Genomic DNA, 288,358 nt, shown 5'->3' with positions numbered 1-288,358 from the left:
GCAACCTAATGACTCCCGGGTTCTCGGCTTCAAAGACGTCACGCCGTGGGTGGTGGTTCATAGATCCCGGAAGTGCAAATTTAATCGATACTCTGAAAAAAAGATCTGATTATTAGCCATAACGTTGTAACCACCCAAGGCAGACTTACCACGAGCTATGAGGATGTGTAACGATGTCATGTGTCCACAAGTCCCGTATAATATCAACTATATTTTAAGAAAAGATGTTTATTTGTGATATCATATCACAGAGAAGCACTACATTACCCATAATCCTAATCAGCGACGTGTCTGATTTCACAACTTTCATCAATAAAGTCAATAAAGTCCAATAAAGTGCATGAAAGTTGATAATATGCTGATATGTTACGCCATTGAACACCACCCTTTCCGTCAGCGAAACAGAGCGGGTGGAAAAACCATCGAAACACGTCAAAAATAGCAGGATGGAAGTCTGCCTTGGATGGTTACAACGTTATGGCTAATAATCAGATCTTTTTTTCAGAATATCGATTAAATTTGCACTTCTGGGATCTATGAACCACCACCCACAGCGTGACGTCTTTGAAGCCGAGAGAATCCGTGTGTGCAGCACGACATGGATCCTAATTGACTTTCAGTGGACATGGTTTGCGTGGTGACCGCACGTAATTAAAACAGGTTATGTGCAAGGAGCACGCAATGCGTTATTAAGAGGTCGTGCTCATTTCACGGATTTCAGATCAGGTTGTAATTTTGGCACCCCTATGGTGGTCTTCAAACTAACAAAGTTTTATACACTTGCAATTCTAATTAGATTATGCACACATGAATTCTGAGTGCACATTTGCAGATTCCTGTACACATTCACAAATTTCAGTACACATTTGCAGAGTCCTGTACACATTCACAAATTTTGAACACATTTGCAGATGTTTCTGCGACAATGATATCCTCATACCAGAAGACATAAAACTTGATACAAGCAACCTCTTGCCTGGCTACATTAAACAGTTATTGTCACTCATCATTTGAACATTTGTCTGATAAGCAGCTCACTGATCAAGACTCCAGCAGCAAAAATGAGGACCATGAGTAGCAACGCCAGACCACGTCGTAAAACCAGCTGCCTGACTGACAGACCCTCAGCGGTGGTGGGTGTTTCATGCTGACCTGCGTCGAGACCCTCAGGCTTCCCCTCTGCTGGGCTCAGAGAACTGGATCCATTGGTCTTAAGCTGAGCCTCTTTCTGAGCAGAGTCTAGGGCTGTCACACATATTTGTAATGAGGTGGAGAATGGGTTTAGGTTTCATGTAAAATGTCCTCACTGAACTCAGCCACACAAAAATTCTCAGAATCAAGTTGTCTATCCGGACTAGGACATAGAGAGGATACCACTTGAAGGGAAAACATAAAGCATTTCTGACCATGGCACTAGACTTCATAGTAATGTGTGGACCCTTGTGGTTTGGGTGGGGGTGATTTTTCTATTGCCTTGTCTGTATCATATAACCAGAACTACCAAATGGCTGTAGTGAAAACAAATACCAACAGCTCTGCTTGTGTGGCAATAAAGTATCTGAAGTGTGAAGTCTTATTTACCTTTATTTTCCATCCCTAAGTCCGTATTTCTTTCCATGACCCGGACTCCTGCTCTCTCCATTGCCTATTCAGAAAGAATGTAAGTCAACTAAAAACCCTCCTTTTTGGCATTTCAGTACATGTGACAATGATAGTATGGAAAATGCTGCCTGCATGGATAAAAACAATTACAGTGCAATAATGCGTACATCAGTGACAGTCATCCAGATACGAGGAAAATCCCAGGTATAGGCACTTACCTCTTCAGTGGCTTTCTTCCAGTTTAATTTACACAGGAAAATTAGAAAGAATATGGACTGTAACACGACACAAATGAAAAGCCCTGACCACAGGCCTGCAATGGAAATGAATGAAGGGAGTTATTACTTCCGGTGGAATGATATTTAATTGTCACTATATAAATATCCTGTCTGTCCTTACCTAAAATGCCCATCTGTCCAGCGAACATCAAAGATGTTCCAATGGGGAAGCCAATGAAGTAGAATCCCACCAAACTGCACAGAGCACCAATCACTTGCTTCCCTGCTCCCCTAATAATGCCTCCTGTCACACTCTATGGAGGGAAATACAGACATATCCAAATATTGTGCAGGTCTGGTTTGTTTTGCTTAGCACTGGCATAAAAATGCACCCTCACCGCCGTGGCATCACCGACGTGAACGACACCATACATGTTCATGACATCAGCAACCCTCTGAACCATGTCTCTAAAAACATGCAAAGAGAGATTATTTTTCAGATGTCACATGCATAAAAGACAGAGAAAGACAGCTGAATATAAGGCTGTAGTGAAGGTGGAGGAGGTTTTGAGTGCACACTGATTGGTTGAAGCAAGTGCATCTACCATAATGAACTCCAGCCAACTGATCAATAACATTAATTGGTGGATTTGCCATAAACTAGACCTGTCTGAAGCAGTGACAGTGTAATCTGAATTCTGGCCAAGTCCGAACTGAACTGAACTGAACGGTGCTGTAAAGTGTAACCAAAGCAAGAAGACAGGCTCAGTTCACTGTCAAGGATGAGTGTATTTTGAGGTTAATGTATGATGAATTACAGGATAAGACTGCATGAGCATGACTGGCTTTTTCTGTGCCTGTGAGTTATGATTTGGGAGGAAGCAGGGGAACACATAAGGCAAGAAAGTAAATATAATATGTGTCCAAATTTGTACTTACTCCTCTGTGGTGAAAATATATCCAATCACATCCTTCAACGCAAAAAGAAGGGCTCCAAAAAAACATGAGGCTATAACTGTTTTGGACACAAGAAATGCAAAACATGCTATTCAGTAAAGCTGACCAATATATGAAAACATAATATAAGCTTCTGTGCATTTTAAAATCACAATGGAGAGAACAGGAGACCACATGCAAATCTTTTGATTTTGATTTAATGGATGTGTTTTTAGAAAGTCTGCTTTGTTGATTATAGCTATGGAAACCATGTGTTGGACAAGCTCTCTATATATGCACTGAGTCATACATCCACAGAGGAGGGAGACCTTGCAGGACAGCTTGGCCTGTTCGGTGTTTCCAGCACCAAGAGCATTTCCCACCCGTACACTTGCAGCTACAGACAACCCCGATGGGATCTGTGGGATAAACAGGTCATTGTAACAATGAAGGGATTACTGCAGCAGTCACTCATCTCGAAGGAACACACCTTGATTTTGGGAGATTTGCTTGTTAGCCAACTTAGCCAGAGACTTAAAAAAGTAAGACGGTTGACTCAAGAGCTACTTCCGTTAGTATTTCTGTGAAAAAATAAGTACACAATGGATCCTAAACTTAATTTGGTTGGAGATATTGGTTGTCTACCCATAAAAATACATGAAACCTATTAGTTTGAGCAACATATCTGAAATGAAGTCTTCGATATAATGTCTGTTTTGTTGCAAAACCATCTCTGTGTCATGTATGAAATGGGTGGATTCTCTTGTCACAATAATGATCATGGCATTTTTTCGCTTATTGAATTCAAGTAGCAGAGTTATGGCCAGACCTCTTCCTCAAAATCTTTGTCCTCTTTGACCATGGTTTAGTTCTAGTTTATGGGAAAAAGCTATTAGATTTGGACTCTAGTTGCTTTTGGGGAATAAAGTTGCCAAGGGGGACGGAAAATTCACTAAATCTAGCGACAAAGTTATCAAGTTGCCAACTGGTGCACATGAAGAGACAGTCAAATGGGTGCAGGAGTAGGCTAATAAAAACTGAGGTGGTGCTCTGATTGGATCACTCCACTCTTACATGTGAAAGTAGCTGTAGTAGCAGCAAAAACCACTGGTTTGACTCAGGAGAAATCAACTGGAAGGCTTCTCTCTGCATAGGGAGGACCTCAGATTCTCACAATTTCATGATGTTTTCTACACCCAGTGATGGCGATAAAAATATTTTACATGAAACATGAAAAATTACATGTTGTACTTTACCATTCCTTGAAATTGAAATATCATGACATTTCAACTTAAAGCGACATTTCAGTTGGCTGGCAAATGGCAGTTGCTTGACATTTCAATTGGTTGGCTACATCGGCTATTGCAGATGTACCAGGTTTATTTTTGGAAGTATTTTGGATGAGCAGCCACCTATTCAGTGGGTTCACAGTGACTGTTTTTTGGCATTTCTGTATGATAGTGATAGTGGAGAGAGACGGAAAAGGCAGAGGAAAGAGAAGGCATAACATGCAGCAAAGGGCTCGGCTGCTGCGGTCAGGACTCGGCCTTGATAAGTGGTACGCGCCCCGGGTGAGCCAACAGGGTGCTCCCACAGTGACTGTTTAACTCTACACTGTCCGCAGTTTCCCACCACCTTTACCTCCTGGGGAAAAGTGGTATCATACTTAATGCAAAGCTGCCAGATTTCGTCACATAGTTTACTGGAAATACATACTAGAAGAGGTCAGTATTAAAATCAGAGTAAACTAGAGTTACAAAAAACAAGAGTGCTTTAAGGGAGTTACCATGTAAACAATACAGCTCAGCTGGTAAATTATAGCCTGGGCTCCCAGCTCAGTCTCACTAATTGTGCCGGCCAGGAGTCCTGCGATCTCGTACAGCCACCACTCCAGACAATGCATAACCATGCTGGAAATCGCCAGACGGGTGAAGGGACCCCATTCCTGCAGGGACTCTTGTGACCAACCTAGGAGTTAAAGGTCCGTGGGTCAGCCAAACAGCAAAACACATGGCACATCCAGTCAGTTCATGAGACAGATGCGTAAGAGAAAGTTGCCAACAAAACAAAGATGAAAGTCTAGTACCAAAATGTATTAAATGTATCTAAATCTAATATTGAGAGGTCATGATACACTGGACTAACTGAAATTATAGCCAATTAGACAAGAGCTTGATTAATAAGCTTAAACAATTCATGGGATATCAATTAAATCTAACTTCTTTCAGATTGGTACAGCTGAGCCACCTTTGTAATGTCTCTCTTGCATAACACTGAGAGGTTAAACGAGTGTAGCTGCTCTTGTCAAACATTATATGCTGGAATGCTGACAATGGACAACCAATTAAAAAAACTCTGAGAGGCTGAGGACTTATATAACGATAAGAGGCACGTGAGAGGCAAGCTCTTTTTGTGATCAAGGTCAGAGTAAATTCAGAGAAAATAACACACTGTAATAGCAGCAAAGTTACACGGCGCTCCGACGTACAAGTTTAATCTCTTGTTAAACTCTCTTCAACTCACCGTCCCATGTGGCCTTGTGCAGCCCCTGAAGGCGGATGAACACAAATAGAATCACAGCCAGAGAGCACTGTGAGGTGACGGAGGCTGCTGCAGACCCTCTTTGGTGGGGGCAAGAGGATCAGACAGGTTTAAAGATCACTGACATCCAATTACAGAGGATTCCAGTTGATTACTGAGATTTTTTACAGAACTTTGTGATTATAATTTAGCTCTGTAAGGATGCAGGACCCTGTTGCTTAGTTGCAAAGATGTATAAATCATTACAAATTATTGGACTTGATTAAATAGAGAAAAAGCGATACAGGAACGGTGGTGGGCATACTCACGCGACACCCAGATCCAGAACATAGAGAAAGGTGTAGTTGATAACTGCATTAAGAATATTTCCCACCACTCCAGTAATCACCTGGGGCCACATGATGCCCTGTGAGCCAAAGCAAACTATTAACAATGTTTGTGTGTGTGTGTGTGTGTGTGTGTGTGTGTGTGTGTGTGTGTGTGTGTTTTCAACTGAACATTGTGTACATATTTATAATAACACCTAATAAAATCACATGCAGTGTGATTATATTACTACGGTGGCCCTGAAGTGAAAAAAACATCTCCACAAACAAATGAACAAAGCTAAAAAAATAATTTTCTGAAAAATATTTCAACAATCCTTCATTCAAACAACAAGTGGTTTTGCAGTCATGAAGAGCACCTGATTCTGGAGGTACTTTGACTGCAGCTGGTATATGAAGGCAGCCTGCAGGAACACACACAGGACAATGCATGGGATTTAAACACAACAGCCAAATGCAAAAGGTGCAGAGGCAATAGTGATGGGCATTTTGGTGTTTGTAAGAGCACAGCAAACTGAACTCACTGGCAAACCAGGCATGGAGATCTTCACATACAACTGGGAGAGCCTTTTGGCACACAGAAATAACAGCAAATGGGAGATAAGCACTCAAAATTATGGTTAAATAAATAACATGGTAAAAGATAAATGTGCATTGTGTTTCATCTTCTGGACTGAGTCTGTGATCCACAAGTGATAAAGGTGTGTGTGAGATTTTGGTGGTGAGAGAAGGAGGTTCACCTGGCGACATCTGGGCTCTGTCCGACGGCCAGCAGGATGGGCTGAGTGTTAATGAGAAAGGCCCAGCAGGGGAGACAAGCTAACAGCAGGATCAAAGTCCCTCTCTGGAGTATCACCCCTACACGCTTAAGGTTACCACTCCCATAAGTCTACAAGAGAGAGGTAAAACAGAGGGTCAAAGATACAAGAAATACAATAACACTTGTTCATGTCTACAACAAAGGGCACTGCTGATGCAAGAAATAAACTTGATCCAAAAGAGCATTGCTGAGCTGGCTTCAAGAGGGCCCTATAGGCTCATTTATGCTCAACATTACATACAAAGGACATTAAGATTAGCTGATTTACGTGTGTGGGCACGATGTCCCAATTCCCAGAACTTCCCTGGTTGGGATCAATAAAGTATACCTATCTATCTATCTATCTATCTATCTATCTATCTATCTATCTATCTATCTATCTATCTATCTATCTATCTATGTGAGTGCATCGGTAGAGCAGCTGTGAATAGATACAATTTTGGGATGAAAGACGCATTGGTTTTTGCATCTTTGCATCAATAAAATTCGATGCATTTAATTAGTAGGCCTATGCCTTTATTTAGAAACATGACCCACCCAGTAATTTGATATTATGGACTATTTCTCCTACATTACCTTACGTTACAAAGCGGATGCCGACTGCTGCTGAGCAGCATGGGATGTGTCAAAACAAACTAATGCGTTGAGGACAGCTGATGTTGAACAAATACACACACCAGCAAACTACAAATCTAAAGTTTGGAAATACTACAGATTTTACAAGAGATGGACAACTTGCTAAATCAAATGCAAAATGTACTGTGCTGCTACACAGGCAGCACAACTAACCTTACTACACACTTGTGACGATGACATGGTGTGAATGTGGAGAGTGGAGGCTGCTGCCAGCGCCCCGCCCTCCCCTGCCTTGTGTTTGGATTCATGTCGGGCTAACAGCCCCAAGAGTGGTGAGCAAAGTATTCCAACTTTTTTTTTTTTATGGCCCCCTGGCTAACAGCTCCACTCGTCCAAAGACAATAACAGACACTGTAACCTTCTTCATCTGTAAAGATATCAAGCCTTGCAGTGTAATTGTGCCTCATTGTTGCTGTTAATCTTGAGCATCCTATATTGTGAGTTGTTATAAAAGTTTCCTGTACTGTCAACTTGAAAAAGACAGACAACACCTCTACTTCTACAACACTTCTACTTGATAATCTAATTTTATTTGGTTACTAAATAATAAAACTGTATACTGAATTGTATAGCATCATTCCTTTGCATTGTCATATTGCATCAAATTGCATTGTTTTCAATCAAATCATTAAATCACACTGCATTGCAATTGGGGGGTGAATCATATCACATTGGTGGTTGTTGCTTATGCATCTTAATGTCTTGGATTGTTGGCAGTGTATTCAGTTACGTATCATATTGGCCACAGACCAGAGATGCACAACTCTGTAAAATATAGATAGCCTATGGACAGTGCCTTCTGTTCACACTCTGCATTCATTTTGTCTGTATTTGTGCACATTTTCAGGAGGCTTACAGATACAAACGAAATGCAGCGGTGCAACTGGAAATCATGTAGTAATCAATAGTTCAAGTGAGACCATATTGTACAGATTAGAGAGAAGAATTCGCCATCCTCCTGGCGTGATGTATTTAATGACCTGGCGGGCCACTGCTGTCTATAATGCTGCCTCTGCAGGTACATTACTACGACCTCCTCCACCGTTGCCACGTTTGCCAACATAAAGAATGCATGGAAGTATGAGGGCAGTGACTGTTACATTATTTGAAACAGATGTATTTATTTTTGTACATAAAGTGAGCATAAATGAGCCTTAACAATATTGGGGTAGGGAATAATCCTGTTACATAAATAAAGTGAAGGGATAATCTCTGTTTAAGGTACTACCTGAGATATGAGAGTGTCACAGGCCGATGCCAAACCATAGCCTATAGAAATACCCATGACATTTATTGCCTGTATTGAAATAAGATGAGAGAAACTTTAATAGTGGCAGGCGCGCACACACACACACGCACACACACACACACACGTAAAAACAAGTTGTTCAGCTTTAACAAAAATCTAGATAGATAAGAATAAACAATTTCAGGCTGGGATGAATAAATAGTTGAATACAACAAGTAGATGTATTTAAGATTAAGGCTATGAAAGAGTTGATAGCAAGTAGTCTATGATCCTTGAGATCAGAACGCCAATATAAACAGATAACAGAAAACTGTAGCAAGCTCTTTCACCGCTATTGCCAGTGCCACCCCTGCCAGTTCAGTTTTGCCCAGGTGACCACAGAACACCATGCTGACGAAGCCGATAAGATAGGTCATCAACTGAGAAATGACCTGAAATTGAAAAACAAACAAAAATCATCTTCCCTTCTTTGTCTTAACCACTGAAACAGAAAAGTTACCACGGTGAACACAAATGAAATGTTGCAGAATAGACGTGGTCACAGAAAACCTTCAGTGAAGAAGTCCTTCAGTGTCGACCCAATATGTATCATTTAACTTAAAGTGCATGTCCACCAGAGTGTTGCATGAGACGCTTCTGCCAGAGCTGATTTGCAATCATTCTATTCAATGCTCCACTGTCCATTGTGTGTGATGCTTGTTAGGTGTGTGTGTGTGTGTGCATAGAAATTGAATAGGTAGAGCCAGTGATGGGGCCCTTGGTTCACAACAAATCAGTTTCTGTCGAGAGAACTGATGCACGTCTAACTGAGACATGTTGAGTTTTCACAAGAACATGAATAAATTACCTGTGAAAATAACTTTGTGGCTCTTGATTTTAATTAATGTTTTTTAAATGCTGGTTTTGGGAGGAGCTGAGTCTTACCTGGTAGGTTGTTGGTGGCTTTGTCAGAATGTTATTCTGCAACGCATTTGTTGGATAAAACTACTACGCATAACTTCCTGATCAGTTTTTAATTATGAGATAAGTATTTTTCGGCATTTTCAAGGGGCTATGTTGGGACATTTTTTACTGTCTTCAGTTAACGTAGCTTCACACATTAGTTGAAAATTTTGAAAAAAGCTGTGTGATTTGAGCAGGCATGTTGGCCACTGCACATGCAGTAATGATTGTGTACTACATGTACTACTACGCTCTGAAAGAAGTTATGACGGTTTCAGCATTAGACATACGTCAAAATGTAGTCATTCAGTGGATGTCATCATCCACCAAATGATTGACAGCTCTGTGTTCCCTGTGATATCAGCCCCCAAACAAATTCATTGGCTTAGACCATTTTTGATGGATGCAAATCTCTTTTTGGCTGCCAACACATCCACTAGAAAAGGTGCAATAATTTTGGTATGGTCCTATAAAGGTGATTGCACAAAAAATACATCTTACACCTAACCCTGTGCTCACTCCAGTGTAAGGGCAACAAGATCTAAGTGACTATGCAACAGAGAAAAGCTGAGATTGGTTGAGACGTGGTGTAGCAACCAGGTGGCGATGGCCAGTCAGAGGGTGGTACCGCAGTTGTACTACCCAGATGCAACAGTGAAATCCAGCCTAGATTGACAGCTACTGAACAACAAGGTGACACCTAGCTATAAAGTAGCTGCCTGTTTGAGTCCAGAATAAGCCACTTCTGCACTGCCACAAATGGATTACATGATTTCAGCACAATTTTGAGACAATTTTGTTATTTGTCTATTTTATAACAGACGTGGCTGTTCAAAGCCAGGCCTTGCAAAACTTTAAATTTATGCTCTGGTCACCTGTTGCATCCAAACAGAAATCTTACCACTGGTCCTCCGAGTTTTAAAAGTTGAACTGCTTCATTCCTGTAGACGACAGGTATCCATGACTTGATGGCTTTCAGGCAGCTGCCACAGCAGGTATGTGAAGCAGAACCATGAGATGCACCAGCAGGCGCTTCATCTGTTTTGCATTCTCCGTTTACTCCATTTGCACAGGCTGTGTTTGCTGCTGAGTCTTCCATACTTTTGTAAGATTTAGCACAAGACAAAAGTCCAGCCTATACTCTGTGACTAAATCCCCTCAGAAATAGGCAAAGAATCTGTGGAACAGTTACAATCAATAACCCAGGCACCGCCTACCAACTCTGCTCTCTCTGTGGGAGCTGATATTTAATTAGGGGCGTTACTAGAAGTCTGACCTGCTCAGCATCTGACCCACCAAAAAGTCACACTCCTCCAAGAAAAACCAGGAAGACAAAATGGCTATACTGTAATGGACACGTGAGAAGTTAGTGTTTAACTGTAGCGAGGGTCACTGTGTTAAGAGATAGTTCAGTGATGGTAAAAACACGGTTATGCAGTTACTAATATTTCAAGGATGTCAGTGAACATGTTATGTGCTTAGAAGCTGCGAAGCAGCTTGTGTAATGTTGTTAATAAAGTATCTACTCCTGCTGGTCGTCCAGGCCAAAGGCAAGAAATCACATATAAGGACAAGTGAGAGGACACCACTGCTCACCCCACCACAAGAACTCTCGCCGCAAAACAGGTATGATATCCTGGCTAAAAGCTGCGAAGGGGGCTCACCCCCCAAAACTTGAAAGCTTTACCTGAATAACAATACACGCAGTATGTGGCAGGGAATCCAGGCAGTCACTAATTATAAGAAAACAGCAACGACAACCACAGACCCCCAGGATGTTGCCCTTCCAGACAGCCTTAACACATTCTATGCTAGGTTTGATAGATTGAACCCAGACATCCCCTCAAAAGCCCCCTGCAACCCCACGGACACTGTCTTTCAGGTGACACCCACGCAGGTCCTGAAAGCTCTGAGGCAGGTGAACTCCCACAAGGCTGTGGGACCGGATGGCGTCCCTCCCAGAGTTCTGAAGGTCTGCTCAGAACAACTTGCTGGTGTGTATGCAGACATTTTCAATCTGTCTCTAACCCAAGCAGTGGTCCCTTGTATTTTTAAATCCTCTACCATTGTACCAGTTCCAAAAACAACAAAAAACAACAAAAAAACAAAACAAATAAACAAACAAACCCCCCCCCCCCCAAAAAACAGGCTAAATTGGATAATACAAAAGACATTGAGCTATAAGGCCAATTATAGCCTTATAGCTCAATGTCTTTTGTATTATCCAATTTATCTTAGAACTCAATGTCCTTTGTATTATCCAATGTATCATATAGTTCATATCTATAGAACAGCTTGTCCGCTTGGAGCTGGCTCCGCATAACAGAGAACAGACAAAACAGGAGCCAGATGTACCTTCTCTATCTTGCTAGTTAGGTCTGCTGCATTAGATACACACCCAGTCAACATTAACACACATAGCATCACACATTCTAGAAACAAGGCGTGGACAGTGGTTGGCCTGTCCATGTCCGGCCAATTAAACTCGGTTGCGTGTAAGTCCAACCTCTGTATGGGGCAGGCCCAGCCCAAGAAGAGGAGAGGCATGTCTAGCTCTGACAACAGAGTAGCTTACCCGAATGCTGGAGCAGGGAAGAGCCCCAAACCAGTGGTGTAGTCTACGTGATACGCAGGTATACGTCGTATACCCACTAGAAAAGGTCCCGAATTTCTGTATAACCACTTAAAAATGCACAGAGATACGCATCAGTATGTTTTTTTTGTTTGTTTTATTGTTTTTTTTTTTTTTTTACACATAACGTTCACTTTCCCGTTCATAAAGTCACCTTCTCTGTGTATGACGCGGGCTCTTTTTGACCATAGGGACTTCCGTCAGGCGTGCCGTGAACCCTATGTAAACTATAGGTGAAGCGGTGAAGTTGTATGGTGGGAAAAAGGTGTATGCCTTGAAGAGGGGCACGAGTCAACAACCTCAAACAGTCCAACGCTAGTCAGTAGAGAAAAAACAATGAAAAGCAAGCAAAACCAAATGACACTATTTCAGTGTTTCAATAAGCCTGCTGCTTGTCAGTGAATACAGCCGCTTCAGGGGACACTACAGCTGGAGCTAACGTTAACGTTTCAGAAAGCGTGTGTGCGTGTGCACGTGCGCGCGCGCGTATACCTACTAGAATAAACTAGACTACACCACTGCCCCAAACCTAATGTTAGGTGGAAAAGGGACATGACCAACTATGCTGAGCTAAGAGAAAATAAATGCAACACTAGCATCAAGGCAAACCAAGGCCAAAGAAACAGCCCTCATATCATTGCTAGGCTAAAGGCCAGAAGAGCTAATGCTAACTACTCTCCTCAGCCGGATACTATCCTAATTGGAGACGCTATAACAAAACACGCAAAAATAGCCAAGACTGAAAATCTGACCTGAATCTGTGGCTGACATATCTGTGAGGAAGTAAACTGAGATGCTGCCAACTATCCTCTCTACACACCTGACAGACATCAACATCATTATCCACATGGGGTCCTTTGACATTCTAAGGAGGAAAACTGGCCTGAACGCTTCAAACCAGATGGAGTTCATCCCATCACAGGCTCCAGATTGTTCCGCGCCAACCTACGACATGCCTTTGGAATGCCATACCCAAACAAAAACATGTGGATAAGTGCAAAGGACAGCACACACAGACAGGCAACTGGCATCTCCCTCCCCCCTCCCCCTCCTGGCATTGCACACAGGACAGTGCAACACCTCTTCCCCCCTAACCTGATCCCCTCCTTCACATCACTCAAGGCCTACAGAGGATGAGTTTATCCCGTCAAGGGGCCCAATGAGCCCCTTCCCCACCCATCCCCCACTCACGTCCTGGACCACAATCACCGCCACAGTCACCTGCTAAGGAGATAATCAAGTCTGCCAAGTTTAAGCTCAGTCAGATTGGTGAACTTCTGAGCAGCATGGACAACAGACATCACCATTCAGACATCAGCCGGAAATGAGACAGACCCCATGCCATCTCTTCAAACATACCGGTTATCTTAAACAGCTGGTGGCATGGTCACACACATGGTAACATTTACAGACCATATGGTACCTGTCTTAATAATCTGAAGTTTGTCAGCGATCAACAGCAGTCATCCTCCTTTCATGTCACATCATCCCTACAGCTGAAACTAGCTCTTTTTAATGTCAGATCATTGGCCAATAAATCTTTCTTGATTAGTGATCTGATAACTGAAAGGAACTTAGATTTCATAATTTTATGAAACCGGGATACTCATCAGCATTCCTACAGGAGTTTACAGAGCTGGTCTCACTTTGCCATCACTAGATATGACAGGTTAATAATGAATGGAGACCTGAATATTCATATCAACAAAAAGAATGACTCCAATGCCATGGCGTTTATGAACATAACACATTTTTTTTTATTATTGTGAAGCACTTTGAGCTTCAATTCTTGTATGAAAGGTGCTATACAAATAAATAATAATAATAATGATAATAATGATAATAATAATAACAATAATAATAATACTGAAACTTATGCTACGCTGCAGTGGCCGAGGTATGCCCTTTGTTGCACGTCATCGCATCTCTCGGCCCTGTCTTTTCTGTCTGACTCAACTGTGACTAATAAAGCAGAAATGCCCCCAAAATAGCATAATCTTAAAAAAAAGAAGAAAGAAAACAGCTAACGTTTCAAAGCGTGCTTACTGCGGAGTCTAGAACATTTTAGATAGTCTATTCAGCTGTCCGTTGTCTCAAATTCTGTTCGTGATCTTCATGGACAGGATTTCAAGGTGCAGTCGGGGAATGGAGGGTGCCCAGTTTGGTGACCACAGGATTCCGTCCATGCTTTTTGAAGATGATGTAGTCCTGCTGGCCTCATCAGGCTGTGACCTTCAGTTGTCACTGGGGCTGTTTTCAGCCAAGTGCGAAGCGGTTGGAATGAGGATCAGTACCTCTAAGTCTGAGGCCATGATTCTCTCCCAGAAAAAGGTGATTTGCCTTCTCCGAGTGGAGGGTAAGGTGCCTCTTCAAGTGGAGGAGTTCAAGTATCTTGGGGTCTTGGAGTAAGAAACAATGCACTGCTTTGGTTCACCATTTATCTTATTTCCATTCTCTGTGGTGCACCACAAAGCTCAATTCTTGGGCTCTTGTTATTTTTGGTATATATAAATGACTTCCCCAATGCCTCAGACAAGCTGTCTAAAATTTTATTTGCTGATGATACAAGTCTGTTCTATTCGCATAAAGATGCTGAGACCATTAAGAACTTAAAATCCACTAAACTATCACTTAGAATGAAAAGAAACAAGCTTCATATACTTTGGTCCTAAGAAAGGGATTTTTAATTTCTCATTCAAAATTGAAACTGACAACATCCCCATGGCTAATGTGCATTCTACACGATTCCTTGGTGTTCTGCCCTGAAATCATCTCTCCTAACCAATCAATATTTGGACTGCCTTTTTAAACTGTGCCACACCAACATTCCAAAGGCCTTTCATGAATACTGCCTATTTTTTCTTTTTTTTTTCTTTTCAAATTGTTTGTGATAACTTTCTTTATCTTTCTTGTCTTATGGATCTATAAGCCATATCACACGAGTGTATGTTGTTTGTCTGTTACTGATAGTGATAATGCTATATTATGTTTCCCTTTCTTTCGTTCTTTTTTCTTTTGTAATTTTTTAATTATTGGTATGACACAGATAATTTGTCTATGCTTACTTCCAGTGATATGCTGCCACTTTTAAAACCCTTTGAGGGTTTTCAGGCAGTTTTCCCTCACATTTCCCTAGACATGTTATACTGTATCTTTTATAAAGTTTCTTATATGTGTAAATAAACAAACCAAACCAAACCAAATCAAACCAAACATAGCTGCAATTTCCAGTTGTGAACTTGCTCTTCTGAGTGCCTCTGTGTTTTGAAACTGCTGCTCATTTAAAGCATAACTCTGCATCTTCCTAGGTCCTAGTTTACCATGACAATTGTTTTGAAAATTTCATCTCTTACTCCACTGTAGAGCTTCTCATTCCTCAAGGCTACTAGAAATCCTGCCCCCTATATGCAAACACACATAGTGCCAAAAGGTAATTCCAACCATTAAATCCAAAAATTATTAAAACATGTCCTTTCAACACAAAAGCCCCCACTTTGTTCATATATCATTACATATAAGCTTTTTAAATCTTTAAATGGCAGCAGCTGAATAGTTAGGAACTGTTACTGATACTCATGTGTATCATTTAAATGTCATTGAAGTACCTATTGTCCGCCATCTTAAAATGGCAATAAACAAAACTAACATACTCAATAAAAAACAGCTTAAAAATTAAGCATCAGTGTCGTGCAACTGTGTTCAACTAGATCCCATTTTGCTCATGGCCGATAAGCAATTTTCATGGTTGTAGAGAGACAAAATAAATGAGAATATGCTCAGCACACTCGCTCAACCTTGAGGTAAATAAATCAGTCACACTGTACATCAAAAGACAAATGCCTGTCTCCTATCACTTCATCAGACCTATAATATTTCCCCCTGTTGGCCTCTCAGACTAACACCTCTCTGGGGGTTCAGCACTGCCTCTCCCTCTCTCTCTCTCTCTCTGGTTGTGGCTCTCAGACTCTCCCATTGGGTGGTGCTGTTTTGCTCTAATTGAAATTCAAACACTTAAAATTTCTGACACACCAGGCTGCTTCATTGAACTGTCAATGGATCTCTAATCATTTAATCAAATAATATGAGCATTTGTTTCTCCTTCAGCTGGTTCAAGTCATTATCACAGCCAGCTAACCTTACAACATACAAGCAAATCTAAAGTCCAAGTATTGGACTCCTGTCTTCTGCAGCGATTTCAACTGTTTCCTTTGCCTTGTGGGGGCCATGGCAGTGGAGAACAGAGGAGAAAAGAGCAGAGGGGAAAAGGGAGACAATTGGAGAGAGAAAAGAAAATTAGAGGAGGCCAAAAACAGAGGAAGGGGGGTGACACCTAGCGTAGGCTCTCATTCATTTTACTGGTTCAGTGATGCAGCAAGGCCCACCAGGTCCACCCACCCCTCCAAATTGTATTCCTACGGCCCCCCCGTCCCAACCACACGCACAGAATCTCTCACACTCACACACGTAAATATGTTCCACCAACCAGCGGGCTGGCGTCCGCCGTGACGTCACACTGCAGTTCTTCTCGGGCTCCACTGGATGACAGTGGCAAGTCACCGCTTACATATGATGAGCCGTCATTCATAATGGCACCCGCTCAGTGTTGTGTACGTGAGTGCATTTGTATATGTGTTTGTGTCGTGTGTGCATGTGGTCGTCTCGGGTGGGGTTCGTGTCCGATGAGTAGTGGTAATGGGGTATTGAGGAGGTGGAAAGGGTTTGGCAGAGGGGGTAGGCGGGTGGATGTAGGTGTAGGGGGAGGGGAGGAGGTGGCGGGTGGGTGGTTGGGTGGTGGGGGGGGCAGTAAAATCGCAAATGAGAGGAAAATTGTTTTGAGTCACAGCAGATTTGGTGGAGCGAGATAAGGGCTGATGACGGTGGTGGTGGTGTGATGAGGATTAGGGTGGGGGGGTAGGGTTTGGAGAGAGTAAAGGGGGGTGGGGGGTAGATGAGAGGGTGTATGGAAGAAGGTTTTGGGAGGGGTAAGGGTATTTGTGTGCCATGGTGTGTGTTGTGCGAGTGTGTAGGTTGGATTTTTTTCTTTTGCCTGACTACGAGAGAGGGGAATTGAGGGAAAGATGAAGAGATAGCTGGTTGAGATAATGGCGGCTGGAGTGGCGGACGAGTTGGGGGGGGTCACATAGAAAGATAGTGTGATGGAACAAGAAAGACCAGTGCAATGGTGAGACAAAAGAAGAGAACATTTGATAGACAGGGGAAATGAAGATGGAGTGCATAGAGTATGCAGAGGGAGGTGCAGGCCATGGATGAGAGGATGGATGGATGGATGGATGGATGGAAGGGGGGGGGTTGAAAGAGTGCCAGGGTGATTCAACGTGTTCTTTCCCCTCCTTTGTTGGTTACGTTGCGGGTAGCTTGGTGGTGAGGGCTTTGGTTAGGGAAGGAAGGAAGGGAACAATGACGCAGAGGGACTCATGGCGTCTGCTGAGGCTGATAATGATGATGCTCAAAATGATAACAATAATAAGTAGCTTCTCGTGGAACCCTAAAACCGCTGGCTTGTGACGCATACGTCACAGATTATCACACATGACACACTGCACTGGACACACAGGGCTATCTCACGTTGGCAGTGTGTGTGAGAGAGAGAGAGGGTAGTCAGAGCGAGACACAAAGAGAGACAGAGGTGGAAATAGAGAGAAATAGAGAGAGGGGGGGGAATATGCTCGGAGTCTGTCACCTGCATGCACTTCACAGTCATACATGGGACAAACATGGAGTGTGTGTGATGTAAGTCAAAAACAAACAACTGTATATATTTATTGTGTGCCCCCGTTGCAGACACACACAGACACACACCCCTCCCCTTTGGACGGTTGCAATCTTGTGTAATTTTGCCTCTGTTGCCACAGAAAGTAAAAAGAGAAATCCAAAACCGGCCACTCAAAGAAAGCTGAGGCCTACTATGTTGCAGCATTTTAAAAATGTGGCAAAATTTACCACCTATTTCTGGCCACAGGTTTGCTTAAAGTCAAAACACCCTTAGCCTGTACAATTTGAATTTTTGAGATCAGTGATTATAATCTACTTCATCGAGAATAAATAAGAGAAGCGAGGACTCACCATGCTGAAATAAAAAAGACGATTAGATGGAAAGTCATTTAGCCATGCCCAAAGGAAAAGAGAATAATGTGTCTGTACTTTTGATGAAGGCACGATTTTCTTTGGTGAGTCATATAAAAACTAGTGTGGCTAGTCATCGTGACGCCACACTCACTCACATTGTTTGGACGTAACAATGTGCAATGTAGTTTTTGTCTTTGTTTTTTAAAAGATTAGTTTTTTTCTTCCTCCCGGCATGTTAACATCACTGTTTTCATGTTCATGTTCACTGTTGAGACTTGGATAGAATATAGCTTATACTGTAGCAACAAAGGATTTCTGGATCCACATGTATAAATACCAAAAAAATCTAAAAAATCAATTCACAATCATGAACAATAATTGTCAATTTTCTGTAGTAATTAGGTACAGAGCATGGCTTTATCAGTTCCCTATGTGATCTGCTCACAATAGGCATAAAGGGAACACTATTTCATCCCACTATTGATTTACCAGGACTGTCCTAATGCAATGGACAAGCCTTGCCAAGCCCCACCAACCCTGATTTCTCTACCATGACTCATCCACCCTCTAAAACAATGCGGCACCGTGGTGCTCAGTCCCTCATGACACACTGTCCTTTCCATAGCACCCTTGATGAAGTTGCTGGTTTGTCCGCAGGGGTAAACATAAACAGACAGGACTAAAATGTGTCTCAGGGAACTGAGCACACACACACACACACACACAAGAGCTGCGAATCCTAGAAAATATAGGACACAAACAGATTTTTAAGACATCTTGATTCATTCACTCAAAGAAATCTTTCCATTAAGCTCACAGGGCAATTATGTATGACTGGAAGTCTATTATGTCTATTATGTGTGCGTGTGTGTGCTTGTGCTTGTGTGTGTGCGTGTGTGTGTGTGTGTGTGTGTGTGTGTGTGTGTGTGTGTGTGTGTGTGTGTGTGTGTGTGTGTTGGCGAGTAGGGGTGTTTGTATAATGTGACAAATTCCTGCGATGACTCTATGCAGGCTGTTCCTTGTTGACTCATGGACTGAAGAGGCTCATTGACTGTGGCAGCTGGTTGACCTTGGAGAGAAAACAACGTTTTTCTCTCTTTCTGTTTTTCTTTCAGAGGCTTTTTTCTTTTCTCGGCGACCTGAGGCAAGAGATGCATGATCTGACATGGGAACCCCAGGAGGAGAGCGGTGGTGCCCTTACACCTACGATGCATTAGACCTCAAATATGCCAGCAAGTTTGGAAATCACTCAGCTCCCTAAAAAGGATGAAATCTTCATTTCCTCGGGTTACGACTACTCCCTTAAAAATAACCACATAAAACTACATTCTGAAATTGGAAGACAGATTGAAGCCAAATTAATTGGTCTAGCTCCACAATTCAATATCCAAAAGAAAACGTGGCAGGAACACAGTGCTTTAATACAAAATAAACAGATCTTCTTTTCAGCATAGTGGCCTTCATTACTACATTTTGCTTTTTTGGTCATTAGCCTATGGAATTAAATGTTTTTGGTCTAGTATCATCAACAAGGGAACATTTGTAAAATTTGGACTTTCAGACATCAAGACAACAGTGGTTTTAGCTACAAGTGTGCATAACGAATCGCTCCATCCATTCCAGCTAAATCAATTTAGAGACTCAAAAAATTATAAAAAAAAGACACATTGCGTGACTCCAGCTGTGTTCTTTGGGGATGAAGATGATATTATTTCCAGACACTATAAAACACATAAAAAACAAACAAAAAAAAACATCCAATATGTCCTGGATGTGGGTGACCAACCTGTCAGAAGCACTTGTTCAAGTGACGGCATCATCGTGTGCTACAAAATCTGCACAGGTTCCTTGTCAAATTTGTGATGCCTTTCTCAGCTTTGCCTCCTCCAACATCCTACAGCTGCTGTCTAAAATCTGCAGATGTCCTCCTGGTCCTCTGCACCCAGACTCCTCCTGTCCTCCTGGTCCATCTCTATCAAGACTCACCAGAGAAGCACACACATGCACTCACTTCCCTCTAACTAACTAACTAACCTCTTCTTATTTTCTGTATAATGTATATGTATTTTAAAAGACCTCCCTTCATTTGTTTACACAGCCATTTCAGATTAAGAGAACACAGAATACCGTCCCACCCATACAAAATGAATTTTGGGAGAGTTTGAATTTTGTGAGAATCACAGATTTTTGGCCCAGGTTTTTTTTTTTTTTTTGCTCAGTATCAGGTCAAGGCGGACACCCCTGTTCCAGGTCAAAACAAGGGCGCATATTTGTTAGTAACTGGCTCCAGGGGGGTAATCAGTTTCCACTTTTGCCTTTGCCTTTGTTAACAATGTGAAGTTCCCAACTCAGTAAGTGGTGGAAAAAAAAAAAAAATTCATAATCAATATGTCTGCCTCATTGACAGAGTTGCCATGGGAACAGCGCGAACATTCTAATGCGAGCTCCATGGGTTTTCACACCTGAATGTTTCCAGTCACTTGAAAGTTGCATAAACCACTTAACTAAAAATGTGCCCAAAATGGAGGGCTATGAAACTTGCACAGGTGCGTGTGTGTGTGTGTGTGTGTATGCGCGAACACAAGAGAGTGCATGAGAATAATTTGTAATCCGCAGTAAATACATGTACGCACACACACACACACACACACACACATACAAAGCAAACGTGTGCACTTGGATACTTATGAACTGCTCGCTTTCTGTACACTAGTGCAATAATGAGGGTAAGAGCATGAGGGTGAGAAGACACCAGCAGTGTGAGGAGATGAGAAGTTGCTGCTGGTCCACACACAGATTTAGTTTTTTTTTTTTTTTTTTTTACTGTGATCAGCTGCTGTTCAGGGACATAAAGCAGCAGCACCAGCAACTACTAACACCGATGGCTGGTATTAATCTCATTCTTGTTCAGGGACATGAAAGTGGATGGAGGAAATTGGGGAGGGGAGTAGAGGTAGAGGTGGCATGGCAGAGGAGGAGAGTGTGTGTATGTGTATGTGTGTGTGTGTGTGTGTGTGTGTGTGTGGGATGGGGGTGTTAGGTGTTATTGGGCGCTGGTGATGAGGCTTGAAAAGGAATGAAAATGAGGAGAGAGAGGAGGACTGGAGAGTCCAATGCAAAGAATTGGACTGAAAGATGACAAGATCTGCTTCTTATCTCCCTCTTTTTACTCAAGCTGGGGAATTTAAACAGAAAAAAACAAAACAAAACAAAACAATTTTTCTTCTCTACATGACCACAGATATGCACGATGCTCAGATATTTCACATCCAAATGGGAATACAATGCAAGCGTGGCAATTTAGAAATATAGTTAAGGTTGCCATGGAAAGGTCACCTGCCTCCCTGTAGTGCAACAGACCATTTAACACACAGCTTTGCTCAGCAATCCATTAGCTTTGCTTGTGAATAAAACTCTATTAGCAGATTCAGGCAGATATTCACGATGAAGAAATCAATGCCATGAGTATTGCATTCATGAAAAACAATTGGGTTAAAGCCTAAATCAGATCACACAGTCTAAATTGGGTTTTGCCTCTTTTAAGGGTTGTAACCAATTTGATTGTGTTTTCTCTTTTCCTTTTGTTTATCTGATTAATTTTGCAAAACTGATGTGTGTGTGTGTGTGTGTGTGTGTGTGTGTGCGTATTTTACATCAGAATAGATGGTGTTTATTAGTTTAGCCTCAGGTTGCCATCTTTTTTTTTTTTATTGATTCTATTGTTTTTGCACACACGCACACACACACTGGGACATTGCGCTGATTCCTTGACATTGTAACAGTGATGCTAATTTGATTTGTATCATGAAATGTGAAATGTTTCACTGCAACCTGTTTCTGTTTCTCTGTGTTTTCCTTTGTGGAGATAGGGTTATGTGTTTGATATGTACCTTCAAAAATACATGTATATATAGGTTGTGAAAAGATATTTTGTTCATTTTGATTATGATTCTGTAATTTTTTTTATTTTAACAGGTAAAACCTGGATGTCACCATATTGGATTCAGCTCTTTCAAAAAGAGGGGAACAAAATGAGACATTCATTCAGATTCAGATTTTTTTTTTTTTTTTTTCCACCTTCCAATTTACAGAAGCAGAAACAGCATCATGACCGTAAATGCTTGTAAGAATGATTCTGTCCTTAATGTCTGTTATTCTACATATTTTCTTCTTGATATCATTTCGTAGCTCGTTTCTCAAATGCAGCCAAAGGTGGACTCGTTTAAAATAAAAATTCTAACTATTTGATTTTAAAATATGACAATGCAGTGCCGTCAGTAAATCTATGTGACATGGGACTGTACGGCTTTGGGCTATGGTTGCAAAGCCTGTCTCTTTTGGGTTTGGGCATGAGCGTGTGTGTCTCAATGCGTGTATATGTGTGTGTGTGTGTGTGTGTGTGTGTGTGTCAGTGAGTGTGTGTTGCCTACAGGTGACTCATCGCACTGCAGATGACCACAATGTTTTTCTGCTGCTTGAGTGTTCATTGCTCTCTTTCTGGCTTTCCCTTCCCCATGATTCTCATTTTCTCCCTCTCTCTCTCTCTTCTTTCTCTTTCTGTCCTCCCTCGCCTCTCTGCTTTCTGTCTTCCTGCCCGCCATCTCTCTTTGCCATTTCAATTCTCTGTATGTCCTCCTTTATGCTTTCTTCTCCCGTCAGCGGCTTTTTTTTTTAGGGTATTACAAGACTGTATCCCCCCCAGATTACATAATACTCCATCTGATATAATTTCTAACAGGAATGAACTGCAACAAATGAGATGTGAGAGACAAAGAAAAAAAAAAAAAACAGAGAGGCTGCCTTAGATTTCAAGGCTGGGGCAGAAATTCATGTGTGCTTCTGAGGCAGCTGGCCACCAGGAGCAGTCAGGTATGATCAGCCATAATGTTATGTTACGATCTGATTGGCATGGCAGGCGTCACAGAGTGGGGCGGGAAGAGGGAGTGGGCCGGTGACAGAGTGAGAGAGTGAGAGAGGGAGAGAGAGAGAGAGAGAGAGAGAAATAATGATGATGGTGATGAGGAGGATGATGATGGTGGTAATGAGAGGCCATGAGGCGAAACAAAGGAACAATGACAAAAAAAAGGAAAAAAGATGAGGCTCACTTTGTGCTCACCACTTCCTTTTCTTTTTTCTCCTCTCTCTCTCTCTCTCTCTCTCTCTCTCTCTTTCAGCATCAAACTCACATCCATCATCCCTCCGTTTCACCCCATCCCTCTCTCTCTCCCTCTCAATTACACTCTCCCCTCCGTTTCTCGTCATCGGCGTCACGTGACGCACAGTGTCAGTGTTTTGCGGTGTTGTGTGTCATTTCAGGTGTGTATTTTCTTGTAATGCTGTCGGCGTTGAAATGCCACACGCCGCCTCACTCGACAAGCTGAGCATGTCTACACTCCTGAGCAGAGAAGCAGCTCAACCTGAATTCTGAGGGTGATTTTTTTTTTTTTTTTTTTTTTTTTGCACAGGTAATAGTAAGCAAAACACAAACACACTTGAAAATTGCCCTGTGAATGCTACATTTATTAAACATGATTAGAAACCTGAATTTTATTTTCAAAAGAAAACATAAACAAACTGCTTTTCAGAGTGCAGAGAATTTAGAGTCAATTAATTTATTAGGCTCAAAAGCTGTTTAAATCAGGGAGGATTGTGGGAAAATTTGTTGCTTTAATGTGTATTTTGTATTTTATGTTTATTTCTGTAATGGCTACATGTTTCATATTTCAGAGGAGTGAAGAACCTTCAGTATAAATGTATTTCTTCTCATTTTGATTTTTCTTTTCATGACATTCTGATGTGGCTAAAATACAGTATGTTGAATTATTGGTTTTGGTTTGTTATTTATTCTTGGGTAATCCAAGTTTACAATTACACATATATGCAAATATAGAAATATTTCTGTACATATAAATAAGTATAAATATTATTCACACAGACATAATTCCATAAACGTAGTATATGCTGGGTACAACATTGTGTTGGAAAAACACTGACATGATATTTAAAATGTGTTTTCTGTCTAAAACATGACAAACCTAAATTTAAATATTCATTAAGTGAACCTTAATTATTGCAATTATTAACATTTACCAGGTTTTGTAAGGGAGGACATTCAGGGTCAAAGTAATCAAAAGATAACAAAAATCTGAGATTGTAGATTGTACTAATCTGGGTTATCAGTGCACCTGCACATTTAAGGTTGTGTGTGCATGCGCGTGCGCGCGTGCACGCACACACACACACACACACACACACACACACACACACAGACACACACACACACACATACACACACACACCATTTACATTATAATTACCCCTGAGCCTCTCTCTAAGTCCCTGTGGGGCCTCAGGCTGAAGACGGTCTCAGACGAGTCCCAGTTGTCCCATTGAGGAGATCATTAGCCTGGTTAGAGTAATCCACAACAAGCTGTGTGTGCGTGTGTGTGTACATGTGTGTGTGTGTGGGGGGGTGTTACTTGTGTGCTCAAGCGTTAAGCGGCTGTTAAATGGACTCCACGGCCTTTAGTGTCCGTGGACATTAGCTTTATTGGTGTGATCTGAAAAGTTATTTAGTGACAGCTGGGTTTTCCCTCCCCTGGGACGGAGGCACTGAGAATTCATGATAGCAGCCATGAATGACGAGGGACACAGCCATCAAACTGAAGGACCTGAGCAAAAAAAAAAAAAAAAAAAAAAAAAAAAAACTGTTGGGGTAAAAAAGAACAAATTAAGTGATTAATTAACTTTTTTTTTAGATGTATAAAAATATTAGAATATATGAGAAAATAATGTCTGCTATCATGAATTCTCAGAGCCTAAATATATAATAGCTATATTAATAAAAGGCATACAAACTCCTTAACATATTCTAATTTTATTAACTTTTAACTGAAGAATGGTCTAATTTCCTCTTTGGTTTAAAGTTAATAGAATTACACCCTCAGGATATCACAACAGAATGAAATATTTAATTTGGAGACTTTTTAGAAAATGAGTGATAAAATTAACCTCTTAAATGACAAAAAGAGGCTTCTCCAAATGGGTTTATTAATGAGGTGCTATCCTGTTGAGTCAGAATCAAAAACATTGGCCAGTGTGAGATGTTTTTTATCCAACTTTTCTTTGTTGTTTGGTCACGCTTTCAGTGTTTGTATGGGGAAAACATTCAGTGGCATAAAGCGGTAGAGTTGCACTGAGTGTATTCTGTTTTTAGGAAATGGCCTGAATCAGGATGGAGCTGCGCCCAACATCAAAATGGGTTTTATCTCAGCCTCTTTGTGGTGTGAAATAAGTTGTGGGATCATTTTAGTGGATGTAAGCATCTGAGGGAATACTTTCGCTTTTTTTTTGTTCTTTTCATGTGCGTGTATGTGTGTGTGTGTTTTTGGGTTTAGAGTCAAGGGTTATGGAGCAGCTGTGCATTTGCCCGTCTCAGGGTATGACAGCAATCATCTGCATGCAGTGTTGTATTGTCAGATGTGCCTCTAGACTCTTACAACCAACCATGACCTGGCCAATCAGCAGGCTCTCTCTTTCTTTATCTTCCTCTTTTTCCCCTCCCTCTGCCATTTCCATCCCAACGCTGTTGTTTGGAAAAATTATCCTCCCCTTGCGCTCTCTACTGGAAAAGAGAGTGGAGGGAAAGGGAGCGGAGAGGGAGGGAGAGGGAAAGGGCAACTGATTGCTCCTATTGTTTAAGAGTGAGGCTTGTAAATTGGCACACAAGGAGGGTAATGTGTTTGGACGGGGAGAGAGGAGTGAAAAAAAAAAAAAACTAAAAGGAAGGTGGTGAAAAGGATCATGGAGAGGTTGCTGGGAATGGGTTAAGATTTGGAGGGTTAAGATTAAAAAGAAAATCAAATAAATATGAATGGGTGAAACTAACATGTCCCGAAATCACTGATGTCCAGCCGCCCCCCAAAAAATATTGCAGTACTGCAGTACTACATTTATTGTACGCAGTGTGTTTGATTTCCTGTATTTTTTAATCTCTTCTGTCTGTTTCAGTCGGTTAAAAAACAACTGAAATATGCGCTATTGTTTCCTACAACAGATTAAAGTAGGACAGAATGTTTTTCCTTTTCCATTACCACTGTGATTATATGCACATTTATATGCTACTGCATGTAAAATGCATATCTTGGTTATTATACACTTGAACATGACTGCTGGAATAGATTAATATTTTGTTTTGTTTCTGTTTAAGAAAAAAAAAAATCAGAACAAACATCTTACCTTGAATAAAACATTAATCTTGATATTAACAGGGAATTTGTATGTGGGCATAACTGCATAAAGATTTTAGGCCGAATCAAGAAAAGACAGAAAATTAGATTTAAAGCTTTCTGTACTGATTGTATATATACATGTATATGTATATACATATTGTGTTCTATTAAATTCTACTTTTATACGCCTTCTGAGAATGAAAGTGTAAATAAATACAAAATGCATTTAAAACACTTTGCATCACAAGCTTTGTGGGTCTGCTTTAAAATGAAAAAATAAAAAATACATATTTTTTTTCTAGCAGCACATGGCTAATCTTTGTTAACACCTGACTTAAGGGTCAAATGTGAAGCACTACATGTACAGCAGATTCTCCTCACAGGTGATGGATGCTGCCCGGTGAATCAGCTGTATCTGAGGACTGCACTAGATGTATGAATAAAGCAGGGCTTGTTTTGTGTTTGCATTTGAGAAGTGCGGGCTCTGAGTCTTTGTGAAAGTCATAAACTGTCTCTGGCACCATCTGTAAATTTGTGATGTATTTGTTATGCTTTTTACCCTTATTTTTTAATCTCCATGTGTGTCCTTTGTTTTCTGTAAAGGCCTTTGCGACAATTAAGAGATGTTTTTTATAAATAAACTGAGACTTGGCTTAAATTGAGGCGAGGTGAACGAGCAGGGAAACATGAAGGCCATCGTTAAGTGTACTGTAATATGGGTTTATTTTGGCAGCAAAGCATTATAATGTGGTAACAACATATTTGTATATGTAATTTACAATCATATAACAATAAATAACCAATTAAAAAAAATTATAGGCAATTCAGCAAGCCCAAGGATGATCTTTGACCATCATGCTGTGGAGAAGACTGCATCGTAAAAATGAGTTCAAAATAGTAGCCCCCCCACCCAAAAAAAAAAAAAAAAAAAAAAAAAAAAAAGACATCAGGAGTTTGCCTCACTACTTTATCAAACAGCAGCCTGCACTTTCCTCTGGATGTCGGTTTCCATGTTTCATATTCCAGTCACAAGCCTGTGTGGTGCAACTGCTCAAAGGGTAGCGTTTGGTATTTTGGCAATCTTTTTTTTGGGGGGGGGGGTTTGATAAGTTTTCTGCCTCAAGGTCTGTCTGGGATAGGATGGCCTCACACACACACATACACACACACACACACACACACACACACACAAAACGCAGATTCCCAAGACGCTCATGGACACGTTTTAGCTGAATATCCGTGATGAAAAGGAATATGGGATTTTGATAGAGTTCACAAGTATGCTGAGGATGCTGTGAACATCTTAGGAGTGTAAAACGTGGGGGCACGGTGTGTGTGTGTGTGTGTGTGTGTGTGTGTGCGTGTGCGCTTGTGTGTGCGCACTCGTGTTAGTGCAAGTGCACTATCATATGCACACACGAGTGTAACTCATAGACTGTCACAAGTGATTGTGTGTGTCTGTGTGAGTGTGTGTGTGTATGTGTGCGTGCATGTGTGTGTGTAGGTGCATGTGTGTACAGTGTGTCTAAATTGGAAGGCTGTAATTAAATGCGTAGACCTCTCCACTATCTCCTCCTCCAGCCAGCACCAGTGACGCACAAACCGCAGCACAGCCATGAGTCATCAGGCCCCCAGGATCACCACCCCTCCTTCTATCTCTCCATCCCTGCCTCCATCCACCTCTACACAGCTCTCTATAACCCTCTCTGCCTCTCACTACACATTCCTCTGTCCCACTCTTTCTAAATTACCCACCATTCCTCTCCTCCCCGTCGCCTCCCCCACCTCCCCCAGCAAGCACACACACACACACACGCATACACGCACACACCTTGTAGACACACAAGCAATCACTTTTCCCTGTATACTCCTTGAGATTCTTGCTTATTTCCACCTCAATCCAACACACTCATGCTTATCTCCCAGCATCTGCCCATCCCTCTCCCCGCTAACCTCCCCCCACCTCCGCCTCCCTCTTCACTCGATCTGCCTTTACCCTCTTTATCTCCCCACCGTTAACCTTTCCACACCCGCCCAGGAACTGCCGGGTTAATAAGTTTGCTACAGTTACAGGCAGTCAAGAGGAGAGAAATACAGCGCACAGTTGTAGAACAGAACACAAAGAGCAAGCACAAGAGAGAGGGGGAGTTATGGAGAAATGTAAGTGACAGAGTCAAATTGTGAAAGGAAAATGAAAAGACTCGTCGGAACGGGGAGAAAGACGGCGAGCAAAAGAGCAGCAATGACAGTGGGTGCATTTCAGAGAGAAAGAGAAAGAGAGAGAGAGAGACAAAGCGTGGAGTAGAAAAGGCAATGAACAAGACAGAGAAAACAAGAGAGTCGGAATGAGAGAAAGAGAGAGAAGAGAGAGAAGCGAGAGAGGGGGAGAGAGAGAGAGAACAGAGAGAACAGAGAGAAGAGAGAGAGAGAGAGAGAGAGAGAGAGAGAGAGAGAGAGCACGATTTGAGGCATTTGCCACCTGGTGTCCTGAATCATTATCTGACTCATGCTAATCTCTTATCTTGTCAGCCAAAGACACACACATACACGCTCGCACACAATAAACACACACTACCGAAGAATAAAAGGGAGCACAGAAGGAGTCAGAGAAGTGTTTGAGTGTCAGACGACGTGTGAGAAGAGTGGGGGGCACCGGAGAGCAAGGAGGAGAAACACTCAAAAGGACAGAGAGGAGAGAATCTCTCTCAGCGGTCTGACGAAGTCACGGCCATGTTTAAAGAGAAAAAAGGGGGTGTTTCATTCTCATCTCCCTCAATGTTTATGATATGAGTAGGAAGGGAGAGCATATTAAATGTATGACTCATAAATGTGTGTGCCTCAGTGCCCCACCAACGCCCTGTAGAGAGGGCTGCATCTACTGCTGCAGGAGGAGAAAAAAAAAGGCAATTTCGTGCTTTACTTGGTGTGGTTATCCAATTAGTTACACAAAACATGTGGCTAAGCGGATGTATGCCAATATGCTTCTGTTCCTGATAGATGTTTTATCCTCGGGAGAGCCTTCACGAAAATGTAGCAACACTTTCTGATGAAATATTGCATTTTGAGTGCAATAGTTTTCAGCATTAGTTTTTCAGGTTACTGAAGAGATGATGTACTACTATCCTATGAGCTGACAGTGTTAATTCAATGCATTTTTCTAACACATACTGCAGGCCATGTGGCTTGATAGTACAATGATTACCCAACCTTTAAGTATTATTTATGTGCTCATTCAAAGTTCAATGAGGTAGTCCTGTGCAGACCCTGGATGTTCCTGATGAAACAACTGACTCTCTGAGCATGTGAATGAGTGCAGAAATTATACAGGAAACACCTTAATTTAAGAATAAGATCCATAAAGACCCCCTGACTGAATTTTAGCTTTTGATGCATAAAAAAACGACAACAAGAAAAAACATTGCTGCCCTAAAACAGAACAAAACCATGTGGAAAAGTAGTGCTGGCTCTGTTTCCTCGTCTCTAAAGCCTGCACTATCTTATGACTTCCACTCCTAAGAAGCTGCTTGCCAACGCTGCAGCCAGCAACTGTTCTATGTCAGCATCAAAGTTTGTTATCAACAATAGCGACACTGGTGGCATAAATATGCTTAGGACACGCTATACATCTTTAACTCTCTAACTTAAATGACAAATATCAAGCTTGGAAGAAGGTGAAGGACTCTATCGTATTGGCACTGGATGCTGATCCACAGGAAAACCTGACATTTTTTCATATTTATGGCTTGAATTTGGACAAATTTCTTTGCCTTCCTAAAAGTATGACACTGCCTACAGCAGACTTTAGGAATACAGACCTTTAATTGCCCATGAGAGTTGAGCTCACAATAAAATTATGCATAGCAAACCGTTGGCTGGCAGTAGTATCAGTGTTTATGGCATTCAAAGAAATGCCTCTAGCCTACGTAGCATAATTTCTGAATATAACCCTCTGACTAAACTTGGCAGTGTAGATGAACAAATATAGTGATACATTTGGATAATGTATGCATACACAAAAATAATTTTATACGCTAGTATTTGAAGACAGAAATGTCTTGTGAACACGTTTGAATTCCATGATCATAAGATATTTTGGGTATATGACAACAAATTTAGTCTGAGAATTGCCTTTGCTTGCTATTTTGTGATGGAGAAATGCTTTCTTGTGTTCTTGTTTGAAGGCTGTTTTCTGCATTTTCAGGGGATGTGAGCTAATTAAAGTGTATTCACCCATTCTTGCCTCATAACCTAGTGTTTACAACCTTCTATCAGAATGTCAACAAAAAACAAATGTACTGACAACTCCTAAATGAAATTATACTATATACTGTATGAGGGTGTTTTATCTGAACAGACTGAAACATGTCTGATAAGTCAGTATCCATTGACCGTCACATCACAGCTAGTGTTGGTCAGGCAAGGATCTTAATGCTACCTATCATGTATGGGCTGTCTATGGCAGGGTACATGTTGGAACAGCTTGTCTGTGTGTGAATGTGCCCCATAAATCCCCTGTAGAGGGGGCTGATTGTTGCAGAAGAAACAAAGTTGGGCAGGAGGACTTAGAGGACCTCAGCTTCCTCATGACAAAAAGGTTTCTCTGGTCAGGGGCCAGACATATTCAATGTTTTCTGCTCAATCTAATGGTACCAGGGTCGAGGCAAGCTGGCCTCTACTCTTTGACACTAGACCCTTGTGAAGTCATGTTCAACACAGATTTTGCTGGCAGCTCTCCACAGAAACATCTTGCTCTACATGCACTTTATGGGAGGGTTGGATCCCACTTTAAAAAAAAAAAAAAAAAAATTAAATTAAAAAAAAAAAAAAAAATAAAATAATAAACATAGTCATGTTAGACATCAAAAACGTTAAGTGTTTCCAGCAGAATCTAATGGTACCAGGGTTGAAGCAATCTGACTATGTTTTGGTGGATTTAGAGAAACAAAACGATTTTTTGCCTGCTGAGGTGCTGTCCATGGTGCTGAAAGCTGCACTCAGTAAGTGTGCTGTAATAACTGTGAAAGTAACTGTGACAATGCCATGGTGTGTGCATAGGCGCATACATGTGTGTGTGCATGACGGTGCAGTGCACTTAAAGGTCCTGGTTTTGGGGTTTGAATATATGGTCACCCTAGTCTAACGTGCCTTAACACCCTGTAATGCCACTGTCAACCTCTCTGGCTGTGCTTTAGTGACTGTCTTTAGTATATTGTACTTTAATTAGTCACTGAAGATGATGTTTGAGTCATGAATGACTTTTCTCAACACTGACAATGGCTGACATTCTCAAAGTTTTGTTTAAAAGTACATTTTAACACAAATTGTACCATCACTTAAATAACTGATATTGCTTATTCCTGCATCAACCCACTAGAGTGAGGCAAATGAGTAATGTCTGAATGTGATAATGGTACACTTTGTGGAAAAATGTGCTTTATTGTGCCTTTTTGTATTAGGGCAAAACTAAAGGGCTAGCCACTGCAGCTAATGCCCTGGACCGGAGCTTCAACCTCACCAGCGTTGCTTGGAGTAAAAATTCATACCCAGATGATTTCTAATGTGACTGCATTTTTTTAGCTAAAGTTTTTTTCTTATTTAACCATGACAAACTCTTAACACACAATACTGCACTTTGGTAGAGTGCTGGTTGTATAACTCCCCTGAACTGTTAATCCAGAAACCGTATTTTTATAGCTCAATTCACATTCATAGCATGGAAAAACAAGTCACAAAATAACATTTTGACACATAATTTTAGTACATAAACAAACACACACAAAATAGAAACGTCAATATAGAAAACTAGTCTTGGTATACATTTTTTTTTTATTACCTATTTGTTAAAACACTAGTTGGTTGTTTATTCCTGTCACAAGGCTATTCTGTGGGAGTTTTTCCAAAGAAAGATGTTTTAGTTGTCTAACCTTAACCCTAACTTTAAGGTGCAAAAATGTAGGCCTAATCATCACATATCTCATGTCCACAACACAAAATCTGTGTTTTATTTCCCAAAGCTTCATGAGACTGTGCTGCAAAATTACCAGTGCATTGCATAACCTCCTGGAGTCCTGCTATCAAAAATCTTGGTGTCACTTTCAATTCTACCCCATCCTTTGAGTCACACATCAAAGAGATTACCAAAATGTGCAATTTTCCATCTTCACAATTTTGCTTTAACCCAACCTACAGTATATTACATCCATTTGTATCATCGAGACTTGATTACTGCACCATCTTCTCTAGTTTACATAATGGTGGGATTTGAATGATGCTACTAGACTCCTGACCAAAAGAAAATTTGACCACAAAACAGCTATCCTGTCCTCCCTACTCTGGCTCCCAATGCATACCAGATGTGACTTCAAGATGCTTCTGCTGACGTATAAAATATTACATGGGTTTGCACCATCCTCATTGCACCATACTGTGGTGAGCCTTGGGGATGAATAAGAGAAGATGTTGGGGTACAATGTTCAAGTATTGTTGGCTCGAGGGGGCATAGTGTCCAAGGAGAGGGCTAAACCTCTAGTTTGAGGACAAGGGAAACTTAGACTGGGGGGCCAGTGTCCTGAAATGAGGGTTTACAGTAAGGTGCATGCTAAGAGAGAGGAACTGCTAAATCCAGTGCTAGTGAGAGGGAACCTGAGCTTATTACACTGGGGTGTAAGCCCTCACTGCTTGGAGTTTATAACAGTAAAGAGCCATCTGGCATTAAGCTTGAATCCATGTCTCAGCCATCATTTGTATCACTCTTGGGGCTAGATAAAACAACAGAGAACCTGCAACACTACAGCCACAGTCCCACTGAATGCAACATGCTAGATACTTAATCTATCCCAGCAGTCAAAAAACAAAACTGCAGGTAGCAGAGCTTTTTCCCGCTGTGCCCTCTTTCTTTAGAAAGGTTTCGCTGCTGCAATTAGAGAGGCAAATTTTATAGATCTCTTTAAACAAAGGCTTAAGACCCATTTATTTTTACAATCACTGGTCAACATTGTCTTTGCATAGTTGCTGGGAGGTATTCAGGGTGTGGACTGAGGTTAAACTAGGACATTAGCAGGGAGTAAACTGTTGTATGTGATGTGGAGGAAGACACAGGAGTGGATCGAATCCGTTTTGTCAAAGTTTAATGATGCATCATGGAGATGAGTACATAGACAGAGTCTCATGTGGGTCTTTTTCTCAAGGTAACAACTGTGAGTCCCAACTGTACACTGATCGTTTACATAAGCAACAGACATTGAGTCACCTTGCAGTGCCAGCCTGTTATTCACCTTCATCTTCCCTGAAGATACAACTTTCCCTGGAAACATAACTTTCACCCATGTCCTGTGCATATCTTGTCTGCACAAAGTTAACCCTAGGGCAACCTGAAATGTGAAATTACTTAATGTGTGTGCCTGCATTACTTGCATACCATATAGGCAACCCAAGTCGTATGCTGTGTGTATTGATGCGTCTCTGATCTCTCCTCACTCCAGGATGTGACTGCTGCTGGGCAGCATCAGTGACCTTTGTGGTCCTTGAATCCTTCTGTCTGTTTGCGTCTGGTGGTAGGTGTCATCCATGGTGATCAAGATGACACTGACGTCCCTGGATCAGGTGCCATTCCTATGATGACTTTGACGACGATCGTGATCAAACTGGTGTTCTGGTGGTACTCTTATTCACCAAGACATTCTTGAATTTATTCCTTGTCTTCCATTTTGGTGTCAGTGTTTAATATCAACTTGCCCACTCGTAGCTCCCATTGCACATCTGACTCATTTGTCTACAATGTCATGATTATGAGTGTCACAGGATTTTGACAAATATTCAAAGAGTGTATTCATTACTAGTGTAAGCAGGGTGTATGTTATTAGCCAGCTGTAATATAGCGATTCTGTAAAATAATTCTTCCTAAATGTACACTGATTATCATATTAAATGGACTGAGCATTCACATTTTTCAGAATTTTGTTGAACAGTAAATTTCTAAAATTGTTTAAAGAGATTAAGATGAGGACTAAGGTTACAGCATTTAAAGATCTTGGGTCCCTAGAGGGAAAAATCTACTTTTGAAACATTTAGGACTTTTTTTTTTTTTTTTTTTTTGTTTTGAGGAACTACAGTTTCCAGTGCTTTTGATCATGGGCTATATTTTTCAGTGGTTTGAAAAATGAATAACACATCTTAGAAAATCAAAAAATGATCTGAGACAAAGGATGGTAATTTTGAACATGTTACTCAAAAGTGGTAGATAAACAAATAGGTAGAAATGGTAATAATTCATAACACTCAAGAAATCTGCTGTGAGAAAATGAGCTTTGGAAACGTAGTTACTTGGATTACACTGCATAAACAGAAATGACTTCAGTTTTTGGACAAAATATAGTTTTTTTTGGGGGGGGGGGTTATGCTAATAATAATTAAATTAAATCAGGAGGCCGATGACAGGTGAAATACAAATATGCCTTCTATATGACATACTGTATTTCCTGCATAAGAACCTGCGATGAGATGTATTATCGGCTTGGGCTGTATAAGCTATGGTGGGGATGGTGTCCATCAGAAACACTCTGAAGTGCTGCAGGACTAGCCTCTCTAAAGTTATTGAGGGCTCTGAGGCACTGGGACGATGTGGGACATTTTGCAGGGACTCCTCCTCAGAATCAATATCTTCACACTATTTTTTTGCAGTTTGCTCTCAATCCCGGTAGGTGTTTTTCCCAACCCATTAACTTCTTCCTCAGCTCCTTTTGGAAAAACTTAATCTCCTTTTTGTGCCTGGCCCCTAAAGTACTCTTTTTCTCACCCTTACCCCAGCTATCCTCCTTCTCCAATGTGCGCCATTCTTTGGACCTTGGCTGGCTGCTGGCTCAGACTGTACAGTGTATTAAATTGTCCAGTTTTATAGTCTTAAATAGTTTATAGTTTAAATAGTCCAAATTTCATGTGGCATTAAATGCTCACTGTTGACCGACATCAGCTGCTGATCCTGGTTTAAAAAAGGCTACATGCATCTAATGGAAAATATAGTTATGTAAATCAGACGCAGATCAGATCAAATGTTTCCATTTTAGATTATAGCTCCTCAGGTTATAAGCATTCGGAACCTTTATGAACTGAGCATTTCAGTCTGTTTTGAAGATCATATTTGGACATTTTAAACTTGATTTGGTAAACAATAGTGAGGGAAAACAGGACTGGCCATGCAGCAACAGGGGGGCAACATGGGACAAACGTCCCACGCTGGGTGGGGTTTAGTAGTAGAATCTGTTTGTAGCCATTTACGTATTATATCTTTTTCTATTCTCCCACAGTCTTAAGGATGTTTTGCTTTGACTAAAGCCTCACCCCCGCCCCCCTTTCCTTAGCTTCAGTGTCTTTTCAAAAACCATAAACTTCACCATTTTATTATGAATCACATCTGTCTTTGTTAGTGAGCTAATTTGTGTGTACTTCTACCTAAGTTTTTCCTCCAGTTAACTAGCATAGTAAATTGGTCTGTAAAAAAAAATAACAAACTACTCATAAGAAGCGATTTCAGTATTAATAACTTTCCATGAATTACTCATGATTGCAAAGATCTAGCGAACGAATTTGCCAAGAGGGGAATACCGGTTTGCTATTTTCTGTGTAGGCACAAGAGGACATGGTTTTCGTTGTAATAATATAAATAAAGGCTAGAAACTTCCTTTATATCATGCCTAGTCTTTCCCTGTCTGCTCTTTTGCTTTGTTTATCAACCATCAATGCTATCTTTCTCATTCTTTCTCAAGCAGACAAACACAAACAGATAACATGCTCATTCATAAAAATAGTACATTTTGGAGGAGAGAGACAAAAAAGATAAAGAAAATAAGCAACCATAATAAAGCGGATGAGTGACATTTACACATACCCACTTAGAGGTACAACCATGTTTGTGCAAAATCAGTGCCTGGAAATGGAAAATTTCATTGTATGGTATTATCTGGAAAATGGATTTTGTAAACAGAGCAAGCTGGCTATGAGGATAAATATAGCGTTTGATGGCTCTTACAAAACATGTTATATTTACATGTTGTTGTCAACTCAACAGATTGTTGAGATGTCCTTTTTGCTGTATTAGATGTTTTCACTGTCTGTCAAAAAAGTTACAATATGTAGCCACACTTAGTGGTTAATCGGATAAACAAGTGTTAAGAATGGTTTGGTTTAGCACATATCTTTCAGCTGTAATCAAAGTTTGAAATGACGAGTCTGTTAGCAGGGCTTTATATCAGTGGCCGCTCTGCTTGACCTCGGTGCCGCATTTTTATCAGAATTCAAATCCTTTTATTTGCACAGCACAACAAATCCTCTTTGGTACAGATGCATATTTTTACTGTAAGGCAGGACGCGATGACATGATGGGAGGACAAGACCTGACATATCTCAAAGACAAAGTACAAAGAGCAGTCAGAGCATTACTCCCTTTTTAACAAATAAAGGTCACTGTATTACTGTGAGTATAATCGATAATATTCATTTTAATTAAACTGGTCAGGAATTCAAAAACAGTCTTACGAGAGTTTAAAAATCTCAAATTCACTGGAAACATAAGCCAAAACATTAAAAATGTGAAAGACGTCAATAAGGATCAATTTGTTGCAGGACTCTGGGGAGTGTTGGCAGGCCCAGTGAAAACGCTCTTATATAGGTTAGAGCAGCCATGGGAATGTCAGGGATAGAGTTAGCACTATCCTCATCCATTAAGTCTTCAGCAGGATGACCCGTTAGACGGTTCTGCCTGTGACCGTAGAGCTAGAGTTACAATATATAACTATCATTCTATTTCACACAGGCTTTGCACTCTAATGGGACTTTATTGGCTTAGGGGGTGAAGGCTGATTACTACATCCCCTGCCGTGACACTGACATTTCAACAACATGCTGTATCACAAGCCTTACTCTCTGGAATCACCATGTAACAGGTCAGCCAGATTTACAGTAGTCCACAACTCTCCCACACATGCTGCCAGTGGGGTAGAAAGGAGCATGGCAACAATTTTCCCCTACATGTTCAACATGTTTGTCTTCTAGTGCCCCGCTGACTCAGTCACAATTGCTTCCCCTAAAACAGGTCACTCACTTATAGGTCCTGTGTTACAACGACTCTGTGTGATGCATTAAGCCAATTTGTGGCATTGTTATGTAATCCAATTCATGAAATAGGAACTTTATGTTCATATAATTTGTGTACAAAAACATAATCTGCACTTCATTTCCCCAACTTTTTTTCTTTTTTCTTCTTTTTTCAACTCTTCTTTCTTTTCTTTTTCTCTTTGAGACTTTGTTGTATTTATTTTATATTAGGAAGGAACATTATTGTGTTCTCTTTGTTAACAAGCCAAAACACTAACAATGACTGAAAACTAAGAACAGTGCATACAGAATATACTTTGGTAGCTTAAAAGTCAAAGCCAATTTATCCCAATTGCCTCCATTCATGTTGAAAAAAATGTGAAAAACGACTGAAATCTGAAAGTATGCACAGGTAATTCCATCTTTTGAATACTTGGCTAGAACATAGCCTTTGTTCTCTAAAACTACTGTTTTACTCAATTATAACCACTTAGAATTTGCGCAGTAATACATAATACTAATAATGCAAAATACAAAATGCTCAAAGAGATATACATGTAAGTGGCCTGGTTGGAGCTAGCTGCTTATTCACATACATACACCTGATCTATGTAGGCTGAACAGCAGGCGCTCACTATGTTTCTAGTTTACATATAAGAAACTGTCAATCGCTCAGTGGGTTTTGACCAAAAACGTGTTTCAAAAAGAGCACAAATTAAAATAGCAAAATTTAAAATTACTATTGAAAGTCTCTCTTCCTCACTCTCTCTCTGTCTTTCTCACACAAACACACATACACACTTAAGACCCATGAAAATTAGGTAAATAACCTGCTGACATATGTTTCATTGCTGTTTCATCACCATCATTTTTACTGTGGTGAGTGCATCAGACTATGTAACCCTTTTTAAAGCCCCGCTCTGTTGTGTGTTCTGTTGACTCTCTTGTTAGCACTGTGTAAACTCACCCCAAAAATGCAACACACATCCTGGATTGTTTCACCTGTGATCAGAGTGAACACCATCACAACAGGTGAAAAAACGGTGAATGAAGTGAGGGAGTAACATATAACGACCCTGTAGGCCATGTGAAGACAGAGAGAGAAAGAGCGACAGCAGCGATGGTCGAGCGAGCTAGGCAGTGAATGAGGAGAGACCGCAGAAATAACAAAAACAAATGTTTTGCAAATTGCTTTTGAATCACCACAGCCACGAGAGGTTCCTCATCATACAGGCAGGAAGACCTTTGTGAGATTAGCCACAGATAGACAGACTCAGACGCACAGGACCAAACACACGATCCCTTCCAGGCTGCCACCTGACATAATTACCTGTGTTTCACAGAGCAGTTCTTCACATTTTTTGAACATGAATGGGAGTGAATTGCGATAAGTTAGCCTTGCCTTTAAGCTACAAAATAACAGTATTTTCCCTTAATAGATTTATGTATCTACCTTGGGAAGTGCTCTGTAATACATTTAAAAATGAAGCTTATTCTTGGAGATAATCCCTGCATTACCACTATCACAACACCACAGTAAGATGCCTTACCCAGAATTTAACAATTGCATATTTGTCTTTTGTGCTTGGATCAACCAGTTTGCCTCCCTGGCAATAAGCCCATCTGCCCTGTTTAGGACCTATACATTGAACCCACCCTTTAAAAAAAATCACTGCAATGTGACGTGTAGACATGTCAGGTGGACAGGTCAGTCACACTGTAAGAAAACACAAGCTGACAGTGTGTGCTGCTGATAATAACTTTCTGAACGATCAGCACTAGTCGCCCCTGTATGCATTTGACCGACAATGAAAGAGGATTCCTTTGTATTTGTTTCATAGCACTGTCGTGGCCAAATCAAAGCCGACAGCTTTGTGCTCTCATTGACTCCCAGGTGATAATCATAACATTGATTACCTAACTGGCAGCTTGTACCTGTCTTATTATATTTTCACTTGGCGTTGGAATTGTAACATGCCTCATTTAAGTTTCAAGATGACAATTTGTCTAATTTTGCATATTCAAGTCCCTCTGAGAATCGCAGCCTATAATTTGGTGTTTTGCTCTCAAACCAGGTACCATGATGAATAATGTTGTTTAACCTTTATGCCCAACATCATGAATCTTGGTGCTTGATTTTAAACCTTCAGCAAAAATTAATCAGGAAGAGATACTGATAAACAAGTGAGAGATTAACTACATTCCTGTCTGATCTTATCCCTGCATTAATCATGATAATTTGGATTTCTCTCACCACGACACCTCAGACGACTAAGCATGCCCTATTTTACAGTGATACTATCAGGTTGGCAGCAAAATTGTATTGGCTGATCCCCGGCTTCCTGTCTGCTATCAAAAAATGGACGGATTGAGTATCTCTGTGAGTATGTCTTTTAAACACACAGCCATTTTACTTTCCTATTTTATGAAATGTCAATAAATCTATATAACTATCTCCAAGAGTTGCGAAACCGGGACATGCTGATACGCAGCAAACACACTGAAAGTCCTCATGCTGTAAACAGCACCACAATTAGACTACTATATTTTGTAGCTTACATTTGTGTATAATCAGTATAAAAGGACTATGATTCAGTACAAAACATTTTAATGATGCTAATTAAGGGGTATCAAATGAAAACTATTATGTAAAATTATAGGTCTCTCTGCTACAATGCAACAGGAAATACAATTTACAATCTGTAATCAGTTCTTCACTTCGCAGTTGCATGACTGAAGTTACATATCTTTCTATATCCTATAAACCTCAAACACATTGCTTGTTGATCTATCATGCATACATGCATGCACAAACACGCTCACAGACACACACAGACACACACACATGCACACACACACACACACACACACACACACACACACACACACACACACACACAGTGTTGTGCTACCCTATTCTTCCCTCGGAGGATCAGAGGTTTTGTCGCTGTAGGTGTCTACGATGAGTCACACCGGCAAATTACCGCGTTTCAAACAGCTTTCAAATTACTTCCCTTCCAGTCGGGTGGTGCGCTGATAACCGATAACAGTTTTCATTTCAACAAGGCGTTTTGGAGGACTCATCTTTCCCTCTGTTTGTCTGCCTCATGGTATAGCCTGTGTGGAGCCTGTGTCTGCATGCATGAGCACGACCTCCGACTGGTGTTAGGCCTACATACAGCGAGGTGGCCTAGATAAATCACATGGAGTTCAGAGAAGAGCTGTATAGAGTTGATCAAATTCTCATAAACGGGAGGGAAGTCGTTGCTCATGTTCCTGGAAAACTGCTGGAAATAAATAAACAAAACCTCAGTTTATTATATATTCTCAAACTCACTGACCTTGGTTTAGCTCAAACCATTACTATCCATAAGCCTATTATCGATGAGATATGTGTGAAAACTTTTTAGAGAAAACATATTAAATCCTTGCTCACAACAATGCTCATTTAAGACTGACAAGATTATTGAAAATAATCTCGTACCATATACCGGTAGGCATAGTCTCTAAATTACAGAAGCAGTTTTTGACAGAATGCAGATGGAGGGTCTGCATGCAAATCCTCGAGCTCTTATTGTCATCATCGAAAATATTATTGGTGTTAACGTGGTGTGTTGGTGTGCCGAGTGCATTTCAAGTAGAATTCAATCTGTGTGGGTACAGTACATCAAGGCGGCTTTACTGTCTCACCAGCCTCCGTCAGAATGGTAGACAACCATGATGCAAAACATGCTTTCTGCGATGAAAGCTGCTTGTTGTGGCCGTGGTAAGCAGTGACAACATAATACTCAAAAAACACCTCCAACGCCAAGTCATACCAGCAATAGTATCTTGTAGGGGTGTAAGGGAACATAGTTCATCTCAATGGATGAACCCACACAGTCAGGGGTGCTGCCAGGAATTTTGGGCCCCATGAAAAAAAAAAAATGTATTTACTCGATGATGGTTTAATAATTTTATATAAGTTTTTACCTTTTTTAGTTGTCATGTAAAGTTCAAAGCAAAGTTGAAAACCACAGTACAGAAAACATAATGTTATGTAAAAAAAATACTGTATGTACTTGGTGATAAATGCAAAAAACAATCAAATAGAGCAAAAATTAGCGGGATAAAATTGGCACTACAGCGTACTGAATTACTGAGATGATGAAAAAAGTGTTTACCTTTTAATGAAATTAATCTGGAAAGACAGTTGTGATTGAAGAGTGACACTAAACCTTGTAGAACTTCAACAGAAAAATCATGTTGTACTCTGCTGCCTACAAATAAAAGTCCTAACAAATAAATAGTAGACATAGTGTGTGTGTCTGCTAGCACAAGCAAATCCAAAAGTTGCCATTGTCGTGACAATACTCAATTTCAACAAAACAACGATTTCTCTGGTGCCTTTACGTCTGCAGTTTCTAAATATGCTATCTGTTGTCTTTTATGAAATGGTAGCACAAATAATGTAAGCTATTATTACAATAAATTAACACACACACAGCTAATAAATTTGTGTGTGTGTGTGTGTGTGTGTGTGTGTGTCAGCATTGGGTTCAGTTCACTTTCAATAGTGTGTTTGCTGATGCCAGATGTCTACAGGACAGAGGGGAAGAGATTGATGGCGAGTACTGATGTTGCATGGTCTGATATGAGTCGCCTCATCAACTCCAAATTCATTGCCTGCTCGAGGCCTGCAACACCATCCGTCATCGATGCCACCAGCTTCTCAAAGGTTGCAGCGCACATTTTACAGCTAATATTCGAAGAGTAAATAATTTCCAGGTTGCAGACAATGAGAGAATAGGACGACAATGTGCGCACATTATTCAGACAGTGCCACTTCCCAAGCAGGTCCATGGACTGCCACCATAACTCTTGTCATACGGCTAATTTATGCATTAGAAAGTGGGCACTCAGCCTTTGTGTTGAGCTCATTCGCTTACATCATTCATGCTGGCTTTTAGAATCACCTCAGAACTACTTTTAATAGCGTATTCATCAAAGTAAAGGTGTTAAGCATTACTCTTTTTTAAAGAATGGTATTAATTCGGAATGCAGCAAAAGATAAATCTACAGTCAAGCATCATCATTATTTAGCAATTTTGAGGAATCGTGATGGTCTGGAAGTTTAGGGTCAGTACAAAATTGAGAATAACTTTAGTCTGTCATCTTCAGGACTTTTTTCTAGCTCAGTAAGCAACAAAGTTTGTTGTGATTTATTTATTTTTGAGTGTAATTCAGTTTTGGGTTATTTCTGTATCACATAGAGAACAAGCACAAGTCTGCAGCAAATTCAAAATCAAGGTATATCTCTAAGATGATGGAACGGATACAGATTATAGATTATAATGGACTGTTGATCGTTAGGTTGATATATTGACCCAGATTGATCGTTACACCCCTAATCAGAATCTGAAAGACTTTATTGATCCTAGAGGGCAAAATGGGTCATGGATGTATAAAACTGAGATTGTGCACAGTTGATGAATCTTAGATCACTGAGAGGCACTTGACCATGACAAAGCGTCACATTTACAACACTACATAGATGTGCACAGGAAAAAAAAAAAAAAAAACATCCTTGGAACTTGCTACGATGTTACTTAAAAATTAAAATCCTGTTTTATCTCTGGTCCAGATTAAATTGTATCTTTGCAGCAACAGGAACATGGTCAGCTGCTGTGACATCACATACCTCACATCACTGTTACATGTGAGGCTGAAATTTAAAACAACACAAATAAATTCTGTCATTTGTCATTTGGATTCCCCAGAAATGGAGAATATATTAATTTCACTATTATTTCATTGACCAGAAGTTAGCCCCATGAGCGAATGTAAGACATTTCGTAGGTTTCAGCATAGGTTCACTGTCAATCTGCCAATCTACAGTATACACAATTATGGAATAATTAAATCTTATCAGGTGGGGTCTTTTAGACTACATCTATTCAAATACAGGTCAAGAAACAAGAAACAAGCTCCCATTTATCCAGTTTGTTTATCATGTTTTTCTTAGATTGTAGGATTTAAAGATGTGGTGTAAATTATATCACATGCAGCCACAAAGCAAAACATGCAGTCTCATCTGTCCATTGTGTTCTCATCGGAGGATATTTAGCTTTTGAAAAGACTTGAGATGAACCCTGGTGGTGCCAATGAAAGGGGTGTCAATAATTCATTATTACAGCAGACAAAATCAGCTGAGAACTGCTGGAAAAGTTAAAGGCAGATACTTTTTTACAGATCGGAGGATAAAACAAAAACAGAGCATGACACTGTATACATTCTTTCTGTATAAAGCAAAGGGCAGCTTACCTCCAATATGCTTGGTTTAATTCGTCCAGGGCCACAGTGAGCGTTGCAAAATATAGAATAAATATGGACAGGCTTGTCAATCTGTTTGATGTTTTGGGGTTGGGAGACAAATAGAAGAAGAAGCTGCTCTCGGTTTGCACAGATGGAGCAAAAGAGATCTTTAGCACACACAGTTAAAGTGTGCCAAAACTACAAAACATGGTTGCATTCGGAGATTCTCTTGTGCACACAGTTGAGAGCTGCTAGAAGTCAGCTGATCACACAGCTTCATACTGCAACACATGTATTTGCTCTGTTGTGAAACCACTATGATTTCATCTGCAAAGAGGCATGACAAGGGAAAAAACCCAAAAAACAACAACTTAGAGTTTGAAAAAAAAAATCACTTGAGACCTCACTGAAAATATTGAGGATTTTACTAGTTCTTTTGTTTCATTTATTTGAATCAGATGACAGTGATTATATGTCTACAAAGAGTGTTTGCATTGTTATCTGACCAACATGCTTGATACTGAAAAATAAATTTACATCTCACCTCCCCTATATCACAATATTTTTGATCCTTTATCTTGGCTACAGGAAAAGTAAAACCTCCACAGTTTAGCAGCTTCAGAAATATGAGGCCAGCTTGTCCATCAACACACACTCTATTTCAAGGGAATGGGTGGGTTTAAAACAGGAAAATATCTGACAGCCTCTTCTGTGTATGACTTGGTCAATATTGGGAACAGAAGAGACCCAGATTCCTTGTCCAACATCCATAGATGCTCCGGTTGTCTCTCATGCGTTGATTTTCACATCACAGTGTATAAACAAATACAGATCCTGGCTTCTAGCTACATGCCTCTAATGCACATTCAGGAGTCCACATGTCGACCACAGTGGAGATCAACCCAAATCCTGCAGTTGAACTATGGGTGCAGAGAACTCATCACAGGCTTAATCACAGAACAGGGAGCAAACTCACAACGTTGCTCAAAACAGCTGAGAAGGATTATGATGATGACTTGACCTGCATTCATTTCAGCTCATGAGCTGTGCAAAATGAGCTCTGAAAAAAACAACAACAACAACAAAAAAAGGTCATCCAACTTGGAAATTACATACTGGAAACTTGAGTATCATTTCAGAGCTCTTCTTTCTTTGATTTCACTTCAACATCAAAGCACACAAAAATGGCAGATTATAATTTTTTTTTTTTTGTTTATGTTCCGGATTGAATCAATATGACAGCAGTTACCTGCTATTTAAGCAAATACTGCTACAAAAATTTTTTATTCCCCATGAAGGTGAATGCAGTTCCTTCTTCTTATAGACCTGCATAATTTTTCGTGACTGGAAGCCTTCAATATAGTGCTGGAAATTTACACGTGAGAAACTCCAAGTTCCAAGCTGAAATGAACGCAGCACTGCACAGCAACTCTAATGGAGAATAATGCTGTACGCATCTCTAAATAAAGAGTGAATAGCATGTAATATTCTGCCGATACTCATTACCCCTGTGCAGCCCTGTCAGTAGCATAACTATATCAAATAGACTAAAAATAGCATGCATTAATTTCAAAATGATAGAACATCTATGTCAATTAACAGACTTGACATAGAATAGATATATGACAAAATGCCCTTTTCCCACATAAAGAACTGACTGCAACACTATAATCTATCTGGGGGCAGAGTAATGTCGAGGCCTTCACAGGATGGTCATGTGATTCTGTCTTGCTAGACGGACTGAAAGGGTGCTATTAATCATAAATCAGACAGCTTGTTTATACAAACCGCATATCACTTTATTTTCATGGGAAAATACGATTTTTCTTATCTGCTCTGATGTGCAGACCCGGGACATGCATGCCAATATAGAATGTGCAGGATAATGGAGCTTGCAGCAAATTTCAACTTCTTCTACCACATATAAGAAAAAAAAAAAAAAGATGAAATTGTAGATTACGGTGTGGGCGCCAGGGTCCTTGTTACACACATCATCCAAGTGCCAGCCATGCATTGTGTTGTAGGAACCTCACGGTACAATTACTTCGCCTTCCCTCCCCTGACAAAGTGGTGTGGGTGGAAAAGCTTCTGTTATTCATCAGCTCTATTTTATCACTTCAAGGTAGAGACCCTTTCTGTGTGAGGGAGCTGCATTAGCACACTTGCTGAAAGATCCCCAGCCTGCATTACCATAATTACGGCCAATATGTCAGCAAAAATTGGGGGAATTCATCATCCCTGATCTCCCTCCATCTGAAGCATGTCGATTTTTCAGCCTCGCCTGACGACCCCCCACCCCTCGCAATCTCTCCTGCCTAATCCACTACTAACAGTGGGAAAAAAAGGTTAATTAAATGGAACAATAGGCCATCCACATATAGTCATGACCTGTTTATCTTGTCTTGGCAGTTTGTACAGGGAACCATGAGTAACAGCATGCCCTAACCTCCTCCAAAGGTTCATTTGTCTGTAATGTACATTACAGTAAGAGAAAGTGTGTTTGTCTGTGTGTGTGTGTATTTGTGTCTGATATGGAGAGAGAGACAGAGGAAGAGAGAGAGAGAGAGCGAGAGAGAGAGAGAGAGAGAGAGAGAGAGAGAGAGAGAGAGAGAGCACAAGACAGGGAGAATGGGAACTATTGCTGTGCTTGTGTGTGTGTGTTTGTGTGTGTGTGTGTGTGTGTGTGTGTGTGCGCCCGACTGTGTGTATTCCATTAAATGCAAGCACGGTGTACCAGTGCTAATCTATGTGAGTGGCCAAGCAGGCGGGAGAGTGTGAGTCAGTGCGGGGGTGCGGACATGGAGTGAGGGTAAGGGGCCCACTAATGCTGAGTGGCAGTTGATAATGCCAGACCGTTATATCAGCATCTGCCCTCCGGCTCCATGCTTGCCTCTCCAAGCCTGCTGCTGCCATCAAGCATTTCAGCACACACACACACACACACACACACACACACACACACACACACAAATAACACGATTTCCTTACAAACACTTCACATTCTGCAGCAAACGGTCCCATGCAAGTAATCTAATCAAACAGAGGTTATATTGTGCCTCGAGCTATCACAACAAATTACAACTTCATTTGATCTGCGCATATTTCATCTGCAAACACAAAACACATATTTACACACACTGGCTGAGTCAAAAACCCTTTCGCAAAAGAAAAACAAAGCGCCACTTAGCTAGGCAAAAAGCTCAAAAGCGATCAGTGCCTCGATTTTGGTTTGCTTTCCAGTCAGAGAGTGGTTAATCTCTATAAACAGATTCCATCTCCGTCTCTCGCTCTCTCTCTGTCTGTCTCTCTCTCTCCATATGTATGTATACATATATATGGAGAGAGATAGTTGCATTTGATGCTTTACCGGAATCGGTTCCCTCTCCTTCCCCTCCCAGGGACATGTAGCACCATGTCGTCACTGCAGCATCACCATGAGCTTTTGAATGTTTATTTTGATGTTTCTTTTATAAGCTTATCGTTGTTTACCTGTTTATGGTGACTTTAAAACGGCAGACTGTGGATTGTATTCACACCGTCTTTCCCAGGAAAATATTCCAATCAGATAGAACTCTCACATTTACATCAGTGGAGCGTGACATTTTAAATCAGGCCACACCTTAATTGCTTCATAAAGCTGACCTCTTGTGACTGTGATGTCTGTGTACCTAATATCCATTAATCTCAAAGTCAGTGTTTTATTTATGTAGCACATTTCATACCAAGGCAGCTCAACCTGCTTTGCAAAATCATAGAGAATTAAGACATACATTTACACAAGCAAACACCCTTGGAACGCAACTGTGGTTGGCTGAATGTGTAGTACAAGCATTAAGTTACAGCACACACAAATGCACAACACAAACTATAGTTGATTTGTGCCATTGACTACCTGTGATATAATGTAAATCTGACCTGCTTTCAGAACTGGTTTCAAACCTGCAGATAAATGAAATGTTAATGATGAAGTGCAGATAAGACAATATGAGGACTGAATTTATTGGCACGCAAGGCCTGGGCCAATAAAATATATTTAAATAAGCACGTGTTTTAAATCACAGATCAACTGGTTTCTGCATCACAGCTCTAAAAATGCAGGTGTGCCTTTATGTTCAGCACACATGAAAGCACCCTGTTCATGAGCCGTGTGCCAGACAGAACCGTGCATTTATTTGCCCTTGAACCATAATGGACAAAATGCTCCATCAGAGCAGACCTTGAAAGTTAGCCAAAGCGAATAAGAGCATGACTTGTTGAGAGTGGAAGCGAAGTTATTCTTAATTCAACATAAACAGAGCAGAAAAAAACAGGGGGGAAAAAAAAGCGTACAGGTGAACTCACATCATGTAATCAAAGCATCCCTCCAGGCTGGTTTTATGTTGACCCACTGAGCTCTTTTCAACATGCCCAAGCCTTCCATTTTTATCCTAGTGTTTGAGGCAGGACGGTCAAGGTTTAAAACCCTTTGGACAAATTTATGTGGATTTCAAATTCCATCCAACAAAAAATGAACCCTTGGTCATTTTGCTGCATTTTTCATCTTGAGTGGGCACCTTCAATGGACATAAAAGAATTAGAGCCAGGAATTATAATACTAATTCTTAAAGGGCCATAACACTGATTTTAAATGTTTGGCCCATTAACACTTTCCATTGCAGCAAATCACTTTGCAAATCATTCAGGGTACTGAAGATTTCACAACATAATCAAAATCCCTTAATTTTCACATCAGAGATTTTGGTTGAAACATCCACCTTATAACATTCTGCTCCTGCGGATAACAAAGTTGTTGCCATTTATAAACCACAGAACTGATAATTTGCCGTGTAAAACTAATGTTTCCCCAGGGGGCTGTTTTCTAACGGAGAAACTGTGTCACTCCGCCCAATTTCAAGTCATCAAAACAACAGTGCTGTTGCCTTTGGAAAACTAATGTGGATGACTTTATTACCATGATGGCATATTGGTGTGAAGACAGTTTGAAATCCTGTACAGTTAAGTGAAATGGATGTAAACCAATGGCTGGATAAAAGGTATGAGAAGAAAATTATATCAGAGCTCAAAAATACACCTGCTTGCTTTGGGAAAAGATTAGTGCGAAGTATACACGTGAATGTGAAGTATAGACATTTTATAGACATTATGCTAAACATGCAAATCAGAGGTGTGTTCCTTTAAACTGAACTTATTTTCCAGTAAATGTGTGTGTGCATAGGCCGTGTGCTGATTTGTGCTGTGGACAAAAATCATTGATTTATGTCTGTGATGTGGAATATAATGGTGATGAGAGGCCATGTTAAGAGCACAATTGGCTGTTGACAGCTGGAGAGAAGCCAGGAATGGTGTGAGACAAGGGGTGGAAAATTGTGCAAGCCCAGGAAATTGAGCAGAAATTGAGCAGCAAAGCACGGCTGCTCCCATGGCCCATGGGCCAGCCACAGAGGATCAGGGGCACCTCAGACAAAAGCCTAACCATCAGGCTGTGAGAGAAATGGTGCACTTCTCTGTCTGAGGCTGCAGATGCAAGTCATTGATTCTTTGGAGCACGTCACCAAATCACCCTAATTGATAGCCTGTGAACGAGGTCACTCTGTCTTTTCCTGCTCCTGAATCTGAAACAAGCTGGCAGAGAGGAAGGAAGGAACAAGGGAGGAAGAAGCTGCACACCAGCCTTTAATATGCGAGAGAGAAAATGGCTGCGCACCAGCTCTATCTCTACAATTTTCTCTTTTCATTGAAGAAAAGTACTATTTCATTCATGCCATTTCCGTTCATTCATCAGCTGGGGCCAGCCTAGACTCACACAGTTCCATCTCGACACCAACATTCTTATCAATGGAAGTGACGTAAGCACAGCCTGCAGGTTTGGGGAGGGGGGGCGCGCGTCACGTGGTCCGGGGAGGGTATATACAATAAAGTTGCGCTGACCGCGGTGCTGAAAACACTCACTCAAATTGTACATTAGTACCAGTTCAGCTGCGATACAAATACACCACACAACTAAATAAAGCACCACTCGTTTGTTGTTTTAATGTTGTTTATAGGCTGAAGGAAGAGTGGGGAAAACACAGAAATTCTCTCTGTTGATCCACTATTAATGAAATAATCTTGGCTTTACCCGCGTTGTGAGTTTCACCACTCCCCCCCCCAAAGTAGGACTCCAGGTAAGTGGACCGAAATCTCACTATACATCATGCTGAAACAACCAAGCCATCCTTGTTTGTTGGTTTAGGACATTTTTTATTGTTGTTTGTATTATTTTTTATTACTTATTTTTGAAAAGAAGGGAACAGTCATGTTTTAAACTTGAGATGTATAGAAGGATGCATGGTTTTTAATTTCGCAAGTTTATTAGATAAACTAAGCTATTTATTTCCAGGACCTATACTATAAAAGCTGATTGTTTGCTATTCACGAAATAGACAAATTAGCGTTTTTTATGTGATCATTTAATAATCGTGTGGTGACTGAATTCGCAAATTTACCGAATCCACCAAGATTGTTGCAACCATTTTCCAATGCTTTTTTAAAAATCGGATTAATGTTTAAAATAAGTTAAACAGTCAAAACATTTGTGAACAATGCCATTTGTTTTTCATTATACTGATAATATAGAAACCAAGAGCCACCCGTTTATAATAGGAGTGGATGAAGATTTAAATCACTAGTATGCGCATACAGTTATATCTATTGAATAACTCTGTGTACACCTGCCGCTTTATATTTACAGCTTGTTAGGACTTTTTAAATGAGAATGTACTAGGAAATGCTTAGCTAGGTTTTTTTTTTTTTTAATTATTTTATTTTAAATAATAAAGCAAGAATAATTGGCCACTTCATCAGAAGACCTGGAAACAGCAATATATTGTCTACATACGGGAGGCCAGTTACCTTATTAATCTGATTTCTTTCGTTTCCCACCATGCTGACATAGTTTAGGAAAAAATGGAAATAGTTGAGAATTAGGCAGCAGGTTATGCTGTGCAGCTCCAATTTGTGTGTGACTGCATTCCAGCACTGCCTCAGAGAGGGATGACTTCAGAAACATGCTCATACCACACAAGGACAAAGCCGTATTTCTGACTGACCACTGTCCCGTCCCTTGAGCAAAAAAAAAAAAAAAAAAAGGCTTTATCTCTTGAAATATGACATCGTGCTCCATTACGTTTTGGATGGGTGATTCAGGGACCGTAGGGTTAAATAACCAACCGAAGCTACTGGCTTTACGCATGACTTCTCAGGGCGTGCAGTCTCAATACCAGTCTCGTGGTCACATCGCTTTGGCGCATGGAGCACCAAAATCACACCTAAAATAGAGAAATCTGGGATCCAGTTGCAATTTCTGCATTTAAAAACGAAGTAGCTGTTGTGCGCTTGAAAATGGCAGGTGCATGCGTTTTGGTTTGGTTGCTGTGGAGGAGGAGGTGAGACATTTTTGAATATCATTAATTTTGAAATTGAGACTGAGCAATCAGTTGATTTTGTATGGTAGCTGATTTAGTAAAATCTCACGAGAGGATATTTGCTCATTCAGTGCTCTCCAGTATCAAATTTATTCCTGCTTTGGCAAGATAGTGCCTCGGTTAACGCACGATAATCCAGGGAAAATGGGCTAATATTTTATTTCACAGCGGTCGCTGTATGCAAATAATTCTCTTCCCCTTGAACAACCTGGTCATTTTGCAGGGTAAATATCGAAAGACGCACAGCTGATCAGTGTGCGGGGTTTATAGTATTCACGGTTAGATCAGATCTTCATCTAATATCTCCAGACAGCTTAAGGTCACATAACAATTTTTTTTAAAAAAATGACCAAATGACAAATGTTAAAAACTACGGCATTTCATTCTGCCTAAAAGCGCCCCCAAACCCCAAAACGCCCACTCTATTGTCTTGCCGAATTAAACGAAAGAGAAGCGTGCCAACTTTCTTTGTTGGATTTGGCAGGGCTCATCAGACAGCACCTTGCCGCCTGTAGCCTACGCGTAAAAAGACCAACTGCTTAAAATGCTCACAGCTTTTCTTCATGGTTTGGTCCTATTTTGCCTAAATTAGAGTTTAGTATGTTGATTCTCCATTCATATTTCGGATCCTAAAGCCAGCAGTGCTTACCAATCATCCTCCTATTATCAAAGAACTGCTAGACAGAATCACCTAATTATGCTCCAGTGCTTTTTACATTGCAGTAGCCTAATGCAACGTATGGTCACAGAACTTCCACATGAACTGGATTCCACAAAGACACTGCCACAGAGTGTATTAACATCTCCGCTTTATAAATCACTAGTTCTCAAAATGTTCTCTCTCTTTTCCTCTCCCCTCCACCCTCTTTCTTTCTTCTTCAGGTGCCTAACCTCCCTCCTGCCAGTTCTGCATGGTCATGACCTGTCGTCACACCCCTTCCACAGCCCACCTCATCCTATTGGTCCTGCTCATTGTCACTCCGCAGCTGGCTGGCACCGCCCCTGCGAGGGGTGAAGGAGGGGAGGGAGGGGTGGAGGGGCGCACCCGGACAGATCGCAAAGAGGACAGCCTCACCCCCTTCCTCTCGCTCCCACCCCCTGGTCTCCCCAGCCCCATCACGCAGCCAGACCAGGTGCAGGGCCAGGGTCAAGATAACCTCTCAGATAAACCAAGGGACCCTGCCCGGGTGCTAGCCATTCTACTGGAGGCCCTGGACCACACGGGGGAGAGCGAAATTCAGGAGAGCAGAAACGGATACTGGGCAGAGGGTCAGAGTGAGGAGCCGCTCTCCATGGATAGCTTGGAGGATGGCGAGATAAGGAGAACAGGGAAGACAGAAGGAGATAGGAGGGTTGAAAAAGAGAAGGAAGGGGGAGGGGTTGAGAAGGCCATCGAACAGCTAACGGTAGGCCATTTGGCAGCTGCTCAGGGTGCTGACCTAAAGAACGGGGAGGAAGATGATGAAAACACAAGGTCAGAGGAAGATCAAGGCTGGTTGGTGGAGGATACCGGGGTTCCTGGTGACAGTGTAAGTAAGGAGGCAGGAAAACAAGAGGAAGAGGGGCAGGAGGAGGGAAACAATTTTACAGGTTTCACAGAGAAGCCCAGACCCGGCTCCATCTCACAAGGAGATGAGCTCTCTCTGCAGCGCAAAATAAGAGGCTACTTCCAAAACATTGACTTGGGTCTCCAAGATAATGAGATCCTGCCTCCTCTGAAGGGCTACAAGGCATACAACACTCAGCTCGCACGTGCAGGAAAGAAACTGCACTGGCAGGAGGAGCAGGTGCGCAACAGACCCATCCAGGGGGGCAACTTCATGGACGACTTTGAGAACGAGGGAGAGGAGCTGGAGGAGGAGGTTGAGGAAGAAGAGGAGACCCTCTCCCACATGGAGGAGGAGGCGAGAGCCCGTGCAGAGAAGCAAGAGGTGCTCAGGCAGCAGGAGGAGGCGGAGCGAGCCAGAGAGGAGGAGCAAAGGCTGGCAGACATCGCCTCTGACATGCTGCTGCAGTATATGGGGAGGAAGCAACAACCGTACATGAAGCCCCGACAGAAGAGCAGCATGGGGGCCAATGGCAACACGGCCGAGGACAAGCGCTCCGAGGAGGTCATCACAGACGATGACGACCTGGACCAGCAAATGATTGACAGGCTGATTGAGATCAGCAGCAAGCTGCACTTGCCTGCTGATGACGTGGTTGAGATAATCAGTGACGTGGAGGAGAAGAAGAAGAAAAGGAAAGAGTTACAGCAGCAGCCATCTAACATCAATCCCGTTGCCCCGCGCTTCCGGCCTCTGGTACCTCCTCCTCTTGCTGCCCCACCTATCTACCACTACACAGCCTCAAAAAACCCCAAGAAAGTCCCTTACACATACAAGTCCAACAAGAAATGGCACAAGGACAAGGTCAAGTCTTATAAGCAGGACTATTGGTATAAGCCTCAGAAGCAGCTTGACTACTGGTACAAACCACAGAAACAGTTTTTAGCCTTCCCCTCCTATCCATATTACCAAAAGCCATATCGAGCATACTACCCCGTTTATTTCCCATATCCCAAACCACGTTACTATGGTAAGCCTCCCCCCCCCAGAGACCAGCCATTCGGCCCCCAGGACCTGGACCTCCAGGCCCCAAGGCGCAGGCTCAGAGCTGGGGGAAAGGGCCGTGGACAGAGCTGGAGGCAGCAGCCATCACCACGCCTGCCTCTCACCCCTTATATCTCTAACTATATCCTTCCTCACCCACGGACCTACCAACCCCTACCTCCCCCAAAACCCATAACCACGGCCAGGAGAGGCAGGCGACCCCCCTACTACTACCCACAAGTCACACCGGGAGATGACTATGAGGAAGACGGGCTGGTGCCTCAGCTGGACAGTGAGGAGGAACTGGAGAACTTTATTGAGAGGATCTACATGAAACGCAGAATGTATTAAAGATAATTTTTGGACATTTGTCAGAATAGAGGGACCAACCGAGGTGGGAGAAAGCTTAAAGAGAGACTTAAAAAAAAAAAAAAAAGACTCAGAGGAGAGTAAAAAAAAATGGGAGGGGGAGGAGTGTGTGTTGAGCCTGATGAAAATGCAAAAGGTCAAGAAGTAAAAGTTTGCTTTATGTTGTTTTTATCACTGTAGTTTTTGTTGATTTGTTTGGTCAGGGAGAGGATGAGGGGGTTTCAGTTTAAGCTCCCTGTAACCATGTTCAGCCTCTTGCTCAGTTTACATTTTGAAACAGAACATACCATGGTGTATGTCTGCCTCCATTCAGGTCAATCTCTGATGCTCTTGCATATTTCAGAGTTTTCTAGTGGACACACACACACACACACACACACACACACACACACACACATGCACAGACACACATGCATGCACGTGTGCACACACAGACACAACACAAACACCAACTCACACATACACATACATGAACAAACTAACACATAACCACATTTTTACACATTCACAAGCAATTGTGCCCATTGTAAGAGACCCATGTTTACAACATCACTTTATATCTTTTCTTTCGTTTATATTCTGTGTCATAGGACAAAACTGAAGTATTTCAATGACTTCTTAGCTACCAAAAAAAAAAAAAAAAAAAAAAAAAGTCAAACAGTGATGGAAAGGTGAACACTGTTACAGTCAAAAGCTGACAGTCATAGAATACTTTTTGTTGTATTTGATGTGTGTAATTGCCTTTCTTATTCCGGATTGGATCGACACAACTTTAAACAGCTGCAATTTGAAAAGGTGCCAAATACACACATTTCAGTTTTGCAAACTCAAGATTCAGAATTTTGCCTTACCAGCACCATTGTTCTATGAGGGAATTATCACATTGCATAATGCTATTATCATTGCAAACTGTCCCAATAGAAAAACCCTGTGGACTCCAAAAGCACAAACTTCAACATTGAACACTTCCAACCTGGTGGACTAAGGGTTTTTAATCATTTTGGGACCCAGAAGTTATTGTGTAAATGTATTTATGGCAGATCTCCGTCACTATCACTTGGTTGTCATCCTACAATACTCCTGGCTTCATATTCCTCTCATTTAGGGGTCCTTCATTGCTCTCTCTCTCTCATCTTCACTTCAAAAACATCTTTACTCACCAGTGTCTTACGTTTTCACTCTGTTCTGCTTCCACTGGCGTAAGACTTCCCATTTGTCTTGCTTTTCATCTGTTATCTCTACTTCTACTTTTTTTTCCAAAAAAAAAAAAAAAAAAAACTTGAAGTCACAGTATTTGTTCTGCAGCCTGTAAAAGTGTTTAAAACCAAGAGGCAACAAAAACATTTTTTTCATTTTCAGAAGAAATTCATAGAAAAGTTTCAGGCCGGGGAGTCAGGGATAGCCCTTAAACCGTTAAATGCACGTCTTTCTACTTGCATCTTAAAAAATCAACAAAAAAATGAACAAAAAAAAGAGAAAAAATAAAACAGTATGGAGAAATCAAGATGGTTGTTTCTCTGACTAAACTGTGAACATAAAAAAATGAAATTTCAAAGGAAGAGGGCCACTGTGTCCACAGTGAAGCCATCTGTCTTGTGAAAGGAGAGTGTTGTTGTTGATGTCACCTTTAGCATTGTAAGATGTACAGTGTGAAATAAATATGCCCGTGCAATGTGTAAATAACAGCATGATGATTACTAGTTTTGCTATAAGATAAAAAATAAAAGCAATTATTTTATTAAAGTTCAGTTTTTTTAATGGCTTTCTGGAGAGTGCTATGTTGTATAGAGGCAAAAATAGTAAGAGTGTTTGATTTATTCCTAAATTAACACATACAAGCCTATGAAAATCAGTCAGCTGGGACCTACAGTCTACATCTTATATATGCAGCAGTAACGCCAATGTGGAGATGAAAAAGAAAACCCTGGAGCGGCAAAGTGCTTGATATTATGAGCGTAAATCAGAAAGAACAGTAAGTAAAATACAGATCAAACTACAGAAATGAAGGAATCACTGAAGAAGGGAAAAAATTCACAAGGAGGGAGAGAAATGGTAACTGCAGTGATTGATGAGTCACATGATTGGTGGATGAGTCATCCATCTGTACACTTTACTGCGCAGGACCATACACTCATGCACGCACACACACAAATTCTCTTTGAGCCGTATAGTAATTTAGCTGCTGGCATTCAAGATAATGATTGAGTCATGTTGGCTCCTACCTCGAAGCCAACCAATCACCTGGTAGAAAGGTACATGGCAGGCAGGTTTGGCCATATCTTGTTTCCATGCTTCCCCCTCACACTCAGCGCACACAGGTAATACACCTTTCTGCTCTAATGTTTTTTAAAGTGCGCCTGGTTCTCGCTGTCCAGCATCAAAGCAAATTTTATGTATGCTTGCACTGTTACTAGGTAAAAAAAACAACAAAAAAAACTGACTACTGAGGATATGATACTAATCCAAATCAAATTGCAAATCAATGGCAAATTACATGATCTGAGTGATGCTGTTACTGGCTTCCTGTCAAGTGACTTGTAGCTCCCATGTTATAAAGTCAGATTTGTCAACTTGACTTTGTATGCACTCCAAGTATCCAACTGGAAGGGGGGATAGCACTCCAAAAACACCTGGCAAAGTTGCAAACAACGTGTGATGTCTCCTTTCTCTATAATGTAACACATTCATACAAAAAACAAAACAAAAAAAGGCATAATGGGCAACACAAGCTGTCTTTTATCTCACCAGTTCTCCTTGAATTAAAGTGCCCAACTGAAGCTGTACTGTGTGCAGAAACTAACAGATTTTGAAACAAAATTGACTCGGCTTTAAGATTTTTATTGCCAGGCCAGCTATGGCTCAGTCTGTTTTTCTTTTTTATTCCAGTTATCTCTGTCAGTCTTTAACAAACAGCTGAAAACTGTGGGGGAAAATAGCACAGAAAAGGTTAGTTTAAGGTTATTTTGAAAATATATTTGAAAGATTGTGATATCATGTCTATATAGCTCTGTAACTCTATATAACTATAAAGTCAGTCTTTAATTTTATTAGCCTCTCATGTAATTATAACATTAAAATCAATAATCAGAAATTCATTTAACAAAGCTCTAATGATGGGTAAATTATATTTTCTCTGATCTGAGAGAAATTCCCACTGTATTTCTATTGCTCACTGAAGATGCTTTAGCATTGGTAAACATCAATATAACAGTGTCAAATTGCTTTGGAGGAATTACCTTAAACAACAGCAAAATTAAGACTGCAATGCCCATAAACTCTGTTGCCTTCTGCTGGTAGCTTGTTCCCTAGCGACGCTCTGCGTGTCCAAACTGGGGCCCTGAGCACATTTTGTACATTACAAGGCCCCCTGGTGTACGCCCCTGCACGCTGAGTGTACAGTGGCTACAAGATCAGTGCAATAAAAAATGCCATTTCACGAAACAATCTTGATTAATAAGAACAAACAACATTTGAAATAAAAAATAAATTAGGTCATTAATTAATAATAACAAAAATATGTCAACAACAGATGTTTTCCTGAAAAAAAATTCAACATGAAACATAAAAAATAAATGAATAAATAAAAACTAGCAGCCAGACCCTTATGTCTTTCAACAAAAGTAACTTTATCCTGCCCAGCTCTGAGCTGTGATTGGTCAGATGTTGATTGTCAAACATGACAGCGACTGAGGTGACTTGGTGCGTGTGGGCCTCGCGAGAGATGGCTTGGTTGTTTTGGGAGCTGCTGGCACCGGGGACACTGTGGTGCGCATGTACACACTGTATTTGCACATGAAGCCCCCAGCGCAACATGAAGCCCTGCGTTCAGGAAGGGACGGCCCTGCTAGTTACACTGAAGTTTATATTCATGTCTCAAAATTAATTTAATGATTTGCTCACATTAAAAATTCCTCTAAGTGCATTTGATGGTCATCTAAACAGTCATTTAAATTCTACACCACACTCCTTTACTTGTATATATGCTGATAATACACAGATACACACAGACACACACAGACACACAGACACACACACACACACACACACACACACACACACACACACACATATATGTATGTATGGATAGATAGATAGGTCCACTTTATTAGGTCCACCTGTACAATCTAATACTGTTCAGTGCAAAAGCTCTGCCATAAATTCTACCTTTTGAGGAAGTTCATAATGTTCAGTTTTTGTTGACATTGTGAATTCTATTTATTATTGAGGTTGTAGTTTGCAGTGGTCTTGCACTGGACTATATTATACTGACTGTGTCTATTTTATTGTCTATTTTTTTTTATACATGAGGGGGACAGAATAGTAGCAACAGCTCTCAATAAAATGCAGTCCAGTTCAATAGCAGCACCAACTATGAGCTCAATGCCAAACATAGAAGTGAATGAACACTTCTATTACTGTGGCAAAAAGAAAACCTGAGCATTACAGGCATCAGAAAAGTAAACTTTATGGCAGAACAGCTGGATTGGACTGTATTAGATTGTGTGGGCATTTTTTCATTAACTTCTTTGATCCTGTAAAGATTTACTTTATTGAGATGAGAGAACATGACAGAAACGGCATATTTAACATTATAAAATGGCAAATCAATTTTCCAACATGCATGTTGCAGGGGTCTGTCCCCCAGCAATATAAATGTATGGGAGCTGAAAAGATGGCAAAGCCGCTGTCCTGTAGTGACAAATGAGCTCCAAGTAGAGGGTGTTTGTACATTTTATAAAAAAAAAAAAAAAATAAGAGGCCACATTATAAAGTCCTCTTTCACACCTTGTCACCAGGCAGTGGACAAGAGGAGCGTTATTGAGATGCAGCTATTTACATATTTATTTCTCCTGCCCACATTCAAATTCCTGTGGGATACTACACAACACCGACTTGAAAATGGGCAGCACAATGGATAACTGTGTGTCAGCCTACCTTCTGTGAGTAGTATTTTTTTTTCCTCCTGATGGGTGGCTATAATTAAAACGCAATTTGAATTTTTCAAAAGGCCCTGACTCTCACAGTCACACATTTTGGTATGCATCCAGCTTCTTGCTTAAAACATAAAAGCATAGAAAGCACAGTAATTCATCAGTTATGGCCGTGAGAAGCCCATGCATTTACAAGAGGAGAAACTGAAAACTGTCAACCACTGGTAGTGCTACACTATTGAAATTGCTCTTTGCAGAATATCTGGTTAATACAGCTATGTATTCATAATTGGATTAAATGATGAAGATGGATTTGTAATCAGGGCTTTGGCATGGCCTTTAATTTCAGATATCAGCCTAATGTTATATTAATTTCTGTATAAAGTATATATACAGTACCGTCTAAAAGTCCACTAGCATTAACTATTTGTTTTCATAAATAATTGAAAACTATTCTTTTAAATTTCCTATTCAAGAATACATAATATTTAAATACAAATAAAAACTGATCTGAATATGAAAATTGATAACATTTACTGAAATAGCTGTCACACCATATTTTTCATTCAGATTTTAACACATATATGGTAGCACACAGTGGGATTATTTTTGTTTTTTTCAAGCAGATACCAGCTATTGACTAAACTAATATGGTCCTCTATGTTTTATTGTTGCTACCGTGAGTGCTTTAGCTTTGAAAAAATCCTTTACAGTCAAGAGCAAATTTTTTTTTTTTGAGTGATGAAAAACTATCCAAGCTAAACTGAGAGTCAATAATACATTTCATAATCTGGACACAAGCTGGAAAATGGCTTCATCCAAAGCAAGACTAGGCACACACAAGCAGGGCAGTTGCTAGGAATTCTGGGCCCCCTGAAAGAATATCGGTGTGGGCCCCTCTACCCCATTCACTGCCACTTTTTTAACGGTGTGTGGGCCCTAGTAGACCATGGGCCCTTAGAATTGTCATCACCTTTGCCCCCTATACGATGGCACTGCCCGCAAGTGAAAAAAAAAAAACATCTGAGGAGCAGAATATCAAGCGAACATCTTCACAGGGCAGAGCAGCATCGCAATCCAAGATACAAAAGTACATGAACAAAACTATAAACCCGTTCTAGTCATAAAAATACAGTCAAAGGAGTCTGAGAGGATTCATCCCATCCAGGCAGGAGATGATCCGCTCAGTAAAGACCCTGAAGACGGTTCAAAATTAAGAAAACATTTCCTATAAAAGACCACATTTCCTGGTCAGCTCTGAAATGAGGATGCTGTTTGAATGGACCGAGAAACATCTTCAGTCCAAAAGGTTAGTCTGGTGAATTGACTGAATTTTCTCTTGGATGTAGTCAAAAAACGACCAGCAGACTGTGGCCTTAAGATTTCCAAACCTCTTTTGCAAAATCAGTCTAAATGTTTATCACGGGCCGAAGTTGTGAGTTTAAACTTTTTGGTGGCAACTGGAGAGCGTGACAACCCCTTGAACTCACTTCATTGAAGCCACATTACACTTATTCTGAGTGAAATATTCAAACCCAAGATGCCATTGTTTCATCACTGGACAATTATATCACACAGAAAATATCTAGCTGTCTTGTGCATCATTTTATACACATCTCCCTGTAACTGAGCAGGACATATTTGTAATCGTTGGCGTCTCAACTAGAGTATTAATTAGTTGTGTTGGTTTGAACAAAGCTTGGCTGCTTGGTGGTATATACTGTATTTGTACTTAAAAACCCACCACTGGGAGATGCAGGGTTGAAGAAGCTTCAGCTGAGCCATGTGGGATGCTGAAACATCCAAAAATGGATATAAAATAGTTTGATTGTAACTATAATGCATTTGGGATTTCACTGTAATGGCTTGAACAGTTTGCAGAATTAGATTTATCTGGCAGAACTTCTAGTTGGAGTATGGATACCGAATTTTACACCGTGCGTAATAGGATGACTTGAGCATTTTGCCAGTAATTTACACAGTGATAGATGTAACTGCCTACAACTGATAATTTAATTACAGAAACATCTGTCGCTATGACATTTTATCTATCTATCTATCTATCTATCTATCTATCTATATATGTATATATATATATATATATATATATATATATAGATATATAATATTTATAATGTAGCTACTTATCCTTGTCAGCTTAAAACAATCTTCCCTTCATCTTTCCCAATAACAGTTTGAAAGTTTGAAAGTTGCCTTCGCTGCAAACATGAATGCGTCTTCCTTCGGATAAATGATTTTTCTATTTAACAACAATGATACAAAATGTCATTACATCTTTCCTCTGTTGTGGGCCACTTAAACAGAAAAGAACATCCACTGTTTGATTGCTCTTTCCATTTTGCCTTTATAACGGTAAAACACAAAGCTACGCAATTCCTTGTCAACATCATGGGATCACTTGAAATGCGTGTGTGTGTGTGTGTGTGTGTGTGTGTGTGTTTGTGAATGCACCCAAAAAAAAAACAAAACAAAAAAAAACGACAGGCTCTCAACCATAGACTATGGGGGCAAGGAACAAGGGTTTGAAACCCTGATGAAGATCTGATTAGGTCAAAATCGTTTTTTTTTTTTTTTTTTTTTTTTACATTACAGCGCAGCCATGCTTTAATAAATGCTTTTTGATAATTATCTAAACTTTTTGCTCCTACATTCTACGCTTGAGTGCCTGAAAGTTTTTTTTTTTTTTTTTTTATGTATTTGCAGATGATCCCTCTCTCTCTTCAAGTCCACCAGCATTTTCTTTTTTTTTTTTTTTTTTAAATTATTATTATTTTTTGGTCATTTCTGCCTTATTTTACAGTGACAGTACAGAGCGACAGGAAAGGCAGCGGAGAGAGAGGGGCGGATTCGAACTGAGGATGCTGCGATCTGGACTCAACAAGTGGTACGCGCTCTTACAAGGTGAGATAGTGGGGCACCCCACGTACACCCACCCACTCACCCGAACACAACAAAACAAAACAACACAAAACAAAACAAAAGAAAAACAAGTTTAAACCATCACTACCACAGCAGACTTTTATTTTGAATTAAAGAGCTGATGCTTCCCTCTCTTGCATTTCAAACGATACAATATTCCTGTCATTATGTTGAAAGGAGAGAGAGAGAGAGAAAAGGAGAAACTAATAAAGCACTGAAGCGACTTTTCTGTTTAACTGACTCACATCAGAGAAAGGACTGCACTGCTTTGTGCTGCATGAAGATTTTTACAGCTTTTTGTTTTTACTGTTGTTGAGAAGTTAATGGCTGGTCCGAGGGTACACACGTTGTACACGCATTCACATAACATGCCTCATCAAACATGCTCACACCAACCATTAGCACAACAGAGGCAGCACTTCGAAGGCCTCTCCCTTGATACCGCATCCTTTGTTTATGATCTCTTCAACCCTTGTGGTTTTGCTCTCTCCTTTCATCTCTCTTTCTGTCTTTTTCCTCCTCCCTACCCCTGTCCCCATCTCCTTCCATTTTTGTCCCATTATCCATGCCCCCACTCCTCCTAATGCTCCTCACCACCCAATCTTCCTCTCCTTTTCTTCTTTCTCCTCTCCCCATTTCTTGTTTTGTATGCGAGCCCCAAGGGAGAGAAATGGGTGAGAGGCACTCTCTCTGCACCACTGTCACAAAAGACTGGTGAGTCATCGCCACTTATGTTCCTGTCTCCCTCCTCCCACAAAAAACACACATATACAGGAAAAACACTCAAATTACTCCCTACCTGCCGTGCAATTACACAAAAGCACACACACACAGACACCCACACGCCAATGTGTGTGTCTCACACAGCACACGCTCACACAACACACACATACACACATACACACATTCCACAGCTCTTCAAAATGACCTGCTAAATCAGAACCTGACTCATTCCAAAATTTGGAGTAATTTTGGCTGGTTTGGGCGCTCATATCGTGATCTGGTCCGCTTTTTCTGTCAGAAATATTCAGTGTTACAATGAAACGCAACAGCAAAGTAACGACACCGGAGCAGCTGCAACGAGATGAGAAGACAATGAGACATGTAACGGCTGCCCATGGACCATGTGACAGAAAAGTGAAATGGCAGATAGACAGAAATGGACAAGTGTGTGTGTGTATGTGATAGGGAGAGGCAGAGAGAGAGAGAGATTCCCTGGGTTGGTAATGAGGCTTTGCAGGTCTTTTTATGCCCACTGATCAGACACAGGAGCTGTAAAAGAAATGCTCTCCCTCCATCTACTGGAGGAAACACACACTTACAATGCAGTCATGCTGCAGTTATTTATGGACAAGATGGCAGTCATGTTTTCACCAGCAAACCCCATCAGAATAAGACATGATAGGAGTGGAGGCTGACAAAATTCATATCACACTTTATATTTTGACGCCACCTCTGTATTAATTTACCCTTTTTCTATCTATCTATCTATCTATCTATCTATCTATCTATCTATCTATCTAAAATGTGCCACAGCCGACGATGCATGGACAATAAAGTCCATAGATTATAGATTATAGAGTTTTTAAAGTATAATTACAGGTTTTTGGGTTTAAGTGTATTTACAGTGTCGGGGAGTGGTTTAACTTCATCTAATTAAACTAGTGGTTTAATTACATATTGCAGTGGCTTGATATATTCACATCCTGTAGTGGGTCATGTCGTTAAGATTGCTTCTTTGCCATTTTTGATGAAGTTAACGACTGAGACTATGAACAATTTTGGACCATAAAGCAAAAAAAAAGTAATAATGATTTCTCAACTATTATTCAACCAACCCTCTTTGATCTCACCTGGCTCCAGACCCGTGAATCACATATTAAAAAAAAAAAAAAGAAAAAAAAAAGTTTTGAGCGATTTGGAGATGGAAACAGTTGACAATTCAGTCTTGATATCAGGCCCCCTTTTTCTCATCATAACTGACATTACACACAAAAACAAAGGTTTCATTTCTTTCACCTTCCCATGAGTTCTCGGGTGTTTTTATTTATTTATTTATTTCTCTGGGGGCAGAAAGTTTAAGTGAACAAATGGTTCCTTTTGGAACCACTTGTTGACCTGCATTGTTTTGCTGCCAATATTGTATGATATTATCATTTGACCATTTTGATCATTTGATCAAGTACCAAGTACTTAGAAGTACTTTTTAAATGAGAAAAATAGAAACCAAACTATATTTCCCCAGACGGTAGCTTTGCAGTAGTTCAACTACGTCCCGGGTGAAGTTACTGGTAGCTTGATAACTAGTTGTTTTAAACGTTTGAGTGGATGCATGTCTACATCAACAACACCAAGACAAATTCCTGTCCATTTGTCACAGTTGGTCGAATAAACAGATTGGTAATATTGGGTTTCAGTCAGGGCTCAGATATCAATAAAAACTGCATGCGGTTATCTGTTTGTTGAACTAAATTGCCTGCGGTGCTGGTCTAAGTTGGCCTGATCCTGCTGCTGAGACAGATCAGAGCAGGGAGACATCGGAGCCCTCACCTGAGTACTCTTTACAGAAAAGCTGCTTGTGAGCTATTCAGACACATCAAATATTCAAAGCCTGGAGTTTCCGTTTCGCACAGAGAGAGAAGAGGAGAAAGAGCACACAGGGAGAGGGAAGGACAGACTGGGCCAGAGAAAGAGAAGAGGAAAGTCAAAGAAAGGTGGGATTAAGAGAAAATCAAGTCAGACACACTGGGAGGGAGACGTATGAGCAGCAATGGAGGGAGAGAGGGAGGAAGAGGGAGAACGCACCCAATGGTAAGAAAAGTAGAGTGAAATGTTGATGCGGCATCAGGTGCTTGCCTTGAGTGAAACAGTAGAGCTGAGGTCGGTGTAAACCAGCTGAAGATTGGCCGGCTGATAACCCTCAAGTGAGGAGGGCATGTTTCTAATTCTCCTGCTTCTTTCCAAAACCTCAGTGGCAGGACATCTACCCCGGCTGAGACTCAGAGCTGCGGCGGAGAGTGCAACGAGTCCAGCGAGCACCCTTCGCCGGAGGAGGCTGACAGCAGAGCCCACAATGAAGCAGAGCCCGGTCAGGTCAGATTCAACAGCCCCTACCGTGCAAAGTCATCAGTGTCAATTTACGTCTGAGAGTGGAAAAAAAACAACACTTCGCCAACATTTATATCCTACAGGCTCACACCAACTGCATTAACACACACCAACAACTCCAAATAACTGTTAATGAGAAATCAACTTGGTAACAGTGGAAAATTTGCTTGTGGACTCATATTGACCTTTACACTGACTGATATCATTTATCATCATGGTTTAGTTACTATCACATGATACCCATGACTATCACACTGATCGCACACACGCCAGGGCTGCAACTAATGCATATATTCACTGGGAATTAATCCATCTAATTATTTTTTCAAGTAATCAATTAAACATTTAATCTTTAAAATGTCAGAAAATAATGACAAATGCTCATGGGAAGTTAGCAGAGTCCGAAGTGATGTCTTCACATTGCTTCCTTATTCTGAGCAGCCACCCAAAAAACCCAAACTATACTTATTTTTATAGGGATATGAATGGAGGAATGTATGCAAATTATAGCATCTTAGTGAGTTTAGTGCAGCTGTGATCAGTAAATGTTTGGGATTTTCTCTTGATAAATGAGTAAGACAATTAATCAGTCATCAAAATTATAAATACTTTTGTGTTCAGAATCAGAAATCAGAAATCTTTGTTGTCATTATACCAAAAGCATAACAAAATTGTATGCGCTTCCATTAACAGTACCTCTCAACAGAGAAGAATAAAAAAGAGAAATAACTGAAACAAACAGTAAATGAAAACAATAAATATACAGTAAGTAAAAAACAAAACAATAAATAAATATATTGCACCAAGGAAATATATTGCACTATATGCATTGTTGTTCGACTAATTTATTGACTAATAATTTCAGGACAAGTGCACACATTTTGCTCTACACCTGTGCCTATTTTTCCCTTGGCTGATGGAATTTCTGGTGTGTGTGTGTGTGTGTGTGTGTGTATGTGTGTGTGTGTGTGTGTGTGAACAAATAACAGGATATATGTATTAGTGACACGGACACCTTACCACAGGAGACTGTGACTGCTGGAAACACAGAGGAGGATGACGCTGGACAGGATGCCTGCCCCCCGCCGAGCCCCCTGCCAACACAGAGAGAGGCGACCTCGTCTTTGTCATCACATTCCCTCGGCACAAAGAGTGAGTCATTTGGACAACTGATTGATATGGGACCTATGGGGCTTCAGAGGCTGCATTTGAACAAATTAATCCGTGTCTGTAAATGATCCCAGCATGTGTTCATGTGAAGCTATTAAAGGACACCTAATGTGACCATTAATGTGGGTCTGTGTATCTCATATGTGTTGGGGCTCAGCTGCACAGCTGTTTGTGTTTGTGTCTTCACAGGCCGCCCATCTGAACCCTGCTGGTATTGCCTGAGGTCGCTTGACTCTGAGTATCATCCTCCAGCTCCCAAACAGGTTGCAACACAATTTGCTGTTCCACTGACATGGTGTTGTCAACAATTATTTTGATATATGGCCCCGTGATTTCTGCAACAGTCCCTCTAATCACCATGTGTAATAAAAACATAAGAATTTACCTTGGTGACATTTGTGCAAGACCATTAACAGCTGAAAGCGTATACGAAAATGCATGGTCCAAGGTCAGTATTGGACCAAAATGCCAATTTCTGCCAATGTGACATGATATGTGAAATAAGTCAGATTTGCCCTGGTTGTGGCTGCTGTCGGGATTGTCTCGGGGAGAGCATCATCCGAGCCAGTTTAAGTGGGATCAATCTTATAATTTAGTTTCAAAGAAAATGCTACATAAAAATAAATATGGCATGTTTTACATAACCTAAGTTGAAGTAGTTTTCTTATTTTGTGAAAACACAAGCTATGAAAAATAATAACATGGTAATTAAATAGTTAGAATGATAAGTTTTATAGACAGTTTTGCAGGATGATGCGAAGCAGACAAGAGATTATGATGGCTTGCACTGGGTTTGACTGAGTCTTTGAGGTTCTGGTTAATGAGGGTCCCATCTCTCAGGAAAAGGCTCTTGCTGAGAGGACGTGGTCTTAAGGGACCATACCGGTAATTTTTTATGTTTGGTGTATGCTGTATCCAAATGTATATACTTCGCGTTTCTGCAAATTTTTTTTTCCCAAAGCAAGCAGTCATACTTTATAACTTCGATAGCATCTTCCTCTTTTATCCCGACAGCGGTTTCATTGCATTCTACTATGATATGAAAATGAACTTTCAGAGACTTCAAACTTTCTCACACCGGTATCCCATCATCGTAAAAAAAGTTGTCCACATTAGTTTTCCTAAAAGTAGCAGCACTGTTGTGTTTTGATGACTTGAAAGTGGGCGGAGTGATGCAGTGTCTGCACCGGAAAATAGTCCCTTGGTAAACATTTGCTTGACATAGCCAATTATCAGTTCTGTGGTAAATGAATGATGATGACTTTGTCATAAGGTGGATGTGTATTGGTCACCACTTCCTTAGAAGGAAACAAGATCCTGAGGCACCCTGGTGACTCACCATGTAGAGTGCGTAACACGTATTACCAAACCTTGGCTGCAGTGGCCTGAGTTCAAATCTGGCCTTGACCCTTTGCTGTATGTCATCGCCTCATGTCTGTCCTCTGTGACCGTCTAATAAAACAGAGATGCCCAAAAATAATCTTTAAAAAAAAAAAAAAGGAAAGGCATCCTGTGTTGGGGTCATCTTGATAAAGCAGGTGACATTGTCCTGTAGTGTGGTGGTCCCCAGAAGAATGACAAAGCTGATCTTATCCTGTAGCCTTCAAGTACAGCAGATATAACTATGACTAATGCAGTCACTGAAGCTGGAGGGAACATCTTCATAAACAACCTGATGAAGTTAGCATACATGGCCATTATTTGGATTCCTCCTCTGAATTTCTCTTGTTCTGCACTTTTTGAACAAGGTAGCAATGAAGGTAGGTCCTTCATAACAGTGTAATTGCTTTTGATGAAGTCATTTGCTAAACCAGTAGTCATTAAGTTGTACAGCATATTCCCTTTAACTCAACTCCTCCACTGCTGCTGTGTTGCAGGAAGACTCAAACCCTATGTCGCCACTGACCTCTAGTGGCCAGGAAGTGAGCTACCAGACAGACCCTCGGCCTCACTTTGGTGTCGCCTGCTCCTCTCACTCCACCCGTCTTCCTCTGTGGGGCAGCAAGGGACCTTGCTGGGGGTACAGAAACCAGGAAGTGCCTGATCAGACACATACTTGCCCTCACTGCCATCTGGGATTGCCTCCTGACACACTCCGATGGCATGAGGTTGGCACAGAAACACAGGCGCACGCACACACACACATCATCTAAACAAACACATGCTTTCCGCAAAACCCAATTTTAGAGATGGCGTCACAGTACCCAATAAACAGACCTATGACTGTTTTGTTTTTCTCTCTGTACAGGCAAAGTGTCTGCTGTTTGAAGGGCTGAGAAATTCAAAGAAATAAAATGAAGTCATCATCTGAGAAACATGATACTTGGAATTTAGGTCTTCATAGACATTTTTAATTTTCTGTATACACTCTGTAACATCGCTTTCAGGAAATTCTGTGGACCTAACAAAAATGTGCAATGCCTGTTTGTGTACATTTAACACTTAAGCCATGTTAATTTCTTTTTTCTTTTTTAGTGCAGAACATGTTTAATTTCTTTGTGATGTTTTTACTGATATGTTACCACCAATAAATTGCATGTATACAAAATCTGTCTCCTCTTTTCTTCCATTAAATATTCTTTAAAATTTTCTATATGTAACTTGAAAGCAGTTGAAGGATTTTTGCAATAAAGTGAGAGAAAAAATATGCAGAGGCAAAAGAACGCCTTTCCTCACTGCACATTGCAAAGAAAAAAAAAATCTTCACTGTTCAGGTAGTCGCATATTCTGTGTTAAAATCTTATTTCTCTTCTCTCCCACTTGTCTCTAGTGTAGTTTCACATGTTTTCTGGGGAATAATTATAAATATGTTAAAACAATTTAAAATGGGGCGGGTCAGGTTATAATAATGCAGGTCAGCCCATTAATATCAAGAAAATGACACTTGATTCAAGAGCATTCTGGAAGCAACTGCAATGGAAACAAGTGAGATTATCTCATCCCAATGGCAGATTTTTTTTTTCTCTAGTTACAAAAAATGCAAGATATTAACACTGAGTATGAAACTAAATGACTTAAGATGGAGAATTTTTACTGTGCTCAATTTTCAGAGTTGTTTGTTTGTGATGTCAGATGCAGCAGATGTCACAACAAAGGAATTCCACTATAGCATTCCATATTGTTTCATGCAAGCTAAAACAAGGTGTAGTTCTGGTTCACCTGTCCATCCTCTAAGACTGCCAGTGGCCTCAGGAGCCTCTGTTTCACTCACTTCTCAACAACATCAGCAAACAGGACTTGCCTTTTCTACAGGGCCTGGGACATATTCTGACAACCTCTGACAAAGCCTGGCCACAGTGTTGAATGTAAAGCCTTCTTCAGACTCAAAAATATCCTAAACAAAAGTGGACCTGGATGCCATACATGAGATGGAGAACAATGATGAGAGAGAAAGAGCGAGAGGGGGCACAGGAAATGAGGAGGATGGAGATGACACAGAAGGAAAGCACAACTCAGAAAACAAAGATGAAAGTGATGACCATTTAGAGAAGGCTCATAGTTGGGGGTCACTTCCTGATGTGTGCTTGTGGCATGTCTTCTGGTGGCTAAAAGACCGTGATCGCGTGAATGCGGACCTGGTGTGTCGTCGTTGGCACTCTGTGATGCGCTCCCCTTCTCTTTGGCGTGTCCGCTCCTTCCATTTCCCGGTTCGGCCCTCCAAAAAAAGGGGCACTGCATATTCCTCCACCATGACTTATGCCCGTTACTTCGGGGCCTACTTGCACAAGCTGGAGGTTCATGTGTTTCCTTCTCCACGCAGTTCTGCCATGGCACAACATCTGCAATGCACAATCAAAGGACTGTTTGATGAACTCATCAGGTAAAAGAGTGTCTCTTGTGTCCCAGGTGTGGAACATAGGCCTATATAGGCTGAATGAATCTGCTTATCTGATTTTGACACAATACACAGAACCGACTAATTCCCCTGAGACCATTTACACCATCACTCAGTGATTATTCTTGTGTCTTTACAGGGCAAACACTCGATTGCGGTCCCTCTCCCTTGTAGGGTTAGAATTGGAAAACCGCTGCTGGACGTGTGGGCTCAGGAGCTCTTTAGTGAACAGCCTGATTCACTTCATCCAAAAAGGGGCATCACAGCTAACCACTGTTAAGCTGAAGAGGATGCGAAATACCCTACAGCAGGTCAATACAAGACAGTTTTAACAGTCAAAAGCTGATGTTTCAGCATGTTTGACATGGTGCTCCACTGGGGTCCTCAAAAAATCATATCAGTCAGTTAGGGTTCAGACCCTTCATCACATTGTGCAGTATTTCATAAAATGATTGGCAGCAAACTGTAACTATGTTTTTTGAGGAGTAATTTCCTTATTAAAAATGATAATGTCATGAAAAGGTGACTTCAATTATAAATCTTTGCTGTATTCTCACACAACTTACACATGCTACTCTTGATCCTTCTCTCCCCTTTAACCTTAAGGGTCTCGACCTGCTCTCAGCCTTGTCACTTGCACAGAAGCACCTCTACCCCCGAGATGGTATCTCAACTCTGGATTTGGAGGAATTCTTCTCTGGTTACCTGCAAGTCTACCTCAATCACAACATGCCCCGCATCCTGCACGACATACAAGGCCTCACCAACCTGAACCTCAGTTACTCCTGTCTGTCAGATGCACTGTTGATGGTTCTGGGGCACAGCTGCATCAGAAGGAGACTCAAGTTTAAAACCTTGAAAACACTCTCACTGCGTTGCTGTTTCAATGAGCCCCATGAACAGGTGAGTGGGCAAGTGCCCCTTTGTGCAATATGCCCCACTGGCACAATGGGGAGCATGTGATCTTGGGTTCAAGTCCTATCTACACCAAAAGCTACATTGGTTTTATAAGTGTGACAGTGCTGAGGGTCATCTGTAAAATAAATAAATAGATAAATAAAATATTTACATCAGCTATGAAGAGCTGAGTATAAAGACACACACTCCTGCATGGTTGAGGTGATGTAATGGCCTGCCAACTGCGTCATCAAATGAAGTTATCCTTCTTGCTAGCTGGTTCTTTGGGATCAAAAGGTCTGGGCTTTGAGTTGTTTTTCCACCAAATGCTGCAACAGCATGGGGTGATGAGGAAAAATGTTGCTGTTGAAAATTAAATACCTTATTACTGTTAAAAATTAAATTAACATAGAATCAGATCTTATTTATTCTGCTCTTCTGTCCTCTGTCTGCTTCCTCTTCTCTGTTGACAAGGTGGTGCTTGGCACCTCCTGGGCAAGCATTGCATCGAGGTGTCCGGACCTGACAGTCAAAATTGAGGTGATGCACGTGATCAACACTTATCGACTGGCTAGGATCCTATTACCAGAGATTCCCCTCATAGAGTTCCATATGAATGCCGTTTACTCCGCTGATCAAGACTGGAGCGCCAAGCCTGTCCTTTCTGAAATGCTGCCTCAGTACAGATACAGCCTGCAGGTCAGGGGGTGATCAGGGAGCAAAACTGGAAGCCTAGAGCGATGGTGTAATTGATGTGTGCTTGTTCCATATGTTTCTTAGGAAGCAATAGTTGTGGCACAGGGTGTCAAGGCATCAGGGACAGCATTTTGGCACTGGTCTCAGTGTATCAGTGCCTTTACAGTGGGTCTCTTAAGCTGCACCATGAAAAGTGGGCAAATCTAAATGGCAGCAAGGTATCTATTTAACTGCTTGACTTCGATACTCGGAAATCCTGTAGCACTGCTATGAGATCAGTAAACTACACATACCACAAACATGTGCAATTTACTGATATCGCAGCAACGTTACAGGATTTATTTTTATTGAAGTTCAAGCAGCTTTCAGACGTTTACCAGTTTACCTTTGCAATAAGGCACACACTTACTTGATACGTAGTACTTGATTACTTAACAATAATGCACTAAACTGCACTTAACCAGAAACAAATCATTTCTACATTATTACCCACCCATTAGTTTCTTTTTTGAGTCTCCTGATGCATCATTCTAGCTGACACCAAATTTATGTCTGCAAGACTGGTTTATCGGTACTCAAGAACAGCCTTAACTAATGGTTTACTATCAGATAGTCCCTCATTCATTCCTTGGTAACTACTCTTAATTTTGTGTACCTTATTATAAAGTATTACCCAGTTATTTCACAGCATGTTATACTGCCACACATATATATTATATACTGACTACTGTGGCACCAGTATATAATATAGGCTGATAAGATGAGGATGTAGATCTTGCCTAATGTTGTAGCTGCACCATGGCATCTCCTTTTAAACCCACATTTGACTTGGTTTACACTGTTGTGCCACACAATGAAAGTGGGATGAATACTTCAGAGACTCCTTCTGTTTGCTCATTATTTCATCTGTCAGTCTATCAATCAGGTGCAATGACCCAAACACCGCTGAACTGCTTTTGGCAAAACCTGGAGCGATGATACCACAACACTTTAAAAATTACATTGATTGGCCCAAAAGAGGAGATACATCGTTTTTTGTTTGTCCATATATCACACACAGTATCATAGACACAATGATGTGATTTTGACAACAACTGGGGAAATGACGGATCACACCACTGCAGTGCAGCAGTTTCAGAATTACACTGATTGACCTATGAGGGGGACTGCACTATTTGTGTAGGACAATAATATGTTTACAGTAATCTTACTGATTTATTGGATTGAAAATTTTTTTTATTCTAAAGTTTGTTTTTTGGGGCTTTTGACACAAGAGCATGCAAGTTTTATGTATATTTAGAAACTGTAAGGGTTTGCTCATTTATAATGTTTATAATCTATATTTTGAGATGTTGACATTTCAAGAAAGTCTACTTTTAACCGAAACCCTTCAACATGCTGAGCTGTATCCTTGATACGGGTTAAGTGTCTTGGTAACACATTTTGCTGCGCAAGCATAATGCTAGGAGAATTAGACCTATTGTTTTTCTATTTGGAGCAAAGCTAATAGAAATTTAAGCTTTTCCATTAGCATCATTTACTTCACTGAAAATACCTACAATATTGGGAGAGTACAGCAACCCTATGGAAAAGGATCATATCAATCTGATTTGCCTCTTATCTTAATGCAAAGATAAGATGAGTTTGCTAATGGGTTTCTCTCCTCGCTGAATGTAGCATCTGCACCTGGATATACGCAACTGCAATGAATACTTGGATGAGGAGCTGGTAGACCTGGTTAAGATGTCTGTGTGTCTGAAGGAGCTGAGTGTCTGGGCCTTCCTGGAGATCAACACTGTGGAGAAACTACTGCAGAACAGGCTGACTCAACGGAGCTGTCTCAACAATATCAGAGTGAGACAACAATACAAATAAAAAAAACTCATGTATCTGCATATATACTCACAGAGACCCACATCCAGACATGTACATGTGTACCATCACATACGACAACGATGATTATGATGATGATGATGATGATGCTCCACAGGTGATGATCTACTCTTTAAGTGAGGACACACAAGAGCAGGAGGAGGAGCTGGCGAGAGTGCTGTCTTGCTACTCAAATCTGCCCCCTGAGCTAGACTTCTTCGCCATAGTCTACTGCTGTGATTGATAACAACACGTGCCGACACACTCAGACCAACAAAAACCAAAATGTCCCTCCACCACAATGTCAGCAAAACAAAATAAAATTGCCAAGCACCAGTATAGACAATATGAGGTCATTACAGTTTCTTCCTTAGGGTATTAAGAGTAGTGAGGCTGACTGACGGATTCCTCCTCTCTCTTTCTTTCTGGGGGGTGGGGACGGGTGGAAACACTGACCTAGTTTCATTGTAGAGGGGGAGGGTGAGAAGAGGAAGGCTGTGTGTGTGTGTGTGTGTGTGTGTGTGTGTTGTCGCCTGGCTAGAGCACTATTTAAAGGGACAACAGATGCAGCAACAGTGTACCAAATTGTTGTTTACAATTGTTAAACACACTTGTTCATGTAACTTTAAGTGAACTTTAACTGAGTTATGGCTTTTTAATCTTAATATCTTCACACACACACACACACACACACTCATCACACTCATATATATATATATGTATATATATGTGTGTGTGTGTATATATATATATATATATATATATATATATCTTTCTATTATATACTATACTATTTGTTATATATAGCGGGTGAAACTAGATAAAACTGAGTTTGTGTAGCCTGCCAACCTTTTTATGGTGGCAAAATTTTATCAGATAAATCCTATACATCCTAATCTTTAGCATCAAAATGATATATGTTTTGGAAGGACAAGGTCCTCTAATGGGTTATAAAAAAGAAATTAATATTTTCCTAAAGCAATTATACAACTGATTTTTAGTTAATAGTGGTGACTGCTTTCCTTAAGATTAGGGCAGATTGGCGTTTACAAACATTCATTCAACATTACAAACATCATTTCAGCACCGCACACGCCGAGTGTGTATTTGGAGGTCCGCTATGGCTCTCCATGCAAAATGACTGTCGGACAATAAATAATGTAAGCCCGACATTAAGCTATCTTTTTTGTAGACTTGGATCACCAACATCAGTGCATGTTAATGTGGATTGGATCAATAACTTTGTACCGTCCACGCGATTGGTCGCCAGAAATCATGCATAGTCATGTCATTAAGATGTGGCACTGGCAGCTGGCTGAGCCAATCGCCTGCCGCATCACCTGACCGACGTTTTAATATTCATGATCCCTCTGCCGCCACATTGGCCTGTCTGTGTTGTTGACTGGGCTGCCTGACATTGTCCTAGTGGGACCAACGCCACTGAGCTGTGACCGAGACCACGGCCGGAGATTTTAGCCAGCCCCGACGACCAAAATGTCCTCATTATTGAAGCCGTTTTCGGTACATGAGGGCCCGTGCGAGAGCTGCGGTGTCCGGCGTGGATGCCCGACCACAGCACCTCATCATCAACCCCCATCCCGATGCCTGGCTGCTGCCGCGGCGGGGCTGGGCTCCCTCCCGCCTCACTCCCAGTCGTACGGGGTGAGGAGAAATCTGGCAGCTGCTGCGATCGGAGGAAGGAAAACAACGCATCCCGGAAAGGCCATCCTTGCAGGTAGATATGCAATTCATACATCGACCCAGCAGACCCCGCTCCCCCATCAGCCAGGTGTCTGTGCTCTCTCTGTTCATCTGTGGCAACCCGCACCGTCTAATCTCAATCTGTCGCCCATTAACGATACCAAACAGAACTGGGTCAAAACGCACTCATCCATCAGCTCATGCTGGTTGCATGCGTATCTTTCACTAACTATTTACGCATGATGCATTTACAGGGTTAAATCCTCTGTGCGCTTTGTATCAATTTGACAAGCATTTCTATAAAACACGCTGAAGGGTTTATGTCACATATTTGAGGTGACTGCCACCCCAGCAGAGGCAAGTCCTCTGTAATGAGTTACTATAAACATTCCATGGAAACGTCAATATGCCTCTCCAAACCCATGTCCAGCAGTATCACCATTACATTAGAGTTACTTCACCATCTATCAATCTGGGTAAGCATTAAAAGAGAAATGCTGACAGCTGTGATCTCCATATTCTTGGAACATTCAGGAACAAATCTGCACAGTCCACACATAAAGCTATTGGGCACAAAATTTCTCTCTTTCTTTTTCAGGTGGTATTGCAGGAGGAATAGAGATTTGTATCACCTTCCCTACAGAATATGTGAAGACCCAGCTGCAGCTAGATGAGAGAGCCAACCCACCACGATACAGAGGGATCGGTAGGTTACTGTGTGTGTGTGTGTGTGTGTGTGCAAGTATAAAACTGCAGAATTATGTATACTGGACTTGAATGCTGGGCACATACATTGCTGACCCATGGATGTTAATGCCTGCAGGTGACTGTGTGAAGTTGACTGTGCAGGACCACGGTCTTAGAGGGTTGTATCGAGGTCTCAGCTCTTTGCTTTATGGATCTATCCCCAAATCTGCAGTGAGGTGAGGGAGGCATGCACACACACATCCTGTACTTTTTTTTTTATTTTTTACATGTACAGCTTTACTAGGAAAGTTTTTCTATGTAAAAATTACACTTTTTTGTCAGCCTAAATTACAAAGTAGGCCTTGAAATTGAGAGGAGCATCCCATCACCAGCACTTTAAACTCTGTGTGCTCCTTGTGTTTGAATTCTGGTACTGGGTTTGTACACGTCACTGCCAACACGAAGTGATGGATCAAAACATGAGAAATTCAAAACAATATCCAAAGCAGCAGTAAGTGTCCCCCCCAACCCCTCCACCTTAGCTCTATTCCTGGATGTCTATGAGATCATGTCGCTGTTATTTGATCCTATAATTGAGCCAAGGCAGCCTAATATTACTGTTCAACATAACTTCAAATTGCATGAAAATACATAGAAAGGGCCATCTCCGAATGGTTTACTGCTGGCATGTTACACAATTTTGGGGGTTTACATTTTCCAGTTATGTCTTGCTGCCATTTGGAGCAGCCAAGTTGCCTCATACAGTTTTAAGCATTCAGTTTCTCTTAATCTTCTCTTATCTTTATATTATCTTTTGCTCTTGCGCTAAGGTTTGGGACGTTTGAGATGCTCAGTAACCCCATGCGGGACGCCAATGGTCGCCTCGACAACACGCGGAGTCTTTTGTGTGGTTTAGGGGCAGGGATCGCTGAGGCTATCGTGGTCGTCTGTCCCATGGAAACCCTCAAGGTTGGTGCAGTTGAATGTTACCACAGATGATTCTTCAGAGGGTCTTCCTGCAGTCTGGTTGTCAACAATGATCTGAATCAACAGTGGATTAATGAAATGGAAACCTCCTGGTGACAGACTGCATTTTCCTCTTCTCTGCCAGGTAAAGCTGATCCACGACCAGTGTTCCCTTCGGCCACGCTACAGAGGCTTCTTCCATGGAGTCAGCGAGATTATAAGAGAACAGGGTAAGAGAACAGGCTGATATTGTTTGGTTCTTTTTTTGTTTACTTTGCACTTTTCTACTGCACAAACATTTTAGAGATACAGGAATATTTGTTAAATCTATTGTCTGGGTGCTATCACTTCGACCTTTGTTATTCCTCAAACCTGCAATTATTATTATGTAGTGGTTAAGTTTTGGTTTTCAGCTAAATGCCTATGTTTTAGCAATGCGTACCTGCTGGACTGCATGCACATGTGCAATCTCTGCAATTGAACATAAAGGTAAGATCTTTATCTGAATCTGTTTAATTCATTTAGGTGTGAGGGGGACATACCAGGGTCTGACTGCGACTGTGCTGAAACAAGGAACCAATCAGGCCATTAGATTCTATGTGATGAACGCACTACGCAATTGGTACAAAGGTGAGAAAACAAACCTGCCTTTCAAAAAAATCCTGTTTTTTTTTTTTAAGTCTTTTATTGGTCTGTTTTAATAGTCTGTTTTCTAGCAAATCTTGTGCTTGTGTTTGAACCCGAGTCTAAGAACAGATGTTTTTGTCCTACTGTCTCATTTCCATCTTGTTTGTGATGCATTTTTAACCTTATGATTTTGTCTTCCAGGTGATGACCCTAGGCGTGAGATGCATCCCATTGTCACAGCAATGTTTGGAGCAACAGCAGGGGCTGCCAGTGTTTTTGGCAATACTCCTCTGGATGTGGTCAAAACCAGAATGCAGGTAAGGAATACACACACACACACACATTAATGATTTTATTCCTGTGGTCAGGTTTGTCATGTGTAAAACACCAACTTTTTGTAGGGTTTGGAGGCCCACCGGTACAAAAACACAATGGACTGTGCCTTCCAGATCTTGAAAAACGAAGGACCGCAGGCGTGAGTAACCCCGATCCTAATTCTACTGCTCCTCTTTTAAACAGCTTTAAAAACTGTACAACACTGTGGACAATCCATGGCACGTTATCTCGTCTTGTCCAACCTGTAGGTTCTACAAAGGGACAGTCCCTAGGCTTGGCCGCGTGTGCTTGGATGTGGCCATAGTCTTCGTCATCTATGAGGAGGTGGTCAAACTACTCAACAATGTGTGGAAGACTCAATAAACCAACCGCAGAGTGGCAGAGGGAAACGACAGCAGCACAGACCAGTGCCTCATGCTACGTATAAGTGACTAGTTCTACTCTTCTAGTTCATAGATCTCTACATAGCCCTGAAAGGATCTAAGCTTTATTCGGCTTAACCAGATTTCTCTCTGATGCGTTTAATAAATGGATAGAGTTTACTCGATGATTTGTAGGACACTGCCCTGAAGAGGGTGATTATAGGGGCAGTAGCGGCTTGTTACTAAACTGAGTTCAGGCATTAGTCTGTGGGCCAGTCTTACCCCTCAAACTTGACCGCTGAATCTTGTCCCTCAGATGATTGGAAAAGAATACCTTAAAACACTAAGTTATCCCATAACCAATGTTTTTTTTCCTGACTTTTCCGAAGTTGTGTTGTCAGACTTAGGAGTGAAGCACTATAGGGCTATTTTTTTGTTTTAAAATGAAAGCAAGGGGTAAATCATATTAACAAGTAGATGATGTAAAGACTGGTTAATCTGAGCGCACCTGTGCCCCTGAGAAAACTTGTAAGAGAGAGTGAGATCACTGCTTACCCTCAATATCTTTCCATTTCTTGACTTTTCTTTTTGAGAGTCACACTGGCAAAGTTTGGTCATCAGTGTGATTTCAGAAGGAGGCTAGAAACACAAGAACGATATGTGCAATATTCAACCAAAGGTTCAAGTGAAAAGGGGCAGAAAAGACAAACCTCATGTGTGTTTGAATGCAAAGGGATATCAAATATGTCTGTTACAATTTAACTTTCTGACTATTGCTACTGTATATGTAGAGAGTGAACACTTTTTACTTATATGAAACCATACATGTGTCTTCTAATTCACCAAGTACTTACTCAAATGAACTAGGGACAGAGACGTTGCCAGACAGAACCAAGCGCGCCACAGGGCAGAACTGGATCTTGACTTTGGACTGTCTCTAGAGTACTTCAACACATCTAGGTGTTGTACTTGCTTACATGATTGTGCTTGTAGTATCATGACACTGCATTTTATCACAGACATTGTACAGTGTTCCCTGGCTGTGTCTTAGTGATGAACTTTAACGAGATGCTGTTTATTGTGCATTTTATGACTGCTGCTGACAACAGAGTACGGCTGCATGATTCTCGATGTAGCATCTATCATATTACACATCAACTGTGGCCTGCAGGGTTACCGATGCTGTGCCAACTGGTCTTGAATCAGAAACCTCTCATGCAGGTACATGTGTGTGGTCTTAAGAAAAGGAAATATTACAAGATTGCTCAGCAGAAGTGAGTGAGCACTTTGCCATCCTGGGCAAATTTTCAAGATCAGGCATGCTGATGAGGCAAACCATATCTGGGTTCGACTGTGATTTTCTACAGTTGTGTAGAAGATCACAGTAGAACCACATTACACCACAATTAATCTGTCATCCTAATCCATTACCAATGATTTAAATGCTCAAAACATTAAAAACTCATCCAATATGAAATGCATGTCGTTAATCCGATTAACCAAGAAACTAAAGCCTATGCAGTTGGTTAAAAATTGGGTTAATATTGCTGTTATAGACTGGGGCTTTAAGAATCAAGTGACTTTGTAGGAAAACTAATCAAATTTACCTCTATTCCAGACAAAATCTCAACATATAGATGTGCTAATTAAACCAACTCACTTTGATCCAATGCAACCTCATTTTCTTGTGCATTTTAATCCAATGCAGCAGTCAGATTGTCATATTTAGTCAGATTGGCAGGCCATGGCTAAATGTTATATGTCAGTATCTTAACTCTTCATATTTAACTCTTGGCTACTTACTGATCACTGCTATGATCTAGAACAGTCCAAAAACAGATTAACTCACCTCTCATATTGAGTTCACAAATGTTGAAAAACAGGAAGGGTGGAGAAAATATGACAGAGGCACAGCAATTAAACAAGCCACTCAGCAAGGCTTGGCTTTGGATCAACCTGCTAGCACCACACAGCCTTGCACAGACGTCCTTAACTCCTTTTTGCCAAACGTCTCCAGAATCTCTGCTGTAACATCACTGATCGCAACCAACCTGAATTTCATTTTACACCAAGAGCACCAGAATACTGTTTAATACTTATTTATCCACCGTTTTGCTCTGTAAACTGAAGCACATTTTTTTACTGTAGGGAATCTACATGTATTTTTACTGCTTTTATAAATAGGCCAACTGCATGTCCACATAATCATACAGCAAATCTGATTTGGTGTGATCATTCACAATTTCAAAGGTCCAGTTTCACACATTAATTTGTGTTGGGGAGAAAAAACAAATAAATTGTTGGCATGACAAAAAAAGCCATCTGATTACGAAAAAAACATTGCAGACTCCAAGCTATCTTAGGTCAGTGTATCATGTATGATTAACACAACTAGACTTGGAAACCTCTAATAACAAACAGACATAACCAGGTGTCATTGGCCTTAGAATAAACTTGAGATTAATGAACTGCATCTGTGTGACTGTGTTTATTCATGTCTCCATGTGCAATCAGACAACTGATCTGTTATGAAGCCCAAGGCAGATAACCAGGCTGTGGTCCTTATTGGAAACAAAGGTCCCGCTTGTTGCTATTTTTACAACCAGGACATACAATGGCATTTAGCAACACATTTTAATAGTCTGAAATATTTACAAAGCCAGTTAAACATAGAAGCTAAAACAGAGTTAATTTTCCTCAGCAGAGCCAGGAGCAGAGAGGTCAGTGTGTGGTCATCCCCGTCTGCACCATAGCGCCACAAAAAAAAAAAAAAATCAGTAGGCGAGGGCTTTGCCGACTGCCTGACAGAGGAGATTAAAGGCTGAGGAGAGCACGACCGGTGCAGTCAGCATTAACATCACAGAGGATGTATTAGCCCCCCCCACCTGCTGCTTAGCCAGTCCACCTGTCACCTATATAGTTTACCTAGTAAGGCTTAAGGTGAACGTCTGGATGCACATGCTCTTGTATATTTGCTTTCCCCATCTGTTAATTTATCTTTTCCTTTGTGATGTCTTCCTACAACTTGAAATTTACTCTGTTCCCTTGATGAATTTATTCAGAGGTTCAAGGCCACAAGCCTAGAGGCACCTTATATGTTACACTGTGAAAACATGAACTTTGATTGTGATTTGGACATGTGGGCATTACCTTTTATAAGGGCTTATAACTCAAAAGACAGCTTTAACAAGCAGTCTGAAACTTAGTATACATGTCAGGGCTTTTGTTTGATGTATATAAATCAATATACATCCAGAAATGGGGCATTTGAATGGCAGAGCTTAGTTTTAAGTTAACATTAAGATGAATATTATACTATAAGCCCCCTCATTATCTCAGTGGAGATAAAAATAAAACCTGCTGTAAATGTCAAAACTTCACATTCCCATTCTGCTAACCCCTGACATCATCAAATCTTTCATTCTTCCTCTAGGGCCTGAGACCTGGAGAGGGCAATTGTATCATTCCATGACTGGAGTCACTTGACACAGTGCTGTTGGCAAACACGATAATAAGGCCAAACTGGGGATTACAAGCACATCCATGTCACCTTGGCTGCTGCCAGTAGGCTTCCAGATAGGTGAAGATGGGGGTTGGGGGGAAATGAGATTGGTTGCTGGATTGTGTAATCTTCAGCCAAGTTTAAGTAACATATGAGTGGCTACCTCCTCCATCTGTAAAATACAGAGAACAGACTCAGTTGGCAGGGGAAAAGACTGAATATAACTGGTACAACAATCTGAAAAAAGAAAAGGGGAAGAGAATGACATCCTGGTACTTCACTCACATCCTAAGACACTTGTCTTTCCCACCGCTGGCAACTCTCTGCCCATCAGGACTCCAGTCCACAGCATAAACCTGGACACAGAGGAAACAGGTCAGCAGGAAAAATATGCAGTTTGGCTGTTCAGTCCTAGGATAATCTCTCTACCTGGAACAGAACTTCTAGTAAACACATCTGCCTGTTGCCTGTCCTTCCCTCACCTCATCAGCATGTCCCGGTAGGTCCATGTTGAGCTTGCCAGTCTTGATGTCCCAGACCTTAAGTGTGCTGTCACTGCTGCCACTGACGAGCAGCCTGCTGTCTGCCGACCACGCAACTTGATACACAGCAGCCACATGGCCGCGCAGGGACATCAAGTACCTGCAGGCACATAAACAAGCAGGCAGACACACACAAATACACAATAACACAATGACACAATGACATAAAGACACAAAGACAAAATTAAGTTTACAGCACCATCACCAGGTCAACAGCACTACTGCACTTTATCAGATGCTTGGTAATGGTGACGTCACGACACAAGAATTTTGTCACTTGATATATAGCATAGAAACTGAATGGGAATGGGAATGGTAATAGAAACTGACCCTTTCAATTTCTATAATACAAACACACCAGTGACTTTCCATGATTCTTGATAACTGACTCAAAATCATGGCAAAAAACTCTTTTTAAATGTTAACAAATAAATGTAGTACATACAGTGGTATAAGTAATATAAGTAATATAAATACATAAATAAGAATATGAATGGGAAAGACTGTTCTACTCCATTCAAATTTTGTGTTTTCAAGTACTTTGCCATCATCTTCAAAATTTTGGCACTGATTTGATATCTAGGTATCAATTCTTGTGACATCCCTACTACTAGGTAAGGTTACACGTTCTTGGTGGCTGTCTGTGTTTCTTACTTTCCGGTGCGTCCGTCCCAGATCTTGATAGACTTATCGAAGGAGGCGGAGGCGAGGAGCCTTGTGTCTGGGGAGAAGAGCACTTCGTTGACGAGGGCGCTGTGGCCAGTCATCCTGGCCAGAGGTTTCTTGTCCTCTGCAGGGTTCCACAGAAACAAGGTGAAGTCGTCTGAGCCAGACACCAACCGCTCTGGAGCTGTGCCCTACAACAAAAAAGGAAGACACTCCATAAAAACAGACGTGCACAGATAATCAGGTTAACCGAGACAATGAGAGACAATACGTACCCTAACTTTGTTGTATCTCTGCAAGGCTTTCTCCTTTAGCTCTTCCACTGAGGAGAGAAAAACACTTGTTCAGTCACATTCTCATCTGGACACCATTTGTCTGGTACATGCTGTCACACAAGCCAGCAGGTCTGCTCTCCCCACAGAGAAGAAAAGGTATTTTTCCAGACAGCTGGCTTGTTTATCACATCAGAGTAGACATGCACTCCCACTAGAGGTAAATGAAGGAAACTGAAGAGGGAGGCCCACTTACATGATCCAGTGACGTCCTGGGCATTGACAGTAGCAGTGGCAGGCTCAAAAGCTCCGGTACGCAGGATGTAGTCTGTGCTGAGAGCGAGGGTGTTCACCCAGTGAGCGTGGCCCTGCAGAGTCCTGCACTGGACACCCTGCACTCACAGATATGCATAAACACAGGTTAAATCCGGCGCTGCCATGTATATGTCTTCACCCACCCTTGAAAAATTCGACTGTAAAAACTTTAGCTTTTTTGTCCAGAGGGAAAAAAGCACAGATATATAAACGGATTTTCTTGAACTCCTCTCTACAAGTAAGTATGGCAGGAAGTATAAAGGGAGTTGGGTTAACCTATAATAGGCATTTTCCCAACAGGGAAGTGAGGCAGGTGAGTATAAAAGTATTAGGTTCAGTAGGCCAATATTTTTTATAACATCAGAAATGCTGACTCTAATGCGCAAGAAGTTGACTCATTTTGACAAAAAGAAATAGATGGATAAATGAAATTAGATAAAATGTTTTGGTTGAAATTAAAACATCATAAGTTCAGCGTGAGGACTAAATGATTACTTATAAGCCCTAGTATTTATAATATATATTAATCAGACATTTTAAGTGTTTTTAAAGACCTGAAGAAATGCTGACTGCTTGGTCAGGACTCACTGGAAAAAAAAAAGACATGCAGTGAGTTTCAATCCTTCTCTCTCACACACATTCATACTTACATCTTTGGCTCTCCAGACTTTGACAGTCCTGTCCTGGGAAGAGGTGTAGAGAAGTCCATCTCCTCCCCACTTAACACAGGTGACAGACTGAGTGTGTCCGGTCAGGATTTTCTCACTGCGTCCCAACACAGTGTCCCAAATACGTATTGTGCAGTCCTTAGAGCTGCTGACTAAATACCGACACTCTGGGTTTCTGTGAGGGAGGGAGGGAATGGTCCCAGAAATTAGACAAATTTAACAGGCAATGAGGAAGACAGCGTGTTTAATACCCAAAATAGGATGAAAAAGAGTTGGAGAGGAAGTGAAGATAATGGAGTACTGACAGATGGAGAGGTTCCCAGCAGAGCCATGTGATCCACTTGGTGTGTCCTGTCAAAGTCTTTCCCATCTGCTGCCCCGTCACTGGATCCCACAGACAGATCTACACAAGCCGCACCGCAAAACAACATTAATACAGTGACCCATCTCAAAAGACAGATTATGGTAACGTGTTTGTGTGTACAAATGAAACACACCTGACTGTTCTTGCACCCTGAAGCCAGCTTCTTGCCATCAGGTGACCAGGCAATGGTCAGCACCCAGTGGGTGTGTCCTTAAGAAGAGCAGAATACAGCACAACTCTGAGTGTCTAAAATGTATAAATGCTGCTCTTTTTATTCTTGATATATAAGAAATTAGGTTTTTTTCTTTAAACATAACGATGCTGACCCTAAATTGATATATTGTCTGTACTTAAGGCACATTTTAATTTATTTAAGCTGGATAAAAAGGTTGAGTCTTAGAATCCTACAGATGGTGACATGACCTATGCAAATAGCATGATTTAGCTATTTCCCATGGTCCAGTGTTTAAAAAAATCCATATTTACTAGAATTATAATATTCATTTGTAATACTTACAGAAATGTAATAATTTTCTAATAGGCACCAAAGTATCGTGAATTGCATTGTATCAGGAGTTCCCTTTCCATTGCATCCCTACAAGAAATCACTCTTGCACTATTGGACTAAATGTTCAAATAATTATGCCAAAAATTGCAGACCTCTGGCAGTGTGGTGAGGCGTCTCCGTGGTCAAATCCCAGAAGCGCACGGTGGTATCACCTGAACCGCTGGCCAGGTACCTGAAACAGACAAAAACAACCAGATCAGAAAAGTGCACATGAGCTTACTGACTGGAGCGACTTCACTTTTACATTCTAATTTATCATCCATCATCATCATCGGTTTTCATGCCAAATAACTGGGGTGTTGTGACAACAGAATCGTGGCTGGAAAAAAAAAAAAATCCAAAATGTGTTGCATTTTTTTTGGCCTAGCTTTTAAAACACACTGCTGATGTGGAAAGTCAACAGAGGAGATAGGCAAGGAAAAAGACAAAGAAGGGTGGGGCCGGTGTGTGTGTGTGTGTGTGTGTGTGTGTGTGTGTGTGTGTGTGTGTGTGTGTGTGTGTGAGAGAGAGAGATAGCAGAAATTCTGCTACTGTACTTTGTGCTCTTTATGAAACTCATTTTCTGTTTGGAGCAATATAATTTCTGGCAAAGAGCCAGAGCTAACTGGAGAGCCACTGGTTCCCAACCACAGCTCTGCAGTCACATTATGGTAAATATTTTGGTTCTGAATAAAAGGAGTAGCAGTACTTGTGTAGCCTTCATATCTGTCTGTCTATATTGTTGCACAAGTTGCATAAACCATTTGATGACTACATACATGATGCTTTAGTGCATATAATACTGTTATTAAGGCTCTCTGCCGCCACCTTGTGGCACAAACGATAATATTGTCATCAGTTTTTGAAAATCAGTATTGCTGGCTGTAAAAGGGAAGAATCATCCAAGCCTAGATGTTTCTGAGATAAGTGTCTACTGGTATTGAATAAAAAAAAATCTACTTTATTAATCATTAATTAATTGGTTTTTTTTTTTAGTTTTTTTTTTTTTTTTTTTATAAAATTACGTTCTGTAATGAGATCCAACTTCGTACATTGCTGAAAGCAATAACTAAAACAAAACAACTAAAGATTGTATCAACTTAACCATTTTCTATATCACTCCCTGCCTAAGCCCTTGAGGTTTTTTTGTTTTTGTCTCATAATTTTCCTTGTGTTATCATGACAGTATTGATGAAGTGTCCAAAGTTAATTAATTAATGGACTGCCACTTCTTTTAGAAAATTATAGCATTAATGCCAATGGGTCAAAACTACAGCAATTAAGTTAGTTTCATGTTAAAAGTAGGGGGTGGGGCAGTCCACAGGACAAAGTCCCCACATAGAACTGCCTGGGACAGTAATGAGAAGTTAATAAATTTAGAAGATTTCATTTCCTAAAAATTATTCATGTGATGAGGTCAACACCCAAACTCTTGTCTTTGTAAATGCATTAAACACCTGATCCTGTGCTGTCTTTTCCCTGTTTTGCGTGTTTGTCTTATGTTGTGCCTACTCTTAAATACATTATGCAGAATTTCTGAATAAAACCGTGTCTGAAAGAGTCGTTTCCATGATAAAAAGACAAAGCTATGGTGGCAGTGGTGTTTTTCTGTCTCAGAGTTACTTACTTGCCGGTGGGGCTGAAGGCAGTTGAGATTACGGCCTCCGTGTGGCCCTGCAGTGAGCTGGTGCAGCGGGCCACGGCCCGAACCCTGAACACAGCCTGGGGCTGGTACACCACAGGTAGGACTTGCTCTGTCTCAACTCCAAGAGCCGTCACACACAAGCCCAGACTGGACACCACCTCGGCCTCACCACGCACAAAAAATGCAAGCGGCACCGGCTCTTCCTGCAGTGGGCGATGATAAAGCCGAGATAAAGTCAGTATGCAGGTGAACAACTGAAGTTTCTGCTGACTTTCAGGGACTGCCATTACACAACTCTTTATACTGTGATATATATTTCTAAGGATTATATGTATGCACGTATTAGGACTGAACAATATGGTGAAAAAAAAAATCAGATTGTGAGATAATTTTACAGATATTTGTGACTGTGACATGATTCACAATTAAGTAGAAATTATCCTTTTTTCATTATAATTTTAATTTTCACTGAAAAACCTATTAAAATGGCATTAATATGACTGTTGCTGAGGTTTGTACCAAACAAAGATATTTTCTTACATCTGGAAAATGTGATATGTAGGCCAGGGTGTCACTGTAGCACCACAACACTTCATTTACAACCGTCTTTTGTCACACATTTCACCTTAATCAAAAATAAATAAATAAATAAATAAATAAATAAAAAATAAAAAATAAAAAATAAAAGCAGTCTGGATTTTGTGCTTGGTCATGTTGTGACTTCCATAATATTTTGAGTAATTGTTCAGCCCTAACCAGTGTAGCTACAGTTTAGGTGCAGTGACATCGGAAAACGTGAGAGCAGTAAATAATGTAGGCCTAGGCTACTGATATAGATATGCATCATATCTCAAATCCCACTTTTACATGACGTAGCGGTCACCTTCTGTAGCAGCGCATTGCAGACCAGCTGCAGTTTGTCCGGGGTGATGTCCAGCGGCACATCAAACGGTGAACCCAGGACCTCCCCCTCCTCATCCTGAAACTGGATCAACAGCCGCTCCACATCCCCACTCGTCATCCTGCGTTTGCTCTGGATCTATAACTACAAGGGTGACTGTGTAGAAGAAAAAAAAAAAAAAAGATCGAAAAACAATGCAGAATGCAGATAAGTACAAATGTTCATGGTACAATGAATCACCATATTTCCCCCCCATATTATAGCCACCTGTAGTTTTAAGTTGAAGCATGCAACGTGTACAGAGACTTTAGAATCTGGAGATCTGAACAGATCACATGTGACATGTTGGTGGACGTGCCACACTCCGCTCTCTCCCTCATGTCGTGACCAGCTTTAATTTTCACTGAGCAGAACATAATGATTTGGGCTTGGCATGATTATAGCATGCCCAGTTATTAACATATAATCTAAATGCTAAAAACACACCTTTTTTTTTTTTTTTTTTTTTTTTACTGTATTCTTAGTGATCACATGTGCTCCTTAAACAAAAAAATATTTTTCATATTGCTGAAGCTATGGGAAATTTTCACTGTCTTGAAAACCATGCACTGCTGGCAGCAGGAGCCTACAGTGAATCATGGCTCCAGTCTGAGCTGCATCATCGCCAGTTAGATACAATCTTAGTGAAGATCAAGTTTTACAAACCTGATGCTGCATGGCTCACGGTGTTAACATGCAGCTCAGTGACAGTTACCTAGATTAGCTTCACATTCACCAAAACCAAACACATATACAGTAATAGCGTGACAGTCCATTTCTTCTGTCAGATTTCAGCCTAAGTTCCCTTTAAAACTGAGACTTCCAAACACCAAAACATTCATGAGCACCTGCATCAAAGTTCAATATGGAAACTCGCTTGAAGTACAACTGTCCACAGTGTTTTTTGTACATTAAAGTAGTGTTGATATAAAAGGTCTGACTAAGTTGTGCCACTTCAAATGAACTGCTGCATGTCAGCTAGCCTGCTTTTAGCCGGCTAGCTAAACATTTGCGGTATTTGCAGCTCCTTTAAGCAGCGACCGCAGAAAACCTGAGTGTTTCCATCAGCGAAACGTGTTTACCTCCCTGTGTCCAACTTGCTACACACTCTCATGCTAATCCTTACCTTTCAGATAATCCAGAAAAGTGCACAGTTTCCCCACGTGTGTCTGTCCCTCTCAGTGTTTCTGTAAAGTTCCTGCGCCATATTTGTACGTCAGCCATGCGTCACTAGAATGAGACGATGTCTAACACTGGATCGGCTGTAACAACAATTAATAACAAGAAAAGCAATAAATTAGTGAGAGTGTACGATGATTTTTTTTCCCCTGAAGCCTCAGTCTAAAGGTTATGGATATCTCATGATTTGTGTTATCCGATGATTCGGTCTCTTACGGAAGCCCTAAAGGGCCATACAAACATATTTTATTTTTCCTCCGTTTTCTCGTGATAACGAGATAATTCCTCCGTTTTCTCGTGATAACGAGATAATTTTCCTCTGTTTTCCCGTGATAACGAGATAAATTTCCTCCGTTTTCTCGTGATAACGAGATATTTTTCTTCCGTTTTCTCGTGATAACGAGATAATTTTCCTCCGTTTTCTCGTGATAACGAGATAATTAAATCGAGATCTCGAGAAAACAAAGCGATTGTCTTATTAAATTATTGCAGGAAACATCAGTCAGTGTAGCAATGTCAGAGGAGCAGGAGAATATCGATCACCGCATCACTTATCTGTTCAATCAAGGCCTGACACAGGCTGAAATAGCTTTATGCTTTATGTCAGGGGTCACCAATCACGTGCCATGGAGGGCCGAGAGGCTGCAGGTTTTCATTCCAACCAAGACCTCCACCAGGTGATTTCACTGATTAGCTCCAGGTGATCAGTGAAATCACCTGGTGGAGGTCTTGGTTGGAATGAAAACCTGCAGCCTCTCGGCCCTCCATGGCACGTGATTGGTGACCCCTGCTTTATGTGTCCAAGGAGACGTCAGTCAGCATGACATGTCACGTATGATGGAAATCTCAGGCCTATCACGTTTCATTCATTCATTCAAAACGGAGGGAAAATATCTCGTTATCACGAGAAAACGGAGGAAAATTATCTCGTTATCACGAGAAAACGGAGGAAAATTATCTCGTTATCACGGGAAAACGGAGGAAATTTATCTCGTTATCACGAGAAAACGGAGGAATTATCTCGTTATCACGAGAAAACGGAGGAAATAAAATATATTTATGTATGGCCCTTTAGGGCTTCCGTAGTCTCTGTTTTATTGTGATAGTTCTTTTTCTTCCCATTTCTGTTTTTTTTTTTCTTTTCTTTTTTTATATGCTAATAGGAACTGATGCTGTTCACCTTGTGGACTTTGATTATTCTGTTATTGTAATGTATAATAATAATAATAATAATAATAATAATAACACGCATAGTAATAATAACACTGATTGTAGTAGTAGTAATAATAATAATAATAACCAGAAAAATTTAAAAAGCACTATTTTTGTTGTTGTAATTATTATTATTTTGATTATACATTATTATATTTTATTAGTAGTATTTTGTTAGTATTGGTATCTAGTTTATTGCTTGTTAAATAATTAGGTATTGGCCAATTATATCATATTTTAAACAGACACACACACACTTATTTATTAAGATTCTTCATACTGGATGTTCCTTGAAGGGAATGAGTAAGTGCATAATAATAATAATAAAAAAAAAAATAAAAAAAAAAAAAAGGAAAGTGAAACTCATTCCCAAATTCCCACCTAAATATAGTGTCAACATTTGTTTTGTATTTCTGTTTGCCTGACATTAACGGTGTATCCCATACACTCAGGTGACAAATAACATAATATGAAATCACATCCAATTCTCCTGCTGTCTTCCTCTGCAGGAAAATGTTTGTAAAACTTCATCTTCAGACTCTGTCAGCTGTGTGAGACTGATTGTTGACTGCTCTTGTTTTTTCTTGCGGTGCAGACGATTTGTAATGATTTCATATGAGTTAAATGCCCGGCAGGCTAAAGGCTTAACATTGTTAATTGAACTTTAACAAAGCTCATTATTATTAGCACTTCATGCTCAGTTAGTCATTAAGGAGAAAACATATTCCCTTTGGTGATTGCAGTTACTAATAATGCATATATTATTATGTGACATGCCAAGTCATTTTCACAGTCAGTTTGTAGGTTTGCAGATTTAATTAACGGTAATAATATTTTAATTATTTGGGAACACACATTCCAGTCCTCACTGTGCACTTTAGTGCTGATGTTGTGTTCTGCATCAATCAATCAATTAACAACCACACACACACTCACTTTCTCTGTCAGATGCACAGCCGTACTATGATGGAGAACGCACACAAACATATCTGATATAATTTAGTATTACCATTAATACAGAGATTTCAACAATCATCACGTTTGCACTGAAGAAAACAAGGCAGACTGGTGTTACACTGATGTCGGTAAACAGACAAAAACAAGATAGATACATGAGCAACAATTTCATCCTAACCTAAAAGGACATTTAAATCCACAAAACAAACAAAGAAATAAACAAACAAACAAAAAATCTAAAATATGGCTCTATCATGCTTTTGATTTTAGCTGTATAGTCTATCATTTTACACAATTTTCACATACACAGCATTTCAAATGAAGTACAATATTAGATTGAAAACAGCTGTTTTCCACATCAGTACAGACTTTGATTTAATCACCAAAACAAAACAAAAAATATCCACATGTGCCATCACATGCACTGACAGGATTTCATGTGCTAAAGCTATACAGTACGTTGCATTTTAAATCTTCCACAGCAGCCTCCTCCAACCTTTATGGTGCCGCCTCAGGACACTTGGGTTTAACGATAATAGCAAATAAGCCACAGCATTTATTTTATGCCAACTGAGGAGCAGATGCTGGTTTTTACCACAACAGGACAGTGAAATTAGCATCAGCTGGGCGTCAAATAGTTTCCTGTGATTGTTAAAACATTCTCACACTCTAAATTGTCCTCTGCCCCGAATTCATCCAGTCCAGCACCTGCTGCACCAAAACCTAAACATGTTTTTGCACATTGTATTTGATCTACATCCACATCCTACTAGTGACCAGAAAGTGTATTATTTCTATATCTTCTGCTCCTCCAGAGAAGGCCCATGATACTGCATCCATAACACTGATGATGAAATCTTCATAGCCGATTATCTGTGATGGCTATTTATCATATTAAATCATTTTGATCATGAACTCTGTATTTATGGAAACTACAACTGGACGCCACACTTTGTACTGTACTGTACATCCAAGTAGTGCTATTGTTTTGATAAAGCTTTTGACCAAATGGTGCATCTTTAAACTTATTGTATGTCACATAGCAACTTCATTGGGCTAGAACTTTGTCTGTTTCTCAATATATATATATTTTTTTATCTTATTAAACAAAAATATCAAGAAATAGTCCAACAAAGTGGTGCTGGAAAGGGAAGAGAGCCAAGCGGGAAACGTGCTGAGCAGCTTCCAGTCCATGTGGTGGCCCAGTGTGGCTGCAGTGGACCAGTGGGGTCTTGGGGAGATCTTGTAAGTGTGTAAGAGGCCTGTGTAACTTGGAAGGTCAGCACTTTGCTTGATTGATCTTATTTGTTGAGGCCGTTGATGTTGTCAGGAACGAGGCCTTCCATAACAGCTCGTTTCGACTCGAGGATCTGCAAGATAAAAAAAGATGTGATCCATCCAACCATCCATCCAACTTCCAGCCTCATTTTGAGGTGTGACCTCTAATGAAATCTCCTAAGAGGCTCCATCCCAGTAGTGTCTTTCTTGTCGATATTTTCTTGCCTGCTATGAGGGCTCCGGCCAGGGTGTGTTGTTTGGTTTCCTATAAACTGTGGGTCTGTGAAGCCCATTGAGACTGCAAACAGTTATTAAAGCCTATAAATAACCTTGAACTTGTATCTGCAGTAGGACTCTCAAGCTGCCAAATACAGATGCTTCAGAACAATCAGCAAACGTTGCCATGACAAGTCAAGATAAAAAAAAACAGCCACTGGTATACCATATCGCCATGGTAACAGAGCACCTTACTGATGACTGCTGTGTTCAGTTTAATACATTTTGTGTATTTGTTTGCAAAACATAGTGTGAAACATGCAAGATAAGAGGATAATAATTCTCTGGCAGTGACATGGTCAAGGAATAGGCTCTATATTCCTCCAACATTCATTCTCCTGATAGTCTGTGTATGTGTGGACAAAGATAAAGTGAGCCTTATCTGTCAATAGCTATAAACTTCAATATTGTTACTATAATTATACATGTAAAACAACAACAAAACAACTTTGGACACTTCATCATAACTGTCATGATAACAAATGAAAAATAATGAGACAAAAACAAAAATAACCTCAAGGGCTTAGAGCAGGGAGCGATATCTTTTTATTATCTTTAGAAAATGGTTAAGTTGATATAATCTCTAGTTGTTTTGTTTTAGTTATTGCTTTCAGCGATATACGAAGCTGGATCTCATTACAAACTGTAATGATATAAAAACAAACAAACAAACAAAAAAACAATGTTTTTGACCACTGTGTTACTAACAACCATCTGCCCTAAGCACTGAAATAGCACCAACTGGGTTTCTCACTTGTGTTGGTGCTAGAGTCATACATTGCCTTTTAATAAAATTAATAGTTATGCCTTTAAAGGGAATGCCACCGAATCTCAGACAATATATTAATTTTGTTGTCAAGAGTAGCTCAGTCAATGCTTTTATGGCACCAGAGAACCAAGTAAAGTCTTGAATGTTTATTAATGTTTTTACTCACAAATGAGTTTTATGTAATTGTGCTGTAAACTGAACCAGATAATGTACCCATATTGCCTGGAAAAACACATTGGGCACACCATCAAAATTCTTTCTGCTTAGTTTATAGTTGCACTGTGCACTGTTGTGCCAACATAGATATTAAAAAATGAGAAAAAAAACTCTTTTATTTATTTCTGTCAGTATGGCAAAAGAGCGAGCATTCACCAATACAAACCAAAGTGTCCTGGGCCAAAAGAAAACATGACGCCCTTTGTGATATTCCTGTGTGAGTAAATGAAAACGGTGTAGCAAGGTGTAGCTAAAGCCGTAATGCTCATCCAGACTCACCTGGAAGTTAGCGCTGAGGCCAATGATGCTTTGTATGTTTGTACTGTAGTAGCCCAAAACATACTGTCCTCCCAGGAGTGGAATCTCGTCTTTATTAAAAGATAACTACACACACACACACACACACACACACACACACACACACACACACACAGGGATGAATGCAGCATACACTGTCATACACTGTTTGTTCACATATCTTAAGTTTTCAGCCATAACAGGAATGCTATGTGTCATTTTCTTTTTACCTGTATGACGTCATTCACTTCTGGCACGTCATCCTCTTTAACCCAGACGAAGGCCTCGTAATCTGATGCACTCTTAAATCCAACCTGCAGACCAACAATTGCATGAACTCAAACCTCAACATTGTCTTGAAGTTTTTCCCCAGCTGGTATTTTCCCTCCACATCTGTTTTTTTTTTTTTTTTGTGTGTGTACCTTGTATAGGCCAATCCAGTCCCATGTAGAGGACATGAAGTCCTCCAGGATGGTGTAGTTGAGAGCTGCGTCCTGGTCAGCGCTCCACACACCCTCAGGAGACACGTGCACCAGCTGCATGTCAAAGTACTTCCTCAGCTGCAGGAAAGACAAGAAACAGAGGAGATGCTGTAAGACACAAGTTTAGTTCATAGTGATGCTAGAATCAAAAATACAAGCTCTTTCATTTTGTTCTTCCAAACGATAGGCTACCATTTGCACATGCTAAGTGACTGTAGGCGATGGACAGACTTGAACAAAACATGCTGGTGCTTTTCATCATTTCACCTACCTATACCAGCATAACAGGATGAGCTGTGATTTTATAGTTTTGGTGTGTCTGCTTGTGGCTTGATAATTAAGGCTTTCTGGTGTTGAATAAGCTTTGTTTCTAAGTGATCAAACAGATCACCTTACATAAAGTGCCAAGAAGAAAATAATAATTTAAAAATGAACAAAAACACTCAGAGTGATGGAGATGTCTCTCAAATATTGTTAAGCCAATGGCGATGCAAATTTGAGAAAAAACTTGCTTGCATGAGACGTCTGTGTCAAAACTACAAAACAAAATTCTGGCAGTGCAAATTAAAAAGCTGACAAGGTTTCATTAGTGAGGAGGAAGCAAAGAAAAGAACACAAACAAAGGGGCATCTTATCAGTCAAGAAAAAGATGGATATTTTACATTAACTTACAAATAATTTCTTTGCCTGTTGAAAGTTATAATTTGGCGATGATTTTTTGGTGCCTCAACGTGTTTTTATTCTTTCTCAAATTATTTGTTTGATAGATAAAAGTTTTGTTTGATTATTGCCAAACACATCTAATTTCACATTTGGGCAGATCATAGTTTTGATGCTGTTGTTTTTGTTTTGTAATAATTAGAAGCAACAAAGAAAACCTATATAGCACAATACATTAAACAAATATTCCACATGTTTAGGATAGGATATATAGTATTTATATATACTATATATCCTATATATAGTATATATATATATAGTATTTATTTAGTAGGATATTTATGATAATGTGTTCATGAGTTTTGATTCCTGTTTTAGCTGTTTGTCTGAGGCATTACTAATCTCTACAGCCTTCTACTCTACACACTGCCAACTATTTTGTAATGGCCAGTTGTTGTACCTCCTACTCACTCACCTCACTTACTCTTGTTTTTAGCCTTTCTATTTAAATGACCAACGCCACAAAGCAATTAAAATTTTTCCTTAGCTTAATTTAAATTCTTAAGCCAGTCTTCTCTTGCTGGCTGCTCTAACAGTTGGTGTCCAGTGGCTGCTCTCACCTCCAGGCTGAAGGTGGCTATGACGGGCTTGTGGTCACTGACTCCATAGCTCATATCACTGTTGTAGCTCTCCTGGGTCACTTGGATTGGATACTCATCATGTCCATCATCAGTGGAGGTTGAGGCCTGCTCATCTTCATCCTCTGGCGGCGGGCTTTTGGGTTTGATGCGCCACAGGATGCGGTCTGTCCAGGCTGGTTTCCTCTTCTTACCGCTTACCAAGCAAAGGGGGATTTTTTTTTAAATCACATTCCTTTTGACAGAATGACCCCACCCTTTCTTTATCTCTCCATCTTACAGTTCTGTGACTTATCTTGTTCATAACACTTTATTTGTTGCAGGATGTTGAAGGCTTTTCAGCTGCCAAGAGCTGACATTTTGTGCTGAAACATGTATACCCATCCTCACATCTGACTATTTCCATGCCAAAAAACTATGCAGATTCAGTGTTTCCCTCAGGATGCCACTCTTGGTTTGGTGCAAAAGCCTCTAAAAAACGATGCATTTCATTATTTGATGTTAAAACTGCAGATTAAAGAAATTATTCCATCGAGGCAGGGAGACCAACTCAACACATTGTGAGAAGTTACATCATGAATTGTGTGTTTTTTTTTTTTTTTTGCTGTTAATACACTACAGTATGCCATTGGAGCACACAAATGAGACACACAGAGGGGAGAGAGAGGTGATGAGTGCACAGCTATAGAAAACATGAAGTGATGCATGCCAGTTATACTCAGTGCATTCATTGATGGACAATACCATGCTATACAGCAATTCACATCCACAGACAATACACATTCATTATGAAAAACAACACGTACTCGGCGCAGGAACAGACTGGGGGTTGTTGGGAGCTGGAGGGAGTTTTCCAAGGTCTCATGAATTTCTGGGTCATGTCTGCTGGCGTGTTTATGAATACGCTACTCACAACGGATATTAAAGGGATCCACGCTTAACCATATTTTTTGAAGCATTAACTGAGGCGTTGTAACTGCATTTATATGTACCATGGTCTGGGAGAATACTCTTTTCTGATTGGCCAGCAGCTGTCCATTAAAACCAAGTGTCGCACACATAGTTCGGCTCAAGTTGAATCACTGCTCTAAAGTCATCCAATGTGTAACCATAGCAACATTAAAAACCACAGTTGTCAAAGCTTACTCATTATCAACTGTGGTAACCAGGAAGGAAAATGCACCAACTGAATTTTTAATATTGTTTTCTCCTCTTTCCTTTATAGTGCTGGTACATGACTATAGTGTAAGCAGGATAATCAACTCTTAGGTGTGCATTAAATGGTTTTTAGGCACAATGGGGAGGCAAATAACCTGGTTGCCTCCATGAAGTGCATTAAAACCATTAAACCTACAAGTTAATTATCCCTTATGCACTGATCTGTTTTAGGTGGAAAATCGACAATTCTCTTTTATCCAGGGTTGAAAATGAAAAGTAGGCAAATGCAGCTGGATGTTTCATAGTGCCTTGCTTTAGTAAGACCATGTCTAATCAGATTGACTTGTTAGCCACTCCTTCCCATCAATTTACATTGCTGATCTCCACACCAGCTAGAACAGCGCCTGCATGGATCCACTAGTAGGCGGGGAGGAACTTTACACTTCACACTTTAATGTTCACCAAAATTTTCTCTTTGCTGTATCATTCTCTATGTCAGTGTCTCCAGTTATTTTGCAATGTATCCTACAAATAGCACACTGCACTATACTGTCTTTGGTTATTTGTATAGGCCCTGTATATGGAGACACCCACCTTGGGGGGTCTAGCTCCCTGTACCAGGCCCCCAACCAGACAGAGAGCAGCACCCAAGTGAGGGAAGTGAGGAGGAAGAGGAGGGTGGTGCTGCCCCTCTGCAGGGGCCTGGGTCTGTACATGGTAAGGGGCAGCACCAGAGAACTCATTCTGGGAGGGACACATACATGGATACGGTTCATATTAGGGCCAGCAGCAGGAGTGGATATAGTTATAGTTGATATAGCTTTAGATGGCAGATGTTTCTGTTTCGTTCATCTGCCAGAGGACATTCAGGATGTCTCAGGGGTTACTACTTGTCATTTGAGTGACAGCTGTGATGGCTAAATCTTGAAGAAAAAAAAAAAAATCAAGGACAGAGATAAAAGTGAGTGAATGCTACTCGATAAAGGGGTGGTGGTGGTGGCATGCAACACAAAAGTATTCAATTTAGAGTGCAATGCTTACTTATGACCAAACCATGTCTTCGGAGCACTGTGTAGAATTCAAAGGGAAGAGAGACCACACCATAGATGAATGTTTGGGAGTTGTGTTGACTATAGGTCAGTGAACAAGTTTGAAAGTGTGTGTACGTGATTGTGTATGTGCGTGCTGTGTAGGTTACCTGGTATCGTAGGCGTCAGAATTACGGTCAAACTTGTACGTGGGCCTAAACCTCAATGGCCCCTCTTCAAATTCTTGGAGGAAAGGTTCCTTCGCCCTCATCATGTTGAGCTGCAGGAGCGTAAAATGAATGAGTAACAGCGTATATGTGTAAAGGGTGTGTGTTAATGTGTGTACAAATATGTATGAATGTGCTCTTTTAGATGCATCACCTGGTCTTTGCCCCACAGCAAATTAAAACGCTCGCTGTTGATAGACGAGCGGAGGAAGTGCATGCCATGGTCGGCTATTCGGAAATTCAGGTCACCAAACCAGAACACAATCCTGTGAGAGAGGGACGGATGCTCAAATCAGCTGCTATGTCACCAATCCAAAAGTACATGTGTGTGTATGTGTGTGTGTATTAACTGACTTGTGATCCCTGATATGCGGTGTGTTGTAGATGTCAAAGTCTTGTGTTTCCAGGATGTACTCAAACTCATCAACGCGCTGCAGGGCGTAGTTCATATGAGCTGCTAGGTGGCAATTGAGGAAACACACCATGTGGCCATAGAAAGAAAAACGCACCGACACTCCTCCTTTATTGCCCTGAGAGACACACACACAGAGAGAGAGAGAGAGAGAGAGAGAGAGGTGAAACAAACAGAGGAATGTGAGGAAAATTCAAATACTAACATTAATTCATATGGCTTTTCAAGTATATGAGATTTATGTTCACCAATAATTCGCCCTATGAGCGCTGGGATAGGCTCCAGCACCCCCCCCGCGACCCTAGTGAGGATAAGCGGTTTAGAAGATGAATGAATGAATGTTCACCAATAAGTTATCTGGTTGCTTGATTGTTGTGGGCTAATTGTTTCCCTTAGTTTTCGTCTTTCTTCTTTTGCTCCTTGCTTTGATTGTCTTGCTGTAATTGTAAAAGAAGGCAGCCTAATGTTTGTGATGGATTTCACAACCATTTCACGGTGAACTTAAAATATTCCTCATTGTCATGGGTTCCCAAACCTTTTCATGTCAAGGGCCGACAAAAGAGATCCCCATATTTGAGAGGATTTACTCATAAGGAATTCCCTATGAGAGGATTTTTGCCATTAAGTGGTGAAAAAATAAAAGATGGTACCGTCAAACCAGGGAGTGTCATAAAACTGAAATGAATGTATTCCTCCTGTTGCTGGGAACCAACTGGAACCATCTCTAGGACACCTAGTGGTTCACAGACCTCAATTTGCCAACCACTGGATTAGACTACTGACACCAACATAAACCTGTTCATCTAAATCTTAAAAGTGTTTGTCCCAGTCTCCACCACCAGTTCCACCACCGAGTGTTCACTGCTGTTGTGCATTTCACTAAACAAACACAATAGGGCCTTTCATGACGTGTTTAATCTCCGGAGCATCTAATCCCAGCAGAATTCCTGGTGTGCAGACTTCAAGTGTTATCTGTAATGATCAGTTATCACGCAGTGCTGCATTTACCCAGTATCCGAAGAGGCCGGTACGAGTGTAGGTGGTTTGGATGTCTCTGATGAAGGGAAGATGTAGTTGTTTAGCAAAAACCAATAGCAGCAAACCCTGCATTCTTATTGATGTGACCTAGAGAAAGAGAGAGAGAGAGAGAGAGAGAGAGAGAGAGAGAGAGAGAGAGAGAGAGAGAGGAAGAGAGAGAGATGATTTTTTTCTTTGAATATACCCTAATTACATAGCTTCGGACCTCTATTGTCTACACCAGGAAATACCCACATAAACAAACAGGACCTATCTATTTATCTGCTGTTCCTCCACCCTTTCTCCTCTCTCACCTTGACATAGCCCCGAGGTGCCAGGGTGTCCATGAGCTGGTGGCTCCAGGAGTCTTCTGCTATCATGTCTGAGATGAACCTCAGAGGTGTGGCGCTCACCTCCTGCAGGCTTTCAGACAAAAACCCAAATCAGTGAATCACATTTAACCATCTGACCAACAAGGTGCCCAGTGTCAACTTTCCTTCCTTTCCGTGTTTGGTCAAATTTATCCTCTTTATCCTGTTCTCAAATCAGCCATGTATGCGCATCTCTACTCTAATTGCATTTTCCAGACAACTTTCACTGGATTTCTTGTTTCTCTTCTTTGACTCTCACCCAATGACGTAGAGGTCTGTGGGGGGCTGAACGTCTAGATGCAGCAAAGAGTTGAGGTTTTCAGGAGGCTCCGCTGTGGCCACGTTCCACGTTACCATGTGCAACCTGTCAGTGTGTGTGTGTGTGTGTGTGTGTGTGTGTGACAGAAAGAGAAAGAGAATGAAAAAAAAAACAAAGCTACATAATGTCATCTCATTATTCAAATGTCTATAAATAATAGATCTACCTTGAAATGGAAAAAAAAATATTCAATAATACAGAAAGTATTAATAATATATATTAACATAATTTGAAAATGAGTGGGTCACACTGAACAGATCTGAACTGTAACATTTTCAGTTTAACAACATCACTCCTTCCTTGTTTTTTTCTGAGTTGTTGATGGAAATTTGGTGGCAGAGGGAAAAGAAAGAACCAAAGTCCCTGGTTTTGTATAGTGTCTGTCAACCTGAATGAGTCTGCTGGACTGAAGCGTCCACAGAGCTGGAAAGCCTCGTCCAGCGTGCGGGACACTTCCTCGCCGGCCTCATCGTCAGAGCTCATGTCCTCTACGCAAGTCATCAGCTGAGACAGGCGCTGGCGAAGCAGCATCTTGGTCCTGGAGCTCTGAGACGCTGTGCTGCCTGTGCTGTCTGAGCGCATGCGTGGACTGTCTGTTAATGCATCCATATTTGGTACTTTGTTTAGAGAAAGAAAAAAAAAAAATCAAAAATCTTTTTTAAGTCCTTTCCTGGATTTCTCAAGGGCAAGGATTGCTATTTACATGCAGCAATATTTCATTAGCTAATTACAATCTGTTTTAGCTGCCTGGCAAAATGAGATAGATATAGTCCAACAGAGAAGCAAAATCCACAGCAAACAAAGCTTGGTGGTGTACTTTGGTAGTTTTTCTTCCTTTAAAAGTGTCCTCTTCAAGTAATGTGGCTATTTCCTTCGTTTATGTCTGGCTCCTGGTTGGTTTGGATGCAGATGATGCGAAAGGCCTCTGCTCTGGTCACTTCAAATAAAATAAAGTGCATCCAGCGTGGTCTTATCTCTCCGTATGTGCTTCAGGCAGCTTCTCTTTTAGACCCCCTGAAATGTCCGGGAGGGGAGACTTCAAAGCCCAGGGTGAAGTGTGTCCCTGCTGGTGGAGTCCTTTTCGTCACGGCCCTCTAACAGAGCACTGCACTGCTGCCTGTGTGATCATGCAGTGACTGACTGAGACGGGCTGACTGGGGAATGCGGGCAAGAGTGCGTCAGATTTGCACTTTAATCGGAGGCAGGAGAGAGGCATGTGAACATATGTGACTGTGTATGTCTCGTCACAGAGAGCCGTAAAGGGCACCGCTGATCCCCCTTCATTGCTGGTATTGTTGCAGGGACTTGGGTAACCCTGTGGTGGCGTCACACCCCTAAGAGGTTTACAACCAGCATTCTCTCTACAGCTAAGCACACTGAACAATACATGCAACACTGCAATTACAGCCATGCATTAGAAAGGGGACAAAAGTACACAATAGTATTAGCTTCTTTTGACCTGAATCCTTTCTGTCCTCATATAGGTGAAAGGTTATCTGTGTAAACCCCGAGAGAAGGGGGTTGAGGTGTCATGGTGGTGGTGGTAGTGGTGGTGTGTGTGTGTGTGTGTGTGTGTGTGTGTGTGTGTGTGTGGCGGGGGATGGGGATGGGGTGTTGGTCAGGGGGGTTTTGGAGGTTGGTTATAAAAAAATGGTGGAAAGAGTACTACAAATTGCTACTCAAGTAGAAGCACTCTTACTTTGCTGATATTTTACCTAAGCAGAAGTTCTGCTGTAAAAATCTACTGAGGTGAAAGAAGAAAGTAGCTCATTTAAAATGTGCTGAGACTAAAAGTTACTTCTCCAAAACAGTAACTGGGCTCGGTTTGATCTTTTCCATGCAGTTGTAAGATGAGAACAGGGAGAGAGTACACGATTCAAACTAGATTCTTTTAAAGGTGCATTCTGCAAAACTGCCAAGGGTTGATTGAGGTGAGGACCCTGTAGACTCAACTGACAAATGTTGAATAGGCGTGTAATATGCTGGTTTAGTCCACATGGTTCTCATTGTCAGGGCAAATCACTGATATATTTCGCTTCTTTCTACACACTGAGTCTAAATGGTCCTCACTCCCATATAGTGCAACATTTACTGGCAATTTGGAAATGACACAAAGTAGAAGCAACAAAGTAGAAGCAGATTCCTCTCCTCATCTTTGCTGACCTTTTATTGAAAAGTTCCACCATCTGTCGTTGATCGTTTGTTCTCTGTAATGGATATGACTTATAATGAAGCGAAGTTCAATACTCAAGTGAAAATGTACACAAAAAGCTACTCAGTCACAGTAACATGAGTAAATGTAATTAGTTACTTCCATCTCTGGTCAGTTAGTTGGTAAAGTTGGCAAACTCCATTTTGTCACAGTCGGTGTTTTAGGAAAAACCAGAGCTGCAGCACTGTTATTATTGTTCAAATTACATAATCAGCTCAGGAACATGCAATACAAAAAGCTATCGGCTGTTCCAACATGGTTTGCTAATTAAGCCAATTGATTTAAGGAGTAGATTAACTTGAATGTAGGTTTTTTCATTTTTTCAGCTTTATATGGTGGAGAATTTGCTTCCAAAATCAGGTGCCCACCATTTCAGAATAGTAACACTTTATCTCAGAAAATTGCTGGGAGTGCATAATTAAAATAAATTACAATGTTTACAATATACCTTGACTGGATTCTCCACATTTTCAGTGTTTGGAACAATTCTTCATATATTCTTTCCTCAATGAGTCAGCTGTTTTAATTTTATTTCTTTGGGCCTGTGCCGACCCGTGATTCAGACTCAAGCCAGTGTGACTACAAATACTTTCAGGCTAAAATGTCATGACATGTCAGATCACTCAGAAATGTGTTTAAGCATAAAAGGGCACTGATTCTGAAGCTATGGACAGAGCAAATGCAGTGATAGCAATTGCAGATGATTGTAACAACACATTATAGTCTATAAATTGAGGGAAGAAATTGTTTAATTGTTTAAGGAGCAATTTAACTCCTAATTATGTAGACAAAATAACAAAAAAAAAAGTAACAGGAACTCCTCTGATAACATTGGAAGAGAATCCAATTTTGGGTGGGTGACAGATAATCTGTGGCAAAAACTATTTCCTCCATAATCAGATAACATGATACATGATTTCAGATTAAGGCAACGTACGGCAGTAGTGTCTAATTAGAAAATCAGAGTCATCAATTGAATATTTGGGAAGTGTTTCAGAGAAAAAATGGATGTGAAAAGAGGAGTAGAAAGACAAACATGAGAAAATGCCCCTTGCAGAATAAAAACTGTAAATTCCTAATCCTGAGTGCCCCGTTACCCCCCATCGCTTCATGTAACTCTGTCACATGCAGAGACTTAGGCAACATTCTTCAGCAAGCGAGGGTGGTAAGTGGATAACGGAGGGGTTTCAGCGGTCTAGTGAGAAACTAAGAATGGGACTCTGATTAAGTTTTATCGCAGTGCACAGAAAAGAGTCTGACCCTGCCAGTGCTCTCTCTCAGTACATCTTACTTCACCTTAAAGCTCCTTTGGAAGGTTAGGCAATTCAAATACTTTGCAGGAGCGACTTTCTCTCTCTCTCTCTCTGAATACACCCCTTTCTGTTCTATTTTCTGCTGCATTCTCTCATAATTATTTTCAACGTCACTTTATCAGCTTTGCATTCCCTCTTCCTCTTGCTCACTCTCTCTCCAAGGACAAGGGCAAAGAAGAGGAAGAAGAGGAGGAATCGATGGGAGAGAAAAAAGATGATGGCACACTGATCTTACCTGCACTTGTCTCTTCCACCACTTCTAAACCTGCTGGTGCTCATATTGTCCGCCTGTGGACACACACACACACACACACACACACTTAAAAAGAAGTAACACACATATTAAACAACAATGCTCATCTCAATTAGAGCCCTAAAGGAAAGGCAGTAGTAGCACGGAGCAGAACACCCACCCACCCACACACACACATACAAAAAAAAAAAAAAAAAAAAAAAAAACAAACGCACAAAGCCTAACCTGACAGCGATGCCTTGAAGCCATTACTGAAATTGCTTTCAAATAAAGTCTAATCATGGCCAGCAGTGCTGCTGCGCTTCATTGTTAAAGCCACAGTGCCCTGCAGGTAATGAAGCAATATGATCTCTTCATTTGAGCACTATTATCTAAAATACATTTTAAACACATGGACAAAAGGTTGGTAACAGCTGCACAACACATTCGACTGAATCTTCCTGCACCTTCAGAAGGTGTTTGTTTAGCACTCATGAGTTGAAAAGTATTTCACTTTATTGCCATTTTTAGCATGCATCAAATATCAGGTTTCAGTGTTGTTGCCATGTCGTCATAACAACATTTTGCTATGATATGTGATGCTCTGTGTTTTGCAGATATAACTCAGACAAGTTAATAAGCTGGACTTTTATATTTTAGTTCATATCATGCATGACATCCTGGGCTCTCAGGGTTAAAGATGAATACCGAATTTTAGCCTTTAATACTATCAAGCTCAAGCCTTCTCAGCTGGCTGCTGTTTTGAATTTCAGTATTAAAATATCTCAGCGTTGAAAATGTCACCACGCAGGTTTCCCTCAAACTATTAGATATTCAGGAGCCACTTTACAATAAGACTATCCTTATAAATGATTTATGAATGAATTGTAATTAAGTTTTTTTTTTTTTTTTTTTTTTTTTTTAAATCGAAAACACTTTTAAAATCATTAATAAACAAGTTCCAACAGCTTTCATACATCAGTGCACATACCAAAGATGGCGGACTGATACAGGGATAAAGTAAGCTCAGCAACATCTGAGATTTAACAGAATCAAGGCAGTGCAGCAGTAACTTGAACTTGCCAAATAATGAGCCTGCATCTGTGGATGAAAACTGTGTTTTAACTTGTTTATAATCATTTATTAATGATTTATTAAGTATTTACAACCTAATGAATAACCTAATTATAAAGCACTAATAAAGGGTAGTCTTATTGTAAAATAATGCAGGTTTTCATGCACAGACAGGGCCAGCAGCAGAGCTGACCACCCCTAATTATATTTACCCATTCAGTTGACAGCTCTCCTTAGACCACCTGCCTAATGTTAAATATTGTATTCCTTTGCTTTTGGACAGGTTGGTTTGTATCTATGAACATCAACATCTCCACATAGTCAGAAACATGGGAATGAGTTGGTGTATTGAGACATTTGTATGTGTTCACACTGTCACATCAACATTCTCCTGTCACTTAGCATTCAGGCAGCATGTTTTTTTTTTGTTTTTTTTTCATCCATATTAGAATTGACAGAAATTACTTCTTATATTAGCAACAGCGTATACCTGCACTTTCAAGAAAAACAAAACAAAACAAAGAATGATAACTTTAACAAGATAAGACTCAGTTTAACAGCCTGTATGTTCTCCATTTGCTCTAGTGCAGCCCATTCAACACTGGTATGCAGGGACATCACCCTGTCAAACTGAAAATAATAAAAAATCACCAATCTAAATCTCCAAAATCTGGAGCTGCTTTATCAGTAGTGAATGGGAGAGGCTTTTTATGCCAAGAATGGCTGAGTTTTTAGTCATATTTAAAGTTTTAAAGAGAAGCAAAAAGTAAAACAGCATAACTGGTTCATTATACTTGGCCTACCTGTTTCTGTGTGTCTCTCCTGCTGTTATCAGGAACCTGTGTGCCCAGATGATGGAAATCGCCAAAGGTTAACCAAGAGAACCGACCGGCCGTCTATACTGAGTCCAGTTGTTTGACTCTCTTTTTTCTCTTTTTTTTCTCCACTCAGTTCTCAGTTGTTCCCCTTCTCAGTGCCAAGTCCCAGGACCCGCTCTGGACTTAAAGCGTAACATCGGATCAAGCTATTATCCCAGGTTGGTTAACAACCAAGTGAGAAAGCATTATCTTCATTCATGAATGGACATGTCTGTTTATTGAATATCACCATGACGCATGGTATTTGTTGCCTTAAAGCCTTCTTTGTATGTTCAGAAATAATCCTTCACTTTCTTAGTAGTATGGAATTCATGAGGCGAACATGTGTCACTGTATGTAACTTCAGTCAAACCTGTGATTACGTCTACTGAGCAATATCTCTGGGCAGCTACCAGTGCCGTGGTCAACAATGATGATCAAATATAACCTACTGCACATGAGATTTATTTGTTTGTTTGTTTGTCTTGTGGTTGATTCAAGGCAGTTCAAAGCATTTCTTGCATCTGCATGGACATTTTATTGTCAGTACCTTGAGGTTCAATTATGTTCACACAAAAAGGTTTATACACTTCACAACTATTTTGCATGCAACATAGAAAGGGGCAGAAAAGCATGTCAGGTGTCCCATGATGTTGAAGAATGTACACTTACAGTATAGCTCGGCTCCTATACTCATGATGTTGCCTCCCATCTGGCAGAGCACATTTCTTCAGCCATATAATGCATGAACAGAACCAACATGCTGCCTGTCCTAATGATGCCATGGGTTCCAGATTAGTATATAATTGTAGACTTCTGCCATCAGTCATCAACGATTTGTAGCCTGTGATTTATTTGCTTTTCCAAAAGTTAAATGTAGTAAAGGTTAAACACAAGAACTGCTAATATTGCTGAAGTGGATGGAACTGAACCCTATTCTATTGTTTTGAATAGCCATTAATTAAAACCTTACCTCTTCAGAGGGCCATTTCACTTTAGAGGGTTTCCATCCTCTTACTTTGTCAAGCAAGAATGAACCACTAGTGATATTTCAGTGACATGCTATTTCAGTGACATGTTATTTTTAATTTAGCTATGAGAGTAAAAACAAAACAAAAACAAAAATAGGATTTCAAGTAGGACCTTAGTAGGATTTTAACTCTTTAACTTCTCTGCACACTAAGCACAAATCCAGAAAATCTTGTCCTCTGTAAACCAACCATTTTATTTTACACATAAGCTAAACAACTTACACTAAGCTTATTTAACCTTTAACACATCCATTTGGGGCCATAATGGTAGAGAAAAACACTCTGAAACACACATGCTGAGAGTGTAGTGGCCCAGAGTGCCATCCACATCTCACAAAATGTTCAGCTCTCTCCCACCGCCCCTCTCTCGCCCCATAATCAGGGTTTAAAGTAATCTTTATGCCATCCAAAGCCTGATTAATTTTGCCAATCCTACAATGTGTGTGTATACATGTGTAGTGGCAGAAGTAGTGGTAATAGTTGTAGGATCTGCTTTCTCTGTGTACCAACATTCACCCCCAATATTTGCCAGTCTTTTGTATTGGAATGTGTTTTTTGTTTTTTTTGTTTTTTTTAAATCTCAGTGGTAGATTTAAATATGTAAGGTCTTGAACTGACAAGCCACCAGATCCACCAGTGGGCTGCTTTAACACTGAAAATATTTGAATGTATATTTATATGAACATATTTCCATAATGTGTCTCTACAGTATTTGACCATTACTAAATATGATAAACACAGATCCCTTTTGAGATGTCTTTTTTTATGTTTGACCATAGGAGCCTTGTGACGTTGTTTTATTAGGCAAGGAGTCTCAGTGTTTTGGTGAGACGGCCTTGAGGCTGCAGCAGAGTGAAGACTCATGAAACAAAAGGCAGTTTTGAATCAAAAGACTCTGACATTAGATACATGATAAAACACTCACAAGGCTAATGTACAGTTGCTTTGCTTCTTTTTATTCATTTCTTTACTTCTCCAATGTACAGTAGTGTTATTGGAAGATAAGATGACAAAAAGGCACAAATTCACAATAAAAGAAAGAAAAACAGGAGACAAGTCAACAGGAGAGAGAGAGAGAGAGAAAGAGAGAGAGAGAGAGAGAGAGAGAAAGAGAGAGAGAGAGATCTGAAAACAGTTCGGGGTTCTGGAATCGTTTGGTTTCATATTCTGATTATAAATTAAGGAATCTAACGACGAGATATCTATGAGATTGTCTCTTTTAAACCATGATCTCTCACAAAGTTTGTAAAGGTATCTTCAGGCTCTTAAAACTGACCGACTGCACTGTCAGTGAGTTTTTGAACAAGCATGTCTGCCTAATTGCTTTTGCCTGCCTTCTAGCTATAAACCCCAACCCTTGAGCACCAGGTGGAAGCTGCACCCAAATGTAGATTCATTTCACTTTACTGTAGGAGGACAAAATCCAACGTGAACCGAGGCTCAACTCTGGGCCGACACCATCAGCTACTTATGTGGATCAATGAACTGACCCAAGCTGCCATTATGTTCCTTTTCCGTGAGAGAAGTGAGCGTAGTTCAGAGACTGACGACAAGAGGTACAACAACATCCAGAACAAAAATATATTTATACACTGTCCTGCCAAGGAGACGGGGTCTCAGCGAGGGGCGGACATCAGGAGAGGGAGTTGTGAGGAGGTTATGGGGCTTTTGCTTTTTTTTTTTCTATTCTTCTGAATGAGCAGAAAATCTAAAATCTACAAACCCCACAGCAAATCACCTCAGAAAAGTGTATCTGGGTAGTTCCACACAACTATATGGATGAGCATCCACAAATATTTTACAGAGCCACAACATTGTAACCCTTCATAGGAATGTCATTCTTAGATCAAAGCTCACAATATTGCTAAGTTCTACTCAAAGCTTTCATGTCAGCATAACTACTGTTCTATAACTTGAGCCAAGTCTGCGTTTCCTCACATTTGTACCTCGCTGAAAGCAACTCTCTCAATGTTGGACTGTGTAACGCCTAAGGTTTAGCGATGGGATTGGAGCGCCGAGCGCCAAGAGGGTGTGCTGTAAGGTTTGGCAGGACAGTCTGATCTATATATATGTGTTCATCTACATTAATTTATATACTATTTACAATATCAATACATACAGTACATCCACAAATCTCCATGGTTCAGTTGGTAGCCCATGTCATCACAGACACTGAGTGAGATGCTTGATGGTCAGAGAGAGAGAAAAAGAGAGAGAGGGAGGTGGAGCGGTTCGGCTTCCATGGCCAGCGTTTTGTTTAAAGAGGAGGCAACAGAAAATGGCTTGCAAACAATGGTTTTTACACTTGGTGTCACAGCTATAGAAAATAATGAAAAAGGCCAAAGAATGCATATAATTCTCCTATTATTTAAACAAATATCACCACTGTTGATTTGCTGGATGTTTCACTGAAGCAGGGCTAAAACTATGATGCCTGAATAGATGCCAGTAATTGGCAGAGCGGTTTTTCATTTTGTAATGACTACTGTGCTTGTCCTTAGGATGGATCACATAAATGCAGAAGCTCATCTTGGTTCGAGAACAGTGCTCCAATGTGACCTTAAACTGGGACAATGGTCTATAAAATAAATTTAATCATCAGTTTCACCGTGTGACATCATGAAGATGGGCAAACACACAGAGGACTGGCTCTAGCCGGCCAGTTCACTAACACTAGCGAGATTTGTTAAGCAATAAGCAGATCCAATGGATGGAATACAGCAAAATGTATCCTTTCATTTATAGTGCTTACCCTGAATATACGGAAATCAACATCTGCATTATTAAGAATTTTGCTAAATTCACTGATAGATGGTGGCTGATGTCCTTGAAGACAAGTCACTGCTGCACTCAAAACAAACCTCTTCTCAGTGTAACGGAGGGAACCTTGGGTGAAATAAATAAAATAAATACAATACTCGTTACAAATAAATAAATAAGTAACAGATATGGAGATTGTTGATTATTTTTTGGGCTAAATGGAATTCGCCTACGCGACGTCAGATTCATGTAAAATTCCATAATCAGACTGAAATTCAACAAGAAATTCACTTTTGGTGCTATAACCTGCAAAAGTTAGATTCTGCTCCCATCTGAGAAAAGATCTGATAGTGGAGAAAGTACAGCAGCTGCTTGGATTAGACCCATAATGACTACGGCCTTTCATTAAAAACTGGATATCTGTCAATCATATTGTCCACTTTCAGGTTCATTTTACAACTCACCAATACCACGCTGATTCCCCGTGGAGAAACCTTAGCTGGAAGTTAAACTTCAGCAGCATGTTGACTGGATTCCACACAAACATGCATGATTATGATTATTGAAATAATACTAATTATAGTTTTGTATCCCACTGATGTAAATGCTATTTCAGAGGTGTTTTCCACTTTGCCAGAAATCAGATTTAGTGGAGAAACATTAAATAGTTTAAATTATTATTATTATTATTACATTATTGTTGTTGTTGTTGTTAGTAGGTAGTAGTAGTCGTAGTACTATCATCATCATCATCATCAGTGGAATGAATATTACCAAATTTAATGATAATTAAAAAATATCTGCTCACCAGTATACTTATGGGCTGTCAAAAACTCGTATTCGTCAAACTCCAGCAGCTAATGTAGCTTTCTCCACTGGCCACACTTGCTGTGACCTTTGGATGAGAACTTCAGCAAAGTTGAGAGAGATAAGAAAATGATCATCAACTTAATCATCTCATTGTTTTGATGTGATTTTAGGCCATGAAAACCTGACTAGCGGTGCCCTAAACTAATCGCGTGGCATTGCTCTCTGGTCAAATTATCTGTTGCTTGCTCTTTAAATGTGTTCAAGTGGTTAAAAAATATGGAGGAGGAGGAGAAGTAAGGAAAGGATGGAACAGAGGGTAAAGGCAATTTAGTACAAAGGAGGGCAAACGGACGTCAACATCGTGCCTCATTGCAGAGCCTGCAGCTATCACTCCTCTTGCTAAATCACTTCCTCCTACACTGCCTTACCCAGCCAGCATCAGATCACTTCACAGACACGCTACATCAAACACACGTACACTCATGCATATACTGACACGCCACACTATTACCTAAAAAAAATGAAAAAAAAAAAAAAAAAAAAAAAAAACAGACTTCAAAGTTTAACAGGAGAAAAACCACCCTGTCCAAACAGAGACCAAATAATCAGTTTATGAATAATTAATATCCAACACCTTTATCCACCCTTGACCTTCAGCTTGGGCTCTATTTTAAAACCGCTCTCAGGTTGGAAACAAACAGTCAAGCAGGATAGACTTGCAACAATAAAGTGTCATGGTAGTTATTGCTATTGCTGGATAAGACCGTTTATCCATCGGAGGTGAAAGAATGGGCTATAGGGCAAGAACAGATGAAGATAATTTCAACACAGTTCAGCTGTAGCCTCTGAAGAACAATTTATCCAACTAGAGCCAAAAGGAGGAGCGGTCTGTCCATGCTGGCTGTCGCTGTTCAAATTATGGTGCTAATAACTACATACACAACTGTAAAGACATGAAGAGTCTGTAGATTTAAAGACTGCCACAGATACAAAAAACTTACACTCATTTATGGCTGTTATCGCTGTCTATCCATTTAGTGTACTAAGTTTTTAGCTCTATCCTTGCAGACTCTCTGCGTGTATTTGAACTGAGATGTGATTCACAATCACAGCGCTTTCAAGCAGTCTGTTTGAACGCTCTGAATAAACCAAGGAGCTGATTTGATGGAGGGAGGAATGGTCTGGTGGAGGAATACAAAGATGATATGCCTGGAAATCAACATGGCCGACACTACACACACAAACACACACACACACACACACACACACACACACACACACACTCAAACATACGCAAACCAAAAAAGCAGCAAGAAAGCCACGGGATGCCTTAATTAACACGTTGGGGAAATACTAGGAAAGTAACCTATCTGGTAGGTCAAGGGTACAGCATAAACAAGATTGGTCATTACTAACACTCTCAAAACAATCCCAACATCACGGCTGTGGTTTGTGGAGTTGCAGTTTGATTTGAGTAACAAAAGGAAACGCTGCATGAGGCATGATAAGAATGGAAAGAGGGAGGTGTAATACTTAGTAACTATGACAAATCAAAAAAAAAAAAGAAAGAAAGAAAGAAAGAAAGAATGAAAGAAAGAAAGAAAGAAAGAAAGCAAAAACAAACAGAAGAGTCACAAGATCAAAATGCAACACTGAGCAGATACAGCTTGGTCTGGAAAAAATAAACATCCACAGACAAACTTACAGACAAAATCATTTTAAAAACCCTGTTTATATATATATATTTATATATATCTTGGTACAATTACTCAGCTCCCCAATATATACCATATATATACACCTGTGGGATATCTTAAATAGAAATAAATCCTAAATTGCAGAGATAAATTACACTAGTCTCTGTAGTTTAGAATGGTTTGGAGAGAGAGAGAGAGAGGGAGAGAGAGAGAGAGAGAGAGAGAGAGAGAGAGAGATAAGGAGAGAGAGAGAGAGAGACTGACATCTTACAGGATCTATAGTGTTGCTACTGGAGGCTTCAGAGCAGTTGGTAAGATGGCAGGACTGGATGGGAAAAAAGGAGAAGGGGCTGGGGTTTGGGATGGCAGGAGTAGATCAGCTGAACTGGGACTTTACTGGGTCCAGGTCCCTGAAAACCAAATTGTACCAAGGAGAGAGGGTTTGGACCAGCTGGTCAGATGTTGTGTCAGTTGGAACAGAAGGAGGATGTGAATCCGCTGGTGTCTGGGTATACTGGTCTGATCTGGAGGGAGAGAGAGAGAGAGAGAGAGAGATAGAGAGAGAGAGTAAAGGGGAAAGAATGTCAATTATATCAGTCAGTTCCAATCTCACATTTTGAGATTTTGAGAGGCTGAGAGGCGTTCTGATGAGTGCCAACATCTCCCAGTACTGGCACTGACCGCGTTTCTGTATATGTATCACACCGCCTTGTTCACGATGCCTGCAATTAATAGTGCATGTCGGAAGCTCATACATCCGATGTGGGAAGTACGAGCTTCCAACTTGATAGGCATTCAAGTGCTGCAGTTGGAAATATTGGGTAACGACAGCAATGTGAAATAATCAAACGTGGACAGTGTTAGGAAGGTGTTTCTTTGGTCTGTTTTCTATATCTACAAAGACCAAATACTTAAAGCTGCCTTCTGCGTCTTAGGAGAATCGCGAGTAGATATTGTGCTGCCAAAGTAGAATATCATGAAACACTACATCTCAGAAACTCGAGTGTCCTTAATATTTCCAAATGTCCCACTTGTAATTATGACTTTGAGAGGGTCATTAATATGGTATAAATTTGTAAGCACGGTGCATATTATTTTTTATTTCTTTTAAAATTTTAAATCAATTTGCATAACAGAAAGACAGCATAACTCAGGTTGACAATATTTCAAACAAAATTTCATACACAAACAATTACGTTACGTGCCCCTCTCCCACCCACCCCCACTCACCTAAAGGCAGACATTCATAAATATAAAACAGCTTCACTACAAACCAACATGTGACAAGATTACTGCAGATGTTGACAATAATATAACGCATACAGATCTGTCCTCCTCCAAGAGGTTAATATGTTTTTACCTGAGAAATTACCTTTTATCATCCTTTAAAGTGCCTCTATGAATGGCAAGTCAGACATTAATAATGGTTCACAATATTTCTTTTCTAAGTCAGCATATTTAGTCTTAAGAGTCTTTATTCCCACAATGTCTCATATGCCTCATTTGGGGGCATCTGAGGTATTTAGTTGGAATATGAGCTGATATCCTTTGAATAGGATACAAAATTCAAGGGAATACATTTATTTTAATTACAGCACTGAGCCCAGCCATTGAAATTGAAGAGTAGACCATCTTTCTAAGTATTTTTTCATCGTCTTTATTGCAGGCACTGTATTACAGGTACTTTATAAGATCCTTCAACACAAAAATTCCAAGGTATTTAATCTGTTAAGTTGAAAAGTTTGGACTACGTTCTCTTAACCCACCCATTGGCAGAGCCACACATTTCCCATAATTAATCTTATAACCTGAAAAACTACTAAATTCATTAATTTCCTCACTAAGTTTAACATCATTATTATGTGCACATCCCCTAGTCTGGATGGCTCTTGTGTTCTAATGGCTTCAGCCACAGCTTCTATAACAAGGGCGGACAGAGGTGGTGACAGGGCACAGCCTTGCCTTGTCCCTCTGTTCATAGAAAAGATGGGTAACACTGACACATTCACTATGATGGCTGACTTTGGATCAGAATAAATGAATTTAATCCAGTTTATGAAAACATCAGGAAATTAATATTTGTGAAGAACTTTAAAAAGATGATGCTGTTCAATTCGAAAGCTTTCACAGCATCCAAGCTTATTATATAAGGATTTTTGTTTTTACTTTTTATAAACTGCATGACTCCCAACACCCTTCTAATATTAACAGCTACATAAGCATGTATCCATGGTTTCCCATAAAACAGAAGGAGGTACTTCATGGTTATAATTTTTTACATACAAAATGGGATTTTACCTGATGAGCAGCAGCATTCACCATCCGACACAACCTCAGTCCTCTAGAGCCACCATCCCTTTTACTGGGTCCTTAACTCTCATCTGAGATACACAAAACAAACACACAAAAACACAACGAAACATAAGTAATGTTTTATACACAATAGCTGATTAAAAAATAGTGTGTGAGCATATTCAGGCACATACTGCTTAAGTGGTTCAGGACTCAATAGCTGTACTAAAAAGTTGTCAGTTTCCTGATTTGTGAATAGAAAATCAGATCTGCAAGAATTGTTCAAGTCTCTCTGGCTTCCTCTTCCTCATCCTCCGCAGTTTATCTTTGCCTACCTCATCTAACTCCTTGCGTGTCTCTTCTTCCATACGACGAATGTCTTCCATGTTCAACTCAATCCACTTATCGATCCAGCAGAAAAGCTGACGGTGGAAATTAGTGAACAAACGCTTCTCTTGCTGAGAAACAACAAAAGAGAATAAAAGGTCAAACTATGATTATGATAAAACTGGATAAATACATATGTAAAATAAAACTGAATATTCACACTTGTTATTGTCAATAATAAACTCACACAGAATATCAGAGATGGAAGATAATTCCATCCTGCATTACCCAATTTGTCCACCAGGGGCTAAAGCAGCCCATGTGTAAAGCATGAGTGTGAGCAGTACTTTTCCACTATTACCCTACACTGGCAGCATTTCATGCTCAGGATATGAGACAGTGGTGCAGCAGCCACTAACACTTACATGACTGAAATATTGTCTAGGACCAGAGAGAAGAATATTACACACAGTAATTTTCTACAAGGCCGATGTCTGTTTGACAGTGTTCTTGTAACTCATCCTTATTCATCAACAGCTGAACCAACCATGAGCTATGATGACCATAACGCAGCACACAGGACAAGTTCCCAGACAGTAAGCAAACCTTTTGGATGAAGTTCTCCACTTTATTTTGCAGGCCCCACCACTTGAATTTGACAGTGACCAGCTTGTAGGCACACATGTGTGGGCAGTCTGTCTTCTTAGGAAGCTCCTTCTGCAAGTGCATTCATAACATCAGCACTAATTAATGGAGATAAAGGAATGAGAAATGTGGCAACAATTTATGTATGTATAGAACTGGAGAATAACCTACAAGGCACTGATCTTTGAATGGCTAAGAAGGGTTGTTCGGCATTTTTACAAAACAGTGGGAGAGAGAAGGCTCAGTATGTTAAATAAATATTTCATTTTTAATCAGTTATATAATAAAATGTTTCTCTTTTGCCAGGTTTTTGAACAGTGGTAAACTCATAGTTGCTAAGCAACAAGTATCATCAGTGACTGGTGATTTTCAGTTTGCACATTAATATTTAAGTTAACAGTTATGCAGGTGTGTGTTTCTCTTTACAATGGCTTCAGAGGTGTCTATGCCAATCAGACCAGGGGACTGGCGCTATACGTTTTATAATAAACTACAGCAACATTTCTAATAAGCCACTGTACCTTCCAGTCTGGTCCTAGAGGGCCTCGACCTGTCTTCACTGACTTGAACTTGGAAGGATCCTCCTCTGGCTTGTAGTCCTGAAGAGACAGACAAGAAAAAAGCATGAACAACGACGGCAAAGTGACATGAGAAAGACATGAACAGTAATAAGAGAACTGAGCACTGTAACTGTATCTCTATGTATCTCAAGCTAAAAATGTTCACCTTAGGCTCCACTTGGCTCCTGTCCGCAATATCAATGTAGACTACATCCACTTTCTTCCAGGTTTCTGCATCCAGTCCATGTACCTGTGGGGGCAGAACAAGAAACCATACAGCACAGTTAGACACAGGCTGAACGTACAATAGAGACATGCATACAATGGACACATGCACACCCAGGTCAGAAATGAGCTTGGGATCAGGGCAAAATGCCTTTGAAAATGTATAAAGGTTGAGTTAAAAGGAAGGGGCAAAAAAACAAAAGACCAGGATATTTAGCAGAATCCTTTTTTTCTTTTTTGCATTTCACCCTGTTCACATTTTAATCAGTGTCACATATTTAACTTATTTATGTGACCACTGCATAGAGCTGAATGATAAAAAAAAAAAAAAAAAAAACCTCATTGCAGTTATTTTGATGGATGTAACAATTGCGATATGATTCATCATTTAGTGGGAATGTTTGTTTTTGCATCATTATTTTTAATTGTCACTGAAAAAAAATATCAAACTGATGACGATGTGATTTTTGCTGGAGTCTGCACCCAACAAACATGTTTTCCTACATCTGGAGAGGAAACTTTGCAGGCCAGGAAATCTCTGTAGCAGCACAATACTTTATATTTATAACAGCACTGTGTCACATTTTACCTTTATCAAAAATTGCTGCTCCTTGCAATCTCGATAGGGCACTAATCTATTTTGATAATATTTCAATTAACTGTTCAGCCCTAATACTTTGCCTTGTGGGCCTCTGAGAAAAGAACGATGAGTTGGATAAGGACACTTGGTGTAACTGGCATCACCTCATTCTGTAAGGAGTGTCACCAGTTTCCAGCCGTGGAAAAAAGTAGGACGTTTGGCCTGTAAATAATTTAAAATAAAACAAATCCTAGTGGCACCAACTGAATGTTCATTTGCTAATATCTAAAGCAAATCTGTTATTTCATAGTCCAATAAATGTCCACAGAAAAGGAACCAAAATGTTCCTCAAAAATAGATGAAGGGGTCCAAAACTAGCCTCAGAAAAAACAAAAGGAATTCCTTGCCCTGACAGGCAGGCACACACACACACACACACACACACACACACAGGCTCATCTCATCACAGTGGTTGCTAATTACATTTTCGAGGTGTCCCATGTCAGGTTTGTGCCATGTCTCAATCTTGATCAGGAAGTTATCTTTCATATACTCATTCTGCACACAAGAGAATAATAATCGTGAGTGAAAACACATTTAAACACAGACATGAATCCAATTGCAAACCCTTACACTGCAATATAAAATATTAAGTCTTTTGTCATCGCACACATACGTGCATCAACACATGAATAAAGACATACTGTACATGCAGACACACACACACACACACACACACACACACACACACACACAGAAAGTAACGGGGTCTGTCTATCCCTGTTGCTCATATTTCACTGGAGTAGATCGGATTTCTTTCTCAACTTTCGGCTGCAGGGAAGAGGTATCCCTCTACATGCATCAAGGCTTGGTGTGTCCTTGTATGTCAATGTACTGTTCATGAAATTGTATTTACAAAAGAGGCAGCGATACTTACAGTGATAACTGCAGAGTGAGATGAAAGGGAGCACCAGAGAAAAGAGAAAGACAGAAAGACAAAATATTTAATACATGCCAGGAGGATTTGAGAGAATTAATGGTGTTACAAGTATTAGACCACGCGCTGAGGCCAAGGGCAATCATCAAAAGCTGTACGGAAGTTCCTGGTCAATTTGTGGGCATGTATGTGTGTTTGTGAATCTGTGTATGTGGCGTCTGTGCCTGTGTGTGTTATAACATGAGAGATGCCTGTCTGGCAGAGTGTGTAATCTCAGCTTGTAAGGCTCCAGTAACTGCACTTCTCTTCTCCCTGGACATACAGTAAATTATTCAACTCCTTCAAGGTGAGAGAGAGAGAGAGAGAGAGAGAGAGAGAGAGAGATGCCCAGAGAAAAAACTGAGGCAGCACCATCTATGTGACCTCTAAGTAATTTGGGTCAATTGTACCCACACTATTTTGGTACTTAAGTGCTGAAACTAAATAGCATAGCATCAGCATTTATTAATACACAAGATTAGATGTGGCAAGCCATAATCCAATAAACATTTTTACAGCAAACTTCAGTTTTCAGTTAGCTATTTGCTATTAAATTAACAACTGTTATTAACAACAATTATACAATTGTTACTGCAATTAATATTACTGCTACTAGGAACAGAACAACCACTGGTTTTACTATAAACCGTGATGACCCTTGGTTACATCTTTTCAAATTTTAACTATCATAAAAATTGTTTTTAATTGGTTATACATTTTTCGTTTTATGGTACTGTTGTGTTATTGGTTCATTGTGCTGATAATTTCAGTTGCTATTTTCAATATAAAACACGCTGAAACGACTTCAGTGTGTATTAGTAATCATGTAACTTTTGAGGCATGTTAATACATACTGCAATATTACAGACCAACGAAAACGCCAATACACCAATATATTATGGTTACGATAATCATGATTTTTAATTTATGCATCATCCCATCTCCAACTACCACTGTTGAAGCTCAGTGGGTTGAGCACAGAGTTAATATTGTTTTGATTACAGGTTTGATTACAAACGTGAGAAGCTTTAAATAAAACGAATAAAAGCAATAAAAGAACTAAGCAAATTACTCGTACCATCAGTTCTCCCAACAAAGCTCTGAAACAGGATGTGGCGTACAGTGGTCCCTCGCTATAACGCGGTTCACCTTTCGCGGCCTCGCAGTTTCGCGGATTTTTTTTAGTGCAATTTTGCATGTTTTTTTTTTTTTTTTTTTTTTTTTTTTTTTTACAGCGCATTGTGTTCTGCGTCCTGATTGGTTAAGGGACTGTAGACCATTGTCAATCAATCTCCTCTGTGCCGTGTCTCCTGTACAGTACAGAATGCGTTCATTCTATAATACTGAACTTATTTTTCTACGAAGGTTTGAACTTTGAGAGTGTTTAAACAAGAGAGAAAAGTGAGAAAATGTTAATGCCTGTCTGAGAAAAGTGTATAAAGTGTGTAGTGAGTGGTTTTACAGCATTAAAGCATCTATAATAATTGTAAAAAATAAAGCTGACTACTTGTGGGTTATTTTTAGAACGGATCCCGCGATAAACGAGGGACCACTGTATATAATGAGTACTGGTGTGACATTGTGTGTATGTGTGTGTGTGATTGCTACCTGTGCGACAGTATGGATATGCATTCCAGGCCTTCTCGTGGATGTTGAGAGCCGATGCTGGAGCCAGCATTCTGACGAATGACGGCACTTTACTACAGGGGAGGAGAGTGAAGAAAGAGCATGTCCTCGGCCAATTACCACCAGGTGCACTGTATGTGTGTAATTTAGCACTAAAGCGAGCTTAATTTATCAAGCTGCATGTCCACAAAAAAGCCCGGGCCCATTACTTTGGGCTCTCCTGACCCTTGCAGTAGCATTTCACGTGAAAGTGCTGCTGGAATTCCTGCTCACCTCTGCAAATGATAAATTTTGTGTGTGTACTGTCCCTTCTCTCCATCTTTCTCGTAGGGCTCATTCTTCAGCACCTCCACCCCCTCTCCTCCGCCCGTCTCATTCTTACTGGCCTCGGCCACAGAATACAGCTGGCCGACCTGGTACTGAGACAGAGAAAAAGCAGGTTGGACAGAGATAGGAAAACATGTGGAACAGATTCCCTTAAGGTGTCCCTTTATGCATGTGCATGTCAATAGTGCCTCATGTCTTGGAGGTGAGTGAGCTTACACTTGTCGCTAGTCGCGCTCATTCATCCGTTCATCTTTTTCAATCTCATGAGACAATCAGCTGTGTCGTGTGGATTACTGATCTACTTCTTCTGATCCCTTTGCTGATCACCACCTTCTCCTTTCCTCTTTCCTGCATCCTCATAATCTCTCCCACAATCTCTTTATGCTCCCCTGCCCGCTTCTTCAATCAAGCGGTTTAAGGATCACCTTTTACTCTTTTTTCTTTTTTTAACACAACGCCTCTGTCATGTCCTGCCCACTTCCCTCTCTTGTCATCCTTCCCTTGCCCTCCTCGCCTGTCTTTCTGCTCCCGGGTGTGCATTCTAAATGTTTTAACACAGGACAACAGCTCCTTTCATTCCCTAATCACTTCTAATCCACTATATAAAATCTGCACACAGCTTGGATGGCATTTACACATGCAGGCATCTACACACAATCTCTCTCTCTCTCTCTCTCTCTCTTTCTCTCTCTCTCTCACACACACACACACACACACACACACACAGTAGGACCTATTATGTTAAGCTTATGCACATGGATATTACAGTTATTCCCTACAAACCAAAACACACTATTAAACAAATACCAACACTGGGCCTTAATGTAAAACACACCACCCTCTACAACTTCATGTCCGTTTCATAGGTTACACAAGATGTAACAAAACAACAACTTCCCCCGGTAGTCAGCCAATACACTTCCTCTCAGAGGAGCCTTGAAATCACTGAATCAAAGTGAATGTGACACTAAATGCCTCATTTAGTGTCACATTCACTACTCATTCTGAGTATTTCTCTGTAGTAAATAAATAATGATAAATCTGAAAAACACTATTTTGCAATGAGAAGGCACCTAATTTGAAAATGTGTATGGCCCTGTTTTGTAAATGTCGCACCCAAAAACTGTGTTGTACAAAACATTTCTCCAAGGGGCTTAGAAAGTGATTAAATGCACCCCCTCACCTCTGTGGTTCAGTGTTTTGACCCTTCACCCTCTCTAATGTGCTCTTACTCAATATTATGGGATCTGAGACTGTTGGACTAAAATGAGTCATTGATAATTCCAGGATCAGACCAGCAGGTGACAGTGTTCCTGCTATGCTGCCTCTGCTATCCCAGCTTGGTAGTTTCTTCATATTCACAATCAATGCTGCATTATGATTGAGACCGAACATGAGGACTAAAAGCTGCTTTGGCTCAGAGGATGGAAAGTAGAAAAAAGGGGAAATAGGAGGCTTAGCTTTTTTGTATCTTCTGGCAAATCTTTGGGTCTGTAATAGTTCAGTGCTTACACCTTTTAGAAATCTGGACCAGACAGACGATTCCTAAAGAGACCAACAGAGAATTCTGCTTACATTACCATCACTGGTATTAAAGCTATGCTCACTCAATTATTTTTAAAAGTTCCTAAGCGTATATGCAGCTACTATCCCAAAAAGCACAATGCCCTGTGCTTTGCAGAAATTTTTGCTGGTAGGGTGCAATGTGTTTTTATTTCTTTTATTCAGGAGTGGTTTTGCTGATCAAGATTGTGATTTCAATACTCAACTGTGCTTCACGGTTGTACGTGGAAGGTGACAACCACAGTATCCTTCTGCTGGGCACAGGGCAGCTCTACTGAGCAACTGGGGGTCAAATGTCCTCCTCAAAGATCACTTAACAATAGTGACTGAGGGACTGGCGAGTGTTACTTTTTCCAGCCCAGGTTGTCCCAGCTAGTCCCAGACTTCAAATCAATGACCTTCTAGTAACAAGCTGTCTTCCCTCACCTTTAGGCTGCAGGTGTATTACTGGTTAAGCTTTCCACTGGGTAGCCAGGTGGGTGGAAGTACAGTGTGACTCATAGGTCCCAAGGGTCATCTGTCCTTGGTGAATTCATTTCAGTGCTCTGTGAAAAATGTCTACAGAGCTGCACTTACCAAATATAAAAAAGTGAATGAGAAAATGATCATTACATTCAATGTTATGTGAATGTTTGATTCAAACCATCAGCTCTCGAACAGAGCTAAAGTACCCAGTGAAACCTTAAGACGTTAATGTCCAAGACAATAAATTCCTTACAAATCAAGTCAAAGCAAAGCCAACTTTAGAGAACACAAAGCCACAAATGTCATACAAAATGGGGAAGAAACAGAGACACAGCTCTGGGAAACAGACAGCGCTAGACATAAACAGCAAAATAAATTGTGAAATGAGAGCAATAAGAAAAATAGAGAAATAAATACACAGCATAATGGAATACAAAAATAAGAAGAATGCATAAATGAACATGTCAGACACAGTGAAAAGCCAATACAAGGAGGGTTTAAGATGATGTTTAACATTTAAGTTGATTTGAGTGACCTGATGCATATTGAGCAAAATGGAAACTACTTCAAAAATCAGTGCAAAAAGTGTTCATATGTAGCTTGATAAACGAGGACCATCATAAAAATGACTATAGATTTCTACTTTTCATTTTGTGTGCTTTCAAAGTGATATTCTTCCACAGCAAACCGAAGAAAACGCAGAAAGACAAAGATGAACAGTGCCATAGTTAAAATTATACACTTTTACTCAACATGGATGCTGTGATGTTTTGCAAATAAGGAAAAATTGTGACCATGTCAGTTCTGGTGTGGGCACCCTAGCCAGGGAGAATGACAGAGTGACATAGAAATGGGGAAAGTCAAATATGGGCAGGAGCCAGCTGCAGGTCTGGCAATTCCCAGCTGAATGAGTGGAGTCCAGATATAGCAAGGCCTCCAGGGTTAGAGTTTTGGATAAACAAAATTCAACAGTGCCTTGTGGAATGAACCCATGTCCGGCTAAAACAGGCATGTAGACTTTCACAATAATAGTAAAATGACAAAATCCTCTTGAAGTTAAAAATGGTATTCGCTAAACAATTAAAGGAAGGGAGTTTGATCCAACAAGTTTGACCACAAAGCCTCAACAGCTGCAAGAGTCCCATTCAAACACTGCCCCCCAATGAGCAAGTAAAACCTCTGTTCAAAGAGACTAATCGATAGCTTTATATACTCTCCACTGCTTGTGGTCATTACTATTTATGCCTTACACTGATGTAGGAGAGTCCTGACTGCTGCTAAAAAGCCCCCCTCTACTGAAAAATGTGTGTTTCTTATATTTATGCCCCCTAAAATGTCTGACCTTGACTGTACTGACTTGTATCTGTGCAAAGTTTGTCACTCCTCTACCGAAGGTGGAGGTGTCTGTCTGTTCTCTAAAATGTGAGATTCAGACGCACCTCAGGCCAGCTACATTTGGTGCGTCACAAATCTGACAGACCGTCAACTGACGTGGTGGTGCTGTTCATAAAATTAGCACCAGCTCTGCCGGTCGCTGTCAGTGAATTCAGAGCTTTCCCACACCAGTGTTTTATTTTCCAAAAACGGCAATACCAACTCAAAACAGCGGCTTCACATGAACAATGTTAGTGTAACCGAGAGATTCACTGAAAAAAAAAAAAAAAAAAAAAAAAAAATCATGTTAGATTATCAAATGATAGATTTGGAATATTCACTGAAAAAAAGTTTCTTTCACGGTTAGATTTTCAAATATGGCACAATTTTTGTGACTGCTGCAAACAATACTTCCGTGTTCAGTGAACAGAGCTCTGGTTATGAGCCAGGGACTATTAGCATACTCATAGATCTGCACATTTTAATGAGGGCAATATTTAGAGTTACACGTATAATCTTGCAAAAAAATTATAAATTCGGATGAGCAGAGATTATTTTTAGGGGCTTCAAAAATGGCTGGAACGAGACTTAAATTTTGTGTAACTTGATCCCATTTTGCATGTCATTCAGAAACAACTTCCTAGGGAGCCAAAAAACAAAACAAAAACCATGTTATTACAAGGGGTCTAGAGAAAACAGATTATAAATGAATGATTGTTTCAAAAACCTAAATGACATGGGTCTCCACAACTTTGCCCACAAGACAGATCAACTGAAAACCTTCACAAAATGGAATAAATAGTGGGCTAAAAAAAAAAAAAAAAGACCAAAACAAAGTAAGTGGAAGGGGGTACTGTCTAGTTTTGAGTAGCACAGCCATAGAAATCTGTCTTGTCATCAACAGAAAAATACAAGAACTCTTCCAAAGAAGTGACCACAAAGCATAAATAAGTGAACCTGTTCTTGTTCCCCAATCTTCAGGCAGCTTCTGCAGAGAGCATGAAATACTTTGGCCCTTTCTTATTTTGACCTCTCTACAAGGACCCAAACATCGCCTTGGCATTCTTGCCTTTGATATACAGCCTTTGAGTGCTTCTCAATACTCTTTATTGTGTTCTTGTATCCTGACTATTTGGCATCTCTATTGATTAGAGTATAATTCCAAAAATAATGCAAGGTTGGAGGATGAATACGGATGTCAGAAGGTTATTGCCGGGAGAAAATGGTCACTGAGCTGACGAGAACAAATGGGCAGCCCCGAGCTTCAATGCGAGCACGATGCATCATGGCGAAACGGCGCTGTGGTGTAAACTCAGTGGAAACAGCTGATAAACTCAACACCTGTGTGACTTAACTGATGGTCCAACATCAAGCCCAATGTTAAAAGGCTTTATCTGTGCTTGTGCTCTTGAGGAGCTCATTCACGCCAAGACAACCCGGGAAGACGGCTTTCTTCGAGGATAAGGAGTTACTGTTTCTGAAGCTGATGACCTTTTCTGTGCTCTTCAGTACACGCTTAGAAAAAGAATTACAATCTGCACAAACGTCTCTGTGTGTATCGTCCAACACATCTATTGTCATGTTATGTTCAGCTTCAACTTCATTTACTTGTATACGGTAGCTCTTCAACTTCAGTATGTCTTACAGTACTTTACAATGAGCTCACCTTAATCTAACTAACTGAACCAATTGTAGAGAAGAATGACGGAAAAAAGCAAAACAAACCATTAAAAAAAAAAGTTCTAGCAAGATACAGCAAGCCGGTCTGGCCTTGTTTGTTTGTTTTCTGCTGCTGATTAATTTTACAGTCTGAGCCACACAATATGGTGCATATTTTTTCAACTCACTTTTAATTCGTTTAGTCTTTATTTTGAGCAGAAATGCCTCGTCATGTTCAAAAGGAGGGGAGGGGAAGCGAGACTAAGCAGGTTTCCATTCCAGCCAAACACTGCACCTCCTGATTTCACTTCTTAGTTACATGTTCTCTGGCTTGATGTTGTGCAAACTGCTGAAATCAAATGCCATATTGTGTTTGGCTGGAATGAAAACCTGTGTGTCTTTGGCTCTTGGTGGTGAGTTCACATGAGTGAATGCACCAGAACAGAACAGAACAGAACAGAACAGAGGAAGACAAAGCTCTGCCGGGACTCGTCCAAGGGCAAAGGGCCCACATGTGTTTTACTCAACTGTCTCTGTGGGCTTTGTGTGGGTAACAGTTTAGTCTACTAATTTTCTTTTAGTATTTATTCAGTGTTAGCTCAATCAAACAGTCCACCTCAGAATGCAGCGCTTTGTTTGCAGATAAAGTTACATGTCCCAGTGTCCGAAAATGTTTCTCATACAGTGTTTTGTGAATTCGGTGCTTGGATAGACACTCAAACAATTCGAAATGTTGTCTTAGTCTCCTTTGCTTTTGTCAAATGCCTGTTCCTGTGCATGCCTCAGTTTCACTTCAACCCGATGAACACGAATAAGCACGAAAAATGAGAGAGACTGCGGGGGTGGTGGGCAACACAGGGAGCCATGGAAGTAGTTTCAGGTAACTCATTTGCAATGCAGGACTGGGCACCCAACGAATAGAATGACAAACTGCAACAGAAATGAGGATAACATGGAACAGAGTGACACAGAAAGAGAAGAGAGCGGGAGGGAAGGAGGACACTGGAAGACTTTGCTGACTGTATTGATTCAGTGACTGATCTTCCAGATTGGAGCACTGTTTAATATACAGATACTGAGATAACAAGAGCTTTTCTGCCACTGGTCACTGCTGCAGTTTTACTCTTTGCACACAGAGAATATGTAGCATAACACACATCTCAAAAGAAGAAATATCAGTATGTGTTAGAGCAGTGGTTCTCAAGGGTTCAACAAGCCCCAAACTAATACCCATCAGACCCATATTTGATTAAATGTAGTCTCAGGAATCCCCATCTGATAAGATTTAGTTATTCCATAACTGTCTATACTGGAGACTGGCAGATTAATAATGAAGAGTGTTATGAACTGAATAGTCACTCTTATATAGTCTCTCATTGGGCTAACTTCTAGTCATAGTGAAATTAAAATATTTCTTATTTTTCTGGGGACCCCATGGACCCCCATCATGGAGCCCTGGGAGTCCCTGGACCCCAGATTGTGTCCTCTAAATGTGTTAGAGGACACATTTGAGTATTTGTATTTGTGCACTGATACACACAGACACACACACACACACACACACACGCACGCACGCACGCACAAATAAAAAATAAACACAAACACAAAAGTCCAGTGGCCTACACAAAAAAAGAACAATTTTAGTAATGGCTGGCACTTGCTCTTTACTTTTCTGAATAAAGTGCACCAAAGAGTCAGATAATAAAAGCTGAGCCTTAAGCTATTTTAGCAAACATGTGTGCACACACATGCACACACATGCACACACATACACACACACACACACACACACACACACACACACACACACACACACACACACACACACACACACACACACACACAGAAATACTGAGTTACACTGAACTGAAACTTACCTCCTCCACAGAGATGGGAAGGATCACTCGACTGGAAAAGAAGGAGAAACAAGAAGGAAGTTACTTTAAAATAATTATTCATAAGAAAACAAGCAATCCACCCACTGTCGCTCCTGACCGCAGCCTGTTTTACATCCACCTGCTGGTTTGAATTTGAAACTGAGCAGGTTTGGTCCTGGTCAGTCCCTGAATGAGAAGCTAAATGTTGCTGGTAAGGAAATTGGACATGTTGTACTGAGTTCATACTGACATCTGTGTGGGTTATTTACCACCCATCACACTCAGTGCCATAACAAGTTGGGATTTTTGTCTTTCAGTATCTTTTGGAGTCTTTTGATCGGAACTGTGTCATGGCTGGCTCATAAATAGAAATATTCCTTCATGTGTTCATGGTTACTATTTCCTGTGTGAGTTTGCTCTAGTCAGCTCATGCACGTCAGTCTAATTCAGTGCTCAGTTTCTGTGAAAGCAAAAGATTACGCCATCAAGACAGACATACAGTACCTACCATTAAAGCTGATCACTGTGCCAAAGTCTGAAAACCCTCTCTCATTTTGTTTGCTGTGCTTTGAATAAACAATGATATTTGGTCAAAAAATGGATGATGTAATATTGCACACATCAAAAGGTCACCGCTTTATTATCTATTTGACAATAATCAAGTAATATTTATCAAATATGTGGTCCCAATGGTTAAAAAAAGTTAACCTTATTACAATAGTGTTAACTCCATATAAACTGCAAACAAAGTTTTCTCTGAAGAACGGTCAGTGTCTCAAACGAATCTCCAGATCACAGCATTTTCAACATTTGCTTTCTTTTATTAAAAGCTCATACAGTTGGGAGGGTTACATCAAAAAACATAACTAGGTCGTCATTACTAATAAGCCTGCTTAAAGCTGCATACAGTATATTAAATCTCAATTTAGTTAGCGACTGGCTATTTTCAGTTACCTCTGGCTTACTTTACTTCCAAAATCTGCAGAATATGTTAGTTTGATGGCCAGTTTTACTCATATTTAGACTAACAATTCCATCCTATGGCCACCATTGTTTTAAAAAATTATACTATATCCAACAGTTGACCACCTTTTTCAAAATGCATCTATAATGTGATTACTGTCTGCAGTCAATTACAGTTGTTTTAAATCTCCACTCCTGCTACATCTAAACTGTCATGCTGACAAACCTGCTGTCTATCAGGTTTCTCTAATGGATGCAAATTTGCTTTCAGCAGATTGATTTTGCTTCAATATGCTTTTGTAAACTTTAGCAATGTTATTGACTTGACCTTGTGGCCCCATGTAAGCAAACAAATCTATAATAATTACCTTACTATATTCATATCTCTCAGTGACAATGTGCAATCCATTGCACATTAGCTGGCTATGATCATTTTATCAGTGAACTCAAAAGGTTAGAAGAGAGAAGAGACAAACCCTACAGTTGGAGGACACATTTAACCCTTTACAGTTTTGAACATCATCAGACATTCACAAGGCTACAAAGACGGGGCACAGCTGAGACAAAAGTTTTTTGTTATAAGGAGTTAATATGAGATAAACATCAAAGTTCAAGCTTCTGTGGTCCAGACATCCTCCTGAGTGTTGCGATAAACTCATCAGGCTTTTAGATAAAACACTTCACTACTTACTGCAGTTAAATTATTTTTTTAACCTCCTGCTAAACAAAGGCCACACTACAGGCCACTAACTCCAAATACTGCGACACATTATCCGTTTTTTTTTTTTTACACTATTCATTAGATGATAAAATTTATTTTGGAATCCAAATTGGGAAAAAAAAAAAAAAAACACTTAACTATGGAATTAACATATTTTCTGCTGCCACAGTGACACTGAGTCATCAGGAGAGAAAAGCAGATCTATTCTTTGCTGCTCTGAAGACAAGACGATGTGTCATTTCTAACACTGCGCTAAGACTCGCACAAGAGAAACATGGTGAACCTACTTCAGTGTCCCAGAACGAGGGAGCAGATAAGGTGATGGAAATGTAAATCAGGCAAATTATGTTTATGTAGAGAAGCTGAAAACAACTGTTTGGTTTTTTTTTCCTTTTCTCCTACTTGCTGTTATGACAAAAAAAGGATTCCTATACTTATTTAAGTTACCTTAGGGCCTACTCACATTAGCCCATTCGTGCCGTGCCCAAGCACGTCTGACCCCAAAATCCGGATTATTTGATTAGTGTGATCGCTCCGTTCCGTGCTGAAGCACAGTACACTTCCTCCGCTCTGGCACGGTTGGAGGAGGTGTGCTTCTGCACGGTATGGGCGTTCATGCACGAGCACATCCACGATCATGCACGTAGCGCACAAACGTGTATATGACGTAAATCATGCAACCGTCCCTCCCATGTTTCCTCCTGCCCCCGCAAAATCGCTTTATGCGCACAGCGCGATTAACTGTGAATCGCCGCCTCACGCAACCAATAATCAACCTTGTCGTCTGTGTCGTTGTCCGTTGTGCTGCTGCAACCGTATATAAACAAAAGTCGATTTATGATGACGTCGGACCATGCGTGTCGTATTTCAACATGATGACGTACGTACCAGAGGCAACCCTGCTTCAGTACGGTTGGGCTTGGGGTAATGTGAGTGCAGGCCAGCGGGGGAGTAAGGAGGGGGGCATTCATGCTTCAGCGCGATACGGAGTAACTGGGCCTAATGTGAGTAGGCCCTTAGACTTTGGAATCCATGTGTTGGTCTCATAGTTATGGCTAAAAACAATAACTGAAAAATCTAATAATGTCTGGGACCGATCTCTGTTTACCCAATTTCATACAAATCCATTCATGGGTTTTTGAGATATCTGCTGACAGACAGAATAAAAAACAATCTAACAGGGGTGTTTAGTGGAGGTGATTACGCAGCCAGAAATGTACATTTGGCTGCCCTTTTCCTCAGTGTCTCTCAGTGACGTCCAGTGACTAAATTTGCAGAAGCAGAAAAAGTGTAAGCTGATTTTCTCTGCAGCCAAGATCAAAGATCAATAAAACAAAGAGATGTGAGATGTAGGGCCTGTTTTTTTTTTTTTTTCAGTCTGATTCTTAATGTCAGCAGTTCTCAAAATGTTTGTAACGATTAGCAACAGATGATGTGATTTTACACAATGAAAAGTCCTGTTTCAGACACATATTGATTTTTAATTTGATATTTGATAGGACTTCATCAGGAATGGGCCTGGCTAAGGTGCAGTATCAGCACCTTCTTGTTTTCTGGAATACTGAGCAGCTGTTTTCCTTTTTATGCTTGAGAGGAATGCACAGATGTATCAATTATAGCACCATGTAACCATTAGCAACAAACAGGGAAACTGTTGGCTTTGTCCACACTCTCTGCTGGGGGGACAGTGGCCAGTGCTTGTAGGCAGGTTCCCAGGTGTGAATGCTAGTATCTATAATTACAAAGCAGGATGGCAATGAAAAGCATGTACAGTGAAGCTTTTGAAGATCAATTAGGGTTTAAAAATATATATTTATTCATATCAACCAATACAAACAGCATCTTCTAGTTTTCTGTCCCTGCTGGTTTGTTTTTTGGACATCTTTTTCTTGTGCATTTTCAGATTTGCTTACAATTGAGCAAATGAGGAAACTGCTGCACAGGTTGCGCATGGCCAACGTGATGATGAAATCCATGCCAGCACCCTTTAAAAAAGAGCCAGAGGCAAATGTGTTTGCATGCCAGCATGCTGACCTGTACCAAACTGAACTGGTGCACAAATCAGAATGGGAAATACACTGAATACTAGGCCAGCATGGGGGAGGCATGGTGCACATGAGCAAAGACAAAAACCGGCAAGTCAAAAGTGACGAATAGGGATCAAAATTGCCAGTGGATGGTGACAGAAGAATTTTGATTTCACGGTTGAATATTTGTTAATATGAAAATTTCTTTCATCTGCATCATTGAACAGAGTTGCAAAATGAAATATATTACATTATATATTATATTATTTTCTCTTTCATCACCAACTAACATGCCAGCCATTCTTCTTCATGTATGCGTGACAACCTACCCATACACTAAACATATAACTGAGTAATTTGACACATTTATCTTTAATTCAAAAGGTAGGACCAAGGATCTCCTTATTCTTCCATTTCTACAGTTAAGTGCACTCAAATGAGGTAAGTGTTTAGTTTGACAGGGTTTAAGGGAGCTCTGCTGTTTTGATCTAAAATCAGCCTAATAAACATTTCCTCTGAACATTGCTTGTACATCAACAGGTAAATATAATCTATCTTTATGGTAAGTACAATGGCATATAATAAAAAAAAATCAAACAAATCCTTTGTGGCAAACAGTGGCGAAGGGAAACAACCAAACATGCCAAAGGAAAACAGTACAATAGAATGAAGAATTGCTGTTATTATCACTATTTGTTGACAAGTATATTAATTTAGGTATTAAAAATAATGGTTTGTTTACCTTATTTTCTCAGAAAGCACAAAAAGTTTTTTTTTTGTAAACACGGCTTTTTAATGGAAAATTGGAAATTCTTTGTTATAATTCCTGGGTTTATTTGTAATTTCTCTTTTTATTTTTTTGCTGGAACTCATGTCTCTCACTCCCACATGTTAAACACGTATGCATCGTTGTTTTTTGCTTTGTAACTGTATGGTGTATGCCCAAATTCATGTAATCCTGTATCCCACTTGCCTCTGAATGTAATCTGGGTTGAGTCTAGTAAGCCAGACTTTGGATGGCATACCAGATGCTGCAAAGGAAAGTAGTGGCAGTGAAAAATAGTGTTCAACTCATACTGAAAATATTCCAACACCTTACTATAACTACATAAATTATTCACTGCATTTTTCACACAGCTGAGGTCTACCAAAATAGGTGGTAGTCTTTGGTATAGATTAATAGGAGGGGAAAAAAACACTGAAATTGAATTTTGCGGTGGAATTTTAGTTGGCGTAAAACACAGTGTAGTGTCACTTCTCCTTCTCTCTCTCACTCTGTGTAAATCTCCTTGGTCTTGAAGGTCTTGACAGGAAGATCAGATATCTTAGTGTTGCTTCAGAAAACAAACACCCTTCTCCTTCTCTCTCCTGCATTTCTCATCTATTCTGTCTTCTCACCTTCTCCTTCTGTCATTCTCAGTGACTGCTTGTATTCCCTTCCTCTCATCAGAGGATGTGTAGTAGTATATTGCAGGCCCCTGTTAATGGCCTGCACCTGCCACAGCCTGTTGAAATATTCTGAGAGAGAGAGAGATAAAAAAAAAAGTGACCAGGAGCGATTAGAGTCAGTAGTTCAGGTGAACAGGCATGGTTTCTCTTAGCAGCAGGAGGGGACTTGTTCATTTGTCTGCATCATATGAGGACACTGGTAAACTCAGTGTCCCCTGTCCCCACGTGACAACATCTAGGTGTATGTGTGTGTGTGTGTGTGTATGTGGGTGGTGGATGCACGCGTGCCAGCCTATGCGAGTGTGTGTTGACAGTGTGCAAGTGGGTTCAGCATTTAATCGTGACCGATTTAATTAATTTCCAGGCAGCCTGCTGAGGCCCAGACTCTCCCTAATCACTTCACATCTTTAGCCGAGCCATCATTGTGATCCTGAGCATTTTGTCCTGGGCCATTTATTGATTAAATACTTGTGGAGAGAAATCAAGAAATGAATCATATGTTGACACGTGCCGGCCCATTCAAACTAGACAGAACCGACACTTGCTGATACTTTTGTTCTGATGATGGCAACAGCTCATTTTCAGCATCTTTAAGTTGGACCATTTCATACCAGAGAATAAATAATTTAGAAAGATAAAAATACAAGGGCTTAGTGTTTCACCCAGATTTTTATTTTATTTTAGCAAAGGGAGGGAAAGCCTCTGAATCAGCCTTTAAACCATCATGTGACACTAAAACTCTCCACTGGATCTGGCACTGATGAAATTCCTAAAGGTGGGTCATCAGCTCCTAAAGGCAAATAAAACCACACAGGCAATCATGGCTGGTCCTGGGCAGGCCTCAGTCAGTATATCCATGCCATATATTGAGGCCTGCAAAAGCAATGTGGTGGGGTATTTTTTTTTTTTCCCCAGAATCCCAGTTCTCTTCCGTTGCATGCACAGGCTCTTTTTTCATTCTCTTGTCAGGCTCTTCTCTGCTCAGCTGTCAATTTCTAAAGAAAAGCCGAGCCGGTGTGCGTGAGGACCGGTGCTTCCAAGCCTCGACATTTGCCTTTCTTTTTTTTCCTTTTCTTTTTTTTTTCTTACCATGGACACCCCTCCTCACCCTCCTCACCGCCCCTCCGGTGGTGCATCCCTCCACGCAGGGACCTTCTACGTATCCTGCCTCTCTACCTCCATTCCTCCAGAGCGGAGGTAAATGCCGGAATGTTCCATCAGTGGTTTCACCTTCACCGCGCATCAATAACATGGCCACAGCGGCTTAGTGGGGGATGGATACTGGCACGGCGCGGCTGGCTTACCTCGCGACGCCGCGCACCAACCAGCACCAACCTCACCATCCCTCCCTCAGCATCGCTCCTCTCGCACATCCGTCATTTTACCACCAGAGTAAGGGCAATGGTGTTATTTGCTACAGTGAGAGCCCCCCCATCCCTCCCTCCCACCACCACCCCTTACAGGCTTATGATGCAAATGTGAAGGGCAAAGCCATGCCTGCAAGCCGGCTGCTGAGGCAAATTACAGACGATGCTCTTGCCCCAGCACAGAATCTCTCGATTTATTCAATAAACGCTCAAAGTGACGCAGTGTCGAGTGGATGAAAAACCATGACGGGCGCGAGAGTCGGCGAGATGGGATGTCGACACAACCCTGGCTGCACTCTTGTAATTCCACTCTCGGGCGACTGGCCACAATGTCAGCGCTGCGAAACCAGACGGATAAACGCGCGCGCACACACACACACACACACACACACACAGACTCACACACACTCTCCTCTCTCGCACGCACAGCCCCACACACACACCCCTCCACACATGGGTACTTACAATTCTTTTATGAGCATTTTTTGGCGGTGCAATATATCCTAGAGGGAAATAGCTCAGTACGGATCCAGAAACAGGGTCGTTCCCTCCCTCCGTTTAGTCTCTTCTTTCTCCGTTTGCTTCTCTCCCACCTCTCCCCCTCTATGTCATTCTACCTCCACAGTCTCTTATTTTCTTCAAATTCACTTCCTGATCGGGGCCGCGGCGCGGCGTTGCTGTTGCGTGCAGTCAGTGCACTGAGGCCTATACCACACACAGAGAAAAGGAGGGTTCCTACAGGGGTTTCCGGTTGCTGTTGTAGGGCTGTGACACCAGTTATAGAAAATAAAATAATAATAATAATAATAATAATAATAATAATAATAATAATAAATTAAAGATGACAAATTAAAATGAATCCAATATGCTATGGCTTGGAAAAATGTGATTTTAGTCCAGATGATTTGGAACGACTCATTCATTGTTAAATGGTTCTTCATGGCACCATAAAGATTTATGCAGAACAATTTGGGGCCAGTGCAGTAAAGAACCTGAAAAATTATCTTTACTACCCTAGAAATGCCTGTGCTTTAGGATAACAACCTCCAGTACCTTCACCAGGTCCTGTGTGGAACCATTTTTACTGAGAGTGTTCTACACCCTCCGTGTCATGCAGTCACAGTGACGTGAGAGCGTGGTTATTCACAATAGGTCCAATGCTGAAGGATCTGGGCATGGCACGGGGACCACCGCTGGCACAGACGCAGCTCACTTAACCATTTGAGGTAAATATGACAAATACACCGGCCGCTTCTAATATTATATGCCACCAAATCTTTGCCACAATATCTATCTATCTATCTATCTATCTATCTATCTATCTATCTATCTATCTATCTATCTATCTATCAATCTATCAATCAATCAATCAATCAATCAATCTATCTATCTATCTATCTATCTATCTATCTATCTATCTATCTATCTCCAGCATGACTTTCAAATAAATTTCTTTCAGAGTCACTGATGGATCCTTTGTATTCTCTGTTCTATAGCCTCGAGTAAATGGAAAGCACTCGATATGGAATCATCTCAAGGACCCCCGGAGGTCCCTGGACCCCGCTTTGGGAACACTGGTCTATAGGATGGTGTATCACGTGACATGATGACAATGCATCACCGGTCCCTAATCCAGTCCCACGTCCCGGAGACCATGGGCTGTGTGTATGTGTGTGAGTGTGTGTGTGTGCTCAGCCTGAAATTATGTAACAGTGCGCTGCTGCTGTATTTATAGCGCATCTGTATCCGTCTGCCAGCATCCGCTTATCATTCCTCTGTCTTCTCATCTCAAGGCCTGCCCCTTCCCCATGTGTAATATGTGATACATTCACAGTGGAATACATCTTAAGTAGTATCATTCAGCCAAGGTAGACCGAGGCAATGACAACCTGATGCAGACTCTAATAAAAGCCAGTAATTCACTGAAAGAATCAAACAGCAAAAATTAATAGCTCTACCTTACCTCTCCCTGTTTCCAACAAGCCCATTTTATCTATCTATCTATCATCTATCTATCTACTAGTGCAGTTTCACATTAAGTATTCCGATAATAAAATCATGGAAATGAAGTGGTGGCCCCAACAAGCCAGAGCTCCATGCACACAAACAGCAGCAGCAAGTGTACTGTATCTTTAAGGACAATCCACCAAAGGTTGGCACATGAGTTCAGTGTCCAGTTTAATGTCATCTAACAATAGCAGGTTTTCACTGACTTATCTGACAAAGGAATATGTCCACATTCAGAAAGACTGCATATGTAATTTGTGCAAAGGTCTCATAAAATATATTTCTGAGAATCTGTTATGCAGTAGGTTGGGTTTAACAGCTGGATTAAAACAACAACAACAACAACAACAACAACAACAACAACAACAACAACAACAACAACAACAACAACAACTACAATAACAACAACTACAATAACAACAACTACAGCACAATTCAAATTTTGCACTAAGACTGAACATGTAAATTAGTAATGTGATGAAAATTGATGCAAAAATGATGGGCTGCCTGCCTGTATTCACAATGTGTTCTAATAAATTGGTAATGCCAGAAATACCCACCACTTAATCATGGGCCAAACCAATTGCAGTGATAGCCTACTGCAGTAGCAGTTCCCAAAGTGGGGTCTGGGAACCCTGAGGAGTCCTTAAGGAATTTCTAGCAGGGCCCCCAGGGAAGTGAGGACTATCCGAATTTCAACATTATTTCACATTATTTATTACATGCTCGTGTGTAAGGATGACTGTTTTCATCACAGCAACAAAATCAGATGGGTGTGTTTCTTACGCAAACAGCACAAACAGCGCCAGAAAATTTAGAGTCTCAGAAAATGCATTTGAAAGCCAATTCATTTTAAGCTTGGTCTGACTTACAGTTTACCTGGCATGGTCTGAATTGCCCCAATGCAGTAACACTCAGACAGTTGCTCAAAGCTTGCAAATTGGTCAGCTCTACGTAGATGCTTGATTAATTTCGACTAATTCCACTAAGTGGATAACTACTGCATATCAAGAGGACAGTGAGTTCCACATGGAACCACACAGACAATGGATTGTTTGAGTTACATTAATGACAGTTGGGATCGATGCAATTAAACTGAACACTGCTACAAACCGGAACAGAATCAATGGCTGCTTTAAGGTGGATGCAATTCATTTTAATCAGTGGTAAATAAGTGATTTTCACACACTGGGGACATTACCAAATAAAAAAAATCTTATAATCATAAAATATATTTTATTCAGATTGAAAGCATCATGCAGAGGATAACCTGATGGACAAAACTGCAGTGTGATGTAGACTGATGAGGGGCCAAAGATGAGGGTTATACACAAGATTATGACTTAATTACTTGGTCCCGGTGCAAATGTTTTCATTGGGCCTTTCACCTCATGCTCACAAATGCATTACCTACTTCTCTATCATGTGCAAATTAGCAGGCATATCTATCACAGAGCAGAAAAGTGCAAAAATGTCACTACTGAGAGGTTCACTCTGCCGCCTCTTACACCATAACAGTAACCCTGGTCAGCACCACGGACAGCAGTCCTCTGATCTCTACATGATATTTACTGTTTTCAGCTACAGTATAAGTATTAAATATATGAGGAATACAGGATACATAGAGAGCTTATGTGGTTAGCGTCGGTGATTAGTTGTGTGGTATACATGACTCTGTGACCAGCTGAAGCCCATCCATGGCATATGCCCATCACAGATTCCTGAATCCTGTCACCACAGTACCTGGTACACTGATGATAGTTACGCCTCAGGGTGGGACAGTATGATGAAAAAATAACAGTTTTTTGGAGTCCGATCATGATGACACATGACCACCATGCATTCCATTAGCTCAGACAACTAAGATGCATATCATGTGTCCACAACAGTTAAATCTGGGATCTTTGTCAGATGCTGTCCTTTCATCTCTCCACCTTTCCTGTGTGTCCCATATTTTCTGCTATCCCTATTTTGTTTTTCATATACTGTTGTAATATTGTAAAGATGGATATGCACATTTGCAGCTGCTCCTAATCATCTGTTAACAATAGTGGTCAAATACAGTGCCTAGTGCAATCTTAATTTTTAATTTAAATGCCGATTTGTTGAATTGTGTTGTTACATTTATTTTCGAGCAACACTTCTGAACTATTTACTGTGCACTGGTATTTCCAGAGTCTTTCAGGAACGGGTCATTTTGTCAATTGTTTTGCTCTATTTCACAATAAGAATTTCACAGAGTGGTGTTGGCTCAAGCTTTCACCACTCTTCCCCTCTTCCGCTTGCTCCAAGGCCTCATTCAGATTGCATAAAGATACATTTTTCACAGACCAAAAACTATTCCTATTCAGGCATGGATGATTCAATATGTGCACTCAAGATTTTTGGCATGCCTTTGCATGCTCACAGGCTTATTTGAAACCTTTTGTTTGTTTGTTTGTTTGCTTTTTTACCTATTATGTGGTTGAAAATCTGATTGTGTTCCTTTCTCCTTATCATGTCTTTCTGCTGAAGCATTACCTACATTTTTTTCCTTCTGTATTGTTTATCACATTTTCTAAAATTAAACCTCATTTTCTCAAAATTTTGAACATAAATGAAGAAACACATGCACAACATGCAAAACTGCACAAGTCTCATTGCATTATATACATGTTATGTCTTCTCAATGCTACATTTTTGTTCATATGTTACATGTCAGTCCACCTTCGACTGTGCATTCTATACTACAGTAATAACAAGTTAACATATGTATGTATAGTACAACATTGAAACAGTATTATTGTCTAGAGTGAGTGAAATGCATAAAATGTGTATTGGTCGGGTTGGAATGTCAGGTTTTTTTTTTTTTTTTTTTTTTTAGTTCAGATGCACTAATGGCAATCATCCCAAAATAGGGGATATAGTAAGGGATCTAATGATACTTTTGTAAAACCTCTTGTGTCTCGGCACTGTAGTGTAGGTGCATTGGAGTGTTTTTTGTCTTTTCTAGCAATGTCCTTTAGAATTTCAGTGCAAATTTTTCATCTGTCATCACAGACTTTTTCTCATGCAAGGGTAGCAAATATATCTGCATGCAATGTAACAAGACAGGATCTCTCTCATATAGAAAGCTGGATTGGGATTAGAGCTGCAACTAGCAATTATTTCATTATCAATTAATCTGTCTATTATTATTATTATTATTATTATTTTGATTAAGTGATCAGTTGTTTTCTCCATAAAATATCAGAAAATGGTGAAAAATGTTGATCACAATTTCCCACAGGCCAAGGTGATATCCTAAGTCTTGTTTCATCCTAAACAACAGTCCACAACTCAAAGATATTTAGAGGACTAAAGGAACCAGAAAATATTCACAGTTGAGAAACTGAATGAAGAAGTGATTATTAAAATAGTTAACCAATGATTGGACTAATCACTGCAGCTCCAGTTTGGATTTGGTGTTTTGTAAAGGCACTAACAGTTCCTGAGACCAGGTAAGAATTATACATATTACTGAACAATGACAAAACCATGAGCAACCAAATAAACAAATCACCTTTATTAGCCTTCATGAATTCTTCCATATTCACCAGTAATGCCTCTATAACAAAAAACTCTCTACATGAATAAGAAGGTTGCTCTACGCTAAACAGCACAATTTCACTGGCAAACAAAAATATAGCTGTCAGCACAGCACAATTTAAATATATCATAGTATTTATGATGGGAAAGGGTGCATGAAATGAAATAAATAGATCTTTGAAAATGGGTGGGAGGAGTTCACGACTACAGTGTTTTTCAAGGGAAACTTCATAAATGAAGTGCTGAACTGAACGGATGAGTTAGTAAGAAGCTTTTACGTGGTTAAGGGGCTTAAAGTGCACAATTTCTCATAAGAGTAGGTAGGTACGTACTGGATGAAATAATTGCTTTCAGCCAAGGAATCTGGATCATTATGATTTGGATTTGGATTATGGATTGACAACAGATAACATTTAAATATTTATAAAAAAAAAAAGGGGAAAAAAGCCTTGACATAAAAATGGCCTTGCCAAAGCAAAACAGGTGGCCGTCTTCAGTGATATGTAGAAACTGTGCAACAGAAGATGCTGATCAATTAGCATAATTTCATGAATGTATATTCTTTAGACACATCAGTTTGACTAATTCAAAAACAAAACAAAACAAAAAACAAAACAAAAACAGAGCCAAATAATATAAATAGTAGTGAAAAGCTGATTCTGTTTTTGCAAAAGATGCACTGCAGTTTGTTTCCACCTCCCTCCAACAGAGGACAGTAAAGGCCATTAAAAACACTGACATTCAGCCAATACTACATTCTAAGACACAGTAGATTCATATTTTAATATGTTCATCCTCTCAAAAAAGAAAGACACAGTCACACCTACAATGTCTGCACTTATTAGAGCTATCTGTAGAGTTCCTATTCCACCAGCCCAACAAACATCAACGATAAGGGCCCCCTGTCCTCTTTGTCATTACTTAATGCCATTCAGTCCACACTTAGCTTAGACCATCATCCAGTAAAAACAGCTGAAGAGAAGTTAGGTAGCACCATATTAAGGGTTCAAATGGTTTACAATCAACGAGACTCTGTAAGTGAGACAGACTATTTAGTGTCTCATTTTGCAAAGTCACGCTGATTTTGGAGGCGAAAATTCCTTAGTTAAAGAAGCCAAGTTCTCCCTGTTTCCTTTGCTTCTCCCGTGAGGACGAAACAAAATAATAATAATAGAAAAACAGTCTTGCAAGGAATGGGGGCTCCATTAACATGCTGCTTATGACAGAGGGATAAAAGAGGAGTCGGAGGATTTGGGGGAATGCAGACGGCTAATGCCTCTTTCCTTTCACAGTCTTTCCTCGCTGTCACTCTCTTTTCCCCCTCCACATTTCATTTTGTTCTCCTTAGTGACTGTCCAATGGACCCGTTTCCGTGAGAACCGCAGCATCACTTTACCTCGGTGGGCTTTTTGAAAAAGACTTGAAAAACAGATGTGACAGTGTGTTTGTGTGTGTGTGTTTGTGCACATGCGTCTTTATGTATGTGTGTGTGTGTGTGTTGGGGGGTGTACCTAAGGCTTATGGTATGCAGTGCAACTTCCATGCAATTTGTTAAATTCTTACTGTTGCTGTGTCACCAAACCCATATGGAACATTTCCAATGATGACGCAATCCCAGTTCATGAATTTCATTGGATGGAACTCAAGAACAACTCAGCTGCAGGTAACCAAATTGCATGAAAAAGTTTCACATGTAACCTTGGCCTTAGTAACGATTTCATGAACTTTAAGTGTGACATTCTTAATATTTAGCACTGAAAAGAAATTCATCTTTTTTCTGTGTGTATGCTTGCTTGTGTATCGCTGGACTGCAGAGAGCTCAGTACAAAATCTTTCTTCCTGTCTCTCCAGATGTTTCTCTGTATCTGTTTTCCTCTAGACAAATGCCTCAGACTTGTCAGACCCATTGATTTTGATGTAGATCTTTGCATTGTTTTGCTTCTCCTCCTGCTCTCTGTGGAGCATGTGCCTATAGCAGATCAGGTAGAGAGGCAGCAAGAAACCCAGCATGCTGAGACCAAGAAGACCAACGTTGACCTAAGGGGAAAACACTACAATTAGCAAGGATCAAAGGCTTCAAGAAATACTGCACTGATTTTCTGACTAACCTACTGAGACAAGATGGTTGATACCATTTTCACCTCTGTACATCCAGTGGTTTGGTTCCAGTGGATTCATGTTTGCTTAGCATAAAGAATTCTATGGGAATTCTATGGGAATCATGTATATTTGAAATACACATCTTGAGACATTTTAGGAGTAGTAAGATGATGGAACTGTAACCGCTGAGCACATTTATCGTTCAGGCTATAGCAGTGATCGCGCATTTCTGAAGGTACTCAGGTATATCTGGCACAAATTGTTTTTTCTTTTTTCTTTTTTTTTTTATTCCAATATGTGTATTTCAAATACATATGATACATCGTGTAAGTAAGACAGCTTCGGACTTGCTATGAGGTTTATTTTTTCACTTTGACAGGGCTAGGCTAATGACTCCCATAGACTAATATGAAATGCTACCCAATGGAACCAAACCACTGGACATGCAGAGGTGAAAATAGTATTGAACATTTTCTCAGTCTGGGTAAGTCGTAAAAAGGGTATTTTTTCCAAAACGTTGGAGAATTCCCTTAATTTGTCCATAAGTGTGTGAGCGTCTTGTGTGTATTCATACCCAGAGTGGGTCTCCCTCCAGGGGTCCCATCATGGCCATAAACAGCGGCTGCTGCAGCAGAGCAAACAGAGCGCTGACCAGAGACTGCATGCCTGTCAGACTGCCGAACTGGGAGGAAGGATACCTGGAGAGAGAGAGAGCAGGCTCAGTGGCTCAGATTTCAGCTGCATCGAAACAGACGCCAGACATGCATGATTATAATGTAAGGACGTGAATGATGTGTGTGTGTGTGTGTGTGTGTGTGTGTGTGTGTGTGTGTGTGTGTGTGTGTGTGTGTGTGTGACAAGATTTTAGAGAGCGCAGTGGCACTTACACAGCAGCATAGAGGCCTCCGACAGCTGAGTGAATGAATCCTCTCACCACAGTGTGTAAGACAAATGACACAATCTGAGAAAGTAAACAGAATTTAGTCAACTGACTGGTTTCACAAGGGCCCCAAAGCTATTGTCTTTCTTTTACTAGCAGATTGACAGTGTGCAAAGATGGAATAATAATGTAAGGAAATATCTATTTCAACTATTATTTTAACAAACTATACGTCACCACTTGTGACAGGCTCATTGACTGCATTCAGTGTATATCATGGGAAAATTGTTAACATAAATGACACTACTGTGAATTTTTATTGCATTGTCTATGTGAGGTACAGGTTTTTTTTTTTTTTTTTTTTTTTTTTTTTTACTGTGTTTTAGCACTAAGTTCATTTTGACCAATACATAATGGTAATATACCATATCTATCTATCTATCTATCTATCTATCTATCTATCTATATATACACACACACTAAAGAGAGTTGCATACACATTTTTTTTTTGTACCATTCTATTCCTAGATGTTGGAAATCATAAATACCTGAATCATTATGCATCCATATGGTGTTGGCAATTTTGACTATTATGTATTTGTCTGTATCTGCTGTCAATAGTCTGTAAAATGCTACAATATGATCAATAACTTTGAAATAGCAGTTGCTCAAAATTGCATAACAAGAGACTGGTTGTGTTGCCACTGTACACTGATGGCCTGTGTGTATCAATAATGAGTGAAATGGACCGCTCACCTGCAGGGGCAGATTGGGCACAAGGCAGGTGACTCCAAATCCCACCAACAGAACGTTAGTGAGGATGAACGCTCGCATGGCATTGGTCACCTTCTGGATCTTTCTATCTCTGCGCTTTTTCTTGGGCTCACTCCTAGCATTTACAAGAAAGCAGGAGCAGGAGAGACAGGTCACATTATGGGCATTTCTACACAATGTATAAATATGAGCTTTTTCAGAGCCTTTTGATTAAAATCCCATGAGGCTCAGCTTGCTATTCAAACTCATGTGGGAACCAGCGAGCCAGTTTAGAATTTCTTTTACCTGATTTTTATGCTTGTAAATTTACATTACATTGAAGAAAAGCTTTCAGTCAATTCACTGGCATTGCACAAACCTATAATGTCTTGGCTGTGCCTCATACCTGTGGTGTCACCACTGTACTTGTGTGTCCAACATTTGTCCAACATACCCCATTGTCCCTATACCCCATCATGACAAATAACCATGCAAAACGTCCGGGCCTACAAATGGCAATGGATTCATGTCAGTCTAAGGGGCAAACTGAAATGTGACTCACTTGCATAGATCCTTTTCTTCATCTTCTCCATCAGAACACTCCTTCAGCTTCCAGTCCATGATCTGGCCGATCACTGGCGTGGTCATTAGACATAGAAGCTGCAGCACGCCGAAGATAGAGGAGTACAAACTCACTGTGAGAGAAAACAAAGGCAAGGATGAAAACCAGGAAAAAGACTGGTAAAAAGAGAGAGAGAGTGCAATGAATATGATAAATTGAGGGAAAACGAGGTAGAGAGGAGTATAGAAATAGAGGGGTGAGAGAGGGGTGGGGGGAAAGTAAGAGCTTGGTAGTTCAATTTTCCTAGTTAATGACTACAGTGTCCAGTTAATTATTAGTCCTAGTCAGCAGAGTCATATGAAGGGAAATAATAGGGGGCATTGATGAAAGTTTTAATGTTTTGAGAAGATGTGTTTGTTTAAAAGTAAATTATAGCATCTTTATGAGTGTTCTGCTTTGGGAGTACTGATAAATGAAAAATGACTCATGTGACTGTTCAAATGACAGGTGACCTTTTACTCTACCAGGGGGCAAAGTTAGTTAATAAGTGCAACAAATGACACTTGGTGGGGGTTAAGGTGAATGCTGAATGGCAGCTCAAGGACTGGATCACTGACAGATTTATGGACAGCAGCAAAGGTGAGACACAGTGACATAATGATGATAGGTCAATTAAAAAAAAAAAAAAAAAAAAAAAAAAAAAAAGATAAAAGTGCTAGTGCATTTAATACATTATGAGAGTTAGATTGTGATAACAGGCTAAGGTTAAATGTTAATTATCATTAGTTTTAACAGTCTAAAGCTAAAGTTAGTCTATCCATATATGTAATAGGCCTGTATTCTTACCAACTTCCATTCTTTCCACTGAAAATGCAATTACAGCCAAGTAAGCTTGATTGCTTAATCATATTGGCTGCATGTTATTTGGCAGTCTATATGCACCACATAGCAAACAGTTTAAAAACAAAATGTCTTGTTGTGCTGGCATCCATGTGGTTAAGAATTACAACTTTAGCAGAGCTTTACGTTTTTTTTTTGTTTGTTTGTTTGTTTTAAAACCACACACACACACACACTTTCCGACATACCTGTTGTGAGGTCTCCATCACTGAGGGACTCTAAGATGCTGTTCATGGCTCCCATATAGAAAATAAGACGCAGCTGTGTGATGGACATGGTCACAAGACTGAGTAGGAAGATGGGGGTGATGATAGTTTGCATGAATGACTGGGCTGCAGATGAAGAAAGAAGAGGAAAACAAGAAAAGTTTGTGTGTTTGTCTGTGCATCAGAGACAGGGAGAGCAATTTATGCTCACAACAAATTGACATTGAAAAGGCAGTTTCTGGACCACTGACGGTCATTCTTACATTCTTCTTGGGGCTTGCACTCCACCTCGAGGTCCATGGTGGAGAGGCAGAGCTTGTGGCCGTCCTTAGTGGTCAGCTCCCTCTGCTTCAAGCTGTTGCCGACACTGAGACGACGTCCCACCGCGGTCACCTGACGGTAGAACTGCTTCCCAGTGATCTTGTGGTCGAAGCCCAGCAAGCTGGACTTGACACTGAAGCAGAGACACGGAGGTGAGGGGGGTGATCAAAGAGGAAACAGGACAGAGATGGGAGATTTTTTAATCACAAAATGCCTAGTCTCTACACTGAAGTAAATCATCATCATCTAAATCATCTATATGCATACTCTAAAGATGAAATAATGACATAAATGGATGTCACATTAAACATTCCTATGCTAGTATGACAGATGCAAGGAATATATAGTTAGTTATAGTTATAGTTTCCTTTGTGGATAAATTCCCCCCTCTGCAACTGTAACACACAGTTTTCTGATGATCAAGCTAAGTCAAAAGTGTGCATTTAAACAAGGATGTAACTTCTTCCACAGTAATGGGGTCAGCTGACATTGTGCAACTCAGTTACATTATTCATTACCAGGCTGACTTTGACCAGGAATTTCACGTGGCACTGCAATCCACATTTTATTGCACATATTGCATAAAATCCCCTTGTCAGAGAATGTCAAAATGGGGATGCATGTTCTTCATGTCTGAAGCCCTCTCTATGTGAGACGCTTATATCCTAGGCCTTTCGAAATATGCATAGCCCATATCTTGCTGTGTGCATATGTGACTCTGTGTGTGACTGTCCATATCTGTGGTAGGTAACTAACGTGTAGTCCATGTCCTCTGGTCCTGGGAACGGCTCCAGTGGCCAGTTGAAGAAGCAGTTCATGAAGACCAGGCCGGCACAGGATGCCCACACTACCAGGATAGTGATGAAGGGCACACCAAAGTCATAGATCACCTGTGCATGACAACACACAACAAATAAACACAAAATGTACAGAGGGAAAACAGCAAAGGAAATCCAGAGTCAACAACAGAGCCAGCAACACTAGACAGTGTTCATGGTTCATGGTAAAATAGGTGTAAATGTGCACTACGGTTTCAGGATTTATAAATATGTGAAGTATACATATGCTGTGTGTGGAATAAGTATATAAATATGTACACATAAATATGTTTAGGTATACATATTTTGAAACAAATAGAATAGTAGAATAAGGAGCATCAGCGCACTAGTGTCAATAAAATGACACTTGATTCATGAAAATTATGGAAACAAGTTGATTGGCATTGGAAACAAGTGGGATTATCTCATCCCACTGACAGATTTTTTTTTTACTTGTTTGAAGAAAAACAAGACACTAAATGATTTGTTAAGATGGAGATTTTTTTTGCAGTGTAGTGCTAGTAGATACTGTCCAAATACTAAAATATTCCTACAGAAGAGTCTTCTATAGAAAACACTGTCACTGTCTAATGAATATTTGGATAATGTTGTGTTTGTTACCTTGATACCAGGGAAGGTGACTGCCGAGGAGGCGTAGGAGCCAATCATCAGGGCGATGAAGGTGGAACGAAGATCACCAAACATGTTTGGCAGCTAGGAAGCGAGGATTGCAAAAGGAGAGGAAGTGACAGAGAGAGCGAGAGAGACAAACCAGTTAACTACATCATCACATCATGGAGTTGATCTCACAATAATCTGTAGTATTTTACCAGTGGAACAAGATAAATGTCTTGGTGCACGTTGGGTGGAAAAGGTACATCTGTGCTCCCTTTGCTAAAATCGTGTTGGTTTTTGCTGTGGTTGTGTGTAAACTTGAGGCTGGGGACAGATTGAGTATCGCACAGTATGGAATGGCGCACTATGGTTAGATTGGAGTGCGGAAAACAATTTGTGAGCCCACAAGGCTCTACAGAAGGAATATGACAAAATGTCAATGATACAGTGGCATGCAACATCAGTCTGAGCCATAGAAACAAACATAACAGAGCACATAGCTTTCCGGTACATGATACAAACATATAGAGCTGAGCAAATCTAATCTGTATAGCTGAGACACTCAGGTGGCTTGACTGGGTGTGAGACTGAAAGAGCACTTTTTTTCTCGTCCCTCTTCAGATGCCATATTACCAAGAGAAAGAAACAAACGCAAGTTGTGAGAAGAAATGTGGAAATCAGAAGATAGAGGGTGGCAAATCATCCAGTTACACAAAAGCATTCACATTCAATATTCTGCTGTCAGCAGACTGAGCAACAACAAGCAAACTCGATTACATAACACTGGGAGGACAGAGACAGAGATGTGTTTGGAAAAGTGAGAGAGAAGGCATGCACACTGAAGTAGCTTGAACTTTGTTAGCTGGCACTTTAGAGAAAGAGCTCCCAGAGTAGTTACTGCCATTCAACTTTGGTGTGCCAATTCAATAATGCAAAAATCAAAAAGGACAATATTTTAGAATAGATATTATCAGTGAATCACATGTTCATGAACAGCTGCAAAGTTTTGTGAATCTCATGTTGTTTTTAAAGACTGATTATAGCTACACTCTCAGGATATTAGAGGAAAACAGTCACTACCTCTAAACTGGACAAAGTTACAAGTGGGAAGGTGACCTGATAGCTGACATTGGCTTGGAGCCAGTGGCAGCCCCTGAAGGCCACTGATTATTACCCAACATCCCTCTGACTCACACTGAGCTGAGTGACTGTGAGCCTTTGGTGGGATCATGATCAAGTAGTAAAGGAGAGTAATGATTAACCCACTGCTGAAGTTTTAAAAAGAATATCAATTACCAAAGGAGGAGAAGGAGGGAAAGGAGGCAGAGAGGGGCAAAAGTTTTATGCACAGGACCAGGGAAAAAAACAAAGCCCTAACTCTTGGTTTTACTGCATCACTGACATTCACGTCAGTGGCGGCAGCTGACAGATATCCAATGAAAGAATGAAAAACAAAGAGATTTAGGTAGAAGCAACAACCTTAGCCTAAAAGATGAGAGATGCAGCTTAGTGAGATATATAGCAAAGAGGCAATTTATTGTGAGATTTACTGGGGGAGTGCCCCTCTCTAGTGAACAGCATCACCATGGTACAGCCCTGGACTCCTGTGTGGGTCACTACAGGCTGAGCCGATGGGAAGGGGAGGGGACCGGGAGGATGAAGAAGAGTGGGGAAAGAATGTGGAGGAAAGGTGAGGGGTCGACCCTGTGAACTTGTGTGAATCCCAAGGACTTTGTTTTTTTTGCTCTGTCTTTATTTCATATATATGACAGTCTTCTCAGTGTTTTTCAACATGGACATCTCTCCCCTGAATCCCCCTGAGAACAACTTTCTCCCTTTCTTTCTTAATTATGTCTCTGATTGCATTGCATCTTTTTCTTTTTATTATACACAAGATGCATCTGCAAAAGAGACTTTGATCTCAAAGTGTTCCCCAATTATGCACTACTAATACCCTAGTTTCCAGTTGCTTATTAATTTATTTGCTGTCTATTGGCCACATAACTTTAAGTGTGTGTGTGTGTGTGTGTGTGTGTGAGAGAGAGAGAGAGAGAGAGAGAGAGAGAGAGAGAGAGAAAGAGAGAGAGAGAGAGAAAGGGAGAGGTTAAAGGACTGTCAGTTGTTTCGTTGTTCTTATTTGACACACAATAGTGAGGGGACAGGGTTGGTGGAGGCAGCAGACGCAGCAGAAAACTGATAATGAACTGTCGCTTCAACCCCCCCACCCGCTCCCCACCCCCCCAGTTCCTCGTCCTGTTGTCCACAGGAACACAGAGTGCAGTGTACGCAGCCAAAAAAACAGACCCAGAACAGGAGACAGCATGGGATGCCAGAAAAGAGGGGGGGGGGGGGCGTTTGAGCAGGCAGGGAGCCACCAATAAACACAACCAATGATAGAACAGACGCAGGGACACAACAACCTGTGAAGATGAAAGAACCTGCATCTGGACAAACATAATGTGTGGCAGGTGCAAAGCCTCCAGAACAAGGGGATTATTATGAAGTAGATGCAAGCGTGCGTACACACTTACTGTGAGAGAGGTGAAGGTCATGCACATGCCCCCAAAGCCATTGAAAGTTAGGGCGATGAAGATGAGGACAGAGAGTTCTGCAAATGACACAAATATTACCTCATCTGACTCTTACAACAAACTACTGCAAGCAAAACAAGTGCTGTGACGTACACACAAGTTCATATGTGCACCACTCACCATCAGGTTTGTAGGCTCCGTAAGCAATGAGGAGACAGGAGAGCCCAAAGCATGTGCTAAAAAGAAAAGAAAGAAATATTCATGTCAATAATCTTTCCCAAAAATTTTTACTGGCCATTTAAATACACATTGAAAAAAAAAAATCTCAATCTTCCTCAGACTTTTAGCTAAATGCCCATGCTACATGCATGATCAAATTATTCAACAATAAACTGCATGATTTTCACATATTTTTACATCAAAATCCCATTACTTTTACTTCCTGAAAACTGTGTATCTCAATACAGGGCTAAATGATGCAGCAAAAATCAAATATCACAATATGTTTGACTGAAAACCTTAATATCGATATTGTGGCAATATTGTAAGAATCACTATTGGTGCTTCCATAAGATATTTACACACAAGAGATTTTTGATATGCAATTGGATATAAAGACCAAGCAGGTTATGGCAATGATAAAACAGCTAGAGCAGTCTGATGAGTTTAGAATTGCATTCTTTTGCTGCAATGCAGCCTTTTGAACACTAATGCCATATCACAATATTACAATATCCAGAATCCCGGACAATACCTAGTCTCATGACAGTCTGATGACATAGAACTAGGCAATATCTAGTCTCATATCATCATATTAGCTCAGATACACTAGGTCACTAGTCTCTTTTAAATTTCCTCTCAAAACTTGGTGGTTTGTTTGTTTTTATTTATACTGTTTGTAATGTTTCATACTTTTTTTTTTGTTTTGTTTACTGTGTTATTCCTATTTATTTAATCCTATAAATTTTATTGTCTTTACATCTTCTACGCTCATGTCCGTTTTATCTACTTGGTAAAGTTTTTAATTCCTTCCTGTAAAGCACTTTGTAACATTGTTTAAAAAAAAGTACTGTATAAATAAAGTTTCTTATTATTATATTGATGTAATGGCAATAAAACATCTAGCCCTATCATAATTGCTCTCTCTGTATCTCAGTTCATATAAATATAAACTTCAACCAATAAAACCATCAGATTTCTCTCTTTTCCCTGCCTACCTGCCCAGCAGTCGAAGTTTGCGAGGCCCGTATTTATCCATGACGATGCCCAGTGGCAGGGTGATGGCCGACAGCAGGAAGGAGCCCACAGTGAATGCAAGATTCAGCATCTCATCCTGCTCCTTGCAGATCAGCCAGCCGTTCATCCTCATGGGCCCGTTCATAGGGACCAGGGGTTTCATCTCCACCCCGTCTCCCAGGCCCACAACAACACCCTCAGCCTCTGGCTCGTAGTAGTCGATATACTCGTCATCAGCTACTGGAGTCACCAGCGGCAGGGAAATGTTGTGGTCAGAGCTGTTACCTGAAAGGTGGCACAAACGGAAGGAAGAAAAACAGACAAGGTGTTACATCTGCCCTCATGTCTTCCACTTCTCCCTAATTGGCTCACTAGGAACTGGTGTGTGAGGACCAGTTTGTCTAGAGCCACACCAGCTGGAACAGTTTCAACTCTCTATATAAGCTCAGCTCTGCTCCTCATTTCTTGTCAGATCCTTGCCGTAACCTGTGTGCTCTCTGTCCGCAGTTCTCCATGCCTGGACCTTGCCTAGCCTTGCCAGCCCAGCCAGCATAATCTACGGCCCCCAGTTTTGGCCTGTTTCTTAGTTTGTAGTTTTTGCCTTTCTGTTGTTTTGCCTGGCTGGTAATTAAACTTCTGTTTTTGTATTAATCCTGCCTGTGCGTGTTGAGTCTGCACTTGGATTCAAGATTGACTATTCAACTTAACACAAGGTTTAATGTAAGCTGTGTTTTGGAACATTAAAACACATTAACATTAGTTCAAACCTTGCATTAGTTGTTTAGATTGCATTTCTGGTGCTGTTGTCTTGTTTTGCAGTGTAATTCTAGTTTTTTAGTCAGCACAGAGAGCAGCTGCAGTTACAGTTGAGTTAATTAATTACTAATTGGAGAAAGAAGTGTGCTCTCCCTCTTTAATGCTGGATTTCTCCATGTATATTTGTTCAACACAAGTCTACAAAGAAGCCCTTGCTCTTTTCCTTTCAGGAGCAGATACTGAAACTGGATAACTAATGCTTCTGTTTAAAAAAATAATTTTAAATGACATTGTAGCTGTGCTGATGTGATTTAACTGGATCACTTTTGACTAGTTAGCCATGGAATAACTAAAATACAACATCAAACAGCACAATAGCACCAGACACTGGGGCTGTCCCCATATAAAGCTTTCTTTGGCTGTCCAAATCCCCTGATTAATCAATTCATCATCTCCTAAACATAAACAAAATAAATAAATATAAAACTAAAAACTTTTTTGACCTGGCATTGCTTAGTTCAGCAACCAACCATTTCTGTGTAGTTTGTGTTATGGTCGCTCAGTTGTTGTTGAGTCCTGCATCATGGTGAAAAATGGTGTAAATTGGTGTAAAATTGCAGCCACTAAAACTATTTAAGCCAAAAATCAGCATTTACTTCCACAGATGTATGATTAAACATATTATTATCTTGCAGATTTAAATGAATCCACGTTACTTCAAAAAACATCTTTTCTGGTTAATCAACTGGTCAAAAGTGAATCGCAAATGCAAACTTGTAAACAGTGTTAATGTGTTTTAGTTTGGAATGCCCTTTTAATGGCAAATACCCACGTTATTTATTGCTATATGCTCACACAACTTGACATTTGCAAAGAACTTTGCCGGTTTGTTGGCTGAGAGTACAAGTGGGAAATATGTCAGGCTGCCAAAATGTGACTATTTTCCTCAGAAGTCGTAAATCTAAGTTCTTCCAGCTGGTAAACAAGTGTCACACATAAAGGTGGAGCGGAGTGAATAATGTATGACTGTGTGAGTTTCACTTCAGCTGTGTGCTCCTTATCATAGAGATGCTGTTTGAAGGTGGCAACTCTGCTTATTCGCAGGATCCTGATACATCAGCAGCTCCTGGTCACGTGTGCCCTGAACATGTGCAAGGGTATGCCCTCACACAAATACATGCACACACACACGCATTCTATTATAACTAAAGGTCTGTGTATAACTGTATGCCACTATCTCTATGTCATTAGTTCTTGGCTGACCGCTCAATCTGACTAAACACAATCTAGCCACACCTAAGTAGAAAAACAACAAAAATCTGGGAGGGAGAAATGCAGAAAGGTAATCTGAGTTAAAGTGCTGCTGTGGCATAATTCATCATAAAAACAGCACAATAAGCACAGGGCAAAGTTGACTAGATACTTGTAAGTATGTGGGCAGTGGAGGTAGATAACAACTGAACAACAGAGATACTAGTCTTAACCTAAGATGTGTATGTGCATGTGTTTGCATCTTTCGAGTTATTTGCTTTGTTCAAATACTACTGTACCTTTCACTCTCACAAATATGCACACACAGATACATGCACGTGTACACACAAACATGCATCAAATTCAAAATGTTCCATTGGGACATAATTTTATGAGCTAAAAAACTAAATGTTGCTGCATATGTATATCAGTGTTTACTGTGTGTCTCCTTTCTGGAGTAAGACTATGAGCCACTGAACTTTCAACTTTATCCATTAAGTATTGTTGCCCCATGAAGCCAACTGTGGTAATATTGTGTGTTCACAAAGTTTTACGTCACCACACACTCTATTGGATTTGTACAAGAGAAGAAGAAAAATAAAATAATACACCGAGGAGAAATGTTTTTTTGTCCCTACAGGATTGAACAAATGGAAAGACCAAAGGCTCTGAACCTACATGGGTTGAATGAAATACTATTTGAAATTTATTATTAAGCCATGAAAGCCACAGCCATCAACATGCAAGGAGGTTTTTTGGGGAAAACACGGAAGCACAGCAGAGGATTGATCAGATTATCTATTTCCTCCATAACTCCATCATTTCTGCACACATTACTGTTCTCTGCTCCGCTGCCTCAACAGATGTTCTCTTGATTCCACTCCTTGACTCCTGCATGATATCAACTCCATACTTCCTTGTAGTCACGGGAGTAAAGCATGTGTGCCATCCCTGTGTGAAATGCCATGACGCGGTTCATAACAAAGTGCCAGAGGTTTCCTCAGGAAACTAGTTCATACTCTTTCAAATATGAAGAAGCAACATGGAAATTTACTGCTGGGTGAAGGTGAGACAAAAGAACTGTGTCCTAAAAAGCAAATATCATGGCACTGGGTACAGCAAGAAGACTGGACTGGATAGGATTGTATGAAATGAGCACAAAAGAGTTTCTGTGAATGGCCAAGAGCCACTGGACTGATTTTTCAGAGAAATGACACATTCATGTTATCTCGTGCCTCATGCACAACCTCTGATTAAAATAAGCTTAGCACCAAGCTAACACTATTAACATATTTGCTCTGGTCAGATAGCAGAAAAATGCGTGGGTGTCTGTGCCTGCGTTTTGGATTTGGCACTGTTCAGATAGTGCAAGTGCTTTTCCAGCAGAAGTGATAATGGCAGCAAAAGAAAAAGCATTGAGGATTTGGATTTTCTGAGGAATTTGGACAGTGTAAAACAGAAATATTCATTTCTTTGTCTCTGACTCGGTGATTATGTGTTCTCTTTTTGGTTTAACTATGCAGTAAACCTAATGTATGATGTGGCTGATGCAGTTCTTGGAAAAATTAAAACCCTAACAATACTGAAAGGATGTTATATAGTATTTAACTAAGAGGTGGCATCATCAGGAAAAAGAAAACCATGAGTGCTGAAAAATGCAGCTAGTACATGTGAATAATTGATTCTGAGAAGTTGCAGTCAATCACTATGAAAACAACAACAACAATAAATAACATATTTAGAGTATATTGGTGTGTAAAAACATGCAATAAATCAGCAACAGTGCTGCTTTTTTGAGCAAATCATCAAGGTAAGTCAGATTAGGCGGTAAGTCTCCCTTCCATAGATTAAATATAAAGCTAGAGGACTGTATGCCTATTTCCTGACATGACTGCACCTTAGCAATTGTCATGTGGAAAAAACTACAGAGCAGTCAAAGCAGACTAGTATGATGAGCCAGAAGGTTCAGTATGCGAAATTTTGTTGTTTGTGCTCATTAGTGTCAGTGGAAAAATACACTTCCATCATTTTTTCTTTGCACCATTTCCATTTACACTACGCAACATCACCAACAATCTGACTTTTGCTTGTTCATCACTTATCAGTCTACCATTTCTTCCCCCCGTCTCTTGCGCTTTACTGTTCACTTTTATCAGTGAACTTTAAACTTCCGTATTACCCGTAATAAAACGCCACTGAGGATCTTTCTGTCCTCCTGTCAGACATCACATGCCTGAAAGGAGCTGAACGGGTGCTGCTGTCCTCCCTGTTACATCATCAGAACAAGATAAGCGGGCTGTGTCAGCAACCATGGAAGTCACCTGTAGCAATGGATGCTCAATAATTACTTAAGTGGTGAGTCAGCTTATACTGAATGCATGCACCATGAAAAAAAAGACCTACGTCACAGCTGAAACATTTTCATTTTCCTAAGAGCTGGTGTACTCTTGGCCCTCTGATGTTGAATGAGTCTAGAATTTGGCCTTGAGTGTTATATTGACTATACAAGCTTTTAGATTGAATAACTCTATGTGGTCTTCTAGATGGTCATATTGTCAAATAACTGACTCATTTTGCATCATTGGTGTAGAGTAGTCGAAATGTACAGTAGATTAACTAAGAGTGTCCCCAATAAGAGTTAGACATACATGCTCCTAAAAATCAACAATCAGATAAGTCAATCCTGTAGACTCGCAAGAAGATTGGCCTGCAAGTAATGAGAGATAAAAACATGAATTTAGCAATCGGTATCCAATCTGCTGGCTCAGCAGCGCGCACCACCACCAGGACAGAGGCACCGCACAATGTCACCTAAGGTCCAGATAATGAGTCTGACCCCTTTTCCTCTCTCATGTTTCCTTTAGCTTAATCTCTCAGCCAATCTCCGTTTTACCAAAAGCATGTCCTGACTGACTGGAGCCACTGTGTGCATCAATCCCACCTTTGTGCTTAAAAATACAAAGCACCTGCCTCACTTTGGTCAAACTGAAAGAGAGAGAAGTTAATTCTGGTATAATGCTGATATCTGTCTGTGGGTTAGAAAGACAGACACTTCAAGATTCCTTCTCTGCTGATTCAGACAGCCAATCAATCCTTCTGGCTGTACCCTTTCAATAAGTCTGCTGCCATCTGTTTGATTTAGCTGGACGTGCTGATAAAGGAAAAATCCACCCAAAAACCCTTACAGGGATTGTGATTTACATTCCATTTCTGCTGTCATTTTGCGTTTTAGGATGTAATTCGTTTTTTTTTTTTTTTTTGGTAAATTAACCAAATGTGATGTACACGGAAAGCAGCTACAGCTACAGCAGAGCTTAATGGGAGAAAGAAGTGAGCTCTCCCTCCTCTATGCTGAATTTCTCCTTGTTTATATGTTTAACATTGTGCAAATTGGTCAGTTGGCACAAAAGAGCTTGCTCATTTATATTTTTAGGGGCTGAGATTGAAACCTGACAACTAACATATCAGTTTTAGATTTTAGTTTTATTTATGTATTTATTTAGGTCCTATTTCATGTCAGTCTAACTGTTCTAAGAATATCTTTCAGTAATGTAACTGGATTCACTTTTGGTTAGTTTGTCACAAAATAACAAAAATACAACATCGAACAACAATATGGCACCAGAAACACAATGTTAATCACCAATCCCTGTTTTAATGTATGTTTTAATATAAGTAATAATGTATTTTAGGCTTGAGTTTTATCTTCAAATTGCAGCACCATCAGGGGTGAGCAATGGAGGAGAGGAGATGTGCTCTTAAGATGTGACAGTGGAACCTCACTCTTTTATTCTGGGCCCCTCCACCCATCTTCAGCCCCGCTCTCTGTTTGATTTAACTGATTTAATTTAATCTCCCAAGTCCCTGAAAAATCTCAGGGCCCCTTTGGAAGACACTTATTATTCCTGGAGAATAGGAGAGGTAAAAGGCAGCAGTGTTGAATTACACTGAGTTTAATGGCTTCGTCCAGTTGAGGCAGAATGCATTCCAGACAACACTGATAGCGCCATTGGTCTTTAGATGAGGGCATGTTAAATAAAGCGCCCTCCCACCTTCTCCCCCCAATCAAGCTTGCAATTTACAAAGTGCTTCACAATCAAGACAAACAAAAGACACAGAAACAGGGTCTCACGAGGAAAGAAGGGGACACAGATATAGTCACAAGGGTTGGGAGAGGACACAAATCCTGCTCAGGTTAACGTCTTCAACCCTGCCGCTCCTTTCTGCAGTTTTGTCATTACAAATGCATGCTGCTGAGCTTTTCTCAAACCCACAGAACTTTATTTTAAATTCTAGTGGAGATCCCAAGGTTTCCAAAGATACCAAATAAATATCCTGTTGAATTACAGGAAAATATATACACGATGATGCACAAGATATCTATATATTTCACTCAGTTTAAAGGTGATGAAGCCTAAGTGAAGCATTACAGCCAGCGGATACACAATATGTGTGATATTGTCAAATAATATGGAGAAAAAAAATCTGACTTGAAGGTGCTTAGGGGGAAATTTGAGGGGAAACAGAGTTTAGTGGGTTTAGGGACAAATGGGTGAAGATGGGATATGAAACAGGGTCCAAGTTAATGACATTGGAAGCATGATCTGAAAATAGAAAAAAATCAAGTAGTAGTGGCTGTAATCCCTTTGTCATGCCAGAACAATATCAACTCACCCTCCTCGTTGCAAAGATAAGAGTAGAAGCCCTCTGACTTGAGCATGATGAGGAGCGATCCCCATCCCAACAGCACAGCGGAGAAGAGTAGATTCTCAATGACAGCGGTCACTGCCATCCACCAGCGCCTGGCAAAAGCTGTAGCCAGGGACGGAGCCATGGTTGAAGGGCAGAAGTGACAGGCAGAGTAAGGATGAACCAGAAGAAAGAGAGAGAATGATAGGAAGTGGATGAAAAGAGAGCACCCAGGTCAGGCACACACACAGAGAGAGAGTGCAGCAGAGGAGAAAAAGGTTGGAGTCCTTCTGGACTGGTGCTCAGGATGAAGGCTCCCTGCTCTGTGGAGGGAGAAGCAGCAAAAGGAAAGGGGGAGGTTTTTTCAGTTGGCCTTATTGAAAGAAAGAAAGGGGCAGTTTCTAAGATCACAAGATAAAGCCACTGAACTTTGAACCTGACTCTTGATCACTGGTTGCATGGGAATAAAATGTAAATGAACCTGTGTTGTGCTTTAGTGTGGAGTATCAATCAATCTCTGAAGAAGATGTTAGTAGTAACTAACCGGTATTAACAATGGATCCTTAAATATTAACATGAGAGAAACACCTATCTCTTCAACAAATATCACTGCATTACATTATAGACATTAATAGTTGCAGAAGCAGCCACAGTAGCTGATTTTCTACTGTTTTGTGGAAAAGGCAAACTGGTCCAAACTGGACTCAGTGAGAAAGTGGGGCTCTCTCGCCACCCCCTCATCCCGTGGCCCCTCTCTTTCTTCTGCACAACCCCTAAATGTCCTGTCAGGCCAATCGAACCGAAACTGTTCTCTGCAATTACTGCGGTGCATCCAAAACATGAAGGAGCTGCCAGACGGACAATAAACAAATAAGCACACACATCACCCCCCCCCCCAACTCTCTTTCTCACACACACACACACACACACACAGATAGACAAAGCTTTTGATCATGGGCTACCAACTAATAAGACTACGCATAGTTGCAAATCCCACAAAGGATAAAGCAGCAACTGAACACACCATCCATAAAAATTGATAGCCTGTCTATGCAGATCAGTTTTCTCATTTCACTGAAAAAAAAAAAAATCATTGTCATTATTCATTCAAAACCACATTCTCCACAATACAAAGGAAATTATAAAGACTCCATACCTTTTTGTTAGACGCACACTCCATACTGCACCACTATCCCAAAACTTATCTTGATGTGCTGCAGAAACTGCTCCTCATTTGGCTTGAAATGACTGACCAGTGAAAAGCCAGATTTATACTCAGCTGGACCTTACACAGCGCCCCCTGCTGGCCATTGACAGTTTGATGTCCGCACCTCGGCCACCCAGCAAACTCCAGCATCAGCACAAAACCAGAGACACATTGCTCAATATACAAATAATATAAATAATACTGTGGGGACTTATAGTTTTGGGTTTGGTATTTGTATCCAGCAGAACTGTTGTTGCCTTTTGCATGTTATTATAGGTGCATAGAAGAAGTATGAAGTGCAAATAGAATTTTGCCGGCTGGGGATGACTGGAAGCGCTTTATCAGGGCAAACAAAGTCGGATTTAAGACAAAACAAAACAGACTTGCTCGGGAGATTATTGGTGATCAACAGTGCAAACACCAAACAGTCTCAATCAATTGCTGGCACTGATAATGGGCAGAGACATAGTGAGGCTGATTGCTCATTGAGCTGTGATTCACAACTCACAGGTTCAAGCAAGTCTGGCTGGTTGCATAACTTACGATAAAAACCTGAGGTTGTAAAAACACACCTGTTGCGTCTTCATGAGGGCGCACTGGGATCTGCTGATGTAGCACAGGACTCTTCAGTCTCTCTGACGGCTGACTGCTATTGAGAGGGTGGGGTTGTGTTATTTCCTGTTGTCTTTGTACCCTGCATTTAATATTTGCCACCAAAGCGATCATGTCTTGGGACAATGCTCATCATGCATATTGCATAAAGACACACACAGCAATTAAGTCTTTAATGCTCCACTGATGTGATATAGACAGGGCTACAAATTCCTGGCAATGGTTAATCATTGGTTTCAGCCGCTTATATTGATTAAAATAAGGAATTTGGACTTTTTTTTCAGAAAGGCACACTTAGTTGACACGTGCCCGGCTTGGGTGGCACTGCCATTATTATCAAACCTTTAGCTGGTTCCCTGTGCATAATAATAACAACACTGAAAATAAAGATAGCCAAAACAACTTACTGCTGACCAGGGCGATTTTACCCAATAGAGCTGACCCTTTAATTGTGGTCTTGATTGGCTTTCACTTGCGCCATGCCACAGAAAAATGGGAAGGAAATGTACATCTTATTGTCCGTCAGAGACTTAAATGGTCAGCAAATGGACAACAAGCATCTGTGTCTAGCCAAGTCAGAAGTTCGAGGCAGCAGCAGCTCGATAAGGGGAAGAACTCAGTCTGAATCCATGATCAATACGCTTACTGATCATCCAGTGACTATACAACAGGATTTAAAATAATAATAATAATACTCACATAATACTGGTGTGGCAATTTGTAGAATTAATTTTACTGTGATCAGAGGCTTCTCAGATTAAATGAGTAAACAGCTCAGTTTTAAAACTCATGCTGACTATTCAGCTGGCCTTGGACAATCCAAACATTCATACATGTTGAATGGAGAAGCTCTAGCCTGACATGAACTTGATAATGGATGACAGAGTGGTCATAAATCAGGTCTACTGGCTTGTTATTATTTCATGTTAGCCTCCTCAAAACAAATGAATTGGGTCTGCTACATGTAAACCAATCAGAAGCCTAAGACCAACTCTCAAGCTACTGGTTGTGCTGGAAATTGTTACACCTTTCATAGTTAGTAGTAGGTGTAGCTATAATTCAGTACAATGCACAAACACAACACAAATTGCAATTTTGTCTCCTACAATGTATAATCTGCAGGGGAAATCTATTATAAATGGACTTATCTACTTTCCAATGTACCTCTTCAAGACAAAGCCTGTTTTTGAACCTGTTTGATTATGAAGATGAATACAAGAATTATCCACCTGATTGGCCATTATGGAAGACTGAGCTTCACAGTTATTGACTGTTAGGTATAACACTGTAAATGTAGGCCTACCTTGTAACACACAGTTTTTAAAGTACGGATGCACTGTTCAAAGAAAGAGTTTACTTTCAACAAACCTGGAAAAAATAATAATCTGAATAAGGCTATATGGGCTTTGCATAGAGCTAAACAACTTTTCCATCCCTCAATATCATTAACCTGCACTCTTACAAACTTTGTTGTCAAAGTTGTCATTAGCACCACCAGGTGGTGCTACAAGGTAAAACACATTGTAGAGCGAAGTAATGAGGAGGACACTAAGACATGTTTGAATTTCAGACTTGCCATTGCATTTCTGAAAGACTATGTAAAAGACTATACTGTACAACATTGTTGAATAGATGTGTTTATTGCACATTAAAACATTTGGTACAGTAGAGCTTTGCAAAAGTTGCCGAAACAAATCAATTACAGTGCAATATGCCAGAGAACAATACAAAACATCCACCACTATACAAAGTTGTAAGAAAAAAATAACCTTCAACTTTATACATGATTGTACAACCACTGATAAGAGTATATTCCCGCTGACATGATCATTATTGCTATAATGTTTACAAAATCTCTTTTAACGGCATACTCGACAGGGATGGAGTCCCTTGATTTCAATTAAGTGCAGTCACTGTCATTGTTGCAGACTCACAGTGCAGTGTCTTCTCTTCTTCTCTACAGTGTAGAGCTTCTTCATTAGTGCAGCACACGCACTGACATAAGCCCAAGGGCTAGGGAGAGTAACAGTGTGCTTATGGAGCCTCCAGTCCTTGGTGCTGCAGCGAGGCGGCGAGAGAAAAGACCATAAGAGGCATCAGGAGCACAGAGACAGAGGACAAGGGGCGTCAAAAAGTAAACTATGAAACGTTTCGAAACAATCCATCAACAGGTTATCCTGGTGTCATTCAAAACTTTTATTACTCAAACAATAAAACTTTTATTACCTAAAAAGTAAACCATAAAATACAGTGTGGGTCAAGCATTAACCTCATATCTTTATAATTAGTCATTCTTATCATTACTTAATGATATAAATAGTATAATTCAAACAGCTTTAATATTCACAAATCATCTTTCTTACTTTTTCAAAAATAACCATTTCTTGTGTTAACATGTTCTCATAACGTAGATCACAAATGGCCTCAATACACAAAAAATATCTCATGAATTAATAAACTATTAACTTTGAAACTATTTATTTATAACCTAAGTTAATTCATAACACTCTTTACAAGAGACTCCATTCAAGAAGACTTGAGGAAAATCCAATATTTAATAATTGTTATGTTTTATTTTCCCCTTATTTAAGCTGTTTTAAACCTGTGCAGTGTTTAAAAATTGTGTTATAGTTGCTGCTCAGCATATGCTGGACAGGAAAACACCTTCAAAACGGGACATCCTGATATTTGTGATAACCAGAAACAATAAAAAAAAAAAAAAAAAAAAAAAAAAAGATTTTGATAAAGTTCAAAACATGATATGCATGTAATATTTGCAAATACTTGATAACATGTTAGATAATAAAGATCAGATGGTTTGCCACTTTATTTGAAGGACCACAAACATGATGACCTCATGAATAGCTGATGCCTAATTAAATATGATTTCATGATGTGCTCTGTGTTGTAGTGGCTTGGATTGGATTCAGAGGTCCAAATGTTTTGCAAACAAAAGAATATATCCCGTTCATGGTTAATAAATTGATAAATTCATGCATGAATTCATGTCATTTCATGTACCCTCTTTCTTTCTTTCTTTCTTTCTTTCTTTCTTTCTTTCTTTCTTTCTTTCTTTCTTTCTTTCTTTCTTTTTTTTTCTTTTTTGAGGGAACATAGGATTAAGGCAGCATGGGTCTGTTTTCAGTTTGAAATAAATAAATAAATAATAAAAAAAACAAACTGAGGAAAGATTTTTTCAGTATTGCAGGAACACAGGGCCCATCCTGGGAGCGTTGCTTGGACCCCGACACAACTGATGTCTGTGAGCTTTACTTTAACAAGCGAATTTACCTCGGTAAGGTTTGATGCCAAGAGACAGATAATGTTTCAGACCCGACAATGCTGCACGGCTCTTACATAACAGCTCAATATAGAGAGAGTCCAGTGCAAACTATCCGACTGCTGACCTGTGTTGAACAAACTACAACATAATTGAGTGGTATCTAATGGCACTGGCTAGATTAGACTATTAGACTGGACTTTTAGACTTCCATTACCTGAGATTTGACTATACTGGACAAGGCTAGGAAAGAAGAGGGGTTGTATGGGTTTGTATTCCTGGCTCCTGGAACCCAGACTACAGGGCTGCACTCTGAATGGGGTACAACTCCCATTATTTACACTACATGCCACATGTGACTCTACAAATTTATGGCACAAACACAACTCAGCTCGTTTTCTGTGCTGCCAGGCAGTTAATTACAGTTAATTGCATTCACCTGGCATTACAAGTGTAAAAACGTCCCCTAATTAGATGGCTGGGATTCTACTTGCCACCTAAAATACATCTTAAGTAATCAGATGGCCTCCTGATTGTGTCTAACCACATGGAAAATCAAAGTGTGACAAACACAGACAGAGGCATCCAAAAAGCATTTGAAATCCAATTGTCTGTGGCTTAATCAGGCAGATTTCATATGCCTCTTGATTTTTATGTGGTTAAATACAATTGGATACCTTCCTGATTAGTCAAGACACACTTTGTATGCCAAGTGTAAACTTGGAATGAGATTATTAGGTTGGACTAAAGGATTAAACTGGAATATATTTTAACATGCTAGGCTAAAAAAACACAAAAAACAGGGGGAATGACAAGACTACTAGGCTAAACTATGCAAAAACAAACTACTGTGCTGGACAAATAAGCAAGCTTTAACCAGATTTGGGTAAAAGACTTGACCACTAAACCAGACTGAAAAGCTTGACTGGCTAGGAGATTTAATTAATAGACCGCACTAAAAAAGACTACAGACAACTTGACTGGAAATTTATACTAGACTTATAGGGCTCTAGTTTCCCGGCGCAGCGCGGGGTGGCGCAGTGAGGCGAACCCCGCGCAGAGCTAGTTTCGACCGGCGAAGCGGGAGAGGCGGACAGTTTCCAAGTTTCGCAGACGGACTTGCGCGGAGATGGGAGTGGCGGCGCAGCGGGGGGAGGTGTCAACAGATTCAACTTGGCGCAGTGACAGTTTCGTGCCAAAAGGCTTCGCCGAGGTGCGCCAAAAGCTCGCCATCTGAAACCACGTCTACTTTCCGCGCAAGGCGGAGCGGAGCTGGCGCAGTGGAAGTGTGGCTGGCTGGTGCACATTACCAAAACCTCACAATCAGCACAAACGGTGCCAATCTCCTTTGATCTGACATCAGCTGTGACGGGACAGTTGATATGGAGATATATGTATGTGCTGATTGTGATCGTAGCATTGAATAGTGTTTTTGTTGGTATTTATTGCATCGTTAATGTGCCTGACAATCCGGAAGCCTGCCTGTGAGGTTTTGGTGACGTGTGCGCACTGCTCGCCGGTCTCCGCTCCGCGCCTGTCTCCTGAGCTCCGCTCCGCCTGCGGCAATAGACCTCCATGTCAGTTGTGTAAACTTTCATTAAGCCTTCGCGCAGCGCATTTTAAAGGCGAGGACAGGGGCTCCTTTGATTGGTTACATGTGAATCGGCTGTGTCAAACCCACTCCACGCCTTCTCTCCTCCCTTGCGCCGGTAGGAGGGACGGTGGAGTCCTTGCGCCACCGAGCATGGCGTGCCAAACTTGGAAAATCCGCCTGGCCACACCCAGTTGGCGAAGCGCATCTGCGCTACGCCCCCGCCTCGCCTGGTCTGCGAAACTAGAGCCCATAGTCTACATAGGACTAGACTTACTTTCTAGTGAACAGTTTGCTGATTCTTAATAGCTTTGCTTAAGCCAAAACTTTTTTGTTTGTTTATTTGTTCATGCAGTGTGTTGGAATGTCTGCTCATGGTGACAGATTTGAAATTAATCCATTGTTTTTTATCAAAAGAAAAAGAAAAAAGACAACAAAAATCCACTTCTTTGTATAGTATTGTGGTAATTTTGATCTGGGTTACAAGTCATAGAGGCAATAAAATGATCTTACCATGTCCATGTGGAGATTTTTCTGTAATTAAAATGAAACAAATGTGGGATGTTAGATAAATACTCTTCATACCCCTGCATGTTTATATACACAAACATGTAAATATACATGTAGGTAAATACTTATAGACAGACAGATGACACACATGCACACATGCAAACAAACAGCTGCATGGAATGAACACATACACACACACAAACACACGCACCCACACACCTCTGATGGTGAATACTGTCTCCATGCCAGCGTGAATGTGGTCAGTCACATGGCAGTGAAGTAACCAAGTCCCAGGGTTCCCAGCCACCATCTCCACTGTCTGGAAAGTCCCGGGGAAGAGATCAAACACATCTGCACGGTGCACACGGTCCGTCTGACACAAACACACATACGCAAAAAACACAACTCAAACCACATTTCAACACAGTGGTGTAGCAAATAGCGGAGAGAGGAAATGGAAATGAAAATTAAAGGAAATGAAAGTGTGATGTACCATTGCAAGCCTTTTAACAATCATTTTTTCTTTTTAATCTGAAAATCACTTATTACATGCCAGAAATCACTTGATCTCTTTGAATAAAATCTCTTTAAATAAAATATGACAAAGACAATACTGATCAATTAAAAGAGCTCGCAACGATTGTGAGCTAACTTATGATGACATGACAGAAATGTATAGTAATGATGAGTGTGTGAAAATTATAGCTGCATCAGGCAGCACATGGCCTAAACTGACTTCTGCTTCCTGTCAAACAAACAGAGAAACATCATCCTGCACTAGTGGGTGTGCATTAAAATTTCAATCTATAAAAACTTCAAAATCGTGTTTCTCTCTCAAACTGATATCCTATTGGTTTGCACTGGTGAATGATTTTTCCCCCACACCATGTTTCAACAGGAAATACATAAAACCAAGAAAGTAAGAGTCCATTTTATGGGGTTTTTAATGACTTCCTTTCCAAAACACTATGTTTGTTGGTCACTCTGCACATCATGTGTACTCTCGTCTGCAGCCGTGTTTGCTGTCAGCAAACAGAGAAAGAACACATTCATTCCCAATTACAATCATTCCCTGTTGTGTTACTTTTTTTTTTTTTTTTTTTTTTTTTTTTTTTTAATAAACTGTCTCCATATGCCTAGTAGAAGCCTGTAGTCTTTCCATTCAGGTTTGTGAATGGAAACCCTACTAGTGATAGTCAATAGTTTGAATGATCTGACTGCCATACTAAGGAGATAGTTTGTATTTGGTTTTCCGTTGTTAATCATCACTTCCTGTGCATGGAGAAGCCATACCAAACAATAGAATTTCACTTGAGCGAAAAAAAGAAAAGCAACTCTGCAATGTCTGAATTAAAAAAGACAGGAAGCTGTACTCTATAGGAGCTCCAATTTGACTTTTACACTGAAGTCTTTTCTACTGAAGCCTTAGGACAAAGGACAAAGATGATGATGATGATGATGGAGAGGGTACCTTATAGGTGAAAGTCTCGGCGTGGAAGTGAACAGTGTGCATGTCTACTTCGTTGCCCATGCCCAGTAGATACCAGTCTACTTTCTGGCCCTGCGTCATCTCCAGCCCATGGAGGTTACCATACAGCTTACCATTTATCCCTTAAACAGACAGACATATATCACACACACACACACACACACACACACACATACACATAAATGCACTTATACAATCCATGCTGCAAATGTGTCATATCGTTTTGCATCACATTTCGGCCGTCTGCGTCTTATGACAAAATTCTCGAACTACAATAATTAAGACTTAAGTTTGTAATGAGGCATCTTCGAAACACTAATCGAGCAATCTTGCTGTCTTGTATGAATCCAATGCTGGTTTTACATTTGTTTCCAGTGCTTTATTAAATCTAAGGATCACAGCGTTCTGTTGGTTGGAAGGGGTAAAAAATACTTATGGAGCTAATGTAAAGAGATTTTTTTTTTTTTTCATTTACTGTGGAAGATAGAATTGTCAACTTGCATTGGCAAGTTTTCAAGGAGTAAACTTTCAATAAATGTGCTTCATGCTCATGCACAGTGTGTTTGAGGGACAGGTGGTGAGCTTATCTGCGTCTAAGTAGGGGCCAGATGGACAGAGTGGAGGGAACGGGCCGGTGCCAGTTGGATCCTGTCAGCTTTTTGCTCATGTGTGTGTACACCTCTGTATTTCAGTGATTACATATTTAGACAGTGTAATATGAGGGCATTTCCTAATGTCTTAATTAAAAGAAATTATGATCAGTTTGAACTTCATTCATTTAAAAACATTGCTCTTTGTATTTTTTTTTTTTTTTTTTTGTATTAATTGTTGGCCTTGGTTGGCATATTTGTATAGTGCATAAACACAATCAAGAGTGTAACTGTAAGTAATAACTGTAATCCATACCAAATATAAGTCTCTATACTGTGTTTCAGTCTACTTACATGTGTTAGAATTGTCCTCTGGTTAGGTTCATATCTTTATATAATCCCAACAATGTTTAGATTCCCTTTTATTGTTGAATTATGATTTTTTTATTGTTTAAAGTTCATATTCTATGTATTTTCTTTCTTTTTTCTTTCTTTCTTCTTTTCTTCTTATCATTTTCCACACCTTTTGCTACTTCAGTGGCTCAGTTGTCCTTGTAAGAATCAATAATCTCTTTGTTTTAATCTCTTATTAAATTCTATCATTAATCAAGCTGTTTCACTGTCCCCCAGACCACCTCTGTTTTTCCTTTTTTCTCTCACCATGCATTAGGTTGCTCTCCTCAAATTCTTCGCCTGCTGTGAAGGTGTCCGGGTCGACACCAAGGTACCTTCTGATGTTATCGTCCAGGTACCAGGACTGGTTCTCATCGTACACCATGAAGAGTAGAGCAAACTCATTCTCCACATCTCTCCTCTGTCGATCTGCACCCTCACCGCCGCGCAGCGTCCCAGGCCTGCACACCACCAACGGCCCCAAAAGACCGCTATACAGATCCTGAACGTGAACAAATGACTGTGCTCTATCACCACACTTTTTAACATTTTAATTCATATTTCAACAGGGTAGTTAATTAAAGAAATTGTTTACCCAAAATACAAAACAATTTTTTCCCCTTCTTATCCCTTTGGCAGTCTATCAGTCCAAATACTGTCTGCATGGTTTGGCAAGGTTTCCAGTCTTTCCAGGTTTTAAGGTTGCCAGTTCCAGCGACCCCAATACTATACAATACAACACAGCACAGTTTATCTGAACAAAATCCACAGCCTTTGGGTGCAAGGAGTTTTGTTTGGAACTTTTTTCCTCTCAAATATCACCCCACTGTTGAGTTTTTCCACATGTAAATTTTTAATACACTGAGCTCCACATATGAAAACTCATCCAGACCCTTTGTATCGGGGTGAGGGGAGACAGGGAACACCACGGCAGATCAGAAACCTTGCCAAATAACAAAGAAACTATCTGGATGGATAGATTGCACTAGAGGTAAATGGGAAAATATCTTGTATTTTGGGTGAACTGTTCCTTTAAGAATACTCTCTCTTTTTTAGTAGTGTTATACTGTAAACTTTGTGTAACTTTATTTTTTTTACAGATTAAATGCAGTGTGTACCCTGATGAAGTCCACAGTGGAGTAGTAGGCGTAGGAGATGCAGTTAGGATCTGAGACCCCTGGACCGGATCTGTGAGGAACATCCCACCTGAACTCTGTTATGTAGCCTGAGTAGAGGAGAACACACCCACATTATAAACACACTCTCTCTCAGAAAAGGTCATGGTTTTGCCTTGCTCATCCCTCCATAAGCAACACACACACTCCACTCTCACCAGGTTGGACTTTCGTGTGTGTGTCACTGGTCTTCACTCCGTGTGCATGAATCGAGTACGGCCGGCTGGCTTTGTTTTTGAAAGTGATCAGGATCTGCTCTCCAACCTCTGCTTTGATTATCGGACCTACAGGGCGTAAAAACACATAGATGAATAAGCGAACCACTTCCACATGGCCTCTCAGGTTAAAGGAACATTTCACCCAAAATACAAAAAAGATATTTTTCCACTTGCTTCAATCACAATCTATCCATCCAGATAGGTTCTGTATGATTTGGTGAGGTTTCCAGTCTTCCACAATGTTCTCTGTTTCTCAGCACCCTCTTAAATGGGGCTGGGTAGGTACTGTTTTGTGAAGCTCAAACCATGAAAAAATTGCATGCGAAGACCTCAGCAGCATCAGCGCTTTGGCAAGAAATAGTTCCCGATAATGAAAATACCCATCCAGCCTGCCGGAAGACAGGGAAGACCATGGCAGACAAGAAAACTCGCTAAATCACAGAAAAATTATCTGTATGGACAAACTGCACTGGGGATAATTGGGAAAATATAATTTTTTGTGTGTTTTGGGTGAGCTGTTCCTTTAAAAGACATTGCATGTTAAGAGCATGAGAGCCCACCTAGAATTCCCAGGTGCTGTTGATTTGCCGGTCGCTTCTTCTGTGTTTGGAAGGTGTCGTCGGTGTACTCTCTGTACACCACCTTCTTGTAGCGTGAGCCGATTCTGTTCTTCCCGCTCTCCACAAAAATACTGCCTGGGCTGGGAGACACGCACCAATTTGCTTGCATTAACAAACAGTAATAAGATACACCATAATTCATAGGTTCCAGCTCCAAATACGTCAGCGTATAATTACCTTGCACACACACAGACACACACAGTGCATATACGCACCTGTTTTCTGGTGTGGCGTGGTGCTTCTCCAGCTCCCATGCTCTGTCAGGTGAGTAGTCCCACTCTATTTCCTCGGCACTGATAAAGTACTGTACAACCTTTGACGGCTGTGTTTGTGTGAGCGTCACACCACGCCCCGGGCAGCTATTCACATGATACTGCTGCCTCATCCCAGCTGAGTAGTGGTCTGTTACTCTGCAGCTTACTTCATACACACCTGTGCAGGAGAATGAAGAGAGGTTAAGGAGTAGGACACACTTAATATATTTACATGCACAAAATATTCTGTTTAATGTCCTTATTCTGAAAAAGACAATATTCCTACTATGACTGATGAAAATTAATATTCCCATTTACATGCAGCTGGGCATATTTCGACTACTTCAAACATGCAAACACAGCCTCCCTCTTTCATTCATTCAACCACCTTACTGAAAAGGTTGCTGCTGTGAAATTTTTGCAAATCCAAACACCTGTTGATATCGAAGCTTTGCATAATGTAATTTAAATGTAGGTGTGTTTCTCCTTCTAACCAGAAATGTGGGCTTTTCTTTTGTGAATGCATCTCTACCCCAGCCTTGCAAACTGTTGGCTAGTTAATTTGTTTACAACACAGAGCTGTATACATGTTCAAAGAATGCTCCTAAAATCCAAATGATATCGGCATATCCTACATGTCTTAACTGGAAAATGCTACATTCAGAAGAAAATGGGAATTAGGAATATCCACAGAGGATGCTGCTCCATGCTGTTCACATGACCTGTATCAAATATTTTCATTTTGGAGTAATAGTGGAAAATGAGTGTGCACGTAAACGTACTGAGTGATAAATGTGTTCACTATGCAAAATCTCAATTATTGCAGTATCTGTATGAATATCAACTTTGTATCAGGTAAGGGTTAGGGTTAAGGTGGTATTACATTGAGAAAAAAGTTGATACTAGGATGAATATTAACTTCAGACCATGCGCATAAAGCGTAAATGTTTCTCGACCTTGGGAAGTCAAACTCATAAAACACAGAGGAGAAAGACCTTGGAAAGTTTGAGGAGGACATTTGCAATAGCTAAGCAGCCTGAAAATCATTTAGAGTGGCATACCCCTTTAACCAGACTGCCGCAGCAATCACATGTATCTCAGGGAACCACAAGTGCTGTAAAGGCGTAGTTTATGTTCTTATTTGTATTCTTACTTATGAATTTATCATCTTGACAGACATTTCCACCACCAGTTCATACTGTTTTGGTTTCCCATTGTGTGGTCGACTGAATTTCCTGTTGTGTTTAAGGACGTTTATAAGTCATGCGAAGCATACACAGGATCATGTGCACAAAGCAGGCAAATCTTGACCTGCCTGTCAAACAAAAAATGATGGATGCTTGGTGTGGTGGCATCAAAGTCTTCGTCAATACAGACTTTTTTCTCACACACATTTTCTCTGAGTCTGTTCTGTGAGGTGTTCGGGTAGCTGCGTCTAATTTGACTAACCAGCAGTACGTGGCTGCATCACAACTGTAGCAGTGGTGTGTGGGAAAAGGCTGATGGTGTCACGGGTCGTGCTTTGCCTCTGGAAGGTGTTGCCCTCGAAATAAACACCATGGATGTCCACCTCTGTGCCCAGGCCAAACGTATACCATACAACTTTGTCCCCGGCACACATATCCAGTCCAGGAAGGTTCCCATACATTTTCCCATTCACCGCTAAAGTGAAGGAGAGATTTAAAACAAAACAAAACAACATAAAAAAAATACAAGAAAGAAAACAAATATAAAAGAGATATCTGTCACCGTACTCAGGCATGCTACAGGCAGCATCATTTTGAAAATATTTAACAGTAAATACAGTGAAGCAACTACGGTAAGTTCACTTCCTCAAAGACCCACTAATTGGCTTACCATGCATCTTATTGCTCTCCTCAAACTCCTCATCCTCTAGGTTTGTCTCATTGCTGCCGAACAACTTGATATTTTCTTGCAAATACCAGCTCACATTCTCATCCATGACAGAAAACAGAAGGAACCGCTCCTTGTCCACCCCTTTCTGTTAAACAGTGCACAGACAGTCCATGTGAATGTGAGGCGATGTAGCATTTAGGTGCATGTTGCCAATATCAATCTGTAAAACTGAAAATGCTGTACATACTTTATAAGTGCTTCACACCTCTTTGCATATATTGTTATTATTGGCTTAAAATCTTATAACTCCAAAATGTCAGTGTCTCAAGAATTAACATGCTTTTTTTTTAAAACCTCATCAAATTATTTTACCTTTTTTTTCAGAAACTTAAGCTGATGGTGGTATATTTTCCTTGTAAAAGCATGCAGTTCTGAAGTTTATGTTTCAATAAAAATAAAAGTTATGCGAAGGCAATGACTGTAATCTTAAATAGCCACAAATTCTGGATGATTAAATCAGGGATTAAAACACACAATTAGCTTCATCAGTTTACCCTTAGAACTAAGTAAACAGCTACAGTGTGTGTGTGTGTGTGTGTGTGTGTGTGTGTGTGTGTGTGTGCCTATGAAACTGTTTTCAGTAATTTCCAGGTATGTGAGGAAAACCTGATATCAACATGGAAAGTCAATATCAAAATGGAAAACCAATATGGCAAATGCATTTGATAAGGTAAACAGCTAATAATGTAAATCTATACATTATTGACATACTTCTTCAATACAAAAATTCCCATCTTAATAAGTCATTTAATCTCATATTCAGTTTTAAAATCTTGTTTTTCTTAAAACAATTGAATAAAATTTGATGAGATAAATCCACTTGTGTCCAATGTTAATCAACATGCTTTAAAAACTGTTGTGCCTCAAGTGTCATTTTCTTGATACTAGTTGGCTGATCTGTCTTATTCTGCCTTTTTGTATAGTTATTTACATATTTACATATTCATACTTGTTTCCAGAAAAAAAAATCCATAAACAAGTGAAACTGCATTGAATAGAGCATCTGCACTGGCAGACTCGTTTGAAGAAAAACAAGATTTAAAGATTTAAAATGACACTTAATGACTTGGAGATTTTTTGCAGCGTATGTGTAAATCTGATCATTAAAATGAATTACAAATTTGCATGTCTGGACACATTTCTGTACGTCAGTGTCAGTATATGCCTATCATGTGTGCTCATCATCATGTGTGCATGACACACATCACATTGTTTTGCTACAATTACTTGTATTATGTCCAGGCTGTTCTATCTAAAGTTATCTTATCTGCAGTGACCCAGTTTCGCAACAGGGATCATTAAACTTTTAACTGATCCAATCTAATATAAAATAAGTGTCTTCCTGTAATCGATCGTATTTGTGTTGTTATGTGCCCAGAAACCCATTAAATCCATTGTCAAACCTGCTAATCACACTGGTGGGTTTGTTGCTGGAAATGCATGCTGCTTTGTTTAAATCCACAGAGATTAATTTTAAATTCTAGTGGAGATGCCAATCTTTCCAAAGATAGCAAATATGCCATGCTGAATTACAGGGAATTGTGTGTAAAATGATGCACAAGACATCTAGATATTTTCTATTTGATGTAACAGTGCAGCCATTAAACAACAGCATCTTGGGCTAGAATATTTCACTCACTATAAGAATGATGTAACTTGAAAGCATTGCAGCCCGCAGATAGAAAATAATATGTATGTGACATTGTCATACAACATAGGAAAAATGTCTAATTGGAAAATCGTAGTCTAAGAGATAAAATTGTTGTGTATTTTGTTCTTTCTTCCTTCCAGCTCCTGGAGACACAGACAGTGAAAAAGAAAGACTGAAGAATTGCTGAAGAAAAACAAAAAAGAGAGGGAAATTGCGAGTACTGAACCTGTGTTCCGTTACTCCAAAGCGTCCCTTTCTTGCACACCAGCAGGGGTCCCACTAATCCAGAGTTGGTGTCCTGGGTGGGCTCACTGGCAGAGTAGTACAGGTACGGGATGCAGGGAGAATCTGAGGAAGAGGGACCTTCTAGCACCTGCCAAGTGTAGGTGAAGGTCTCCCCCGGACGCACATGGGCACCAGGCTTGTCAGCACCTATTGCACACAAAGTGCTGCTGTTAGCAGATGAGCGACTTCCACTGATTGAATCATCCATTCATGTACAGTCAACACATTGAAAAGGGTCTTTACATTTCCTGCCACTGTGTGTTAGTCCATCTCTTTTCAATGAGCGTAGGTTCAGAGCACAGCCAGAATTTCCCCTGTTATTGAACAGGCCTGCTGCCAAGGCTAAACCAAGGGGAAAAAGATCCCTGTTACACTGTAAGTATTGTGTATTACAAAGAACGGTGATTGAGAACATTCTGTAGTAAAAGACAGCTCAGTCAGTGCCTGCATGCATCTTTGTGCTTAACTTCTGCTGCTTAACTTGTGTGGTCTTTGGAAAGGAATTTTTACTGAAGGGCAGTTTGTGGATAATATGAACAAAATCAAATATCCCAATTTCTTTGACTGAATACCTTGGTTTTGATACTGTGACATTATTTCAAGGGTGACTGTTGGCTCTTTCATGAGATATTCACACAAAAGATGTCTGATAATTCCACAAGACATGGGGGGTTTTAGTAATGTGGATATGAAGACCATGCAGGCTAATAAGAGAAGAGACCCTTTCCACTGCAGCCATTTTGACATGAAATAGCAGGTAAACACAGGTGTTACTGATGGCATTAATTACGTTCTGTTGCATTTAAGCACAGCAGAGAATTTCCAGTGAGACAACATGAACAACAACAGGACCTTGGCACTGCTGGACCTACACAGAACTGAAGCTTAATTAAGGACATTAGTAACACCTGGATTTACCTGCTATTCATGTCAAAATAGCCACTGTGGAAAAGGTCTATAACTAGAACAGTTTAACAGTCTAATAAGCTCAGAAAATTGCATCCCTTTACTGGAATGCAGCTGTTAAACCCAAGAAAGACATTTATGCCATAGTCTTGTATCATGATATCAATATAATAATGATATATTGTCCTGCTCTACTTAACACGATAAATTAAACTTAAGTGTATTTGGGAACCTTTGTGTGGTTGTGATGATTTGAACAACCCAACCTCAATCACTTATGTAATGTAATGTAACATACGTAACATAAAGTTATCACCCATGCCATTCATTTTTTAATTTTTAATTTTGAGGCATGAATTCTAATAGTCCGTTCTATGGTGATGATGGCTGTATCACTGTTTCTAATTAATTTAGCGATGGTAAGCCAATTCGTGGCTAAGAACCAGCAAAAGCTTTAGCCTATATTACCTTTGCAACATGCTCACTACAAATGAAAGTGACAATTACTTGAAAATATTTTTAGAACAAAACTGTTCACCAGGAGCTAAATTAATTGTAGAGCTTTGGTCTTCATTGTAATCAAGTTATTTCATTAGTCTAGCCAATGCCACAGGCAGAAACAGCAGGGTTGATTTAATCAATAATATTGAAGCAATATCCATGCAAGATAATTCCTTTATCAATCTGAAAACCTAACCATTTAGAAGCCAGAACATACTTTTTTTTGCATGAAATGCATCTTATTAAACTCTGTCCTTGTGATCACTTTGTGTGACGCCTGTAGAGTAGTAGTGGCTGATAAATGTAATTAAACGCAAAAATGACAAAATTGACATAATATTGTACTAAAAACTTTGCTCTGGACATGGATGGAGATTTAGAATGTAATTTGAATTTGTCGAAATGTCATACAGTGTTGTTGTGATGTCTTCTGTCTGTGAGTTTTTTGGGGGGTTATTTGTGTGCAACAAGCTGGGGAATCACTTTTCCCCTCTGAGAACATTAAAGACCTATTAATCAATCTACTTGCAAGTTTGAACTGTCTCACCATCTTCATAGCTGCTTCCCTGGAAGCGTTTGTCAAAGTGCAGGCCATGTGGCTGGATACTGTAGTTCCTATTAGCCATATTCATGAATGTCACTCTGAGTGTGTCTCCTTCCTCAGCCCTCAGGACAGGACCTGGACACACAAAGGAAAACATTTCCACAAGACATGGGGGGTTGTGAAAGAGTTAAAGACTGAGGGTATGCAAGAGACAAAACGTCATTGTACTGTGAGGCTGATTATGAGAATATGAGAGGTGATATGATATGTCTGAAAGGACAGCCTGAAACTTGGCAATGGGGCAGGCCTCACCGAGGATTCCTAAGTGTAGTGATTCAGATGTTGTTTGTTTTTTGGTGGTGAACGTGTGATCTGTGTACTCCTTATACATCACTTTCTTGTAGATTCCCCCGAGCCGACCTCGATCTTTGCCAAAAAACACCTCTGATGCACTGTATGTGTGGGGGTATGGGGTGCACAGGGGGGAAGAAAAGAAAATAAAAGGAGTGAAGTGATATGGAATACAGATTAATTTAAGTGGCCCTGCTGGGTCATTGCTATGGAATGTCATGATACAATGAAACCGAACAGAACAAACAGCGGGCTGACACTCTGAAAAGAAAACATTTCTCACAGTGACTCCTTTTACTTTTGAAAGTTAAATACTTTTTCCTTACAATAGCTCTATACTTGCAGCTAGGACTTTGACCTTTGCTGGAGTAGAATACTTATCCCATATAGTGTTGCTATTTTTACTTGCAGTCAGTAAAGGATTGGAGTGCTTTTTTTCCACCGCTGCAAAAAACAACTGAATGGCTGTATGCACTGTTTACACTAGGCACCACTAACCTGACTCACCACAGGAATGACCAACTCATATGTAATCAACCTTGCTCTGAGCACATGCACGTAGACAAACAGGTTTTTTTCAGAGCCTTAAAGGAGTAGTCCACCCCATAATGACAATTCAGAGATCCACTCACCTCAGGGCCAATTTTTTACAGCTCCCATAAATAAATAAATAAATAAATAAACCAACCAATATGTCCATCAAATCAAAAAGTTTTAGAGCCACACTACTGCAGTGTAGGTTCAAAAGTCCCAATATTTACCCAATTATCCAATTACCTGCTCCTAAATGATGATGCTCTGGTTGTGTGCATGCACCCTATAGCTGTAAGCAGAGTCTTCCATTAAAATATAGAAATAATGAGGTAAATAACAGACTTTGGTGACAAAACACTCGGATTATGCTGCATGAGTTATTTTGACAAATTTGATCGACAGTTTATTCTTTGGTGAACAGATCATGAATTTTCATTTTGGGGAAAACTGTTCAGCAGTATTAAGTAGGTTGTTCTTTGTAGTTTGTCATGTAATTTTATATTGTCATATGTGCCTACCTGTCACTCTCAGTGAGAGATATGTTATTAATAAGATCCATTCCTGATGGGGCATAGTCCCATTCAACCACCTGCGCTGCCAGATAGTAATCCCTCACAACACCTCCAGCTGTGGCGAGACTGGCAGGACTGGCCTGACGGTTGCAGGATTTCACTTCATACAAGGCCTGCATTCCAGCTAAGACAGATGAATAGACACACAAACAAACTTGTAAGAACATAATACAATTTATAATTAATCCACACACAAATGGTTGCAATGTAATTCTACTGTAAGAATGTCTTAATGGTTGAAATCTAATCTGAAATATCTCTAAGCAGTCATTGTTGAGTGTAAAATGATACTTTTGCAGTGTTCTATTGGAACATTGTCAACTTCTTTATGTTTTTCTTTAATTCTTCTCTTACAATAGAAAAGAAAAGAAAAATAAAGAACAGCAAAGAAAAGCAAAAAAAGGCCCAAATGGTTTATAATCTGTGACACTTAAGACTGATAAGCAAAACTATAACATGCTGTAATGCTGTTCATTATTTTGAATCCCATATCTGTGATCCCTGTCTCTTGTGGATAGGAGAGAAATTACAACAACACAGTTGTTTTAGTTTGCTGTTTCCTCTGGGGGTCTCTCTCCCTAACTCATTCTACTGTTACCCAGATTGAGTTGAACAGCAGAAAGTCTTTTAATGGATCCAGAAAAATAAACACACTTCAGGCACTTCAGTGTGGAGCAGGATCAGGATCCATGTGTAAGCTGTTAAAATGTCTTTACTTTGTCATGGCTAATTGGTAAAGTGTTCAAGGATTAAAATAACAGCCACTTTTGACCTTTACAGGTCATCACCAGGGTTCAAAACAGAATAAACTGCCTTAGCTACACCATCTGTATACTGATTGGAAGTTGTGTCTTATTGTTCAGACAGTCTTGGTTTTATGAGAAGATGTCAAGACAGGTCACCAAGTAAAATTATTATAAATTATATATACTCATAACCAAACTATAGCACAAATAATTTAGAATCTTAGAGATATGCACATTGTTCATGGATGATGAGTGAAGTTAACTACATCAGATGGCAGTCCTATTTAGCCAAGAGTAACTGGCATTCATAAGATGTTTGGGCAGTTTCCAAGGCTTCTTGGCTCACATGCTCTCGCTCCTCACCCCTCCCCTAAGCTAGTGTGAAAACCACACACCACTGTATTCAAATGAAAACAGAAAGAGCTGGAGGGATGACTGGGTCAATGGGGGCGCTGTACACTAATCCGGGATGGGACTTTTACTGTTAGCCATAAAGTAACTTTTCAGGAGAAATACAAAGACAGACCAAGTGAACATACTTTGGAAAGCAAACGTAAAGCAAAGAGGGAGTATTTCACAAGTGTCATCATTACTCATAGTGAGCAAGCCTATTTCTGCTACAGTCAGCAGACATTGGACAAGGCCTAGCTGGAAATAAAATGACTTGTTTCAGCGTGACAAAGGTGACCCTTAGAGCAGATACACAAGCACTACTGCCTAAGAGTTCATAGCTTTTAGTCCTCTGATACAACAGTGGAAGTACACCTCACAGTAACACACACACTGCCCTGTCAGCAACTCTCCACAAGCAATCACGCACGAGAGCAAAAAAAGGCCAAAGGTGACAAAGATCTTAAAGGTGAGGTGCCCTACCCTGTAGGTGGTCATTAACCTGGCAGCTCAGCAGCCACTTTCCTGCTGCCATCGGGACCATCTCAGCTGTTGCAAAAGTGGCTGGGAACAGGCTGAGAACGTCGGTACGGTGGCCACGGTCCAACAATGTATTCCCTTGGAAGTAGGCAGAGTGAATGTCCACCTCGTTGCCCATGCCAAACAGGTGCCAGGCTACCGAACGGTTCTGACATAACTCAATTCCAGGCAGGTTACCAAACATGTAGCCATTAATAGCTGTCACACACACAGAGAGCAACAGGGGGAGAAGTTAGAAGACAGGACAAAGAGAAGGACAGGTCAAAGAGGACAGTTTTAGCTTAAAACTTTCTTTTGTAATGAGCCTGTTCTCTGTGGAAACTTTAAAACAATGTAAGGATACAGGCAGAATTGTTGCATATTGCTTGCATCACTCACAGAAATAACTTTGACAACAGGCGCTGACAGACTGTATGGGCCTTAGGGCAAGGGATATACAGTGGGAAAGGAAGAACATTGGGATGCATATTTTCAATTTAGAGTCAGCCAAGTTACAGTCTCCACAGTGTACAAATACCATTTGCAACTTTACCAATGTGCAGTAGATAAACAGCATGAGAAAGATTTTGAAAAACTTCATGCACCGTGCATCAGGTTTGACTCCTCAAAGTCAGGGTCTTTTCTGTTGACTCCAGCTGGATCACTGCAGAAGCGCTGAATATTGTCCTCCAGGTACCAACTCAAGCCTTCGTCCACCACGTTGAACATCAGGAATACGTCCTGGTCCACATCATTACGCTCTGCTTCTTGGCCCTGGACTGTTGTGGAACTCTGCTTCAGGATACCTGGGTCAACACAGAAACATGAGATATTGCAGACTGTGTGTGAATACTCTACATAATTAGTCAGTCATGCACATTTAATGTTTGTTTTCCCACGCTGACCATCCTGCAAGTGGAATTTCTCACTGTGTAGTCCTACCCAGTGCTCCTGCCATTTTTTATTATTATTAATTGAGTTTTTCCTTGTTATCATTGAGGATCTAAGGTCATGTACTCATACATGGGTGTGGTGAAGCGCTTTGATAGTGTAACTGTGATCAAAGTCTGTATAAATAAAATTGACTTGACATGCCCGCGTAATAAAAGACAGAGAAGTGATTCAACACGGAAAAACAGATACACTGCGGGAAAGGTTTTTTGTCATCATAGATCATTGATATTTGCGTTCCAGGCTTGAAAATAGTACATAATATGAGGGATCAATGAATATTTTGTTTGAATAAAAAAAAAAATACTGAATTAAAGAATGTGTATTGCTCAATTTTGCCTTATGTAAATAGATATGGTTAAATGAGCCTGTGTTCTTGACATCTGGTCCTGTGTCTGTGTCTTCATACCTTTCTTACAGGTGAGCAGTGCACCAATGAGTCCAGATGCAATATCCTTGGGGGCATCAAGGTGAGAGTGGTAGACCCATGTCAGACAGTTGGCATCATCCTTTGTGGCGGCAAATTCGGGCCTGACCTCCCAGCGGTAGGTGTAGCTGCCTCCTGGAGGGACGGCGTCATCTTGCTTCAACCTGCCTGATGTCCCATCCGGATACAGTGCCCCTAGTACACAAATGGGAAAGTTTTTTTTCTTTTCTACAGATTATTCTTTTTATCTCTGAAATATAAACAGCACTTCTGCCTGTCTGCTATGATGTTAAGCTGGTAAGTATGTTGTGAAAGCACAATTTTACCTTTACAATTTCTTCAACTATAATAGCATAGTCACATTCTTGATCACAGATTTTCAGAATCAAAAGTGGTGCTTTCTCCTTCTTTGGGTCTTATCTCATTAGGCTTTCAACCTCCACGTGTGTGTAAGTATGTGGAGAGTGTGCTATAAACAGATAAAAGACCTTACACATAGAGACCGATGCCTCTGGATATGCCAGTGAACTTTGAGTTCCTCGTTTGTCACCTGACAGAGCTTAACATAGCCTTAGCTGATTTTATCATTTGCTGTGTTGACCCCCTAAAAGGGTGTTTATACATCCTTTAAACGATACTGTAAATACTAGTTGAGGAGATACCCCTCTCTGACAGACCCACAGACTAACTTAAAACTCTGAAAACAAGGAAGGATATCACTCCTCAACTGTTGGACAGAGGACCGCAAAAAAATAAACTCTTGTAAAGCCTGGAAATTCCCAGAACAGCAAGCATCTCCCCAATGAGATGGGGGATGGGGGGGTATTGCATAACACAGAGCTGGCAGAGTTCACAACACTTAAGACAATATGTCATTAAAAATAACATGCCAGTAATAATGAAAATGTCAAGCCACTTTTTGCTAAGGTATCCGTTAGATTGATCTAAACAGATCCCCGTTGTTTGTCCTTTGTCTTTTCAAAATATGCTATGTGAGTCACTCTGACTCTGGGCCAGAGGAGTAGTAGTATTTAGCACCAGTCTTCCACAATGAAATTCATACTAGCATCTGACAAAACCAGAGTGTGTGGAGTAAAACTCATACAACAGAAGAAATAACATCTTTTGTCTCAGTATGCAGATACCATCTATTTAAACATTGCCTGTGTCTAAAAAAATACCAAAAAAAAAATACAAAAATACAAAAATGAATCCTATACCCTGCTAAATACTGTAGTCTGTCAAATCATAATAATAAAAAAAGGATAGATCGATCTCAATTTTGAATCAGCAGATTTCCTTTAGGAAACAAGCCAAGCCCAACCTGTTGGCCTTGGCTGGTTAAACATGTGATGGGATACAAGTCCTGACTTGACCTGGAGACTCCTTCCCAGAAAATTTCATAAACAATTGCTTGCTTACTTTAAAACTTAAAGTGACAGCTCCGTTTTGGCAGAGGATTTAGGCTTGTTAGAGTGTGTATCCGTACTAACAATCATCCCATCTACACCCAGCTGTCCACACTTTCACTTTTACAAATGAAAAGGCTTGTGTTATTTCATTTTGAATCCAAACCAAAACATCACTTTTCCAACAAACAATGGCAGTTTGATTGGAACAGTGCATTTTTGGGGGGTGTGTTTTCATCACACTTCATGTAATATTTTAAGAGACCTAATTTTCTAAACTCTACATCCATTTTGTAAAAGATTACTTTTGAATTGTGATTTATCATTATTTATTATTCCTTCAATTATAAGGGATCCAATCTCCCTTAACCCTTAACCCATACAATCACTACTCCAAATAGCTCTCATTTTGTATGAATAGATGTCGCTTTTGTGTGGAGAGTATTTCATTTTGGAGCAAAACTCTTACAAAAACAAATGCCTGATTGACGTTTCTTTGATGTTGCATATGTTGCATCTGTATGTATGCGTGTGTGTTTGTGTGTGTGTGTGTGTGTGTGTGTGTGTGTGTGTGTGTGTGTGTGTTTGTGTGTGTGTGTGTGTGTGTGTGTGTGTGTACAGAATGTGTTTCTGTCCATATGTAGCACTATACCCTCTGCATCCTTCTCATAGAAGACTCCATGGGGATGCATGGAATAGTTCCTGGAGGCAAAGTTTTTTAGGTGAACGACGATGACATCATCAACCTCAGCACGCAGTATGGGCCCTAGGAAGCCCAGCCAGGCAGGTCGTGGGGCCTTGCTCGTGTATGTGGCATCTGTATACTGCATGAACATCGCCTTCTTGTACACACTGCCAATACGGTGGGGTCCACTCTCCAGGAAGACGGATGCATGCCTAATATAGAGATGGATGGAAAAAACATAAGAGTGAGAGAGACAGAAAGTAGCTAGGTCAGATGGGAAATGATTACAGCAGTGCCGATGGACAAGGAAGAAAGGGAGTGTGTAGGAGGACAGTCAGGGGGAGGGAGTAGGAACAGAGATTTCAGAGAAATTACTCCTGTTTTGGGGGGCATTCAGACTGTTCTCTTGTCTCTGTGTGATTTTTGTCCACTACGCACGCCTATTAGGGTAGGATTTCACTAAATGCTTCTGTTTGTCTGTCTTTGGGATTATTTGTTAAATTCACCATCATGAACAGGCTAAATTTCATTTTAGGTACAGAAACTAGGTTACTAATCCTTCAATTGTTGCTGTAATGTTTCAGAACAAATTCAACCTATCTGGTTGCAGCTCTGCAACAATTAAATATATTATTCCTGCAATTACATGTTGCTGCTGGCTAATAACCTGTTACTGGAGCTGCTGCAAAAGTGTTCATGCTACAGTAAACCCAATTCGCAACCAAAACAACAACAGGAACAGAGAGTATTACATTTACAGGAAACAGAAGTGATTTTGCAAACAACTTTGTTGACAACAACTTAATGGATATTTGAGGACACTCTTCAAAGTGCTTATACTCTCGCTTTACCCCTCACTCACTAATCACTGCCAAAACAGGAACCAGAAAGTAACCATCCCTGCTCTTACCAAATGGTTTGTGTGGGGGTGATTATTTTTTCAGTGGGCTTGTGTCTGTGCTCAGTTAAAAACATGGTGATATCCATCCATATCATTTCACTTTGATAGATCTGCTCTCCATTAAACTATTACCAATAATCTTGTTATTCTTGACTGAGGAAAGTGGAAGGTTGCTTGATTATTCATATTGTTTTGAAGCCAGGATTTTTCTTGTTTGATTAAATTCACTGGCGGTGCTAATGTCCAGTTTGCACCAAACATATCATGCAATGAACCCTTGTTACTGTAAAACGCTAAAACATCTGGATTTTCCATTGGCTCCTTTCTGTAACCAATCTTTTCCCGAAGGGCAACAAACTGCAGGCACTAACTTCCTCCTCTGCTTAATGATTCAGGAAAATCGGAAATGGGGAAAAAGTTGCAAGTGATTATCTGGGGCAAATAATAAAAGAAAAAGATTGTTCATGGTGAAGTAATTAAGTCTGGGCAAAATGTCTTGTGAAGCTGAGACTGACTATCATGAAAGCTGAACAGCTAATCCAGAAAGTCATGACAGGCCTGACCACATGATGAAAGGCTCCAACAATCTGTGTTGTACTTCAAACCTCTACATTCAGCTCTCTATCAAATGTCTACAAGAGGAGAGGAGCAGTGGCTTGCTTCTGTCTACACCACATTCACAAATCCTACCCATTAGAACAGCAAAGCAGTAATATCCTTGTTTGTGGAGGGAGCAGAAGGCGGGAGAACCAGCTGCTCCCTGTAAGAGCCACACCTGACCAATATCACTGGTCTGCTATCTCCTATCTGCCAGATTGTGAGTAACATATACCCAAAGGATATTTACATTTAAATGCATATATTAGCCAAATCAAACTTGCAATGCAGCAGTTAAAAAAAAAAAAAAAAGATTATTATATTATTTAAACTTCAATACTATTGTTTATAGTAATGAAAGTGAAACGCTGAGACTTTTGTTTTCTTTGCACTAATAACCAGGCCATCGGTTTCTTCTCTCATTCTCATCTCCTGGGACTATTACAAGAGGACTGCATAGACTTTAGTTTGCAAGCTTTGTAATTTGCCAGTTCTACTCCACTGGCAATAATCATACCAGTGTGATTTCATATGCTCCTACTATGTTTGTCTAAGATCTTACATAAAAATGAGTCAAGGGCTCATGGTTACAAATCAGAGGCATGCAGAAAATGATTAGAGAATCCAGAAAAGTGTCCTGGATTCTCTCACTGCCCCTCTTCGTGTATTTCTTATCTGCGCAATATCACAGAACAGGAGGCGTGACAAACTCCTCTGCCCTGTATGAGAAGTAGCTGTAAATGCTCATTGAAAAGGAATGGCAATAGGGTATAGTGTATAAATGGTAATGAATTTCAGCGGTAGTCCTAAATTATGACATTATTTTAAACTGTTGAGACGTACACTAAAAGCCAAACAAGCCTCTAACTTCTGGGTACAAGACAGTCATTCTCTACTGATGAGTATAGACTATCAGACTAGTCTCATCCCATTCATGTCAGTGATACATTAAAAATTATATGGAGTATAGCTCAAAGTGGTTAAGTATCCCTCTCCCCCCAAATTTTATAAACTTGCCAAAAACTCACTCATCATCGGTGACTGCCTTCCCGTTTAACAGGTTTTTCCCACTTGGTGCGTAATCCCACAAGTCCTCAATGATCCCCACATAGTAAACTCTCTCCCTTCCTTCCGCACAGGGGGAAAGAAGAAACAAAAAACTCGCCAAAAGCGCCAATGTCCCATCCATGTCCAAATGATTGTCCCGTTAGATGCACGGTCGAGCGTCTAGCGGGTTTTGGTTCAAGAGGAACAATGGAAAACCTCCGTTAACTCCCCCATGCAATCACGTAAATACTTTGCATTACAGCGGGCTGCAGCACTTATGAAACTCTGCTCACAGTTGGGCTATTCAGCGTGACAGCGATGACGGCGACTGCCTCCTGGGGTATCAGGGATAAAATCTTTCATAAACACAGGCCAGGTCTTATGTTTAACCATGCCATTTGTTGATAGTAGCACTGGGGACGACTGCATGGCATTCAAGTGAAAATCACACATTTTATATTGTGTTTTAGCTTTTTTCTTTTTTCTTTTCTTTTCTTTTCTTTTCTTTTCTTTTTTTTTTTTTTTTAATAAAATGCCTACGGCTGGAGTTTCTTCAAGATAGCCCTCTTGATTAACTGTTATGACTACTATAAAGTATTATCTTACATGGGGTTGCACAAATCACAACTGGAATGGAATACATTACTAGGTACATTATTAGACATATCGATGAAAAGTAGACTAAATAAGGTATTAATAAGGTGTAATGTTGTTTCACTGTTTTAACATAAGATGAACCAAAGCATATTAGCGTTTGCCATGCTCTGGAAATTGGAGCATCTTAACAGTTTTGATTAATCAACTTCTTAAATTGTGCGCTGAGCCCTGTACAAGTGAAATATAATGCAAAGCTCTCATACAACAGGCATTACGGTAGAAGCCAAACTAACACAGATGAGTGTAAAATTGAAAAGCAGCTCTACATTGGTACATGGTAAATTTAAATACAGCGAGGTGGATTAGTGATCCATGACTTCAGTGGCTAAAATTACGATATTTTGTTCAGCCGTTCTGTAACCTAATAACACTAACTCTGAATACCACAGTCCACCTGAAGCTGGTGTCATTTACCTTTCATACAGAGGAGTCAGAGTGACACCTGCTGACCACCTGCCTGTACTGCAAATGTAAAGACCAGCTGAATAACTTGAGGGCTCTGCCTGGACTGTACCGATTTCACTAAAACAACAGCACCATAAGATATCCCAATTACTGCTAATTCTAACAATCACCACAGATCTGTCAATATACTGTGCACCAAATGCAGAGCAGTGATACAGTGCTGTGCTGTGGTCTTATAGGCAAATAAGAAAGTCATATCAATCATTTGTCTCAAAAAATATATGGAGTCTATCTGCAGACTGATACATTTCAATACTAGCACAATGGTTAGTCTACTTGCTGTGCTTCCCACTCTGGGGAAACATAATGCCACTGTATTGTATTATATATCCTGCTAAAACTGTACATCACCATGGTCATATTAACACAATGAAGTCCCAGGGCTCAAAGGTTAAGAGTGTGTTTTCTTTTGTGTTGTGGGGAAATGGTCTCCCTGAAGTCCTAAACCTATAGAAAAAAAATATTTTTTTTTCAATACAGTACAGAAAAAAACAATACAGAAAAAAAAAATCACCACCATGAATGAAAAACGATTTTGTATGTGTCTTTTACAATCCATGTCTCATGACCTCTATAAAGGGGTGACTAGTTTTAATGAATAATATTTCCAGTAATCAGATTATTTGTAGAGTAACCTCCATGATTGCATTTATATTTTAGACAGTAAACCCTATCCAGAGCAACCTACTGATGATTGAGCAGGTAGGAAAGTTAACCCCTAATGTTTCAGGGATAAAACAGTCCACTGAAGCACCAAGCCACCCAACACTTGTAATCTGTTGGCACACATCTCTGTCTGACTACAGCAGAGCAACGCTCACTCTTATACTGCCAGGCACATAGCTTTTCATCTTACCCCTAGGCTACTAAACTTGTTAATTCCTCTGGGTTTAATGTCTGTAGTTTGACATAAGTCTTCTTTGCCAAAGTACCTCCCAGCGTCTCTTAAGCTGACGTTTTGAGAGCTCAGTTTCTGAGAGCCAGTTGAAATAGTACCCCAATTTTTTTTTAAGAGGCTGAATTGCTTCCAGGAAAGGTTTTGCACTTAAACCTACCAGTAATTTTAAAACCAATGCAAAGTATTGGTACTTTAACATATACTTGATTGCTCTGTGTTCAGTTACAAATGGTGTATTTCATTTTTAAAACATTTCTGATGGAATACATAATAACAACTTACAGTATAGTGGCAAGTATATAAGCTACATTGTTCAGGGCATAACAAATATACTAATTTCTTTTATTTTAGGCATTATAATAATAATAATAATAATAATAATAATAATAATAATAATAATTATTATTATTATTATTATTATTATTATTATTAACTTACTGTTATCCATCATTTTCCCATCCATATTCTTACATCCGTTTCTAAACCTATGTTTCTATCTACTCAGGGAAGGGGGTGGGTAAATTACCTGTCCCAGCATGCATTGGTGTAAGACAGGGACAGCGCCTTAGTCAGGTCAAGCAGATACATTCACTCCTATTACCATATGGCACAGTCATAAATCCCCTTAACGTGCTGTGTATACTTAGATTATACAATGTTTTTGACTAAGTGCTGGCCCTATTTTATATATAATCGCCAAAGTGATTTATTGGGGCAAAGAGACCTAATACTAAGACCGAGCCGGTCCATGGTCCAATGACATGCACACCTATTGCGTGTCGTGACCGCGCTCCCTGCACAGTGAACGCGCACAGCTTGGTCACCGCTGCTACCAGGCTACTACAGACATGGCTGCCTTCAGCAAGATACCGCACAACTGCTACGAGATCGGTCATACGTGGGACCCGTCGTGTGTGCGGTCTGCTGTGGCAGTAACCAGGGGAGCTCTGGAGGTCTCCTTCAAGATATACGCCCCGCTTTATGTGGTAAGTTACGCGGTGTGACCCCAAGACTGGCCCGAAAGACAGCCGGGCTAACGTTAGCTAACCAAGTAAAATCAACTGACGTTAGTTGAGTTACCAGCCAACATGCACGTCGTTAAGATTAACTAGCTGACATGTAGCCGCACAGTCGGGCCCCAAGTTCAAGTCAAGTTCATGCACCTTGATAATTTCAGTGGCAAAAACCATTTGCAGCCGTCTCGACAGTTAAATTTACAATTTAAGGTAATGCTTTCAGGGTTGACGTTAGTTGGCTAATTGACGCTAGCCAACCTGGGCAAACGCTGGAAATGCAAATTAAGCAAAGTGGCGGCTCGTTTTATTTTACATAATTAAGTGTCTAAATTACCAGTGAGTTACTGAAGTCGCCGGTGCTGTCCTGAACGAAGCGACTCTTTAACATATGTTCTCACAAGACACCATAAAGTTAGACATATATGACTTGTCTCGACACGGTAGTCAAAGTTCAAAGTCAAAGTTAGACCGAGACGCAGGTGAGCTGCAGCTGAGTGGCCTATGAGAGGCAATTTGAAGATAACGTTATAGGTATGGGCCACAGCAGGGAGCACAGTCTGTATAATCATATACTGATCACGAGTCAGACTAATATGGAACAGCTAACGTGCTGGTGCACTGGCAAACCTGTCAAGACTGCCCAAGTCACCATAAAATGTAAAATGTGCAAAAGTCCTGAGGTTGATGCCACTTTCGTAGAAAAGTTAAATAATATAGAGCAACTACACTAAGTAGTTGTCTCAACACTCATGTATTAATTTCATGGCAAATTGTAGCTACCCTCTAAGTGACTGGTGCCAAACCTAATATGTATTGCAGATAGCAGCCATCCTAAGGAGAAAGAAGAGAGATTACTATATTAAAAGGCTTCTTCCTGAGATCCTATGGTCTACCTCTTTCCTCACTGCCAATGGAGGTCTCTACATTGTTTTCTTCTGCATTCTCAGGTAAGCAGCTGCTACATCCTGTATGTCACCTAGATACAGTAGATAACACAGACACACACAGGCACATGTTCACTCTGTCGCTCCTAGGACTTTAATCTTTTTTAAGTTTTGACATTTCCATTGAGGCTGGTAATTGCTGCTGCATTCATGTTCCTTGGTTCATCCCATATAATTTTAAAGAGGGTAAATAATGTATTTATTGCTGTTTCTCACACCAGTATACTCCATTTTAAAAAGAAGTTGCAGCAGAAGTAGGCTAAAGGTTACAGTATCTTGGCTGCTTGACACAGTAGACAGATTGGCTCTGTTGCCCCATGTGCACTTTCTTGGTTGGAATTGAATGAAATATTGAAATGTGAAGCTTCTTTGGATATACCGGAAATTTGCGTGCCAGTAAATAAAATATGAGTCTGCATATTCTAAAGTGAAAGTAGATTATCCCTTTCAATTCAAGATAACAGCAGAAATTATGTAGTGTATTTCCGCCTTTAGGAAACTGTTTGGAGGATTCTACTCCTGGTCATCTGGTTTTGGTGCAGCACTCCCTGCCTCATATATCGCCATTCTTATTGAGCGCAAGAGCAGGTGAGACTCCTGTCTGTTTGACGTCCCTGTTCCACTACTTCTTCTTCACACTTTCCTCTGCATGTTCATGCAAAAACATCCTTGTCAAGTAATGCCACTACACAAAATGGGTTTCTGGGTTAAACTATTGTTGGTAATTAACATTGCCATATTGATGTTTTTATCTGTGTTCTCAATAAATAAAGCATATTTCCTTTTCTTCCCTCCCAGGAGAGGCCTGCTGACAATATACATGACAAACCTGGTAAGAGATGTTCTGTTCACTTAACCATTATTTGGCTGATCAAGAGAGTTCCCTGTTTCTGTCTCTATGTACCTGTGTAATCTTGTTGTCAGGCCACTGAGACCTTGTTCCGCATGGCAGTGACACGAGGCATCATCAAGCCCCTGAAACATGGCGAGGTACGAACACGGCAACAAGAAGGGGAGGTGAAATAGATAGGAAATGTATAGTGGTAGACTATTATAGAGCAGTCTATGGGGGCTATATAAAGAATGTCGTTGTACGACATGGATGTGATTGATTACCTGGTTGGGAAGCAAATGCGTCACAAGGTCAGATGCTTACGTTTGACACGCTGCCCTGATGTCCTCCCTTCTATTCCTGCTTCCTCATAGGTGCTCTTGTTCTGTTTAACTGCATCGCTCTACATGTTCTTCTTCAGGTCAGTGCAAAACAGTGGACAGAGCATTACGGTGAAAGGGGAAACAAACCCAAATATTAACAGAAGCAGCAAATGTTCAGAGTTTTCATCAGATGGATTTTGTGTTTTTATAGGTGTAAAAATGGTCTCAATGGCTTTGCATTTTCTGCATTAAAGTAAGTTGCTTGTGCTACTTTTTTGTTTTCATATTGTAATAGATTATTGATGTTGTGGTAGAGCTTACAGAATGATTGTGCATTTGCTCACCTAGGTTCATTGTTGGGAAGGAAGAGATTCCCACTCACTCAGTCTTGGCAGAGCAAAATTATCCTAAGCCCCCAGAAAGGATAGCTGCGATAGAAACTGAGGAGTCACAGGGGTCAGCAGAAAGTCCTGCATCCAGGAGGAAAACACTGCTTGCTTTTACCAGAGAGCTGCTAGAGTCAATGTGAGAGAATACACCTCTTATCACAGAGACACCACAGTTCATGGCCTTAGTGGTGTACCCAGTATTAACTTTTTTGTTTGCTTTTTAATCAGATGCAAGCGTGGCCCCAGACATAGATGTTGTAAACATTACCAGGACAACTGCATTTCCTACTGTGTCAAAGTAAGAGTCTCTCTCATCCATATTAGTTACGTGATTATTTTCATTCATAATAATAATGCTTTTCCACATTATGTCTTGAGCTTATGCTGTGATTAGTAAAAATATCCAAAATATCCAGGGTTTTGTCAGGATGTTCAGTGTGGGCTACCTGATTCAGTGCTGCCTTAAAGTGCCTGCAGCATTCAGGCAGATGTTCTCCAAACCCTCTCGGCTCCCCTCTCTCTTCTACAACAAAGAGAACTTCCAGCTAGGGGCCTTCCTCGGCTCTTTCGTCAGTATCTACAAGGTATGTTTCTTACTGTCACTGCATTTGTCTATTACATGTCTTTGCCTTCTAATGTACAGTGAGCCATATTTCGAGGGTTAAAACAAAAACATCATTTGTAATCTCTCATACTCCCTTTGCTGGTCTGTCTCAAAGCTTTTTCAAACGCCTTTGGGCTTTGGTAAATAAAATGGTAAAAAAATATTTTTTGAAAAAGCATGCAACAGGATTACTTCATCAGCTGGAGGTTATATAAATAGTTAATGGCTGACAGAGTTCAAAATGTACAGACTATGACCTTCCATCTATAACCTCCCATCTATAATCTTTATGTTGTGCCTGTATTTACTGCAAACCTATGTCAAACTTTGTGCTGTACTGTATTTTTCTTCATCTGTGACTTTGTTTTCTTAATGTTACTGTAAACAGTGTATTGGTCAATGTGAAAGATTTGTGCACCGTTGGACACTTTTATCCTCTATAATTGCATGTCAGGCTGTCTCACCTGTCTCATTCTGGACTGAGCATGTGCAGTGTTCACAGCTTGAGCCAAGGTCAGACCTGATGTGAACATGGGCGGTGCTGGGCAAATTCTTTCTGCTGGCACATGTGCACACTTCCGTGTGCAGTGTGAGACAGCTGTCAAGGTTTTGCAGTTAAATTTTTATCTGGCTGGTGTATCTCATCAGAATGTCTTCTCTTTCAAACACATTTCTGTTTGACTCAGGGAACAAGCTGTTTCTTACGTTGGGTGCGTAACCTTGACGATGAACTCCATGCACTCATAGCTGGTAAGACAGCACTGTGCTAAGTGTCCAATTAAATCCTTGAAGAATTTGGTCTGTCCCAGCTGATTTATTCTCACCCTGCCCTTGTTCTCTTGAAGGTTTCCTGGCTGGTATCTCAATGTTCTTCTACAAAAGCACATCAATATCCATGTACCTGTTCTCTAAGCTGGTGGAGGTAAGAAAAAGTCAACGTCTTGTTTTCACAGATTTGTGAAAAAGGTTTAATTTACTGTTGCATTACAGAAACATCCTGCAAATAATCCCAGTAAAGTCATGTTGTCAAGTCACTATACATACACCAACTTTTGTTTCTCATGACAGTGGAACAAAAAAGTAATTTCTGATTATCCTACAAAGTGGAATTCCACACTTAAAATTTTGGAAACATATACTGCAAGCAAGCGTGAATACCTACTCCCATCCATTCCAGATTTATCTCTTATTGTCTCTGATTGTGAGTTCACAGAAAGAGCCAAAGACTTTTCACACCCCAGGCTCATCAAGTCACCTCATTAAGCCTGCAACAACTAATCAACAAATTGGATTAAAATCAATAATAAAATCTGTTGCTAACAAACTTCGGTAATGGTTAGTGAACTAGTTAACAAAAATGTTGAACTTCCAATGTAAAACATTTCATTACTCAGTCAAAAAAATGATTATCAAAGTAATTGTTAGTTGCAAGACTTCAGGGGATATTTAACCTTCCTTAGCTTAAATTCATTCAGAATATGGCCATGGTCCAGACAGTTGGTACAGTGCCTGCATGTGAGCGTGCCAGGATACATTCTTTAAAAGACACATAAAAGTGTCTCTTTTACTCAATTTGCATTGCAGGCCTGCTCTAATGGATCATAAAATGAACACAGCCAAGATGCATTTAAGTGGGCAGGGCAGCCATTGTCTGATGACAATGATGCCGAGGTTTAAATTTTTTTTTTTTTTTTTTTTTTTTTTTTTTTTTTGGGTGGTGGTGGTGGTGGTGGTGGTGTAGTAAAATGTATCATTTTAAAAAGCTATTCTGCATCAGTAAACTGAAAAATATTGTGCAGTCTATGTGAAAGTCTTTCCTCACCCGCTATTACTTTGTAATTGTTGCATATAAGATACAGAATATTATTGTAGTCTAATGAGATCCATTAACTATTATATAAAACCACTGAATCACAAACCGGTGCACACAGCTCACCCAGATGCATTTGTACGCCATTCAGAAAGCGGTATAACTACTTCAGTGTTTATTGTGAAAATTCTATTGCAGATTCAGGCAAGTTCCCTTGTTGACCAGTAACAGCCTGTTTAATGTCTGTCTCTGTGCAGACCATGTACTTCAAGGGCATTGAGGCCGGCCACTTCCCTTACTTTCCTCATGCGGATACAGTCATATACGCCATCTCTACTGCCATCTGTTTTCAAGCTGTAGGTGACATATGAACTCACATATAATTATGTTTCACACTCATGACAGCTGTGTGGCTTATTAAGGATGTAATGTATTGCTCATCATCTCACAGGCTGTGATGGAAGTGCAGAACCTCAGGCCATCATACTGGAAGTTCCTCCTGCGGTTAACTAAGGGCAGGTATGGCAGTGCCTTTTATTATGGATCTGGAAATCTACTAGCTGTCAAAGGATGTTTGTTTGAGGATCAGTTGCAGAGTATCATTTTTACCATAGCGAAAGGTCAAATTTAAAAGCACCAATCCACAATTTGTATGCACCCCAGTCATTACAAAGTGGTTGAGTCAGCATGGTCTGCATTCCTGATAGAGTCAGTGTAGCAGAATCCACACAGTCCACATGAGCGAATGCAGATCATATAGCTAGCTGCTGTGTTGCACAAATTGGGGATCGGGGCTTTAAAACTACAAATGCATTGCGTTGTCCATTTTCTGTTGTCCAGTGTTCTGATTTTTACTCTATAACACATTACTGCTTTGTAAATAAAAGGCCCAAGGTATTTAATAACTTCAGTTATTAAATACCTTGGGCCTTCAAGGAATTTTTTATTTTAATGCAAGTAAGAATTTTCTCTCAGAAGGTTTTGCCTTTTTAAGGGGGCAGTGATTTCATTTTTGGAAGGAAACATCAGTTCCTTTCTCCACTCCCAGGTTTGCTCTGATGAACCGACGGGTGCTAGATGTGTTTGGGACCCAGGCCTCCAGGGACTTTAAAGGTTTTGTGCCCAAACTGGACCCCGGTTACACCACTGTGCCCAGCCAAACAGTGCTTCCACCTGGAGCCGACATCCAACTGGGTTGATTTGGGACCAGGCCCAGATTACAGGGGCAGGGGGGTGGGATTACTTACGAAAATCCCACCAACACCCTCGGCCTCAGGGTAACTTGGAAAGAAAGCGGACAGCTTGGCATTAATATGGAGCAGCTTGAGGATTCTTTTTACAAGTGTTATAGCAGCTCAGAAATGGTGATTTGGTGTAATCAAATGGGATATGACCATAACAAGCAAAGATGTGTCCAAAGCAGGCTGTCTTGAATGGTGTCTGTGATGTGCCTAGCACATGCACACTTACAAATTGTGATTGAACGTATACAGATAACTGCTAAAATAAAGCAAACACCAGAGTTCCTGAAAAATGCCAAGTAAGTTGAAAGAAGGTGAGATGCATTTTTAAGTTGATGTGAAACCTGTGGGAATGCAAGGAAAATACCAATAATTGCAAAGCTGTCAGTATTACCCCAGAGTGATTAATTTGTAAATATTTGTAAGAATTTTGCAGGATAACATCTACAGGGCACATTGTAGTAATAATAGTTACATTTGTGCAGCACTGAAGACAGTGATAAATCATTAAATGAACCTTCATAAAACATGCAAAGTGAATCCTGATAAGGCCTGTAAGGCTTGTTGAAATAAGTGAGATTTTTTTTTTTTTTTTCTAGGAGAAAAAGGTGAGCTTGACCTCATTGCTTGGGACAACAAAACATAATAAGGCACCTCAATATGTAATTTGTACATCAAGAGCAGTTCCACACTGGAGAGTGTCACTGAAAAATGACAAAATTAATATGTAACAGCATTCCTTTCATGGTAATGTTTCTTTATTTTGCAGGTTACCTGTAGTTGACAAACTCTGCTTGGTCTTTGAGGTTGTTGTAATTGCCTTCATTTCAGAGACTGAAATTCACTAACTGACCAATATTCTTAAATCTTTTAAAATACCAAGATACCTGATTTTCACTCTGATTTAAGAGAAGAAACAGTCAGAGATCATTTTTGAATGTGGACTTGTGTCATGACAGAATCGGTACAGAACTCATGAAATATATACATATGTAGCCTTATTAAAACTTTTATTCCATGGCAGACAATGAGACGAAGTTCAGTTTGTGTTCATGCTGCTGCTGGCCATTGTGATTCCTAATATTCACATTTAAGCACAGACCTGGAAAGTAACTACTTTTAACTAGTTACTGTACTTGAGTTTTAATTATTATTATTTTAAATATTTACTCCGAGTTTTACTTTTAGACATGATAATAATGAGTCGAATGAGATTTGTCATTTTAGATAAACAGTCAGTCTGGGTCTCAGACACATAGGTATTTTTATTGTTGCAGGTAAGAGGAAGCATGTAACTCATCAAATTATATGCAAAGGCCATCCCAAATTTGGTAGTTGGTTAATTTTAGGGGGGAGATAATAAAATAAAATGAAGCTAAGGAAATATACAGTAAATAATTGTTTACTAGTAATTGCGGATTTGCTTGCTTATTAGAAAACCATGTTGAAAACAAGGAGTGGACACTTGCGTCTTAGGGTCTTTGTTCACCTTTGGTATATGGTTAAAATTTCTGAGCTACAATGAAGACCCAGACTGACTGCAGAAAGACAAGCCTTTGAGAAAGTGCTAGTTTGTGATGAATAAGCTGTAGATGCTCAGCTGACATTGTGAAGGACATTGTTTAGGTGTCATAGAATTCATTGTGTGATCACTTATTTTCAAATGGTGTTTAAAATCAAAGCTCTGAGCCAGAAAATATCGCTGTTCCTTGAAGTCATACTTACAGCCGACTAGCTCCATCTTTTCCAAGTCTTCATCTGTGGAGCTTTACATTAGTTTGACAACTTTTAGGATGACAGAAACTCCTTTTTCTGTGCATCAACTAATACAGACCAAACTTCGCATGGTAATAATACATTTATATGCCTGAACACAGTTTGAAAGGAAAGTGTGTCACATGAGCTTTTAAAAAAATGTAGAAATTGTGTAAATTTCATTTGATATGCAGTGTACATAAAAATGAAAGTCTAATTCTGTCTACTTGAGCATGAACGGTGCATTGATTGAAATGCACATCAGTTCAAATGCTATTTAACTAGGAACATGGCTGCTAGCTGCTAGTTGTCTGACGGAAACAAAGAAGCCCAGTTCACTGTTAAGGATTATTGTTGTGGAATGATGATGTTTGTCTAGGGGGGATACATGCGTTTCAAAGTGATTCTTAGAAAAGTGGAGGGTAATCCGGCTTTGAATTACACACTTTGCTGCCCAAGCAAAATAGTCAACCAGCTGCTCATGTCACTCCAGGTATTTCCCATGGATAATGTCAAATTTCATTGCTTAACTCATGCAGTACACTGAGCCTTTTCAGTTTTCTTAGTATGAGAACTTCATTCCAGGCACTTGTGAAGATTATTGCAGTTAGCTGGATTGTAAAGTAGTTTAGTTCTGTGTTCTCACTCATAACCCTTACATGTGGCGGTCACATCAAAATAGTAGTTTGCATTCAATTCTTCAACCCAGCTTTAGACACACCTGACCTCCATACCCCTGTGAGGGGGAAGACATGATTGTGAAAAACACCACGACAGAAATATAGATCAAACTGAAGCAAAGATAATTTAAAATGAAGTGATATCTATCATATAGAATTATAATCCATGCTTCAGATACAACTAATGCAAATGTTTGAAATTTTATGTGAAAAAAAAATGTATTGACTTTATATTAAAATATTTTGATGAATCTTGGTGGCTGAGTTCACTTTTTTTCACATCTGGATCTAATTTTAATATCTAAAAGTTTTTAGGATGACTGACTTAAGATAAATTCAGACATTTGATTTTTAATTGATTGACAGACACCTATGCTATATGGGTGTCAAGACAGGAAGTAGTTGGTTTTACAGGTATTATAAAAATTACTGTAAAGTAACAGTTCATGTATATTTTACACAGTTTTAACCTCTGAGTGCACTACCAGGGAATCACATTTAACTGTTTATGTTTGCAGCACTGTTTGTGCAGAACTCAAGAATCCACATTATTTATTACATTATTTGTATCTTGGATGCCGACGCTGTTCTGTCTCACAGCGATGTTTGTTTGATATACTGATCTTCAGATGGTGTGGTCACTTGAGGCCTGCCTGGTTTTGCCTGAGGTGAAAATGACTTGTGAAAATCTCTCTAGTGTGCAGTACTGCCCCTTAGCTGCAACTTGGCACTGTGGTAGTGGAATAGTTTTTCAGTCCTCAGGAGAAGAATGTGTGTCAGTTTACTCAGGAGAACAAACTGCTACACTAAGCTACTTTGAGACTGTTACAAACAACTGGAAATTACAGCAAATTCCTGTCCCATTACATGTGCAACCAAATCCTCATATTTGATGTTAACTTTTGCGAAAGAAGGACACAGTTAAAGAGTCACTTTACATCTGTGTATAATGCACTTGAAATGTGTATGTAATGTTCATATGAAGAGGCTGGGATATGCTGAAGTATCTGGGGCTGAGTAGTGAGGCTGAAAATCCAGGCGAACCCTAGCTGATGCTCTGTTGATGTAATGTGGTGCAGTGGATTTGTAGCCATATCCACTACCACTTTACTGAGGGAGTTGGGGATTTGTGGGGAGGGCTTATGTCAGAACATAAACACAGCTTCAGAAACAACAACAAAAAGTCAACCAGTAGCTCTTACTGAAAAGAAGGGGCACCCAATGGGAACCAAAATATGGAGATCCAGCTCACAGCAAAGGATCTTCGATTTATACAGCAGAACATCACATGGTGTCCACACCTCCTGATGTGTGTGTGACATTTATTGTTTGCTTTTAGAGTGTGGTTTCTGATTGCTGAGGGGTCTTTTTCAAACCAGCAGGGTCAGAAGTCTCTTAGCCCATGATTGTTGGTAGAATGTGGTTTCTGAACCGAGTCGTTTGAAGCCAGAGGAGGTCAGCCATCCAACCAGTCTGGTGTTGAGATTGAGATTTGAATTGTTAAATACTGGGTAAGATGGTGTGGGATAAGTGCAAATGTAGATGGACTCTGGACGTACCACAAGACAGAATGCACACTGAAATGTAAGTAATCTTTTATTTGCATGAAACTTCTTGATTCTTGTTTTACTTGCTTGTCTTATTCTTTTATAACCTTCATATCTGGCATTTAGTTTAAGTTTAAGCATATTATTCATATGTTGTGATAAGTACAGCAATATAGAAACTCATGGGTGATATGGTGATTAATGTCATTTTAGGATACTGACATTGTAACAGAAGCATTTGGGGGGGGGGGGGGGGGGGGGGGGGCACAGAGATGTTTTTTCACAAGATTCTGAATGCAAAGTCGTACATTATTTTATTATTATTATTATTATTATTATTATTATTACTTGTACACGGACAGGCAAAAAGACTGATCATGTTTGTGCTTTACATTAATGCTGCGATATCTGTCCTTGACAATAGGGGGAGCAGCAACCCAGTCATGATACTTTTATTGCACAGGAAGAAAAAAACAGACCGGAAATAAGCCTTTTTCCAAATGGATGTGTTATATTATTATGTTAACGGATTACATACAGACATAAATAAATACATACAGAAAATAAAAAAGGACACTTATGAAATTCACATATTTTCAACAATAACAGTCCATTTTCTACAGACGCGTTAGTATTTTTAGCTTTCCAGGGGGATTACCTCAAATATTGTAAGAAGTTTTATTTTGAAATTTGTTGCCGGAAGTGGCAAGGAACCGGCTACTTCCTTGACGCTGACGTTTGTCGGGACGCCACGGCCTGCTCCCATCACGTTACTTGTTAGCTGTTCACACAAGTGACGCTTTAAATGCCAGTAAGCATAGATGGGGGGCAAGAATAAACAGCGAACTAAAGGAAATGTTCGGGTAAGTGTCACTTTATGTCCAGTTTTTACTGAGATACACCGTGAGCGTGGGGTCAAGCTAAAGCAAACTTCAGTGTAACGGCTGTGACTACTGTGATGGCTGTTTCATAACTACTTTGTCCATGTGGGGAGTGTAAATTCACTGACCAAAACATTATATATTCCCATCCTATTAGCCGTCCAGTAGCGGCCGAGCGGCTGAGCTGCTGGCCCGGGAAAATGGTGTGGTTCCGGGGTTCGTTGGCTTCGGCACCACGGCGACTCCGGAGCCGGGGTACGTCCCCGCTGTCCACGGAGCTGAGGACATAGACAGCCTGGTGGATGCGGATTTCCGTCTGGTTCTCAGGAAACTGTCCAAGAGGGACGCTTTCACCAGACTGAAGGTGAGTCTGCAGTAGCTACCTCCAGGTGCTAGTAGGGTTTAGTCCAGGTGTGTGTTTAGCCGAACCGCTGAAACCACGAAACAGTTTCTTGAGAAAACACAGCAAAACAAACATCATGTGGACCCATCAGCGGGCCTGTATGATGGCTGGTTTGCTATATTTTATATGTTTGCATATGTGATATTACAAGTATTTCCCAAACTTGTCTCACATTTACCCACATAGATTTTACTTCTTTTTATAATTTTTTTTGTTTTTTGTTTGTTTTTTTCAGTTTCCAGGGTCAGAATGACCACAGGGACACATTAATTAATGGCTATTTGAATATTATCAAAACATTTCATAAGATGTCCTTGCAAAGATTCATGTGTTTGGACTTTGGATTTCAGATAGAGAGAGAATGCATTAGTGTTTACCTTTATCTTTGACTTCCATTGTATTTGAACAGACTGATTCCTATGTAAACATTTATGCTGTCTGTGTGTGCTTTTCCTCAATTCTGAAACATGTGCCATGGACTTACAGTGGCCAGTTTGAAACCTCCCTTCAAACTTGTGTTAAGGTCCATGCAGAAAACATTGCTATAAAATAATGTATTACAAAAGCAACAAGCCATTTAAGTGTTTATCCTCTATATCTGGTGTACATTAGGGTTTTTAGGGTTAAGATTTCTACAATGATGAATGCATACTTTATGTCATTAAGATCAAGATTAAGATGACAATATCAATAACAATAACAGTTACTAAGTAAAATTGGTATTCCAGATGAAACCCTAACACAATTCCTAACCTAATGTGTATAGAATTAAAAATTAAATTGAATTGTGACCTTGTGATTCAAATTGAATCAGTAAATCAGTGACAATACCAAGCCCAAATTAAAACAGGGTCATAATGCTGTGTACTTTTTTTTTACAGGCTGTGCAGGAGTTTGGTTCCATGTGCCAGGAGCGAGAGGCTGAAGTGGTTAAAGGGGTCCTGCCATATTGGCCAAGGATTTATTGCAAGATATCAGTGGTGAGTTGGTCATAAAAAATGACTCTTTCACCTTGTTGGCTAATTTCTGTGCCACAATGTACACCTATTTAACAATATAAGCCAAAAATATTTTATTATAAAAATTCTATACTTTAATGTCCTTGAACTGTCCTGGAGTGTCTTTAATGGTTACTTCATGGTTTACCCATAGACATAAATAAATATTCCGACCAGGAATCTGCCCATTCCTTCAAATAAAATTGCCTCTCTCTCTCTAACTTACATCCCATTATTTTACTCTTCTAAATTATACCTTATGCCACCTTATGCCTGATCCATTATCTTGTAGGAAAATAGGAAACGTATTAAATTAAAGTATCAAAATGCTCTCAAAATGCTTTTTCAGTGGGATTTTAATGGACATGTGGTTGCTAGTCTTTGAGGTGCATTTAGTCAGTGTGTATGTGTGTGTCTGTCAGGACCATGATCGACGTGTGAGGGAAGCCACCCAGCAGGCATTTGAGCAGCTGGTGCTGAAAGTGCGACGCAGCTTGGCCCCCTTTCTGAAGAGCCTGATGGGCCACTGGATGCTGGCCCAGTGTGACACCTACACCCCTGCAGCCTCTGCTGCCTGCCAGGTCTTCCATGCTGCCTTCCCCCCCAGCAAACAGCCTGAGGCCCTCAGCTTCTGCAGGGAAGAGATCCTTAACGTGAGTAAGAGTGGTGGCACTGAGGATGACAACATTTGCATACACAGCTCATACAATCATGAAACACCTGGAAAAGCCAGAATATGTTCAAATTATATTACCAAGTGCTGGTAAAGTAATCAAATAGGGCTGGGTTATATATCAGTATATATCAATATTGTGATATGAAACTATGGCATAAGTATTGTCTTTCCTGGTGTTAAAGGCTGCATTTCAGATAAAGGTTGCAGTTTTCTGAACTTATTAAATCTTGTTGAATATTTCTAGCCTTTGTTATTTATCCCTACCTGCTTGGACATCTTATCCACATTGCTAATGAAAATATGCCAATCTGTACAATATTGTCACAATATTGAGGTAATCGGTTAAAGGGATCATGATGTTTGATTTTGTCTTTATGATCCAGCCCTTTTATCAGACACACTAATTGTATAAAAGTTTTAGGAAGAGTCATGCAAATTTGACTAAATCATCAAAACTTGAGTGATTGACAGATTAAAACAAAGAATAGGGGGTAGAAGCATTTTGATGGCAGTTTAGGATTTCTGTTGTACATACTCATACATCAGTTTGTTAAAATATGTGGAAGAAGTTTGAAAATAGCTCATTTTACCTCTATGAGAAAAATTTGTCCACTATTTATGTTAAACCAATGTTGAATTGTGTTGTTTCAGCTTGGACTGGAATAAAAACATACATCTGGGTGTATGTCTGTAACTTATTTGCTCCAGAGAGGCTCATGCAGTATCTTAAATATAGACCAACTTTCACAACATGTAATGTTAAAACACAACTTGTCAGTAGGAAGTAGTTTCTGTTGGTCATAAAATTAGCGTAAAATTTATGGAAAAGTCATGGAAAACCACTGTTAAAAAGTGTATAAACATGTGCATTTCAAGGGTTTCATCCAACATCTTCATTTATCTCACTGTTAAACTGCAGGTACTTCAAGACACTTTGTTAAAGGAAACTGCAGACACACTGAGTGATCCACAGTAAGTGAACAGTTTGGGCCAACTTGGCTTCTGTGTTTCTGACCTTGTAGACATGATAACATGCTCTGACTGAGTCTTTGACTGTTCTCCTCCGCTCCGTAGAAGTGTGCCAGAGGAGGAAAGAGAAGCCAAGTTTCTCCGCATGGTGACTAGCTCTCTGCTTGGGGTTAAAAGACTGCTGTCGTTGTTGCCCTCATCAGACAGGACTGCCCTGGAGGAAAGACTTGCACATCTTATCGCTGCAGGGAAGTTCTGGAAGTACGGCAAACACAAAACACCACAGGTACTGACACTGAATAGGGATGCTCTGTTTGTAATGGGGGAAGGAATGAGTAAGTAAGCAAGTAATACATGTGAATGAATGGAATGTTGACTTCTTTTTTTTTTTAATTCACAGCACTTCAGTCCAAATAAAATAAGTTTTAACTTTTATTTAATCACAATAATTTGTCAAATGTATTTTCACTGTTAATAAAATAGTATGCGTAGATTGTGATGGAGCGTTTAAGATCCCAAAGAATTATTTCTGTGTGTCTGCAATAATGTAATGAGATGCCTCTAAGCCCTAATGCTCTTGATGTAGGGATGGGCGATATGGTCAAATACCTCAATATTGATTATTCCATCTTGTGAAGAGCTCATGGCATGGGTGGAATAAGGTCCTCATATTGTTATGTTATGTATGTCTTTACTGTAATCCAGGAAAAGACAATACTCATGCCATATTATGGTATCCAGAATCCTAGAAGATATCTAGTCTTATATCACAACATCAATTCGATATTGATATACTAATGGGATGTCTGTTGTGAGCAGATTATGAAATGCTTTAGATGTTGTTACTTGTTATTGTCATTTGTTTATTAGTCAATACAACTGTTCTGAAGTCATCCAAAATGTTACCTGTCCATAGATTTTGAATAGTTTACATTTCTGTAACCAGATTTTCCCACATCCATAATAGATAACAACAGCAAAAAAAACATAAACCCAATATTTTCAAATTCTGTGAATATCTGTGATGCTCTGTCATCTGTCACCTGATTTACATTCATTGCTTTAACCTGCTCTGAAAAAAGTGATTTCTTGTCTTTTATTATGTGCTGTCCTCAGATACGAGGGGCGTTTTTTGAGGTCCTTTCGGCTCTGTGTGAATACACCCCGTCACTGGTGCAGAATGAAGCAGCACGAGCTTGCCCTGCTGTCCTGCTCAGCATCGATGACACAGATCCTGTGGTGTTGCCACCTCTATGGGAAGCTGTTCTTCATATTGTGTCCACCATCCCTGTAAGTATTTGTTGGTATTAGTTTGTGTGCTTGTGTATCAGTATGTACTGTATGTGTGTGTTTAAGTGTAGACCTAAGTTTAAATTACACTGGAATTGGCACATGTTTTTATGATAAGCTGCATTGTTTGTTCTTACTCCAGGACTTCTGGACACACATTAATTCCAGAAAGGGCTTTTTACCCAAACTTTGGGGTCTTCTGAAGGAAGGTGGCAAGGGCATGGCAACAGTTCTTCACCCCAACCTGATGCCTCTCATCAGCAAATTGCCCCAAGAGATCACTGATCCGGCTTTGGACTTCTACACCAACTTCTTCACTTCACTCATACAGGGGTAAATTGTTTTGTGTGTGTGTGTGTGTGTGTGTGTGTGTGTGTGTGTGTGTGTGCGCGCATATTTCTCTGGATGTGTGGGAAGGTCCTGGATCACAGTCTTTAACTTTGACTTTATGTGTTTTTTTGTCTCAGGCTATCTAGTGAGCGTGCAGTGACAAGTCCATCAGAGAGTGCAGCTATAGTGACCGCTGCTGTTGAGTGCTTGAGGTACAGCATACTGCACAATACAGCAGAGGGGGAGGATCAGAGACAAATAAGGATCATGCTTATTTCACAGCAGGTGATTCTAGACACTTGTGCATATTTATTCAGACTGGCTGCGTCATCATAAATCTAACAGAAAACCCATGCTGTTTTAACTTGGTTTTGTTCTCTTTGCAGCTCTTGCCTCTACTGGACAGGGCTCTTGGTAATCCCTCCCTTCAGAATGGTCCTTTCTTTCTATTGGTCACTGAAATGCTCATTTCTTGGGAGAACAGGGCTGGCTTGCATGGTTGGAGCGGATCTAATGGCAGTGAGGACGTCTTTCAGAAGCTTCTGGAGGACTTCTGGGAGGGGCTCAATCTTTTGTTTGTTCGTTATACTGATAATGAGGAAGCAGACCCCAAGGCTTTGGAAGGTGTGGCCACTTTGCTGCAGGTGAGTGTGAGCACAGGGAATCTCAGGTGCAGATGCTTTCCATAATGAAATATCGACATTAATACTGTGGACTGGGGTTGGGTGATAGCCATAATTTAGTATTGCGATAGTGTGAAATTATCAAAATGTGACAATATTCTGTATTACCTCCCTCCCCCACTCAAGCCAACAACAGTAAAAAAAGTTTTCTCTCTTCTTAATTTTATTTGTTATACTGTTGTTGTAGTAATACTAATATTGATTTGTTTGTTGAGAAAATGTTGATGCTTTAAAGAAAAATGTTTTGCATTATGTTGAAGCTATTAGCTGGAAAAATATATATATTATGCAGAAGGAAATGCAATTAATTATTAACCTTTAGAAATTGCATAAAACAATAACAATAAAAATCAAAAATAACACCATGATAGATGTATAAAATATATCTTATGGTCACAAATATGGTGATATTCGATATCCTCAGATGGTGCAAGCTTTCTGTGAATACAGAAGGTCAGTATAGCTGTCACAGCCTGTAATGTTGAAAGAACTAACCAATGTGAAACAGAAAACAGAATGGTTAAACTAATATGGCCTCTTAATCCTCCAGGTGATGCGTTACCCTGAGAGAGTGAGCAGGAAACAGGGCCAGAGGAAGAAATCTGTCAAGATCTGTTTCTCAAAGCTGGAGGACAAGGAAGAAAGTGGAGTTGAGGGGGGTGGCGGTGAAAAGCCTGACCTGTCAGTGCCGGCGCTTGAGCCTGAGAAGGCAATTGGCTCCCTGAAGACTGAGCATTTGGAAGATGTGGTGTGCCAGCAGGCACAACTCTGCCTGGTGTATGTGAACGAGAAGAACTCAGAAAAACACCTCCTCTTCCTCTCCCTTCTCCTGCGGTCCTTCCACACACACAGGGTTTTTGCTGTAAGCCATGCTGATCATTACAGATCAAAGTGTACATATTTCAAAGTGTATCTCATTTAATATCATTTGCGGGCTTGTCTCTGACTAAAAGAATTGGAAGGCAAATAATTGCCATATGATTTTAGTGCCTTATCAAATTGTCCTTGTAATGGGAAAATCTGTGAAATTGTCCCATATTATTCTCTTCTTGTAAATTATTGTGTGGAAAACTACGCTTTTAGATATAGTGTTTTTGTCAAATAGCAGTGAATGGTTGTGTTTATTATTGTGATGCAAATGATCTGATTAATTCTCAATAGCTAACTTGTACAGGAGAAATAACACAGTTTTTCCTGGACTAATACAAATAGAAAAATGCAAAGGGTCTAGGAATTCACAGCCCTCATCTTTTCTTGATGGAATTAACTTTTTTTTTCTCCCTGAACTACACTTTTCTCAGACACTTGTGGAAATGGATGACAAGATAACAAAGGAAGGTGAGCAGAGAGAGGAGATGGACACTTTGAAAAATCCAGCAATGCGGTTCCTGTTGGAGCGGGTGGTGGTTTGGCTTGCTGAGAAGGGGCGGACAGACACCGACCACCTGGTGGAGATGGTCTTCAGCTCACTCCACTGTTGCAGCCAGCAGGAGACCATTCGCATCCTCAACCATATTGCCACGGTATTGTTTGATGTTGATGCCAAGAGTTAGTACCTTAGTAACTGGTTGTTTTATGTCCCTTATGTGCAGGCTTATAATTCCTCCGAAGGTATTTGCTTTGAACAATCAACTGTTCCTCCTTTGCTGACATTTGTCTTCTTTACTCTGCTTTCTAGATGGATCTGCAGTGGGGAATTATTCTGCAAATCATACAAAGGGTAGGAGACATGACACTATTTTCAGTGTATTTGTACTACTTCTGGATCTAAGCTATTCAGGTTATTCTGTTTCCTGTTTAATAGCCTTTTTCGACTTCAAAGGGTAACCCAGAAGTTTCCATAACTGGGAACCCTGTGAATTTCAGGGATTGGCTTTTGTTTCTGTTTCCACTGTATGAAAAACAAACCACAAAGGTTTTGAAGTGTCATAAAATAAGCTCTCCCAAAAGATGTGACATTATTTCAAATACAGTTTTTCATTTCTAGTAGTAGAGTTGAGCTTCCTTTTTGTTTTTCCAGCTTGCAGTGCCCATTGTTTTGACATTTATTTTCACAATTATTTATTAGCCTCCAAAAGAGGAAAGAAAGAAACTAAGAAATGAAATTTAAAAAATAAAAACCCACTGTAAATCAAAAAATTTTGGTGGTGTCCCCTTTGTGAGAAGAGATAGAGAAGATGTAAAAATTACTATTACAGTACCACACTCAAATTCAGTGAGCTCTTTAGAATGACACACCTGAATTCAATACTTAGAGGTTTTTCCCCAATACTTTTGTATGTACTGTATATCTGATATACTATGCCTCTATTTACTCAGAAATGGTGTTGAGGTCTTCAACCAATTCTTTGCAATTTCCTTCATTGTTATTAGATGCAGTATTCCGAATAAATATTAATCATTTTCAGACTTTCATATATGTGAGTATAAACCTAAGAATATACTGTCTGCTCTAAGAGGAAACTGACTATCAAAAATTCTCCACTCTCCTGATAGGCAAGTGCAGATCCTGAGACTCTTAAGAGTTGTGGAGATTGGTTGAAAGGCTCAGTGCTGGGTGAGCAGCTCCTGGGATTGGCAGATGAGCTGTGTAATCTGAGAGGCAGCTACTCAACTTCCACATCACCTAAAAGCACCCATAGCTGGACTCTGATCAGCCTGGTCCTGTCACAGCGCCACAATAACGGTGAACACACACTCACAAACACATATACTCAAACAGACAAATACTTTTTAAGAGGGTATCTTTTTCACCAGTGTTTGGAGAAATACTGCTTTGCTCCATTCTCAATGTGGATTTTCTAATCAACCACATAAAATAATTTTTCTGACTTTTTTTTTTTTTTTTTTTTTTTAACACACACAGAGCCTCTGATAGGGGAGGTGTACATGGAGAAGATCCTAGAGAAGCTCCATGCCACTCTGTGTGAGACAAAGGGTCTGTCAGATGCAGGCAACATAGAGCCTCTTGTCTCCTTCATCTGCAACGTGGCCTCCACATTCTTTTCATCTGTACAAGACTGTCTGTTGCTCACTTCTGCTGAGGAACTTCTGCTTACCGTCTTCCAGCTCACTGCCCAGGATCAAACACACACACACCTGTCTGGTAGGTGAACACAGTGCACACACATACTCATTGAGTGAGCTAAGTACTCACTCCTTAATGTAGTTGAAAATGTGCGTTTGCTTTCTTATGCTTTCTTTTTAAAATACATTACTCTTCATTCTTTATTTCTATTCATGTGCAGCACATTTAGTTACACTTGTTTGAGATGTGCTATATAACTAAAGTTTGACTCAAAGATTAATTGATGGAACTAACTTGTGTTGATCTCTGAAAGACTCCCTTTTAGATAAACTGAGGAAAGTGTGTGTAGCTGGGGTTCGGTCATTGGTCCAACACCCTGAATGTGAGGTCAGGGAAGGAGGCTTCATGCACAGTACAGCCCTCTGGATCAAGAACCAACTACTCACCTCTTCTCTGGACATTAAGAGGTAAAATATTTACCAGAGACAGACTCCATGGTACTCATGATTTGGTTAAAACTGTGGTTTAAAATTTTACAAAAAAGCAGGAAATCATACTACATTCATGGGGTGTTGTGGCTCAGGAGGTCGAGTGGTTGTCTGGGAATCAGAGGATTCCTCCTTCCATCCCTGGCTCCTCCAGAGAGTGTGTCGAAGTGTCCTTGAGCAAGACACTAAACCTCTGACCACTCCTGATGAGCAGTTTGCCACCATGCATGGTAGCCTCTGCCATCAGAGTGTGACTGTGTGTGTGTGAATGGGCGAATGTGAGGCAAATATTTCAAAGTTTAGGGAAAACACTATGTCAATGCAGTCCATTTACTATTTACTGTGTCTTGTAGTGGCCTGATTGGTGTCACTGAATTTTACACAACTAATGGCCCTTTTCCACTAGTACCTACTCAGCTCGACTCGGCTCGACTCTACTCGGTTTGAGAGCTTTTCCATTAGGTGGTAGTACCTGGTAGCAGATACTATTTTGGGACCTACTCAGCCGGGGTTCCAAGCGAGCTGAGTTGAGCTGAGTCGAGCCGAAATGTGACGTAAATGCCGTGCAGGCCACTGATTGGACAGGGAGCGATGACACATGAGAGCAACTCCTTCACGAAAACCAAACCCGGCATTAAAAAAAAAAACAAAAAAAAACTGCAACAGCGACCGTGCGCATTGATCACCGCTGAAGTTGGCAAAGTCGGAAAATGGCAAGCAAATCGGTACCGTGGTCAAATGAAGAGGTGGAGACTTTTCTGTGCTTGGTGGCGGCCCAAAAAATCCAGAGGGAGCTGGACGATGTGCTGCCTTGCTATGATGACTCCACCCACGGTGAGCTGGTACTCAGTTGTAATGGAAAACCACCGAAACCGTGTCGAGGCGAGTATAGTCGAGCCGATTCGAGCCGAGTAGGTACTAGTGGAAAAGGGGCATAAGATGAAAGCATTTAGCCTAACAGGCATAGACTTGGTGTTTTAACACACACACACACACACACACTGACCAGCTAACCCAAGCTCTTTGTTGTTTTTAAGTTTACAAATTCTGGTCCAGGCGGTGCAGAGCTTAGTGGAGACAATCAACTCTGTCTGTCATCAAGATTCCCCCCTCCTTGGCCAGCTCTTCTCTCTCTTGACGCCCAGCCAAATAGAGTGGACCAGAATCAGACAGGCCTTACCCCCTCAGGTGAGCCAGAAAATCATGACTCATTTAGACGCTTCCATTGGACTGCACCTAAAGAAAATCTTTCATGTGAAATAATCACTCATGTTGATCCTCCACCTCCTGTGTGTTCCTCCTCTTCTCTGTTCTGCAGTGGGTGAAGAGCCCCTTATTGTCCAGTCGTCTTCGAGTAGTTTGTGAGTACCCCTGTATGGACGTGTGGAAGTTTAGGGTCTTGACCAGATTGCCTGCCCACCTTTGCGCGTGCGCCCTGTTGGGGAGAGTGGCCAACACTGCTGCAGTTGTGCCCCGTGACCAGCAGGAGGCAGACTGCCCCTCACGCCTGCCGAACCTCAAGAACACAGGTCATATATAACATATAACTTTGGTTTCTGTTCCACACTTGACATCAAACTTCATACGTTCTGCATTCATGTCAATTTTCAGTTGTCAGTTTTACACATCAGCTTTTGTTTCTAACAATTTTATAGGTCTAATACAACTCGAAAGTGCCCAGTTACAGTTCTTACAATATTTTTTTTCCTTAGCAATTTGAAACTGAAATAAAATTGTTGAAGGCTGCCACAACTTAATACATTTAGGGGAAACTCTAAAGAACTGTAATTTAAGAAAAAAAAAAAAAAGTCCGCCTTTGATCGATTCAGCCCATTGCCAATTCTGCATATATTGTCCAAACCATTTCATATGTGTGTATGTATGTTTGTGTTTTCCAGTTGCAGAGCTGCTGTACGCATTACAGTGGTGCCAGGAGATGGAGTGCAGCCCTGCTACAGTGTCTGCCTACCACAGGCTGCTGAATGACTGGGGCCTGTCAAAAGGACTCCACAGTCAGGTTCCAGTTAAAGACCTGCTGGCGACACTCTACACGAGGTGACTCGCTCAGTCATGACTGACCTTTAGGTTTATTAAAGGAGAGATTCATTTAGAACTGCAGACAGTATATATTTTTCCTGGCAATAACCTTAAAGTATTTTCATTTGATAAATTGTGTATCATATCGCTGCTCTATAGGTCAGTTGAGGAGGGAGGTCTATGGTCCCTGACTCTGGAGAACTACATCCAGACCAACAACTTGGCCGCCACTGACAGTACCACCATTACAAATCTCTACAGAAGTGCAGACAGGTCAGTGTTTGATTTTATTACTTCACTTATTATAGTTTTAAAAAAGGAAATTTTTGTTATCCATAGCTGAATAACTGGTGCTTGGAGAATGGCAGAAATTTGCAAATAAAAGTTACACTACCGCACACCATCTATAGTAGGCTACAACATTTTATTCATGTAAGTTTGCATGCATTGACTTTCCTCATGCATGTGTTGCACCGAAAAGCAACATCCGTTAAATGTCAATAGTAACACCTGTATTTCATGTCAAATGACCGCTGTCAAAAAGGTTGTTGGCACCATACGATTCCCACGAAGACGGTGGTGTCACAATATAGGCGATTATGTGATATACAATATCGTGCCCCAATCATCCGGATGCCTGAGGAATGACAATGCATGGAAATGTTGCATTTTTTATAGTGTTAATATGATTTTGAGTTGTTTACACAAGTTGTCACATTCAAAACTGTAATGTTAACACCCTCCACTGTGTTCGGCTGCTCAGTCTATTTCCAGTATGTCAGAGCAGACTGAGCACACTGCAGGTGCTCTGTCCCACCATGACCAAAGAAGACAGAGAGACTCTCACAGCTCTGGCTACTGCAGGAATGATCAACTGGCAGGAGAAGAGCGAGAATAACAGTGAGAGAACACACACTGACACACACATTGTGTGACTGTGTTGTTTGTTGAGCCTGTACAGCACTTTGGTCAACTGAGGTTGTTTTAAATGTGCTTTTTAAAAAAAAGTTGACATTCTCTCACAGACACACACACACACACACACACACACACACACACACACTAGTGATGTCAGTGTTTGGCTTAGCAGAGAGGCAGCACTTTTCAAGATTCAGTAGCTGGAAATGTAATTTAAGAACATTTTTTTTTCTTTTTTGGAATGATTCCATTCAAATTTGTAAACTGTGATTCAAGTCATTTAATTCAGTACATTTAGCCAAAATTTAACATCCATTAAATAAACAGCACTATGCTTTTTCTTATGTGAAAGAATGCAGTGAGAAGAATTACTTTAACATTGAAACCAACATTATTCTGTTAGATCAACATGTCTTTGTTTTTTAAGAACTGTGAATGATTTGATTCAAAGTATTTCATATCAATTCAGGCTAGAGTCAGAGTGATTCACTTGATGTATTTCTTTTAGCAGATCAATGTAGTTCATTAGATGAGTTTATAATGGATGTGCTGATTCAACATATGACTCGTTATGCCTCAAACACACACACACACACACACACACACACCCTCGCTGTTGGACTTTCAAGAGCACATATTCATTTTGGACTCTGTGTCCCAGATGTGTGTGACTGTCTTGCAGTCCTGCTGTGCTGTCTGAAAGCAAACACAGCAGTACAAGAAGAGGTCCTCCAGGCAATCTTGGCCACCATGATGGAGTGGAGGAACAGTAAGGAGGACTGGTTCCTCTTTAGCAGGTAATGTAATCACAACCAGGCAAGCAAACATGCATTTCTGTGCCTCTCCAAAACCTGTTCATTTTAGTGTTTTTAGTGCTTTAGTGTTATGCCTACATTTGAAACATTTCTCTGTTTCAGCAACCTGTCCAAAGTGTCTGCAGCACAGTTGATGCTCACTGTGGAGATGATGCGTTTCCTGTCATGGCTAGTGACTAATTCTCCCACAGTTCTCAGCAGTGGCCAGTGGGACTTCTTGCTTTGCTCTATGCTAGCCTGGCTGGAGGTAAGACATGGGTAGTAAATCTGTTTTTTTTTTTTTTTTTTTTTTTGCTTTGTTACTTTGGGAGTCAGAGCCCAGGGTCAGCCATAGAACCGCTATATCTGGTGCTGGTAGGAATTCATTGTGTTGCTCAAGTACACTTCAGCAGGATGGATGCTTGCCATGGTGTTTTGTTGAACTTGGGCCTGACAGATTACTCACTATTCTATCCTGCTGCACCTTTTATAAAGAATAAAAATATTGTTTGGTAAAACTCAGAGTTGTTTTTTTTGCTTGTGAGTTATATATTTTCAACAGCCCCTGTTACTTGTTATCTGTCTCTGACTTTGTCTCTGGTGCTTCCACTCTCAGACTGCCAGTGAAAATGTGAGTAATCTGTGGAACCCATGGGTGCAGCTGTTTGTGTGTGAGAACACGGCACTGATAGTGAAGCTGAACCAGTTCTTCACATCACCTTCTTCTGCTGTACTGGAGAAACTGCCACCAGAACTGTCTGGTGAATGGACGGACTTTTTCATAGAGGGAATCTACAGCCTACTGTTGCCGCTGCCCATCAAAATCACAGGTATGTGCAGGTGGGATGGATTGGCATTAATGTTGTAAAAAAAATTCTGAGATTCAGCAATATGTTATTTCATGAATTTGTTCATATTCTGAACATTGACATTGACATTGGCATTGACAATTTAGAATTGCCTGAGGCCACTTGTATGGAAAAAAAAATCATAAAGGTGCCAGTGTCATGGAAAATTAAATAGCCAAACTTTATCCAATATACATAGTATACTGGAACCACAATTAATAAGAAAATATCAGGCATACTGTATAATACTTTAAACTGTAATTTACAAGTACTAATTCATTAATGATAACATGTATAATAACAGTATGTACATAAATAATTGCCATAAGCACAATTGAATTATTAAGATATAAACACGGTTGTGTTCATTGTGTTCCTACTTAGCTGATAGTATACTATATTGATATTTCCATATTTTAATGCGACACATTTTAATTTCCTTCATTGATAATGACTAACTGTGAAGCTAATGGCCTATAAATACCGTCAGTTTGCACTGCGGCCTATACAGTGGGTTAACCCCAGTTTATGAATATGTATAGATTATGGATGCACTGATATTTCCTCCTTCCTTAAAAGTAATCTGCTTATCAAAGTTATAATTTCACCAAGCCTTTCATCCTGTGCAGACAGATCCCCTTCACCTGTTTCCCTCATTTTTGGTCTATTATTCTTTTTTTTGGCATCTACCTTAATATCGAGCCACTTTTTATTTTCACTTCAGCCACAATCTACACCTCAGGGGACACATAATTTACTGCCTCCGTTATTGCGGTCCAAGCCTTGTTCTTCTTTACAGTTGTCAGTCCAGAGGAGAAGCTATTTGGAAAAGTAAGCCTTTTCTGGTTTCTACCTCTGAAACTATTGCTTTTTCATCGTTAGTGAAGTTTTCCTTCTTTTTATTTTTAGGGGCCATGTCTTTTTTTCATAGACTTCTGCTTTCTCCTTTGCTGTATCTCTCAACAAAAGGCTTTTCCTTATATACAGAAATCTGTCATGGTATGCTAAATGCAGGTTATGGGCATGCAACTGTAAATCAAGAGTGATTCTGACTCACTAGCAGACACATGGAGTTGTTTGAAATCCAGTGGAAATTTTGCATAGACACTTAATCAGTGCACAGTGTAAGAACATTTCCATCCATGTTTGTTAGTGAGACCCACTGCATTCTTTAAGTCATTTTACTTTAATTATTATGCATAATATATAGTTAAAAAGATTTCAACGTTGGCCCACTAAGATGCATGTTTCACCGTAATCGTATTGGATTTGGTTGTTGTAATTCATGAATGAGCAGTTATGTATGTTTGAGGCACAGTGGTTTGTGGATGCAGTCCCATGGTGCAATACTGCAGCTGTTAACACAGGTCCTTTATTGTCTGTTTCAGTGGTACCACAATCCAGATGCCTGGTTTAGCCAAGCTTGTCACCCAGGCTTGCTTTCTTGTCACAGTCTGTAGAGAGTTTAAAATAGTTCATAACATGCATGTATTTTATATTTTTGTCTTTATGACACTATCTCTCAGAAACAAGGCTCCATTTAAAACTGAAATCTTAAACTCACCTAAGATGATTGTTTTCATTTAGCCGACTGCTAGATCAGAGGGTGGTTGGTCAAGAAAGATCATTTACATGTCTTTGAGTGCTAGTCTATCATTCCTATATACAGGGTTTTATCATTGATATGTTGTGATGTTGTGACTGTCCTTGTTTCATGAGCCATGGGCCCTTCTGCTTCCTTTGTAGATGCCTTCACTGAACCAGATGACCCTCTATTCCCATTGGCTGTACTGCAGTCTGTGGGCGTGGCTCTGACATATGTGCCTGTGCAGCAGCTAAGCCAGAACAGCCTGCCAGCACGATTCATAGCGGACCAGAAAACCAACCTGCCAGAACCTCTCCAAACACTCCTCAACACGCTCTGTCCTTTGCTGCTGTTCAAGGCCAGGCCTCTGCAGATCACTGCCTACCACCTGCTGGATAAGTAAGCCTTTCATTTGACTGTGTGTACAAACAGTATAATAACACTTGTTCATTTTCATTAAATAATAATAACTACAATCATGAGTGATATTAGCTTGATTGACAACTTTAGATATGAAGCACACAGAACATTGCCTGCTCCTATTTCTACATTTGACTGTAAAACCTTGCAATTTGCAAGTAAGACATTTCATTTGAAAAATTATCTTTTGTTGCAAACTCACACCATTAATTTTAATATAATATTATTTTAGTATTTTTTTTTGTTATTATATTATATTTTGTTCTCCATGAAGAACAAAATATTTTTTCCTGATGCTGCATTCTCATTTAAAAGTGAAATTAGCAAACATGTTCCACTGAGCAGTATGCACTCATTCACCACAGTTGATGCTGTGCACACTGACATCTATACAAAATCAATATGTGTTTGGTTTATTGGCCTCTGGGAGATTTCAGTCACCTCATGTCTGAGAAAATTAAATTTCAATCATGAATCTAATTTTGTGTTCAAGGCTGTCAGTCAATAATGAGGGGAATAGAAGAATTACAAAAAGTCAGACTTTTCATCTTCAAGCGAACTCAGTGAAACCAGGGCTGAGGTACATGATAATATAACTGTTGTAATCTGAAGAAATGGTGCAATTCCTGGTCAGAGCATACAAATATTATTTCATGTAAGGTAGAAAGTAATGATGTTTTTCCCATTAAATGCCTGTGTCATCATCAGCACAAAGGAATGTGCAGAAATAGCTTGATTGCAGTCATAGTGTTTCCTGTAGCTCTTTTGGCACATGCAGTAAGCAGCAGCAGAGTGGTGTGGTGTGAAAAGCGTAATATTAGCTCATCCATCCAACCATTTCTTGTTTTTACCACGTTGTCTTTAATTGATCTAAATTATGTACACCCTGTGTGCACCCTGTTTTTAATTCCATGTATTTATGTGAATGTATGTATTTCATGTTTTTACTTTACAAGCTTTGTGTGTTTTTGTCTTGTGCTGTTGGTGCTTGCTGCTACACAGCCAATCGCCCCTATGGGGACAAATATAGTTCTACTTGACTTGACAGTATCTTAAATTAAATAGTTTACTCGCATTGGGTCAAACAGGGTAATGCCTCAGCTGCCTGAGTGTGATGGAGAAGGAGACAACAGCAAGTCTGATGATGATGCAGAGGAGCCATGCCTGTAAGTCAGACGGAGAACATGCTACTGTCATTTTACACATTAGCTGTATTTTCACCCATTGCTAATAATAACAATAACACTAATGCAGGGTGTCATACAAGGCATAAACGTTGTTTCAATTTTGTGAAGGCATTCTACAGTTGACTTGTGTATTTAGGTCTCCCCCAGCACCACTGATGTCCATCCTGTCGGCCTGTGAGGAGCTGTGTGAAAGTATCCTGGCAGGGGTCCAGGTAGGAGAGTTCGCTGTGGTCCAGCCTCTTAGCGTGGAGTACTCCTGCATCCTGGGATACCTACTGGCCTGGAAGCTCCTCCTCACTTTCTTCAAATCCTCGCCCTCCCATGTGAGTCATTTGGTTTTGTTTCTTGTGCATGTGTCTTGCCATTTACAAGCAGACAGATTACTACAGTGCATTTACATGCACTATTGTGAGCAGGGATTTCCCAGTTATGAAAGTGTATTATTCTAGTGTATGTAAATTGGTGATTTTGAGTATTTTCCTGCCTCACCCTGCTCACTCACAATTATCTGGTGTCTTGTGTGACTGTAAACATAGCAGGTGTTTGCCACAGGTCTGAAATATGCTCTGGTAAAGGGATGGGTGTACTACATTTATGAGATTAATATTATACTGTTATAATATGAAATATTGAAGTAGCATCTTAAATTACCATAATCAAAGTCATAACTGATTATACTGTGCAGCATATTACCATTTCTCTGCTTTGTATGCATGTGTACAAAGAGCTGAGAGCAGCTGTAGGTACTGAAGGATTTTTTTAAGCATCTCTGAATGAGTCAAATTGCACAAAGTAACTAAGTGGAAGTTAGCAGCTATTCAACCTAGCTTATCTTGCAGAACTAGTTCTGCAGTTAGAACCTGCTTGTTGTAGTTATACAAGGAAGTATTTTGTTTTTACTGGAAATTTCTGTCAAAGGGAACTGGCTTGAGGTTGGACTGAACAGGATTTTTGTTTATGTTCATGTCACCGCCAAATTGGAAATAAAATGCATTGTTTTCTTACAAACAAATGAATACATGGTCTTGTTTTCCTGGAAATATAAATACAATGAAAACAGTAAAATAGGTCAGAATATAGGCTACCTAGGCAGTAGTTAGTCTATGTGGTTGGGCTGTCCAAGTATAGTCTGTGTGTGAGGAAACACTGGATTAGAAGAAAAGTTCCAGTGAGTCTGTTGGTCTTCATGACCTAGGAAAGCAGTTTTGATACCAAGGTGCTTTCACATTATTAACAGCTCTGCTCTCCTATGTTTTATCTCCAGCTGCGTGTCCAGTATTCTCTGTATCTTAAGAGAAGCCGCTCCCTTCATAACCTCCTCCTCCACCTCTTCAAAATGATGCCTGAAAACCCTGTCTACCCAGGTCAGGGGGGAGAGACGAAGGAGACCCGAACCCTCTTCACAGAGAGCCTGTCTCTGGCTGTTGACAGTAAGTAAAGCACAAAGACCCACACACAAGCTGACCGCAAAACATAAACAAGCTGACTTTTTTCCCCCTGCTGTGTTGTGCTGCCTGCAGAAAGTGAGGGTGTTCAGTGGGAGCTCCTTCATTTGGCGTGCAGTGTGTACTATAGCGCAGTGCAGGACCTGCCTGCCATGGTGCGGCTGTGGTGGAACAGCCAGGAGAAGAGAGTGTGTACAACTGTGGAGAAGTTCACTACGAAATATGTCAGTCCTGTACTGTCGGCCCAGGAGATCTCATCTGTCCACTCCAGCACTCAAACATTTGACAGCATGACTGTAAGTTTGCACACATATCTGTGTGTGTGTTTGTTGCAATAAAACACAGAGTTAAACTTTAACTGTTGAATTTGATGGTAGCAATTAAGACTTAAATACACTTTTTACAATATTAAAAATGTGCTGCTGCAGTGTAGTAATGACAAGTGATGAATTGAGTAGTCTGTCAATGTCCATTTGCTTTATACACTTTGGTGATAAATCATTCATTGTAATGAACTGTAATATTCAAAACGAAACATTCAATATAATCAAGCTTTGAAAAATGTAGTAATGAACTACAGTGATTACATTTCCAAAGACTCCATTGTGCTTGAGTTTGCCACAGCCACAGCAGCACCAGAATATTAATAAGACACATTTTGAAATGTAAAGTGAGTTTCTCAAGTATTTTGACAGTGATTCATTGTTTGATGTTTAGACTCTGTTGTCTCTTTACTTTAGTTGTTAAATGACTGTCGATGAATTTGAAGTACAGACTGTCAGCTTCACTCTGCGAGCTGTCAGCACTTTTTGTTTTTATTTTTGTTATGAAATCGGTCTCATCGTTCATTCTCAGTTGTGATAAAAATAAAGCCTTCAAAGTGTTGTTTAACTTAACCCAAGCCTGCAAATACTAAACTGTTTGAAGACTGTGATCACATTTAATCTTGCTAATTGAACAAAACACCCATCTTGGGAGGCGCCTATTTGATAACCCCAAAATACCTGCTATCAGCATTTTATCTCTACCATTCAAGCTTGGTTTCTACAAAGGTATTTTCCAAACAGATGCACCAGGATCATATCATATCCTATTTATTGTTACTGTAAAGCATGTGCAGAGTCCTATGCAACTATCCCGTAACTCAAATCTACTGAAATGAAACTGATTCATGTGGCTATTGATTGTAGTATTTTACCTAACAATCCATTTTTACCACAAATATTCCAGCTAAAGCCAGCAAAAAGCAAGGCAAAATATTTGTCCTATTTTACTCATGCATAAGCAGCACGTCAGTAGAGCAAATCCATGGATGCAGCATTTGCATCACACTGCAATCCTTCTGCAATAGACCCATTGATCATTCCATTAGATTAAGTAGCTGCCTGTTTATTTGCAAATAGAAATGAGAAAAAGAAGCAAAAGCCCACTATGTGTGTTTTGCTCCCAGGTGAAGGCTCGCTCAGTGGCGCGGGAGGTGATTGCTACATATTCTGTGGATGATATCTTCATCGAGTTGGTGATTCAGCTGCCCCAGAACTATCCTCTGGGCTCCATCACTGTGGAGAGCGGACGGAGGGTGGGTGTGTCCGTGCAGCAGTGGAGGAACTGGATGCTGCAGCTAAGCACCTACCTAACACACCAGGTAAAATACAGCACAACCACCCAGAGGAGCACATGTATGCGCACCGGCACAGCTGAATAAGAAAGCAGCAGGATCTAGGGATGGGTAGACATGCTTATCTCACAGTACAATTCAATAGGCAACATGGGGGTCATGATTCGATGTAGCCACAATACAATGTAATCAATGAAAGCGACAACATACATACATTTTTTACTCATTTTTTTTTTTTTTACTCATTTTTAGTGCAGGGGTAATACAGTGATAAATAACATTAGCAAAATGGCATTATGCGTTCACTTAAACTCAAGTGCTTGGAACAGAACAGGCTACAAATAAAATTGCATGAGGTTAGTCCAGGGACTGGAGTAAGGTTCAAAAATAATTTATAGCTATCAATAGCTATAGCTAATCAATTGAACGTAGGGTTCCTTCAAAGATTGCTAAAAGTATACCTTACTTTTTGTTTACCAGCTTACTTAACTTTTGATGTGGGTTCTGTGTTTGACATGGTCAATGCACATGTCTTTATGTGTGTTGACAGAATTTAGATTCATGTTTAGGTGTCTTTGAGCGATACAGGCAATACAGACTGTTCATACTGACCTCCCTGTGGAGGAGCGTGCAAAAGGAATTTCTCTTCAGGGATCAATAAAGCCACATTATTATTTCATTGCTCCATTCCTGTAAGATGGAAGAAGTTTCAGTGTAATTTGTGTGTGTGTGTGTGTGTGTACAGAATGGTAGCATAATGGAGGGTCTGGCCCTGTGGAAGAACAACGTGGATAAGCGTTTTGAGGGAGTGGAGGACTGTATGATCTGCTTTTCTGTTATCCATGGCTCCAACTACTCTTTGCCCAAAAAGGCCTGCCGCACTTGCAAGAAGAAATTCCACTCAGCGTGTTTGGTAAGATTTAATCTGCAGATGTCATGTTGCACCACACACATCTCCCAACGTCTTACATTTGCACGTCTTACACACTCATCACAACCACAGTATCAACAGATTCAATGTGTTGCACTGTTTTTTTTTTACATTTAATTCTCTTAATTAATTAATCTCTCTTTTTATCGTCCCTGTACAGTACAAGTGGTTCACTTCCAGCAATAAATCCACCTGTCCACTGTGTAGAGAAACCTTCTTCTAATGCCTTGACTGTGGCCAAAACTTGGACTGATGAAAGAACAACCTCAAAGACTCACAAGCAACACAGCTGGGTCAGCCAGATTGTGATTCCTGAAGAAGGGATGCAAAAGAGGATATGAAGAAGCACATTACTATATTAAAGTCTAAATTAAGGTATAATTAGACCTCCATCTGGGAGACAACAATGTTACAGGCTTTCTCTGACTAAAATGGCAACATTAATGCACCAATTAATTCAGGAAATCTTGCTTTGTGCTCGCTCCAAAGTGTCTCAAGGATCGGGATGGCCAAACCTAATCAGTGCTGAAGAGGAGGTCTCAGCTCAAGAACAGTAAAGTTTAATAATAATTACCTGTTGGCTTGGTGACCTTTATGTCTATAGTGATTACTGTGGGTTGATAAGCAATCAACAGTCTGTTTTTCCTAGTGCTGTGTTGTTCCAGTGCAGTGTAAATAGCTCACTGCTGATTGTTTTTGTGGTATTCATGAGTTTTTTGTTTTTTTTGTTTGTTTGTTTTTTTTTTATCCCTTTTGAGTACTTTGATTTTCAAAGACATAGGAAGAAAAGGGGGAATCACAAAGTGAGAAGACCAGTGCTGGTAAAATCCATTGGGTCTTTGCAATTTTTATGTTGAGTTTGAGTAGAATTATTACATAAGTTGAAAAATAGATGGTTCCAAGTAATGCTTCACAAATATTTCCTAATATTTAGGAGCAATAAGAGATAAACTCTGATTTGTGACATATTATACCGTCATAACATGATGAGATACAGAAAAAAGCAGGATAGGGAACTTCTTTAGGGAAGAGTTTTTATTTCAACATGATTCCAGTGCTCACAATCTATCTATACCCAATAATATCTGCCTTCCCTCTGCCTGTGTGTGCCCTGCATATGCCTGTAAAGGATGCTGGAAAATAATAAATCGCAGTTGAATGGACAGCTATTATGGATTTGATTTTTTTTTTTTTTTTTTTTTAAATCTTCAGACGTCTTTGTGGAACAGGTATATTGTTGCCTTCATTATTCGTTAAGTGTCACCCTTTGCCAAAGCTACAGCGCTACCCAATTGTGTTGATAGTAACCACTATCCAGGATGTTGCAATGTCTAACTATGAGGGCATCGATGATCAAAAAAAGACTCTGAGAGGCATTTGTACAAACGCACAGCTTAAAGGATACAATTCAGCACTTAATGCTGCCAGGTTTAGAGGTTCGATTCCAACTGGCACCATCTCAACATCTCTGCCAAATAAATGAATACCTTGTGGTACTGTAAAGCACGGGAGATGTCTCCCAAATTATGTTCCTTTCATCATCTTTGGATAATGCTCTTTTTAAGTAATATTCATTATATCTGGAGAGAGTCAATGCTGGGTTTTTTAGTGATATACCAATATTGTGAGACTAGATATTGTCTAGGATTTTGGATGTTGTAATATCATAAGTGACATAAGTGTTGCATTTTCCTGGTTTTAATGGCTGCATTCAAGTAAGGTCAGACAATTTTCTGACCTCATGAGGCTGTTCTGTTTGCCTCTATCTGCTTGGTCATCACACCCATGCTGTTATTACATGATTATCACAAAACTCTTGAGTGTAAGTATCTCATGAAAACACTAATCATTACCTCTAAATATTGCCACAATATAAACATCAAAGCATTTGGTCAATATATTATGATATTTGACTTTTTCCATATTGCCCAGCCCTAGTCCACACCTTAGGAAAATATAGGGCCCCAAAAATTACATAGTAAAGCTTTAATGAACTTCCAAACACTTCAAGTTTGTCTCAGGTGAAGTCGAGATCTTCACATGAATGACCTGTGATGTTATACTGAACCTCCAGTTGCAGTTTTATGGTATTTGCATGATCACTGTTGCAGTAAGTTAACGTGCGCCAGCTTCCACGAAAAGACCGTAATTAGCCTCAGCCTGTGACTGCTGGCACCAGTCTCCCACGCTCATTTATCTTTGGTCCACCTCTTCCTCATTTTAAATATTTTATCTCTTAAATAGAGGCCTGCCCTCATCACAGTTGTTCCTATGGAATTAATTATGACAGATTAAGCATGATCAATGAATTAATCCCTATCATTTGCCGCGCTCACTATGTGTCTGCAAGCGTGCGTGCGTTTGTAATTCATTATGGCAGTCAAAAATTATCAATACATGTAGCCAGCATCCATCATCATCTGGCCTTGACCTTTTTAATAGCCATTGATCTGTTTGCCAGGCATAAATATTTATACTCAAATTCCCTTCTCTCACATGAGCTTTCACACTCATGCACACACACACACACACATACAGAAACGTGTAGATGCCTTCGGATCTTATTGCTCATTATCTGCTTGATTAAGCAGTAGTGCAAATGTTATGAAGTGCAGTACAGACTGATGTGCAGTCTTCTTTCACGGTACTACAGATCAGTCTCAGCCAGAAGATGGCAGCATTGTCAAAAGACACTGCTGTGACACATAAAACCACTATTTGAAGAGATGAATGAAAAGGTATTAATGGTTTGAACTATCTAGGGAGATTAAATTATCTAGAGGGATGAAAAGTTTTTTCTTTTTTTTTTCTTTTTTTTTAAATTTCTGCCTCACGATATGAATAATACGCGTCATGTTGCTTTTCAACCAGATATAGTTAAATAAGGAAGTTCCCCACGGGGATCATTAAAGTTTCATCTTTCATTACTTGAATGAATTTGAGGAACAAATTCTGCCACAATACTGGAACCGCACTAGCGAGACAGTATGAGGCAGATCCAACACTGTCATGGTGATTGGAGGGATACAGTATAAATAGCTGTGTAGGGAGAGGTGCCAATCAAGACGACAATCATTATCTTGAACAAATCTGAACATTCTGAACATGGATAGCTAATTTTGAAAATGGAATTTTGTTCTTTATGCTCAAACATCCAAACTGTGTCTCTTTTGCTTTAACAGCCTTAATTAAACACTTTACTATTGTAGGAAAATTAATTCATTGTTTAATATGGCTGAATGATCAGAAACCATCTAGTGACTTAATGACTATCTTGCGCAGAAATGGTGACAAGCAACAGTGTAGGCGATGACAAGTGAGAGACAGAAAGAAAGAGCACAGGTCAGACACTCCATGTTTCTTTCTCCTTGGAGCTGCAAGTGCCTGAGATGCTATCTATCCCATTAGCCATCATGCCACTCTGACTCACTTGCATGAGGCTTCTCCTATGGCACAGGCTTCATTAGCAGCCAGCCTGCCTGCAGCCGGTTAGTTTACTGACCTCGCTGCCCTTCCAGTCCAACTGGTTAGAGGCCTGGTTACTTCAGAAATTACCCAGGCCTAGTTAGCTACCATTCAGCTCATCCTGACCCATTTATGAGCCTATTAGCATTCCAAGCCATTTGTAGGAGGCTGGTCCCATCCCAGTCACGCCACTCCTCAACACTGCAGGCTACTGCTCAGCTCTGGAAATGGCTTTGAATTTGTGTGCATGTGTGTGTGTGTGTGTGTGTGTGTGTGTGTGTGTGGGTGTGCCTCTCAGTATGACTTTGCTGATGTTAGTTCTATTGAAATGAATCACAAACTGTCATCTGTTTCTCTGTGTTGCCAGTCTCCCTGAAACCTTCTCCAATTTCTTCTCTCTGCAGCTCTCCCCCACAAAACGCCATCATATAGCTTATGAAATTACAAGCAGTGCACAATCAATACGGGAATCTGATTGTAATCTTGGGAATTTATCGGGTTCATTTATCTGAAACCAGAGCGGAGAACTTTACAATTGTATTGGGGCTATTTTCTCAACCACATTCAACTCAAAAGCAAAATGATCAATTTTATTAACAGTCGTTTTACTCTTATAAAGGTAATCAACAATGGACATGATTATTGATCTCAAGCTATAGGATCCTTGGCATGCATTTGTATTGGTCATTGTGGGTGGGGAAGGCAGCCCATTCTGCCACAGTTTAAATCTGCTGTTATAACTCTGTCATCACATATGAGCTTTTAATGGGTGTCTATTAGGGCTGCCAAACAGTGGGACTGGAGGACACTGAGGACCAGGTGGCTGACTGTGCTCTTTTCAGTACTCTGGCTGAGGTTCAGAGTTGGGCTAAGTAGGCTAATGCCTTTGGAAATCCAAAAAGTTGTGACATTGTTGCTTTGTGTAGATACTGGCATCTGCCTTCTACTGATTTTAGTCACTCATACTAAATACACCTTGAAGAATGAAAAAAAGTCATCTTAATTTCACAAGCACACCTTTATTGAGTGTTTCTGCAATCCTGATTGGAATAAGTGAGTATGGAAAAAGAATGAATGAATGAATTATCTTCACATACAAACTGTACTATTTTGTCCCATAAGCTGTGGCGATAGTTATAAGCAATAGCACAAACTGAAAAATCTTGTTTAATTCCATTGAGAAATAGTTTCATTTATCATAAACACAGGCAAATATACCCACAATCACTTGCAATGCACGCCATTTATTTAAAAATGAAAAAAAGATTTAATGAGAAGCACACATTAACATTTTAACTGGAAGGAAGCCAAAACCATCAAATACCTTAGAATTAGAGGAAAGTGAGATACAAGATGCACTAAAAATCCCATTTCCCCAAATCTTTCCCACAATAAAACCCAGTCAAACCAAGGGGCGAGATCCCGGAGAAGGACTATTCAGGTATTCCTGCTGCACCGCCAAAGTTCACAGTCAAGCACCTGCAGAGCACAAGTCTGCCTTCAAATAACTTGCTGTGTACTTTTTGTCTTATCTGAAGAACTTGCAGCTTCAGTCGGCTAACGCTGAACCGGGGCCATCGTCTCGATTAAAATAACAACGCTTTTAGAATTGTACAGGGGATTTGAGCATGACCAAATCCTCCTGGATGCATCCGAGGCAAACACATTGTGAATGGTACTTCCCTTACTCTGAATTTTTGTAGATTTGTGTGTGTTGACTCCTCCACATGAGCTAAATAGAGTGACAGAGTAGGGGTATGAGGCTTTACTCTTCAGGCAATCGCTCAAAGTGAGTTCATGCTACGGCGTTATTATTGCATAAAGTAGCAGGGATGAATCTACTCTTCACTCTTGACCAATCAGAGTGCAGAGGTAGTGATTAGAGTTCACATTAGACTGTATTCCCTCTTTCATTTAAAGAAACCCACAGGCATGTACATATATTCTAGAAATGCTATATGGTGTGGTAGAGGGTGAGGAAATGGACTTTTATTCCCTTTAGCTACATTTGATTTACTGTTCTCCTTAAGTGGCCACACTGTTTGAGAGATGTTGGTGTTTTCATAGCAAAACCCGAGGGTATTTAGATATATCATGTTGTAAAGTAACTGGACATTTAACATGCAGTCTGGAAGCCCAAGAGGTGTGGGGGGGTGCTTTACTCAAACCAAAGCTGTCATTTTCTCACCTTCACATCACGGTTGCTATGACGTCATGGCTGGTATCATTCGCAGAGATCAACTACAAAATGCCATGGTCCAAGTTATGAAAGGAGGGGCCATAGCAGGGTGATGCTAGATGGATAAGATTAGTTTGCAAATATTTAGTCACAGGGATACTTACATGTTTTTCTGGTTCAGCTGCAGTATTTCCTTCAGCGAGAAATTACTGTGCGTATATCAAAATCTGATCCAGGCTGGTACTGCTTGTCTTCATCAATCATCGAAATAGCCCACCAGATACACAAGTGCACAATGTGAGCTGTTTATCTGAGCACCACAAAGTGCAGTAGTACAAACTGAGTGAGAAACCATCAAATCCTTTAAGTTTTACACAATTAGGTAAATCCTAATTGCCAATTACTTTGATTTGTAATCCTAAAGGAATTTAATGGGTTCATTTAATGGTGCCATGGAGCATGATAGAGTATGGTAATTGGTTTTTATAAGAAATGTAAAAATCAAGGTGTGTCTGTAAGGTGGGCGGCGCCACTCATTTACCAGACCATTATTTGGAGGTTGAGGTAGCGTTTAAAAGAAAAGTTGCAGAAAAAACCTCAACCCTTTTCTGACAGATAAATATAGACCCGCATAGAGTTTTGAAGTGAGATGTTTTGAACTTGGCAGCTCTCCTCCTAATGATCATGCCCTGATGATGATGTGTTTATGTACATCTATCTTCAAGGGTCAAACTAAGACGTAAAAAAAGTCATACAGTTGCCCTTGCAGCTTTTTACAGCTGTGAAAGTGGACGTCTCACTCTTCCCATTCTAACAAGGTCGGAGCTGTCAGGGAAGAGTGAGGCCAGGGAGCTAATATACTCAGGCCAGGAGGAAGAGTCATTCCTCATACGTACAGCAGACGGAGGGCTGGAGGAGAGAAGAGGGAGAGGAGGGAGACACAGTGTGAGACCGAGAGAAGAATGGAGATGAGTGAGCAGAAGGGGAGAGGGGGAGATAAGGACAAGCCAGACACGGAAGACAGAGAGAAGAGGCAGCCAGATAATGGAGAACTTTAGCAGGGAGAGGGGGATGAAGAGCGGAGAGGAAAAGAGCGGCGCTGGCTGCCCTACCCTAGAGCAGTGCTGATATGACAGTTGTCTGAGGCCAAATCTGAGGCCAACTCATTCCACTGATAAATGCCTCTGGCTTTACCAGTCCTCACACTGAGCAATACATGCACCGAACTTTCTCTCTCTTTTCCCTTTTCTGAGAGGAAAACTCTTTATTTTTAGATTAGTTATATCTCAACTATCAATATAAATCCCATATAATTAAGAGCCCATTATTGGCTGATCTGTAACAATCATTATTCCCACACTGTGTTCTTTATCTTCGTAAGACCTTTAGAGGACGTTTATCTTTGTGACACTGGTCCAATTCAGGTGTGTTGGTAGAAGTCAGCAGCACTCATTCATATTTGCAGCTTATCATTTTTTGTGTTGGATTAGATGAATTCAGCTAATGGCTAATAAATAAAACTAATTATGCTTATGATAATGGGATGATAATTAGACATCAATTAGTCACTCACTGAGCAATGGGGACACTTTGGTGTTTCACAGACTCAAGAGAGAGAGAGAGAGCAACCTTAACCTACCTATGTCGCCTATGGGCTGATACTCACATTATGTCTACACTATCTCAATGTGCAATGGACCCATATCAAGCCTAGAAAAATAAGGTAATCAATTAAGTTAACCATGTAATTACGTTAATTAATTGCTTGTATACCCAGGAGTTTCCTATGGCTTGTGCTGTGCACCACATTATTGCACTGGCCAGTGATTAGATTACAGAGTTAGTAATGCTATTTGAGGCTTAAGTGTGAAAGCCTCAAAGTGGAGTCCCGCTGGTTGTTGTAAGCTTCAATCACAGAATTAACAATATAATGCATTCCACTGCATCAGCAGCACTATAGTGAGGTAGTTACGGGTAGAGCCAAGGGTTTAAATGGAATGAGATAATTTCTTAAAGCCAAGGCAACATGGAGGTTAATCTTTTTTGACAGAATTGTCCTAAAAATAAAGATTATATCACCACAATGTGCTTTTGGTTGCTGAATATGAAAAGCTACCTTTTGAAGAAAAGCAAAATTGCTTTGACATATCACAGGTGAGCACATAAGACACTTTGCTGTGTGTAGATAAACAGCTAATGGAAACAACACCGCAGGACTTTCAAATCTTTTAGACCCAGTGAAAAAAATGACAATGCTTTTGAGAAATGCATCAATGGCTTTAATGTTTTAATAACGAAAACCTCAAAATGGTGATACATTGTAGTTGAGGCACATTGTATCAGTGAGGTTTTCTGTAAGCGCTACTGGAAGCCATACTGTTCACACAAGGTAATGTGGGACAGCTTGTCTGATAATAAATACTATGCATCACTGGCAAACAGACATTAAAGGTCAAGCTGCATTTAAGATACATAACTTAAGATGTGAGATTATTCGAAACAATATGATGCAATAAAGAATTCAGAGAAAAAAAACACAAAATCTATACATCAGTTAGTGTCACAGAAGTCGTGTTGTCCTCACGGCACATTTTCATTTTGGCAGCACGATGGGCTCAGCTGCAAAGACACAATCTTGCATTAGGCTGAGTGCATCACAAGTGTTCAAAGAATGGCAGTTTGAAATTGTACTTGGACCCCGTTCACACATTTGCCTCAATAACACTGCTGATTCTGCAACTCAGAACTTCATCATTATGGATCCTGATTAGTGAAACCCAAAGTAAACAATTACTCAAAACCCATCATCTGTTTGTCATTTCATCTAACTGCCATTTAATTCCTCACAGGCTGAGATAAGCTGCAGTTGTGCAACACTGTCAAGAACCAAGAATAAAACATGAAATGTGAAGTTGCCATTATGTGAGCAACAGTTACTTACAATGAAAAGCTGCAACTTTGAAAGCAACCTGTGGATTTCACCAAACGATGCTCCTGTGAGACAAGCTGGCCCTGTGTTCCAGGTATAAAAACTTACTGTAAACATGGTTTTACATTGTAGATGAGGAAAGGTTACTGCCTGCAGAGCTCAGAGGATTACCACCATTTTGCACTTTCTTTAAGTTTGCCTTGACAGCCAAATGCATAAGAGAAAAGAAAATTGTACACTTCACAAAACATCTTTTATTTGTACATGTGCCAGGGAGAATATTTCCCTCTCAGCACAGTTAGTATTGCAACATTCCAACTGAAAATGATTTGTGTCAACGTAAGATGTACACACACACACACACACACACACACACTACATAATCACTTGTTTTCTAGTGATTCAGATTTGTCCTCCTCTGTTGCACTGCCAGTAATCTTGTGGTGTTTCTCCATGCAATACTCAAGATAAGAGGGCTTGTCATTACTGTAATGTGCTCTGTTTGAGCACCGTGCCACCGTACCAGACATCTTTGGTGTATTTTAACAGAACAGAAGGTGTCTCTGTCTCTCTTTCCAGTTTCCTCCTGTATTATAATGAACATGCTGACAGTCGAATTAGCATGGTGTCACTGTGGCATGCTTCACAGTCATGGGTGCACAGCTGTCCCAGACTGATAGCACACCCCACTCTGTTTAAGGATCATATTACAGGCAGTGAAACATGTAGGCTGGCACCTAGTGAAGTAGGCTAACTGCAACCTTATTTGGACTCCACTATTGTTTGGAATGGCTCCCTCACTGGTTTTTATCTGGTTGTTTTTCTCTGAATACATTTAATGATTTTTTAATGTTAGTGATAAAGTGAGAAGGGAGAGTGGAGAGGAAGGAAACAGTGCCAGAACTGCTTTTCATGATAAAAAAAAAAAAAAAAAAAAAAAAAAAAAAAAAAAAAAGGGAGATATTCCCTCAGTCCAGCTGTCTCTACAGAATTAGAGACACTTTATTTGCCAAGCACAGAAAATGTCCAGGGTTTTGTCTTGGTGGAATTGGTGCAGAGACAACTGACAGCTACATGGCTCTCAGTAGAGTGCATACTTCCAGAGCAGTGCGGTTGCCAAGGTATGCCAGTTTCCAAACATTCATTTTTACCAACTTGTTTCACATTAGGAGATGCACACATTTTCATGACTGTGCCTGAAATGATGAGATGAGATGACGACATGACATGCCTTCTCAAATTTTAGCCACGTTTACGCATTTTAACTTATGACTGTACCATGTAGACACTCTCCTCTACATTTGTTCAGCAGCTGCCCTTCCACCACTGGACCACATTTTGGGTGGTCATGTGTAAACTGGACACGAGCTCTCCAGCACCCCTATGTTATCCGATGGGGTCAATAAGCTGCACAACATTTGATGGTGTTACATGAATCCGTTTGGAAGTCAGATGCTTTTTTTTTTTGTCAGATTCCACCCCCAGCTGCTACATCTCCTTTCAGCCAATCAGTATGAAAAGGCTAACAGTTCTCTGTTGTCCCTTTGTCCAACCTTTCACAAAGTTTTATGCAAATCCAATGATAACTTTGTGAGATATCCTGTTGAAAAACTAACAGACAGATTTAATAAGGCTGAACCATAATGGAACATGAGCCCATCAGCGAGTTTCATGGCTTACAATGTGAGTTAAAGGAATCAAACACTAAAACTTGTTTTTTTTTGTTTTTTGTTTTTTAAAAAAAGGTGTTATGTGGTATTTAGGTTTTGTGTGAGTCAGAGGATAATATTAGCCTTCTATACATATTTACATATCCATTCATTCACACACACACACACACACACACACACACACACACACACACACACACACATGCACTGCTCTTTTTCTTGTGTTAAAAATCCAAAGTAGTTCAGCATCACTGCATGTTTTGTAGTGGTGTAAGGTAGGTCACTTCTTTGTAATCGAATAGATTTTATAACTGCTCCTCCCAACTCCTCCCCCTCTTCTGCTGCTCTTGACACCCAATGCATCTTTTTCTCATTTGAGTGCTGTCACACTTAAAGGTGGTTTTAGGGTTCACAGTGCATACTGTCATAGAGTATAAAGGAATAATGTAAGGCACACTGTTTGATAGATAAGAGACCAATAGTCCAAACTGATCAAAACATTCTCTTTTTAAGCATGTTTGATATTATTTGCAGATAGATTCTTCCCATGAGAGCACCAGCTTCAGTCCTGTACTGGGTCTTCTCTGCTCTACTCAACCACACACACACACACACACACACACACTCACACACACACACACACTTGCTCCATGCTTGGGGCCTGCACCTGAATCCTAGTACTGCAGGTGAGGGAAGTGGAAAAAATGTTCATTTTAATTGAGTCCCCCTGAGTAAGCTGGGGAGGCTCACCCATCACTCACTAACAGATGGCTCCTATTTTTAAACACAATCACTCGTGCGCGTGCACACACACAGACACACAAACACACACACACACACACACACACACACACACACACACACACACACACACACACACACACACAGTTTAGATGAACCCACACATGCACACAATAGAGAGAACTATTCTTTAATAGGTTCCCCTGGGTTATGATGTTTTTGTGGGTTCACATGCAGCACACAGCCATTTCCATAACCACATTCACATGTAAACACACGGACACACACTCCACACATGAATGCATGGCTGCATGCACAACAGCATGCGCTCTTTCTCACACATACACACATGTGCACAAACTTCAGCACTTTTTTCTCTTGTTTCCCCTCATTATTCTACAGTGTTATTCTAAAAATGTACACTGTGACGATACCTTCCTAAATATGAACCAAATTTAATGGGAAAACTGTTTTACTCACTCCACAAGCATATTGTGTTATAGCTGATCTATTTACAGACAAATCATAATTCCCAAGTGTTTGACAAAAGATGGATGTTGTTGTTTGAGAGCCTGGACTGTTCACAACCACATGTCAAACAGGGCAAAATTTGCAGAATTTTACTTTCTTTAATAAGAGTGAACTCAGAGATTTTTCCCCCCCTTTTTAACACTTAAAATCAGTTCATAAAGAGTGGTTTAATGCAAGTGTTCCAAAATGTTCTCCTTTTTATGCACTTTATTTTGTCCACTCAGCAAGCACTTAGTGAGGCAATAAAAAGCAAGTTTGTTGTTAGTGCCTGCTTCTTCCTCTCCACCTGATTTAGTGCAAGAGACATTTGTTATAGAGGAAAAGTATCTGTGTTAGTAAAAGCTGAGTAAGGACATCCATGCAGCATTGTTTTGGACTTTAACTTTATTTTACATGTTTCATTTTCAAATTATGTCTGATGATGATAATTTGGATATATTTTATAGTATCAAAAATGCACACTGTATATACTTTGAATAAATTCTAACTTTTGCTAAGTGTCAAAGGGTGTCTCTGACCTTGTGTGTGATTCAGATGTCAATCATATTAAGTCCTGCAGAATGACTGAAAACATTTTTGACACAATCCCAGAGCAGCACGCTGTGTGAGTCATGCATATATATCATATTAAGTCAGGAAGATTGACTTTGAACACTTTTGACACCAGTACTGCGGCAAAATGTGTGCAAAATAAACTACGAGAGAATACATTATTGATTGATTGTGAATAAATTTGAATTTAATTATTTTACCAGCTCCAAATTGAAAACACAAATTGTTCCTTGTTGTAATTTTTTTTTTTTTTGTATTTATGAGCCATAATAACTGACTGATAGAGACTTGTGACGGCCCTGGCCGTCTGTTCTCCCCAGGTTTCTTGGCTGTCTCGGTTTCGTTGTAGGTGCTGTGCCCGCCTATTTGCTGTGATGGTTTGTTTGTCTGTTGTGCCCTGCTCGCCTGGCTTCCTGTTTGTTGTGGGGCTCCGCCTGCCCTTGACAGGTGACCATCTGCACCTGTTAGGAGGAGCATAAAAGCCAGACTTCCTCAGAGTGCCGTGAAGGGTAAAATGAAGGAGAGAGCAAGGAGTGATATTGTGCCATATCACCGAGTGCAACACAGTAAAATTTGGTCTGTGCTTGCAGAAAAGGATCAATAGATGGTGTGCCATCATATGCCAAGACAAACCACTAGGAGTGCACCCAAGGGGCACCTGAGTGGATACCATCCCTGAATTATAGCGCCGTCTGCTGTAGCCCTCCAACATGGCAGCTCCAGTGTGTCGTACCTCATAGTTTCAACTGGGTCACAGAATGTGGCTCAACTTTCTTTTAATAACCTTGAGAGTGCTTGCTCTCCCTCTCTGGATAGCCAGGCCTCTCACACCCTCTTAATTGGTGGTATTTTGTCTCCTCCGTTGTTGAACCATACAACATAAGCTTCACACACGGATCTCTACCTCCACCACACGCTGACAAGGGACTTTACATCTCATAAAGTTTAAGTGTCTTACAGTTTACATAATATAGTTGCATAATATAAACTTATAGTTTACATAAATTTTTTTTTTGATGAACTGAGGTTAAAGATATGGACCTCCCTTGGTTTGAACGAGCTGCTCATAACAAAAAGGGCTCATCCAATTTAGCATCCACGTTTTTTAAACTAAAGTGAATTTTGACAGTTGGAAGCATGGTCGTGCTGATTAAAGCCTAGTTGTTGGTGGTGTAGAAACCTGTAAAATCAGGTTTTGGAGGCCCATGGTAGCTGGTGGTTTTGCTTTTGCTCAATGCTGGCTTGCTTTGCTTACTACAGATTAACAGGTGGTATGTGGTCGTACAGTGTGTGTATGTAGGCTAGGGGCTGGATGGTCCTCTCATTCTGGGTGGGGCATTCATTTGTTCTCCCAGTTAGGCTGTAGCAGCAGTTCCTTATCAGGAGGGATTGTTGAGGGTTTTTTTTTTTGTTTTTTTTTTCAGTGTTATTTTTGTATGTTGTTCATGTGGTTAGTAGCAGTTGTCTCAGGGGGATCTTCCATATCAGTTAGCCTTCCTCAATACAAGTGGGCTCTAGGTGTGTTAATACTCACCACCGGTACCAATACAAAGACAAAGGTGGAGCTAGTTCGATCTGGGTTAGCCAGTCAATCCTCTCTATAGTTTTGCACTGTGTGAGTCACTGTTTTTTGGTCTCAGGTTGTGCTCTAGGTAAAGGGTTTTGGCTGGGAGCTGTACTAGTGTTTGTTTACAGCATGTCAGCTGAACTTAAAAGTCCTTTGGTTGCTGAGTTTTTACAGCTGTCTGTGTGAAGAACATAGACTCAATTTGCAAAGATTGAGCTGACATAGGTATTCATTTGGGCTGGAAAAAAACTGACAAAATGCCTAAAAAGCCTGAACTGAGGGTCATTGTTGAGGGGATGGCAGTGTCACTTTTTTGGGGGGGACTCGAACAAAGTAACCTTACTTTGTTCGAGTCCCTTTGAATGTTACAACAGTAGCCTCAGAAAACAGAGCAAAAACATGAGGTAAAAGTCATCAGGAAGCTAAGTCTCCATTCATCTTGCCAATATTTGATTTTTAAACTACCAGCTTTGCCAGTATTCAGGTTAGGTTGTGTGTCAGGTATACTATATGAGTGGATACTTATCATTATTATCAAGGTGACCTCCAAAAAAATGTTCAGGATCTTGTGAATAGACAGTTGAAAATACTATTACAGTTGTCCAGGATTGGTATGAAATATTCCCCAGTGAATTTGACCAAATTCATCATAACAGATTTTAATGTAGTATCAGTCGCTTGATGAGTATTTACTCTCATTACATCATCTGCCCCACTCAGAATCACACTGCAATTATGAAAACGCAAAATGCAAAGTATACCACCATGCTTGGACAGCCCATTTCAGCAGGTGCATTCCTAAATCTGGTCTATTCGATTCTGTCATTTTTGATTGGTTGGTTTAAACTGCTGTGACAGTGACAAGCTTTGATTTGAAGGTGAAACACTAAGCATCACAGAACCAACATGCCGGTCTAAGCTCTGCTGAGTAGCGCTTGAATCCATACCTCTGCTAAACCACAGAAGCCAATGGGAATTACACAGCAAAAACATTCTCCATTGCTTGCCAGTGTAGTCACCGCCTGAGGAAACAAGGCCCAGACTGTTTTTAGATTGCCCATCCAGTACAATTTTCAGGACAGCTCTTTCACTTCATTAGCGGAAAATATTCTTTAAAAAATTGTGAAGTCTCATAGAAGAAACTGTTTAGCACCCCCTTGACCCTCTCCAATTGCCATATTCCTCAGACAAAGGGACAGATGATGTCATCATTTGACTCCTGAACTACTTTTACATGCATTTGGAGAGCAATAAAACACATAAGACTTGCCCTATAACTCTTCTCATTAGCATTCAGTGCAGCTTGCCCTATGCTTCCTGCCGAAAGACTAAAAGAGAACTTGGGACTAGATAATAAAATTATCATTCAGACTTTCACTGGAAGATCCCAGATGGAGTGGCTTAGCAACACTCTGAAGCACAATCCACTTGCAAGTCACAATCTGATTTGCTCTCATCTGTGTTGTATATCTTGTACATGGACATATGCTGGAGCAAACACCACATGTAGCTGCTGAACATGGTTACGACTGAAACTGTTTGCAGCAACTCCATGGAGACAGGAGAGGACATCAGATCCACACTCAAGGCATCACATCTCAACCTCAAGCATGGAGAACAGATCTGTCATATATATGGGGCTTTTATGCAACATTGGAAATTAAATGTGAATATCTCTAAATACAGCACAATTAAACATTACACAGCTGATAGAATGAAGCAGTAGATTTGATGCCTTTTCATGTTCTGTTCTATTGATCATGTGGTTTTGTACCTTACTTGAAATTGCAATGTGTTTGAAGCCTTGACCTTTTGATCTCTATTGATCTTAAAGTCATGTTCCATGCCTTTTGATTCACATTTAGCTTTAAAATCAGGTTACAGCAACACATTTGCATTTGGATACCTACTTTGTACCATACATAACTCTGTGTATTGACACATTGACTACACAGAAATCATTTGCGTGGCTCTTTGATCTCCCATCCACACCGCCCACCCCCCTCACTTCGAGCCTTTGACATTGCTCTGCTCTTGAACCGGTCTCTTGGACACTGTTAGAATCAGTGAATGCAGAAAATGACATTCAGAGGCAGATAGTGGTTCAGGCAGCTTTATGTTGTTTTTAAGAATATACAGAATGCAGCAACAACACAAACTAAATTACTACTGCCAATCAGCGCAGGCTAAACTAATTATAAGAGGAATAACACTATTCCGGGCCACAATTTGAATGGCAGTGTCGTTATGTTTATGCTTAAAGTCCATTTTTGAAATGATGTCTTGCAGCTTGAAAATTAATTATATATTCTACATTGTACAATTTCCATATAAAACACATGCTCAAAAACTGCCCACTGCCTTGTTGTGGTCCAGTTTAGGATCCACTGCGCAAGTGTGAAGATGACTACTATGCAAACACAAGGAGAATTTGGTCCCTTTGCTGTTGTCCTAAAATTCACAACTAACTGGATTCTGATGAGCGTACCAACACTTATATTAAAATCAACACCTGAAGAGGCTGGCAGGACTCAAAAACAAACAGCTAATTTATATAGTTAAATGCTGCTGTTGAGTCACAGGATTAGCTACAACTAGTGAGAAAGCAACAAAAAGGTACTGAGACAAAGTTCATCAAAAGACTTAAAAAAAAAAATCTTAATTGAGTGGCGAGGAACAGCGTGGGTTCTTGTGACGACATCAACAAGACGACCCAGCAAATTCCAAATGAGCACAAGTGGTTTAAATAGGCCAGGCAAGTTAGCAATGAAGCAATCAATCAATTACAGTCACCGGTGAGTGCTCCACTTCAACTCATGTGAGATCTGCCTGTGTTACTGGAAATTATCGGCCCTTTGGACAAAACTCCTACTTTATGTTATTACAGCTGTTTCATGGTGTTCTGGATGCTTATAAAGTGTGCATGTTTTTGTTTGTTTGTTTGTTTTTCACCTCATTGCATCTTTAATATCACTGTAGACATTTAAAAAAATCAGGTATCCAAACTAAAATTTCTTGCTAACCTACACTGATCCGAATATGGAAGCTGACACACATATCTATCTGTTTTTCTATCTATCTATATGCACAGACAAAGGCGTTACGGCACACACACAAACACTCGCACATACAGTATAGCGGCTGATTTAAACTGGGCCATCCATGGCCTGGGAGGGAGAACTAAGCAGGACAGAAGGTACAGCAGCCAAATGGAGAGGTGGAGAGGCCAGCGGGCTGGTGTGAGCGGGGAGAAGGGGAAGAAATAGGAAAAAGTGAAGTGATATGGGAAAGAGGGACATGAGAAGGGAGAGAAAGAGAAGAGAAGGTTATGCAGCCCCTTCAGCTGTAAACTACCTTGACCTCAAGAGTTTCTTTCTCATCTCTCAGAGGCATGAAGTTCTGCTCCTCTGTGGCTAAAATGTGCAGATACGCTCCACTGCATTGCCCGATACTGTAGAATTCTGCTTACACGTTGAGATGATTGTATCCTCAATTATTCCAAAAATTTGAGTCTGGAAGTCTGGAATGTCTTCATTTCTGTAAAACAAAAAACAAAACAAAACAAAACAAAAACAACAGTGTGATGCCTGACCAGCTGCAAATATCAATTTGTTGGCGTGAAACCAAAACAAATCAAACACCTTTTGCTGTTGGAGAGTAAAATTTATTATATTGCATTTACATTCTAGTGTTATTTATATCTAGACATCATGTCAAGATCATGTCTCTGTTAAAAATGGCAAATATGTTAATATTGAAAAATGTGTACTTACAATTTATTCTGCAAACCAGCAGGGATAAAACTGTGCTGGATTCTCCTCTTTCTGCCAATAAATCTTCCATCTCTTTGTCTTGGCACAAGGCTTTGAGCATTGAATTGCTAAATCAAACAGAGTCAGGACTAAGCTTATGGCTGTAAATGAGTGAAATGTCCTCACATGATGCTGGAGCATGTCTGCTCTCTAACAGCATTTGCAGTTTGGCTTCTAATCTTAAAGTGTATTACAGAAGTCAAACAATAGGTGTTTGCTTATGGTCCAGCGCTGGGTCCTTTTTGGCTCATCTTAATGGCACATCTTTAATAAATATTTATAGGGGGCACTGGGGGATATTAAAAAACATTACTTTGACACATGCTAAGATCGCTTTATTCCCATAGAGATAGAGATCTATGTAGATTTATCTAGGGAGGAAGAGAACAAAAGCAAAGCAGTCATTTGTTTGGTGATGGTAGGCTAACAGATGACTTTGGCAAGGACATATTTGATGGACAATTTGCCTCAAGTAAGAGTATTTTGTTTTTTAGTAAGAAAATAGCTGAATAAATGCTCGGTCTCTCTCTCTCTCTCTCTCTCTCTCTCTCTCTCTCTCTCTCTCTCTCTCTCTATATATATATATATATATATATATATTTATATATATATATATATATACACCTGTATTCACTATTCAAAGTAAATACAGCTACAACGGCTTCAGAAGGTATTCAGGTTCCTTCACTTTTCTCACACTTTGTTATAGATTTAATTTAAAATGGATTAAATCATCACTTCTCTCTACAGATTTTCAATGGGGTTCAAGTCTGAGGGCTTTGGCAGGGCCACTCAAGGACATTCACAGACGTGTCCTGAAGCCACTCCAGTGTTGTTTTGGCTGTGTGCTTCAGGTCATTGTCATGCTGAGAGGTGAATCCTCAATCCAGTCTTCTGCAACGTCTTTGTGTTTAACTCTGTTCATTGTTCCCTCAGTCCTGACCTCACCAGCATCCCGGTAGCATGATGTTGCTACCATTATACAATCAGCCCGGTGGTGAGCGATTCCCGGGTTTTGCCAGATAAGTTCATTTTGTCAGACCAAAGAATCTTTCTCCTCATGCTCTCAGAGTCTTTTACATCGTGTAAAGGTCCTTCTTTTCCCATTTGGATGGTCAGCTCCTGGGAGACTCTTGGCAATTCCAAACGTTTCCAAACATTCAATTCTTTAATATTTAAGGATAATCAAAGGAAACAGGATGCATTTCAACTCAGTTTGCAGTATCGTAGCAAGCGGCCTGAATCCTTACATACACTAGATATTTCAGTTTGTTTTATTTTGAATACATTCACAAATATTAATAAAAAAATATTTATACAAATGCATCTCACTTCATCACTGTGGGGTATTTTGTAGACTGATGGCAAAAAAGTTTAAATATTACTGTAATCCATTTTAAATTATGTCTATGGAAACAAAGTCTGGAAAAAATGAAGGGTCTTAGTACTTTCTAAAGCCACTGTATACGTAAGGTGAATAATTACCATGTAAGTATAATCAGAATTTATTTTCTAATGATGTTACATGTGCCAAAATATGACAAGATCACTGTGGCATACCTTAAACCTTCTCCTGAAACCAAATCACAGATGAAGCGTCTCAATTCCTGATTAAATAAGCGGGTCCTGTTGAAGGACTTAATTTCACTATTATTATTCACTATTATTACTATAGCCTAAATTCATTATTGAATTCACGAGACGTTGTTACAACACAAAATGATATATTTTCACATGCTTTAATCTCACCACTTTGAATCTATTTGCCAGTATTTATATCTGACACAAACAAAAATATCTTTTCATACCAGGATGCCTACAGCAAAAACACTTCAAACTGAGGCCCCACAGATTAATGAAAGTTCAGGCCCCAGAAAATGAAAAAGTTTGAAAACTCCTTAGTTAGAAATTGTGCAAACTCTACTGAGATGTATCTCAAATTAATCATAAAAAGCTGAGCTAATAAAAAGAGAAACAGGAAAAATGAGGGGACACCTGCACGCGGTGGTGGCAGTTTGAGGTGAATTACTGTCCTAATCCTACATAATAATGGCTCTTCTTTTGGGAGTTGGATGTAGCCTATAGTAATCTTTTTGAAACCCTTTCCTGTGTCACGACCAGTCTGGGAAATAAGATCTGTAGCTGCAGGTTTGAAATGCAACACAGTGTGAGAACAAAAAAAGGAGCAAATGTGAATTTCAAAGCCATTCACAAGACAGATATTATTATTGATTACCTAGACAGAAAATTAACATCAAATCAACCTAGAATCAATGTTAGAGCTTCACTCTTGTACTCACTGTATGGACATTAAAATCTGACACTGGTTCAGCTGCTTGTTGCGTATTGATATGACATCATTACAACACTGAAAATTCACTGAAAAAATATCAACATGCTTTCAGTTAAATTTCAGTGATCTTATTGGTTGTTCAAATATTGAATGAATGTTAACATCAATCATGCTTTTTCTACTGCAAGGACTCTTGGCACAGTGCTTACAGAGCATCGTGCCATTTTCAGCTCTGTTTAAAATGTTTAAAAAAGGGCATTGCATTGAAACATTTTATTTGCTTCCTAGTTGCACATTTTATGTCACAGGGGAAACATTGGATGCATATACCAGTTTGTGAAAAAACAAACAAATAAATTCAACAAAATTAAATAATCCTTCTCCTTGGGCCAAGCCAGCCCGTTTATCTGCAGATGCTGCTCAGGATCATAACTGGTGAGTTTTGAACAAAATCTGCAAAAGTGTACTCTGTGGTTCTCTTCCTTCTCTGAAGAACATTATGCACATCATCACACAACTGTTGGCAAAAATAATGGGGAAAAAAAGTTACTCAAAGAAGTTACTAAACTGACACTAGTGGGAGAAATGGCTTGTTTGTATCATTTTTTTTTTTTTTTCTGTTTTCATGTTTGGCTGTAACTTCTCATGCTGTGTAAATGTGTGTGTGTGTGTGTGTGTGTGTGTGTGTGTGTGTGTGTGTGTGTGTGTGTGTGTGTGTGTGTGCTTGTGTGCTTGTGTGTCTGTGTGTCTACACCTTCTGGAGAGGCACAGAGAGGAAATCTACTGTAAACTAACAAACATCGGCAACCATAAGCTTTTAGAAAAGGAAATGTTTTGGTTTGCTGGAAAGGGTTTGGGCTTTTAAATTGGCAGTGGCAGTGGGACTCTGGTTTCTGTCGGGACTGTAGAGGCTTGGACTTGAATGTCAGACTTTTGCTAACTTTGTTGATGCAGCAGCTTTTCCATATATCACAAGTGCAGTAACATACCAAAAGTTGGTGTCAAACTACATGCTTTTAATGAGACTCTAAATGTGCAGAGCTGTGCAAAGTGTAACTTTAATGATGTGGTTGTATCAGAACTTTCCTTGTGTGTCTGCCTTCCATCAGCTGCCTTGACTCAGGCATTTTCACACTCTGATTAGAAGAAACTATATAATGTACATGTCCAGCTTCTTGGTACCACTACTGTCCTCTACCCATCTGTCTAGAATCAACAACTTACTGAAAATTGTCTCAAATTCATTTGGCTGTGAATACATCAGTAATATCCCATAATAATAATAATTAAAAAAAAAATCAGCATTAGCCTTAAGTATACATTGTACACAGTCATTTAAAGTGTATGAATAGACTGATTTTCTCTTTTAGTGGTTATAAAGAAGGAACAAGAAACCTTGGTTATATGTGTGTGTGTGTGTGTGTGTGTGTGTGTGTGTGTGTGTGTGTGTGTGTGTGTGTGTGTGTGTGTGTGTGTGCGTGTGTGCGCGCGCGCGCGCGTGCCTCTCCAAGAGATGCAGGTGAAAAGAAACTGACCCGGACATTACTCAGACAGACATTTGAAAGATGGAAATATGACCCATTCATTTTTAAAGCTTACCAAAAGATCTGTGGTTAAAATACTGTTATGTATTAATAATATATTCAACCTGTACTTCTTTGTGAAGTAACCTTGTGAAAGAGTTTAAGCTTTTAGTTAAGATATTCCAACAATATAAATTGATAGAAAAAGCTCATACCCATATGCTTCTGTGCATGGATATTAGTAAAAATAAAAAACTAAAAATCATATTTAAGTAAATTTGTGCAGGGACAGGTATAACCAGGAGCTCATCAGAATTGGCTTACAGATCAGGGCCAGTAAGACAAGACACAGTCTTGTTGAAAAAAAAAAAAAAAAAAAAAAGTTTCTGGTCTTACTATTTCTCACCCTGCTATCTTTAACTCTGTTATGATACTGATCCGGTCTCTTCTTAACACACTGTTGTCAGTGCAAATGATAAACAGTGCTAATGTGTTTTATGCACTCCATGTTGTCACATAATGTGTGAGAAGCAATGACAAATGCCCGCAGCCAGTAGTGAAAAATACCCGGAGTCAGAACAGACACTTGGCAGCAAGAGCTACATAATTTTGTCTGTAATTTTGAGACAGCTTTTCTTTTTCTTTCTGTATTTTTTTTTTTTTTAAGAGAAACACTTATTCTTCAAAACACAAAGAAACTCTCGGTTAATATAAGAGACAAGCCATTACTTGAGTTGTAGCATTAAGCTATAAATTTGCCTGCTGTGCATTGTCTCCACACTGTTGTTGACCAACAGATCTCCACAAGCACAGGTTTCAGCACTTTGTGGTGCTGTGTGATACTTTGTGACAACAATTAGGATTCAGCAAGATTCATTACATCAAGATGCAGTTCTTGATGATGTTCACCATCTGCTTCATATTATAGGATACACTTGCAGGTCAGAGAGCCCCATTGCCACATTCTCTCCAGAGATGCTAAGAGGATATTTCACTGTCTGTGAGGGATTGATTATGGTGTGTGCTCCACAATATGGGCTTTGGTAAAGGCTTCATTTTCATAATTCAGGATTTGTGTGTTAACTTCTGCGCAGTAGTGCTGACAGGCAATTTGTGCTTGCTCAGGTTCCACGTCTCTAGGCTCTCCCTTCAGGCTTGTACTTTGTCTTCTCTATTACTTGCTTTATCTATGGAGCCCATTGCCCAAGCAGTATGACAGTCTGTGGGCCACCAGCCAATCACCATCTATGAGCCTTCCCATTTTGTCTCTCTTTATGCTGATGACATGTTGATTTTCCTGCCCAAAGGTGCATTGTGTTATGTGTATCTACCCGGATGTTTACTGTCATTGTTCTGCTGATCGCACATAAATCTGCTCAGTATGCTTTGACTCAGGTATGAGGGGGCTGGCTGACACAACTAACAGTCATTGTTTTCTTTGACAACTATTGAAGAGAGTTCCCCTCCCCGAGAGTTTCCCCTTTGTAGTGGATGTTTCAGCTTGGCCATTAATCAAATCATATCTGTGAAATGTCTCAAAAGTTTGCTGAAGCTAAATGCAACTCATCCATCACATTACCGAAAGGCTTCATATGAAAGAGATGTAGACATTTTTCTTCTCTTTTCCTTGTCAATGGGAGATTTGATCTATATGCAAAGTTATGTTCCCTCCGCACTTGATTAGCTGGTGGGGTCCTTGAGAAAGAGAGTGGGGGGATGAAAGGGAAGAGAAGAAAGACAAAGGGGCAGAAAAATAGTGGGAGCTATAAGCGGTAAAGAAAGCTAGAAACTGAGAGGTGGAGGGAAGAAGAGAGAGATAGAGGGAAAGACAGATGGGGGGGTGAAAGGGAGACTGGGCTTCGTGCAGATAGCATCGCTGTGTGATAGATTCCTGTGGAGACTAAATTGGGCATGTGGGCTGAGAGGGAATCAGGCTAAGTCCTGACTGACAGGCAAGGAGAGCACTTATCAGTGAGTATAGAGAGGGGAAATTGGACAACTCTTGAATGGCTACATGATAAAGCCGCTCATTTGTGTATGTCTCTCAAAAGGCACAAAACATGGTAATCGATAATTCTTTTACATCGGAGTCCAAGATGTTAATAACACGGTCTTCAGACAGTCACTTGTCAACTATCGTCCTCCTCCAGGTGTCCTTTGAGCTAACGCACCTGCCCCCATGTTCACCTTGCTCCCTCTCACTGTCTCTTTCTTTCTAGCAATGATCCACCTCCCACTGTCTTTGCTCTCTGTCCCAAAGAACTGGCTTTAAAAGCTCCAACCAGATGGCTCAAGAAAATGAATGGTCATGTGCTGGCATATATGTGTGTGTGTGAGTGTGTGTGTGTGTGGTGACACATTCAGGGTTAAGAGGAACATTAGTGAGAAGTGATTTGACATGCTGTTGGTGAATCTCACTCATTCATCTCTATCTCACCATCTCCTCTTCACTCCTTCAGTCTTGCATTGCCTCTCTATCTTTCACATGAATATGCATTAAGTTCTCAAGCAGGGGTATTTAAGCGTGCTTTCTGCTGTGTCTGGTGCTTAGAGGTGAACTGTGGAGCTAGAGAGAACAGTAAGGATATTGTATGCGCTGTTCCTTTACTGACTGAAATGAATTATAAGTCTTCCATAATAATATTACTTTACAGAGTGACTAAAGAATGTAATGAATTATTTCTCATACTGGCTGAACTGAGCTTAATTCTGAATAATGAGTCATAATTGAATTATGCTTCAACTCTTTTTGATACTGGGAAGCACAAATCAAAGAAAGGCAGCAATTATGGTGTCACTCTACTTAATCTCTTCCATAAGATGAGGGGAAAGAAAAATATTGTAGTCAAATGTAACCTTTGCATTACTAAATTGCTAAATGAGCATCATACCGCATTTGCAAGAGAGGCAAAAGTCAAAGCAATATGTCAGCCTGCTCCTCATGGAAAGTAGGCTAACTTATTACTTTGATTGAACACTAACATGTCATAAATAATGTTAATCTCATGACCCCAACTCGACTCCATATCTGACATCCAAAAGATCATAGTAGGGCAAATGTCCATATATAATTAAGTGCTTTTATGTGTGAATCTGAGTCTGTTAGTGCCACCTGTATGTATCTGTATGTGTATGCCAGTGTGTTGTGCATGGTAAACAAAGTAAAGTTTGCTGTGGCCAGAGGTGTCATGAGAATTGATTTATCATGATCCATAAATATGCGGTATAGATAAATGATAAAGAGAATTCATGGGGCATATTTCTCCAGAGGGAATTAGCTTGTCGTCTATGTCACAGTCATATTAATCACCTCAGGGAGGAAGAGTGACAGCATGATAGTTTCATGAATTAATAAAGCTCTCGCTATACAACAAAGCCTTCTGGTTAATTCAAACAAGGTCATAACTCAGTTGCTTTTGTTTGCAAGAAGTCTTGCACGCACAAATGCATGCATGTGGCCACGCACGCATGCACACAAACATACACACAATGACCTACACACACGCTCACACACACACACACACATACACAAACTAGCAACTACTGCAATTATGCAGCATTTCTCAGGGAGGAGACACCACAATGTTAATACTTATGCGACTATACCCTATGTTAATTATTCAGAAACAGTGGGGAGGTGTAGAGCTCAGTGGTCTACCCATTTTTTAATAAACAGCCCACCGCTGAGCAAAATCATATCAGTGTGATTGTGTGTGTTTGTGTTTGTCAGCGTGTGCATGTGTGTGTGTACACATACACCGCCCACAGGTCAAAGAACTCTACTTGCAAAGAGTGTACAAAAAATATTCAAGATGCATTTTTTACTCTGTAAAAAAGAGATCCAGTTTAATTACATAACTGAATTCACCTGTTATCTTGGTGAAATGAATACAAAACACATTGGAATGCATTTTGAATTCTGAATATTTGATTAATTACATTGCATTTTTCTTGTGCTACAAAAGGAGCAACAAGAACAAGAAATGAGAAATGAAACCCCTCATTTGCAAAGTGTGGTGGGAGTCCCATAGATGGAAGCATTGAGCTGCACTTCACAAGTGAGGGAGAGAAAGCAAGGATGCCTCGTACCCCATGCTTAGTCACTCGTTTTCCTTCACTGCCAGTGAGTGTACAGTATACTCAGCCCTCTGCTCTGAATGGGTTCACCTCACTAAGCAGCCCATGTAGTTGGAATGCTGTCCAGTCCCAAGATTCAAGCCCTGCCTGCACAGCATTCAGCACTGCATCTCCTAGTCAATAATATCCCAGTTACAATGTTGTGATCATATGTAAGGACACAGAATATAGCCTTTCCAAAAGTGCATTACATCGTACCAATAACTTAATTTGTAGGCTGTTCTGATGCAGGCAAAAGATGTAAGAGACGTGTGAGGCATTTGAATCATGCAGTTTTCCCCACTTTTAAGACAATGGATATCAAAGCTGAAAGGCATTTGAACTGATTTTATGTCACCATGATTAATTTCCAGAGTTATCCATAATAGAATATTGCAGTAAATGGCAGTGCCCCCTGAATGATGTAGTTTTCTTGTGCATAATTATGTATAACATTTGAAGTTGGATGTCACAAAAAGCTGGTAAGATGCTGGCAAGATGATATTTAGAAATATCAGCTTGCTAGCATAGAATGTCAGCAATGGGTAAATACAAATTAACATTTCCTATGGTGTTGTGGTAGATTTAAGGGCATGCCATGTTGAAAAGCTTGAACTTAAGGCTGGCTCCTATACATGTACCAGTGACTGCTGAAATCACTATCTTGACTGACACGTCTTAAAGTTTGTCGATGACTCTGTCATAAGCCAGTGTCAAAATGGATGTTTGGATTCTGCCTGTTCTCAATGATTTTGTTCACTGGTGTGACAACTGCTTCTTACAGTTGAATGTAGCCAAAACAAAAGATGTGTAAGGACTTCTGGGGGCAGCCAAACATCACCAACCAAACCCCCATCAAAGGGCTGGGCAGTTAGCATTGATGTGAGTGACTATCAGAGCACTATTAGGTATATTATTGGAAGTATCTTTAGCAACCCTCATACTTTGATCATGGACTACTACATACCACAGTGACATATTAAAACAGTTTTTATAATTTTCAACATTGTCAGAAGTGTAGTCATGATTGCAATAGGACATAAATGTATCCATAATATGACAGTGCACTCCTCTTTGACTCAAGAACCTGAACAACAGTTTACAAAAGAAACCATATGCAAGTTACACAAATATGATAGCTCCTTCTATGCGCAAGTGGTAAATTAACAATGCCTAGTACAAAATCAGTATTATATAGTGCCAGGTGTACCAGAACATCACCTACTGGTTGGATGTTAATTTTATGACAGTGGATTGCAGGTGAGGTTGACGTTTTTAGTGTTTGATATGGTGAATGAAGAGAGGCAAGCTGTGGCCCACTCGACATTCCATATGCTAGCTCGCTGAACAGCCATTGTCCAGTCAGCCGGCACTCAACAGTAAAAGAGGAAAAGTCCATCAAAAAGCTCCTTTCTTTCCTTTCAGTTATGTCCCACAATCACCAGATCTGAGGAATTATACCCACAGATATCAGTAGACGGCTTGCCTACTAATCATAGATAGCTGTCCGTTAATTCCAAGTATAGCAATTGTATTATAGTTTAAATTAATATTGTGGAGTCACATATTTTAAAGACAATGATTATTATTTTGTCCCCGAAACTAACAACTATCACAATAAATCTATCCAGGAGAGTTGCAACTCTGTTGACCACACGGTCATGCTCATTGCATTGTTCACTGGGTAAAGAACAGTACCCCTTTCCCTTTGGCCTTGGAATGGAGAGAAAATAAATTCACTCCAACATTTACAATACTCAATTCCTGTGGACAGTTGGTCACAATTATCGAACAATTTGGAGCATACTCTTGAATGCTTTTTCTTCTTCATTGTCTTACTTTTCCTCTTATCATCTGATCTTGCTTTCTGAATGCTACAACCACATTTTGCCCTAACCACATTTTTCCCTTATCCTTAACATAATGAAAAGCAGATTTTGTGTCTTGAAAACTATCCCTGTCTTTCACTCTAAGTTAAACATGCCTGTTCATGGGTCTCTGCATAGAGGGAAGCACTCAACTGATATGCTGTGGATCCCTAAGTAAATACAGAGATGTCATCCAGAGTGGGGGGAGCCAGAGAGTTAACATAACCTTCACTCTAACCATAGGCCTACAGTGAAAATCAGTTGAAAACAACTTCACCCCCAAACAAATACATCCCAGTTCCTCTCACCAAGTTTCAGTAATTTAACTTTTAATTTAAAGCAAATAACATCATTTTAGTCCAATGGTAACTACTTGAGTACCGCTATTTTAATATCTTTAGATGATGATGATACGTTTATTCATTAGGATAAACTAGCACAGACATCAGTGCTAAAATAACATTAGCTAGCAATGTCCAAAAAATCAAGCAAGGGAGTAAGACAAATGAAAGTCAGGGTTATTTAATTTTTTTTTTTAATGACAACGCCACTGCTGGATGAAAGAACAACCCCACCTAACCTTACTTTATTTAACATGGGCAAGCGCAATCCAGGCGCAAGGCCAACACACTGCATGCTGGAGTGGGAGCCAGCTTGGCTAACAGACCCAAAATACAAGCGGTAGCCCTACAAAATGGACCTTGGTAAAACGGCAAGGTCGAGTCAATGCTAATGTAACATTCCAGTAAATTAGTAAATTCACTAATAGACTCTCTGTCTGCTGTTGATAACTAATGACAATAAGAGGAACTTACAGGGTGAGCCCCTCTTTTGTTGCACATGGAGTTTCACCCCATGTCATAATATGCATTGCATTTAAATTGTTTGTGCATGATATATTTCGTGTCATACAAGGGATCATCAATAATTTGTGGCCTAAGTTTGAAGGAGCTAAACAGTTTTCTATGAATTTGCCTGCAACAAACTCCAAATGTCCAAGGTGTCAGCTTTTTGGGTCCCAAAGTTTCCTGGACCTGATCCAAAACAAACTCGGCACAACATGTCAAAGGACAATGTTGCCACTTTTGAGGTGGATCCTGAGAGTTTTCTCCATTGTTATGTGACCATGGATGGGACCTGCCTCCATCACTTCTAACCAGAGACAAAAGAACAATCAAAGCGGTGAAAACACCCAGGTTCACCACCTCCCAGGAAAGCAACATGGTTATGTCTGCAGGCAAGCTGATAGCCACCATTTTCCACCATCGTCTCAAACACATCCTGTTCTCCTGATTTGGCACCCTCGGACTTCTACCTCTTCTTGAAGATGAAAAAGTAACTCTGTGGTCGCCATTTGCCTCAGATGATGACTTCCTTGATGTTGTGAATCACTTCCTACCAGCCCCAGATAGCAGCACTTGTCAACAATCCACAATGCCTCAATATTAATAATTTAAAATTTTAAAGTTTCATTTTTGTCAATATGGCGTGAGTACATTTATATCTGTTTATAAACAAAAGATGATGGGAGCCAGTTCCACATGGATGGTTAGTGGATCTACACTTTGAGAAGTTATTTATTTTCTACATTGAAATTGGTTGTTGATTTTAAATTTATTTTCAATGACAAAGTGTGATATTTGTTATTCCAGTGTGTTTTAAAGGAAGAGACTAACCAGGCATGTGTAGCTCTCTATTCTTTATTTCTTTATTACAGAGAAACACACTGCTGCTATTGTTGTTTATGAACTTGGCTTTAGTAAAGAGTACTTTAATGTACTTTACTCTTGTCCTTAAATACCCCTCTTTGAATGTTTTATGTACTGAGGTTTATTTCTGTACACAGTACTATATGAGCAGCTTGTTGCACTTACAAAGTCAGAAGACCTGAATATACAAGATCCAGTAGAGAAAAGACTGTTTACTTTGCTCTTGAGCTTTTAAATTCTCATTAATGCAATTCTTTTTTTTATGGGAGTAGTCAGGAATAAAGACCCCAAATTTTAGTTTATGTCCTCTGGTGTTCTTTTCTCAGGCTACACATAATATATGATTTTTTTCTTACCACCACAGTTGGCGGTATGGAAACACTTACAAAACCCAAAACATAATTGTTAGCAATTTTCCATAGCTAGATAGTCGCTGTCCCATCACTTCCAGGGCAAACAAGCGGCAGCACAGCTGGAGAAATGCTATTGTTTTCTAAGCCTAACAATTACCCAACAATCCCAAGATAAGCTTAATTAGCCCTTTATGTATTGTAGACAATCAATATGACTGTTACAGCTTAAACAGGCCTTCCAGACAGTCGGTATGACTGTTATAGTTTGGCTATAACAGTTGCTGTCATTATGCAATATTCAAAACCCTAATTTGAAATAATTAAGTTAATGTGTTGAGCATTTCATAGGAATTATGTATTGCTCAGTTGTAACTGAGTGCAATATGCTGCTAAAGAGGCATACTGCCTTGCTATTTTCCTGGAAATGCTCAGGATCAATTTAATTAGTTGTCATTGCCACAATTCCACAAAAATTACAATGATTCCGCATTTTCACATCCAGTGTGTATGTGCATTTCATTTCCTGCTAAATGAACAGCCATTTAAAGAAAGAAAAATGTGTTCTGGTGGAGCCTAAATTGCAATCAGAAGGTCTTCCAGAGAGCACAAATACATTAATCATTTCTATGTGTGTTAACTGTGTTTAAATGGGGCCCAGTTCTAACTAGACTTGGCTAACACACATATACAATTCTGATGTGATTGTGTGGTGTGTTTCATTGTCACATGGAGTAAAAAAACAAAAAAACAAATCAAAACAAACAAACAAACAAACAAACAAACAAAAAAACAGGGAAGTCACAAAGCAACATGGAAGAGAGTCTGCAAAAGGAAGCAGAAAATAGTTGGATACTGAGGGCTTAATAAAAGATAGGCCGATAGCAGCTGAATGAAGTAGTGAGAGTACTTTCCAGGATCAGGCTGCACTTTTTTACAACAATATGTCACAGCAGTCCCATCTATAAAGATTTCTTAAAAACACCATGGCAACAGCATAAAAGCTGGACTCCTGCTATCAGACTCACAAGCAGGGGGTCTCTTGACAGTGGTGGCAGCATTTAGTCAGCTCAAAGAGGATGTGACACGCTAATCCCTCCCGGCCTGCAACATCTGCTTAATGCTGACCCATGTCTAGCTGCACTGGCAGCAGCCCCTGCCATAACATCTGTTTAAAGGTGACCCTGACCCCTGTGTGGTACCTTGGTGTAGAATCATACCTTACTCTCGACATAGATCATTACCTCTGGCCAAAACAAGGGGGTGGTGTGTGGATTGAGATGCATCTGGAGTCAAAGCTCAGTGAAAAACATCTGGTTGACACTTTCCTCCCAGCACTGCCTGTGAGCATCGACTTTTTCAGACCATTTTCTATGTTACAACTACACTTAGAGTGCTCTCCTGCAAGACCTATATGCAAGATGAAGTGATTGCTCTGATAAGAGGCATTGTGGGACTTGTACAACAACTTGAAAAATACCTTGTTTTGTCTTCTGATAACTTTGGGGGCTTAATATTTCAGTATGAATTCTGAGGATTTTATTTCAAAGATCAGATTTTATGCAGTCCCATTGCTGTCCATGACTGGCCTAGGTTTGATATATTCCCTGTGGTTATTTTATTTACATCTGCATCTGCATTCTGTTTTCTTATGTCCCCTCTCTATCTCTTTGCAGTGCTTGTATATGCATTGGTAGATTTTGTGCAGACTGTGTAGAATCCACTTCCATATCTGGTTTTGAAGATTTGATAGGTAGGCAAATTTTTACTTTTATGCATCTAGACCTGTCACTTTATACACCCTGGCATCATCGGATGATAAAAGGTGCATTGAAATGACAAAGGTAACCTTGTTTGGGATTCTTCAGATTAAGATTGGATTAAAAGAGATAAGGATGTGAGGGGTGGTAGAGAGAAAAGAAATCTTGAAAGCTTGAATCTTCAGTTCTCACAGAGCAAGGTAAAGTCATCCCTCTATCACAGATCAAGGTTGTGCTGATAAACTGGATGTCAGCCTTTGGTCTAATGTGGAGGTTATTCTCTTCTGACCTTGAGGTGGTCAGGAACTTCGGCTACATTTTATGTGCTCTGCTTGGAAATGCCTGCTTGTACGTGGATTGAGGAAGAGCTATGTAGTTTGATCAGCTGCTCATCAACATTAGCTGTCAATGCTTTGTTGAGAATTGGTTGTACTGCATGTAAAACGGTAGATCTAATGTTCACTATGTCCACATTAAGCAGGGTAAGTTTGAAAGTGCATCTCTTTTGTTTTTCATTTAGATGGTGTACTCACATATTTGAAAATGCTAGTCTGATGAGCATGCACAGGCCATGCACATATGCATATGCATTCTTGATAGGGGACTTCTTGCATTTTTGGTCATTTCAATGTGCACAGCGGGCTTTTGGAAAATAGTCTGGAAATGCAATGAAAATACTCATGTTGTGTAGTGTGGATAGAACATGAAACAGAATTTTCAAATTTATCTGGTTTAGTGTTGACATGGCCTTCGGTCACTTGGAGAGATGACGTTGTGACACTTTTGAACAGGACAATGTGGAAATATAGCGGGACAGTCATTAGATGAGTTTCTTGAATACTGGGGAAAAAAGAGACAATCAGAAATTATGCGAATAGCTCTTAGAGTAAAATGTGTGATTATCCAAGCGATGCAGTATGCAAGGAAATAAAAGTGTGAAAGTGCGATCTGTTCTTGTTTATGGGCACTTTGTGAAATAAATGTACAGAAGAGCAGTGCATTACAGTGCACAAAAATCACAAAATGGAATCAGCTCAACTGCTGTTGGTGGTAGTAACATGTTCAGAGTTAGGAGGTGAAAGGTCAATGATGAGATGCTTCATTACTGAGTATTTTCCTGATAACCCTATCCTTAGAGAGTGATGCTGTAGCTGGAAAAGGGTGGAAAGGTTACCAGACCAATCATGGATGTGTAGTCTAACTAATTCTGAATCAGTGAATCCACTATTTCTGTGTCTGCCAGGATGGACTCTGTGAGCATAATGATAAGACTTGGATGAAAATATCTCCTGAGACCTGAATAATCAGCAAAGTCTTAAACATTTAGTCGATGAAGAGGAAAGGCAGGAAACTCTGGTTGCACTGGGAAGCTCCCAGGTGAGAATGTGTGTAACTGTATCAGTGTGAAGCAGGTTAAGATTTAGACCATTAAGATACGGCCTTGCTTGAGTGGGAGTGATTAATGGTAATGCTACATTAATTAAACAGTTTGTCAGAATCTGTTGTGATATAAATTTTAAAATATAGCACATATGGAGGGCCATTCACAATCTAATGTTTATTCAGCTCATACCATAAAAACAAAAAACAAAAGGGAAAACGGCGAAAGAGAGACAGATTGTTGCTTACATAACACAAGCTGTGAGATTTGATAGTGGTGTGTGTGCGTTTGTATGTGTGTGCATGTGCATTACAGGAAAAACAAAATTAGATAAATAATTAGGTACCCCCTCCACGCCCTGCTTATTGGAGATTGTGATCTGTTCACTAATAAATTACGATAACTCTGTAGCTATGAAATGAGCCATGTCCAGGCACAGGTTCATACAAACAGAAACACACAAACACACAAACACACGCACACACACACACACACACGTTAATTCCGACCAAAACTGTCTCCTTTGACAATGGGCTTTCTCATCGCTTGGAGCTGTGCCCTTCTAAAACACCCTGCAGTCTGGAATGGACAAACCTGGGGCGCTATGTATCCTCCATTAGTTGTGCAGCAGATATAAATTAGCTGTGTTACTGTAACCATAGCTCCATCCAGCCTGGGGCCTTTGCACTCCCCCATAAACCTCACATTCCTGATATACTCCTACATTGCTAGCTCTTGCACAATGAACTCCATAAGCATTTGGACAGTCATGCAGTGATGTTTTGGCTTCATACCATTATTACTTTAGATGTGAAATGACACAGCTGCTGTAAGGTTTAAGTGCAGACTGTCAGCAGCTTTAATTGGTATTTTCAGCAACATGAAATTGAAGTAAAAAAAACTCTAACCACATTTAACCCCCCCCCCAACACAAACACACACACACACACACACACACACACACACAAATGTCAGTGTGCCAAATGTACTTGGTCACATCATGACATTTGGTAAAGTTGCCATTTGTCATATGTAGTCAAAAATCATTTAAGTGTAATGACTTTAAATGGATGCTCAGCCAACAAGCGTCGCCAGATTCTTTATATCCTGCCGCCAGGTTCTCTTTCCAGCCTTGTGTAGCAGTGGATTCATGTGACTATATGTGGCTCCAGGTTACTTTTACAGGCTGTAGCAGGAGACTGACTCAGAGCTGGACTGATAACTAGATTCCTGTTTTCTTGTTATTATTTAGAGGCAAAATCCACCCTAAGCCATTTTATCACTGCTACAAAACAGCTACTGGCGTTGTACCATGCTTTTTGCATCATTTTGTTGTTTTGCAGTATTTTTCTTACTCTGCAACTAGCCAAATGTAGATGATGCGCTGTCATGGTGAGATATTTCCAGTGCCAATACACTGAAGTTTGATAGCAGAAGATTTCCAGCTATCTAAAATATTAAAAAGTTTAATGTTTATGTATAAAATAGGGCACATGCAAGTCCAAAGGTGAGGGACTTCAACTGTCTCTGTTTTATTTAATGTCATTTTATTTTATTTTACAATATATGATAGATGTCTACTTTATTGAATGAAAAAATGTTATTCTTTCAAATCACCTAGTCATTGTGTATATTATTGTATAGTTTTGGTATGTGTGATTGTGTCACATAGGTTTTTCCTTATGCAAGTTGATGTCCAATCACACATGGCTGCCTTTACCATATTTATTACTTATTACTGTCAGGATCTCTTGTATGCACACTGAAGAAAGCCTGAATACTGAAATGTTTTGGGCAAAAAAATATAATAACAACTTTTCCAAACAATAAAACAAAAATAGCGGAATGCCAGTAAGTCAAATAACATGTAATACCAAATATGAATTTAAAACATGGGTACTGAGGAACAAAACACATATATGTGTAGACTAAACTAAATAAAAAGCTTGTGAAAAGCCTCTGAAATGAGTTATTTTACCAGCTTCTCCATCCTTGGCAGAACATCCAACAGCCCAGGGGCTCAAATGTGCAAAGGCCAGCCCACCTTTGGTCTTTGACCTAGATGTCAGAGAGGTGAAAAGGGTCCTGCTGGAGAATCTCTGCATGTGGGTGGGTGGGGGGGTTCATATGGGGAAAATGCCCTCAAAGTAAATCTGGTTGCCTGCACTTTAACCTCAAAGTAGTTTTGTCATTTCTCATTCAAAGTACAAGTATGGAAACAAAACATCAAAGAGTGTTTTGGTGCAAATACATACTGATGCCATCTTGCAACACTTCAAACAGTCGTGTGTGTGTGTGTGTGTGGCCGTGTATTCGTGTGTCTGTGTGTCACTGTCAGCCATGCAGGGTCAACACAATGACTGGACATCAAAGGCTTCTTATGTGTCTGCTTTCATTCCTGATATGTGTTTCCCCAGTGAATCCATAAATGCAGAATCTGGCAAAACAAAGCAATGCAGAGGAGGATGGAAAGAGAGAGATAGGGAGGGAGGGATGACATGAAAGATGAAGAGAGGTTGAGGCGCTCTGCTGAAGAGAGGACAGTGGATCAGGGAAGGACTGGGATGGGAGAGGAGCATGTGAAAGGGGATCTCCGTTCTGTCAGTCACAAGTCCAGATGAAGGGAGACATGGAGGGACTTTTGAGGAGAGCTGGGGCAGGATGACAGGAGGAAGGGGATAGGAAAGGACGGGGCATATACACCAACCGGAGAGGTGGGCGACATGGGGAAGGAATGTATTTGCATATGGAGTGGCTCATACATCTGAGACGGCACTATAGCTCACACAGCTGGCAGACTGACAGCACTGGGCAGGTGTGAGGCACAGCACCAAGGCACATTCACGGTGACACTTCACTAGTGTGTGCATGTGTGTGTGTGTGTGTGTGTGTGTGTGTGTGTGTGGATGTGGAGGGGACACTATCTTAAGAATGTTTTGTGCAGTAGCCTTTAATAAAGACGCACTGTATCTATTTCTTGTATCTACTTCCCTCCTCCTCTCCATTGCCTGCTTTCTTTACTTTCCCTCATAGACAAACCAAGGGGCATGGAAGTGCTTTACTGACTAAACAGTGAACATTTATGAAATTTTATAGAAACCTAAACTATGTACCGTATTGCTTGGGCTTACTTTCTTGGGATCTCTGCTCTGCTTTGTATCAAAAACAGAGGCCTGGTTACATAAGCATGTTTTAAAAGTGTCACTCTGTTACTTGGCTAAGAGGTGGGCTGTTCTTCACACTGAAATACTCTTTCAGCAACAAATCTAAATGAATGCATCAATCAATACCCACCCCATCCTTGCTTTCTATGTTGTGGCATCTGATCAGCACTGTAATTCCTGGGCTATTTCACTGGTGGCTACAGAGCATCAAATTTTAAGTAGGCAGCACAACTTGACAAGGGCAATACATTCTGTGAACTTTCTAAAATGTACTGTAGGTTAATATTTTTGCACCCTGGTCCATTTTGATTAACTGTCATATTGCACCTTGTTAGCAAATCACTTTGCAACAAAAGAAATATGAGGGCATTAATATTATATCTGTGTAAGATATTAGTGTCTGAATTGCACAAGTAATATGTAAGGAGTTATAAAGCACAGTCAGAGCGGGTCTTGGGGATAAGCCATATATGTAGCCGCCTAGGGCGCCATCCAGTCAGTGGGCGCCGAGGAAAGTTGGGCAAAAAAAGTGAAATAACTAAATAAGTAAATAATTTTTAGAGAGTGCATCAGGGAATAGATAAAATCTAATAAATTTCATAAATAATGTACACTTCATGTTCTAGCAAAAATCAGGTGAGGTGAGAGGCCTGCCCTACCCCTCTCCAATTTCTGCCTCCAGCCCTCCGTCCAACCGCTGTGTTGGCAGCAAAACTCCGGCTCTCCCCTGCAGTTTAAAAAGCCACCAAACCCATCAGTAAGCACAGCAAATTAATTTTACATAACAAAGCATTATTTTATTTTATATTATGTTATGTCACAAAAAGAAAGAGTCTGAGGTGCAGGGAAGAAGCAGATGAAGAAAGAGGAAGAGCAAGGAAGTCAAGCCCAAGGTAATTTAATCTCTTTATTAACATCAAGCAGCTGATGTTAGCCAGCTTACTTTTGGTTTCATCTCATATGATGTGCTCAAGACTTTTTATACTGGTGCTACCAACTTTTGTAGTTGTGGCTTTGGGGCCGGATCATCATGTGGTTGATTAACTGCTGTCATCACACACATACTAATATATTGTGACAGGAGCACGCTGGTTGAGCGAGCCTGATTTAACTTTGGAAAGGGAGAGTTACAGTTATAGCTTATAAATGTAATAAATAAAGTTGTGCCTGTTGTGCAAAATACAACTGCATTCAATCTAGTTATTACTAGAACATCTGTCAGCAAAAAAGCATTTTTGTCAGCATAGAGTGGTCAGTGGTCAAGAAAAATAGATCCAGTGGTGGGAGAGAGAGTGCCAGCAAAGCACACACAACTGGATTGTCTTCAATTTTAACTGAACAATTATAACCGCTATCTGTCACAGCTGTCTTTTGATCCCTGTCTTGGACTGTATGTTTCAGTATTTCTGGCCTTGCTTTCAGTCTCTTTCAGTTCAGTTCTTTGTGCGGTCATTGTACTTGTCATGGTTTGTGTTTTTTCTGCTGCCTGTTCCAAGCTTCTCGTGTTCCTGCGCTGTAAATAAAGACATCACTACAGCCGAATGTGCCTCTGCTCCTGCATTTGAGTCCACCAGCTCTGCTTCCATGCTTTCACATATAGCAAATTCATCTAACACAAGTAGTGTTAGTTTTAGCCTTTCATATAAACTAAGCTATAATTTCGATTTACAAGTCTGACACTAGTTCTGTCACTGTTTTTTTTTTTTTTTTTTTTTTTTTTGGCTTCTCCCTCCCCTCTAACTCCTATTCAAAAAGCTTTGGACTCTATCAGCCTATACTGCAACACCTGCATATAGGTTACTCTGACATAATGGCATATCCATTAATGTGCCTTTGCTGCATGTCATCCCCGTCATCCCCTCTCTCTCTCTCTCCTGCCTTTCCTGTCTCTCGCTACTGTAACTGTCAAATAAAGCAGAAATGCCAAAAAATAATCTTTAAAAAATGCATACATGACAGTGGCTCTCAAACCTTTACACAGAAATGCTGAGTCATTTGTTTACCTATTGTGACCAGAAACTGGATCAGTCACTGTGGTTTGCATTGAAGCCTCTCGACTGCCAGAACCAAATTCCACTGAAAAACTGAATAAATCCAGTATTTATTACAGTTAGAGTCATGTAAATCATACTGTAATGTGGATATATAAAGCTAATATGCTGTTGTAATGTAGTCATGCTGTTCTTAGTGAGCTTATGTTTACATGGAATACAGGTTATGTGATAGGATCCCAGGCGCTGTGATATAGTGTAATGCTGTGTAAGAGTTGGCTATAGCCCTTGCATGTGTTTGAGTTGTCTGCTGTCTGCCTGACTGTGTGGATGTGGAGTTAAGTTCCTCCTCTGTCTGTACCTGGAAGACACCTAAGAGAACCTGGAGTGGTCGATAAGAGACATAGTGAAAGTCAAACATTGTTACATCGGCAAGTGTTGTATCCTGCCACTGAAGAACTATTCAGTAAAACAATGAATCTGGATTCCCTTTCTCGTGGCCCATTATTCTTCAGCTCCATTGTCTGATAAGCAAACAAGTGAACACAAAAATATGCTCAGCAGTGGTTCTGCCTACCCACCACTGGAGAAAAACTGTAATGATGGCAACAAGGTGCTTGACCACATTGTGTTGTATGTCTGAATTATAGTTTAGGATAATAGTCATTACCAAACAATATATTTACCACACTCAGAACTGTTACATCTGCAGGTTTTCCTGACTTCCTGGAGGTCACTGACTTTGTTTTAAAAAAAATCCATTAAAACAGCTCACAGAGATCTATAGCTGCACTTACTAATGTACTCCATTATTTTAATAACATGTGCAATGTATTTTTTCTAACATAACTTTATTGTGCCACAATGACCTCAGTTCTATAAGAAGCCGTTCAGAAAAAGAACATGAAGAAGTAATTTCCAGCAAGAAATAATTTCCATCCCCAGCAAGATGTTGTCTTCCACTCTGCTTTAAAGACAGTTCAGCCATTTGGATGGCCTGTTCCTAGTTTGTCCTAAAAGCTAGGACACACTAAAAGGCTGTTCATGTTTTGTCCCTTCACTGCCACCAGGGAAAGCAGAACAGTGTGCATGTATTGCTTAATGGAAAATAATTCCATTAAGCATGATACGCTGTGCAATAAAGTCATGCTACAAAAAACTGCAGTACACCTGCAGTTCAACATGATATATTATATTAAAGTCAAGGCAGCAGTATATTTCTGCAAGTTGTTTTTAATGTATTTTTGAAAACAGCAGGAGCTTATGACTTCTGGGAGGTTGGGCAAACCTGCAGAAGAACAGACAGTTGTAGCTTCTGGCTTGGTTGGGTTTAGACTTTTCATGGATATTAATGGTGAAAAAATACACGGTTATCCTTAAAAGTTTTTAGGTTTGAAGCATCCATTTGTTGCTGTGCACTAGATTAAGGGGCTATTGAAGGATTATGGCAAATTAATAAGAGTAATAAAAATGCTCTTTTCTGGGTAATAGTTGGCATGGTTTCATTAACACTACATTTGGAGAGTGATTGCCCATGCTGCATCGTGTTGACAATGCATTGTAGGTGCACAAAAAGTATAGTGGTAGATTTGGGCATCCCAAAGGCTCAGTGTGCTAAGTTGCATACTATTTATTCAAGGCCTTATGGCTTCAAATTTGTCTCTTAACTTTGCTTTCCCCATCATCCCACCTGCCTCTCCCATCTGTCCCGTCTCTCTTCACTATACACCATCTAATTAAGTGGAAATACTATAAACAATAACCTTAAGACAATATAGTGGTAGACAGAACTTAATTTTCTCCAGTGACATTAGAAAAACCATGGAAATCTGGAGTGCAAACTCTACTTGACAGAAAGTTATTATTAATATTATTATTTTTATATCAGTTTTGTATGAGAAGCTAGGTCTGTCAGGCCTTGTTTGACCTTCTCGTCCCAGTTCACAAAACTGCTCGGACTGGTTGAGTGGTTATTCATGTTTTCACTGACCCCTCACGTTTCATCAGGAAGAGAATCATGACTCAGTTAAAAAAAAAGAAAAAAAAAAGAAGAAAAAAAAAAACCCTTCAGTGTTTGTATTTTATCTTGACAGGTGGGCTGATTGCAGCTTTCTCCACACCAACATGGCATCTTATTGCCGCTACTTAATTCTCCTGCACGGTTGTTGTCTCCCACCTTATTGAGAAGCCTTGGTACCACCCCCTCCTCCACATAAAACTCAATTGTCTCACCAACGTTTCAGGGTCTCTGTCTCTTTTTAAATGTTCTCTCGTCTTCCTATGCATGTGCTGCCTTCCTCCCTGGACCTTTCTGCATGTCCTCCATCTTCCTGTCTTTCTCAGATGATATTAGATGAGCATAGGTGGAAATCAAATAGTCAAGAGTCAAGGTATTGACACTTTACCACCACTACCAGACATAGCCCACTAAAAGAGCCAATAAATGCATTAATTTAAACACCACTCCAGTCTGACCATGAACACTATTTTGAGCCAGACTTCTTTAGGCAAATGCATTTTGATGTTCCATTATATTACTGAAATATAATTTATTTTACAAATCATTTCAGTTAATACCGTGAATATGGGTGTTGATTCTATAACTGTATTGGTATAGATGTTCTATACTGTACTAGAAAATGTATAGATATAGTGAGCCATTCTATACTGCATTGCAGTCCATAGAGGCATCGATGGTTGCTTCTGGGCTTGAATACAATCAATTTTTATTGATATACAGATTGTAGAGATGGTTGGAGGTTTCTTTTTTTCTTCCTTTGCTTCTTTCATGTTCTGTTTTCCTGTAACTGCATCACACATAGCATAATATTTGATTGTATCAGCTGGTGCTATATTAATAAAGTTTGGGTTTGGTTACATTTTTCCAATTTTAGGTTTACTTTGATGCATTATGGGTGTCAAACCTGATAACAATGTGCGAGAATATCTGCAAAGCCCAGCACGCCATAACATCACTTCTTTCCCTCTGCATGATGTCAGTTCCTGTGCTTTTTGGATTTCATGGATGCTGTCATGATGTCTGCAGCCTGGTACCCTTGTTGGGGTTTAGGATGTGATAGTGAGTGGGTTTAATCATCACTGGACACACACTTTTATCATATGCCCACCTCATGTTTTGCTGCCTTCAGAGTCTTTCCATTTCTTTAACAGAGAAAAAGTTCAACCTCACTATTTTCAGATGCTCTGAAAATAGTGAGTATGTAGTATGTAACCTTATGCATTTGGGTCTGCAACAGGAGCATCTTAGTGGTGAGCTGTTCTCAAAATGCATAACAGGCACCCTTTTGTCCATTCCTTGTAATTACACTGGCTGCCCTATGGTCAGTACTTATTTGCTGGGCTTGTTTTGTAACTGCTTATATATTAGATGTAAATATAGTTCTCATTTCATCCACAGAAGTGGCCAGTACAACAATAAGCAGGCATTGGACTAATGAGGGAAAATGCTGCTTAGATAGTTGAGAGGTCAGCTGACAGCTGCAGGGCTCCACACATCAAATAGAATGCCATCATTCACACTGCCGGCACAGATAAGGGGAGCTACAACAACATGAGTCATCGCTGTTCATAAAAATGCATGAAAATGTGTCTTTGCATGTGTTTGCTTGAGTGTGTGTGTACATGGATGAATGTGAGAACAAATTCAGATGTTTCCAAAACAACATTAATACTATATCATCAGTGGTTTTCTCTAGGTTTGCAGATACTGCAGCGAGAGGCTTTCAAAGGGAAAATGATGACTACTAAGAAATAAAGCCAGGCTAGTACAGATGTTTTGGCAACTATTTATTCAACAATTCCATTTCATACATGAGAATGAGCCTCTAAATTAAATAGAATAAATCCCACAGACACTGGGGGAGAAACACCTCCATTACAGTGCTATATACCCAATCAAGCCTTTTCAGTACAGCTTGATGCAAAATCCCTAATTTCAAGGACTCACCATGGTACATCAGAAGCTGAATCAACTAACAGTGTGTCTAGCTCTAAGCTTGATCTTGCTGAGCTATACTGTGAAAAACTTTGATTTAAGTGAGCGATGGTGAGTTACAACTCCTTCCAGCTAAAGACCGATATACATAAAGATGTGTGTGGCTACGAGGAAAACATAATGATAGAGAGGGCAAAAGCATTGAACTACTTATGTACCATCAGCTAGAATATCACTACATTGTGTATAAACACGACTTTTATCTTGTGTCCTTGAAACTCCTTATTTGCAGCATATTTCTAAATCTTAATATTTCAAGTCAGTGATCATATCAAAAACTGTTCCTTAAGTCTAATAACCCAATGACATCAAGATGACAGTATTACTGAATAATCACTGAATAATTTTATTAACATTGTGATAATCTTAAACTCAACAAATACATGGCGTCAGCATTCAGGGAGGAGCAGAGTGAGAAGTGCTCACAAGTCCCCGTTTAAGACAGAAAACAAAACCAAATCTCTGAATGAAATATATTCCTGAGATGCAAAACGAAAGAAATAGATATAGAAAAAAAACAAAAACAAAAAGCAAAAACAAAAAAACAACGACACTACATGCGATTGTGTATCATGTTGTCATCAAAGTAACAATGTAGAGATTGGGCCAAATCTTGTGTCAATATTGCAGAGGAACAAAGAAGTGCACTGAAGCCAATCTGTACAGCGAAGACATATGAAGGGCCAGGAGAGGAGAGATAATACCGAACAGCCCATGTCATGCTATCATCACTGCTGTGGAAAAAAAACCCCAAGAAACCATGAGTTAAAGAAAACGTTAACTGAAATTGTCAAAAAAAAAAAAAAAAAAAAAGAAAGCATTCATAGAGATTAAGAGTAAAAGTGGCAATTACTTTCAAAAGTCTCCCTTTTCTATCAGGGACTGAGAGCTGATATTTGTAGCAGATATTGCCCGTGGTGAATGTTAAACTGAGCCAGTGCGTGTTGGAAAGCAAGGAGGCAACAGGTTTAAAGCTTAGTTTCAGCTGACAACAAAGAAATACAACTAATAACCGTGATCCCAAGATGTAACAGAGCTACAGTTGATTCTGTTATAGTAAAATAGTGCATGATGGTATGTGCCAGGCTGTTAAAATAAGAAAAATGAAAATAAAAAAACAAAACAAAAAACAGAAAAGTTTGGTCTAACTATTATAAAAAGCCATTTGCAACACATTAGCTCATTACTGTCATGTCAAAACAAATATTTACATGTGGATTTCAGCAGAAAAAAACACCCAGATTTTTTTTTTTTTTCCATTTTCTTGGAAATATCCCTCACATCAGTCAGAGTGCATAATTCAGGAAGATGGCACAAATTCCATTTCAAAAAACAAACACCAACCTCTCATCACTGCAAACCTGGTTAATGGCTATTCACCACATAATATAAAACAGCCTTTTTCTCTGACTTTAGATCAGCAAATCCATTTCACCGTTCTCTGTCTTTTAAAAATGTGGATATAATGCAGCAATGATACCGACACGTAACATGTCACTGATTTAAGACATGAAGGAATTAACTGAATAAAAAAAGTAAGACAAAACAAGACATTACATTGTTGTTAAAATTCTCTTCACATGAAACATGATATCTAAGATTTGTAAAGACAAGGAGCAGTCTGCAACACTTTGGCCTGGATCTACTAAAAGTCTGCAGGGGTGCCGATGCAGTTGCACCTGAACAACGTGATGAGTCTGATTTAGAAACAGTGCGCACAAGCACTGTAGAGTACAGAAACTGTGGCACAGACTCTTTATGCCTTTTTAACCTTATTAATATGTACTGAAGTGTAGTATGTAACCTAATTAATATGTCAATACTGACAGGCAAAAATTGAGGAAGCGACGATTAATCTAATGACTCCCAACCTGTGATTTACTCAAACAGCGTGCGAGCTAACACTTGGAGAAAGCACATCGTAGCCAACCCATGTTTCAGCCAGTGGACAAGAGCAAGTCCCAGATGGTATCAAAATTGCGCTGACCTAATTTGCATAATATTGTAAATTGGCCACCGAATTGGAGACAGCTGGGCACACCATTTTATTGCCCTTCGTAATAATTTGCCTCCTCTTAGTAGATCCGTGCCTTGCTTTTAAGTCTTGACTTCCATATTGTTGATCATTCTTCCACAAAAGGACCGGCATCAGACAAATGCATTCCAGCAAAGTGATTCCTTGGACGAATAGCAGGGACATACGGAAACAACAGGAATGTGTGTAGCTCATTGGGATATGTTATACTTTTCTCTTACCAAAGACAGTATGCCTCCAACAAGATGTTTCTTTTAACACCATTTACGTTTAATGCGTTTCTTTTTACGCTTTCAGTTGGCAATTTAAGGATTTAAGAAAGACAAATTGCCATTTTCCTCTACTTCAGAGGACGTGATGACAAATTTGTCTTGTAGATTGTGCAAGGTAAAAATGTTTGCTCAGGTTATTTAAAGGTTTCACTGAATTTTTTCTTTAATGTTGACTTCAGCATTAACTCCCTCATGATCTGTAGCACCACAGAGCATGCCACAAACACAAGAAGCCACTGTCCTCCAAAATTAAGGGACGAATACACTATAATAGTGGTTCTCTCTTAAATAACCTCAGTTCGAATAAATTAAGCATAAAAGGAACCAAACAAAAACATGCCAATGTGAATTACCCAAGTGTAGTTTTCACACATTATATACATGCCTTGTGCCAAAACAAAATACATTTGTTTGAAAGTTTTTTTTTTTTTTTAAATGAATATGCAGTGACAAATGAAAAGAAAAAGTCTTGTAAATAGATTAGATCGCTAATATACAAATTTTAGGGAATATGGGAATCCAAAATCTAACAGCAATTTTCACAATTAACCACATTTTAGCAGACACAATATACAGCTGGGAGCTTTGAACCATATAAACAAAAGAATTGAAAACAAGATTGTTCTTTATAGAAAAAAAAAAAAAAAACATAATTAAGCATACACTTAAAAAAATATGCACTGTAGTTTTTTTTTTTTTTTCAGGATTCAATCAAAGGCAGCCTTGTCGTCTTTGCTTTACTGGTTTGAATAGAGGAACCAAGGTAATGTAGCTGTTGGCAAAGGAACACAGTTACTCATTTCGACATTTTTGTGCTTCTCTTTTTGTCTTCAGTATTTAGTTTTGGGAAAGGAGGCCCCTGCAGCGCTATGACCCAGCACTCTCACAATTATTTTGTGTTTGTCATGGTTGAAGACCCCATGAAATGGATATCAAAGTTAAGATCATGATGTGTGCCTCTGATTAAAAAAAAAGGAAACACAGCAGGAGTTGTGCAGTTGAATGGATGGGAGTGCACTGTACAGTCTGTTAGCGATCATGATAACCAAATGGTCAATGGCCACAACTGGATATCTAGTAATTGTGGAGGTGACAGTAAAAACAAATGAGCAGAAATATGATTGTTGTCCAACACTTTTGCACTTTAGTCCTGGCATCATGTCTAGGATGCACATCTGTGGTAAAAACTAACATGTTTCAATCAAAATGTACGTCCTGTGCATGCAGGTATTGAACACAATATATTTACTGGAATAGCAGTTCAAAGTTATTTAAGCATACATTTCCACATGGCATATTTTTGTCCTGTATCAACCCCTTATGGTTCGATGCACTGCTTGACAAGAGACAAAATTATCATTTTTGACATTTCATGGGGTCTTTAAGTCTTAGTTGAATAAATTCTTTCAATGTCATGAGGTATGTGAAATTAACAGAAGTTTTTCAGAGTGAAAAGCTAAACAGACTAATTGGGATACAATTTATACAACTCTGGATTCTCTTTGCACACCACAGTCTGTGGTGTGAGTAACAAAGTACTGTAAGCTGTCGAGAGGACACTGTGAAAGCGTTGGTGTTTAGCTAAACTGCAGCCTGAACAGCGCAGGAATATACAGACAAAAGTACATAGAAACAGCAGGTTTAGCAAAATGGTTTTATATATGTGATTGTGTTTATTTGATGGAGTGCTTCATCTAGCATCTCTGTCATATATTTTTGGTGTGTATTAATCTTAGCTTCTCTGCTCTAAACAATACCATACTACCCTTTACCCTATAAACTAATGATGAAAATCATATTATACACATATCTGACAAACCTTGCTACAGTGTTACACAAAACCTTCTTCTTATCTTACAAGGGTCAACTTTTTAATTACAAGTCTATTTAGAGGATGGGGAGGGGTGGCGTGGATCATCTAAAAGTACCATATTCAGTGTGGTAGACATATATAAGGCGTAAACAGCACAGATCCTCATTCAAATAATAAAAAAAAGACGAAATGCATAATCAAGAACTGTGAGCTAAGCGATGAGACGATGGTCAAGATAACCACCCACAAAGCATTTACATTGCTACTGACAGACGATACATGAAGGCATTGACAGAAGTTCAATGGGCGTCTGTATTTTTAGGCACCGTGTTAATGTGAGATATGATATGTGTTTTTGGATGTGTGTGAACAAAGGGGGGATATGTGTGTTTGGGTATCTGTTTGGAGGGGAACAGGGCAGAGGATGAGTAAGGGGGTTCGTGTAATAAGCAGTCATGGTAGATATACAGATTTACAGATATTCATGTCGAAGATGAAGAAAAATATGAGAAAGGGGACGACTCCGGCGACAATGGCAAGCTGCCTATGAGAACTGGCTGCCAAAACAAAGAAAAAGAAAGGAAATAAAAAGAAATGAAGGACAAGATGAAATGACAAGAAATGGGCTCAACAAAAGGCAATACTAGGAAAACATTTATGGGACTTCTCTGTCTATGGACTGCCTGGGGTTTCCTCGTTGACAGAACAGGGGCAGTGGTCAGAGGTGGAGAGGAAAGGGGGATAGAGACAGAGAGAAACAGATACAGAGATAGAAAGAGGAAAAAGGAGCGAGAGAGAGGGAGCAGCACAGCTCCCTCTGCAGTCTAAATGAAATATTCTTTCTTTTCTTCCGCGTGTGCGTGGTTGCCCTCAGCATTGATGATAGCTGTGTCAGCATCTGGCGCATCGTCTGCTCCTTTGGCCTCATTTGTCAAGTATGTTCCTATGGAAACAAACAAAAAAAGGACTGTGTGAGAGAAAACAAATAGCAAGACATGCTGCATGGTGTGTGTTGCTTGAGGCAGAAAACACATCTGAAGACTACATCAGTAATGGTTCATCACTCATATAGGATTAGAAACTAGGCTGGTGCAGGGTATGAAAGTACACACTGCAAAAAAATACCAAAGTCATTATATATATCTTTAGTATGATGAAATTATCCTACTTGTTTCCAATACTTTCAAATTGCTTTCAACATTTTCTTGAATCAAGTGTCATTTTCTTGACACTAGTGGGCCTGTTCTGCCTTGTTTCAGCGTATATTATACTAAACAAATTCCTCCAATGTCATCGCACAGGCAGATTCTTTCATTTGTTTGGAGAAAACATATAGAGCACCCCTGGGGTCAGCTGAGAAAAAAAAAAAAGTAAATCTGATTCTATACAGGTTAAGACTCTGTGTACATGGTTTACAAATTGTACTTTTGGATTGATAATCCATGCCCTCAGATTACAAATCCATGCCCTTGGATTTGTAAACCCTGCCCATGAATTACTAATCCATGCAGAGATGCGCAGATTTGTAAACTGTGTCCTCAGATTTCAAGGGCCACTTTGCAATCTGAGGACACAGATTATAGATCCAAGAGCATGGTGTGCACAGATTCCTAAACTGAGGGTACAGATTTACTTTTTTTTTCAATTGAGCTTAGTGGGGCTCCATATAAACAAGATTCTAACACTGAATATAAGACTAAATGTTAGGATGGAGTTTTTTTTTTTTTTTTTTTTTTTTTTTTTTTTTGTCATGCAGCAATTACTGACCGTTAAGGTTCTTTATTCCCTCTGCTGCAGCTATATAAAAGTATCTCACACATACTTGGAACTTGGGACCTGGGATAGGACTCTGAAGTTTAATAGACCAGGTAGGACATGCTCCACTAGGTCCCTAAGCCCTTACAGACCTGGGTCTGGTCTCTGATGGTTTTACCTTTATGCCTGGCTAGGTATCTTCCCAGAACAATGATTAAACACAGGGTGACAAAGACCACTACAGCCACCACTCCTCCGATCAAGGCGTGGTCAGTGCCGTGCTGCCCCAGAGCGTTGGGATCTGGAGTGAGAGAAAGATAAGAGGACAAAGAAGAGGAGATGAGGGCTCAGGTTGGAGAGGTGAGCGAGTGAGGGCAGCGGAACGGCGAGAGACAGCCGATACAAAACAGAACAAGGAGGAAAAGAAGATTATTTCCAGCTCATTCCTGCTCTAATGATCATTCTGAGTTGCTGTCATCCCCCTCTCCTTTCACATCACGTAGTCAGAGCAGAGCTGCCTGGCTCTCAGAGAATAATGAAATGGAAAGAGAGACTGACACCACGTTGACACACAGAGCAGCCACAGACAGACACACACATGCACCCCGCAAAATGAAGGAAAAAGAGAATAAAAGAGGGACCCAGAAAAAGAGGTGAATAATTCAGGACCACCCTCATGGTGCCGGAGGAGTTCCCAACATGCAAACCAGGGCAACAGTGGAAGAGTAGTACACAGTAAATAAATCATCACATGGAAAATACAAAGAAAAGATCAATCTTTTCTCTGTCTCTTGGCAAGGAACAGTTGTTGTTAGGAAAATGAATTAGGTGTTAGAGGGTTGCTACAGGTCCCCAGCTGGTGGGAAACCAATAGAAATGATGGTAGAGTCATGAAAGAATAAAGGATCTCTAAGATGAGCTTATACACACTTCATCCAAAAAATCCATCAAAGCTTTCTTTTTTTTTTTTTTTTTTTTACCCACAGTGGCTTATTTCCTTTTTTCACCTGGGTTTGTGCATAAAACATCCAGCTTGTGGGTTATTCAAGGTAAAAAGACAGGGTGTGACACTGGCACTGTATGGATTGTTTGACTGTAGGTGAGTCTAAAAAAAAAAAGTTGACAGTGAGATGGGTAACGGAATAGCCTGTACTATTCATATCAGTCCATGACACCTGAGAAATTAGCCGTCTTCTCATTATCCTTCACCGAGTGCCAAGGCCTGCCAACCCTGTCATTTGGTGTGTGTGTATGAGTGCGTGTGTGTGAGTGTGTTGTGTGTGTACTCTCATAATAGCTAAAATATGCCAATGTCAATGCCGGGTAAGCAGTTGATAGAAGGGACGACACAGATACACATGTCGTATACTGACACTGCTTCTCTTCAATGTTCTCCTTTTCTTTCTGTGTCTGACCATGTGACCAAAATGAACAGCTGGCTCGCTCGCGCTCCATAACTCTCCGTGGTCCGAGTGACCGGGCTGTCACACTTCACTGCCTCCCAGTGGACACGCAAACACACTCACACACACACACACACACAGACACACAAAGACACGTAGCGTGGTCTCAGTGTGCTGCGGTTCTGCTTGGTCAGTGGAGCAGAGAGTAGAGGAATGTTCCCTTGGCACCACCCAGCAGGGCAAGGACTCGGGTGTTTAGTTACACACATGGCTGTGTCTCTTCACCTCTATCTGTCAGGATGGTGTCTGTTTGTTACCACGATACATACTCGCTGTCTGACTGCTGCGCCTCACTCCGGATGTTACAGCCCAGTGCGGACACAAACAAGGCATGACCACGATACTTCTGCCTATAGAGTGCTATAACATTTCAGCCATGATGCAACAGAATGGTGTCGTGTTCGAGGGGCAGTGAGTCAAGCCTCCCGACGCCACCCAAACATGGTGTTTGCTTCTCCCAAACAGGTGCAGACTCCTCAAAGGTCCTTGATGATGATATGACCTTTACTTGACACCCTGGAAGCAACTGAGGCCATTACTTACTTTCATTACATGTCGTGGCTATAATGAATACTTGATTCTAACTGGTCAATTAAAGCACTCTGTGGTCTGTTATTTCTGAACAACCGACCATTGTCGTGCTGTAACCTCATCAAAGTACCTGTTTCTTCTAGATTACTGAGCTTCACCAAAGACAGCCTTTCTGCCAGTAGCTGACAGGCAGCACCAAGTGTAAAAAAGACGTTACAACCATTAACCTCCATTAACTATATTACTAGGCTCCGACCATGGCAAGCAGGGAAAAGTGGAGCATTCTTCCAATCCAGGAGACAGCAGGAGGTGAGTGCCCCTCTGAGCTCGCTGCCTGTCTCAGCCCACCTTGAAACATAAACAGGACAGCACCACCACCATCAATTTCTTCCTTCCTTCCTTCCTTTTGTGTATTTTCTTTGCTTTTACTGTTGACATTTGCATGTCAGCAGCTCTACAAGCCATGTAATAAGCGAAATAATCCACTCTGAGCTGGCCCTCTGTTGAAAGGTAGTGACCTCTGCAGGGGAACCCTCTGATTCGTTGGCCATTATTTTTCAACAGAACACTATTTTGTCATGTGTTGTCCCTTAAGCACTTAAGCCTTATGACTTATTTGTGTTTGTACCATGGTGTGGGTCAATACTTGTCAGAGAATAATAGTTCCGTTGAAATTTAATCACTGTTATAAATTCATACGCTGTCCCTAATGTTTTGAACTAACATATGTAGGCCTAACCAAAGAAACAATCTGAAACTGTGTTCATGGTGTTCCTGTTCAGAAATGATTGGGTTATTTGATGATCTGGATAGCATTAACCTTTTCAACATGCAGGGACTTGCTATAGCAACAGTATATGAGTCAGCTGGCAGATTTTTTGTTAAAAAATGTAAAAATAATTTTGTGCCCTAGCTGCCGTGTTCTGATAAAACTCTCCAGTTCTCAGAGTAAATCTATCAATGCACGCACCTATGAGAATAATGTTAGCTTGCCTATGTTACCTATGTTAACCACCATTCCCAATATGTCTAGTCATTTTTTTAAAGTTAATTTTCCAGCAATAACAATTGGTGTAACATTAACACCATCACTGAGCTATCTCAGGCGTGATTGTGTAAGTATTGTGCCAAATTTGGTTAGATTTGTAAATACCTGGTCAGTGATAAATCACGGTAATATAACCAATGCCATTAAGAAACTGACAATTTGTCTGTTCTATAATAACTCTGTTCTTTAGGCACTGGTGTTCAAGGAAGGAGAGCAAGAAAGAGAGCTGGTAGATACATAGACAAAGGAAATGAATAGAGAGATTGATGCAGAGGAAAAAGACTGAAAATTCAGTTGAACCAAGATGAAAAAGGAAAGAAGGCAAGAAGGAGAAGGACGTAGAGTAAAGGGTTGTACATTTTTATGGCTCCAGAACACATTATCTTTTAATAAGGGCACAGACATTCTTCTCTGCGTGATTTAATATTAGAGCGTGGCAGAGCAAACTCCTCTTTTAATATTTATAATGCTCTCCTTGTCGCCTGGCCTTGCGAGTTGGGCTTGTTTAATAAATTAAAGGAGTTCAGGGCTTCAGTGAGCCGCTGCTTGGCCCAACTGAACAAAAAGTGTTACTCTTAAACTGCACCAGTAACTCCTGATCTGATCTGTTTCACTTAGCCTGGCTCCATACGGGGCTACCACGAAAGGAAAAGTGATATTGATTGAGAATTCAACTGTGTGGGCTTTCAAAAGAATGTGCATAGGTTGGTGCGTGCTGCTTTATGCAATGAAGTAAATGGGCGAGTGCAGTGTTGCCTGCTATCAATTGCCAGTCCCTTTCATTCACCGCACAACTCTACGGAGAGGCACAGGAGCATATTCAGCAGGGGACGCAGAGTGCCACGGCATACCACTGAGCGGAGCCGTGGGTCCTTCATACCCACTGCCACCACACCACCACTCTGCCCTGGACTGACACCCTGGACTGTTTTTCTGTTAAATACATACTTGTACCATATTCAAAGCAGAGACTCTTATTTGCACTCTTTAGTATTTTAGCATTACCTTATGAATGCCTTGTACTTCTATTTATTTTGATATTGTCTTTGTGATACTGTAACTGCTGCAACAATCAATCAAGGATCTATCTGTCTGTCTGTCTAAATAGCTTTCACATCAGTAGAGAAACAAGATCTAACATATTATGAACTGGTATATTATCACATTTCGAAAAACTAAATCTCCAAACTAAACTAAAAATTTCCATGACATAAAGGCCTCCACTTTTATGCTTTGCAAATAAAAATATCCACAGTTTGATGTTTAGGTATCCAGTCAAATACAGTTAACCATATCATTTGATTTCTTGATGGTAAGTGAAGCATAAATCAAAACAAAAGTGTAGTGGCTGCGTTGGGATTTACCTTTCATAACCAGAGTGTGAGAACCAATCATGAAATCATTAGCCACTGATTGCTTAGGAAAAGATGATACAGCGATGAGATGTGGGAATTTTACATTCACACAGCATTGTTAGTTAAGGTAAAAGCTCCATTTTTGTGTCCACAGCTCAGCTGGAGAAGCAGGATGGCACTATGGGAGAAGCCAGACTTAAATAATAGGCTGGGCCACTGCTAAAATTACATCAATACATCCTTTTCATACGTATATATATATATATATATATATATATACACACACACACACATGCAAACACAAACCAGCCTGATGGTGTGGCAGTTTCTGGAAAATCATACAACAGGCCGTGAACTCCAGTTTCATAGGGCCTGCATAAAAATTTTAATAGGAAATCCATTAAAGAATCTCTTAGTGCAAAGCGCCTCAGAAGAAGGTTGACTGGAGTGCATGAAGAGTTGTAAATTATGACTGCAACAAAGGTATCTTGCACAAATCCCATATCAACAGCAGAGCTTCTCAGCAACCAAACACACCAAAGAAGAAACTGGTAAATGCCTAGCCAACTAAACACTTAAATGTTTTACCATGAGGCTTTTTTCTTTTTTTCCTCAACCAAACAAATTCTGAATCTGTGGCTGTTCTTGCTTCAACCTAACAGTTGTTTTTGTAAAGCTATCAACCACTGTGCAATATCACAAAATACAAACTGCATCATACACCACCCCAGGTATGTCACCACAAATGTACCTAACCAAATATGATGCCATATGACAGTAACACCACAAATACATTGAAATACAGCAACAAAATACAATGTCCCATGACAGAGAACAGAGACCACAGAAACAAAGCGCTTTAACAATGTGACTAATTACAAGTGAGTACCAGTCCATTTAGATCTTAGCCAGGATTTAACCTTCACATTTAACATTTTAATAACTTAATTAACTTTATTTCATTTGGCATAATCCATTCGATATTTTGGCACCAGTTACTTTGTTTCTGAATGAGAAAATGTGACCAGAGGATCATGCATGCAAGATTCAGGACTACTGGCATCTTCCTCTATTAATAAATGAAACCCAGAACATACTTCTCTCTATGTATTCTCCGAACACAACTATGAATCAATTTTATACATGCACACATGCACACACCTATATTCTCACAGGTTCATTTAGTTCTCATAAAAACAGACCAAGTGGGCGAATGTTGGTGGACATCAAAATTCCCAATGAGGCATGCCATTATTCACAGTTACAATTTACATAATTCAAATATTACCAAAAGAAATCAAATCAAATATTACAGAGGTTGAATACGGCTTCATGACATTTAAGAAATTAAAAGCACCGTGTTGTCCACATTGCCCAGCTACATGTGACTCAGCAGACCTTTTTACTAATTGTTTTTTCCTTTTTATATGTGGCAGCATTGTCGGCAAGTATTGACCTCATGCTTTGTCTGTAAATGGATGGAACAATGGAACATTTTATCAAATCAATCATGACCTATACAGCTCTTACCAATAGGTTATACAACGGCTATCAATACCAAAAGTTTGCTGTTTAATTTGCAAGTTTCTATGATAAAAATAAATGAGTTGTCTTTGCCCATGTACTTGATGTTGGGTAGTGTTGTGCTTTGGATTGGCTACTTCTTCTTCTTTCTTGCCATGACAGAACGGCCAATAAAAATAAAAATGATGAAACACATTTCTCAATGAATCTATCTGGTGAGGTAAGCGCCAATGTTTTTCTTTCTTTCTTCTTCAACATATACATTTAATTGCTAGGAAAACATAGCTTTCTCTGGTTAGATTTGCAAAATTTAAAAGTAATTACACATGACATTTATTTATCATAAATTTGAATATTCCAGAACCTGTTGTCTCAATAAATGGCTAAATGATTTCAGGTGTTGTTTGTATCCAAATGTAAGATCTGTGTACGTGTGCACCTAATAGCTCACCACCAAACGTGTCAAAGGGGGAAGAAGTTGTACTTCAATGATATGCCCATCTCTCATTCATTCAAACACAATGTGCAATGTCCATATCTAAATCTATCTTTTCCATTCTGAAAGGTACTGTTACAACAGCTCTTTTGCCCGGGACTATATCCTCTTTTGCATTGCCGTTCCTCTAAAGCCATCTTTTAAATTAACAGTCTCAACCGATCAGACTCTGTGTCCTCAAATCCATCGTATCAGCATGCAGCTTAAATGGTCTTTATACAGCCGAATGTACATCTCTCGCTCTCTCTGTCCCTTTCTGTCTCCTCCTCACTATCATATCAGTTAGTATTGAAATTCTGCCCTCAAAACTGCTTTTTTATCCCTTTGGAAGATAGTTTTTCCCCCTTTCACTATGTTAGATATGGCCTTATGAAGCGCTGGTCTCAGTTGCTCAGATCAATAAAGCAGTAGCGAGCTTAAGCATGGGCTTTTAGAGCTGCAGTGTCCTTGTGTCTGTGCTGTGGGTCAGGGAGAGTGTCTGAATGATTGTGTGTGTGCATGTGTGCCTGTGTACATGTCAGTGTGCTGAACTAGATCATTGTGGTTTGCATAAACAGGTATTATGATTTCTCAGGTGGAGATTTAGTGAAAAAAGAAGAACCCAGCAGATAATAACTTATAACTAAGATGATATATGACTCATTATATGCTGCGTTAAATGTGGAACATATACACAGAAAACTTACAGATTACTGTGTACGCATGAATTTAGTTCAATTGATAAGTTTAAATGAGGGAGAAAGAGACAGAAAAGAAAGATTGCCTGCACATGGAGGGAAAGAAAAGAAGAGGAGTGCCTGCAGACTTCACTTGCTCAATGAATCAATTATACCCAACTTTTTGGCTGAGACTGGAAATTCTGCAATTTGCATCTAATGCCGGCTCTACTCTGCCAAGATGAAAGAGTCCCTGGTGGTTCTACAGCACAGGGCCGTAAGACATGTGGGTGCACTCTGACTTTTACACATACAGTTGAATGCATGCACTCATGCATGTGTGAGATTTAGAAAAGAGAGAAGGAAGGGACTTTGCTTAGATATGTTCTTGTGCATGTGCATTTGTGTGCATTTCTGTGTGTGTGTATGTGTGTGTGTGTGTGTGTGTGTGTGTGTGTGTGTGTGTGTACTCGCACACCATTTTCATGCTGGGTCAGAGTGGATTAATTAGACTCTGAAAACAAATTACTTCTGCTAATCATTCAATAAAGCCCACCCGTGGACTTGGACACTATCTTGAATATTCAACCACCTCCCTCTCTCCTCCTCGCTCTCTGCTCAGTGAAAAGAAATTGTGGTCAGCAGGGTAACAGCATGAAGTTATAAGCAAAGCAAGATAATTAATCATATGAATTCATTAAGTCGCATGCAAGTCCATCTATCAAAGTGGCTTTGTATGTTCCGCAAAATCTACAACGTCTTCAAATCAGCATTGAAATACAACAAAGGACGGGAAGAAGTGGGCAGCTAATCTCAACAGTTGTACCTTCATGATGCCTATAGAGCTGCTGATTTGCATATTTTCTGACATAAATCGCATTGTGGTTCTGATTAGTGTTGAAAGGTTGCATTGTGTGCACCGATGGCAGGAAAGCAGCAACAGGAACAGGAATAGTCTACAGAGAAATAAGTGATCTTGGAGGAAGCAAGCTGCCATCACCAGCCCAATAAAGATCAGTCCCCTGAGGGAGAGAAATAGCTAGAACGAATATAGGATCAAATAAAAGTTCATCTCAACAAATTAGACTGCTGTGTGTGTATGTGTGCGTGTGTATGTGTGTGTGTGTGTGTGTGTATATATATGCGTGCGTCTATGAGTGCTTTTTCAGGATTGGTTAAAGTGTCCTCTGCCATTGAGATTTAATGAATAGACGGGCTATTACATGTAATTCATAACAGCAGCCCCAGGATCTAATGATTTCTCTTTTTCTGTTCTACGCTTTATTCCAAATTGTTGCTATAATTCTTCTCCAAAGCGAGTTAATGTGACAGGTCATCAATAAGCTCGCCCAGCGATAAGTGGAAAGACCTTTGCATTATGTTTTAATTCCTCCTGTGCTCCTCAGCTTTATAGTGTAAAGAGTGGAGAGCGGGGGGAAAAATGGGCAGAGGAAGGCAGGTACTCAAGCTCTGTTCAATATTTAAGCATTTTCCCCTGGGGAAGCTGCAACCGGAACTTAGCCTTTACGGTTTGGACACGGCGGCCAGGCGGCTGCCCTGGACACCAGCCCTCAAGAGAATGGCTCTGGCTCATCTCATGGCCTAACCTATGCCCTCCATTTACAACAAGATCAATAACAATGGGACCAAGCAGTTAAGAATCCCTCTCAGGACGGAAAATTGTTCCTCCACTTATTGAGTTTTAACAAAAGGTTTGTCCTCGGTCTAATGCAGCCTGAGCAGGTGAATGTGGGTTAAAGACAAAAAGATTCAATACCTCGGGATTGCAGTGTGCCATTTCAATTCATGACTAACTCCCACAAGACTGAACTCGAAGTTGTAACAGCAGTAAAACAGAACTAATTGATAGCTGCAAAACTCAAAGTCTCCCTTAAACGTCTTTGGTACAAAGTTCCACTAATTTGAGTTGCATTTGTTTTCTCTGCTCAGTGGCAACACTGATTTCTATTTAAATTTGCTTTGCTGTAAGATCTCTGACTAACTCTACACTAACTCTGTCTTCTCACCACATTTGCACAGCTCTATTACAAATACCTCCATTATGTACTACCTGTAAGTTTGTAGATATGTTGATATTTGTGTGTTTTTTTTTTTTTATCTGTATTTTATGCCATGTCAGTCCTATGTACCCCCCATGCCACCCCTAATCTTTTGCACAGCTCTGATGAAGCTGCCACCCTCTTTTCGTTTACTGACAAAAAACTGAATTGAATTGAACTGAACAGTGATTCCTATCCCTTAGGACTGTGGTTTTAAATCCTGGCCCTTAGGTCACAAAGTACTGATAGTTTTCTATGCTAACAGATAGTTAAGTGCAGCTAATTGCATTCACTTAGCATCCCAGGTGTAAAATTGTCTAACCCATTAAATGGTTACAAATCCGGCAGCACTCAAGGGGTCTGTTCCATTTGCAAGGTAGTTTCCTTTCACCTTGGTACCTAGTTAGGAAGGTTCCTTATTAGAAACTTTTTTTTGTCCAAAATATTACAAAAATTTCGACAGCCTAACAAGGAAATGCCACATAAGTGCTGTAGCCATTCATGCAGAGTTACATCGCCGATTCCTCAGTAATAAAGCGTCTAATGAAAGTTATATATTGTTTTATGTAAGCCTGTTGCTGTGCTGGAAATACGTGTAACATTAGCTACCTAACGTTCAGTTAGGTTACTTCTGGTAGGATGAGTAGCACCTACCGTAGACAACTTATAGTACTGTACGACCCAGACAAAAAAACAAACAGAGGAAAAAAATGACAATAGTAAGATTTTCTGGCAGTGAAAGGACACATAACTGGGCTAATCTAATGTTTTAAAATTTTAACAAGTCAAGGAACCTAACAGAATCTTATGTGATCATGTTTCCTAAAAATGCTGCCTCACTACGAAGCCTCAACGCAAAAGAAACAGATCCTAAATCTTGAGGACCTATTGCTGAAAATCACTGCCTCAGATGAACAATGTGGCAATCTCAAACAGTTTTCAGTATTTACAAGATGAAGTGTTTTAAATTGTTTCTGCCATCTCAGTTTGGATTTTTGTGTTATTCTGTGTAAATTAACTGCACGGCCTGCCCACCATGCATGATTAAGTGATGTCATTGGGGGATTAGCACTGTAGACTCCTATGTTACAACTCAGCTATAAAACATTTCCATTGTGTTTAACCATCCCGGTTTTCATGATATAAAACGACTAAATGGAAATTGCTGCTCCGCTGATCAACTTTCATCCATTCTAAAGTAATAAAACAATGGTAAGGAAATATAACTCAGCCATGGGACATATTTTATTGTTGCTACTGAGATGATATCCAGCTGTGACTGTGATTAATCCTGCTCTTGAAATAGTATTTGTCTATGGCACTTGCTGTCTAATCCCCCCAATGAAGTCAATTAATCAAACATGGCGCAGAGGTGAATAAGGTGAATAACTGGTGTTACATCTAGTATCTTCCGCTGTTCTCTTGGAGCTGAATGTTGTTCCCCCTCACCTTTTTAATGGATGAAAAAAAATTCAGATTTTAGATTAATTAAGAAACTGTACATGCATACTAAGCTAAGATCATTTTTCCAAGACTCTAGTTTTTCATCCCATGTTAAAATGTAATGGGTGTTATGTGCGTTGGCCAGCACACAAAATTTGTCATACTGGTGTGAGCACTTTCAGTAAAGTGTTTATTTATCTTCTTGGAACAGCTCATTATTTAGACAGAATTTCTGATATTAAGAGACATAACACAGCCTTAACCAATATTTTCACCACTGGTTTGGAGGCATTTCTTTACTGTGTCTCCAGAGGAAAAGGTTTGTTTTGATGCACTTGACTGTGTATGCGATTTCTAGAACACTGACCACAATTTGGATGATTGACCCCTTATAATCTCTTATGGGAATGTAAATAGAGACCATCCTATATTCACTAATAATGTAGTTTCCATCAGTTAGGGCATTTTTAGAGGTGTAAATTTTGGATCAGTGGGTTCATTTCTAAGAGGCTGGTTAGCAATCTCAGCATAGACCAGATGGATTAAGTCTCGGGAACCCAAAAAGGCAAGAGGGGTCCTGTTCTAACTTTTCACATGAGGCCTTGCTGGCCAAAACTCACTTGAAGAGAGCAAAAGCTTAGAGTAATCCCAACTCTTGAACCCTGACCAATCCCTTGCCTCTGCTCTTAAGTTTTCCTGAAGTGTGTAGTGACTGCTATTGACTGGAAGAGATGGAAAAAAAGACCCTTTGTATTAGCTTTAGAGAATACAACCAACCATAAAGCACTCTGCTGTAAATGCTGCTGTAGGTTATGATGGTTAGGGATTACCATGGTAACCTCCACTGACCCCCGTTGAGAGTAAAAACAAAACCTTGATTAAGAGTCTCGAGGTTGTTGGTCTATTTATTTACTTTTTTATCCTCCCCGTATTTTGTTCTTCACAAGAAAGATGTCATGGACCTAGGAGAAGAAACCTTTCTCTGTGGAGGCGGGTTTTATTTTTGCTGTCTTCTCCGCAGGCAGAGACACTAGGCATGACTAATCGCTGTCTGCTCTGCAGTGGGCCCTTTTTTCTGGGGCAATATTGGCTATAGGGGCTGCAGTTGTCCATAGGAATGCTGATTATGAAAGGTGACTGGTAAATATTTTAAACACCAAAGAAATCCTTGATTCGACCTTTTACCTTCACAAGGTCAAAGCTAATTTGCAAGCCATGAAAAAAGCATTTGGCAGATTTAGAGAATGCAGTGGTGGTGGCGGAGAAGATACATAGTGTGTGTGTGTGTGTGTGCATGTGTGTGTATGAAAGTGTCTTATGAGGCTGTATAGACCTCTGATACTTAGTGAAAGAGTTATTACAGCCATTAACGTTGGCTGGGCTATGGGGGTGGTATATGTGCATGCACTGTATGTGTGTGTATGTGTGGGTGGGGCAGATGGGGGGGCTACAGTATATGGTGAGGTATACTTGCCAGCTATTCATTAATACAGTGACTCACAGGCTGCAGTTATGCATCACTTCTGGTGTTACACAACATGGATGATAAATGGCGGAAACCCTCATGCACACTGGCTGTATTCCAAAGGTCAACAACAGCCAGAATCAATGGCATGGGTTATTGTCAAATTTTAATTTCTCACTGGGGCTACCATATGAAGAACATCAAGAACAAGAACAAGAACACTCATACTAGTGGTAAGGCCTTTGCACACCAAATCCATATTTTTCGTATGTGCTTTTTTAATCTGTCATCCAATAAAAATCATTACGCACAGAAACCTAAACCTTGCACACTGAGTCCACTGTGTTTTATTATTCTATTGGGAAGAGTGTGCACCGGGTGATCACCACAGAAATTGAATGGGTTAATTTCGGTTTCTGTGCTGATTGGCCTTTCATCTGGATTGGAGACCGGACTGGAGATTCTCAGGGCACAGCCTCAAAAAGCTGCAGCATATAGCCAAGACCGTGGCCAGCAGCGATCCGGGGGTCAGTCTGCTTATCACACTTTTGTGCAGAGCTGATAGTCTCAGTGTTTCATGGCTGTGCTGGAGATCCCAGTAGATTGAGTCGTGCGTAATGGCTGAGCTGCCTCATCGCCCAGATTGTGCGTGCAGTGTTTACACCTTCTTGACAGTTTATGAAATTGTCGCATCTATTAAGCTTGTTGCAAAAACAACGCCTTAAATTGAACCTGCTCTGAAAACTTTGATAACAGACAAAAGGGTCGGAGTCGTTGTGTAAACATGATCAATACAATTTTGGACAAAGAAATACTGACTTAATGTACAAAGGCCTTTAGGATGAATAAAATTATATTAGCCAAAAATATCACAGTACATGCTATTGTCACAACATGAGAAAAATAAGTAAAGAAAAAAAATGCACGCTTCACACATCTTATTAAGGATAAATTGTTGCTATGCTCAAAGTAGAAACGTGCAGGCAGTTGTTTCCACTTTCTGTGGTTTTAGCCAGGGTTTGACATGCAAATTTCAGTACATTCAGACTTGGACTGTGCTTAAACCATGATAATGAGAGAAAGAAAATAATAAGGATAATATCTTTTTGGTGAATTAGAGGCAATTTCCCGGCATGCCTGATGTGACAGTAGAAGAGAAACACTGTTTCTGATAAGTACAAAAGTACTGGAGCCCACACAGACCATAATCAGTGAGGCAGATCAATAAATATACTGTACCTTTGCCACTCTTCTAATCAATATATATTGTATTGTAGCCTCAGTAGTTAGTTTCACAAAATCAGTCACAAGGATCAGTTTCTCACAAGCTGAGTTCAATAACCAATTCTTCCTTATTTAGATCGCAGACAGTCTAATCTTTAGTCAATCTTTAATAGTATCACATGGATGTGTTACATATTTGGTGAATTCTGATTTTTTTTCTTATTAACATAATTATGGGACGATTCTGAACTAACATGTTTTTTGCCCAGTTTAATGAAATTTATGCCCCCCCCCCCCCCCCCGTGCAAAAATTGCCCCTGGGCCCAGTGACAAGTTGGCCCTCCTTTTTCTCATCTTGATGCATACGCAGTCCAGCGGCATTACCTTGCTGTCCCGTCGGCCATGGTTGTCATGGTAGCTAACAAGGCTTATTAAGATCAAAGGCATAAAGACCACACTCTTGACTCTCAAAGAGCACGAAAATCAGAGGAGATAAATCAAGGCTTAGGCTTTAACACTGAAGGTCTGGGAGATTTAATACATGCCTGATCTTAGGCAATTTTAACAATAGATAAAAAAGGAAACAAAAGAACCAAAACACACACACACACACACACACACACACACACACACGCCGAAAAAAAACAAAAAAAAACAAAAAAAAGAAGTAGCCTGAGCTTTAAGCCACAACTCTGACAGTTAACAAAATCAGGATCAGGCTAACGCTTGCTACAGGCACAAATACACAGATTCATAATTTATGAACATTATTAATAGACTTTTTAGAATCAGGACCATAAAGAATAAAAAGAGCCTGCTGTAAACCAGAACCTTACTTTCCAGAGCTTTTACAGCTAATGTCCAACAAAGATGAACGAGGACACAACCACACATCTACCTCACAGACACTGTTGCACCCTATTGCAGTCACTGCTGTAAATGTGTTGACATGTTGTACCTATGGCTGGGTGATATATTGATATTATATCGATACTGTGATCTGACCCAAGTGTATGCAACACAGTAAAGAGATGCAGTTTTCTCAATTTATTACACTGTTGTAGCTGTTATGTGATTTATCTCTACCTGCTTGATTATCACATCCACATTACTAATGATTATTTATCAAAAATCTCTGGTCTGTAAATATCTTATAAAAGCACCAATAGCCATCACTACAATATCATCACAATATGGATATTGCAGTATTTGGTCAAACATATTGTGATATTTGATTTTGTCCATATCGCACAAGCCTAGCTGGACCTTAGCAGATACATAGCTTTTTGCTGTGGTCTGAAACAGTATGTACTGGACTTTTTACAGGCTCTTGCACTGATACAATTAAACTTTGTTATATAATATAATGTATTTTTCATCAAGCATTCATACTTTTTGAGCCTATAGAGTAAATAATATGTAAATTGCTTGCAACTGAACTGTTGGTTTCTATGGGACTGTAATAAGTGAATCATCTTTTATTTTTTTTTATTTATTATTTTTTTTTTGTGTGTGTGTTACTTGGTGAGTTCAATCCAAGGTGTGAAAGGATATACATTTATATAACACCTTAACACCGCTCACGGAAAAAAGAAGTAGTTAAGAAAGATGTCTAACAAATGTTGCAACATGCTCAACTCTGCACATTACTTCTGACAATCTTGGTAACTGAAAACCTGAAAAACTGAAAAGTTAGTCCTTACTTTTTAGGTATAGCTGATTTTGTTTTTGGTTTGTTTGTTTAGCACCAACAGTATGTGTTCTTTGTCATTTTTCTTGTTGGGAGATGCACCTCTTTTAGCTGTGGCAGACTGCTGAAGGGTTATTACAACATAGTGATGATACAGAGCAAGACAGGAGAGAGGTAAAGGTAGAATGAGGCAGCAGAGGAGGGAAAAGTGCAAGAGAAAGAGCTCATAAGGGACTCTGGATATGATGCATGCTGGCTATACGGCTCAACCCAGGTATTTCCTCTGAATAGGATGAAAACTTTATTAAAAGAAAAAAGCATCATAGGGCTGATACAACTGCAGTGTTGTTTGCTTTCATCCAAAGCCCATGGAAAGAACTAGTAATAAATCAAGCAGACGCATGAAAGCTGATAGTGTAGTATCTTCTGACTGGGCAGACAGTGAAGCAGTCTGGTGTTTAGATTCCCTGAAGATACACCAGAAAGCTGCTCTTGTGTCTCTACACTACGCAAACAGACATCAGAGAAGGATGGAGACACCTTCATGGGGAATATCCAACAATGTGTGGAAGCTGGTTATCTAATAGGGTCTTGAGAGAGTTTAAAAAAAAAAAAAAAAAAAAAAAAAAAGGAAGTGAGGGAAAGTTATAACTAAAGCTTGAAGAGAAACCAAACCGGCTGAGAAAGAGTAGAAAAGGAGGCAAGAATGTTGAAGAACTTCACAAATGGTAATTTAAAGAAAGCCATATTGATGAGATGAAATTATTCTGGGTGTAAGGGATCGAGGTGCAGTGTGAAGTTGAGGGACATGGAGAGGGGGAGTAAAAGCAGAGGAAGAGGATAGAAGCTAAACCCTGCGACGTCTCTGTGGGGAGAGCACTGACACGCTTAGGAAACAGAGTGGAGAAGAGAGGAGACGTGAGACTGCTGGTGAGAACTGGATGGAAACTTAAGGAGAACTCAGGACAGAGAGAAGCAGGAAGAACACGATAAGGGTCAAATCCCTGAAATACCTACAACGTGATCCCCTCTCTCTCCCTGAAAAAGTAGCTTGTCTCAGAGTCTCGAGTATCCTGAATGAACATCTGATTTCATATAGAAAGGAATATACTGAGGTTTTTGTAAGTGACATGCCTGAAATTTGAGATATGACTCCTTCGTTAGATTATTTTGTGCCACCCCAGCATTTCTTATTCCGTTCTGTTCCTTCCTTCCCCTGTTTTACATGTGTATAATATCTGGTATGATATCTGCATTCACATCAGGGGAAGGAAATAAAGATTGGAGAGGTTTTCTTCAAAGACCAAATATTTGGTCTTTGCATTAGGCTGTTGATGCGGCTTCTGCTATGTTAAGTCTCTGACAAAGAGAGTTAAAAGTTCTCTGAGCTTTAAAGCAGCATTAACAGTCACGGTGAAAAGTCCCCAGTGGGCAGACATTTTCAGTTGGACATGACATTTGCTTCTTTGAGGTTTCAAGGCACAGATGTACTGAAGCCTTTGAAATGTGGAAGGGACAGTGGATAGAGGATTTTAATAGAGAGAATCTTTTACAGATATATAACCCCAAGAAGAGACCCCAAATGAAGAATTTGTGGCTGGGACCTTTTTTTGTAAATATGGCTAAGTCCACACCAAGCTGGGTAAATTTTAAAATGGCATTCTTTTTTGCTTTCCATCCACGCTAAGTTATTTTTGAAAAGTTTCCAATCAGTGCTGGAATGCTCGGCAACACAGAAAAACAGTGACATCCACTGTGTTGTGCATGCGTAGGCCCCTGACCTGTGACATGTATGATGTTTCTGCAGTTTATATTTATTCATAGTGTTTCCACTGAATGCATGAAAAGCCAACAGGATCAAAATCAACAAACAAGACTAGGCAAAAGCGAGCTAGATCTTTGCCTGGGCAGACAATGGACCTTCTTCCAATTCATTAACTAACCACTAACCAACCTTTCACTCCACTCCGTCACAAGAATTGATGAATAAACATCAATTCAACTGGCATCAGCCAAATATTAATTATCTAGCAGCTTTCTTAATGAAAAAACTTTCACAGCTTTATGATGTCAATTATAAGGAGACCACAAGGAAAATATATGATGATCGTGGGGGGTGGACTTGCTCTCTCTTGACTTTGGGAGCAGAATGAGGACAATTAAAATGAACATTCTCCCCAGATTGTTATACCTATCTACAACACTTCCAGTAGAGGTGCCTCTTAAACAGTTTAGGGAATGGGATAGATATCTTTCTAGAGTCATTTGGAATAATAAAAGACCTAAAGTGAGGTATTCAACATTACAGCTGCCAGGGGAAAGAGGAGGCATGTCTTTACCTTGTCTTAGAGATTACAATGTGTCAGCCTTGCTGCGGCCCTTTGTGTGTTGGTGTAATTCAGTTTATGAGGCTAAGTGGGAAGACACTCAACTATCTTTAATGTCAACATTGGGCTGCCCCATCAGAGTTAATGAAGTATTTCAGCTCCAGAATCAATGAGTTGTTTTCTCAATGAAAATCTGGTCAGAGGTGGTAAAAAGATTTCAGCTCAGTGGAGAGATTAAACCGCTCAGCTGGCCGGCATACAATCTGCACTTCCTCCCAGCATCACAAGACCACAGGTACAGACAATGGGCCAAGCGAGGCATCACCTCCTTTTTCCAAACAATAACAAATGGAAATCTTAATAACTTTGAGGATATATGCCAACATCATGAGCTGGGCAAGGAGGATTTTTATCGGTACCTACAGATTCACCACCTCTTCCTAAAAGAAATGAGGAGCCCTGATTTGGCTGCACCTCCAACAGTAATTCAGGTTTTTATTGACGAAAACGATTCAAAAAATCCCAAAGGCATTATAGACAAATTAAACCAAGGCCTCACTTTAATGAACAAAAATTCAACCAATTACATACAGCAGCATTGGGAAAAGGAAGCGAACATAGTAATACCAGAGAAAGTGTGGCTTCAAGCATGGAAAACCCAGTCTAATTCTACTAACTCGTCTTTTTGGAGAGATTTCTGCGAGAAAAAAATGATACATTTCTTTATTACCCCTAAACAGAAATCAAAATTAAGCGGGTCCCAGCATTCTTGCTGGAGGGAGTGTGAATCTGTCTCAGCAGACTACAAACATATTTTTCGGTTGAGTCCATATGCCAGGACTTTTCAGAAAGGAGTGAGCCACTCAGTTAGAGATTATGGACCTGAAATCTGATTTTTCCTTCACCTTCTTATACCTTGGAAACATACCTAAAGGCCCCATAAAAGTGACACATATCTTCTGAAGATTTCCAAGGCCGCGAGTAAAAAATAATTACAAGACGCTGGCTTCAGAGGAATCCCCCACCATCCTCCTCCTCACCAGTATAATCAACTCTATCTGCTCAATGGAGAAACTGACCTTCACCCTTTGACTTCAAAAGGAGAAAGGAGATAGATTCTGGAAAAAAAAATGGGATTGCTGTGACCACATGGATTATTACCAAGCTTTTCCTGTTGTCTGAACCTTCCGCAGTGAACCATGAACTGCACCCTGTGCCCTCCCTTCTTTTCTTTTCTGTCTTTTTTAAGCTGATTAATGAATTAATTAAGTAATTAATTTTAATTAGTGTTTTTTCTTTCCACTGATTGCGCAACACTGCCCCAGACCTCATCCTGTTTACACAGATAACAATCTTAGCAGCCATTTTCAAATTCTCAGGTGTCCCCATTCAGTCTACAACTGCTGTAATAAAACACATCCACTTTGGAAAATATCAGCTTTTGTTGGGTGTAACACCACATTAGTGTGGATGGAAGGTCAAAATGGAGAAAAAAAAAAAAAAAATGTTTTCATTTACCTGATGTAGAGTAACCTTGTTCACACACTGAGTAAAAAGTCTGGTTGGAACTTTTTTGGTGAATACAAAAAAAAAAAAAAAAATCTTAGGACTATTTGAGACTATTTTTTGAACATTTGTAGTACAATTATGGAATTTAATTAAACTTGTTCAGGGCACTCCACTCCACTCCACTTTTACACACAGAGGTCAGCATCCACTGCATGTTTACAGTTCTAAAGAGGTAAGAAAAAAGCATGCAATAGCCCATATAACCAAAAAACAAACAAAAAATCTGGACATAGTAAATGCCTATAGCATTAGGCAGATTTCAGTTCTTGTTGTCTCTTGAGTAACAAAAAAAGTCTCCATAAGGCAGGAATGTTAATGCTGAAGGCAGTGCAGTGGCAGAAAGAGAAATGATAAGACAGACGAAGAGACGAGAAAGTAAGAGTTAAGTGGAAAGATGCAATGCAGAGGGGCTGTGCAGATGTGTGGGGTGGTACTGTACCTCTGTTGCCAGTGACTGTGGGGTCTGAACCGTGGGTGTCAGTAGGATCTGGAGGAGTGGGGTGTGGGGGGGGAGTGGTGGATGGAGGCAAGGTGGTGGGGACGTCTGGTGGAGGGCAAAGAAACACAAATACACAAAAACAATACAACAAAAGAGGCACAGTATACACACAGGGACAGTTAGATAAAACAATGACACAAACAGATCACAGGTTAAAAAATACAGATATATATAATAAGGGGACAACTGAAAATAATGACAAATAATGACACTTAAAATGATAAACACGTAACATAAAATATCCAGCTCCTCAAATGCAATAAAGAATTATTGCTGGCACAAAATCATGCACTGCACCAAGACATTTTATTCAAATGTTCCTTATTTCTTATTTCTTGGTTGGTTTCAACATATTGAGTTGGATACATAGTGTTTCAAGGAGCAGAGATGTTCATCAGAATCTCATAAGTAAGTGTTTACGCACCTTGAGTGACCCTTCGCATCAGAATTGGGAGGTTGGCCCTGCTGAGCCCTGTCAGGTGATTGACTATTAATGATTCTCTCAGGGTTAGGCTTCACACGAGGCAGGCTTTAAGGAACAAGCACGTGGCTGGGTAGCTAAACCTCTAATGATTTATTCATTGGCCATGGACAAGGGTTTTGTTGTTAGCCTTTCAAAATAACTGCTGTAAAACTCTGGTCTTTGGCTACAGTTCCATCGAGCAAAGATAACACTGCATTGGTACAACATAGCACTGTGTAAAGACAGCAGTATAAACAGCTTGAGCATGATGTTTGATTGTCCTGTCCAGCGAGGCTTATGCCAAACAGATGTCTGTCAGGCATATGAGCTCCCATGTATACAGCAACAGGAAAATATTATTACAGTAAGCATCTATAAGAGTAAAAGGAGTAAAATGCTACCACTTGTGAGGAAATTTCCATACTGTACTCCCAGGTGTCACTATTTTCTCCATGGGTGTGAATTAATTTTTTTTCCTGTTTTTGAATGTTTAGGGTGATTTCTGTAGTGAGAGGGCAGGATTAGAGCTGAACTGGTTGATGTCTGTGAGCCTGAAGGCAGAAACTGCCTTCAGGGACCTCACAACATATGAAAGTTAAAAGCTGAGAGCTGAGAAAGAAAACATGTTTATATAATAAAAACACAGATGAATTTAACAAATTTGACACTGTCTGCAAACTCAATACATTATTAAAATGCATATAATATAAAGATTCAGTGTAGAGAATCTCTGTGTTTCTTTGTGTCCTTGTAAGGCCTTTTAAATGTATGCACGTTTCATCACACATTCAGTAATAAACAATACTTATAATATGTTTTTTTGAATAAAAGTCTTCAACAAGGTTGAGCAAACCACTTAATGCAGCAAAGCCTTTAAGGGGTGAAGTTCAGCAACTTAATGCCATTTGTTAAAATCTAGTATTTATAGTGGAACAACATGTTCATTTATAACATTAAAACAATGCTGCTGGATTGCATTTCATTTTCTATACTTTCCATACTTGTTTTCATTCTACACAAATATATTGCTAATATTTTTGGTATATGTCAGTAGAAATCTAATCCGTAAGAGTGGGAACTATTTTCCACAGGAGTGTTATTATGAGCAGTGTTGGTTCTACATGTTTTTTTTTTTTTTTTTTTTTTTATATCATTTCCCATCTTGTTTGCAGGGTTGACTTTTAAACAAAAAAGTCTAATCAAGCTGTGAGTGTCACAATCTGTTTTTGACTTTGGTCTTCCCACCAGAGGATAGTGGTAAAGCTGCTTCATCCAAGGCAATGTTTCTCACTGTCACACATTAAGGCGACAGGAAAAATGGAATTGAAACATTGTGTGACAAAGTTAATGAGGTTACAGTACTACCTTGGCTTTTATGTTTATGTCACTCTGCTTTTTATGGTACGGCAGAGACTTTTAATTGGCGGCGGTACTCTTTCATAGGGCCCACTGTCCTGTGCGTCTGAGTGACATTTCAGCCTTAGCGTGAATCACTAAGCAGCTAAGTGGATGTCTTCAGGAGAGAGGGAAGAGGGAAACGTCTCTTCGTTGGAGAGGAACCATTAAAAAGGCATTTTCCAAGAATTATAGCAGCAATTGTGAAAGGCTAAAAGGTGTGCTAATCACTGATGAAGGGTAGGAACAGACTGGGTGCCATTTTAGAGGAACAAGTAATGAATCTGGATAGGGCTCTTTGACCCTCCCATACCCAATTACCTTTCTGGTGGCGCAGAATTTGTCAGTTTTATAGCATCACTGTCATTAAGTGCATTGGTTATTCTTGTTTTTACATTGGGCTGGCATTTGAAGGAATTGTTAGGTGGACACAAAGACCTTGGCATGTGGGACACACATACACACACGCACACTAATTAAACCACCCCAAGACTTCCTACTGGAAATTTTCTACTGTAAGTAGGTAGACACAGGGGGATAGAAAGTGCTAATTCTCAGAGAAAGTTTTGAAACTTCTCCAGTGTTAAGTTATAAAGAGCCAGGCTCTTACAAAACACAATTGTGTATTCCAAATGTGTATTCTTCCAAATTAGTTATCCAACTGAATGTGCTGCTATATCTCAGCACAGCTTTCAAAGCTCTGGCAATTTAGCAAACTTTAACATCAAATCCAAACATGGATAGGCACCAAATGTACTTGTCTCACTATCTATATGTGAATTCTTCTTGTGACTGTGCGTGAGATCTGTCATTTCCCCTCAGCTTTAATGGACCATTCACAGAAGATTAAAAGAAACAGATGCAGGAAAATGGAGATGATTTATGTAAGGATCCTACACATCAGATGGCATTTATCCCTCTGTACTGTGGTCATTTAGCATTTTGGGGCTTTGAATACAAAGATAGTTATGAGGGAAATATGACTTATTGCTACAATGGTCTGAGGGGGTGTAGGATTTATTTAGTATGTACTATAAATTAAGTAAGTTTGAACCTTTTAAATTTGTGTTTGCACAGCATTTACAAGCTGTGCTAATCATGGTCACAACTTACTTAAAACCCATTTTGGCACCTCTATAAAGGTGGAGGAGAGGTTCATAGCATCTTTGTTGCAAATTTATAAATTCTGATTCCTGTTTTGTAAATTATGGCACAGCGGGTGCACTGAATCAAGTGTCATGAGGTGCTCTAGCATGAGCTGTGTGAAATGGTGTGCAAATTTACAGTGTAAGAATGCCAAAACACACTCTACCCAAACTCCCCCCCGAAAAAAGCAGGATATGTTGCAATATTCAAAGTCACTGATGCAATCTGATTAATTAAACTTGGTATTAAGCTACTTTACTTTTTTTTTTTTTTTTTTTTTTTTTTTTTTTTAATATGAGACATCCGGTTAAATGGTCAATTAATTAAATTAAATCAATTATTATCATCATCCACAATCACAATCACCAAAATTATTTCAAGATGAACAAAATGATCTTTGTGACTATAAAAAGTATGTAATGTGATTACTGTCAGAAGCTGAAATAAATTGCCATTTTCCTAATTAGATTTCAGAAACCCTACATCTGTTACTTCCCAAACCTGTGTAAAATGCACACAGCCTACAAAAGCTACTTTCATAGATTAAGATAAACTTGCAAAGCATAAAACATATCTTTACTGGGTGGATGACTTTTATAATGATGTGACTAGTCGAGTCTTGTTTTGATGTTTGGTAGAA

The 288,358-nt window shown here is 40.1% G+C and overlaps 12 protein-coding genes across 15 annotated transcripts in view; 5 read left to right on the top strand and 7 right to left on the bottom strand.

Annotated features, from left to right (window-relative positions):
* Positions 1-1,006: 1,006 nt before the first annotated feature.
* LOC115371669 (multidrug and toxin extrusion protein 1-like) lies at positions 1,007-10,369 on the bottom strand. Its single transcript, XM_030069137.1, has 16 exons — positions 10,172-10,369; positions 8,658-8,759; positions 8,308-8,376; positions 6,364-6,512; positions 6,148-6,190; positions 5,983-6,027; positions 5,606-5,703; positions 5,280-5,377; positions 4,543-4,724; positions 3,067-3,175; positions 2,760-2,835; positions 2,219-2,288; positions 2,002-2,134; positions 1,821-1,915; positions 1,582-1,645; positions 1,007-1,245 (listed from the first exon to the last, which is right to left on the bottom strand). The coding sequence occupies exons 1-16, from the start codon at positions 10,367-10,369 to the stop codon at positions 1,007-1,009; spliced, it is 1,770 nt and encodes a 589-aa protein (XP_029924997.1).
* Positions 10,370-51,982: 41,613 nt separating this feature from the next.
* On the top strand, positions 51,983-54,007 carry LOC115371667 (neurosecretory protein VGF). The gene has a single exon (XM_030069132.1). The coding sequence runs from the start codon at positions 51,983-51,985 to the stop codon at positions 54,005-54,007; it is 2,025 nt and encodes a 674-aa protein (XP_029924992.1).
* Positions 54,008-69,542: 15,535 nt separating this feature from the next.
* LOC115371666 (F-box only protein 39-like) lies at positions 69,543-73,718 on the top strand. Its single transcript, XM_030069131.1, has 6 exons — positions 69,543-69,994; positions 70,149-70,320; positions 70,616-70,912; positions 71,381-71,605; positions 73,280-73,456; positions 73,593-73,718. The coding sequence occupies exons 1-6, from the start codon at positions 69,543-69,545 to the stop codon at positions 73,716-73,718; spliced, it is 1,449 nt and encodes a 482-aa protein (XP_029924991.1).
* Positions 73,719-74,900: 1,182 nt separating this feature from the next.
* slc25a1a (solute carrier family 25 member 1a) lies at positions 74,901-79,937 on the top strand. Its single transcript, XM_030069258.1, has 9 exons — positions 74,901-75,209; positions 75,774-75,881; positions 75,999-76,098; positions 76,693-76,831; positions 76,974-77,058; positions 77,354-77,458; positions 77,657-77,772; positions 77,857-77,930; positions 78,040-79,937. Exons 1-9 carry the CDS (start codon positions 74,969-74,971, stop codon positions 78,152-78,154), a joined length of 1,083 nt encoding a protein of 360 aa, XP_029925118.1. The 5' UTR covers positions 74,901-74,968; the 3' UTR covers positions 78,155-79,937.
* Positions 79,938-80,628: 691 nt separating this feature from the next.
* nle1 (notchless homolog 1 (Drosophila)) lies at positions 80,629-88,877 on the bottom strand. Of its 2 annotated transcripts, none has more exons than XM_030069255.1 (13): positions 88,741-88,877; positions 87,558-87,731; positions 86,657-86,877; positions 85,143-85,222; positions 84,616-84,692; positions 84,424-84,521; positions 84,101-84,293; positions 83,392-83,527; positions 83,139-83,185; positions 82,852-83,054; positions 82,138-82,297; positions 81,941-82,011; positions 80,629-81,827 (listed from the first exon to the last, which is right to left on the bottom strand). In XM_030069255.1, exons 2-13 carry the CDS (start codon positions 87,693-87,695, stop codon positions 81,815-81,817), a joined length of 1,437 nt encoding a protein of 478 aa, XP_029925115.1. In that variant the 5' UTR covers positions 87,696-87,731; positions 88,741-88,877; the 3' UTR covers positions 80,629-81,814. The 2 variants fall into 2 exon arrangements, with proteins under 2 accessions (XP_029925115.1, XP_029925117.1); XM_030069257.1 differs by having other exon boundaries at positions 87,558-87,719; positions 88,741-88,832.
* Positions 88,878-90,533: 1,656 nt separating this feature from the next.
* Positions 90,534-105,899, bottom strand: inpp5kb (inositol polyphosphate-5-phosphatase Kb). The gene is made up of 13 exons (XM_030068679.1): positions 105,745-105,899; positions 103,871-103,923; positions 100,051-100,155; positions 99,735-99,843; positions 99,412-99,528; positions 98,346-98,521; positions 98,146-98,257; positions 97,935-98,044; positions 95,561-95,774; positions 94,221-94,358; positions 94,029-94,112; positions 93,781-93,885; positions 90,534-92,332 (listed from the first exon to the last, which is right to left on the bottom strand). The coding sequence occupies exons 2-13, from the start codon at positions 103,912-103,914 to the stop codon at positions 92,264-92,266; spliced, it is 1,383 nt and encodes a 460-aa protein (XP_029924539.1). The 5' UTR covers positions 103,915-103,923; positions 105,745-105,899; the 3' UTR covers positions 90,534-92,263.
* A 1,865-nt stretch (positions 105,900-107,764) lies between these two features.
* On the bottom strand, positions 107,765-133,790 carry pitpnab (phosphatidylinositol transfer protein, alpha b). Its single transcript, XM_030068680.1, has 12 exons — positions 133,585-133,790; positions 126,593-126,623; positions 119,601-119,746; positions 119,310-119,401; positions 117,663-117,670; positions 117,209-117,283; positions 116,087-116,170; positions 115,882-115,959; positions 115,322-115,432; positions 114,724-114,846; positions 114,395-114,477; positions 107,765-112,620 (listed from the first exon to the last, which is right to left on the bottom strand). Exons 1-11 carry the CDS (start codon positions 133,599-133,601, stop codon positions 114,430-114,432), a joined length of 813 nt encoding a protein of 270 aa, XP_029924540.1. The 5' UTR covers positions 133,602-133,790; the 3' UTR covers positions 107,765-112,620; positions 114,395-114,429.
* Positions 133,791-138,648: 4,858 nt separating this feature from the next.
* slc43a2b (solute carrier family 43 member 2b) lies at positions 138,649-157,550 on the bottom strand. The gene is made up of 15 exons (XM_030069518.1): positions 157,468-157,550; positions 156,297-156,634; positions 149,597-149,900; positions 148,560-148,615; positions 148,380-148,456; positions 145,855-145,947; positions 145,172-145,305; positions 144,358-144,548; positions 144,077-144,220; positions 143,835-143,852; positions 142,989-143,121; positions 142,430-142,562; positions 141,681-141,754; positions 141,368-141,491; positions 138,649-140,730 (listed from the first exon to the last, which is right to left on the bottom strand). The coding sequence occupies exons 2-15, from the start codon at positions 156,454-156,456 to the stop codon at positions 140,569-140,571; spliced, it is 1,803 nt and encodes a 600-aa protein (XP_029925378.1). The 5' UTR covers positions 156,457-156,634; positions 157,468-157,550; the 3' UTR covers positions 138,649-140,568.
* Positions 157,551-159,754: 2,204 nt separating this feature from the next.
* Positions 159,755-183,444, bottom strand: hephl1b (hephaestin-like 1b). Its single transcript, XM_030068539.1, has 20 exons — positions 183,165-183,444; positions 180,606-180,850; positions 178,527-178,739; positions 177,772-177,972; positions 177,131-177,385; positions 175,458-175,635; positions 174,367-174,506; positions 174,058-174,189; positions 172,045-172,250; positions 170,108-170,252; positions 169,700-169,912; positions 168,212-168,428; positions 167,937-168,076; positions 167,317-167,442; positions 167,102-167,208; positions 166,251-166,485; positions 164,983-165,122; positions 163,731-163,884; positions 163,515-163,535; positions 159,755-160,188 (listed from the first exon to the last, which is right to left on the bottom strand). The coding sequence occupies exons 1-20, from the start codon at positions 183,323-183,325 to the stop codon at positions 160,109-160,111; spliced, it is 3,309 nt and encodes a 1,102-aa protein (XP_029924399.1). The 5' UTR covers positions 183,326-183,444; the 3' UTR covers positions 159,755-160,108.
* A 2,392-nt stretch (positions 183,445-185,836) lies between these two features.
* tmem135 (transmembrane protein 135) lies at positions 185,837-195,048 on the top strand. The gene is made up of 15 exons (XM_030068540.1): positions 185,837-186,189; positions 187,039-187,166; positions 187,659-187,751; positions 187,962-187,995; positions 188,088-188,153; positions 188,370-188,416; positions 188,530-188,571; positions 188,667-188,843; positions 188,936-189,005; positions 189,124-189,291; positions 189,998-190,061; positions 190,157-190,233; positions 191,379-191,477; positions 191,573-191,640; positions 192,170-195,048. Exons 1-15 carry the CDS (start codon positions 186,052-186,054, stop codon positions 192,318-192,320), a joined length of 1,422 nt encoding a protein of 473 aa, XP_029924400.1. The 5' UTR covers positions 185,837-186,051; the 3' UTR covers positions 192,321-195,048.
* Positions 195,049-197,066: 2,018 nt separating this feature from the next.
* Positions 197,067-219,042, top strand: ltn1 (listerin E3 ubiquitin protein ligase 1). Of its 2 annotated transcripts, XR_003929372.1 has the most exons (33): positions 197,067-197,207; positions 197,383-197,589; positions 198,510-198,608; positions 199,049-199,279; positions 200,222-200,274; positions 200,377-200,557; positions 201,388-201,561; positions 201,704-201,894; positions 202,029-202,176; positions 202,278-202,535; positions 203,125-203,436; positions 203,876-204,097; positions 204,253-204,294; positions 205,071-205,260; positions 205,441-205,680; positions 205,916-206,069; positions 207,128-207,278; positions 207,409-207,619; positions 207,989-208,145; positions 208,287-208,400; positions 208,891-209,027; positions 209,707-209,842; positions 209,963-210,107; positions 210,456-210,669; positions 212,434-212,671; positions 213,781-213,858; positions 214,016-214,202; positions 215,144-215,309; positions 215,400-215,620; positions 216,775-216,969; positions 217,688-217,855; positions 218,034-218,248; positions 218,363-219,042. XR_003929372.1 is itself a non-coding variant. In XM_030068921.1 (32 exons), exons 1-32 carry the CDS (start codon positions 197,166-197,168, stop codon positions 218,094-218,096), a joined length of 5,325 nt encoding a protein of 1,774 aa, XP_029924781.1. In that variant the 5' UTR covers positions 197,067-197,165; the 3' UTR covers positions 218,097-219,042. The 2 variants fall into 2 exon arrangements, 1 of the variants encoding a protein (XP_029924781.1); XM_030068921.1 differs by having other exon boundaries at positions 218,034-219,042.
* Positions 219,043-259,260: 40,218 nt separating this feature from the next.
* cadm2a (cell adhesion molecule 2a) overlaps positions 259,261-288,358 on the bottom strand; it is a 315,078-nt gene continuing 285,980 nt past the window's right edge. The window contains exons 9-11 of one of the 2 annotated variants that reach the window (XM_030068221.1): positions 284,655-284,759; positions 265,543-265,665; positions 259,261-264,552 (exon numbers count right to left, since the gene is read on the bottom strand). In XM_030068221.1, the coding sequence (XP_029924081.1) occupies positions 264,434-264,552; positions 265,543-265,665; positions 284,655-284,759 (347 nt within the window). In that variant the 3' untranslated portion in view covers positions 259,261-264,433. The remainder of the gene's footprint in view (positions 264,553-265,542; positions 265,666-284,654; positions 284,760-288,358) is intronic. The other variant, XM_030068222.1, reaches the window with a different exon arrangement.

The sequence above is a fragment of the Myripristis murdjan genome, chromosome 14 (genome assembly GCF_902150065.1).
Source record: "Myripristis murdjan chromosome 14, fMyrMur1.1, whole genome shotgun sequence".
Classification (NCBI taxonomy): domain Eukaryota; kingdom Metazoa; phylum Chordata; class Actinopteri; order Holocentriformes; family Holocentridae; genus Myripristis; species Myripristis murdjan.
Note: the sequence above shows the minus strand (reverse complement) of the source record. Positions and strands in the feature narration are given on the sequence as shown.

Excerpts from the sequence above, each read along its gene's own strand:
- LOC115371669 (XM_030069137.1), bottom strand. The coding sequence starts at position 10,369 with ATGGAAGACTCAGCAGCAAACACAGCCTGTGCAAATGGAGTAAACGGA. Across the intron at positions 6,191-6,363 it reads CAGAGCCCAGATGTCGCCAG|GCTCTCCCAGTTGTATGTGA; the intron begins GTGAACCTCCTT and ends GTGTGCCAAAAG. Across the intron at positions 5,704-5,982 it reads CAAAGTACCTCCAGAATCAG|GGCATCATGTGGCCCCAGGT; the intron begins GTGCTCTTCATG and ends TTTGGCTCACAG.
- LOC115371667 (XM_030069132.1), top strand. The coding sequence starts at position 51,983 with ATGACCTGTCGTCACACCCCTTCCACAGCCCACCTCATCCTATTGGTC.
- LOC115371666 (XM_030069131.1), top strand. The coding sequence starts at position 69,543 with ATGGAGAACAATGATGAGAGAGAAAGAGCGAGAGGGGGCACAGGAAAT. Across the intron at positions 69,995-70,148 it reads CTGTTTGATGAACTCATCAG|GGCAAACACTCGATTGCGGT; the intron begins GTAAAAGAGTGT and ends GTGTCTTTACAG. Across the intron at positions 71,606-73,279 it reads AGTACAGATACAGCCTGCAG|CATCTGCACCTGGATATACG; the intron begins GTCAGGGGGTGA and ends CGCTGAATGTAG.
- slc25a1a (XM_030069258.1), top strand. The coding sequence starts at position 74,969 with ATGTCCTCATTATTGAAGCCGTTTTCGGTACATGAGGGCCCGTGCGAG. Across the intron at positions 75,882-75,998 it reads ACCACGATACAGAGGGATCG|GTGACTGTGTGAAGTTGACT; the intron begins GTAGGTTACTGT and ends TAATGCCTGCAG. Across the intron at positions 77,459-77,656 it reads ACTACGCAATTGGTACAAAG|GTGATGACCCTAGGCGTGAG; the intron begins GTGAGAAAACAA and ends TTTGTCTTCCAG.
- nle1 (XM_030069255.1), bottom strand. The coding sequence starts at position 87,695 with ATGACGAGTGGGGATGTGGAGCGGCTGTTGATCCAGTTTCAGGATGAG. Across the intron at positions 84,693-85,142 it reads GCCTCACCACACTGCCAGAG|GACACACCCACTGGGTGCTG; the intron begins GTCTGCAATTTT and ends GCTCTTCTTAAG. Across the intron at positions 84,294-84,423 it reads TGCTGGGAACCTCTCCATCT|AAACCCAGAGTGTCGGTATT; the intron begins GTCAGTACTCCA and ends CCTCCCTCACAG.
- inpp5kb (XM_030068679.1), bottom strand. The coding sequence starts at position 103,914 with ATGAGCACCAGCAGGTTTAGAAGTGGTGGAAGAGACAAGTGCAG. Across the intron at positions 98,045-98,145 it reads TGCTGTGGGGCAAAGACCAG|CTCAACATGATGAGGGCGAA; the intron begins GTGATGCATCTA and ends ACGCTCCTGCAG. Across the intron at positions 93,886-94,028 it reads AAGTGAATGACGTCATACAG|TTATCTTTTAATAAAGACGA; the intron begins GTAAAAAGAAAA and ends GTGTGTGTGTAG.
- pitpnab (XM_030068680.1), bottom strand. Across the intron at positions 115,960-116,086 it reads GGAGCCAAGTGGAGCCTAAG|GACTACAAGCCAGAGGAGGA; the intron begins GTGAACATTTTT and ends CTGTCTCTTCAG. Across the intron at positions 115,433-115,881 it reads CTCTAGGACCAGACTGGAAG|AAGGAGCTTCCTAAGAAGAC; the intron begins GTACAGTGGCTT and ends ATGCACTTGCAG.
- slc43a2b (XM_030069518.1), bottom strand. The coding sequence starts at position 156,456 with ATGGCTCCGTCCCTGGCTACAGCTTTTGCCAGGCGCTGGTGGATGGCA. Across the intron at positions 141,755-142,429 it reads TGCCCAATCTGCCCCTGCAG|ATTGTGTCATTTGTCTTACA; the intron begins GTGAGCGGTCCA and ends TTACTTTCTCAG. Across the intron at positions 141,492-141,680 it reads GGAGGCCTCTATGCTGCTGT|GTATCCTTCCTCCCAGTTCG; the intron begins GTAAGTGCCACT and ends CTCTCTCTCCAG.
- hephl1b (XM_030068539.1), bottom strand. The coding sequence starts at position 183,325 with ATGGATGGGACATTGGCGCTTTTGGCGAGTTTTTTGTTTCTTCTTTCC. Across the intron at positions 177,973-178,526 it reads ACTGCTCACCTGTAAGAAAG|GTATCCTGAAGCAGAGTTCC; the intron begins GTATGAAGACAC and ends GTGTTGACCCAG. Across the intron at positions 160,189-163,514 it reads AAAATCTCCACATGGACATG|CACCAAGGACTGGAGGCTCC; the intron begins GTAAGATCATTT and ends GCCTCGCTGCAG.
- tmem135 (XM_030068540.1), top strand. The coding sequence starts at position 186,052 with ATGGCTGCCTTCAGCAAGATACCGCACAACTGCTACGAGATCGGTCAT. Across the intron at positions 187,167-187,658 it reads GTTTTCTTCTGCATTCTCAG|GAAACTGTTTGGAGGATTCT; the intron begins GTAAGCAGCTGC and ends TTCCGCCTTTAG. Across the intron at positions 191,641-192,169 it reads CTGCGGTTAACTAAGGGCAG|GTTTGCTCTGATGAACCGAC; the intron begins GTATGGCAGTGC and ends CTCCACTCCCAG.
- ltn1 (XM_030068921.1), top strand. The coding sequence starts at position 197,166 with ATGGGGGGCAAGAATAAACAGCGAACTAAAGGAAATGTTCGG. Across the intron at positions 202,177-202,277 it reads TCATGCTTATTTCACAGCAG|CTCTTGCCTCTACTGGACAG; the intron begins GTGATTCTAGAC and ends TTCTCTTTGCAG. Across the intron at positions 212,672-213,780 it reads GCCTACCACCTGCTGGATAA|GGTAATGCCTCAGCTGCCTG; the intron begins GTAAGCCTTTCA and ends TGGGTCAAACAG.